The 227,306-nt window shown below is 44.2% G+C and overlaps 4 protein-coding genes and 2 long non-coding RNA genes across 29 annotated transcripts; 3 read left to right on the top strand and 3 right to left on the bottom strand.

Annotated features, from left to right (window-relative positions):
* Positions 1-4,512: 4,512 nt before the first annotated feature.
* NRK (Nik related kinase) lies at positions 4,513-91,921 on the top strand. 11 transcript variants are annotated; one of them, XM_064426705.1, is made up of 31 exons: positions 4,513-4,727; positions 9,137-9,202; positions 33,905-33,961; positions 38,781-38,906; positions 40,100-40,210; positions 42,020-42,110; positions 44,284-44,414; positions 46,807-46,861; positions 48,796-48,874; positions 49,564-49,739; positions 51,434-51,506; positions 51,910-52,105; positions 53,128-53,292; positions 53,994-54,212; positions 57,477-57,626; positions 62,767-62,898; positions 63,360-63,427; positions 64,487-64,602; positions 66,648-66,745; positions 67,126-67,253; positions 70,557-70,650; positions 72,703-72,876; positions 73,359-73,488; positions 73,880-74,038; positions 75,682-75,825; positions 77,031-77,165; positions 78,907-79,007; positions 79,570-79,719; positions 82,632-82,791; positions 87,171-87,310; positions 88,151-91,921. In XM_064426705.1, the coding sequence occupies exons 1-31, from the start codon at positions 4,686-4,688 to the stop codon at positions 88,232-88,234; spliced, it is 3,750 nt and encodes a 1,249-aa protein (XP_064282775.1). In that variant the 5' UTR covers positions 4,513-4,685; the 3' UTR covers positions 88,235-91,921. The 11 variants fall into 11 exon arrangements, with proteins under 11 accessions (XP_064282775.1, XP_064282779.1, XP_064282778.1 ...); XM_064426709.1 differs by having other exon boundaries at positions 4,514-4,727; positions 54,057-54,212; XM_064426708.1 differs by having other exon boundaries at positions 4,515-4,727; positions 54,054-54,212.
* LOC135304386 (uncharacterized) lies at positions 71,755-95,924 on the bottom strand. 7 transcript variants are annotated; one of them, XR_010365802.1, is made up of 5 exons: positions 93,335-95,473; positions 87,176-92,032; positions 85,688-85,864; positions 81,401-81,712; positions 71,755-72,269 (listed from the first exon to the last, which is right to left on the bottom strand). It is a non-coding gene; the product is annotated as an uncharacterized LOC135304386 (long non-coding RNA). The 7 variants fall into 7 exon arrangements; XR_010365801.1 differs by lacking the exons at positions 71,755-72,269; positions 81,401-81,712 and adding exons at positions 83,082-85,602; positions 95,874-95,924 and having other exon boundaries at positions 93,335-94,685; XR_010365798.1 differs by lacking the exons at positions 71,755-72,269; positions 81,401-81,712 and adding an exon at positions 83,082-85,602 and having other exon boundaries at positions 87,176-87,227; positions 88,324-92,032; positions 93,335-95,470.
* RADX (RPA1 related single stranded DNA binding protein, X-linked) lies at positions 95,607-116,684 on the top strand. Of its 5 annotated transcripts, none has more exons than XM_064426718.1 (17): positions 95,607-96,261; positions 97,543-97,685; positions 98,404-98,596; positions 101,726-101,834; positions 101,965-102,056; positions 102,151-102,273; positions 103,401-103,499; positions 104,041-104,208; positions 104,698-104,858; positions 105,273-105,466; positions 106,500-106,568; positions 111,236-111,315; positions 111,767-112,060; positions 113,221-113,403; positions 113,798-113,923; positions 114,998-115,085; positions 115,673-116,684. In XM_064426718.1, exons 1-17 carry the CDS (start codon positions 95,622-95,624, stop codon positions 115,743-115,745), a joined length of 2,835 nt encoding a protein of 944 aa, XP_064282788.1. In that variant the 5' UTR covers positions 95,607-95,621; the 3' UTR covers positions 115,746-116,684. The 5 variants fall into 5 exon arrangements, with proteins under 5 accessions (XP_064282788.1, XP_064282786.1, XP_064282787.1 ...); XM_064426716.1 differs by having other exon boundaries at positions 115,431-116,684; XM_064426717.1 differs by lacking the exon at positions 106,500-106,568 and having other exon boundaries at positions 115,431-116,684.
* A 3,126-nt stretch (positions 116,685-119,810) lies between these two features.
* Positions 119,811-137,615, bottom strand: IL13RA1 (interleukin 13 receptor subunit alpha 1). Its single transcript, XM_064426703.1, has 10 exons — positions 137,353-137,615; positions 134,086-134,243; positions 130,363-130,498; positions 128,351-128,471; positions 126,407-126,591; positions 125,874-126,025; positions 124,569-124,701; positions 124,024-124,120; positions 123,655-123,739; positions 119,811-122,521 (listed from the first exon to the last, which is right to left on the bottom strand). The coding sequence occupies exons 1-10, from the start codon at positions 137,612-137,614 to the stop codon at positions 122,402-122,404; spliced, it is 1,449 nt and encodes a 482-aa protein (XP_064282773.1). The 5' UTR covers position 137,615; the 3' UTR covers positions 119,811-122,401.
* On the top strand, positions 131,752-134,009 carry LOC135304381 (uncharacterized). The gene is made up of 2 exons (XR_010365795.1): positions 131,752-132,069; positions 133,856-134,009. It is a non-coding gene; the product is annotated as an uncharacterized LOC135304381 (long non-coding RNA).
* A 5,819-nt stretch (positions 137,616-143,434) lies between the features above and the next one.
* Positions 143,435-220,432, bottom strand: DOCK11 (dedicator of cytokinesis 11). Of its 4 annotated transcripts, XM_064426699.1 has the most exons (55): positions 220,223-220,432; positions 203,400-203,516; positions 203,087-203,176; positions 202,368-202,450; positions 201,239-201,308; positions 198,928-199,023; positions 195,888-196,022; positions 194,711-194,888; positions 194,190-194,269; positions 193,728-193,811; positions 191,808-191,948; positions 190,006-190,212; positions 189,575-189,697; positions 188,512-188,594; positions 186,904-187,026; positions 186,649-186,725; positions 185,963-186,147; positions 185,739-185,804; positions 185,481-185,573; positions 184,979-185,102; positions 184,240-184,361; positions 183,744-183,830; positions 182,457-182,546; positions 180,825-180,943; positions 179,233-179,302; positions 179,033-179,158; positions 177,992-178,063; positions 177,470-177,616; positions 176,908-176,991; positions 176,349-176,460; positions 173,125-173,303; positions 171,204-171,317; positions 170,624-170,699; positions 170,236-170,339; positions 168,245-168,356; positions 168,058-168,124; positions 167,533-167,580; positions 167,286-167,351; positions 166,927-167,060; positions 166,151-166,266; positions 164,207-164,344; positions 159,757-159,939; positions 158,997-159,110; positions 157,111-157,326; positions 156,970-157,027; positions 155,160-155,266; positions 154,059-154,181; positions 153,057-153,170; positions 151,061-151,207; positions 149,984-150,194; positions 149,509-149,702; positions 148,960-149,060; positions 147,523-147,661; positions 145,118-145,130; positions 143,435-145,024 (listed from the first exon to the last, which is right to left on the bottom strand). In XM_064426699.1, exons 1-54 carry the CDS (start codon positions 220,322-220,324, stop codon positions 145,125-145,127), a joined length of 6,153 nt encoding a protein of 2,050 aa, XP_064282769.1. In that variant the 5' UTR covers positions 220,325-220,432; the 3' UTR covers positions 143,435-145,024; positions 145,118-145,124. The 4 variants fall into 4 exon arrangements, with proteins under 4 accessions (XP_064282769.1, XP_064282767.1, XP_064282766.1 ...); XM_064426697.1 differs by lacking the exon at positions 145,118-145,130 and having other exon boundaries at positions 183,744-183,827; XM_064426696.1 differs by lacking the exon at positions 145,118-145,130 and having other exon boundaries at positions 220,223-220,431.
* Positions 220,433-227,306: the final 6,874 nt, after the last annotated feature.

The raw sequence follows: 227,306 nt of genomic DNA, 5'->3' as shown, positions 1-227,306 counted from the left end.
ACCATCCATCCTTACAGAGGACACGACTCCTGTCCCTGGGAGGGTTGGGGTGGCTGTTCCCAGGGACAGCAGGGCTGTGTGCTGGGCTGAGGGAAAACTGGAAACCTCCAGGGCACCACTGGTTTCCCTGAGAAACTCCAAAGGGCTGGGTTGGAGCAAGGCTGTGAAGTGCTGGGCTCCTCCTGCTCCCCGAGCTGTGTGTGGGGACAGCCAGGCACGGGCTGCCTTCTCTGGCTACCACTGCAAAGAAAATAAACTCCAGCCAAAGTCCCAGTGAGCGGCATTTGGAGCAATGCAAAGGTTTTGTGGGAGACCTATACATTGAGTTTTAGCCTTGGGAAATGAGGCGGACATCCTGGCTGGGATTACAGTAGTCAGAGGCACTTTTTCCAGCTTGCCTGTCCACTCAGGAATCCTTTGGGAAGGAAGCTGCTTGGTCTCATTTTGGATATCCTGTGAAACTGAACTAGCATGTTTGCCAGGAACAGAAAAAAAGTTATTTAATTTTTAAAGAGCTGAAAACTACTGTATGTGCTTCTGAGTACTGTACGGGAAATTACTGTTTTGGTTTGTTTGTCTGGACCTCTGGTATTTCCAGTTTACTCAGGATAGCAACTCTGTCTCTTGATCCTAGTGCAGCAGTCTCTGCAAAGTGGAAATCTGAAGACAGATTCAGGTTTAAGTATGACTTTCTGGCTCAGCCTTAATGTGTTTGGAATGAAGTGGGAATTTTCTTTAGTTCAAATAGGAGAAAGCACAAGAAATATTCAGAGCACAATCCAACAATGCATTGAAAACAACGACACTTTACTGTGATTTCCAGGCACTGTAGGGATGGGTCCCAGGAATGCTGAAGATATGAAGTGGATTATGTTGCTAGTTCATATTTTTTGCATCTTTTAACTAAATTGGAATGTAAGTAGACGTCCATGGCCTGAAACTCAAACCTTCCCTTTGCAGTCCAAATACATTTTGCAGCAGCTGCACTGAGTTATCCTGGTATTCTCCAAGGTGTGACCTGATAAAAGTATTCTCTGCTTTTCTGTGGCCATGAAATAGTGCTCCTGGCATGGTGTGACTGCTTCCAAACCAGCGTCCAGACATATCCAGGCTGTGCACAGGACTTTGAAGATTTTTAATGTGTAACCCTAGCCAGCCAAGGGCTGTCCCCTAAAGAAACACTAAGGAGATGTCTAAAATCTCTAGTTCATATAAAAGCCAAAAGTAATTGAGAATTTGGTGAAGTATTTTTATTCTGGGAGAAAAGTGCTGGCGTTGGGGTGTCAGCATCAATCCGATCAGGTGCCTCAGGCACGGGCACCATGCAGGTTCAGAAAACTTCCAGCCAAAGAAATCTCTCAGGGAGTGTTTCAGGGCCAGGGAAAGCTGGAGTTCATGGAGATGCTGTCTGACACTGGTGCAGGTGCTGGGGAGCTGCTGCAGACAGAAGCCCTGGGAAAGGCTGGCACACTGGGATGGCTCTGCACCACGAGGCTGGGAGCAGGGGAACCCAGAAGCTTGAGGAGGGATTCATCTCCTTCCTCTGTAGCTTTGGGGCTCCTGAGCTCCATGTTGGATTTGTGTCCTGGAAATGCTGGGAGTGCATGCAGAGGGCTGGCTCTGGGGTCACAGATGTGGCAGGAGCTGCCAAGCCTGGCTGTTCCCACAGCAGTGGGGGTGGCAGGGATGTCCATTCCCTGAGCACCATCTGGGTGAGCATTCCAATAAAATGATCGTGTGTATTGAAGATTTTCTGAATGATAATTTTTTCTGAATTTACAGTTCAGAGAACAGAATGCTGAAAAGAATCAGTTTGTCCTTTTCCGGCCAAGCCCACAGTTTAAGAAGCTGTTTATTTCCTGTAGACCAGAAATCTTGTTATCTTATGAGTTATCTTGTTTATTTCTCTGCTAGCTTCACACCTGTAGCTAAGACCCAATGTAAACAAAGCTAGAGGAAACAAGCCAGCATGTCAGTTTGAGCCTCAGCTTTAAACACTCTCTTCCTTTACTGAGTGTCACATCTGGCAGGGGCAATTACTCTTGGTAGGATTATTGTGGACCAAAATCTGTGTTAGAATGATGACAGAAGAGCTCAGAATTAGCCCAGTACTTCTGGGGTACAATGGCATTTCCTTTGCTGAAACAAAGGAAGTTCTTTCCCCTTCATTCTTGCACTTCCCTTTTAATACAAAACATCCTTTGCATGCACATAGACATTTGAAAGGATTTTATGTTTGGGTCTGTGGTTGCTGAATTTGTCTTCAGGGTTTTGAATATGGCTCTTGGAGAGGAAAGCTGTACAGACAGCATTTGATTGTCTCTTGTGTTTGTTATGCTTTGGTTGTTTGGTATTTTTAAAATTGAATTTATTATTAATGGAACCTGTTCATTTTTTTATTATTGGTAATGTGAATGTGGCTTTATTAAAAATTGCACTAATGCATGGAATTTCTGATTCCCAGGAGTTACTCTGCCACACAGCTTCATGCAGGAGAGCAAGGTGGGAGAGGCTGCTCACAGGTCAGCAGCAGCACAAGCACCCTGTTTGGTCAGGGCTTTGGGAAGGATTTGCCAGAGCAGGGCACGAGGCCGTGGGGGACACCTGGAGCACATTTCTGTGTCTGTAGAACCAGTCAGCAAGCTGGTGAAGAAATCAGGCCTTGTAAATCTGGTTCTGCTATGTAAAGTACCCTTGTCCTGGTGGCATTTGTAGCCTCAACAGATCTGCCTGTAAATATTGGTGACAAAAGCAGCTGTGGCTTCTGTTAGACCTGCAAGGCCTTGAAGAAGAAATGATGCTCTGCCTTCCTCAGCAGCAGGGGAAGAATTGCTCAGAGCCCTGCCTGCAGTGGTGTGAGTGGGACTGGAGCACCCACAGAAACTCCCAGCAGGGTGCAGGGCTGAGGCAGTGAAATGTGGTAAAAGCACAAAGCAGGGATAGTGAGACCTGCCTGCAAAAATACTACAAGACGTGTTGTACTTCTAAACACTTTAATACTTCTCATTTTGGGTAGAGATTTCTGTTAAGTGGAAACTAATCCTCAAGTTGGAGAACTCATCAGAGCTGAGCAAGGCAGGCAGGATTAATTTCAGCAAAGGATCTAGGAGATGGAGAGGGAGAGAGGGCGTTGGGTAGACAGCAGTCGGGAGTTTCACACCCGCTCTCACTGGGAGGCAGGAAGGAAGTGGAAAGTGGCAGGAGACAAAGGACAGCCTGAAGGTTAGAGAGAAGAGATAAATAGGGATTGTGAGAAATAACACAAGCAAAAAGGCTAATGATGTATTTATGTAAGGCAGGAAGGCTCAAATGGGGAGCAAAGCCCTGGCTTAGCTTTGACAAAGGTGACAGGAGGGCCAGAATTTTCTAAATGCTGCCCAGGGGAGAGCAGGGGGCTGGGCTGTTGCTGTGTGTGGATTTCTGCTGCATTGCATGTTTAGTTCTTCAACAAATTTACACTTTAATGCAGCGACTGGCCTCAACTCTTTAGCAGTGCCTCCAAATGCTGGCCTGCAGGCAGGCAGAGAGCACAAACTCAGGGTCACATTAGCGATAATGTACCCAGTGTGGGCTGTTGTACAAGAATACTTTGAAGCTGAGTGATACATCAGCACTTCTTTCAAGGAAATTGCCAAACGCCTTTATTACAACACTGCCCCTCGCTGCTGGCATTGCAGTGCTCCTGGTGTGCTGATAGCCCCAAAGACACTTCAACCACTTCGTCTTGATTTTATGTCTGCAACTGTGGAAGAACGGATTGAGAATTTCAGCCCCTTTGCTTGCTCTCTGCGAGGGGACAGCGCCCTGAACATCCCCTGAGAATGTTTAAGTGCTTTGTCTCAGAAATGTGCATTTCCACTGATATTTGTCTTTAAAGGCGAGGCCCAAGAATACCCACAAAGCCTTCCAGCGCCTGATACACACTCCGTGTTCTTCCTGCGGTCCCAGTCACAGGGGAAGGGCGGCTCTGAGGGGCAGGGTGTGCCTGCGGGCCGGGCTGGCCGAGCGGCCGCTGCCCTCGTTCGGCTGGGGCCCGGGCTGAGCCCGGCCTGGGAGCGTCCCTGAGAGCATCCCTGGGATGATGTCTGGGAGTGTCCCTGGGAGCGTCCCTGGGAGCATCCCTGGGAGCCTCTCTGGGAGCATCTCTGGGACCATCTCTGGGAGCATCCCTGGGAGCATCCCTGGAAGTGTCCCTGGGAGCATCCCTGGGAGCATCCCTGGGAGTATCCCCCGGCCTCGTGTTCGCAGCGCCCGTCACCGAGGGGAAGGGGCTGGTAGTGTCTCAGCCGTGTGTGTATCAAATCCTCCTCCTTGGACGCTGCCACTGCAGTTTTGGGGAGTTTTGGGGTTTGGCTAGCGGCGTGCGGGAGCGCAGCGCCGGGAGGCATCCCCGCTCCCGGCCCGGCCCCGCGCGGGGCGGTGCGCGCAGGGGAACTCCCATATCCCGTGCTCCAGAGGCGATCCCCGCTCCCGCCCCGCGGGGAGCGCCTGGGGGCCCGGGCGGCAGGTGGCCCCGACCCCGCCGCACGTCACTTCCTCGCAAACTTTTTCCCCGAGCTGCTCTCTCCGCTGAAGTTGGCGGCGGAGGGCGGCGGGCCGGGCCGGGGCGGGCGCTGGGGCCGGCCGGGCATGCCCGGCTCGCCGGGGCGCGGCGGGGCCGGCGGCGGCACCGTTAGCTCGGAGCCATGGCCCGCAGCCTGGACGGCATCGACCTGGCGGCGCTGCGGGTAAGGACGGCGGCGGGGGGACCCGGGAGTGCCGGACCCGGGAGTGCCGGACCCGGGAATGCCTTACCCGGGAATGCCGGGCTCGGGAATGCCGGCCCCGCTCCTCGCCTCCGCGGCGTGTGCGGGACCGGGGCACGGGGACGGCGGGGCGATGCTGCCCGTGCCCGCAGATGCCCGAGGGGCTCCGGGTGCAGCCTCGGGGCTCTCCCGGTGCCGCAGCCCCCGGCTCCCTTGGCTGGAGCGGGGTCCCGCGGAGCGCTGCGCCGCCCGGCTCGGAGCGCGCACCGCCGAGCCTCCTTCCCCTGCCCGGAGAGCAAATAATTCCTGATCCCTACAGATGTTCTGAGTGCTGCGAAGAGAAAACAAATGGGCAACTAGGAGCTTCTGGAAGAAAATATATATGTGATGGTTTGGCTTGTGTGGCCTTTTTGTTGTTAGTGAAGTTCGGGATCTTTTATGCCCCCCTTCTTTCCCCAAGCTAAAACAGTCAGCATTCACCTAGTTTGAATTTTTTATTGTTATCCTCTTACGTTTTTAATGTAAACCACACTTTGGCCACGTTAAAAGCAGTGCTGTCAGTGTTCCACATCCACAAAGCGGTGGCAGGGCTGCGTGTGATGCCCCGAGTTGCACTTGCCCTTTTTACACAGGAGCTGACCACTGAGCAGCCCGTCCAGCCCAGGCAGGTCTTTTGTGGAGCGCTCTCGACAGAAGAGGAGGGAAGAGTTCAATTGTGGCAAAAAGCAGTCATCCCCAGACAGCAAAACCAAAGCACTTTCTAAAAATATCAGGGAAAAAAAGAAGGAGGGCTGGGAGAAGCCTCTGCGATGCTCACATGGTGAGATGGGTGTTCCAGACTGGAGGTAGAAAGAGGAAAAGCAGCAGGGACAGTGAAGTTAGGAAGGATGGCAAAAGGCTTCTGGCTAAGCAAACAGAAGTTTAATCTGGCTCTGCTATGAGGTGTAAGGCAAAATAATGGAAGTTCTTCTTTAGGGCTTTAGCAGATGAATCTCATCTCCTTAAATAAATAAGGAAATAGTGTGAGTTTGTAAAGGAGTCATTCTGCAAAGCAGACAGCAGGCTTTGTGACAGAACCATCTGATTCACAGCCTCCAAAGGCTGAGAGCACTGTGAATTTCAGTCTCCACAGGGGGAGGGATAAATGTCTTGTTTTGGAAGAAACCCCTTAGAGCACGTCAGCAGCCTTAGTTTGGGGTTTGTGCTAAGTAGGAAATGGGAGGCAGGTGAAGGTGAGCTGTGGGAATTATTTAAAGATGGGTGCCTTGCCTTTGCTGTGTCTGAGGAGTTCCTAGGGCCAGCAGGGGCTGCCTGGTGCTGTGCTCCAGCCTCCCACAATTGTGAGTGGAGTCATTTTCAAACTGAGATTGCCCTGCTCCCCTCCAAATGGGTGTTCAGCAGGGCTCTCCCCTTTCCCTGGAATGAAAGGAGCCTATGGTTTCCTCACACTGCTGGGTTCACCAGGGCAGCCAGAGGCTAAAAAGCCCCTGAACTCTGCATTAGGTGCTGAGCTCCAGAGGCGCTGTGGAAGAACTTGTGCTTCAGACACCTGGATCTTCTTGAGCTGCAGGGATGTGAAAAGTGCATTTTGGTCACGCTCCTGTTGCTTTTCACTCTGCCTTGCAGAGGACATGGACGTGGCCTGGCTGCCTCTGGGCCAGCAGTCTTGCTCTGCTCTCTGAGTGTGCTGCAGGTGTCTGGAGGGAAATCAAGGTGGTCACCATATGGTACCATGGATGGTGGCAATTAACCTTGGAGTGATGAATGCTCAGGCTGGTGTTTTGGCATCTGTCAAAGGGAATCTAGCAGCTGGGCAGGGGCTGGCTGGTGCAGGGTGAGCTGGAGCATGGCCTCAGGTGGTAGCTGGGAGGAAGCACTACAGCAGTGCTGATATGTGACTCCAAGACAATTAGGAAGGTGGCCCATTGTGAACAATGCCAGCAAACAATGCAGTGCTGATATCCAAGCAAACAAAGGCAATCCAAGGAGCAGAGCCCAGATTAATATCCTTTATGACTCTTAACAAGGCTTGGTTCACTGTGGTGTCCTGATTAAAAGAAGAGAGATGGCAAAGTGTTTGGCTGCACTCAGACCTGTGGAGGCTTGAGGTGCTAATGCTCAATTTGCTAGCAAGGGCAGGATGGGATTTGCACTGTATTCACTTTAATGCTAATGTTTATTTAGGTAATTGTTAAGGTCTTTCCTGGACTGTCAGAAGCCTTTACAAGCAAACTATTAGGATGCTGAATCAGAATTACATTTATTGAAAGAGGAAAGATAAGCTAATTTTGAGGCACTTAAATTGCTATATTTGCATAATAAATAAGCTTAGAGAAGAAGAGTGAAGACAGAACACATTTAAGTGAGAGATGCAGTTGGAAAGTCCAAGTTGAAAATGTAGTTTAGGTTCCCCTGGGTTTCTGTGCACTGTGGGCACTTCTTAATTCAGCAATGCTGCTTTCTGCAGCAGAGGTGATGAATTAGGGTGCTGCTCGTGCTTCCCATGGAGTGCAGTGGATATTATGCATGGAAGCCCTTTACTGGAGAGTTCCTTGGAGAGCTGCTGTGAGTTTCACTGCCTGGAGCATGAGCTGCCCACAGCACAGTTCTGTGCAGAGGTTGCACGTGAAGCAGAGGTTTTGTACCACCCACCAGTGGTACAAAATAAACCATTGCTTTAGCAGTAGCAATGGTTTATTTGCTGACTTCAGCCCCACTGAAGTAAAGCGTTTGTTTATATCCAGACTAGTCAAAACATAAAATGAGGAAATGAGAAGAAAGCAAAGAAAACTTCAGTGAGATCCAGTCTTGTAGGCATTCTTATGCCTGTGCTTAAATCCATATGTGAGTGTTCCCATTGATTTCCTTTTTAGTGAGGACTTCTGGAATGGGGGTTTAAGTCTAGAAGGCTTACTGACTTGTTTTAAAATAAGTGACAGAGGAAAAAAGACACAGACTGACTGGGTCAGAAGTCATCTTGATCTGATTTACGCATTGCTTTTTTAAATTAAAAAAAAAAAGTCTTGTAAGATTGACAGTCCAGGAAGTTTAAGATTAAAACTCATTTAACTTAAAATGAAATTAACTCATTAGTACTTTCAGTTATGGAAGTCTGGGCTGTGTTGCTCTGAAGGCTCTTGGCATTTATCATGACAGTTGGGCCAATAAAGGCAGAATCTGCTCAGAAAAAAAAAAAAAAAAAGCCTGTGTGTTTCCACTGGGGTTTTGCCAAGGTAAACATTTCCATATCCAATATGAAGAAAGAATTACTTATATTAAAAGATTAACATATAAGTGGAGTGGAGAGAACTTTGATACCTCTTTAAAAAAGGATGTTTTGCAACCAGGGGCATGGAAATTGTACTTCTGAGATAATGTTTTCTGTATCACATCCCTCAGCAGTACCAATAGGCATTAACTGACATGATAGATTGCTGAAACAGATGTGGTAAAACTGACATATGGAGTTAATAATATTTTATATAAAATATATCACTCTCAGTGATACCATGGCAAGAAATGAGCAGAGTGATGAATGGCTTAGCCAGAAACCAAGAAACTGATCTCCTGAGTTCTTAATGGTTTTAAATAAATCGCTCAAGTGAGTTTTAACTGAAGTATCAGATTTTTTAATGTACTTAGTTGCTCAGGAGTGAGCATTGCCCATGCCTTGCAACAAGAGGGCTGCCTGAGCCCGAGGGGCTGCAGCACGAGGGTGGAAGTTGGTTCATGTGGAATGGTAGGCTGATCACCTGACTCATTAGTCTCTTATGTAAATTAACAGCAATCTAGTTTGGGTTCAAAGCCAAGAGTTCAATCCTCAGTCAAATTCACTCTGTTATGTTTGCAGAACAGGAGTTGAGTGTTCTCGGCCTGTCTGTAAGTTCAGGTTGCCTGATTTGGTACATTTCCCTTCTCTAAGGTAACTGGGCTCAGGTGCTTTATCTTGTAATTTTTCAATTCTGCTCTTTAGGTTTTTTCCTTTGTTGCATTGCTCATACCAAGTGTTTCACAGCAGAGCACAGCAGCTCAGCCTCAAGGCTAGCTCAGTGTGGTAAGGCCTGGAACCTGGAGTTTCTTCTTGTCCTACTGTAAGCTGAGTCTACATTTGAAATCTAGTATTTTTCACACACCTTCATTTATTTGTTGTATTTGCTGTAGTACCATCCTGCCAATCTCCACCGAGTTGTTTTGTATACAGAGTTTTGTGAAACTTGATTGAAAACATAAATATTCATGCATTTCTTACCCTGTGATTTGTCAATTTCCCTTTAGTGTGTAACACATTAGGAGATGTGCCTCAGATATTTCATTTTAGTGTTGTACAGTTAATTTCTGTTATGAAGTGGTTGCTGTAATCCAAGTAATGTTATTTATTCTGTTTCTTGCAGGATCCTGCGGGAATATTTGAACTGGTGCAGGTTGTTGGAAATGGGACATATGGACAAGTCTACAAGGTTTGGATCCCTCTTTCATTTAGGATGCTGATCTTGATAAAGCTGTATTACCTAAAGCAGAAGTGAGCACCATTTAAGAAGGTGGACAATTGTTCCAGTACTAGCCTGGTTTGTCTTGCTCTCTTTTCTGCATAATGCAGAATGTACTACCTGTGAAATTCCATGGCCCTTCCTTCTGTCCTGTTGTCATGTCTCTTTGCTGCCACAGGTCACATAAACGGCTTTTGTACTAACTTCCCTCTGCTCTGTTCTTATTTTCTCTTTTTCAAAATTATTTAAAAGGTGTCTGGCAGAAATTTACATCAGTGCTGGCTAAATTTGGCCTGGCTTGGGCGAAGTTCAGAACTCAGACAGCAGTGCTGTTCCAGACAGAGGTGTCAATTAGCCCTGCTCTGCAGGAGGCAATGAAGTCCTTGATTTCTGTCATTACCTGTCACACTGCTTTGTCACTGTGGTATCAAAGCAGAACCACCAAACACGAAACTGCAGCAATTAACATTGGCACAGCACAGCACTGTGTACCAGGCACACTTTAGTTGTAACAACAAGCCTAGAAAAGTGTTCTCTCACTGTGAAACCTTCCCTAAAAGTGATTTAAGAAGAGGAGATATTTGTGATTAAACAGAGAGCCAGGTTCCCATTTTGAGAATGAAGGCAGAGGAAGGAAAAGCTGTGCTGCTGAGCCCTTGGAGGTGCAGCAGAAGGGGCTGGAATAAATCTGTCTGGTGCTGCTTCTCCCCAGGTCCCGCTGCTGACAAGGCCCTGCTTGGCAAGTCCTTGTGTGTGTGCAGGCTCTTGGTGCAGTGATCCCTCTGTGGAAAAGTGCACAAGGGTCCTGGAGGAGCAGTGCAGCACTGTTCTTCTTTCTCCAGGGCACTTAACACCTGCTGCATTTGGGTGTCCATCCTCTGGTGCAGATCTGCTGTGATCATGTTTTACTTTCCCTTTGAAGCTATAGGTTCTGGAAGAAGCTTTGCAGGAGCAATTCTGGGAAGTCTCTCTTTTCCCATGCTACCATTTTTTTATTCTTATTTTTATGGATCTTTCTCATGTAAGTCTTTGTGGTGGTAAAGTCTGTGTTATTTCTAGATTGTCATTCAGATACTGCTTTTAATACTACTGAATTAAAAATACATACTCAGGGGCTCACATGGACAGATTAGAAGCCAAGAGAGATTTAGAGGTGCTGTTGGTTTTTACCTGTAAAAAGATCCCAAACCTCCTGAATGTTCTGTGAAATAGTTGACTTTCTTTTTGTGTCTGGGTTAATTTTGTATTGGGAAAGAAAAATTTCAATCTAGTCATCTTTTATGATTGTTGAGTATGAAACAGCTGCTTAATCATGGCAGAAGCAGGAAGGAGCAACATAGTTTGCTTCTCTGCTGCAAAAGAAAATGTTTTGAGCCATCATGTAGCTCATTAGAATGTTAGCTGCCAAAATGTGCAAGAAATATTGACAGTGACAATTTAAAATTGCTCCCAAAGGCTGCTCTCCACTGAGCATGCCAGAGACCAGGGTCTGGCAGCTCTGGGAATGGGGTGGGTTCAGTCTCTGCTCGTTCTGCACTGGGACTGGCTGGGACACCTGAGGAAGGCACTGGGAGAGGGGGAGCCTCTGTGCCTGTGCATCCTGCACTGGAGGGCTGAGGGGCTGTGTGTGACCCCAGCTCCCTGCAAGCACACCCCTAATGAGGTGAAACAAATGGTTAAACTTTGGTCAGACAGATCTGTGTGAGCAGTGGGGTGTTCTGCTGGGGATGGAGCTGCTCCTGGTGGAGCATGGTGGTGGAAGCTGCTGTTGAATTTGCTGATGGGGACAGCCAAGCTGGACAGATGCAAAATGCACATTCCACACTCAGCAGTCAGCTCTTCTCTGTTGTGAAGGATTTTCACCCAGCCCAAAGGCTCAGTGTGTTTGGAAATCCTCCTGCAGACGCTGAGCTCCCCCTGAATGCTCTCAGGTGCTGCTGCCTGGTGGCTTCTCCCGAGGGCTGGCCTTGCTCCCAGAGCAAGGAGTTCTCTCAGGAGGAGGGCAGCTGCAGTGGAACACTGCTTCTGCAGTTCTGGCCATGAGAAGAGAGGCTCAGTCACTTTTGTTTTTAACTTTTGTACACTACGTCCTCTGATCTATAAAATGCTAGAACTATTAGAGTGAACAAATGGAATTCTGGAATAATTTTGCAGTTTGTCTGGTATAAGCTTGTGATCATAAATATTTAAGTTTTAAAGTGGTCTCTGTTATCCATATACTTTACTCATATCATTAGAGCGTGTTTTTATTCTCCTGAGGTGTTAGATTCTTCCATACATTCAGAAACTACAGATAGTAATTTGCACATAATCAAAGAAAAACTTATTTCACGCTAAATAAATTATATTCAGGATTACTAAATTGCTTTGTTGGCTGTGAAGATGATTCATATTTTAATATAAGCAACTGTATAAAAATGAAAATAAAATTTTGAGGATTCATCATTAGATTTGGAAAACCATGTTTAACAGATTTATTGAAGGAGAGTATTATTCATGCTGAATTATTCCAGTTCCACTTCAGAGTCTTTTAAAATGAAATGGAAGAGGTATGAATTGTACACATGACAGTGCTAGAGGTGAGTAGAAATGTTATAAAGGTTTGTGTAGAATAGCCGACTAAAAGCCAGCAGATTTTTTTGACAATTTATGGAGTAGTAGGACATAAATATGCCAGTACTGGCAACTTCAACCTTTGGAAAGTGTGAATTAGATGTGAAAAAAATCCAATGGCACCCAGAATTCATGAGACTTAGGCTTCATTATCTCTTGAAATTACAGGTGAGTTTATCAGTTAATTCCTGGTTTCCACGTGCTGGAATCCAAAGAACAATCCTGTGTAAGAGGTGATTCAGAATAATGCCATGGGAGGTGATAACACTGTCTTCCCTGACAGTAAGGGAGAACTGAAAGTAGTTGGAAATGGTGCATTTGCTGGGAATCAGGAGAATTGACTCTTTCATGCCTTTGTCTCCTCAGTGTTGAGGAGCTGAAGGTCAGATTGTGTCCAGTGTCTGCACCATCTCCACCGAATGCATTTGGGAAAGATAAGTTTCTGAACATCCCATGAGCTATTTCTGGCAAGATCTGTCCATTCTCCTGCCTGTTCCTGAGGCCAGGGATGAGAATGACAATGCAGGGCATGAGCAATTGCTCTCCAGATATGAGGGCCAGCATTTCTGAGGGTTTCTAGAGCTGCTGATCATTAAGGACCTTCAGGCAGCAGAGCAATGGTTTGTATCATGGAGCTGCCAGTGTCATCTGGGAGGAAGTGAGAAGGCTGAAGGTGCCACTGGGAAGTCCCTGGGGTCTGCTGAGCCATGGCACTGCTGTGAGTTCTCTGCTGCTCCTGTTACCTGCAGGAGTTTGCCTGGCTGGGCTCTGTGGCTCTGGAGTGCTGGCTGGTGCTGGTCCATCTCCCTTGAGCAGAGCAGTTCTGTGCTGGTCTGTGCCTGGGTGTTCAGTAAGAACTAAACTCTAAGTTTGGGGAAAGTGAATATTTTTTTCAAAGACTTCTGCTGTTAGTTTCATAACCTTTGATGAGAGGTGTTTCTTCCATAGGAGCCTCTTGATGCATTGTCTGTGTTCCAATTTTCAATGCAGGGTCATTTTTCTGTTGAGTAAATGGGGAAAGGGAGATATGGGGGCAGCTGAAGAGGTTGCCATTTTTGAAGTGTTTGTGTTGCACAATTCTTCCTGAGCTCTGAAGGAGGCTGTGGGACTCTGACAGTTGTCAAGATGAAGAGGAATTGTTCCTAATCCTTCTCATTCAGCTGTGCTCTGAGAGTCCTCATCTTTCCAAAGCTTTCATGGGCCAAATGAGGTCAGCAATGGTGTTTTCTGATGCCAAGAGGCACCTGATTGGGACTTTTGTCTTTTGTATTTTTAGTGATGTGGATTAACCTTCTCCTGGGCTTGCCACTTTCCAGTGGCCTAGGGAAAGAGAGGCCAGTGTCTGTGGATGGTTCCAGGGGCTGATGTTTTTTTGGCACGTGATCTTGGAGGTTGGTGATAAACCCTGATAGATTTGCAGCTGCTGTGTGTGCACAATGGTTTTCTCTTTAATGGAGTCTGGGGGCCCAGGGAACTTGAGGGAGGTGCTCTGGTTTGGAGCTCTGAGTCAGGAGGGGAGAGGTGGTTTCCCGGTAATGCAGCTGATGAAGAAGCAGCAGTGCTGTTGCTGTTGTGAGCAGGGGTGGAAGCAGCCCTGCCTTCCTGCGGTGACTCTGCGTAGATAATATTTCTATTTTTCTGTGGTCACATAAGACTCAGGATGCAAAAAGGAAGCAGGTCTGAGCAAGGAAGTGTATGGGGTTTTGGCTGTTTTTTTGGGGTTTTTTTAGCACAGCTGCTTCTTGGCATTGAATCGCACTTCAGTTGCTGACATGAGTTATGGGTCACTTTGCTGCTGATGTAGAGTGGCACGAGTGCAGCAAAACATAAATACAAAGTTTCATTTATCTTAATTTGAAAGTCTGTTAAGTTCTTGGTATTCCATTTCACTGAATAACTGGCTGATGTAATTGAGTTGGGAGTGCTGGGGGGAAGACCATGGGGGTTTTTGAGACTGGGTAGCGTGTGGAAAGAATCACCTGACCGTGCTAAGTTATGGAGTGTTAAAATCTATGGACTGTATTGTAAACCATAATTAATGGTAGCACCTGGAATGTTAAATGTAAGAAACATTACAGTTATGTTCAGTATAATCCAGATAGTGAATGTGTATAAACTGAAAACTTTTAAACCATCCCTTCTGTGGGTAGGTCAGAAGTAGCCGCTTTCCAAAGATTGTGCCTTGGTGCTGAAATGCAATTGCAGAGTCTCCAAAGTGCTGCAGAGATGTTAAAAATAACACATAATCTCAGGTTGTTTTGTTGTCATTTGTGGTGAGTTACAGTTTTCAAGCTAATCTTAGTCTTCAAGGCACTGAGATTTTGACAAGTCAAGGAGGAAGTCAGTTGTACTCTAGAGAAATGACAAAGTGCTACTCTCTGTTTCTCTAGCAGTTGATAAAAGTGCTTGTTTGTCTATCTGTTTGCTTTATTTTGGTTTTTGGTTTCTTGGTCCTAAAATTAAGAGGCAGACACAGTTAAGAGATGAAGGGTTTTTACTTTGGTGCTTAATGAGGATCTGTATGGTGCAACAGTTCATTAAGGTGGAATACACCGAAATGCACACACACAGTGGATCACATTTACAATTTTACAGACCTTGCAAATTAGCATATCTAATGAAGGTGCCGCAAAGAGAAGCTTGAATGAATAGTGTGACATGTCCCTGTCCTAAAGTATTCCCCCAGACAGGTCTAATCCTGCTTTGCAGGATGTGTTCTAGAGGGGGCCTTGGTTTCTCAGGACAGTGTAGGGCTCTCCAGCCTCAGCTGTGGGGCCGTGGGGGTGTTTGGTCTCCTGGCCTAGCAGAATACCAGGACTGTGCTGAGATACCAGGCTGAAAGAGTTAAGAGTATGTATGCTTTGAGTATGACAATACATAAAAGGTATAGAAAAAGAAAAGGCAAAACCCATCATGGCAGCAGTAGAAGAGCTGATTATCTTGTTCACATGAAAAACTCATTAATTACAGCAGTCAGCAGTGTATAAAGTCACTGCCAACAGTGCATGGGATGGAGTCAGCAGCTCATTGCACAGATCCTTGTGCAAACAAGTAATGGAGATTGTCTGCTGCTCCTGGCCATGGGGATGTCCCCCAGGAGTATGTCTGAATTTAATATGTGCTGCTGCCATTGTAATGAGATATGAAATGCTGTTTGCTTATGAATGGGTTGCCTTGAAAACTTAAGCATGTAGGGCTGCAATCCCAGTAACACACTAGAGAGGTGTGGGTTGGGGTTTGGTATTTAACTTCTTCAATTTTTAATGAGACCTTGAAGTCTGCATACTACCAGGTGTGTTTCTTCATCTTCTCTCAGTTGTCTGCAAATCCTAAATACACTCCCATAGATGTTTCCATTTTCTTGTTGCTTCCACACCACAATTGTCCTTTTCCTCTCCCATCAGAACAGGTATGCAGTTGGCACCCTTGATACAAGGAGGGCAAACTGTGTTGTAAGAAAAAAATTGTGTACCATGAGAATAAGTCACCACTGGAAGAGGTTTCTCATGGTGATTGTGGAGTCATCCTTGCTGGAAATATCCAAGGCTGTTTGACACTGTCTTGGTTAATGTAACCTAAGCCCCTGCTTCTGACAGAAGGTGTTCCCAGAGTTTTTCTTTTCCAATCTCAGTTTTGAGTTCAAGACATACATACTATCAACCCAGCCTATTAGAGTGTGAATTCCTAACTTGGAGGATACAAAAACCCCACTTTTATATTAAATATTTATATCTGCATAAAATAGGTCGTTTATGGCGTGTATTCAGTTGTCAGAGTCAGAAGCATTTTTGTGCTGGGGTTTTTTAGGGATTTGGTGTTGTTTGTGGGTTTTTTTTAACCTTGCCTTCCCTGCCTATTTGCATGACAGGGCCAAACTACATTCAGCACTGGATTTTAAAATAATGGATCAAACATGCGAAATTAATTAGCAAATTGTGAAGTCCTGGTTCTAGTTAGTGAATATTTCAGAGGAACTCGATTAAGATTCTTAGGAGCCAAACTAGTTTATCAAAAATAGAAGAGTAAGGATGTGAAAAACCTCTCAGCTGTGGAGTGCCTCTATACAATAAGGGCTCTGACTGAACAGAGCAATGTACGATAATTAGATGTGCCATTAGAGAGTACTAAAATCCTTGCAAATAATTTGTTGTCAGGCCTCCTGCTTTCAGCTCCTCCATGTTTTGGACCTAAAACTCCATGTGGGAGAGTGCAGTGCATTTTCATCCTAAACTGTTGGCATTTTGAGCTCATGTTGCATAACACTTCAGATTTTGTCACTGGGTCATGCTATTTTGAAGGTAAGAGAACGTGCTAAAAATGCACTGGTGGTAATATGAGCATAGTAGGAAGTAGTTCAAGCTCTTAATTCCCTGCTCAAGCACTTTGCTGTGCTTCAAGCACCTCAGCAGTGACATTGATTTCAGTAATCCAGATTCACACCAATGTGCAGACACATCAGCAGGACCAGTGCTCTGGGTCTGAGCTCTGCAGTGTCTGACCCACTCAGAGCCATTCTCACTGGATACAATATATAAACCTGGGGAACTTGGGGAAAAATTGTAATTGCCTGTTTGTAGTCCAGAAAACCATGGCTGTGACAGTTAATGAATGCATGACATGATATTACTTAATTTTAAATAACAAAAAATCTAGTGTGTTGTTTATAGATATTTGAGCTGATTCCCAAGGCAGGTTAGCTTTAGTAACTACTTTTTTCACAGTGAACTGCAGGCTGCAGGATTTTAGAGCCTGGTGAGGATATATCACCTGATCTGTGTGTCTCTGACTCTTTCTTAGGGCTCCTGATGAATTGTACTTTCCAGGTCTGCTTTAATGCCCTGAGGAGTGCATGTGTGTTTTTTGAAAGTCGTTCTTTGGTACCTCTGGGAAATAGCTAATAAAGCATAATAAAAGGAACAACAAATCAGTTGGCTTCCTAAAATGAAGAAGAAACTATTTTTCAGCTGTTTGTAGTATACTTTTTGTTTTTCAAAATCCTTGTGTATTTTAAGTGTGCCCTTGCAACCTTCTGAACCTTGTGGAATTCCTGAAACATTTTCAAGATTTGCTTTAGAAACACCTTCTCAAAGGACATTTATTCCCCATCCCCTACATCCTACCCTTGAAAACACAACATTTTAGTAACTTCTAAGATCTTACAGCTGAATAGTGCAGAAGATACACTCTGTAGCAAACTGTGACCTTTTCAGTGTCCTGCATCAATAATGTTATTAGCTGCTGTGCAATAGCTGGCGTGTGTTCTGGGCAGTGCCTTTAGGAGCCCCCAGTGTGTGAAAAATGAGCTTTTTCATAAAGGTAAGAGAGGGGCTGAAGTGGGCAGCTGTGGCTCAGGAGATCTTGCTTCTCGCCTCTGCTTCCCATTATGGCTAAAAACCATGAATTTGCTGGAAATTGAGCTTTTAGTGTGAGTGTAGCTGTTAAAATGGAGGCAGGCCTTGTTTTTGTGCAGCATTTTGGGATTGTGGTTAGGAGGAATCAGTGTGCTCATGGAGGTGATTTGTGAAAATTGGTTAGCAGCCACTTCCTGAACAATGTGCTGTTTGGAAACTGTTTCACTTGAATCCAAACTTGGGTTCAGGAGAAACCAGAGTGGGAAAATTTCAAGAAACGAGTTGGCTTTTGTTTTCAAACTTTGCATCAGAAATGTCAAAACATTACATTTAATTTCCTTCGTTTGAACATGCATTTAAATTCAGCAGGATGTTTAATAGATTGGGGAAAAAAGGTACAGTCGTACTGAAATAATCTGGCATAATAAAAAGAAATGTGAATATTAATGTGAATTATTCTGATTTTATATTCTGAGAGGAGTGTTCACAACCAAAAGCGAGACCAGTTGGCAAAATATTGACATTTTGGTGGTGTTTACTGAATACTGGAATGTATTAAGTTCTGTTTTCTGACTATGTGGTTGTTACATCTGATATGAGCTTTTTTATGCAATTTTTTCTTGTATCTCTGTTGTTTAAAATGGAAACATTTAGAGGAAAAGGGCAGAAGAGAAATGTGTGATGGCCTTCTGAAAAGAAAATTCCTCAAGTTCAGTAAAATGTAGATATCTTTCTTATTTAGTATGCTGAATTTGGCAAGACATTTCCCCAGTATTTAAAAATAACAAAAGAGTAACCAGTTTAGTAATTATTTCTGTTGCAGTAGATTTGTCTACTTCTGTTTTACTCTTGGCTTTAAACCTGTGAACAATTATACTAAAATATGCAACAAAACCATCATGAAATAAATATGCATATGACTTAGATAATGGATTCTCAAATGTATTATTTACACAGATTGTTCATTATGTTGTCTTGTTATATGGAAAAAGGAAAGAGCTAGAAAAAAATAATATTTGTTTTTTGCAGTCTAACATGAAATATTTATCATAACAGGCTTCTTGCAGACATTCTGCCCCCAGAAGCCAAATTGTGTCAGTAGATATCTGATTGCCTTTTATTATGATCAGAGGGTGAAGTTAGGAGTTGGGGGCCACTGCTATCTCTTGTGCTTTGAAAATCAAATTGCTCTGGTGGGGTTTACAGTTTTCCTGTGTTTCGCCCTGCAGAAGAGGACAGGCAGCAGCAGAGCATGACTGGGGGCACCAGGCCATTCCTGCTCTGGGATGCCTTTGGGATGAAGGGTGGTTTGTTTCCAGAGGCATGGGCTGTGCTTTGTTGTCCCTCCCCTGGAAGGTAGCCAGGTTTTGGAGCAGCACACTGGGGCTGGAGGAGCAGGGGTGCCCCCTGAGCCCAGCACAGCCTGGCGTGGCTCAGGAGGGGGTTTGAGCCAGAGAATGTGGTGCACTGAGGGCACACTGGGCTTTTTGTGCCTGTGCAGATCAGCCTAAGCAGGTCTGAGGTTTCCCAAAGTCCCTTGAGCTCCTGCTGCTGCTGCTGGGTGGGGGCACGAGCAGATTGCTGGGTGCCCAGCTGGGACAGCTGCCCTGGCAGGGAGAGGGCTTGCACGGGGAGAAGTTCCATGTATGGCGGCCTGCTCTCCAAAAATGTGCCTGAAAATGGATGAGGGAATAAAGAGATGCACTAACTTGCTTTTGGACACTTGGGGAAAAATCAGCCAGAGCTCTTTTGAGAAGAGGAAGGTACAAAACAAAGACTGAAAAATCAGGTCTCTGATAGCACATGTTGGAGAATAAAGAACAGAGAGGCTTTTGGACTCAGCCTTTCCTCTGTTCCCCTCTTCCTTTCTTTACATGATGTTAGTTTCTAGGTACCCACCTGTTGGAAGACTTTGCATGGCCTGCATCCCTGGCTTGCATGGTGGAGTTACAGTGTTCTCATGCTGGTGAGGGAATCAGCACTCACCTGTGTGAGTGCTCAGGTTCCTGCCCATGTCTGCAAATTACCTCCTGCATTCATGAGGCTGTTCAGAGAGTCACAGCAAGCTCCTGGTCAGGCCTTATAATGTCATTTGGCTTTCTCCATCTGCCAGAGTCACAGTTCTGTGACCAGGAATGGAAGGAAATGGCCTTATCAGAGCTGGGTGGTGGTTGGAGCCTGCATGGCACCTGCCCTGTCTGTCACACAGATGGGTTTTGAATGTCATAGTGAGTGTGTGAAATATCTGGCTGGCTAAGCTTTTGTGGTTGCTGTATCCTGCACTGTTTACATTGTTCTGGCAGACCTCTCCCTTTGAAAGTTATTAATATTGAAACAGAGCAATTATTTATCACATGGAGATATCCTTCTAGCCCAGCTCTGTCAGGGTGGCTGGGAGGCTCCAGGCAGCTGTGCTGGGATGGAGGCAATGCTGAGCCACACCAGGGCTGGACAGGGATTGTAGGTGCCCCTGGAGTTTGGGCTGGAGATGAGACTGTGGTCTGTGAGCTGTGGTTCTTAGTGGGGAGCCTGTCTGGTTGAATCCTCGGGTGTGTAAATGCTGCCTGATCCTCTGGAGGGGTTGTACCTTCAGACCAGGTGAGCCAGCAGTGGTTTTTTTTCCTTTCTGGCTTCCTTTATTGCCAGGCAAGCAGCACGAATGTCATCATCCAGTGCCCTGTTGTCTGAGCTGTCAGAAGCCATTGTGTGATGTGAAAAGTCCCCAGAGATTGCATGAGGCATTTTGAGTTCTCCTTATAGAACTGGGAGCATGATCAGAAAGAGAAATGGGGAAGCTGCTGCCTCTGCATTTCCCCCAGCCTGGGGCAGGCTGATGACTCTGCATTCTCTAGGTGTATTCCAGGGGCTGGCTGTGGTGTGATGGGCCTCATCTGTCCTGCCTGCCAAGGAGGACATCCATGTATAAAGGACTCTTTATTGGCAAAGAGTGTTTGCTCTACAGGAGGTGACACAGTGGGCTTTGCACTTTAATTTTTTTTGTTATTCCCCCCATGCTGTGCCTGCCTTTGCAGCAGTGCCTTTCTGCAGATGTGCTGCTGAGGTTTTTGGTCCCTCAGGTGGGTCTGTGGGTGCTGGGCTCAGTCTGTAACAGGGCGTGGGCCTGGACCTGCTGGTGAAGCAGAACAACAGCTCTCTTGAGGTTTGCAGAACATAATTTCTTTTTTTTCTTTTTTTTTTTTCCCCTGGTGAAAACAAGAGGAAGCCTCAGCAGGTAGGAGGTTGATGCTTTGCCACAAAATCATGTTCTCACATGAGGGTAAAACCACTAGCTGGACCCACCCCTGGCTGTGGGCAGCATTTACTGTACCAGTTAGTGATAACCATGTTCTCTCTCGTTGGATCATGAGGCATATGAATATTAAATTACTCAAGTTAATTGCTGACTTTTCTAAAACAAATTCTCTTTTAAAAAGAAGAAAGAGCTGGTAACAGAAATAAACAGAAATTTTCAAAGAACTGTTCAGTAATCTCCTTCTATTAAAGCTGCTGTGAAAGTGGACAGAAATGGAGGTATGCAAAAAAATGAGCATTTTGATGACTGGTGTGGCTGGATCAGTGAAAGGAAAATGACAAACAAACCTGATTCAGGCCACTGAGCATGTCCACGCTTAACAAAATTGAGCTGGAAATAACATTTCTAATTAAACTGGGTCAAACCATGTATGCAAACCAGGTCTTTAAAAATAATTATGTGAAACCTTGTTTTTTTCCAGTCCTTTGAGCATGATGTCATTTGTTTGACCTATTCAGAGGGGAAGTTAAGTGCTAACAGTGGCGTGATGGTGCTTTGTGCTCACCTTGCACTCATCTGGTTACAGAGCAAATGGCAAATCAGAATCAGTGCAGGCAGCCAGGCCCTAAAGATGACTCAGTGACTAATTTCAGAACCCATTTCTTGTCAGGTATTTGTTTTTCTGTAACTCTTCCGTTACTGAATGTGTTAGGTTATTTTCTTGTGCAAACGTGTCAAAAATAGGTATTTTCTGTAAGCCTCAGTGATGCAGGGAGGAAAGGAGTTTGTCTCCTCTGATTTGCACAAAGCATGCAGGAATTGAATCATCTTGGAGACCAGATTTAGCTGGAATGGGCTGACTGGTTAAAACATGATTAGATGCAAGAGGACTGCAATCCCATACATTCTGTTTTCTTCTAAAAAACCCAAAAAAACTGGCTGAGCTTCTGTCTTTGGTAGTGCAAGTTCATGTGCTCCCCTGAACCTGAAGGTTTAGAAGGTAGAAGGCAATGCAAAGCAACTGGGAGATGGCTTTTCTGGCATGGGGTTTTCTGTGCACTTTGATATGTGGGTTTTTTTAAATGACTCGTTTGTTGTAAATAGAGACCAAATAATTTAAATTTCTGTTATTTAAATATGTGCATTGGCAGTGCTGTAGAGTTTTAGTTTATCCTGAAAAATTTTCCTCTGGCACATAATCTCATATTTATCCAAAGCAGCAGTGAGCTGTTGGTGGTGTATTTTGGCATCTGGATGTGGATGATGGAATATGCAAAGGAGCTGCAAAAGGCAGATTTTTTGGAAACTTGTGGATGGTTAAACTTTTTAAGCGATTTTTTTAAAGTGAGCACAACTAGATGTTAAAGCAGAAATGCTAGCTTTTAAAATTTATACTCCACATGTAAGCCAGCAAGTTGCTGGCATTGGCAGGATGCCTTGTGGAATGTTGAGGTTGTTTTGCTGTTTTGTTTTAGTCTTTCTTGACAGCTGCTTTGGATGTGGTGCAGCTGCTTGGACAGGCTATTGCTGTTAAAAGGTAAAGGAAGCACACAGGGTTCAGAGCCTGGAAAAGGAGAAGTGGCTTTAAGAGTCTGTCCTGGGAAGGGTTCTGGTGCAGCTTCACTGACACCTGAGGTACCTTAGGCCAGGCCAGGGGATTTCAGTGTTTCAGTTATGAATATTTCTCTGTGTGTTTCTGTGCACGCCCTTTGGTGTGTAGTACCTGTTCCCTGTTGTATTTGGTGTGGAAGAAGTTCATGGAGTTTCCCAGTGCTGCCTGTGAAAGCTTCCTGTGGCACAGCAGCTGGCAAGGCTGAGTGAGGGCAGTGCCATCAGTCCTACACCTGTGAAGGTGAGCATGTCCTGGGTCAGAGCAGTGAGAGCTCTCAGTTTCCATCTGTAGGTTTATGGAGAGCCTCATTTCCCATGGGCTCTCAGCTGTGGGTGGCAGCCCTGCAGAGCTTGTCAGAGGTGCTTTTACACGAGTGGACACTCTGCAGCAGTGGCTGAGGTTTATTTCTTGTGTCACAAGCTCTGGCTCAAACCTGTGAGAGGATCTGTGCAATCACACCTTTTCCACCAGGCAAACCATTGAAAATACACTTTTTTTTCATTGTAAAGTGGGGTTTGTTTTGTTTGAGAAATTTGACTCTTTATGAGACGAATTCAGAGCTAATAAACTCAACAGCAGAAATTCCTTAGGACATAGAATCATTAAGGTTGTCTGGTTGACTGCAGTGGGGCCAGGAGTGCAAGAACCTCAGTGCTGGGACAAGCCATGGTCAGCTGCTGGTGGGAAGTGCTGCAGGGAACCTTTGTTAGGTGTGGCCAGCAGTGCAGGGGAGGAGGGCAGGGGCCCCCAGCCTGTGCTGGGGCTCTGCTGCTGTTTCACCCACACACAGCTCACTGTGCAGTTCACTGCTTCATCTTGCCCTGCACAAAATTAATTTGGCTTGTTTAAACAGGCCGAGACAAAGAGATGAGAGTTTCAAAAATCCAGTTAGGGCTGTTAAGTAGTTAATTTCAGGAAATTATTGGTACCTCTTGTGACCAGTTCTTCCAATGATTCACTGCTGCTTTTGCTTCATGTGTGCTCATAATTATGCTGAGCTGCGTTGCTTAAGGCTCTGTGGTTCTTCAGCTGTAATGTGTTTAGCCATTTTCTTGAAATTATTCTGCAGGGGTATTTATTTCTTTCTTCCTCTCAAGAGCTCACTGTTCATTTCTGCCCTGCTGTGATTGACTTCAATCCCTACAAGTAATACAGAAATTGAGAAGATGAAGCATTGAGCAGTAACTGCTTGTAGCTGTTCAGGAACTATTACTGTGCATCTGACCTGTAGTTTGCTTGAGAGGGGAACCTTTGCCAGCCAGGCTTCTGCTGTACAAAGCTGATTAGATCAGTTTAGAAAAAAAAAAATGACACCACTGCTCCTTATGAATTCAGATTTTTTTTTTGTTTTTGAACTTGGAATCTCCTCACTGTTTTAAATTCATTAGAAAAGCGAGCTATCCTTCACTTGTAAGACTAATTAAAAGGGTAGTCTGGTTTCATTTTGGAGACTAACTTAACACTGAAAGCCTTTCCAAACATTTAAGTAATTTTCCCTTGAGTTTTCTGGACCATCTGGCCAATAGGATTTTGGAAGGAAATGGGAATTGACTGCTGCTGTGAGATCAGTGCCATGTAGCTCATCTCTTACAGAAATAATTCAGAAATCTGGAGGCTTTTGTGTTTTTTCACAGACTAATTGTGTTCATTAACTCCCTTTTAATTTTTGGAGAGGATTCACCGGGTAGAGCCAAATGAAAAGGCATAATTATGTGCTCTTTTTTTTTTTCCTCAGTTAAATGCTCTGTGAAGAGTTTGGTATGTGTGTAAAGAATATGACCTTTCCCTAGGCAAACCTCAGATCTTCTGAACTTGACAGTATTAGTCAGCAGAGTTCTTGAGTTCAGGATTCACCTCAGGTGAACAGAGTCATAGGGAGGGTATTGGCCAAGAAACACTGGAGGCAAGGCTCTGAGGCTGTAAGTGAAACCTTTTAATGCCATTTAGTAACGAATGTTAGTCCTGGGCTGGCCACAGTGTGTGAGCTGTGCACACTGCAGAGGTGCGTACCTGCATGGCACTGCGATCTGGGTGAGAAAAACACCACCAGAACTGCAATGGAAAAGTAAATCACCCTTAGGGTTGTTGTAGCTCTGTCATCATTTAGGCTGGAACTTGCAGCTGTGTACCCTGCTTGCCTCAAAGCCTTTTTTTTAAAAAAAAAACTCCAACAACACAGTTTTAACCTGTGCAGAGCCGTGTCCATGTTCTGTATTATATGGCAGAGAAAATTCAACTACATTACAGTTGCTGTTTACAAGAATGCTGAAGGATCTTTAAAAATTCAGTGAAATAAATGCTAAAAGCTTAATATGCACACAAGGTGGTGTTTATGTGGGAGAGAAGGCCAATAAAGCTGCATTACTTAAAAAGCTAAAAGATGACTCTCCTAACATGAGGTTTGTAATTGCTGTGTGCAGCTTAACCTTTGTAGCTTTATAGCGATGGTGAGCCAAAAAACCTTCCTTTGAGGGATTCTTGCTCCAAAATTCTGGCCACCCATCAGCTGACCTCCTGCAGTCCAGCCCTGACTTCCTTTCAGCAGGATGGGGCTGGCAGGACACCCTTAACTCCTTGTGACCTTGTGCAGCAGAGATGTGCTATGAACAGGTTTTCTCTAGCGTCGTGCATTTCTGCAAAGGGATGTGTATGAGTCAGGCAGCAGCAATTCACTGGGCTGGGGGGATTTGTACCTCACCCCAGACTTAGCTTCTCAGCAACCCCTGTTCTGCAGAGTGAGAGCCTTCCAAAGGCTGAGGCTATTCCAAAATTTGTTTATTTTTCTGGATGAATAGACTTCTGGTGCAGCAGACCTTTGCTGTTGTAAATCACCGCTGGGCTCCCAAGTGCTCTGTGGGACTGGCTCTGTGCCAGGGCTGTTCCAACCCTCCTGTTCACAACCACAGGAGCCTGGGACTTCCAATACCCCATATCCCCCCTGTCCTGTGCCCAGTGTCCCCAAGACAGAACTCCCATGGGAAGAGGAAAGAAACCCATGTCTGCAGAGCCTCTGTGCCCCTGACAGGGGTAGCAAGCCCTGGTGGGGGTCTGAGGTCGGAAATCTGAGAATGTTTCTACAGATGTGAAGGGATGTAACAAATGCCAAAGTCCAGGATGAATAGCAAGGCTGTTACTTGTGCAAACAGTGATATTTAGGCTCAACGAAATGAGTTTTATGTCTCAATAAATGTAGTGTGAGGAAAATGGGATCACTGCACAACCTGCCTCTCAGACCTCTCCTCCTATTCACTGTGCTGCTGTCTGAGTTACTCAACCCACATATGGCCCCAAAATGTTGCTTTCCTTTCCGTGCTGGCAGCAGTTCCCACTCAGGGGCCTTGCAGTTCCCTCTAAACTCAAGCACCTGGATGACTTTGAACAGAGGGGAGCTGGAGCTTCAGTGTTTTGCCATGCCCTCAGATGCTACTGAGGTATCACCAGATGGAAACTGGACCACATCACAGTCAGTGGGAGTCTGGTTCTTCACCAGGAGCAGCTCTGCCTCCAGTAACCCTGTGACCCCCAGCCAGGCTGACCCCAAATGTGCAGGTGAAGGTTGTTCCTCCAAGGTGTGTGCTGCAGCTCTCAAGCTCCCACTGGCACCCAGGACAGGCCACCCTGGTTTTACCTGCCCCAGGAGAAGTGTTCCTGCTCATTCCTGCTCTCTCTCTTGCACATTGCTCACATTGTTCAGACACTTCAAGTAGAATTTTGGGATCTAAAGCATCATGTCTCCATGTTAGCTGAGCAGGGAGAAGCCACAGGAATGGGTGCTTCCCTCCAAATGAGCATGGAGCTGCAGAAGATTACATGGGATGTTCTTCTGCAGACACCACCCACTTCAAATAAGTAGAGGAGAAACCTCTATGGCTAGAATGGTATTTTCAAAAGAGCTTGGTGCTTTTCTTGGTCTTGCTGATCACAGTGAGAATGACCCATTTGGGAGCAGGTTTCAGTATCCCAAAAGATCAGTCCCTAGTCCATTCTCATACAAGTATGAGTTGTTCATGTTTTGGATGAGGATGGTAATCTGATCAAGTGAACATACTGATATTGCAAAAAATGTCAATATTCAAACGTGTTCATGAAAGAGCTTGAATTTGTTCCTTTGTTTCATTTTCTTTTCCCACTGGTCTGCAGTCAGACACAGACAAACATTAGGCAAAGCAAACAATCTGTGTTTCCACTCATACAATGGGAGGAAATAGGAACTGAAAGGATAAAAAAAAACCTGGACAGAAAAACTGCTTCTGGTGCCTCTTGGCTTTTACAGTTCAGGAGGGTTGTGGTACAGACATTTACAGTGGGGATGAAAAACTGTTGTTTTCCTCCAGAGATCAAGGTGGTTTGATCTGGTCCTTTTGAAATGACCTTTATCCATCCCTCCCTTCTAGACAATGTGCATGTGGGTAGAATTTTAAGTGACTGATAGAGGTTATATTTTCTAATCTCTTCTCTGGGCTAATGTGTTGCTATTTTAGTATATAGGAAGTTCTCCTATACCACTGCCAACTTGGTTATCTTCAGTGTATTATGATTTACAGTGATAATTTTGTTTGTTTCTTTAAACATGTGACACAAGTAGAGGCCCTGAGAGAAATTCCTGATTTTGTTTTTTTACATCTTAACCCTGAAACATCTATTCATTTGGAAAAACTCATAAAACTACTATTTTCACTTTGAGTGAGTGCAAATACATTTCCACTCCTGATATGAGGGGGGAGAGAAAAGCAATGGGAGGGATAAAATGACATGTTTTGCACATAAATAGGGTGGTGGTGTTTGCGAGGAAAATAATTTGGTTTTTTGCTGAATATTCAATACACTTTACTACTTAAATGTGATAAACTTTACAAAATTTTATCTTTTAATTTGGAATGCAGTGTAACATTTTAGGGTTTTTAATTCATTTCAAATCCCTTTATAAATCATATATGTCACTAATATTTCTTCATTAATGTAGCGGCCTTTGTCTTACAGAGCACAGAATGTTACTAATTAACTTTCATTCTTTATGTATCTACATGCAGACATTTTAGCGTTTGGCGCTGATATTTTGCAACCCAAGTTCTGGCGTATGTGAAATAACACTTGACTTATTGGTGTGGTCTATACCTAAAGTGATACATTTTAGCTGACTGCTTAGAACACAACTAATCACAGAGTGGGGTTTAGCATATGGGAGACAAAAAGGACCAATACAGCATAAACCTTGAAGAGCATGCCTTGGTTATCTACAGCGTGTTACCATTTCTGTTGTTCACCACTGACCAGCAGAGGACAAGGGTGATATTTTGTAGTGTTTAGGTGATGTGCTTTGCTTTCCCTGGCAGGAAACCTTTGGGGTTGGCTCTGAAGGCAGTGTTAAGTTGGAGTCTGCCAGGCAGTCCTGCTCCAGCGTGAGGGACTGTGCCTGGTGGTGTCCAGTGTTGTATTTTCTGAGAGAACAAAGCACCTTCGTGTTCCTCCTGCTGGTCTCAGGAGCGGGTGCTGAGTCTGCTGTGTGCTCTTCCTCTCTTCAGCACAGTTAACGGCAGCAAGGCTACCCAGAGTGTCTTAAAGCAGCATAGGGAAGAGGAAATGCAATATTTGGCTTTGCTGCCCAAGGGGTGTTGGGTGAGACCCGGGACTGTCTGGAGATTGTGTGGTAGATGTGGGGGTGAACGGGCAAACGTGTGGCATCCACACAGCCAGCACCAAGGCACTGCAGCTGGGCTGTGGTTCTGTGGCAGAGCCTGCCTGCTGCACTGCTGCCATGAAAGCAGGCACAAGGAAAGAAAGAAAGGTGTGCTCCAGCTGGGAGATGGAGCTGAGGGTTCCAGAGATGACTTTCCAAAATCTCAGCATGATAAAGAAGAAAAGAGATGCTCTAGGGGAATACAATTATTTGATTTACAGCCCTGAAATACAACAGACATCCAGAGCTGGTGTGGATGGATCACCAAAACTTTATCATGTCAATCAGAGGAGGCTTTCTGCAGCCTGAGTTTGTGATTAAAAGGATGAAGCTGTAATCAAAATGATAACTGTATTCCTACCTGGCTGGTGTCCCGAGCTCTTTGGGGGGAGTTTAAAAAAAAAAAGAGGACTTTGTGACAAACTGGTGCCCATCTGTCCAAGACGTTTGTGGTTTGAGGGGTTCTGTGCACTTTTTTGTGGTTTTGGGGGTTTTTAAACTATCAGAGTTGACGTGGATTACATGTCATAGCCTATGATGAAATGAATGGTTCCTGAAATCCAGTGCTAGTATTCAGTGCATGACTTAATCTGAACTTCGCCTTGGGCCATTAACTAACAAAATCAAGCTATAAGCCCTTAATCACTTCTTCCTTGGAATATGTTCCTGGAAGATCCTTTCAGGTTTTGCATTACTGCTGTATTTTTAGCTGAAGGGCTCCAGCCATGACTGCCATGCTTTGTCTCACATGGCTGCAGGTGCTGAATTGAGACGTACGGACTACTCTTGCTGATAGAGATCACCTAAAAACTGTCTTAGGTGACACAGCCCCAGGTGTGCAAGCCCTGACCTCTTGTTACCATCATGAAGACTCTGAGGGACAGCAGGATGCTTGTATGAGGAGCCTTTTACTGCAGAACAGTGGCTGTGTCTAGGCTGCTGCGTAGGAGCAGCATATCTGCAGGTTTTATGTTTTGGGGTTCTCCCTGCTGTGCTGACCCACTGGGGAACACTCTGCAGCTGCATGGGAGGCTGCTCCTGCCTGCCTGCCTGCAGTGTCAACAGGCAGAGCTCATGTTCCCCCTGGCTCTGGGGCTGGGGTTAGCAAACATCCCTCATCCCTTCTGAAGAACTGGGTCTGAGTAGAGGAGTCCTGTGCGGGTGGAAAGGAAACAGAAGGATTGTGACTTCATGAAGGTCACGTGGAATAGGACACAGGGTTTCCTGGATCCCTACACAGAGCATTGTTCACTCCATGCATTATCTCTTAAAGGCTTTTCTTGTATTTGCAGGATGGAAAGGGTGGAGAGGAGAGGGGTGAAAGGGTGGGGACCAGTCCCACAGGGCACAGCAGCCTGAGCTGGCAGGCTGCCAGCAGCTGCAGGGCCACACAGATGGGCTCAGACTTCAAAGTTCATCAGTGCATTTTGAACAGGAAATCTGATTGCTCGAGTTCACTTTCGGTGAGAGCTTGCAGCCACGCAGCTGTGCTTTCACCTCGCTCCCAAAGGGCGGGTGGCCACAGGCTGCATCTGTTATCCCATAAGGAATGTCTGGTTGAGAAGGACCTTGACTGCCAAGATCCCACACCTCCAACAGCCGCATCTCACTTTACAATGCAAGTCTTGAACACCCAGAGAAGGTCCTGAGAGTTAAAGTTGTGGTGTTTAGCAGCTTTCAGGACTACACAGGCAGGCAGTGATGGGTCAGCCAGGAGTCCCCTACCCTTGTGCTAACAGTGTGAGCTGCTGGTGTCTGTGCCTGGTAGAGTGTGATTGGTATGACATGGCCCTTCATGTGGACACAAAGCTGCAAAACTTTGTGTCCACATGAAGGGCCCCACAAAAACTTGAAGTGTCCAAGTCTTCTGGTTTTTGGGAGGTATCCCTCCACACAGGCACCTGACCTCCTTTCTGTGCTGCTTCTGCTTGCAGACAAGGAGACAAGGACATGGACAAGAGCAAGGACGTGTTGTGTGGTGAAATGCACCAGCTCTGTGCTGCCTTGGTGTCCTGCAGCAGGCAGTCCCTGCCTTTCTCCTGCACTTTTTCCTGCTGCGGTTACACGGGGACAGCTCCAGCAGACAGGCCAGGACCACGTGAACATTAATGAGTGCCTCTTGCCAAAAAGGAAGCCTGTGGTGGGACTGCCGTGGGCTGCCTTGGCACGGTGTGCAGCACTTGAGTGGACAGCTGGCTTCTGCTGTCTGGGCTTGCAATTGTCCAAATCTGTCGGATCCCAGGTGGGGAGAGAAGCTGATGGGAGCTGCTTCCCACCCCCAGGAAGAGAGCTACGTGCAGGATCTGGGAGGGAAGCTGTCAGACCAACCTCTCTGCGTATGACTTGTAGCCCTGTAATCTCATAGGGACCTTGGGTCTCTTCTTGTAATCATGGCCTGAGCCAGGGACAGTCCAAAATTTTTTTTGGAACCTAAGAGGAAAAGGTGTTGTACGTGACTGAATGCATCATTTTGTAAATATACTTAATTCATGTAAAGCCCCTTTATCAGCTAATAGCTGGCTGCTAATGTTGACACTTTTGTTTGATGTCAATAGAAAAGTACGTGTCTTGACCCTTAGTAAAGGGTATAGATAAGCATTCCTTTATCTCAGGTGAAAAGATAAATACACATCCAACAGAAATAACATGGAGCAATCTATTCCATGTATCTCTCCCTGCAGAGATAATGAAGGGTTGGAGCTCATCAGAACCAGATCTTTGGCATGAAGCATCTCCCACAAGTCTGGCTGCAATGAGCAGTGTGTAGATTTGAAAAATGTGCGTGCTGGCTTCAGGTTTGCTGAATGTTACTGTAGTGACTAACTGGCAACTACAGCAGACTATGCGGAAATATTTTCTGGAGGAGACCAGGAATTTAGTTGGACTCAAAGAGAATTATTTCCAGCTTGGATACCTCATCAAAATGAAGGGTGGAACTTCAATTTTAGAAAGTCATTGAGCCTCAGAATTGTTCGTGTCTAAGGTCTGTGTGAGCTTGATAGAATTTGATGCTGTACTCCTGGGTGGAATATGGGTGTTGCAAGTAGCTGTTGGCTGTTTTCACTACATTCTCCAGGGCTCTTATACTGAGTATTTGGGTGAAAGATTAAACCTTTAGTTAGGGAAACCAGCCCACAGACCATTCCAGCCCTCTGCCCAGTTTCTGGGGAAGTGTGCAGTGAAGGATCTTGGATCACAGCAGGCTGAACTCCAGTGATCTGGAGAGGATGGGCAGTGGCAGAGTGAACAGGGGGCTGGGAGGGCAATGCCTGTTGTTCTTCTCAGATCAAATCAGCCAGGATGAACTTCAGCATGTCTTGTAAGTGAAGTAAGTGAATCAGCTGATCTCATTTGGTTGGGAAAAAGTTAAAACAGCCAGTTTGCTCCTAGAAGCTTTAAACAAAAATGAAAACACTACTTTTCTCAAAACAATTCACACGTGCTCAACTTAGTGGCTTCAGCAGAAGCAGCAATGTGAGAGTTCTCATGAACTCCGGCTAACCTCTGAGATTTATTGATAAATTAAAAAAATAAGGGACCAGCACTGAAATCTTTCCTTGCTAAGGCATTACTCTCTATCAGGGCTGGGTTCAGGATGTTTACTGCTTCTAGAGATGTTAAGGAAAATTGACTCCAAACAGTTTAAAAGACCAGTATTGAGAAATCTGTAATTTTTTTTCTGAACTGCCAGCACAGTCATAGTCTGTGCCTTAATGCAGGAGCAGGATTGAGTTGTGCATCTTAGTTAACAGGGACATATCTTTTGAGCAAAGGTGAATCAGAGCCCTCAAAACAAAAGGACTTGGTGTTTTCTTTCCCATAAATACTGATTTTCCAAACCTTTTGGGGGGTTAGTATTCACATTTATAGAGGTGAGAGCAGCAGATTTTCCATCCAGTGGAAATACCTGTGGCAGCAAAATGACCAATATCTGTTACAAGAGGGACAATTTGACCAGGAGCTATGCTGTGACACCAGGACTGAATGCCAAGCCTTTCCCTCTCCCTTATTCTGATGAATATTCAAGTGCACTGTTAGCCTAGTACTGATTGATTATTTTTCAGTAAAGAAGCAGGTTTCCATGCTTCACCACAGTTGTGAAAAGCAGTGTTAGTTCTTGGTCCTTTGCAGAACCTACAGCAGTCCAGGGGAGACTCCTGTTTTCCATGGGCTGGTGACCTGGTGCGTGGTGTCCAGAGAGCTGGTGCTTGTCTCAGACTGACCCTGGGGTGCAGACAGGGTGGCTGTGCTTTGGGGGAGCCCTCTCCCTGCATTGCCCAGACATTCAGTGGAAATGGGAACATTTGCAGACAGTGGCTCCAAGAGAGGAGCTGTGGCTGGGCTGAGGGAACTTGCTGACCCAACACCAGCATCCCTTGGGCTGGCACTGGTGACACTGGCCTGTGTGGCCTGGGGAGAGGGTGCCCTGTTTGTCTTCCTCCTGAGGTCTGTGCTGATATCACAGCACATCATCCTCTCATTCTGCTTCATGAGAAAATGCTTTGCAATCCCAGGAGTGCTTCCATGGAAAGAAGACACCTTTAAATGTACAAAAAACTCAGCAGGATTTAGTTTTTTGTAAAAGAAAACATGACTGTGACATATTGCCTGAGAATGGGGAATAATTTTTCTTTGATGCAAAATTGCTTAGTCTTAAAAATAACATTTGTGTGCACTTTTGTGCAGATAGAACCTGGGTTTTAAAATTACATCAACCCAGCTTTTAATTTTGTGGGTGTAAATTGCACCTGCAAATCATTTTGTCTGCAAACTGCAGCATTTCATATTTGATTTCCTGATTTCCAGTGGCTTCCTTAACTGCTGTCAGTTAGTTATTTTGATGTACAGCTTTGCAGGCACTACTATTTCGGGAATAAAATTGCGGTCTCAAAGCTTCAAACCTATTTCTGAACATCTGATGGAAGTGAGAAGCTAGGATGCACAGCAAACCCGCTGTATATTCAAATATTTTGATACTATCTGCCAGTGTGAGGTCAGTGCTGGTTATCGTGGTGAAGGGCTTCATCTGTGGTATCTGTTGAGCAGCTTGACCTAACCAAAGCAAGAAAAACTGCAGCTGACAGCAAGATTCGTGGTGGTGGTTCTTGTGAATCACATTTTGTCACTCCCAGGAGCAAGTTTGCTCTTTTAATAGCTTTATTTCCTATTACCTCCCTTTACCTAGCTGTGTTTTCAAAACCAAGCCTTTTCCTAGTCTGAAGTTACCAGCTGTCTGTTGTTTAAAAGTGACTCTGGGGTGTGGGCATTCCACAATGAACTGTGTACGTGTGTAGGCACCCACACAGTCAAAGCCCTGGCTTACTTCTTCCCCACCACCACAGAAAATTACATTTTTCATTTCAAAGCTCTTGCATGATTTTAAGAAAGTAGCTGAGATGCTAGCTGAGTAGTAGCTGAGATGTAGTTAACTCAGCTGAACTGAGAATTATAAAAACTAAGCATTTTGAAGTAAAAAGCATTAATTTTTTTTTATTTTAAGTCAAAAACATGCAAACAACTTTAGTTTCTTGGCAGCCACAAGGAGGTTGCCAGATTGATGTTCTGGAACTCAGAGTTTTGGCTGTACCCTGAGGTGTGCCAGGACATGTCAGGGGTCAGGGTGGGGACAGAGCCAACTGCCCAATGCCTTCCAGCTTCCCCAGCAGCCATGGATGGCAGGACAGGAACGTGCCTCTTGTTCAGACATTCTGAGACTGTGCTGAGATTTCCTGGAAGAGGAGGCTTGAGGGCTGGCATCACCTGCTGAGCAAAGTTAGATGGAGACCCCTGAGCTTGTGCTGTGAGAACAGAGCTCTCCCAGCACTGCTGCTCCCTTTGTGCTAAAAGGAAATTCAGCCCTGTAGAGGTAACTCTGTTAAATTCAGAGCATAGTAAGGGTGTGGCTCTGGTGACACATCACCAAACTTCACCTTGAGTCACTGGAAGGTTGTTTGGTACATAGAATCGTAGAATAGTCTGGGTTGGAAGGGATCTTGTAAAGGTCACCTAGTCCAACCCCCTTGCAAGGAGCAGGAACACCGACTAGAACATTGCCTTGAACATGATTGAAAGCAATTAGTCAAACCTGGTTGTTACAGGCCTAATTTGCTGATGTATTCATAGTTTGCCTACATGTTTTACATAGTGCCTTCTGTTATTTTAACAGGGTCGCCATGTTAAGACTGGGCAGCTGGCAGCAATCAAAGTGATGAATGTTACTGAGGTGAGTGCAAAACCAGAAATAATAAGGTCATTGTCAAGCAGCAAGGAAAAATAAATAATCAGATCATGAGAAGGTGGACAGCTCATGAAAGAAGATCCACTGGTGTAAGTTATGGTTTCTCAGCCCTGGTTTGTGTTTTATAAAGTACTGAGTGGTGTTAACACAACCATATTTTTTAAGTGTGGCTGACTAATGGTGACAAAGCAATAAGGGGGTGCATTGCCATATATTTTGGGGTTCAATAATATCAAAGACAAGAAGTCCCTTCCTACTTATTTCTAGTTGATTGTCTGCTTTCAGAGGCAGCAATTAAAAGATTTCCTGTATCTCTGCGCTTCATCACATCCTATCCCCTCACATGCCAGCTGTTCCTCAGAGTAGTGCCCTGACAGCCAGCAAGCAGGATCATGTTAGAAATGCAAATGCAGTGCTTTTTTATTGTGATTTGACAGATGAGGGAAGGAGACAGTTTAATTGGCACTGTCCCTACTCACATTTATAAATGGTTGTCAGTGCTCAAACAGGGTGTTGAGAAAGTTGCTAAATATTGGGTTTTGTCTCTTCTTTTAAGAGCACAGCCAGTAGTGGAGCAGCTTGCCTCCTTGAGACCACATTAGCCTGAGCCCCAGGAAGGTTGGGGAGACTCCCTGCTTCTTCCTCTTGAGTTTCCTAGAAGTCTGGTTTGGTAGCATCCAGTAATGCATATTTACTTGGAAATAAAATTTAAATGATCCTGCTTTAGGAATCACCTTACTGGACTTGCAGGATTCTGAGAACAAAACAAAGCTGTTTAGGTCTGATTTGCTGCAGGTGACAGAGCCAGCATTGTCCTGTTTGAGGGGCAGTGATGGCAGGTCATGCTGCTCTCACATTGAGACCCTTCATGGGAAGGTGAGGAGCATGTTAGTGCAACTGCCCAAAGGGTTTTCCCTGGTGCTCTTCCCCCACTAAACCCTGAACAATTCCAGCTCAACTGTGCTCAAGTGTTCCTGCTCTCTGGGCTTGGCACAGGGTGAGTGCAGGGCTTTCTGCTCTTATTTTCACTTTCCTAATGCAGAGTTGGCTGTATTCCTGCTGTGAGGGCACAGGCTGGCATGCCTGGATGCAGTCACTTCTGCCACTTCTGTTCACCAAAAGATTCTGATTCTTTCAACATCTACAGGGTTTCTTTTTCCAGTAAGAAGTCATTTAATCAGAAATTGCCTGCCCAGCTCCAGCTGTGATTGTTCAGATCTGGGGCACCCCAAGAGCTCAGCAAATCTGCCCTTGGCTGTGAAGAGCTGCAGCCCCAGGCTGGTTTCTCAAGAGCAGCAGCAGGATGCTGTGGTCATTGTGGGATCCTCTGGACATCTGTCAGGAAGTGCTGCTGTATTGAGTTGCACGGGGGTGGGGGGAGCCCTTTGAAATGGTTAAAGGGGAGCTGATGGCAACGTGTGCTCATGTGCCTCTCCATGCAGGCTCTGCTTCCTGTTTTTTGCCAGAGCCAGACAAGCAGAGTGCTTGCAGAGAGATTCTTGCTGCTTGTCTCTTCAGCTGTCGGTGCAGGTGATCAAAGAGCTCTTCTCCAGCACATCATTCTCCATCTGTCTTTGCTTTCATTCTTTCTAGAGAGCAGAATAACATTTAAATGTGAAACTTGTTGTTAGACCCGCCCCAGCACTAAGGGGTCCCTTGGTGCAGTATTTGTCAGCTGATGATCTCGTTTCCAGTTGTGGTCAGAGGAGCGTGCTTTCCAGTCTAATGCCATTGCAGATAGGCCCTCATCTTCAAAAACAGCCTTTGATCATGAACCTGTCATCTCTGTGCAGCAGCCATCTGTGCCAGGAGCGCGTTGGTTTGTGAAGCAAACAGCTTTCTGCACCTGCACATCTGCGAGCCTGCTTCCTTCCCTTGAGCAGCATTATTTATGAGCAGACCCCTGGGACACGGGGCTGGTGGTGCTGCTGCCAAGAGGGGTGGTGGCGAGTGGAAATTCTGAGTGTGCACTGAGAAGCTAAGGGTGCTTTTGTCCCTTGTCCCTGTGCTTGAAGGATGTACCTGGCACTGAGGCTTAGCAGGTCTGGGTTCAGCTCCTGGGCGAGCTCGTGAATGGCCCATGGGGCACAGTCACTCACCTTTTCCCTTCTGCCTTGGCTTTTCCATGGCATAGAGCATTTTTTTCCCAAACTCCCCGAGGCACTGGGAAGCCAGAGTGCATTTGTCTGTGAAAAGCCCAGCTGCTGTCCTGTGTAGCCCTTTGCCTTACAGCCTGACCAGCACCTGAAGCTCAGCCTGCTGTCTGCTCCAAGCAGTGTCTCCCCAAGGCATTCAGCTGTGCTGGGCAGGGGTACTGGGGCCCTGCAGGCCAGGGAAGGAGAAACAGCTGAAGGGAGGGATCATTCTGGCCTTCAGGATAAATAAAGACACAAGAAAAAGCAGGAATTGCACCTTGCTGGTCCTAGCAAAGGAGCATTACCTTTGTGCAGCTCCTCTTGCTCTTGCCAGTGGGTGTGGAAGAGCCTGTGGGGTATCCAGGTTCAGTTCATGGACAGCCACATGCTTGGTTTTGTTTTAAAAATATGGAGGTCACATTGCAGAGGAATAGAAATTACTTGGATCAGAGCTTGGCCAGCATGGTTCCAACATCCAGGAAATTAATTGGGTAAGGGAAGAAGAGCTGAAAAAGAGGCAGCAGCTATGAGGAAGTGGTTGGGATCTGCCAGCTCCCTGAGGGGAACTTTGTGAAAGCTGCAGGCTGGGAGCTGGGCTCCACCAGGGCAAATGTCATACTGATGGGTAGGGTTAAAAAACCCCCAAACCCTTCACATCTGTAAATATTTTAAATAATTGGAGAAGGCCTTTACCAAAGATGAAAGTTGCCCCTTCACATGTTTGCAGAAGGAATGGGCAGAATGCAGGAGGGACAGCAGAGGATGAAGGGAATCCTCCCTGTTTGTTCCTCTTTCTGCCCTTCTTCCCTAAAGGTCCAGAGGCTTGTGTAGATGACATGACCCTTGTGGTCAGGTCCAGGATGACAGTTCCCATGTCCTGATTCTCTGCCTCCTCCTTACCTGCTTGTGTCCACCCTTTCACATGCACTGTCTGGAGCTCCAAAGGGAGTAGAGCCTGGTATCCCCCAGGCACAAGCTCTCACCTCCCTGTGATTGTGTTCTGTGCAGAGAATCCTGGAGGATTTCCTGCATGCTGTCTGCAGCCAGCTCCCATTTCTCCTGGACACTCCAGGTGCTGCACTGGGCTCCTCTTCAGCCTCACTAATTCAGTCATTCAACATCCAGGGCTCTATCAAGAGTCCCAAGGATTAAGAGTCCTCCTTTCTCCCTAATTGCAAACAAAAGATAAATGAACATTTAGTATAATGTGTGCAGCTTGAGAGCCTGTGTTCAACAAAGGTTATTGGGAAACCTGAAATAGTTCCTTTAGCTTCAACTGGAGTTATTTTACATCTCTGAAGGCTTAGTGCAGTTAGCGTTTGGTCTGGTAATGTGTCTCCTGGGTGTTGATACTACTGGGAAAAACTTACTGGTCCCTTCTGTTGGGAATGATTTTTGTGTGGTCAAGTTTAGTAAGACACATCATATGCATATTCTTGAGGGAATTTGGCGTTAGCCTGTCAGGCTTTAATATGTTGCCTCAGGTAAGAAGGTCAATGTGTCTGGCTTTGTAAGCAGGCCGTCGTGGTGGTTAAAGGAATGCTTCAATGGCAAAACTACTGGAAAATAGAGGAAAAGCACAGAAAAATGTCCTTTGGGGCTGAGTTGTTCTTGCTGCCTTTTTTTTTTCCCTTCAGCTAGTAAGTGCTGACTGGGATATTTTTCAACAAGGTGAATTAATTTTCAAGTTTGTGGTACTCCTTTTAAATGATACAAGGATACCTTGCAGCACCACTCAGGAAATGTTGAAGTGAGTGAGATGGCAAAACCTGGGTGTGTTTCACTGGGTGTTGTGCACCACAGCCAGCCAGCTCTGAGGGGGCCTTTCCAAATCAGGCAGTTCTCCTTGAAAAAGGGCATTTCCTTCTAATATAATTATTAAAACTTGTGCTTCCAGTAGTTGTCTTATTGTGCACAATGTTGTATGGGCAGAAGTGAACGTCTGTCCTGGCGAGACTGAAACAGAGGGAAAACAGGCAGCCAGTGCCTGGAAGATGATGTTTGGGGTGTGCTAGCTCCCAGCATCCCAGGGGCTTCCTGGATGGCTTGGTGTTAGGAGGGGAGAAAGCCCATGGTCCAGACAGGGCAGCCTCAGCTGTAAGGAAGGAGCAGTTCCTAACCCTGCTTAGGCTGGAGTTTGATTTGTGGCAATCACCTCCTTCTTGGCTTTGGTTTCCTCCCAGCAGGACCCTCCACAGGACTGGGAAGACAGATTGTCTGATGTGTGCACTCAGTGCTTTTCCAAGTATTTAAGTAATGAAGTGTTAGGAACAATTTTATTTTTGTTTGAATCTGGTTAGTCTCCGAGACCAAATTACTGCATGCAGAAGCCATAAATGGGGGAGTAATAGGAACTGTTGAAGCTCCCTGAGGAGACAGTGTGCAATTTTTATGCCCGAGTGGGGACATTTTTAATTCTTTAGGTCAAACCCTAGCAATTCATTGGTTTAGACCCATGGATCAGGGTGATTCAGTTGTCACTTTAAGGGCCATCTATCAGCTGCAGTCTCATAATCCCAGGGTAACTCTGGTCCCAGCCTCCTGCTCAAGGCAGGGTCACCCATGGGATCAGACCAGGTTGCTCACAAAAGACAGAGGTTGCTTTGCAGCCCTGGGGCTCCATGGTCTCTGGTCCCCTAAGGAGCCTCCTGCTCTCTTTTTTGTTACAGAATGAAGAGGAGGAAATCAAGCTGGAGATAAACATGCTGAAAAAGTACTCCCATCACCGGAATATTGCTACATATTATGGGGCTTTTGTGAAGAAAAGTCCTGCAGGCCAAGATGATCAGCTCTGGGTAAGTGTTTAGTGTCATTTCTGCTCATCAGATTTACAGCTCCTTCTTTAGTTCCAGCATGCTTGGCTTGGACTCTGTCTCAGTGAAGCTCTGAAGTCATTGTTCTGAAGAATAACATATAAAAGAGAAAAATTACTCCTCCTAGACGTCTTCCATCCCTATGATTTCCTTTGAGGATGGGCATAAAGTATGTTATGATTCTTGTGACTGGTGCTGTCATTCTGATTTGTTGCTTGAACCTTTTTTTTCCAAATTAAATTCTTCTCTAATTTTTTTTCACTGAAGTGAAAGAGCTTGTCCTTTTCGCCTTCTCTCGTTCTTGTTGCTTTCCTCTCCTTTTTTCAGATGGAAAATTTAAAAAAAGGAACCAGAGGAATTTGCAATAAAGAAAAGAAGAATAATGAATCCTCCAATTTTTTGGCTGCAATATTTTTGAAGCTCTGCAGCAAAATGAAAAATTTCAATTTTTTTAAAAGTTCCCATGTTTTTCAGTGCTGTTAACTCTTGCTTTTCCAATTTTGTATATAAAAAAAAAAACCCCAAACTGCCTAAAACCTGCAACAAGAGAGGAGCACTAGTGAGATTTTTTTATTTATTTAGCAGTGTGTGTGATTCAGGAAATGAGATTTTTAAGTCACTTGCCACCTGAGAAGGCCACATGCAGTTTGCCATGGCTGGGCTGTGGTGGGAGTGTGCAGTGTTCATGGTGACCTCCATGGCAGGGAGAAACGATGAGGAGGACTCCATGGATATCAGAAGGCTAATCCATTACTTTATTATACTGTATTATTTTATACTATATTACATTACAACTAGACTGAATCTGCCAAGCACTCAACTGCACAACATCTCATGACTGCCCTCCAACAGTCCCAACACACACACACACACACACACACACACACACACTTGGCCCTGACAGCCAAGGAAACAAAACCCCATCACTCTGCAAACCATCTCCATATTGCATTCTGCTTTGGCACAACACAGGCACAGCAAATGAGACAAAGAATTGTTTTTCCTTTCTGTGAGGTTCAGGGACTGTGAATCTCGGAAATATTCTGGGGAAGTTGTGCCTTGCTTTTTTCTGTGGAGAGAAATGTGGCTGCAGGAGTGGGTGTTTGCAGGTGTTCTCCCTGCTGGCCCTGGCAGAGCTGTGTAAAGGTGCCCTGTGTGTGTTTGTCTCCCTGCAGCTGGTGATGGAGTACTGCGGGGCAGGCTCTGTCACCGACTTGGTAAAGAAGACAAAAGGGAACTGTTTCAAGGAAGACTGGATTGCTTACATCTGCAGAGAGGTTCTCAGGGTGAGTCCTGCCAGCAGAGCTTCGCTGCTCATTTGCAACAAAAAGGCCTTTCCAGGCCTTTGGTTGCTAAAATAGGTCACTAATGAGCATTATTGTTTAAAGGTTGTGATCCATGGGGCTCGTCGTGGGCTATGGTCCTTGAGTTCAGAGGAGCCCTGGGAGCCAGCATGATGGCTGCTTGACATCCCATATTGTTGTAGCTAATCCCATTTTCTGAAGAACAGAAAATTCCTCTTTCCTATGGCAAATAGCCATCTTCTGAAATTTCAGACACTGGGCACCTAGAAAAGGAAATAAATTTTCTGTTTTCAGTATGTCTGCCCTCCACATCAGGAGATCTTTTTGCTCAGTGCTTCAGCTGTTCATGATTGCAAGATCTTTCTGTCCATAATTCCTTTACCTGCACACACTCAGGGGTCTCTTTTCCACACTATTAGGCAATGTTGACTAAACAGCATTCCAAAATCTTAAAGGTGGCCCTGCTGGGACAGTATTGCCCAAGACAAATCTTGGGGCTATATTTCCTTCTATACAGGCTTAGGGCTGCTTTCTTTCTTTCTTTCTTTTTTTTTTTTTTTTTTTTTCCTGGAAAGTACAGAGGATAAAACAATTCCCAAGTGTAATCTAGTGAACTGGCCTGGAAAAAAAATATGATGTTGGAGCCAGTCATTCTAAATTCAAAACCCATTACAGAGTTACTGATCTGTCTTCCCTATAATAGAATTTTACATCTTTTCTAAATAATGGTAAGATAAATGCGTATTCTGGGAGTTGGAATTTAGCTGGCATGCTGAAGTAATGCTTGAATAGGGGTGAAACTTTGTTTCTGGGGCATAGCAGTTGAGAAATGTGCTCAGCAGAGAATATTGGCCTTCTTGCAGGGATTTGGCACTAGCCTGAGGATTATGATCATTGTATCTGGAAAGTGTGGGGACTTCTTCTGCAAAAGAAAAACCCTTAGTGGTGTGGTCAGGTTGTTCCTCATTGGTGTGGCTGTAATTGCTCTGTTAAAGCAATTGATGTTAAAACATTTGATTTGTGCTCATGCGACTGAAAACTGTAACAGCATGTTGGTAAAACAAGGGATTGGATTTGATCATGCTTGTTTCAGACAAAATGGCCCAGTTGCACATGGATTGACAGTGCTTCCTTCTGGAAAATTTACAAGCTGGGTGGGAGCTCTGTTTGAAGCCATTAATATTAGAGAGGCTAAATGCTGTGAGTGAAGCATCCCTGGATTACTGTAATGGATTATTTCAGTGTGTTCCTTTATGTCTGTGATAGTTCAACCATGGGCAATTTTGAAATGCAGGAGGAGACAGCAAATATTAACTGATTGAAAACAATATTTGCTGCATTCAAAAAGAGGTCTGACATGGTATTTTTAACTTTTTCTAGTCCATTTGCCACTGAATTTCTCATTTCATTGAATGCAGAATTGAGGCCACTACAACCAAGCAGCTGCTGTCTCTGGTCCTCATACAGAGCATTCTGCTTTGCTCTTTTTCTCTCTTATTTGCTTTTAGAATAGAGTGTAAGGAACATCCCTTGATTCTGAGACAGAAGTTTAAAATATTGCTATCTCATTCTCTTCACACAACTCAAGATGCTCCACCACTGTCAGGCCTGTGGTGAAGAAGACAATCAAACTTATGGTTGCTGTCCTCTCTCCTCCTTGAAAATGTTGCTAGTAACATTTAAAGGACTTTCCTTATGAATAAAGACTGAAAAGGGCAAAAGTGTAAAAAGGCAACAGTGCCATAGCCAGGGTAATGTTAGGAAGAAAGAATAAATCTGGTTTTCTTTTAGGGATTGGCACATCTTCATGCTCACCATGTCATCCATCGAGATATTAAAGGGCAGAATGTTCTTCTCACAGAAAATGCAGAAGTAAAATTGGGTAAGTTTCCTTAAATGTGTGCTAGAAACCCATTTGTTAAAATTTAAGATTTCCATCTTGACTCAGAAGAAACTCTCAGTAACCTATGTACAGGTTGTGTGCCAAGTGTCATTAATGCTTGTGCTTTCAAGGTGTGTGTAATGCAGAAAGAGTTGAAAATGTAAAGTGTTCTGCAAGGGTGTCCCTGACAGCCTGAGAGCACTACAGGCAGTATTATATATAGAATATATATCACACACAGAGCCAGCCCAGGAAGTCACAGCACCACCAGGCCTTCACGAGGATCCTGGCATGCAAAAGACTTCCAGAGTAAAAAAGTTGGGGGAACAAATTTTGCTAATCCATTTTTCTAAAGGAAGTGGTCTCAGAGATTTGCATAAATCTGACAATAAGTGGAATTACTCATGTGTAAGGGCTACCACTGAATAACAGTCATCTCTCAGAAGAGCTGGAGGGTTGCTCATTTCCTTTTATTGCTGTGACATGTCAGTGTTGACAACTTCTGACTTCCTAAAACTAAACTCAAGTACGTATCTCTCTTGAGATGTCTTTCATGTTTTGGAAAGACATCACAGGCTAGTGTTTAAAGGAGAAATCTCAAGGGGAGCACTTCTTATTTGTGATGATCTTTACAGTCCCTCTCTCTTAACTAAGACAATTCTCTGTAGAGTTTGAAAACAACAAATAATAAACATGGCTGGTGGATGTGGGGTAGCATGCTTGGTTGGAGCAAGTAAAAATAGGTACTTTAAATCTCATTATGGTTTAACCTTGTGGCAAAAACCTGGCTTCACTGAAGTCAAAGAGAGTTTTGCTGTCGAATTAAATGAAGGCAGGATTTTGCTTGTAGTCTCTAAATCATATGTACTAATTGTCAACTCTTCCCTCTTAATACAGCTAAGATGGGGGTGTTGTGTGTTTTTATGGTCTTGTGTAATTACTACTTCCACCATTCTTCACTTGGTTGACAAAACAATTAAACTTTTCTAACTCTGGGTAAAAATGAAACAGATTTCCTGAGTATAATGATTTTAAAAAAGAAGGAAAAAATTTGTTTCCAGAGAGATTTAGCTCATGTGTCTTAAGGAAAAGAAGCTCAAAAGCCAAGAGGTTCTCAGTTCAATTCTGTTCCACCTCAGTGTGAGAGTGTGCACTTCCCATCAGAAGCACAGAGCACAGAATGATCCCAAAGGTCAGCTCCACCTTCTTCTTGGAGAAGGCTTGCTAGGCAGGCACATGAAATTGTAGCATTACGAATAATTTTGGCTTGCAGATAATCTGCAATGAGACAACATCAATGAGAAAATCTGCCCCTTGATGGTGACCACGGGGCTGTCTCCTTTCAGTCCTTCTCCTTCCCCCTCCTTTGTCTCCTCTGTGAATACCACTCCAGTGCTATCCCAGTGGATGCAATTAGTGTATCTTGGGGTTTTGTTCAAAGAGAAATACAATCACATAATTACTGGTTGTGTGGACCCTTTTCATATGTGAACAAAGCCGTTTTGCTGTACAGTCCTTATGAAAGTACCACCCTTTTCAGCACAGAGGGAACCACACGATTCACTCATCATCATGAGCTAAGATGAGAATAAAGGAGTAGATTCTCCAGTTTGTTCTGAGACAGTGTATGAATGTAGAGAAGGATTTATTCCAGACACCTCAGAATGAAGTGATATGGTGGTTCTTTCCAGCTTTCACAAGAGGCTGTATTAGACACATCCAAATTTGCCTTGTGTGTAGATACTATTTTTTCTTTCAGTCTAGTTGAAGACCTTGAGTCCTACTCAGTGTTGCATTTAAGTTAAGCATAAATTATTCCATAATGTCTTGTAGAGCAATTCCTCTAACCCACCAGGCAGATTTAGCATGCTAAATAAATGACATATAATATAATAATATAATAATAAATAATATAATATAAATAATGAATAGTATATATATAAATAATTTAGATAATAATTTAGCATTATTTAATTCTTCTGTCAAAAAGAAGGGGAAAAAAGAGGCAGTTAAATCTCAACTATTGGATAAGACATGCTGGAGGAGCTCAGCTTTCATATGTATTGTAGAGCAAAGGTTTGATGTTCTAAACAGTATGAAAGTGACCAAGTACAAGCTCTGCCATGTGGATACAACTTTTTGCTAATTTCTTTACCTCTTCTTGGCTTTTCAGTGGATTTTGGTGTAAGTGCTCAGCTGGACAGGACAATTGGGAGAAGAAACACATTTATTGGCACCCCATATTGGATGGCACCCGAGGTCATTGCTTGTGAGGAGAACCCAGACTCTACCTATGATTACAGAGTAAGTGTTAAACACTTCCTAAGGTGAGAAAACCTGTGGGTTATTGCTAAAATCTTGCTCATTTGAAAGTTCAAGCTTCCTGCCTTTTAAACCACAATAATACTAGAACTGTACAAACAGAAGTATTTGTAATATGTGGGTAGAGGCTCTTTTTAAGAGTGAAGTTTCACTGTGAGTATTTTTTCTGAATTTTTAGTACATGAAATACACTTTCATGAACTTCTCTGCAATAAGAAAAAAGTGCTAAGAAGTTTGCGGGTCTGGATAGAAAGGAAGAGAGGAGTTCCAAAGGAATACTTGAAGTAGTGTAATATTAATATGACAAATTACTGCACACTGTGGTAGAGCTGTTTTGCTCTGTACTCAGCAGTGAATCCTGAGTTAATTTGCAGTAATTAGCATCCCTTTGCTCATTCATGAGCATGTGACTGCAAGTGGGTTCCATCCTGGAATGATTTCTGGTTGGTGGCAGGGTGGCTGAGGCACAGAATTTCCTGCATTTCAGTTTGTGGGCATTTCCATGCAGCGTGTTTTCCAGGGATGGCTTTCTGAGCAGGAGTCTTCTGTGTGACCCTGCAGAGTCACTCTTTTAGTTCAGGTGCTCTCTCCATTGCCACTTTGCACCTCTCCTTCCAAATATTTATGAGAATAACCTGTTACTGCTTCCATTTCCTGGTGATTCAGAGGCTGTGATTCTCCCTTGCTGAGCCCTTCTGTGCTGCACTGGCCCAGTGAGGTCATGTTGTGTGTGTCAGTCGTGACTAAAGAATATTTATTTTTTTTTCATATCATACCAATCTTCTACTGAAACCTCACGAAATTAATCTCTTGTCTTCATTCCCTGTCCCCAGTTGATTTCCTTCCCTGAATGTGTACTTAACAGAAGATATAATCATAAAGAATGTGCACCCCTATTTCTTGAGCTTTCTTTGCCTTCAGTAATAATTCTAGTTTGTCTGTTCCCAAATAGATACTGCAGATGGTAGTTTAAAACTGATTAGCAGAGGGTTTTGGAAGCATTTCTGCAAACAGTGCTGTGACTCAGAAGGTGGGACAGAGCTGGTCTTTCCCACAGAGACTTATACCTGATAGGAAGCTGCTCTGGAACTTCTTGCTCTTCAAAAAAAAAAAAACCAGAACAAACAAACAAGACAAAACTAGTGCAAATATGTCCAGCTAAAGGTGTTTGTATACACAGTGAGCTTTACAAACACTGCTGTCATCCTCCCTTACTCTTGTGTGCCTCTTGTGCTTTGGAACTCCAGAATTCCTTGTAGCTTGGATGTTTCTCTCACTGTCCTCAAAACCTGCAGTACTACCCCTTGAAGACTCTTAATTTTCAGTCATTTACTCAATTACAAGTCAGGATTGTGGATCTATGAAATCCCCACTAGTTTTGTTGCTGAATCCCTCCATGAACATTGACGGGAACTGGCTTTCAGCTTGTGTGAAGAGTTCAGAGCAGCTGGACTGAGAGAGCTCTGCTGATAAATTTAGAGTGCTGGGCTGGGCATGAGCTGCTATTCATGTAATGGCTTGTTCCTTCTAATCTTTGAAGGTTTTCTGTCACTCTCTTGTTTTTTTTAAAGATAAGTTTTAGAGAAGCTCTGCAAGTTGGTTTGGCCCTGTGCCTCTCATTTGGCTACATTTAGATACAAAGAAGAGTGAAATAATGCATATGATTAATCAAGTGGAAACGTGTGGAGTTTTTGCAGACACTGATGGTGGCTGCAATTTACCTTCCATGATCAAAACCTGGCCCTTGGCATCCAGATCAGCTGATAAAGAGAACTCCACTCTGCTAACTGAGCTGAACATGCATTGTGGCATAAATCTGACTGCACGATGTGCTCCTCTCTCATGTGCCCAAAAATGTGTGACTAGAGACTTTGTACAGAAAAAATGAGACCCCAAGGGCTGACTACAATTCTTGTTCCATCAGTGCAGAAACTCAGCAATGACTGCTCTGAAATAAGCATTAAAACCAAGAATTATTTTTGGCCAGAAGGAGAAGGGTGAGGTGCTGCTGTGTCTTGCTGCCTCATGAAAACAGGTTCAGGACATACATTTAAACAGTGCCTGCTATATTCTGTCTGGCTCTTGTTTTTTGAATGCAGAAGGTCTGCATTTTGGGGATGGCTGCTTACATGATGGATCAGCAGTTCAGAGTTGCATGGGGAAGAGGAAGCTTCTGGCTATCAGCACATTTCCTAAAAGCTCAGTAGGGACTGGGAAGGGAGCAGAATATTTGTCACTCCAAGTAAAACAATGTGATCCAGGAGAGATCTAGGGAAACTGTAAAAAAAACCCAAACCCAAGAAGAAAACAAACAAGCAAAACAACCAAGCTTGGATGCTGCAGGCTGCAATGTGCATTGTTTCTTTTCCTGCAGAGTGACCTGTGGTCCCTGGGAATCACTGCTATTGAAATGGCTGAAGGAGCTCCTCGTAAGTGATGTGGTGTAAAGGTGGGGCTGTTCTGTGTTAAAATAACTCATGCTGGGCTAATGCACTGGTGCACAGAATTCTGGTTCTGTCTGTATCTTTAAAAACACTGACTTTTTCTCATTTGGACTCTTTTGCTTTCTTCTTCCTTTTAAACTCTTTCAGTCTATACTTTGGTTCCTTGCCTTTATCTCCTGGGAAAACAAAACTTCTTTTCTTAAAGCTCTTGTTAGCATCAGTTTGTTGATTGCTGCCTGTGGGTACAACTAAGCAGAAGTGATTGATATGTTAACAGAAAATACTGGCAGGAGTGCCTTTGGGTTTAGGTCACTAAAAAAATTATGACAGTGGAAGAAGGTAGGCCTAAAGGTTATTTTTTTACTCTGAAACTGAGTTGTTTCTCACAGATTTTGGGACTAATATGGCATTTACTCACATGTAATGGCTTTGATCCATGACCACGCTCTCAGCCTGCAGGTCAGGCAGGGATCTGGGGGTGCAAAGTCCTCGTGCATTTTGGTTGGCAAGGGGGGCTGGTGGCTTTGCCCAGCTCCTGCAGGGCTGATGGGATGTGTGGGGTACCCAGTCACTGCTGAGAGCAAGGGAGATGAAATCCATCAGACTCTGGCCTGAGCCTGAGAGCACGTAGGCTGTTTTTAAATAACCCACTTGGCTGTTCTCCCATCAGACTTGGTTTCTAGCAGGAGCCAGCTGGAGTTCAGGAGCACTTTCAGACCCTGTGCTTTAGCCTGACTGAAGCTTATTCCCGAGACATGAGTCCATGGGGAGTTTTCTCTGGGAGAGACTTTGTAATTTTGCATACCAGTTCCTCATGTATTTGATGCTTTCCCTAGTTTTGACAGGGAAATACTATGGATTATATTCTGTTGCCTTGTGTTTTGTTTACTGTAGTACAGCAGTGTCTGGGACCCAGAGCTAGAAACCAGACTTCTGCCCCTCATTGCCACTGTATCATACTATTGAAAATACCAAGGAAAATGTCAAAGCCAGAACCAAATGTGAGAATGGCAGGTGGAGGCAGACAGAGAAATTAATAAAAGGTAGGGAAAGCTTTACCAGAGCTTCTCACTTCTACTGGTTTGTGATGCTTTAAGTCCATTTCTGTTAAGAGCATCACTGCTGAACACTTAAAACATTATAAGAAATCTGCCTCCATGTAGTTCCTATCAGTTGTCATTCAGTAGCTCTGTTTGGTGAAGGAAGACCTTTTACCCTCAACATTTCTACCTGCCAGATAGAGCACACTCAAAATTCCATACAAAGCACCTTGGGATGGTATTTGCTTTCTTCTGAGTTCCTTGTAGCTTCAGCTTTCCACGACAGTAGCCCTGAAGAGAAGTACAGTGGGCTGGAGAGCTTCTGAATGCAGGGGTGGAATCTGTGGCCTGGTGCTCCCATTCCAGAGCACAGCATGGATGAAATGTGTGCTCTGTCATTCTGCTCTGTGCCACAGGGCAGGTTGTGAGCTCTTTGCTTTGTATCAGCTTTTCTTCATCCTGGGTTTTCTCATATGCCATGAAAAATGTGGCAAAGAGTTTGGTCAAAATGGAGCTTGTCATTTATCAGAACCCAGAAGCCAGACATAATAACTAGATAAATATTTCAATCTCAGTTTTAACTTCTGTGCATGTGCAAACATGCTTTTGTATATGGTAAAGATGAGCTTTTTTATGTCCTTCCAAAGCTATATATATAAAAAATATTAAGAAAGTTGTACTTGCTCTTGCTTTGCAGCCTTTCTTTTGAATCTCTTTTAGCTGGAAATCTCTGTGTACTCAGAGACTTGATTTCTTGGCTGTAGTTTGAATTTGGTTGGCTCCTGGTGGGTCCTGGGGTGGATGCTGTGATGTTGGAAGTGGGAAGCAAAGTCACAGGGGGTACATGCATCCTTCCATAATTTTTGGTTTCCTTTGCAGCCTTGTGTGACATGCATCCCATGAGAGCACTCTTCCTCATCCCAAGGAACCCGCCCCCAAAGCTGAAATCCAGAAAATGGTAAAGAGATGTGTAAACAACCTGTATTTTTGCTGCATTGAGCTTAAGAGGGCTTTTAGCTCTCTTGTCCAGAAACAATGATTTTCTTAAATTGTTTAGTTATCTAGGAGGTGATTCTTAAGCTGTTTCTGGGAGCTGGATTGAGCCAGAGGGCAGATATAATTGACCTTTGGGAAGCAACACCTTTCTTTTTGAACTCTGCCTAAACTGCGGCAGTTGTTTCATTTTAGTGTCTGTGGCCAAAATTGCAGGGTAAGCAAGGAAGGCTTAGATGTGCTGCTTGGGGTCAGGGCTTTATCAGAAGATTGCTTGGACATTGTGGGGCTAATGGCAGTCACCTACCCTACAGAGAATTACTTTTTGTTTTAAATTAAGTGTATAAAGAAAATCTTCACCTTATGAAAAGGTCAAGGGCATTTTTGAAAGGCTTGTGTTGGCCACGTTGTGGTTTTGTTGATCAGGATGTATATTTAAAGTAACAATTCCTCTTAGAAGGGAGTGAGGTGGAGTTCACCTTCAGCACTGTGCTGGTCACAGGAGTCTCACTGGTGGCAGAACTCAAATTGTCTCTCTCAGTTCCTATATAGAAGGAAACCTTGCAAAGTTAGTGCTTTCCACCACTCAGGTAGTGCTTGGTCCACGAGTTGAAGAGAATTATTGGTCTTTCTCCACTGTTGTGTCTTTTTTAGGTCAAAGAAGTTCCTAAATTTTGTTGAGAGCTGCCTTGTAAAGCATTATTTGCACCGTCCCTCCACGGAGACCCTGCTGAAGCATTCCTTCATCCGCGACATGCAGAACGAGCGGCAGGTGCGCATCATGCTGAAGGACCACCTGGACAGGACAAGGAAGAAAAAAGGAGAGAAGGGTAACGTGGCAAAACCAAAATAAAGGACACTTCAGAGAGCATGTTCTCTTCAGATTTTGGCAGCAGAGCACAAGGCAGATGCAGCTGAAATGCTGGAAAAATTGAGAAAGCATTGTCCTTGATAGTGGGGTCATTTTGAAGATTTCTTTGTTGAAGCCTGGCTCCTTAATGGTGTTTTAGTGCTAAAGTCCTTGGAACCTTGAGTTACTGAGAACAGCCCTGGTGCTAGCAGGGAGCAAGAACTCCAGGTGAAGTCTGGGTCTCCGCTTTCTTGAGCAGTGTTTCCTGGTCTCTCAGTTCATATTTCTGTCCCAGATCCAATTGATTTCCTGTTGGATCTCCATTTAATTTTTTCTTGTGAGTTCTTTGGGGGCAGCAGGACTCTTTAAGTGTTTTGAAATGTGCACAAAAGATCTCCAAGCTCCAGTAAAATACAGATGTTATAATGAATCACTTCCTTCACAGTGTGTATGAACAAAATTTGTTCTAAATTCCAGCCTTACCCTTCAGAGCAAAAGCTGGAGGAAGCAGTGCAGGAATTGGGGTGATACTTGTGAAAATGCCTGTGCATGGCAGACTAAGGGCTATGCAAAGGAGACAGAGACATGTGGCCTGTTGACCAACAACCCTGCCCTCTCTCCCCTTTTCCCCTTCAGCATGTTGTATACTGCCAGAAATGCTGTGAGGATCAGGGACTGTGAGAGCAAACTGGGAAAGCACTATGGTGTTGGAAGGTGTCTTATAAATGCTCTGATTTGACAACAGGAATATTTGCATCTAAAATGAAATTGCTGCTGCAAAGTAGATTTACTGACTCCAGTAGTAGGTGCAAATTCTGCCACCTCTTTCAGCTATTAATCTCAAAGCACACTGAAATGGAAAGATAGTGAGTTGGAATTTCTCACAAATGCCCTTGAGAGGGGTGGAGGAGTGCAAAGATGTAATTTCTTCATAAATAGTTATATTTTGACCTGAAAATACTATTTTTAATCAAAGCTCCTCTGAAAAGGAGAATAGTGTGGAATTGCCAGACTACACACTTCAAAATAGTAACTTTAAAAAAATGAAGTGACAATTTAGCATGTGATACAGCCAACAATGGAGGGTAGAACCAGTTTGAAATTATCCTGTAAAAACTGCCTTCATGTCAGTCTTGAAGAGGACTTTAAAACTATGGGCCAGCTTCTAAAACATTGTGCTAAAACTAGTATTAGTTTTTGTTTCCTTTTTTGCTTTCTTAATTATTCCCTTTGACACAAAAGGAAACCTGGATTTACTTTTGGCCTCAGCATAGCCATGACAGCAGAGCAGGGCAGTGCAAGCTGTTATGTCCTGTCTAAATGTCTTTTTGAGAGCCCCTCTGCTGGTGGTGTTGTGGGGGTTGGGTTTCTCTGTGGGTTTAGCCTAATTTGTTTCAGATTATGGAAGTAGGTTAGTTTTGCAAAACCAATACAGTCAGTCACAGGAAAAGGTGGGTGTGTGTAAAGGGGCTGCCCTGAATCATTATCTGAGCTAGATTTTGAATTATGTACGTGGATATTTTGCCTTCCCTCAGCCTCCCTCTACAACATGTGACTTTTAAATTCCAATTCCTCCTTAGCCTCTAATTCAGGCTGAATGCTCAGAAATAAAGCTCAAGATCAAATCTTAAATAACAACATCCTCCTCTGGTGTTTGTTTATTCTCTTTTTTAGAAGAAACGGACTATGATTACAGTGGAAGTGAGGAGGAAGATGATGAGCTGAATGAAGATGAAGGAGAACCAAGGTTAATTTTATTACTGAAATAGAAAATTTGTCTGCTCAAGCTGTTCTCATTGAAGACAGCTCTCCTCAGCCAGAACAGCTTTCTCAACTTGCTCTGAATCCCTAATCTCTTGGGTCCCCTTTGGTAGCTTTAACTGTTTTGTAGCTGTCAAACATAACTGCTGAGTATAAAATGTCTGTAATAAGCTGCTGCTTTAGTTTCCTTGCAGCAGGGGGGAAACTCTCAGATGAAGGACCCAATAATCAGCTCCAGGCTGGTTTGTAGCACACCAAGTGTGGCTGTAGAGCCAACTGCTGGAGATATATCGTGATTTGCTAACACAGGGCAACAAACATTCTCAAAGCACATCTCTTCTCTCTTTAGTGCTATGTTTTGTCATGTAGAAACCTGCTCTTTGTTTCAGCTCCATAGTTAACCTCCCGGGGGAGTCAACTCTCCGCCGTGAGTTTCTGAGGCTGCAGCAGGAGAACAAGAACCGTTCGGACCCTCACCGGCAGCAGCAGCAGCTCAAGGACCAGGAGAAGTACAAGAAGCAGCTGCTGGCAGAGCGGCAGAAGCGCATCGAGCAGCAGAAGGAGCAGAGGAGGAGGCTGGAGGATGTAGGGGGCTGGCTTCTGCTGTTGTTTCATGTCTCATCACAAATGAAAGTGTGCCTGTAGGGAGTAGGCTTAGCAGGGCAAGAGGGATGTGTTAAATTGTCAGCTCGACCTGGATCATAGTCTGGCACCTTGGGAGGCCTGTGTTGCTTTTGAACACAGGTTTTAGATAGGCTCTGTCCTTTCCCTGTTGATAACCTGCCCTGAGCTCTGTGAGCAGAAGGGGAAGGGTATTTTGCTTGGATAGTTTTGGTGGTGGTAGCCCTGGCAGATGGGATGAGAGATCCCCATTTCTTCCTCTTATGTATTTCCCAGTTTGCAGTCTGTTGGTCTGGTCCAGAGTCTTGGCCCTGCTTTTGTTTAAGATATTAGAAGACATCTGATTGCCTTTTCAATTACCTTTTCTGTCTTAAAGGCAGACCTAAATCATAAAATCACAGAACCATTAAGGTTGGAAAAGACCTCTAGGATCCAGCCCAACCATTAACCCAGCACTGAATGTCCACCACTATATGTTGGTGCTAAGTGCCACATCCACATACTTTCTTTAACACTTGCACGTGAAGTGGTTCCATCTCTTCCCTGGGTAGTCTGTTCCAGTGCTTGACCAGCCTTTCAGTAAACAAATTTTTGCTAATATCCAATATAAACCTCACATGGCACCACTTGTTTGTTACCTGGGAGAAGAGCCTGACCCCCACCTGGCTACAGCCTCCTGTCAGGTGGGGGACAGGCTCTTCTCCCAGGTGTCATTACATTAGTCTGTTCAGGGAGATCCCACATGCCTCATAAATAACAGATCTGCCCTGGGCTGCCAAAAGGGCAGAGGTTTCACTTCAAGTTTGGCAGTCACGGTGGTAGCAGCTTGTCCCTGCCCACTTTTGCTCTGTGGTGTGTCAGGTGGCCCCCCTTTGGTGACTGCAGAGCAGGAAATTGGCCTTGTGATTTATGAGCCCTGGCATGAGTAATTGGTAGTCACTAAAGTAAAGTAACATCAGCAATGTTATTCCCTGGCTTTCTTCCAGCACCAGAGGCGAGAGCAGGAGCTACGAAGGCAGCAGGAGTGTGAGCAGAGGTGGCCAGAGGTGAAAGTCAGTCAGAGGAAAGAGGAAAGGTGTAAAGAAGACAAAAGGGCTGTGGAAGATGAATACTTCATAGTAGATGGACAGAGGAAGTTAGAAAAGAAGCAGGTATGAAGAGGGTGTTTGCTGGCAGCAGTTTGCAGCTCCCTGTTCTGTATCTGATGTCTCTCTCAGTTCCCATCCTCTGAGTCATGGACCAAGGAGGGACTAATGCATTTACTGCCTCTTGTTCTCAGATTCAGCCTTCCTTTTTATTAACTTCCTTTTGTTAACTTCCAGCCTTCCTTTGAGTTAACTTAGATGTTACTGAGTCACCCTCCATATCTACAGAAGAGACACTGCCTCTCCCACTTTTGTCGCTGCTGTTTCTCTCTGTTGAATTGATCTGATTGAAATTCCTTTACCCTGAAAGCTTCCAGCATCAGCTAAACCTAAGCTTAAATCTCCAGTCCCCATTTTGCATTCATGTAGTAACCAGGACCATTTCTTTTTCACAAAAACAGTGGAGCAGAGGTTAATTTTAATGCTGAACTGTCATTATCAAGTCTGTCACCTTGACCACAATATTTTTCTCAAGTTTCAGCTGCAAATTGATTTGTAATCAGACAGAAGCATGCAGTGTTTGATTAAAGACCTCTGGTTTTAGTAAAAGTAAAAAGAACAAATGGGATTTTCTGACCTGCTGTCTAAAAAGCCAAGCAGTGTTTGGTGCCACTTTACTCTTCCTGTTGCTCAGGGTTCTGACTCTTCTGTCAGCCCTGCTGGAATTGTGGTCACTTTGTTCTTTGAAAAGCCACTATTTCCAGCAGGCAACTTGGTTATTCTCCAAGGCATCATTGTCTCTGAGGTTCATCACTCTCTGCTTTCAGAAGATGGAGGATGTGCAGCACACCAGGAAGATGCACAGAACCCTCCCCAAGGATCAGACACAGCTGCTGTCTCTCCAGCATGACCACAAGCAGAAGAAGGAGCCTTCCAAGAGTTCAAATGCAGGAGTGCACCCTCCATCAAGCAGCACAAGCAAAGAGGTACTGTCTTGGCCAGGGCAGCATTTTGGTGCTTTGTAGTTTATGATGCTGTAGAGAGCAGAGATCTTTAAACCTACATCTGGAGCTTGGCCTTTCTACACACTTATGCTACAGTCTTCAGTTTCCGTTAATATTCAGAGGATAAGGGGAAGGAAGAATTGTTCTGTCACTTCTGCTGAGTTGAGAGAAGGGTTTGATTGGTGAGTGGAGAAACGAAGTTCTTCTGGTCAATAGGTGTCATTCCCTTGTCTTTCACAGAGTTATGAAATAAGGTAATACCACCTGAGGTTTAATAGAGGTCTTTGCTTGATGATAGGGTTCACAGAATTGACCCAGGCGCAGAACAGCATCCTGCTTCCTGAGCACAGATCCCTGTGCCCCAGCAAGCAGGCTGTGATGCCTTTTCTTGGTTTTTATGTCTTGGGAGAAGGTTTGATGGATCAGGGATAGGACATATAGTCAGCCTGTACTGTAATCCATTTTCCTCCTCTGCTAACTCTGACAGCATTTCTACCCACCAGCTCATTCTGGTCACTGTCACCATGTCATGAAAAGCTCTGGCTCCATTTCCATGTTATCTCCTCATTTCTAGCATGCTTTTTTATATAATCCCAATTGGTTAACCCAGTTCTACAGCTGGTGTGTGATTTGTTGTGTCACTATAGTCTGGGTCAAAATCTCAGCAGCTCAATCTTCTACTGAGGTGCCTCCTCAGTAGAAGAGTGGATCTGATGTTCTCTGCAGTGATGGCAAAGTATCTTCCCAAAATGCCCAAACAGAGGCATGAGGAGAGCTCTTGCACATGTAAATAGGAGAAATGCAGTGCAGCTTCTTAACACCTTGCTGCTGTCATCTTTGTCATCTTCTCTGTGTGTGCTGCCACTATTCCCTGAGCTGAAATGTCCTGTATTGATAAATAGTTAAATGTAACTGCTAGCATTGGTGAAATTATTAATTTCAGTAACTGAATAGAGTCTGCAAACAGCCAAGCAGCAGCATGAAGTTAGGAAAACAAAAGATACTAAGCTCCTTGTTAGAGGAGCAGTTTGTGAAAGCGAGAGTAATTCTCTTTGAAGTACAACCTAACTGTCAAAACCACAAATGCCCTGGTTCTAAAGGCTTTATTGTACTGACTGATTAAGCAAATCGTTACTGAAATTTGAATGAACTGCTCTTGAAATCAGTATTTGTTTGATGATGGAGGGCTGGGTCTCATTCTAGTTGAGGAGCAAATTGAGTGTTGCAGAGCAGTAAGCTGCTTTTTCTAAATACACAACATCAAAGTTAACAGAAAATCTTTGCCTCTTCTAGGCCTTTAATGGGTGAAAGTGCAACTCTGATGATTAATTTTACTGTAGTTAGAAGACAAAAAAACCAATAAAATACTGTCTTAGATACTCGTCTCTTGTTTTGGCATGTGTTTTGTAAATGACTCCTTGATAGCAAAATGAAGTGTGTTACAGAATTTAGTGTGCAGTCACTGTTAACTTTTAATTTAGTGTAATTAGTTGTAGATTAGTTGCTTTTTAGGTTCACAGCATGAGGCTTTTGTCATTATGGCTACAATAGTAGGTTTGAGTTTTAAGGATATTGTACAATATTATTTACTTAATCTCAGAACTTCTTGGAAGTCACAGATCCTTCCACTAAATTGATAATTGGTGGTGCTGGGTTGCCTTCTTTGGTTGAGACTTTGTCAGCAGTCATAACTATTTGGAACGATCTAAAAATGCTGTAAAGTTGTAACTGTTTTTAACAGGGCTAAGTAAGTGATTTTGCTCCTGTTGATACTGATCTTTTCCAGTGCATTGCCAGAGAGGTGTTGGTTCCTCTGTTGAGAGGGACCTGCATGGGGACAGTGGCAGCCTACTCAAGAGTGAGCTTGTTTGTACTTCTTAGGGCTCCCATTTCTAGGACCAATCATCAATCATTGAGACATTAAAAACACACAAAAAATCCTAAAGCCCCCCAAAGCCTCAAGTTTAATGTTTGGGGGTGCAGATCCCTCTCTTGGGAGTTCCTTGCCTTTGCCACTGTGCTTATCCTTCCCCGGCAGGTCAGGACAATTTTCCCCTGCACACCTGTGCCCAGATGTGAGCTCACTCTGTGCTGAGTCTGGTCCCAGCAGCACCAGAGTGAAGGAGCTAGGAGGCAGACCCCAAGCCAGCTCAGTGCCTGGATGGGCTTGGCATCAGTTCTGGAAGCCCAAAATGTCACCTGCATGAGTTTGCATCTGGACCATAAAGCCTTTCATGCCAGCTCCCCTTGGGCACAGAGCTGGGGGGTGAATTATCTTCTCTGGCTTTTACATTTTCTTCCTTGCTTATGGTAAAATTTGCCTTTCATTATTATGAGTTGCAGGTAATGAAAATGTGGCCTCAAGAGCCTGTTCACTGGAGCTAGAATTTCACGGTGTTTGGCTGTGGTTACTAGTTTTAGTAAGGGGCGGGGAGGGGGGGTTAGGCTTTGGTCTTCTTTTTTCCACAGTCAAACAAAGTGGAATAATTTTCTGTGTCCTCAGCAGTTTCTAGGCTGTGCTAAGAATGTGCTTACCTTTCTGATACAGGCACAAACATCCAGATATAGTGACAGATACTGTTAAGAATCCTAACACAGATAACAGGGTATCTTTATGGCATTAATCCCTAGTTTACTGTGTAGAGTTGTTTCCAGGCTGTTGAATCAGAGGATATGCTAAAGATTTACATTAGAGAATGGGAATTAGTCATGTTGAACAGAATTGAAAAGCATAGCAGGGTCAAAACCACAGGATAAAGACTTTCGCAATGAGCAATGCCCTCAGGAAATTTATTCCTTCTAAATCATGTTCCTCAGTCTTTCTCACAGTACAAGTAACACACCAAAAGCCAGAGTTTTGAAAGTGTTTTAAGGTGGAAAGCAATGTGCAGTAATGTCAATGTTGTGGAAGGGGGTAATTAATGCACAGCAAAACAGGCTGTATGTTATCAAAGATAAGTATAGATAGATGATTCCTGCCAGCTAAAATCCCAGCCTGCAGCCAAAGGAGTGGCCTGGAATACAGCAGATGGAAACCCAGGCCCTTCTCCTTGCTGCAGTTGGAGACTTGATGGAGAAGGAAGGGTTGCAAATGGAGAGGAATTGGTGGTTTGTGCTGTGCCAGGGCTGTCCTCCTTGGTGGGAAGGTCCATCAGAGGTGGTGTGCTCTGTGCTGCCGTGGGACAGCACCCAGCCCACAGAGCTGGGGCTCCCTGTGCAATGTGCTGCTGCTTTTGTCCTTCCCAGGCCGAGGACCGAGCCAAGAAGAGCGACGGCGCGCAGCCGTGCCCGTGGCCAGCGGCGCTGGGACACGAGGCCACCACGCAGGCCAGGATGGGATCCGGGAGCAGCTCCAGCCCCTGCACCCCTGCCCCACAGCGAGCCCTGCTAGTGCAGGTACTGCACAGCCCGGGGAGAGGGCAGGGCTGCTTCTGGGCAGGGCAGGCTGCAGGGGAGGGTGGGTGACTGGCGGCAGCTCAGCTGCTTTCAGAGCATGGCACCCTGCCTCACCAAGCAGCAGTGTGGGCCTCTGTGCTTCTTTGAGCACACCTGCAATTATGGGTTATTACTATGAGATCAGGTTGTATTATCCTAAATGTTTCTTAAACTACTTGTTGATTTTGCTTGGTGAGCTTCAGGTGAGCGTCCTGCAGGAAAGGTCACAGAGTCATAGGATGGTTTGGGTCAGAAGGGACCTCTAAGAGTCACTTAGCCCAACCTCCCTGCCATGAGCAAGGACATTTTCAACTGCATCAGGTTGCTCAGAGTCCTGTCCAGCCTGGTTTTGAATGTTTCCAGAGATGGGGCATGTGCAGCCTCTCTGAGCAACCTTCTCTGGTGTTGCACCACCCTCGTAATAAGAATTTCTTTCCTTACTTTCCTAAAATTCAGTGTTCTAATTTTACCCTTTGCCTGAGCCATATCCCTCAGGACTATGAACTCCACCAGTGTGTGATCACTGCAGCCCCAGCTGCCTCCAGCCCTGAATTCACTGATTAGCTCCCCTGTGCTGTGACCCTCAGGACCAGTATTGCATCCCCCCTGGCAGGGCTGCCTATCACCTGGCTGGAAAAGTTATCCTCTGTGCATTCCAGGACTCTGCTGGATTGCCTTCAGCTTTCCCAGCAGATACCAGAGTAGCTGAAATTCCCCAGCAGGAGGATTTGGGAAAGCAGCTCTCCCCTATCCTGATTTGGCTCATGCCTTGGAGCAAGTCCCAGAGTCTGAGAGTCTGGGAGGTGGATAATAGCTGGCTCTTTGTGTCCCTGAGTCAAAGCCTCCCTGGGCCTTTCCTCTTCAGGTTGCTTTGCTGTTTGGTGGTGATGGAAAAATCACCAGAAACAGATGTTTTGAGCAGAAGGGCCTCATTTCACCTGATAGCTTTTACCTGGAAAAATATTTATGTTTGTGTTCTCACATCCTTTTTTTCCAGGGCTTTTTTGTTGTTTCAAGTCACGAGTATTGTAAGTGGGCTGAGTTGATGGCCTGGCTTGCAGCACCAAATCACTGGAGAGCTATTGCAAGGTCTACAAGAAGGACATTTGTAGCTTAGCCTTGGGCAGAGGCTGGCAGCTTCCCTGAGGCAAATATTTCAGCCCTGTGATAGCAGTAGGAGGATCCATAGTTTATTGCAGGGCATTTGGGATTCTGCAGGAGTACAGTGGCTGTACAGAGGATCATCTTGCCCTGCTTAGGTGCCACTCCTGGCATGAGATGCTGCTTCACCTGGGACAGGTGATCATTCCTCTGCACCCTGTCAGTGCTTTCCTGTTTTGCAGCACCTCTGTGAGCTGCTGAGGGGAATGGTGAGGAATGAAGCAGTATTTACCAACTTCTTTCACCTTTCTTGATGGAGACTACACTACAAAAAGTATATGCTGTTTAGAGTGATGGTGTTACTTAAGGATAATAGCAGCAAGTGATGCACAGTGTGATTTCAGTCTCTGCTGGGAGGTGCCCTGGTACCCCCTCACAGCTGACAGTGCATGTGGACAGGGAGAAGCCAATCTGTGCTGCTCCCTGCTGTGTTCACATGGAGTCCACATGAACTTCAGTGGGTAATTTATAAATCCCCTGAAGGGTTATTTTTCCCTTTGCTGGTTGGGAGCAGCTGTTGCTGCTAATGGCAGCATGTTTGGACACGCTGCCTGCATTAACTGCATGAGGTGTTCAGGCAGTACAAGTGATGGGTCAGGTAGTCACCTGGAGCTTAAAAGACACAGAAACATACTTGTGAAATTCAGTATGTGGGTGCCTAGTTGATTTAAAATAAAAGTGAACTGTGGAGTTAAAATGCAAGCTGAATTCATCACAGATGCTGCACTGAAGAACTTCTAGCCAGGTTTCTCAGAGGGGAATCATCTGCCAGCACTGCTCTGCTCAGACAAAAAATTACTTCTTATTTTCAACAGTCATATTCTGTGAGATCTTGTGGCACATCCTCAATGCCCAAATCTCTCTCAGAATTGTTTCACTGAAAAACTTAACACAGCTCCTGAGGTGAAAGGAGCATGATTTCTCAATGCCTTACATCCTGTCTGTCTGCTGAGGGAAATGTGAGATCCAGAGTGTACCAATTCCACCTGCTTTGCACCAGGTTTGTGTTTGCTGCAGTACATAGCAGATCTGGCTCTCTGGTTGTGATGGTGCTGGATGAGCTGTTTTGGACTGCTTGCAGAATTTCACAGAGGCTTCTTGAGCAAAGTCACTGAGTCTGATCTTCTGCCCAGCATCTCCTGCTGCCTGACTAGTGGAAAAATTTAGCTCACATCTGAAATCAGCTCCATTTTTAATTAAGTCTTGTGGTTTTCCTATAGGATTTGCTAGGTAGATATTCTCTATTATGTGGGGTGATGTGAGAACAAGAAGTCTAACAATATTACAAGAGCTAGCTGTGTGTAAAGCCATGGAGTGCCCTAGTATCCCAGAGTACCTGCTCAGAAGTTTAAGAAATTCCTTTTCCTTGTGCTGTTTCCTAACAACACTTGCACTTAATCTATCTGTGTAGATTCAGTTCAAATTAGTAACTTGGGCATCCTCCAAAAAGCAGCACAGCCTCTTTTTAAAACTTCTTGCTTCTAAATGGTTTTAAATTAACTCTAGTAATGAGTCTTTTGTGCTGTATCACTTTATGTTATCATTTTGTGAATCAGTGTTCTTTCCTTTGGCTCAGTTACATGTCCCTTTATGGTTTGAGGACACACAGTAGGTAACACTTTCTCTACCAATGCTTTCTGTGCTTGAGGAGAGCTGCTGTTCTTTAGATATTACTTACAAGAAAAGCAATTTAAGGTTCAAATCTCAATAGTTTAGAATCATTGTTAGGTGGAGGGGTTTAAATTATTTTCCCTATACAAACCTAAGGAGAATATCAAACACTGATTTTGGGAGTTATCTGAGATGGTTTTGGCTTGTTTGTGGAAGCAGGTGTCTGCTCCTGGCTTTGCACAGAGCTGGTGTACTGGGCAGAATTTGGATTCACTCAGTCACTTACATCATGACTCAGCAAAGCTTATCCATGCTTTTAAACACAAATAGTTTTCTGGTAATCAGCAGGACTCAAAGGCTGGAATTTAAAAAGAAATATATGTATCTTGTTGAAAAAGTGGCAAGGAAAAGAAAATCCTCCTATATTCTGATAATAATACACCTGCTGCAAAACCTGTTTCTATACCCACAATGGATCTCTTCAGGTGAGCACTTTGCTGCTCAAATAATTCTGGTTAACTAAAAACTGTTATTAGAGACAATCTTGTTGGACAAAAAGGTATTTTGAAAGGACATAGATTATGTTACAACTGCTGAAAAAGCTGTTTTCTGCAAAGAGAATCAACAGAATGTATTGTCCCAAAAAGGCAGGAAAAGCACCTGAATAACTGAGTTTCTCAGGACTGGTTTTGGCAGATGACTTCACCATACAGGTCTGGGAGGTTACAATGAGGCATCTTAGACATCTTTTATCTAGTTCTGGAATTATTGCCTGTCAATATTTAATTGACATTGAACATTGTTCTCATGAAATTCACTCTTGTACAGTTAGAGAGAGTTCATAATCCTATTATCTTCTTGAAAGCTGTGTGAAGTTCTTGTTACTCTGCTTTACTTTTTAGGATGGAGAAACTGGAGAAATTTATGGACTTCCCTGATAAATCAATAGAGTACTCATCTGAGTCAATCTTTGGGAAAGTATATTGCAAGTGCCTCTGCTCTAAGGTGCAGTAACTCAGTTGGGACACAGAGTTTGAACTCTGACTCAGAAAAAAATTTCCAGCTTCATTCTTAGGTCTCCAAGTGTTGGAGGTGCTGATCTTGCAATGTGTTTGAGGAAGAGGCACCTCCCAGAGAGCCCTGGCATGGGAGATCAGAGTGGTAGAGCTTCAGGCATTTCTCTAATACTTCTTCTATTTCTGTAATATCAAACTGATTCCAGCGGAGCAGAATCTGCCCTGCAGACAGGCCCAGCTCAGACAGAGTTTCTGTGTGCTCTGTCTTGGTCTTGTGTCCAAGAGGATTTCTCATTTCAGGGAGGCAGCACTCTCAGCTGGCACATTTAACTCTGAGTTTCTTCCTCTTTGGAGCACCCTGGGGTAGCAGATCATCAGAGTGTAGATTTCTTCTTTTACATACAGAAAGAATCAGAGAACCAAATGTTGAATATTATAGCTTTAGTTTTGCACTGCTTACTTCTTGTTCCCTTAAAGTGAAGACTTTGTAAGGAAGTAACTTGATTCCTTCCCCTTCCCATGCTGTGATTGGGGTTTTTGCTGTCCTAGTGCTCTAACTGGACACCTTTAGAGATGTTTTAAACACAGGTGGCTGCATTGGGATCACCTGGACTTGACCACCCATGAGGGTGTAATCTGAACATAATTTCATTCTTTCTTACTGCATTCTCAAGTTTGATCTTTCTTTCTTTTTTTCAAGTAATTGAAAAATTTGTTTCAGAAGAGGACCAGGGTCGTCCTCATAATCACTGGAGCACTTAGAAGTGTTTGCAGCTGGCAATTTGCCTCCACTGACTGTGGGTTGGTGGTGGCCATGCAAAGAATAGCTTGGAAATCAACATCTAAGTCAGGGGAGGTGGGCTCCCACAGTGATTAGACTATGGAAATTCTGCAGTGGAAGCATTGGCCAGGTTTGAATGAAATGTACTGACTCCACAGCAATTTTTGCATCATCCAGGTAGTTAGTTCTCTGTGCATTGCCAGTGACCTATTTGCTTCTCCACAGATTTAAGAAAAGGGTGTGTGTGTATATATAAATGTATATATACACAGACAGAATAGATTTTTTTTTTACTATTTCTTTTTGTTGTAACCTTGACCTTGGGATATTTCTGCCTAACATGCTAACATGCTGGAAATGAGTAGCTCACTGCACAGTGAACAAGGTGAGTAAGACTCTATCCAGACACAATATTATTGCTAAACTTAGTAAATATTTAATCTCCGAGGCAGAACCATTGATCTCTGTTGAAACAGCAACCTGTTAAATAGGCAGGGAAATGCAATTCACTGTGTGTTCTGTTTGATTAAAGTGTGAGAATTTCCGGGCTAGTAAGGACGTGTACCACAGCAGCTCCCTGTCAGACATGGTGACAGCTCCACTCAGCCCTGGGCAGGACGATGTGTTCTGGAGCACGAGCCACAGCAAAGAGCAGCCCCCAAAGGTGGGTAAAACTGGGGGTGTTTGGGTCTCTTGGGGGTTGATTGCACTGCACTGAGGGTATCCACCCTCTGCACTTCATGAAACTGAAAATCTCGTTGCTTGTGTATGAACTGGGTCACACTAATCTAGAAAGAGAGATGCAAATTTACAGGGAGGTTGGTGGTGTGGGTTTATGTGTATGTGTATGTCGTGGTTTGACACTGGCCAAAAGCCAGGCACCCACGAAAGCTGCTCACTCACCTTCTTTTGCTCCAAGCTGAGCAGAGAGGGAAAAGTTAACAAAGGGCTCATGAGTTGAGATGAGGACTGGGAGAAAACGCCTCCCCACAGGTCCTGCTGAACTGTTGTTCATTTCTGTTGGTTAGTCTTATTTTTTTTCACTGATACAGGATAAGCATTAGGTTTATTGACTGCATCTAAAATATCAATAGCAACCTTGAAGTGTTTGATTAAATCTTTAAGGTTCCAGAAAGGACAACCTCAAAATTTTACAGCAGGGATCAGCCTGGCCATCAGAGATGCCTTTCAAGGTAATCTTTAAAGTATTTTATGCTTATACTAAAACGAAACTTACACTGTATACTTTATACAAATACACTGTGCTTATACTGTGTTTTATGCTTAAAGTAATTTTTTAATGCTGCTTTATTGTCAATAGGAAAACTGAAGTATCTGGCAGATGCTCCACCTCAGTGCCAGTGGCACTGGTTTCAAAGGACAGTCAGGTGTCTGCTTGCCTTGGTGAGGGGGGTCTGACCTCAACTCCCTGTACAACCACTTTCAATTACAGCTTCTGCTGCTTGTTTTGCCTGATAGTAGCTTGAACAGGCAGCTTGTAGATGAATTGTGACAATTTTGGCAGTCTGCCCTTAAGGCTGGTGTACTTTTTTCATATCCCAGGAGAAAAGACCAAGGATGTCTAGAGCTCAGCAGTAAAGGGCAGCCCCCACTGGATGTCTAATCAGGGAACAGAATGGGTTGGAGAGACGGGAAAGTGAAGTAGATTTAGCTGAAATAACCAAGTGATGTGCAGCATTTCTGATGAGTCAGAGTCAGAAACATCGTCTGAAATAACTTTCAAGTGAAATCAAGCCCTAAATGCTCCCCACTTGGGAATTACAGGAGGCAAAGCAGAAAAGAAATGTATAAGTAATTGTCAGTGTTACAAATGAGTGACTTCTGGGACTGGGTTTCTGGTTGAGCCACTGGCTTGACAGTTTATTTTACTGTCCAGTGCATTTCTTTCTCCATTGATACGTGACTGCTGATGTATCTTCTAGGAAGGTAGTGGAGTTGTAAAGCCATGAGATTTTGGACTGACACTTGACTGTGAAGAGTCCAAGGCAGATGTAATATAGAAGGATATTTTGTAATGACTTGGGAATCTCTGTCGTGTCCCAGAATGACTGCCCAGAGGAAACTGTCCCCTCCATCACCTCCTCTCACTCCTGGGTGGCCCTGCTTGGAGCAGCAATGAGGATAAACTTTTCTTTATCCAGAGTATGACCTCGTACTGTAGCAGCAGGAGCTCTGTTCCAGTCTCTGCTCAGCACACGAGAGTCTCATCTGCTTTTTGTCTTTCTGTTCAGTAACGCTCATCAGTCATCCCCCGGGGGACATGCTCTGAAGCTGAACAGTAGCAGCAGCACTCCTGGCACCAAGCAGTGGGAGATGGGATCTCATCAGAGCAGCTGGTCAGCCTCAGGTGATTCCTAAGTCAAAGATTCATCAGAATGTACTAAACTCCTGTCACATGAAATGGTCTTCTGCAGGGTGTCAAATTCTGTACTGCAAATGGGACAGGTCCTTTTAATGACATCCTCTGGGGAGAGGCTTTTGAAAGCCCTCTGGATTTTATGGTCCCATGTTCCTAAAATATAAGTACTTCCTCTTTTGAGTTAGAAAAGTGACTGTGAATATATTTTTGAATGGAAAATTTGAATTGCCTCAATTAAGAATTGGAAAAACTAATTTCTGTTGCAGTTAGTGACATAATTGAAACTCAGCAGAGCCAACATTCCAGAAATACAGATGTAATTCAATACTGATATTCAGTCATTGCCAAATTCTGCTCTTTGCACTGCCCACTGATAAGATGATACAGTTGAGCAGTTTATGTACACTAATATTTCTGCACTCTAATAACTTACTGGCAAAAGGAAGCATAAATCTCTCTCTACAGCACATTTTGAAATATTTCTCCAGTATTCTTTTATGTGCAGAAAGATAGTGGAATTGAAAAAAGGGCAAAAGAAGTTAAAAGGAAGATAAAACCATCTGATGTAGGCAAAGTACAACTTAGTAATCTCCTTTGCTGTGCTGGTGGTGGTGTAGGAATGCAGCAGCCTGCTCCTGGTTGTGGAGTGTTTTGCAGTACAGATTCTGGTTCCTGAGGTTCTGGCAGATGGGGACATGGAGAAGTGGACAGCTTTTTTCCTCTTTTGCTACTCCTGTGGGTTTTTCCTGTGGGTCAGCTGCAGGGCAGTTCTTTTGTAGCCCCTCACGGAGCTCTGGTGTGTCACAAGGCCTTGCATCCAGGTTTTGGCCACCAAAGATTGGGAACGTGGGGAATCCAAGTTGAAGCAGGGTGGATGCAAAAAATGTTCTGAAACCACCCCAGTGATCTTATGAGGTCATTTATTTTTATATTGAGGTTTACATTGTTAATTTAAAAGCCCTTGATAAACGAGAACAAATTGCTTATTTATTACACTTACACAATCAAGCCAGTTTTGCTTTTACTAGCTACACAAAATAGGAAGCTTTTCTTCAAGAGAAATCCAAAGCACACTTTAAATTGCTTGGGTTTTGTTTCTTTTTGCTCTTATGTCATTTTGTGTTTGAATAACAGAGTTGAACAACATGCAACACCCCAGCTCAGCTTTGCAGAGTCCATGTGATGTGCAACTCCTGTGCTATTTTGGCATGGGGAAACAAAAATCTCACCAGAAATGGAAAGAATAGAAAACCTCCCTTGTGGTTTAAACTGTCTCCTTGAGTTCTTAAGTGTCATTAAATTACAGCTAGTTCTGGCATATGGCATTTCAGATGGAGTTTGTTGCTTTCCCAAACCCACAGGGATAATGAATTGGAGGAAAGGGCTATAAATACTTTAAAGCTAATAGTTCTGCTGAGTTGCTTACTTGCTTATTGACCAGTAAGGAATTGTGAGTTTTGAAAGCTTTGCAAAATGGATGAAGACATGAAACTATTGTGACAAAACTAAATTACTGAATGTGAATCCTAATTTGTGCGAGCTTGAATTCTCCCCCTTAACTCACAAGGAGTCCTGTTGGTAACAGTAGGGCAGTCATGGGAGAAACTGCTGAAAAAGTGTTGAGTGTTGAAAAAGTGAGGCAAGTGTTGAGCTGGCCAGTGTGTCCCAGGGTAGGATGAGGAGACTTTCCCTCCTTTCCCTTGTGTCAGGGGTTGTGTGCAGAGCATCCCTTCAAGGCTTCTGTTGCTTTTCCCAGTGTTTGCAGGGAGTGGGTGCCCACATTTCACAGGTAGATTTGCTGTTTAGTGCAGCTGTTTGCCCTCACCCAGTTGGGTTTAGATAATCACTTTGGACTGTTTCTGTATAACAGTTTTATGAAGGCCAAATCTTGGCAGCACCTCTCTCCCAGAGGTGTGTAGTTTGTTTGCAGAGACCTCTCTTTGCTTTGGGTCCTAGTTATGTGTGCTTGACTTGCTCTCTCACCTCCTGTATGTACACTTAAAAAAATAATACTTTGGGTTTATTACCCCCAGGGAATCCAGGACTGGCCAAGGCAGAGAATGTTTTGTCCCAGAACCACGTGCAGTTGCATCAGAAGCCTGAAAAAGTTTCTCATCCAGGCCGGATTGCAGTAGGTTCTTTTAAATCCACTGATATGTTTGATTTGTCCATGTTTTCACTGAGGGGTCTGTCTGTGCAGACAGCTCTGTTTTGGTGTGTGAGTTTGCTGTCACTCATGAGTCAGCCTGAGGGGTGTGAGAGGCTGGCTCAAGCTCACTGCTCTCAGTCCAGGTCTGACTTGTGTCCAGCTCAGGTCCTCAGCAGAGTGTCCAGTTTTGGCTCAGGTCATTTTCCTGTGTGAGATACCCTGTGATGGACCAACAGAACCAGATCAGCTTCCTTGTAAAGCTTTTTTGGGGTGGAAGTGACCATAACTGCATATGCTGGGACAGTAAAATACAGCAGGTGCTGTTTAACAATGGGTTCTTCAGCTGAGTTTTCTTTGCTCAGAGTCCAGGCTCCTTTGCCAAGGTGAAGGACAGTGCCAACTCCTTGTTAAAGGCAGCAGACTATTCCTCCTCAAGTGATGAAGTCAGCAGCAGCAGCAGCAGTGATGAAGATGACACAAACCACACAAGGTTGGCTTGATTATTATTGTTATTAATAATAATAATATTCTTGTTACACACTTCTAAATATCTAGAAAAGGCTGGCATGCCTAAATACTCCCCCTCCTTTGAAGTTACTATCACTCATTTCTGTCAGTTGTAATTAAGCAATTTAATTGCATTTTAATGAACTCCTGGGGGTAAATGTTTGCTCCATCAGATGTGCACAGGGTAATAATACACTTTGATGACTTGCTGCCCTGTGACAATGAGGAAATGTCTTGTTTTAACTGGATATACTGGGTAGTGCTTTTATAGGGAATACTTCACACTGATCTACATTTACATGGAATTTTTGAAAGAAAAAAGGAGAGGGAAACAAAACTGTAAAAACTGTATATCTTCATGACAAATACAGGTTACAGCAGAGAAAACAAGGCAAACATGACCCTTGATTTCACAGAGTCTGTTCACTCTGGGAGAAATAATTGCCACTGAAAATTTGGGTTCCTCACCAGGGCTGTTTATAAAAAGCAGAAATGCTTTTGTAAAATGTGTTGTATTTTTAATAATGACATTTTGCATCTGCTGTGGTTTCCAGCTGATACTGTGGCTTGTCCCACTGCTGATCCCACCTGAGCTGTCTCTGTAGCTTTCCAGTTTGTCTTGCTGGTTTGGTGACTGACATCTTGTGGTGTTTTATCTGTCATGTAAAATGTGTATTCTGCTGAGAAATAGTGGAGCAAGAGTAGCTTGCTACTCCGAGAGAAGGGAGTCAGGGGGTGACTTGGCCACCCCTGCTGTTAGGAACAGCAAACAGAAACATTTTTTTTAGTATTGGTGAATGAAACTTATGATTTTCTTGCAAAGAGACTTCAGTTTATTCAAATTCTAGGATTTATTTTGAAGCACATCCCAGGGCCACAGAGCTCTCTGGGATGGGGCTCTTGCTCTTCTGACAGAATTACACATGCAGTTTTGTCAGGTGTCAGGCAGACATGCCCAGATTTGGAGCATTGTTGGCAGGTTATTGTGTTGGGCTGCTACCAGTCCTTTCCCCTGTGCTGCTCTGAAGAGGTAGAATTTTTGTGCCTGCATATGCTGCTCATTTGCATTTCTGAAGTTCATTTTCAAGGCTGAGATGAGGAGAAAGAATGTTAACAGTCTTGTAGCTTATTCAGTGCACCTGAAAGAGCTGACTTTTACTGTAATGCCTTTGTTTTCCTACTGATCTTCTTCCAAACCACTTTATTCTGATCTGTAAAAAGTTTTATTCACTCTAGGTCATAGAATTCATCCTAGACCTCAGAAAGACTCTACATAAAAATATGGATTTGCCCTGTAGCAATGACTTTGCTGTGTAAGTGTCAGATTGCTGTGATCCCTGCATGCTGTATGATTTGAAGGAGTGGCATCACTGCCTTTGGAACTCTGCATTTGTTATTTGCATCTCCTCTGTGTCTGAGATCCACCCATCCTCTGGAGAGGTGCAATCAGGATGCTCCTTGTCACATTTACCTTCCTGTGCACACAGCCACTGCAAGAGCCCCTGTAAAATCATAGGTGCAATCTTGATATTAAAAGATGCTTCAGGAAGTATATCCCTGATTTCTGCCTAGTAAATAGCAAATAGGATATTTGGGCAAGAGAAGGAGTTTCCTATGTTCTTGGATGAATCCTGGTAACCACCCTGAGAAGGCTCCTTTCTGAGGATGCTGGACTAAGGGCTGCTGTGTTTCACCAGTAAAGAAACTTCTGTTCTTGTTTTTCTTTACAGTGAGATGAGCCAGAATTCTTCCTCACACACTCCAGTTTTCTGTTTTTAAGGAAAGAGTATCATTATATAGGATCCAGTGTCTTACCTCCTTGTTTAGCACATCTATTCCATTGATGTTAATTTCTCCTACTTTATGGAGAGTGCTTCCTCCTCCAGTGCCTGCAGTATGCTCCTAAAACACTGAGTATCCTGGGACTCATTTGTATAGTTCAGTTTCCCCTCTCTGCTCTTTGATAGCTGTTTCCTACCAGCATTTGGACAAGGTGGATGCAGGTGTGTGCTTGGCTAGGAATTACTTGCTCCCTCTCCTAAGTTGGAGGTTGACATTATTTAAGATCAGCTGCTGTTTGCTTCCCTAATAAGACCAGGTCCTGGCATTCACCATTGATTCTAATCCACATCTTGTCATTCCTTCTAAGTTTAGTATGCAAATATTTACCCACTCACATAGAACGGGGAGACAATCCAAAACCAAAAAATAAACAGAAAATGCCACCAAAACTTCTACTCCTGCACACCCATCTTAAATCAGTAGGTCTCTCACCGAACCTTCTTTGTTATCAAGGGACATCATTTAAAAGAAAAAAATACATTTCAGTCTGCTGCCAGTTGGCACATAGTACTGTAGAACCCTTCGCACTGGCTGAATCCAGTCAGTTTTATAATTACTGGAAAGGAGGCAAAAATGTAATAGGCTTAAATGGATTGCAGTTAAAAAGATATGAGTATAAATAAATAAATGGGATAAATAAATCATTTGAGGTGGAAGTGTGCAGAAATGGGGCCATGACATGTTTGAAGCAGTTCCACTTGGGTGAAAAAGTTTAAAATTCAAAGATACCTCAGGCAGTGCAGGAGGCAGTGATGTACTGGGAATTCACAACAGGCACTTGTCTTGTTCTCACTCTTGATTTGCTATCAGCTTTTGATCACTGTTGAGGGTGGGATGCTGGGCTAGGGGGACTCTTGGCCCCAGCCAGTCTAGCAGCTCTTGCTTTCTTCTGTCTCTCTGTGCACTGGGCAACGTGTTCTGTGTTTCCTTTTAACGTGAGGAGGACTGTGTTTCAGGGACTGATTCACAGGGTGAAATTCCAGTGTAGCCTGTCCCAGTAGGCACTGGCAGAGAGGTCCCTGACAGCAGCACATGGCAGAGCAGCTGCTGCTCTCTCTGGAGAGCAGGGTGGCTCATAATTACACCCCACAGGGGAACGTGTGACAGGAGACAGAAGTTTTGAAGTAGGCACTTCCCAAATGACAGCTTGAGGGACTTGCCTGAGCTATGCAGTGTCTGAAAGATGATGGATGAAGTGCAGGGAGATGAAGGGATGCTTTCTGTCAAGGTGGGGAGAGCTTCCTGCTGTGTGTGAGTGGTCCTCAGGCACAAGCCCATTCAGGCAGATCCACAGACTAATCAGCTTGCTTTTGTACAAGAACCTTTGAGTGTAACTATTGAATGTTAATTATGTTCACTTTTGAACGTGGTTATGTGTAGTTTTTTCCTTTTTTTCTTTTCCCCCCTGAAGTAGTTCTGTTCATTAATTGGAGTTTGTTACCAGGCAACTGCCAAGCGGCAGAATTGCAGATTTCTCAAGGACGAGGGTACCAGATGGAATTGAACTGAAACCCCAAAGCACCGTGGCAGAACAGAAGGTAATTTGGCCATTTGTAAGGGGGGTGGGTACAGTGAGGGGGAAGTCAGGTCATTAATGTGCATGATAAACTCCATATCCATTACTTCTTGGGAGCATTCTCACTCTGAAGTCCTGCTCAGTCATTGCAAATTATAGCTATAAGCCTTGGAAAAAAATGTGTAATTTCAGGTTTTGTGCTTCCTGTAGGAATGCTTACATTTAGGGACAGAATTGCAGTTCTTTATTTGTCCTTCTTATTGACCTGTAGTAGTTTCTGATGTCAAGATATTTTGTGAAGGCACTGGACAAAAAGCACTGTTATTATTGTTGGTGTGCATTGTTGCTACTTTTAAAAAATCTTGACTTCTTTTTATTTTAGTTTAAAGTGAACTACCTCCTACTGCTTAAAATATTACCAGAACAGGGGAAAACCACTTTATCTCTCCCTACTGGCTTAGCAAAAATTCTTGTCTTCTCATATGTCATGTTGTGGTTCCTTCCAGCTGTAGTTTCTAGTACAGGCTTTCAGTCATGTGGATTTTCCCCTGTGATAAATATCAGTGCAGAAAAGATGAAGAGAGGCAAAGCAGAACAATGTTCTTTGTGGTTGAAAACAAGAAAAAAATTACAGTAATAAGACTTGTACTTGGTGTCAGGGCCCTTTTCAGATTTTACAGAGTGTATTCTTGCTTCACAGATAGGAAAAATAAATCACTGTGAAACTGGTGTTTTCTCCAGAGCTGTGGCAGAGTAGAAAGAAAAAAGAGTTTTCTTTACCTCTGGTGTCTCTAAACTTCAGACCAGAGTGGTGCCCTTCCTGCCTGGGGAGGGAGTTCCACTTGCCTTTGTCCCACCATCCTCGAGGAGAAAAGACTGCTGTGGAGAAAGAACTATAAATGGGGCATAAACCAGTATTTCTCTTGTGGCAAAACCAGCCCAGTGTTTCCCCTTTCCCCTGATATCCAGGCTGCCTGAGGGAAGGGAGAATGTTGGGGTCCTTGAGGCCCACCCTGAGGATGAGGGAGGATGATAAAGAATTGAGATTTTGTGTTTTGGTGGGTTTGGAGGAAAGAGTATGGCGGGGAGAACAGGCAGATAGATGGCTGACACCTCATAAATTTCTCTGCTGCCTTCTAGTCTTTTCCCCCCTTCTCATGGAGCCTCCCATCCCTTCCTCTGAACCCTTTTTCACCCACCAGCTACAGCCACCATGAGTCTCCACATCATCTCCAGCATTGCTTTGCTTGTCCCATCAGCCAGAGCAGCTTTGAAGTGGTTAGGGTATACCAAAGTGCCTGAGTGATTCAAATGGGGATTTGGTTTGGTTTCGTTCTGCTGAATGTGGCTGAAAACTGAACTAAAAAGCCCCATGCTGGCTTGGTTCCCCAGTCTCAAATACTGACTTGCATATTTTGGTTTCAGTTTTTACATCTAAATTAAAACATAAAATGTATTCCCAGAAACCCACCTCTGACTCCATGGATAGTTCTGTCAGGGAAGGAGTTTGTGTGGTACCTCACAAAGTTCACGAGAATTTCCATGGGATGCTCTAAGGAGGTCTGCAGAACGAAGTGTCTCTGTATGCAGAAATGCAGATGCTGGGTCCTATTAAATGTCCTCTTTCTGGAGTAAGGTTTCCTAATTCAGTAGATGGAAAGTAGCAATGAAATTAATGATGAAGGCCTGCAAACTAAATGCAGGTCCAGAACCAGGAAGTGCCTTCTTCTGTCTGCAGTATGCCAAGGTCAGGTCTGAAATTCATTAGCAAATCATTTGACTTGGTATCTCTGAGGCTGAAGTTCCTTCTTTTTCTGTGCTTGAGGTAGTGTAGATGAAGAATATTTGTGGAGTACTTCAGGAGTAAATCCCAGATTTGTCATCTCTGATGTTTGCCATGCACTTTGGTATTTAATTTTTGGTTTTAATCTTGCTATAGGGTTTGTCTTTAAATGATACCTCAGGGAGAGCACTCCTCTCCGTGTGCTCATTATTTATCATCCTAATTAACTGGAGTTGCAGAGTGCATTGGAAATAAACTAAATGTGGTGTTTATCTGTATGTTCTCATGCAGGATCAAATTTTAGGGAAACAAATTCCAAACACTCAAGAAGGCCTTTGGAGCATAAACAACCAGAACTATCTCCTGCCAGATCTCCTCCAGCAAAGCCAAATTACAGACTCCTCTGTGAACCCGCCACAAGTGCCACTGACTTGCCAGGAACCTCAGAACAAACCTCTGACTAAGGTAAGAGAGAAGTTACAGATTGCCTGGATTGAGCTCCAGCCTTTTTAAATTCCTCTGTCCTGTCTCTTTTTACAATGAGTTTTTTCACTACATCCCTTCTTTCTTTTAAAAGTTTTATCTGGGAGGAAGATAAGAAATCTTGAGCTGCCTAACAGATTTCTTTGTTCCATTTATTTTCCCCCATCTCCTTCTCTGCTCTCTTTCTTTCCTTGCTTTGTTTTTTCTCCCTTTTTGCACAAACTACAGGACTCGCACCTTCTGCTCCTTGCCATAGCAGCATTCTGGTGTGCCTGTGCTTATTGTCCCTGGCTTTCTCCCACCCAGGCATCATATGAGGGAGCACAGGGCAGCCCCAGGGGGCTCTGACACTGCTCTGACCATGGGCCTGTGGGAAGAGGGGTCACTTGAGGCAGGTAGCAGCTCTGTCAGAGCACCCCAGGGTGTGTGCCCCAAGCTGAAGCATCTCTTGTTTCTCATTGCAGAGCCCATGTGCTGAAAGCCCACCTGCCAAGAGCAGCACATCCTCTACAACATCCTTCACATCATTCATAGATCCGAGACTTCTGCCCATCACCCCTCCCACCAGTCCAGTAGGACCTTCCTGTAGTTCTCGTGAGTATGCTTTGCCTTTGCATTAAAATGTTCCTGGGTTTTTCTTTCTCTCTTTTTTTTTTTTTTGGCAGGTGTGGAGCAGGCTTATTGTTTGGAAATGAAAACCGAGTAGTCTTCTGAAACTGGAACTTCACATTACTGTGAATTCTCATTGTACTGCTTCAGCCCTTCTTTCAGATGTGGTTTGCTGTGCTCTGCTGCTGTGTTACCACCATGCTTTCTCAGCAATGCCTGAGGAATTTTCCAGATTTTTTTTTTTTGCTATATAAAGCTCTCTGGGTGTTTTCTCACCCCTCGGGTTTATTTCATTCTGCCACGAACAAGGTGTTTCAGATATGAGGTGTAACCAAACACTCACATTTCCCACAATTATGTGTGTCCTTCATTCCAGCATCTAGTGCCAAAACTGAGTCTGTCAGGAGGGAAAATGCAAGGAAGGGCTCTGTTGTCAATGTCAATCCAACCAATATCCGCCCACAAAGTGACAGCCCAGAAATCCGTAAATACAAGAAGAAATTCAACTCCGAGGTCCTGTGTGCTGCTCTGTGGGGTAAGCTGGGAGTCCTTGGGCAGGTGTGGAGGGAAGGCACAGCAGGAGTGGCTGGCAGTGTCTGCTAGGCAGATTTCACAGTTGTATTGCCATTCTCCTGGCAGAGAGTGCTGGAGTGGATCCCTGAGCTGATACCTGTGTCACTTACATGGCCCTGCCTTGCAGGGACAAGATGACAAACACATGAAATACAGCTGCAAAGGACTTTGTGCAGCAGAATGAGAAAATGTTTTGATCAAGCACCAAGTTGAAACCATGCTGTTGGGAGAGCCAAAAGTTGCAAATGTTTTAGCAGCTTTTGTGGCTCATGAGACTCATCTGAGTTGCACATGGGTACAGCTGATCACTGAGCCCTGACACAGGGGAAATAATCCAAACACCAAGCCTTTTGCTGTCATGTGTTAGGTATTCCAAAGATCCAGAGCAGGTCAGGTCTTTCCAAAAGCTTGTCTCGCTTAGTTCCTGCTGTCACTGCTTATTCTGAATATCACTGAACCCATTGTTTAAGCTTACATGGTTTTTACAGGGTCAGCTTCACATGGTGTGAAACCAAGATACAGCAGTCAGATCGCTCTCAACAGCTGTGGACCTTGTCCCAGTTGTACATTACCAAACTCTTGAGTGGTTTTAACTGTCTTTCTGCTTCAGAAGAACAGATGTATTCTAGGGGACTCACCCAGCCTTTTACTCCTCACTTCTTGAGCATGGAATGGCAAGTGAATGAAGTAGATGGAATCTTATCCAAAGCAAATGTAGATTTCCAGTTTACAGCTTCACAGATTTTGTGTAATGTGGGTTTGTAGGAATCCAAAATTTTAAATTAAGAACAGGGCTCTGTGATAAGGTGTGTAATTAAATGTGCATTGAGGCTGAAGAGCACCAGGTTCTTGTGAGAGCACTGCCAGTGGAGGAGAGTGCTTGTTACAGCAGGATACCTTATGTTGTGTCTTTAGAATCTGCTGATTAGAAACACAGATGTCATTCCAGCCAAACACAATTTCTGACATTCTCTGATGTCAGCAACCCAGTGGTTCTCTTCCTTAGCAGCAGTTGGATTTCAGATGGATTCACTCCTTAATTGGGCATTTGAAGGCATTTTCCAAACCAGAGACTGTTTTCAAACAAACCCTGCACCTCCTTGTAACACAGTGCTTCTTCCCACAAGTTTGGTGCCCCCATTATTTGAATGTTGTATTTGGAAAAAAAATACTTTGGGGGGGATTTTTTTGTTGTTGTTTGGGGGGTTTTTTGTAGTTGATAGGGACCCTTGTAACACTTAGTTGGGCCTCCTGTATCTCTACTGTAAAGGTGCTGGACTGGGACTTTTGCGCTGGTCACAGTTACTTTCCGAGGTCACCTGAGAAATTGAGGTTCACATAATGTTTTCCTTTTTGTTTAAATCAACAATGACTTCAGCACAACTACTCATCCTTCATGTTCCATAAGGTATACAGGTGTTCTGCTGAGTAAAAATTCTAATGGTGAGATCTTTTTTCTTCTGGGAGGTCATCCACAGAGCAACAGAGAAATTATCAGGTTCCATTAAGTGAGATTAAATAAAAATTGGTTCTCAAAACAGTGAGCACTCAGTGACCTCTGAATCATTAGGAGACTTATGCAGTATTTTTTTCATGTATTGACAGGGGTAAATTTATTGGTGGGAACAGAGAATGGATTGTGGCTGCTGGACAGAAGTGGGCAAGGAAGAGTTTATACGCTGATTACGAGGAGACGGTTCCAGCAAATGGATGTTCTGGAAGGACTCAATGTGCTAATTACTATATCAGGTTGGTTCAGTGGCTAAAAGTATCTGACCCACGTTGGGTTTGGAGGCAATTAAAAAGGAGAATTAGGTTATAAACTAGGTTGAGGAATTTCCTCTTTCAGAAAATCACAGGACAGTTATTCTTGTTAATAGAAAAACTCTGCTGAATTTTTAACATTTACACTCCCATTCCAGAGTGGCTTTGGAACAATTCATTGCCTGGTTAATGTGTAAAATGGTTTGTGGGAAGTAAGAGCATTTCATATTCCTAAAATGGGCTGATTCTCTGCAAGCTATAGTTTGTCACTTCTCTGGTTTCCATGATGGGTGAACATCTATCTAAGTGCACTTCTATTAACATGTCATGATATAACCTCCTCCTGTGTTCAGCAAGAGGTATGAGCCATAACATGAGAGTGATCTGTATTGTGAAAGCATCAATAGCATCAAGTGGAGGTTTTCACCCTCTGCCAGGAAACAGTTTTGACTCTGGCCTTATTCCCCATGGCTGAGAGTGGCCTCAAAGGATGCACAATATGTACCAAGGTCAGAGTTGGGGGTGCAACAAGGAGTAGCAGCTCATCTCCAATCCAGACTCATCATGGTGGGCAGTGCCAGCAGCTGTTTGTCCATACTGCCAGGGCCAGTTGTTCCTGGGACATGACACAATCCTTCTCTCCAGAGTAATCTGTGGACCCAGAGTGCTGTTGACCATAGGCTGCTTATGAAGTAATACAACAAAAAGAGTGATTGAGATGAGGGATGACAAAATAATTCTCATGTGTAAAGGCATCCAGAAAAAAAATAGCTACTTGGAATGAAGATTGACAGTTAATTAGAACTGCATCAATAGCTTATTCAAAGTGGCCATTGCAGGACATGCCTGTGCTCCAGAATAAACAGTTAGTGTGATGGTTTCTGATAACACCTGTGTCTGTAGAAACCTGTTCTTTGGCCCGAGGGAGGAATTTTACTCAGGTGTGAAAATCTTGCATGAAGTTTGAGTCACAAGGGAAGTGCACATGTGCCCAGTGCCATAGAATTGCTCCTGTGCCAGTTCCCCCTGTGTGTCCCCATTACTCCTTCGTGCCCTTGCTATGTTTTCTCACCCTGGCTAGGCACAAGGACCCACTGTACTCAAGGTCACAAAACTCTAGCTTTTTGTAAGTGAGGGAGAGTTTGTACTTCAGGAAGTTAAAGTGTTCTGTCTCTTCTTGCAAATCCCAGGGAAGAAGAATAAGTTGAGGGTGTATTACTTGTCGTGGTTGAGAAATAAAATTTTGCGCAACGATCCAGAGGTGGAGAAGCGGCAAGGCTGGGTGTCCGTGGGGGACCTGGAGGGCTGTGTGCACTACAAAGTTGGTAAGGATTTCCTGGTTTTTCCTTAGAGAGATGCTTTTTCATCCTCCTTTTTCATCTTCTGACAGCAGCATTTTTCAGCTTTGTTTCAGGAGATTGTATTGGGTGAATTTCTCATAGTCCTTTCAAGACTCCCTGTTGTACATGGCCTTGCTCCCTGTCGTTTCAGGCAGCATCTCTTCTTGCAGCAGTTACCAGATGATGTTATGGCTGTTTGCTGTAATGGCTGGAAGGAGGGAGTGCCAGCCATGGTCTGTGCTCAGTCAGTGGTTCCGTTTTTTTTGTAGTTACTTAAGGGTTTAATTGAACTGTTGTTTTCCACCTCCTCAGCTTCCCTCTTGGCCCTAGGTAACTGCTAAAAGATTGAACCTAGTTCAAGTCCTGGTGAATCATGTTTGTAGGATGTCCTTAGGTAGATCAGCTCATCCCTTTCTCTCTCATGAATGGCCCAAATATACCTTTGTTTAAACACCCAGGAAATGGTAACGTCTCACTTTTCTTGGGCTCTCAGGCAGCTCATTCTTCAAGGTTAATGTGAGGATTGTGATAATTTCTGTCATTTAACTATGGGGGTGGATATATGGCACAAGTTTTGCTTTGGTGAAGGATGGTGTGAAAGTGGCACTTTCTTGGAAGTCAAATAAAGCCATGATACAGAGGAGTGCAGGAAATGTGAGGTGGCTGCTCCTCATTAATACCTTGTTTGGTGGTTTTGCTTTTTGGCTTTAGAAGTGGCAGGGGTTAAACTCAAGGAAGAATATGAAACAGATGTGTGTTGTTACTTTAACTGTGATTACAGCTAAGCACCCACATATTCCGCTTCAGTTGCTCATGCTTGGGTTTGGTGCTTTTTTGAAAAACAAAATGACAAAATACTTATCCTAAAATTAGGCAAACATTTGGTAGGAGCTTCTGTGTTTACATATTACAAGCCCCTCCTGCGTTTTTGACAGCACAGCTGCTGCTGTTTTTCTCTTGGTGAATCTTCTTGTATCTTGACCTTTGGTTGTACAGCTATTTTTCCAGGTAGAAAAGGAAAAAAAAAATTACTCTTCTGCATTTTGGTGGAGTTTGCTGAGTTTTCTTGTTCTCTGCCTGTGTGAGATAGCATCCTGTTTTCCATTGTGAAAACACAATGCACAAAGAAATCTTAATTTTCAGTGCATGATTCTTCATTTATTCTCAATGGGCCCAGCATGACCTTAATTGTCTTGGAGAAATTGCTCATCTCTTAAATGCTTACTCATCTCAGAAAGATGGGAGTCCTTCACCCACACAGCACCTGGGGATTTAACCCACAGATGAGCAGTGAAATGAAAATTCATCCTGCCAAGTTTGACAGAATTGTTCATCCAACAACCACTAGTCCTCCAACAGTAGCTTATTCATAACCAGTAGTGTTGGAGTGTGTTCATACTTAAAAAATCAAGCAGGTTGGTTTAGCTGTAGGGTCAAGACCTTTTTCTCTAAATAGTGATATTTTTTTTTTTATCACTATTTGAAAAGGATTATATAAATGTTGGTAACAGTCATTTGGCTTTACTGAAAATAAATGAATTCTAGGTTTCCAGTCAAGGTATTGTCACTGGTGATATTAAACATTGATGTCCAGAATGCATTTGTCTCCCATGCTGGATAATGTCTGCCTCTACAATTAATCCATTGAAATTATTTCATGTGATGAGATGGTCTTTGATTTCAGCATCTGTCTGGTACCTAAGGAATCGTTCTGCTTGTATTACAGTAAAATATGAGAGAATCAAATTCCTTGTAATCGCTTTGAAAAACTCAGTGGAGGTTTATGCTTGGGCTCCAAAGCCTTATCACAAATTCATGGCTTTTAAGGTAAGTGAAACATCACTTTGGTTCAGATGTGTCACTGTCTCTCACTGTCTCTCTTCTACACTCTGCTTTTGTTTTTGTTGTTTTGTATAACATTTATTCTAGCTAAAGATAAACTGAGTATTCTTTAAAAGAAAATGTAGTGCATTTGATGTACTTTGGAGATGGCAAACATGAAACTGTCACAGTTGTGAGTGTTAGATGTGAATAACTTGTTTCTTTCTACCCCAGCCAAACTCAGCAGGTGCTGTGCCAAAATGTGCATCTGAATTGACAAAGTTGATGCTGATTTCCCTCAAAAGGGGAGGAAATTAAACACAGTGGTAGTCAGCCTACTTTTTGCCTAGTCCATTTCTAGAATCTTGATTTCTTTTTCATACCACAAATGAATTATCAAACTGTTCTTGAACTCAGTGGATGATGGATACTTAACTCCTTAAATGTAACCTACCATTTTACCAAAATAGCTGTCTAACTTTTGAGTTTTGAGAATTCTTAGGATCCTAAATGTAGTTCTGCAAACCCACAGTTTTATTATGCTACAAACTGCATTTTTCTTTTCCAGTCCTTTGCCTCACTTCATCACAAACCACTATCAGTTGACCTGACTGTTGAAAATGGGCAAAGACTAAAGATCATATATGGCTCAGTAGTGGGATTTCATGCCATTGATGTGGACTCTGGATCTGTGTATGACTTGTACCTTCCAACACACGTAAGAGAATCCAAAAAACTACATTAATGCCTTTGTTCTTTGGGCTATGTATTGATGATGATCAGGTTAAGAGTTGTGCTGTTTTTCAATAGAATGATTAGTGGCAGCTAATACAAACCACTTTTCACATAGTTTTATAACACTGAAGTCCTGTTCAAATGCTTTTATCACATTTATAATATCAGTTTTAGTGGATTAATGTCAGAAAGCCTATTGTATGGACAGTACTATTTTTAATTGATTTATCCTGGAAATTTAGGACTAAAACAGTCAAAGACACAATAATATCTACATGAATTTAGGTGACTTTTACAATCTGCCACTGTGCAGACAGCAGTAACCAACTTCAGACTAAATAAATTTGCTGATCTTCTTGCCATTTAGCTGCCCATGAATCCACTCAGTAAATTCTGAAGAAGTTTTACATCTTCCTTGGGACTTTCTCATTAGATTGTCAGTAAGTTAGCATGAAGGTGTTGATTGTAGGGGTATGTGTACATCCTGCATTGTGTCTGTTTGAGGTGATGGTGATCACTAAATTCCTGCTTCAGCTCAGATAACAGCAAATTGCCCTGCAGAAGTGAATGGCTGGCCTGGGGCTGTCCAATATGAAGTCTATGCTATGGTGTTAATATTTTTGGATTTTTGTTTGTTTGCTTATTTTTTAGCTATCTTTTCAAAGCTGTGAGTCCCAAAAGCCAGAGAATCTTGGGGGTTAGGTTCAGCAAACTGGCAGGTTCCAGACTGGCTCCAGTCTGATGGGAGGCCCCTGGCAGAGAAACTTCTGTGCACACTTGAACCCTCCCTGAAGTCAACAGTGCTCCACAGGGGCTGGGGGTGCCACGGCCTCCTTGCATCCCCAGACCATGGGTCCCAAAGTTATGCATGGGAGGTCTGAAGAAATCTCATCCTAGATCTGCATGTGGCAGGCCTGTGCTGTGAATCCATCTATTTTTAACTTTTCTCCACTCTCAGCCTCTTGTTTTCAACCGAAATGAAAACCCCATTCCCCCTGTGCAAGCCACTTGATCACTCTGCTGCCCCTGCAAGCCACAGCCTCCACGTTCTGTCAGACCTGTGTTCCTCAAGGGCACGGTGTGCAAGTTTGGCTGTTAGATTTATAGACTGCTCTGAACTGAAAAATGACTTCTAGCAGTTCTAACTGTTGAATCACCTGCTAAAGGCTTGTACTGTTTATTTCTGTGTTGGTTTTTTAAGGTACTTAGTATTTGTCTTGTTAGAGGGTTTATTTAATCCGACAGTACCTTTGTTAACTGTGCAGCTATGATGAATGCCCATCAGTTTGTAAATTGAAGTGTGGTACCCACATGCCTTTCTGGAAGTGGGTTGCTGAGCAAGGTGAGCAGTGACTTGTCAAAAGGATCATTAGCATAATTGCCCAAGAGAAGAAAGGCAAAGAAAAAAAGTGAACTTTCTTAGAGGCTTTACTTTTTCAACTGGCTGCAAATACAATTAGGTACCTGATGAGAGAGATTTCCCAGGTGACTGCCCTGAATATGTGGGACACCTGAGACTGACTGAGCTCTTCAGCCACAAGTTAGCACGGACTAAAAATATATTTTCCTTCCAGAGTCTTAGACCTGAAATAAATCCACTCCTACAGCAGCTCTATCTTTTTTGATACTCTATTATTTTAAAAGAGCTAGAACTGGATACTTACCTCAAGGAGCTTTGTGGTGGCAATACCCAGACTGTAACAGGCTGACTTGAGATACTCTTGCTTTCTGGTAGCCTCTTTTCCTGGTTCCCCACCTCTTTCTTCATCTCTTGCCTGCGGCGGTCGCTCATGCGGGTCCCGAGGCGGCGCATTAAAATTGCTCTGCGGCTCTGGATCCCCGTTCTAGTGTTACGGATAGTTGTTGCCGAGGCACGGAGTCAAGTGGGTGGCCTGAGTGTATTCAGTTTGGCAAGTACAGCTTCAGTGCTTCTTTTACTGTTCGTTGTGCCCTTACAGTGTGCATAAATGTCTGTGCTTGAGGGGAAAAAAAAAAAAAAAGACCTGTGTGTGGCTGGCTTGTGAGAATGATGTAAAGCTCCAGTCATATGCTTCCTATAAAAATATTAATTGTGGTGGTTTAATTTACTGTGTAACATCCTGGTTTGAGTAGCGCTTTAAACAAGGAAGTGCTTTGTTACTGTTTTTTTTAAGGCTGTCCTCTTTTTCTTTCAAAAATGCTTTCACAAAACCCCACCTTCATGGTTGTATACTTCACTTTTGGTTTTGTTTTTTTTTTGCTTGGGATATGTTGGCTTCTGGGAGAGATTCGTGTGAGTGAAATGCACTGTTCCTGTGGCATGCAGAGGTGTGCCCAACAGCAGTCAAATGGGCAGCTTTTTGTAGTGAAGGATCTGGGAAGGGAAAGACAGTGAAAAGGTCCAGGGAACTTTTTACAGCAAGATAAATATTATTAAATTTGCAGGTTTTTAACATGTGAGTGGGGAAAGGGAAATATCATGGAAAGTGAAAGCACTGATCTCCTGGAATGTGGAAGTTTGTCCTTTACCTTCTGAAAAAGTTGTGAATTCAAATTTATTTCACCTTTCTCCTATTTATATAATGCAAATATTTTGTGAGGGACTAAGTAAATATTATTGTGTCTCAATGGCTCCATGGCTTCTTGAAACCATTAACACTGGTAAATTTAATGTGAACTATTGAACATTGATTTATTTGCAAACCTGCTGTCATATTCAAAGGGGGGAGAAGGGGAGAAAGTCTGTTTCAGAAGCTTACTAGCAAACTATACAGCCTCTGAGAACAGGCATTTCTTTCACTTTCCATGAGCCATGAGCTAGTTCTTTTTATTGCTCTGCCAAGCTAGTTAGATCGATGTCATCAGTGAAATCGCAGTCTGTGTTCTGATCTAAATGTTAGTAAAATACGATTCTAGATCCAGGGGACGATTCGCCCCCATGCCATCATCATCCTCCCGAACACCAGTGGCATGGAGCTCCTGCTCACCTACGAGGATGAAGGCATCTACATTGATATATATGGGCACTTCACAAAGGAGACTGTTCTGCAGTGGGGAGAAATGCCAGCATCTGTAGGTAGGTATGAAAAATAGCTCTCTATTGAATATAAGGTGCTGCTGCATGAAGCCTGACTTCTTTATGAGGTTTGTATCTATGTGAAAATGGTTGTATGGCACATAAAGCAGCTTCTGAGCAAACCAGATGTGTAAAAGAGTAAACAGATTTATGGGTGTTTGTGTTAACACGGCCAATGATTGCAATAGGGGCTTCTCATTTGGACACAGTCTGTATTCTTGTCACACTGTTTATTGCATCACACACTGACTATACAGACAGACTTCACTGAGAATGCAGCTTACCACCAGTTTCCACAGGGAGAATTATGTGTATTACAGAGGGGAAGAAGTGTTTTGGTTGTTCATAGCTGACAGGGTTTTATGTAGAAATTCACAGCTACTGAGGGGTCAGTTACTGAAGAGATCTGTAACTGCTGTCAAATGGCCCCTTCATTTTAGCACTTTAAATTCACAGGGCTGCCAGCCCAGGGTATTTGTGATAGATTCTTAATCTCCCATGCTTGTAGTTGTCTGTGTAGGAGGAGATTCTGGTTGTACTGCAGCCAGGACAGCTGTTTGTTTCACCTTTCCCATAGGGCTTCAGGCTAACAGTATGGGGAAATGAAGAACAACACAGGCAGATTTTTGGGTTTATTACTTGTTAATTTCTGTCTCACTCCTGTTCTTTATTTTAAAACAAACATACCAACAAAACAAGCCCAAGACAATTAGACTGCACAGAAGCCTGTTATTAACTTGGAGGAAACTGCATACCACTGTGAAAAATCAAGGATGTTCACCTTTTTCCTTTCACTTCTACCTGAGTCGTTTTAGGGAAAGCCCATCTTTGGGATGTGGTACAAACCAAGTCTAACTTCTGATTGAAATGACACTTCCACTAAAATTAACCTGACCTATAAACACACAACTCAAACTTCAGATAAGGCCTCTGTTAACTGTTATTTTAATAATTTTACCCCTAATTCCTATTAATTTTCTTAATCCTTTGATATCCTTGGCTTCAGAAAAAAACATTATAAGTGTGAATAACTGTTATTTGAATGGCCCCGCTTAGGGGCAGCTTGATAGTTTCTTAAAAGATCCAGTTTTCCTGGGATTTCTGTACCCATTTCAAACCTCATGAAGTCTGTATGAGCATATCTCAGTTTTCACTCTCTGTTGCAGAGACAGAAGGGTCTTGTGTTACCCTGTTGCTCTCTAGTAATCCTTTGCTGATTTCTTGATTTCTTTGAACAAGTATTTTGAAATAAAAGTTTGTAGTTGGTGAGAGTATTTTGATACAAAAAATTAAAAAGTTTGTATGATAATCGATGGATTTAGGGCAGAGAATCTAAATATATCTTACTCATAGTCTTAAATTGGGACCTCTGTGACCAATCTGTTAATAAGAAATCGGGGAGAGGAAGCTCAAATCCCATGGGAAATTAAAAAACTGTGGAAGTATTCTATGTTTAATCTGAAAGATGTACACATATGTAGGGCTAAATATAAATATAGCTGTAATATTTTCTATAAAACAGGTTTCAAAAAGGCATTAAGAAACATCAGGTTAATAAAATGGGGGAGCACTCGTGCCCTTTTGTGTGAGTAATGAATTATTTACAGTATGTAGCCATAAAGGGTTGACACAAATCTGGGTATTCCCAGAGGAACTAGTAAAAGTCTTTATTTCCTTTTCCCTGTACATTTTAGAAGCAAGAAGACCATTCTGTAGGGAAACAGTGTTACCAAAAGGTGCTTAAATTACTGCCTCAATGCTCTACAACATACCAGCTGGAAGCAAAGGATATTTTTATCTAAAGCTGCAGTGGAAAGTGGACTCAAAGTAACTATTCCCGAGGTGCTCGTGGTATAGGAGTTATTGTTCCAAAATAAGGCAACTTTGAGTATCTGCTCTCAGTTCATCTCACACGAAACACCTCTAAGAGCTCCCACATTGGAGGGTTATCATGACTCAGTACTGACCTTTGCATTGATAGCCTGCTATCCTTCAAACTAATCTCCATGTATAGATAAATCCTTATTACTGGACAACTGTGCAAATGGTGTAATGAGGCCATTTTGTTTGCATGCTGTTTCACAGAAGAAATATGGAAAAGAATTGTTTGATTCTGCTGCAAAGCTGAGATTTTATGCTACTTGTACTTAAAGCTGCCATTGTCAGTTGCCAGGTTCTGGGTATATTGGCCAGACAGCAGAGCATCAGGGCTGATCTTGGTGTATCTGGTTTATTTTGTTCCCGTTTTGAATACTGCCTGGAGGTCAGATCTCTTCAGAACACAGCAGAAGTGGCCCAGTAGATGACCTAGGGGTAGCAGCAGAGACTAATGAAGTGGTTACTGGGAGCTGCAAGGAAGCTATCAAATTGAAATCTGCCAAAGGCACAGATACTGACACAGCAGAGTGGCAGCTGGAGTGTAAATTTCATGTAGTGGAAAAGATCAGGAGACTTATTAGTTCTTTGTTGCTAGACCTACATGACCTATACTGAACAGTGCAGCCACAGAACAGTTTCGTGCTGTTTATATACTGCACCTGCTTTGCTTCCCACCCCCAGAACCACAGGCTGCCTCTGTCTCTATTGTGTTCAAAAGTGAATTTTGAAAAGGTTAATGCGATGTCAGTTGCTACAAAAAATAGCAGAAGTTTGAGTCTTGTATCATTTTGATGTTCTTCACTTTATGTGTGGTCTGGGATTACTTTTCAGATACTGTGGATTGCATGGGTGCTGCCCTGGGCTCATCCTGCTACTGCTGCACTGTTCACAAATGTTAATGACACTTTCTCCACAGACTACAGCAATGGTGCCCTGTTGTACAACAAGAAAACATTGTAAAATGTATTCATTTCATGGGTTTGAGTTTTAGAAACAATAGTCCTCTTTTGCCACTCACCCATGGTTACTCACTGCTGCTTTGCTTTTGAAACAGTTTGATTTCTTCCTCTTTCCTCATGACTGGAATACTGGGAGAGGATTATCTTGCTCTCAGCACTAGTAGCAGGGAAGCTTTCAGTGTGCACAAAGAAAAACTGAAAGTCTTCTGAACAGATTTAGGGGAAATTTACAGACTCTGTGGAAACCAAAATCACAACACTGTAACCAAACCATATGTGTTTCCAAGGAGGTAGGATTTTCATGCATTTGTTCTAACAACAATCATAAAGCAAGGATTCCAAGTTAATACTAAATCAGCCCTGCTAGAAGTATATTCAGTCACGTGAGCATATTGCCTTTATTTTCTGCTGTCCTTCTCAAGCAGGATTGCAGGCTGACGTTTCCAGTATCAGTCTGTACTGAAAGTTCAATTTTTAGACAAAAACCTGAATCAAAACAGAAGGTTTTAAGACCTTGCTCACACTAGTAATGTAGGGCAGTTATACACTGTACAATGAGGCTAAAACCCAGTCCAGTGCACACATTCCCTCTACATCATTTTAGAGCAACAGAATTCTCAGACTAGGGAAATAACAGTTGATAGTTGAGCAAGAAGAACAACTCCTGAGCATTGACTACCAATAGGGCATAACTAATGTGATTTTACCTTGGAAGCCCATACAAGTACCAGTCAGAGGGTTTTCACTGAAACTGTGCCTAATTTGAAATCTGTGGTCTTAACTCCTTCATCACTATTCCAGTTTCTTATTACCAAATTTAAGGGGAGCATTGTAGTAAGCTTCCACAGTGCTAGAATATCTTCTTTTGGTTTTGGAAATATTACATATAATCAGGGGTTATATATTATATTACATATAATCAGGAAGACACCAAATTAATCATGCCATGGTCTCAGATTCTGAAGTATTTAGGTTTCAGACTAATCTGAAGTCCATAGTAAATATAAACCCAGCTTAATAGGAACAGAGCACAGTGGGTACAGAGAAGACAGTCAAGATTTTTCTAGAATATGAACAGTTAAAGGATGAGAGGCAAAGATGGGCACAAGTTGAACCAAGATATTAGGAAGAAATGTTCAGCCTTGAAAGTAGTGATGCATTGCAGCAGGGTCTTGGAAAGGTTGTGAAATATCCATCAAACCATATCTGTACAAGGTCCTGAATAACCTTCTCTATTTTGGCCCCACTTTGGGGCCAGTGGTTAAACAAGATGCCCTTCAGAGTTTTCCTCCAAGCTTTTGTGAGTCTAAGATACACAGTAGTAGTTAAGATTTATGTGTAGAGTTCAAAATAAGTCTGAGAGAACAAACTGAAATTTAGTTACTATTCCTCAGGCTTTTTGTGTAAACTTAAAATACTAATTCAGAATATATTGTTATCAAAGAAAAATGCTTCATATCCATAATTAACATGAATGAGGCAAGAATCAGTTTTTCAGCTGTTAAATAGTAACTTTTTTTCTTCTTTTTCTTTTTTTTCTAGCTTACCTTCAGTCCAATCAGGTCATGGGCTGGGGAGAAAAAGCAATTGAACTACGCTCTGTGGAAACAGGAAATCTGGAAGGAGTATTTATGCACAAGAAAGCACAGAAGCTAAAATTTCTATGTGAAAGAAATGACAAGGTACAGAGATGACTACAGAGTCAGAGTGTGGTGACTTAGCAGAAATGAGTAATACTATAACAGACCAGTTGATTTTGGTAACTTTGTCACTGGTTATTTCCTACCCTGGTAGAACTTCCCTCTTCAAAGTCAGTGTAGTCACTGGTCCCACAAAGCACCCATTATGGGTATTCCTTAGGGATGCTGCACACATTCCCAGCAGCAGCTGGTAGACCTCTCTATTCCCCCCAGCCCTCACTGCTATCAGAGATAACAAATACAGGCATTGTGAACTGCACAGCACCACAGCAGAGCTCATTCCAGACAGGATACAGTAGGGACAATGCTGTGGGCCAAAGTGAAATCACTAGTGGGAAGGGTTAGTGAGTGAGCCCCAAAAATTCCCAGCTACAGGATTGCCTGTCCTGGGCTACTGAAATTACAGGCAGTTCAGAGCAGTCATCATGGGGGGAAAAAAACCCCAACACTCTTAATTGTAGACACTGGGGTATGGATAATCAGGTGTGATTTCTTGCATATAGAAATTTTGGTAAATGTCCTTTGAAATCTGTTTAGTCCCACTGTCAAGTTTAGAAAATTGAAACCCTAAAACCTTAGATTAATTATTTTTAAATGTTCTCCTATGTCTTTTCAAATAGGGAAAGAAATACATAAAAAATGCAGTTGTACCACATGTACAGTTTCACTTTAAAAAGTTTCTCATGGGATTAAAATTCAATTGTGATATATGTATATCCTTGTATTTGGGACTGTGGCATTCTATCACCTTTCTTATATGAGTAAAAATATTTTCATAAATATAAACTGACAGTAGCATCTTTTTTTTTTTCCCCTTTCAAGGTGTTCTTTGCATCTGTACAGTCAGGAGGCAGCAGTCAAATATACTTTATGACTCTTGGTCAAAATGTACTATTCAACTGGTAAAGCACATCAAAATGAAGAAAATGAAAAATTCCCTGTAGGTAGCAGTGTAAAATTCTCAGAGGTAATACAAACAAATTTGCACTTCTTACCTACAAAAATGTTGTCATTATTGACTTATTAAAATTCATATTCTTTCAGTCTGGAAAGAATTCCATTTTCCTGTTGAAGTATTGCAAACATGTTTAGTTTGTCTTTCAAAGTATGTTGCAAACAAAGATTGTATTAGGAGACTTTAGTGAAGAATGTAGCCAATATAAGAAGCTCCTTTACTCTGAAAAATGGACAGTTTCACTTTCACAGGTGATGTAATGTTGGTATCTTGAACTGAAGTTACTTTTTATGGACAGTGACAGCTGTAGGTAGATACAAAATCACAGTTGGAATCTATTTTGAATTGGGGTTGGGCTCCTTTTGGAGTTTAAGGAAGCTGTTACTGTGTCACCAAGGTGAACTTGAATGACTTGTCCAAGCCTTACAACAGGGAAGGAGTAAGAGTTTGTGGTGGGTCCCAGCAGACCAGAAGGTTTGAGGGATCCTCCTTGGACCTTGAGGGGTCATCCCCTGTGCTGGGTGGATAGGTGTGTTTCAGTACAGAGTTGTAAAAATAATTAATTCTGAACATGTGCCCCAGCTGGGAGATTTTTACAAATGCAGAGGGGGACAGACTTCTGTTTCTCTCAGGGCTGGATGCCTGAGCCCATAGACACAGTTACTGTAGGAGGTATGTGTAAAACAGTTTAAATAGTCTGTCAAAATCATAGATGCATAAAGCATTATGAAACAGAACCTGTAACTTTCATTCACAGCTGGGACCCACTCTCATATGAATTGATTTAAAGGCACTACCCATGTATATAAAGAAGGGCACAAGAGCAGGCACTTTCTTCCTTCTTGCTCTTTCACATCAAGTCTTTGTGTATTTTTATGTAAATATAACCTTTCCACAATCGATATTAAAATTAACAAATGTATTCTTAATGTAGTTATGAAAATACCCAAAGAGTTAATCTATTATAAATAGAAAAGATAAATAATTCCAGGTGCTTTCTATGCTAATTACATCTAAATAAAGCTGCATCTTCTAGTGTTATTGGTGCCAGTGTTTCTGCATAAACTCTGTTCTCAGGGGCTTATAAGTTGGCCATAAAAATATAGAGATATAATATATACATACATATATATATATATACTATATATATCATATACTATGATTCAGTTGTAGGGTTTAATGTAATCCTCATGTAGCTGATTTTTGGATGTGCTTTGAAAATGTAGAGCTTCAAATATAATACAACAGAGCTCATTCCAGACATGATACAGTAGGGATAATGCTGTGGGCAAAAGTGAAATCACTAGTTCCAGTGCTTGAAGATAGGGTTTTTTACTTGAAATATTTGATACTGAAAGGTGCAGGAAAAGTGTGTTGGAATATGTGTTCATCTACCTCAAGGATGATGATTCTGTGTTGGCTGAGGCAGAGTAGAGCTGTTGGAAGTGGCAGCTGTGCTGTCCAGTACGTCAGCCTGGTGCTGGCAGTGATGCTGTGACTGACAGGTGCTCAGAACTGCTGTCCCTGTGTGTGTCACCAGGGAATCAATCTGGGGGCTAACCACCCTTCCCCTTGCTCCCTGTGCTGGCACCTCACTGCTGCAGGCGGGTCAGAGGTGCCTGCACTGTTGCTGTTATGTTTTTGGCTCTGTGGAGGACTGCACTTTCCAAAGTTACTAACCTAGCACTTTTCACAGGCAATAGCTTATCTCAAAATGTATAGTGCTTTTTAATGAAGAATTTTCCTTTTAAATGTTTAACTAACAGAAAAACAAGCCTAAAGCCATACTAAAAAAATACAGTAAACTACTCAAAGTGGTTCTAAATGTATGTGAGTGATTAGCTTGTGTGCACAATTGAAACCTGAATGGAAACTGCTTGAGCAGAGCTGTGTGACAACAGGACCTCTGTCTGGTTGTAGTAATGTTCCTCCTGTTGCCAGGGCTGGGGCAAATGAGTAAAGCCTGGCTTGGCTCCCTGTGCTGCTGAACACTTGGGCTCATTGAATTGGACTCACAGAACAAACAGAAAAAAAAAAAGCCACAACAAAACCAAACAAGTCCAAATCTATAACAGAACCAGAGATCAAAGTTACAATTACTGGCAAAAAGTAAGTTGCAGACAATCAATTTTTAAGCAACTTACTTGCTTTTGATTTAAAAGTCTAAGAGACTGTGAAGGAAGAGCAGCTTTCATTTTGCACACAGTAGCTGTGCAAAACTGACAAAGCTGCTCATGCTGTAAGTAATCAGAGATCCAGAGATCCATTACTGCCCTGCAATATTTTGAAAGTGTGCTTATCTCAGCAGCATCTGTATTACAGAGGATCCATGGGATTTTTCCCTGCTCTGGTGCCAACAGGTAGGAGGCTGATATTTTCCTGATGCTAGGGACTTTTTAAAAAGAATTTAGTGGGACTTTATAAAAACTCATATGAACAGATTAAAGAAGCAAATGTGATCAAACTTAAGTTTACTGTAGCAGAAAATTACAACAATGACAATACATTGACACACTGTGAAGAAGTTTAACTCCATGCTAAAAGGGAAAATACCCAAATAACCCCAAGTTCAAGAGAGGGAATATGCACTATTACATTGGGATTGTAATTCATTCTGTTTCCCTCTATTAGCTTTCTTCTTTCTAGCTGCAATTCAAGGCAGTGAGTTGGATTTTCATCTTCTATTCACTATAAAAAAAACATTAAAAACTTTCCATGTGTAATTATGGAAAGCATGAGGCACTTAGAGGTGAATGCTTTTGAAGGATTTAGAAGTGAGATTGCAAATAGCAACAGCAGCTGGATGCAACAAGGAGAAACCTGTGGCATTGTCCCTCTATCAAGAGATAGTCAGAATGGTTGGAGATGAGAAAGAGCCCAGAGATGTTGAGAAGAGTAACAAGAAAGGGGAAGTGACTGAAGAGGAGGGAAAAGCTGAAGAAAAGAAACATGAGTAGCCAAAGGTAAGGGAGTGGATGTCTGGCACAGCATATTGCTGTAGGAGGAATACAAAAGGTTAAAAAATGTTAAGGAAAAGAAAGCAGCCAAAGAAATGGAAAGGTATCTGAAGTGACTGGGGGGCACTGAATGAGGGAGTATTTTGAATAACTGTTCAGCTCAAAGCAAAAGTACAAAGGCCAGAAGACAAAAATCCAATAACCAAGGTTATCCAGACATAATTTTAACTATGCAAAATGTAGATCAAATTTGTAATTTCATTTTGTGAGGTGTTTCACTAGCTGTACTGTTTCACTAACTTTTAAAACCAAGGACTAAATTGCTTAATGTGTTTTTCTAGTGATGTCACTTTGACATGAAAGAATGCTACAGGGGCAGAATGTCAAGGATCCATGTCATTAACCCTTTGGTACATGCAGTCTCCAAGTGACAGGTGGTGCTCATAATGTTATATTTGCCACACGAGATTGTGCTAATGCTGCAGCAATGTAGAGCTGTGTGTATGTGCCTGCTTTCATTTTAGGCATGGTGAACTCTCTTTTTCAGCCTGAAGCTTGGCACATGACTTCAAAACCTGGGAACCATGCAAGTTATGTACTGTACACTGTATATTGTTCTCTAATGTGGAAATTGTACAATTGAAACAGTAATAAAAATACTCTGAAAAATCAAAACTAGTATCACGCTTGTAATGATTCTGTTATTGACATTGGCTGTTGTAAAAATTGTAGAAACCTTTGTTATTGTTTTCCAAATCCAGTCACTGTCCTTAGGGAAACCTCCATATCTGCCTGTAGGGACAAAATAAATATATATCCTTGTATGGATGAAGATGTCCAAGTGACAGTGTGAGAGTTCAGACTGGACAGTGTTCCTGAGGGTGACAGCCAGTGCTGTGCTGCTAATGAGCTTCACTGGATTTCTGTGTGTCTGCCTTTCTCTTTACACAAACACCCCGTGGGATGAGGGCAGTGGCACTACAGCAAAGGGACAGCTTGCAGTCACTGATGCTACTAGAACTGGCCTTTGTGCACATTAGCTCAAGTGCCAGGTTAGCCCAAGTCACTTTTTCTCAGGTAAGCTCACACAGTCTTTATTGCCACTGGCATTGTTTCTCCAAAGACCATCATAAAAGCTGGGTTACAAGTTCAGTTCCATGGTTAAACAGCTGTATTTAAGTTAAATGAAGCATAAGCAAGCCTGCAGTTTATGGAAAAGACTTCTATAGATTTTAAAACCTGTGCAAGTCAAAGTTCCACACACCAAAAGTGTAAGAAATTTTTCTGCAGATAACCCACCACTTTCTTAAACTGCCTTTCAAAGTGCAGAGAGCTGATTAAAGAGCAAGGCTGTGTCAGCTGGGTAATCACCCAAAATGTTATTTTAGCATTACTTAACCACTTCTGTTATTTTCTAAGAAGATTTAACAAAAGCACCTAGGAAATAATGGTGAAATGCATCAGAAAAATTTTTCTATTTTTGTCTTCAAAACACTTTGTGGTGAACACTTTTGCAGTAAGCTTTATGATCTTGCACACCAGCTGTTTTTTTTTTAATCTAGAGCATTACCTTTTGTTTTGTGCCTTTCATTACTCCAATGTATTTTAAATGTAATATTTAACAGAATGTAATAACATCCTCCTATTCAGCATAGCTCATTCCTCACTGTCACTGCTGTAAAGGCTAACTACTGTTTTCTTAAGTTGTATGTAAAACCCAAGATATTTGACTGCTGATTGTCTCTGAGAATTTGAGACTGTTGATTGACCAGGGGTGAACACAAGTATTGTTTAGCACACTTGGTTGTAGGCATATAAAAATCATAGTCTTCAATGAGCTGCTTACCCACCCTGATGAAGCAGGCTCAGGATAACACCCAGCCCTCAGCTCTTGTGATGTGGTACAGCCATCTGCTGATGGCTCCTCTGCAGTCATTACTGACTCATTCTCTGAGTATTTCTCAACTTCCAGTTTCTAATACAGTCATACAGTCCCACTGTTCAAGTATGGTAGGGAAATCACACCTAGCTGAACTCACAGACATAACGAGTCTTTAAAACTTGTTGTTCACACACTGACAGCAAGAGATTTACCCTTGTTCCAGTTTGAAATTGGTATGTTAGCTGGACCTCTGCTGGTGAGAAAGAAGGCAGCAGGAGCAAGTTCCAAAGAGAAGGAGCAATCTTGTATCTGAACCTGCAATATAGATTTATCCAGTATAAAGTATTAACTCTGCTATCAGTCCACATCAGTCCATTACCACTCCACAAAAGCTTCAGCTTCAATGAGTGAAACCCCAGTGACCCACAATAAAAATGGCAACAAATGCACATGTAACAATAACCTGTGTATGAATAAGTTTCTTCTGCAAATCACATCATGAGCACAGACAAAAGTGGAGATAAGCTGGGAGTGGTCCACAGATTTCCTCATTATACCCACAGGTTATGTAATAACTAAAAAAAATGTACACTGTAGTTATCTGTTGTATGTGATGTGAAGTCACATCCTGTGCAAGATAATTTTGGGTCATGTTCATGTTTTTAAACTGTAAATGCCATTTTATCAGTTCACACAAGAAGTCATGTGTTTACTGGGGAAGAAAAGTTCTGTGGAAGTTTTACCTAATACTTAGCTTCAACATAACACAAATGACTGATTTGTTTTAAATTTTCTCACTAAGGAATGCACTGTGATTATCATAAAATCCATAATGTCATATCATTCCTAGAGAATTCTAAAGGCCAGCAAAAGCTTGTGATTTATACCCTTTTTGTCTTTCTTTTTTTTTTTTGTCTATTTTAAATGGTTCAGGCAACAGGTTTTCCAATTTCCCCATGGCAAATGCTCCACAGTAACAAAGGCAGTAGACCAAGGATACAGCTGTGCTCAAGCTGGAAGAACTGCTCTGGCCCAGCACGTGAGCCAGCTCTGCCTAAGCTGCTGCCACATTCTGGGTTTCCAAAGACTATCTGGACCAGTGACACTAAAAAGACTGGAAGTTACTGCTCTTCCTAGCCTTTTTTTTTTTACCCCTCTCTCCTCACTGTGTCCTGCTGGAAGGGCTGGGGTGGGCAGGGATCTCTGGAGAACATCAAGTCCTAAAGCAGGGTCACACAGAGCAGGTTGCACAGGATCTCATCCAGACAGCTTTTGAGCATCTCCAGAGAAGGAGACTCCACAACCTCTCTGGGCAGCCTGTTCCAGTTCTCTTCTGCCCTCTAAGAAAATTTTCCTTCTATTCAGATGGAACTCCTTGTGTATTAGTTTGTGCCTGTTGCCCCTTGTCCTGTCACTGGGCACCACTTGTTCCCATTCTCTTGATACCTGTTTTTCAGATATTTGTGGGCATTGATAAAATCCCCTCTCAGTCTTGTAATTCTCTGGTTTCAACATGCTGAACTCCCTCCACCTTTCCTCATAAGAGGTGTTTTGTTTCCTCCACTAGAAAAAAAATACAGCCACTGATAAAATATCAAAGTTTTTGATCTCCATAAGCTTTTACAGGACTACTCATGAGATCAGTGAAAGTGTCCCAAAGGCAGGGGATTTGGAACCAGATGGTCTTTAAGGTCCCTTCCAACCCAAACCATTCTTTGCTTCTATGGTGTGATAAAGAAGTTGATAGTTGCAGTGGGACAAGAATCAATAATAATATAAATCTCACACACTTAGGGACCACTAGTAAGAATTCTTCTGAAAATGGGAGCAAGAAACAAGACTCATTAGGCTGTTTCAAGGGCAAAATGATTACAATTACCCCCACACTGCAACTACGTAAAGGACAAATACAATATCAAAAGCAGGCACGAGCCTCTCCCAGCTGGGAGCGCATTGAGGGTAAGGAAGAAGCAATGACGAGTGCTGTGGAAGCAGGAACAGGTGCGGCAGAGCTCTCTGAGGGAGGCAGGGACCCGCTCGGCGATCAGGGCTCTGTCCCACCCACGGGGCGCTGGGGGTCACCTGCGCCCCGAGCTGCCGGGCACGGCCACAGAGCACGGCCACAGGGCACGGCCACAGGGCACGGCCGCAGGGCACGGCCGCAGGGCAGCGCTGAGGGCGGCCCGCGAGCCAGCACGGGAGCGGCCGCGGCCCCCGGCCTAGCGCAGGAACACCTGGGGCCACCTGGGGCCGCCCGCCGCCGCTCCCCGGCCGCCTCTCCCACCGCTTCCCCGGGCCTTATCCCTGCTCCCTCAGCTGCCACCCGGCCGCCTCTCGACCGCTTCCCCGGGCCTTATCCCTGCTCCCTCAGCCGCTCCCCGCTCCCGGTCGCTGTCGCCATGTGCCCACCCCCGCCCGGGCCGTTGGCGGTTTGAACGGCGCGCGCACGCCCGCCCCGCCCCGCGCGCGCGCCGCGGGGGCGGCGCCCTCTGCTCAGCCATGACAGCGGGAAGCCGCGGCCGGCCCCGGCAGCGCCCCGCGCCGCGGCTCTCGCCCGGGAGGGGCGGCCAGGGCGCTGTCATGCAGGACCCTGCCCCGGAACGCGCCGAGGAGAGCCGGGCGGCGGCCTCGGCGGAGGGCGGCGCGCCCCTCTGCCTGCAGAGGGTGTTTGAGGAGGTGCAGGGCTCCTCGCAGCTGAGCGCGGCGCCCGCGGAGCCGCCGGCCGTGACGGTGGTGGCGGTGGAGCGGTACCTGGCGCAGGCGCCGCCCGCCGCGCCCCGCCAGTACTGGTACGACGTGACGCTGGCGGACGGCGCGCGCTGGCACCGCTGCCACCTCGCGCCGCGCCTCAACGGGCTGGTGCAGCGCGCGCGCCTGCGGGCGGGCACGCGCCTCCGCCTCACGCGCTGCTCGTTCCGCTACGACGAGAGGCGCCTGAACCGCGGCTTCTTCTGCCTGGAGGGGCTGGAGCGGGCGGCGGGCGCCGGCACCGCCACCGCCGGCACCCCGCCCGACCGGCACCGCCCGCTCCAGCCCCTCCGCGGGGACAATAGGCACTACCTGCCGCTCTGGAACAACGAGGATCCCTATGGAGACGTGTGGGTACCGGACAGGCCGCCGGTGCAGGTGGATGTGGACGGTAAGCCCGGAGGAGGCGGCTGTAGGGTGCGGCAGGGACGCCCTGAGGGAGGAGGCGGTGCCGTCTTTGTTGGGCGGCGGAGCTGGGGAAGGGTCGGGAGCACAAGTCCCGTGAGGGGTGGCTGAGGGAGCTCAGGGAGCCTTTCCGCTCTCTGCAGTCCCCTGACAGCAGGGTGTAGCCAGCTGGGGCTCGGGCTCTTTTCCCTGCAATGCAAGGGTACATAGTCTTTTTTTGCTTGCACATTGGGAAGAGTTCCTCGACAGAACGGGTGGTTAGACATTTGAATGGGCTGCCCGGGGAGGTGATGGAGTTACCGTCCCTGGAGATGTTGAAGGCGAGACTGAAGGCAACACTTGTTGCCATGGCCTGGCTGGCAGGGTGGTGTTTGGTCATAGGTTGAACTCGATGATTTTAGAGGTGTTTTCCAACCTGATGGATTCTGTGATTGCTTGTGCAGCCGGGCTGAGCTTCCTGGTATCCTCCAGTTGTGTTTGGCCCCACTGGGAATGTGCCACCTGTGCCACACACAGTTCACCCGCTGCTGTGGGAAAAACCTCTTCCCTGGGAGATGGTGAGGCCCTGGCACAGGTATCCCAGAGTTGTCAACTTGTGGATACTTCACCCCTGGAAGAGTTTAAGACCAGCTTGGATGGGGCTCTGAGCAGCCTGGTCTGGTGCAGCGTGTCCCTCCCATGGCAGAGCACTGGAAGGAGATGACCCCTTTGAACCCAGCCCCTTCTTTGATTCTCTGTTGCTTTGAGAGAGTTTTTTAAACTGAATTTTTGACTGAAAATGTGTAGCTGTGGTGCTTGTGCCCAGTCTTGGGAGCTGTCAAAAACACCGGGTGCAGTAATAGTCTTGTGTCTGGTCTGTGGGGCAGGATGCTCACACTTAGGAACTGCCAGCCAAAACGTGGTCAGTGTTGGGGGGCTCAGGCTTGGTGAGGAGAGAGGTGTAACAGGACTTCTGTATGAGTGTGATACCCTTGTAGGCTGACACCTCTGGTTTTTGTAATAGCTCTTCTGCTCATCTAACAACACTTCTGTGTAATTTAAAATGTGTCATCACTCTCAATTAAAAAAAAAAAAAGCAAAACTATGCTGTGTGCATAGTTCTTAACAGAATTTTACTGGTGACTGATATCAGCAGATGAGCCTTTTTAAATGTTAGAAACATTAATAAAATACATGTAACATCCTGCCACTTTACTCCTGAAAACTTAGACGTTCAATCATGAATGCTCTTTGTTGGTCTTTTCTTTTCCCCTCCCCTTAACCTTAGTCTCCAAACTGACTAATCTTGGTCACCTGGAAATGACATGGAGAAGCAGAGTGCATTTCCATCCACTTCTTGTGAGAATCCTGCACAAATCTAGACTAAGGTACTATGGAAAACCAGAGAAAAAAATGGATATGCCTTATCAGGTAAAGAGGGATAAATGCATAGGTTAACACTGAAATTGCTGTAAGATATTTGGAAATAATTTTTCCCATATAGTAAGCACATAAAGTTATTTTATAGCTTTTTATATAGAAACTGCTGTCTTTACAAAAATGCTGAGATCTATAAAGCAGGACATGCTGAATTTTGTGATCATACATTTACAAACTTTAGTGGATGAATTTAAGTTATAGTTCATTTGAGTTTTGTGAAGGAAAGGATACTTCGAGGTGTTAGTAGTTTAACAGCATAAACATTTCTGGTCTCTATGCTTTGAAAGTTGGACTTAGTGTGTCCTGTCAAAAAAAAAAAGGCAATATATTTAAATTATTTCTAGGCCCTGATTCTCCCATCTGTTGACTTTCAGACATATTATTTTACTGTAAAATTCTTAATGCTTTTTCTGATATATGTAGCTTGTGATATTTTTGTGTTGAACTTCTTGGAGGTGTGGTGGGTTAGTTTAAAATATTTTTTTTACTGCTCAGTGATCTGCTCAGTTTCAGATTCAGCATTTGTCCAGGTTAAAAATTGGGGATATTTTCTACTCTAGCATTCAGTACAAGTTCTGGAACATCCTCTATGTCCATTTGTATCAGAGAAATAATTTATGAGTCAAGTACTGGTGCATTATCCAAAATAAAAACCTAGCAGAATGATAATAAATAAGATGACTGTATATTGTCTCTTTTTTTTCTTCAGGCTTACTTTGAAGTTGCTGATGGCTCAGGCATGATGTCGATGGTTTTGTGGAATTCTCTGTGTCCTGAGTGGTATCACAGCATGAAGGTTGGCACAGTGCTCCTCCTTGCCAAGTATGCCATCAAGTCCAGTTACCCGTTCAAAACACACCCCACCCCGGGGGATTCACAGATGAAGAGATTTGCCACAATTGGTTAAGTATTGCAGAAACCTATTTTGAATCTATGAAATACAGCTGTGCAAAGTAGTTCTCCATAGAAACAAAATAGAAAGTGATCCATTGCTGAGACTAATTGGTAAGATATCAATCAAAGTATAATTAGTACTTCTGAAAGGTGTCTGAGCATCCAGGGTCTTGCTCTTCCCTGTTTATATTGAATCATGTCTACAAAGTTTACTGCCACAATTAGTTAAAACCTTTATTTAAAAAAAAAGAAATAAAAAAAGAATCCCTGATATCAGGAACAGAGATTATAAAGATAGGCCTCTAGTAGTGAATTTAGACCTGATTCTTCTTCCTGCTTAATAACACACATATCACTTGTACACTGCTCACACTTTTTCCTGGTCATTGAAGGACATTATCACCTCATCTGACTTTAGATTTTAGTGTAAACTGTCAAGGCCCAGAGTATCTGCACGGCTCCACAGAATAAAAAGTTGAACTGATGACTTCTGTGTGCTGAAAGAGCATCACTGTGGGAGTGTGTGTATGAAGAATATTCCTTGGCAAAATGCTATAAAAAAGCATTTTCTTACTTGCCATTTGTTTAGTGTGGCAGATACTTGAAGGAGCTATACTACAAAAATACAAGTCCTGCAATATAACAATAATGGCCTTTTCAAGCTGGATTTTATCAACTTTGGGGTTGTTTTCTTTGTTCCCTCACTCCATATGAGCTTTTTCCAATTTTGTGCATTTAATGAACAGAACAAAATGACAGCCAACATTCAGAAAATTCAAATAACTTCTTGAAACAATATGCATGTTGGTGAAGGGTGATGTATGTATAACTCATTGACAATGACAGTTTCCTAATGGAGTTAGGAAACAGTGCACAAAAAGTTAACTGCAGTGCACAGAAAGAAGCAATGTTTTCACTGCCAGAAGCAATATCTTCTCTGACTGATAAATATTTGCGTTAAAACCAGATCTCAAGTGTCTGAAGTACTTGTGATGACTTGTCAGGAGATAGAAATGTTTAGCCAGGAATGGAAGTTTCTGAGGGAAGGTGATGACAATTACAAGCCAGCCCTGACAACAATTAAAATTGCCACAAAACCTTTCTATACAAAGAAGACAGAGTAAAATATGCCATCTGAAGTGACTTTCTCTATGGGCAAATATCTCTGCATTTTCATGGCCCTATTTGCTCTGCACTTCTGGTTTCTTACAAGCATTATTGGGGTAGGAGTGGTAACAAACAGATCAAAATGGCCAACTCAGCCACTGGGCTGTGAAGGGTAACAGCTGTGTAATGGAAGAACTAGAAGTCATTCCACTGGAAAGCAGCATGGTGCACAGATAAACTCAGAAACTGTAAATCTTTGGTTCATAGAAAAGTATGTATGGAATCTCAGTTCTTTGCACAAAGCTGAGAATTTTGTCTTAATATGAATTCACATAATCCCATCATGCATGGGTGCATGGTATGACCATATGTCCTATAAGAACAGTCACAAGAAAACAGAATATCCAGAAAAAAATTCTAGAGCATTTGTTAGATGGATTTTGTGCATCTTCCGTTGCATGAGGGTTTTGGTTTTTTTCAGATGAAGTGAAATTATTACCTCACTAAATATCTCTGTATATGCCCAATGTGTCACAATATTTCATGTTTCAATTACACTAAATCACAAAAGTAACAATCACTTTTTCCTTCATTTATTTTAAATTTGTAATACCATCAAATCCCAACTTTCCAGTGTGTCCTTAGAACCATTCACCTGCAAATATTGTACAGAACATCTGGAGAGTTACCAATTCCCCAGTATTAAAGGGTTTCCAGATGGAGAGTCCTGCAAGGCACCGTGCTTCAGGCACATCCCTGGAGTTCTGTGGAGTGAGCTCTGCATTGCTGGCCCCTGCTTGCAGCTGCAGCATTGTGGGACTTGCTGAGAGGTGCCATTTCACAGCCTAAAACCTTTGGAACTTAGTACCAATGTCTTGAATTCCCCTGCCAGGCAGTGTGCATATTTCAGTCTCACACATCAGTGAATTTGTGTGGCACTGGTGACAGCCTTTGTGTGGAATGACCTTAGCCAGGGTATAATCCTGACCTGAGTGTATGACTTTCCTTTAATCTCAAAATCATCACTCATTTAATTTCAAAATAATGAAACAATTGAGAGATAGTTTTGATGCATGGGAAAGTTTTGTTTCGGGAATTTTCTTGGCAATACTGTGCTAAACGACCATATGCAAAACCACAACTGTTCTCTGAATACATTTCCAGAAAGCAGAAGCCTAGAGAGTATTCCTGAGTAGAGGGTCTGACTTGAAGTAGAACACCTTCTAATGTTGCACTGCCAGGGTGAGGCACCAGATATTTACATAAACAGTTGTATGCATTATTTATATCTACTTAATTACTTTTTGGGTGCATTTTTTGAATAATCCTGTACTCAAACCCAAGAAACTTCATGAGAATCTTTTAGATACCAGCAAGAATTGTCCTGTTATGAGACCACAGAGTACTGCCTTGTGTATTCTAGAAGCTGAAGCCACTCTTCCTGGTTGAAGAACACCTTGCTTGCCCCAGTGCTCCACCATGTTTGTGATTTAGCATCTAAACAGTCTGAGAAATAAATTAAAATTTTCAGGTGCTATAGAATAGGCATGGAAAGACCTTTTGTTTTCCTCCATGGCCATGGTGTATTTCTATCCTATTGAACTAGCATCAAATATGGAAATTCTCATGCACCATTTCTGTTTTACTTCATTGTCTGCACACCAGTTTCAGACCTTACTGACATTTGAGAACAAAGCTAGTGTAAAAAGTACTTTGTGTCTAATCAGTATGGTTGGATAGTTGCTGTTAAAATACTGCCTGGATTGGACTAGTTGGTCAAGTAGGCAGTTGGAAAGTTTAACATTACTCAGATGATAAAATTGCTTTGTTGTATCTCAATTCCTCACTTTATTTTGATGAAAACTCAAACTCAGAGAAATTGATGAATAATTTCACAAAGTCGGAGTATTTAAGAAACTTTACTGATTTCTTTATGGGTTGTTGTTACTTTTGTTATTATTGTAACAATGATGATGATGATACTTTGTATTCATGCTGTAAATGTTACTGACTTTTTTTTTCTTTGTCAGAAATTTCCCTTAATGTTCGAGATCCTCCTACTGAAATAAGTATTATTCCAGAAGAAATGGTTAAGCCAGAATGGGGATTACCTGAAGTTAAATATAGGTTTATCACAAGGTAAAATAGAATTTTGTTGGTTATCAAGCTGGAATTTAAATTACAGTGCCTTAGAGTGAATGTTAATTGGAAGTGCTTTTTGCAGAGTTTCTGAGAAAGCTTACCCAGCTTTCTTCTATTTTGCTTTTAGGTCAGAGCTGGATGACTTACCGCACAATCATTCCTGTGATGTTATTGGTCTTGTGACATTTGTAGGAAGGGCTGAGCGAGCCAGAAAAAGAGGTTTTTCTACAAATATGACTTTCAGAACTTATCAAATAGTTTCTAAATTTCTAATTAAATGCTTATACATTTTTCTTAATATTTGTTTATCTAGAACACAGTGAAGACTTCTGGCTGTATCGTTGGGCACATGCCATTGATGGGACCTCAGACCAACCGTTCATACTGGAATTGTTTGCGACTTCTCAGCCAGATGTGTTTGAGCGTATTCATCCAAGTATTCATCTCTCTATAAAACTAATAATTGTTTTTAATGTTTTTCTAGTTCATTGTGAATTTCTAATTCTGAGATTAGTTGCCACTGAATAAACAAATGCCACGATTTATCTCCTCAAGCAGAAGATAGTGGATCAGAAATTAAAATTTAATAATAACAAATAGTTTAAATATTTGAAACCCTTACAAATTGTATTCTGTCAGTGTAAACAATTAGATGGACAGATGGGCCTGGGGCTCCTCTGATCACCTTCATTTCAGATGTTTCTGTGAAGAAGAACCTGGGCAACATCTCTTGCATCAGAGGGAATTAAAGGCAGCAGGTGGTCAAATCTCTTGCTCCTCTTGACCTGTAAATACCTGCTTTTTTATAGACAGGAATAATTTAAGAGGATTGAATGAAGAGAAAGGTGAAAGTGGAAAAGCTTCATTTCTTTGAAACAGTGTTTTTTGCCCAAACAGCAGTCATCATCATCACCCAGCTGTGTTAGTTATCACACATAAGCTAAGACTAATAAATTTTAAACTAGGGAATCCTTAATGATTTTAAAAGAGGTTTAAATATTTCTTCTTGCCTTCTTTCTCTTCTCCAAACACTCATCCATTTTTAACACTGGTTGGTGTTGATGTGCATTTTTTATATCATTTGATGCAGCTCCAGCTGCACAATCCTGCTTAGATTATGGCTGCATTCATCTTGAGTGTTCTGGGGAAGTGGGAAGGAATCACATTCCAGTGTTTGAGATACTAACAAAAGAGTAAGTTTGAGCTCTATTTAGAAATTTTGCAGTGGCATGCCATAGTTTCTCATTATTTTATACTTTTTGTCCTTAAGAAACACAGCTATCTAATACCAATATTTGTACTATTTGTTTCAGTGATATCCAACCTGATGAAGTATCTCATGTTTTAGTTGTAATATCTATGCTGAAATTAAATTAATATTTAATTGCATGTCCATATGGTAATTTATAATCGAGACTCAAAACCAGTGTGAAAATTTGTAGGATCAAGAACTAAATTGCCTTGTTTAGAGGACTTAATGAAATTAATCCAGTGTGTGTCAGTCTTGCTATTCTAAAATCAATGAGCTGTCAGGAAAAAAAAAAGAATTTTTTTTTTCTCCAGTGACATACTTGGTGTGCACACAGATGAGAGTGATGACTGAGAATCCTTCCAGGACAGTTTACCTTACGACTTCAAATGAAAGTCAAATATTCATTACAGGTAATTTAAACTAGTTCTAGTTTTATGTAAGTCTCATGTTGTTTCTTTGGAAAGGGTATTTTCATTTTACAGCACAATAAATCAGTACAGCCTATGAGGTAATAAGGAAACATCATTGCAGAGGACAAGAAGGCAAATGGCATTCTTGTGAGGCATTACAATGGGTTTATCCTATAAAAAGTATTTCTAGGTTAAGACTTATGTTTACTAAGTTCATATTTTGATAGGGTAGCAATGGTGGTTACCACTTAAAACTTTAAAAAACACTTGCAGCTTTCGTATTCTAGGAGCTTTTTTGCTAGTTGTGTTGGTTTTTTCTGTTATTTAATGTTTGTCTGACGTTTGGTGTCATGCAAGTGTAGTCAAGGAATTCAGGGTACCCATTTTGTAAAACACTCTTGACAAAAGACATTTTTTGTACTCACTAGTCAAGATTTTCTTAATTTGTTTTTAATAGGTAGTGTTCAGGGGAGTTTCAAAATGAGAACAGGTGTCAATTACCTGCTTTGGTTTTGATACCTGATTATTTTTGTCTTCAAAGGGTGGCACAAGGGCCAGCCATACACCAAGGATGCCAAAGTGAAAAACTTCATTCAGTGGACGAAATCGCAAAGTGAAGCTGATCAAATGAAGAAAACTGTCATTGGTGGCTATTACCCTTTTCCACGACCTCCTGACAGCTTTTTGAAATATTGTAAAAACAATGAAGGTATCATATATTAAATACCTTTAAGATTTGTGGCCTTTTCCAGTCAGTCTTACTCCAAGAAAAGCTCCCTTTTGTGACTAAATGTTTCATAGGCTAAATCCTCACCTCACAGAAAATATTGCACTCCTAGCTGGGAGAATTGTAGAAGCTGATGTGAGCTACACATATACCCAGAAGTTTTACTCTGAATATTCTGCTACATCAAAATTAAAAATAGTTATTCTGAAGGTTACATTGAACTGGATATTTCACCTGAAATAGAAATTGTGGTGTCCGACAATGCATACTAACAGATGCTAAAAAGGTTTATTGTTTTATTTTTTTTCCATGTGATGTGGATAACAGAATGTTTAGAATTCTTTAAAATTAAGAGTTTAAGTAAGTTTAAATCAATTTAATATTTAGTAAAATCTTCTCTTTAGTCTTGCGTTTAGAGATTTTGGTATTACATTTCTCTAAAACTTGATTATGGAAATTTCTTTTTTGCAGTTGAATCAGTTTTGAAACCCATAAGCGAAATAGGGAAGGAGATTGAAGAGCTGCACTACAGAGAACACAAGCGAATTGCTGTTCAGGGAATCATTAGTGCCATAAGGTACAGCAGCTGTAGCAATGCAGCTGAAGAAGCCCCAGGAGGGGAACTGGTCCAGGTATGGTGTATGACAGTTAATACCAAAGCAGCATTAATTGTCATTAGAATGGAGAATTTTGCATATGAGTTCAGAATCTAATTACATTGTCTCTTAATCTGATTTTTGAGAGCAAAATTTTAAAAAGTGGTGATTCAGTGGTTCTCTGAAAGTATTTTGGCAGTCCTCTGTAAAACTTGTAACTGTTTCAAAGTTACTAGTTTGACTGATCACCTCCTGTAAATTGGAGTGTGGAAGAGGCCACTGCTGCAACATGCTCACTTGTCACTTTCTAGGCAGAATTTACCTTATTAATATGATTAGAATATAATGTTTGCTAAATGTGAGGTGACTGTCAGAAATTTGCAGGTTTTTGAGTTGGAAGAAATAGCTTTAAGTGCATTGAAAATCTTAAACAATTAACTGTTGTTGCAGAAAGATACCTCTCAGTCTCTTGGAAGCTCTTCTGCGTCCAAAGAAGACTCTGTTGACAAGGGAAAAAATGAAGAAGTTAAATCTTTTGTGGGGCCACCCTGCACTCCTGGGGAACATCAGCGCCAAGCTCGGCCGTCAAAGGGGAGTTCAGTCAAGAGAAAGGCAACACGCAGATCCAGAAGAGATGCAGAACAGTAAGCTCTCTTCATTAATATGTGGTGGATCTTCTAAAGAGTGTTTTCAGAAATCAGACCAGAGCCCAGGCTGTAGAAAGTCATAAGAAAGCTTTAAAAGCATACACAGTTTAATATTTGAAAAGTAATTATGTGCTTTTCCTAGCATCAGGTGATGACTATTACACTGTTCATGCTAATGAAGGATTAATTGAAGTAGGTTGCAGTGCTCTCTTCTGATTCATATTTATACTACTTTCTTATTAAGCTCACAGATTTGAAAGAAAAGTAGTTAATAATACTTAAACCAAATGTAGTTTAGTGACATAGCTGTGGAACAAACAACAGCTACAGTGATGTGAGGAAATCATATATCTTGGCTGAAAATGCAGAATCAGGTATACCTGTTCCTTAATTTCAAACACACCTTACTTTTGATTTCTGGGCAATGGGGTGTACTGCATGTAGCTGTAACTTGCTGTCAGTAAGTAGATGGTGATCATGTGCTCACCTAAGGGCTCAAAATAACTTTCCATTTGTCTGATACAACTGTGTTAAATTCAGCAGTAAAGTAACTGCTTGTATAAGATTGCTCTTTGTTGCAACAGTTGTGTAAAATCTAGTGCAGCCATACTCACTATTGAGAGCCTGGTGTACACATTGACAGATGGAAAGTTTCAAAAGTCAGGCCAGTCACATCTGGTTTTTTTGCAGAGGATTTCTCATACTATAAAGGGTATATTTTTCTTCTTTACTTTTCACATTCATAAGTGATAATGTGTGAAGAGACTGGATATTTAGTATATTTTGAGGGGAAAGGAAATTAAATATAATTATAATTTAATGAAGATTTAGTATTACGAAAACCTTGGTAAATGAAAGTTCTGTCTTGGCAGTGTATAGAAAATTTAGTGGATTCTTTTGCATATGAAAACTTCCAGTATTTGTGTGTCTTAGTTTAGTTCTGTCTGAAAGAAAAATGTCAAAGTCCCTTGCTTTGTGAATTTCCATTTAAATAGATACTGAAAAGTAATGGTGAATTTCCTACTTTAAGGGGAGGTACATCTGTTAGTCCTGTGTCATCTTACCCCTATTTTACGCGGACTGTAAGAAGGAAACTTGGGTAAGTCACGTGAAATTAATTGTGTTGAATAATTGAAGTAATCAAACAAAAATACTCCAAGTAAAAATTTTCCAGATCAGGAATCTCTAAGGAAGCAAAATGAAAGAACAGATTAGGGTAAAGTTTCATGTTTTCTGTTCACTTGTCTGCACTAACTCTAAATACATCTGAAACATAATTTTGAGCATGTTATTAAACATCTTATATTGCTACTACTACTACTAAGGGAATGTATAATAACAGGGGTTCATCATGGTAATTAATGGATTTTCTGGTGCTGGCTGAGCTGTACATTTTTCTTGATGCTACAGAAGTGTAAGTATAGTTGTCCCTGGGAAGCCACTTCCCTGGCTCCTTTCACTCCCCAACACACTCAGCTGCATAACTCAGTTACATAACTCAGCTTGGCTCCAGAGAAGGTGGAGTTTTTTTGAGGTCCACCTAGGAATTTCAAATCCAGAGCCCTGTCAAGTCTGGAACCTGCTGGAATAACTACAAAAGGGAAATTATTAAGAAAACTGAATGAGTGCTTTTATTTGTTAACCAGGGGCTACAAACTACTTTCCTTTGTACATTTTCTTTAAGGGCCATAAATTCTTAAATTCTTGTCACTCATTCCAGACAGAACAAGAATAACTTGAATGTTTGAACTCTTTGGTGTCAGTAATTTAGGATGTTTGTGTATTTTGGCATTGATCTGGATTTATGTCATGACTACGCATATGGCACAGTTGCCTTTTTGATTTACTTTTAGCATCTCTTCCTTTTCCCCCCTAAACCCAAGAATCACATTGCTAGCAATAGGGCAACAGTGGTACTGGGGGAGCTGACCAAAGTTGTTGACCATTCTGCCAGTACTGCTTCCCTACAAGCATGGCTGTTTTCTTGAAACACATTTATTGGAAGTTAATTTGCAACAGCTTTTTCTGTGGGATAAATGAGGCTCTTTTGAACCCATGTGTCTGTTGTTTCCTAGTCCTTTTGGTAGAAACTGCATTTTCTAGGAGAAATGATTACCTGATTTTGCAGCTGGTTCATTAAAAGCTCACCTGGCTTTAAGGTCACAGTTCTGCAGGTGGTGCAGGACTTTGCAGGGACTTGGGGTACAAATCCATAGGAAAATCAGGAGATTTTCCTTGACTGTAAGGAATCTTGTTTTCTTGCTTGATGAGAAATGTTCCGCTTTTTCCAGGGTGGGGGGAGGATGGGAAGAATGTCTTCTCCCCATTTCTTGTAGGTGAAGCCAGAAGTTAAGGCATGTTTACTTTGTTCTCTGCTTTTCTCAATCTGCTACTCTCCTCGCTACCTGTGTGTCCACTCTATGCCATTAGTGCTAGAACCCCAGCTAAAGGAGGAGAAAGTCTGTGTTGGATTATGGAAAGCTGTTTCACTCTATATAATTAAAAGGTAACTCGTGTATTTCTGTAAGTAACTGTAGAATTGTGCTGAATTCTCCAAATTGCCAAAGAAAAATAGAAAGTTAGCTGACATACTTTAAAATTGCATTGTTTTCTGTTCCTTAGGTGTAGCAGAATGTCAGCTCTCACTGAAATACTTTAATGTGTTGATGAAATAACAATAGTAGTTTTAACAAACTTCACATACTTTAGAAAATATTCTGAGTTGGAAGGGGCCCACAAGGATCATTGACTCGAATAGTAGAGATATGTTTTAAAGTACATATTCTAACTTAAACTATTCTGCATCAAGTTCTTTGTATGTTATTTTCAGCATGTGGTTTCATTTGAGTATTTTAAGCAGTAAGAGCTTATTTTGAGGTTTTTTATTGACAGCTACAGTTCCTGCATTTCTGAGGTAACTTACCTGATTTTTAAGGGTTTCAGAAAGAACAAAGAAATGGGGTAATTTAGTATTATTGTTGATACTTTATATCATTGATAGTAAAGATCTTCCACATAATGGTACTTCTAAGCATTTAATGTACTCCAAAGTAATTTAATTTATGGAGAATGAGGTGATGGTGAATGAGAAAAGATCAGGAATTTCAGACAAGATTATTTTTATGTGGAAGTGAACAAAGCACAGTAGTTTTCTTGGAGTTTTAATCTTTGTAAATTTAGCATGTTACCATGGAACTTCTGCACTACGTGCTCCTACTCTGTGCATGAAATGAACTTGTTTGCATGCTTCTGTCCTTGTAATTTTCACTTCTGTATTTTTTTGTCACGTAGACCCTTTTATATTTTTTCCTTCCTGTGGATGTGACAGCTAGGAAATGGGGACTCTGTAATATAGGGAAATTCATCTTGAGGTTTATGTGACCGAAAGTTTCACAGCATGTGATGTTTCCTTCACAACCCTTTTTTCACATAAATCAGAACTTGTCAGGGAGAAATTAGTAGATACTAAAAACCAATTTGTGTAGACTTGTCAAGTTATCATAGAAGGCATTTTGGTCTCTCTGTTACTTGCTGTGGTAGATGTGTTTATCACAGTGTTGTCAGAACAGTTCATTTCAAGCCAGTCTATAAAGCAAGGTTTACCAGTTTTATCAGTGAGTGGGATGTTTTCTTGTGTTGTTCTGAGGCACTTTACTTCTGTGCATTGTTTGGGCATAGCTGCAAGTCATAACTATTTTTTTTTCTTAATTTCATTTATCACATTTACTCCCAGTGCTTAGGAAATATGTGTGAAGCATGGGACGTGCTTATTTTCCCAATAGTTTCTGAAAATACTGATCTGCCATATATTTTGATTGATGTTATTTTTGGTGACAATACTTGAAAATAAAATGATGACAAGCTGAATATCGATGTATCTGAAAATAATGAAGAAAGGATTTTTTTCAAGTGGACATCTGTGAAAAGGGGTGTCTGCAGAGTGCAGGCTGGAAACAGCAAATCTGGCAGGGCACAAGTTCTCCTAAGGCTGGCATGGGTAAAATACGCTGTGGCTGTTTTGGTGTACAACAGCAGGAACACAATGCAGTAAGTGGAAGGATTTGGGTGGCCTCAGGTGCATTGCAGACATAGTGGTTCATTCACAAAGAAGCACCTGGACTGTATTGGAGACAAGTAGTTTCCCTTACAAGCCTAGCTCAGGTCAGGCTGTCCACACATCCAGCACTAAGCAGGCCTGGAGGAATAATGTGTTGGGCAGGTAGAAATTATGCCAGCTGCAGATCTGTGAAAGAAGTAGGGAAAAATTGTGACAAGTTTTTTTCATATTTTCCTGAGCCTTTACTTGCTTTAAATCAGAGCCTATTCAGTGCCAAATCTAGACAATTTTAAAGGAAAAGAACCCATGATATGCACTGTCCACAATATCCACTTGTCAGCAGTATGACTTGGTTTAACCCTCTGCTTTAATCAGGAGGGAAGTTGGTGTGTACCTGACTTGACACGTTGGTTTCTGAGCAAGCCTTTCTTAACACTGTGCTGGGGTTTCATTTTATGTTTGACAGGTCCAGATCTCAAAAGTGAAAATTAATTTTGTGGGCAGTAATTGCACAGGTTGTACTGCTTAAGTGAGGATTCTTTTGTGTTTAGGTTTGGACATCACACGGAGGTCACTTCAGTGATGATCCATCCATTATGGGAGTGCATTTCTTAAAATATACTTTCATACTCAAAACCCATAGTGCATTTCCTTTCATCTTTTCACTAGATACTATTTTAGATATTTTCCACTTGTTAGGAAATGTTGACATGAAATTTTCAAGATACACTCTAGTATGAATAGAAGAAATATTTATAAAACCTATGAATCCTTATAAAATTGAATATTAGTACAATATGCTGTCCAGCAAACAGCACGTTCATCTTTGATTCCTTTTTTACTGTCTGTATCTTGTCATTATTATTAACTACTTTGATGGTCTGGAATTTTAATGGTACCTTAACAAAGTCTTACCTGTTGCAGTTACTTGTGATGCAAGATAATCAGGACAGTCCTTTCCCTAAGGTTTTTCAGACATCACAGTGGGTTTTATTCTATTAATAAGAGGAATGGATCAAAGAAGAAAGGAATATATGGGCTTAAGAGCTTATTTTACCATGTTTGCTTGCAGAGTGCCTCTTATGTTTTTGTCCTGCATAATGCCTAGGTAATTTATTAGATTGATAAAGAATAGTTTCTTACCATTAATTCAAAACTTTATGATTAAAAAAAGAAAGTCTAACAAATACCTAGTTTACTTCATTGAACTGATCATTACAACGGGACAGTATGTCCACAGGAAAGTAGAGATTTGGCATTTCTGTCGTTTTGGATTCCGGAGTGGTGGCATGGCTCCATTCGTGTTTCTGTGTGTCTGGGTGCTGAAGGCGATGGCCGCATGCTGAGCACAGGTTTTTGCCTGTTGGTCCCCTGAGTTCGGCCGTGTCACGCGTGGTATTTCGGCCGGGTGCCGGGAGAGGGCAGCAGACACCGGCTGCCGGTGTACAACCCTTCCTTCCCCGCGTGTTTCCCGAGGCCAGGAATCGGGCAGGGCTCGTCCTGAGCTCTGCCAAGCTGATTTACTGAGCACGGGGGGCTCGCTGTGTCCAGCTGCTGCATACAACCCTCACAATAAGGAATCAGCTCATTCACTCGAGCTCGTGTCATTTATCACTAGAAGTCTGTCTTTTGCTGCATAGAGTTTGAGGTTAATTAGGTTTAAGGTAAATAAATATGTATATATACACACTATCATTTTCTTTTTATAGCTTAGATGAATATCAGCATGGACATTCTGTGCAAGATAAAAATGAACAGGCTGTGTCAGACAGTTTGCAGTATTGCACAGGTACGTTGCAAATAGTTGTTATATCATTAGGGGGCTTAAGACTACTTCTTTTCTTCAGGTCCAAACCAGGCAACAAAGATATCCCTACAACCTTTGTTAAGACAGTTCCTCAGTACTTGTGGTTGCATCAGCCTCTGGGGAACCACTGCAGCAATGTATCATGACTGTCATTCTGCTCAATGCTCCCTGCTGGGTTCTAAGGGATGGCTGAAAGGACAGCATTGCATTGTTTCCCATTATGGGCAATAAATTCTCAGTATATCTTTACAGAAATTTTAATTTAGGTTAGTATCTCAAAAGCACTTTATAGCATAAGACCTCACATTTTCTCATAGCTCTTTTAATTTCTGCCATGTGTTCGTAATTGAAATGTTCTAATGAAAATCATTTCTTATTTACCATGAGTGATACAATTATATAAGCAACTAAATGTTTTCTGTGCTTATAATAGATCAAGAAATAATGAATAATATAGCTGAAACTGAAGAGCCTGGAAGAACTTGTGATTCCTGGCAGAGTGACCTGTGGGCACAAGTGAAAGACAAGTTAATGAATTATTTTCATCACAGCAAAATTTTCCCAGAAAGTATCCCATGTAAATTTGATTATGTGCACAAAGACTTACTTATGCAACAGTACAACCTTCATGCAGCAGTGCACCAGCCAACAGAAGCCAGAACAGATAAAAACATCAATGAGTTTAAAAGTGCTAATGGCCTTGGATATTATGAAGTGACAATTCTGGGTAAGTAGCTTGCCTTTATAAAAAAGGTTAAGCAAGAGCAGTGTAAGTTCATCAGAAACTGAATGGATTTCTCTAAAGGAATCAGTTGATTCTGAGTATTTCCTGAGGTTTGAAAAATTATTGACAGAGTCCCCATTTAGGGTAAATTTTATTTTCATTAAACATACCTTTTAAATGAAATGCCTGAGTATCTTGTTTGTAGTACCACTTTTTGTATAATTTCAGTTTTGGGTATAGTCTTACGAGTGTTATTTGAAGAATGTGTGTAGTCCTTAAACTATGGATTATTTCAGTTAGAAGTAGGTCCTAAGGTACTCAGGCAGATTATTCAATTGCACTTGGCAGCTGACTTTCCACTGGAGAGGTGTTTATCAGAAACAAGTTAGTGTTCTTAAAGAGGCAACTATAAATGCTTCTTTTCAGCATTATTCTCATTGAGTTGGTTTTTTCATACTGTTGCTCCTAAAGTGCCTTCTTTCCATGGCAGAAAATGAAAGAATGTATTTTAGCCATATTCATTTACTGCTCCATGCTGCTTCTGGTTAACATTAAGTGTCAGTTGATTGATTTTTATTTATTGAAATATAAATATGCAAGTTGATTTGAATCTGCTAGATTCATTGATGGTTATTAAGTTTTATTTTGTTTTCCCTTTAAAAGGGGACAGAAATTGCCTTGCTTAACAATGCTCATGTTAAGTTGCCATAATTTAAAAGTTTTCATTATTTGCTAAGGGACATTTGCAGAGAAGGTGTTTGAATATTTGAAGTCATTAGAATCCTGAGACTGACAATACAATATTGAAGATGAAAGTAGCACTGTATTGCACACTTTACTGGTTGTAAAGTTAATGTCTCTGCATTTGCAGATAAAGTTAAAAGGAAGATGAAATGGCTTCCAAGGTTTAATGTTTTTCTGAACTATCAGCATTGTTAGCTTTAAATCATAGTATTTCATAAAATCATATCAATTTGAATGTGCTTGTGTATAATCCTATGTAGAAACATATATTTTTTTAGACATTAATTATTAACTAATGGACAAAAACATGTAAATAAAAATCAGTGCAGTGGTATGTTAAAAAAAAAAAGTGGTGCACAAAGTTGCTGATGGGCTGAATATGAAGTTTTCTGCTAACATAAAATATTTTTCTTCAACAGGCATAAACCATGACGTAGCAATAGATGTTGCTTTTCTTCCACTGTTTTGCCCTGACAATCCCCACTTATTTCAACTGGAAGACATTGAGAATGATAAATTATTGTCTTGTATGAGTTGTATCTCTGCATGCCAGCAGAAGGCCACCAGCAGTGGGAGGCTTCATGACACATTTCCTCTTTCAGGTGAGACTGATGTTACTTTCACTGATGTTACTCATTTATCATTTCTTGGTTTATCTATCAGTGCAAGTTAATCCTTTTCAGTTCACTACTTCATTGAAAGGGATGTGAATTCCATTTCACCACCATTAGTAAATTGCTGTAATACTGAACTTTGAAGGCAGTTTTTGCTGGAGCTGTTCTCAACCTCTGAAGACAGTATTTTAATATCCAAACTACAAACTCATATCTAATTCTGATTCTGTCATTTCTAGTGATGGAATTTATGAATAAAATTTTTCACTGAAAGAAGGTTGAACATTACTGTATGGAGAACATTATCAATTCTGTACACCTTTTTATTCTGTACAGAGTATACAGTAAACACTTTTTAAAACCACCTTTCCTTTACTTCTAGATGAAATTGTAAAAGCAGCAGAGGAGCTCGATGGCAAACATGTTATCTGCATCTTGGACATGTGTCACTTGGGTGATGACAAGGTGGAAGTCTTTCTGAGCAAAATCTACAAGACAGTGGAACCAGGTGTGCTGGACCCAGTGTAATTTAATAACTTAATTTTCAAATGTATGTTGTTCAAAAGGAGGGAAATAAAATTGCTGTAACTTGAACACACCCTCTACACATTGCACTTTTCTAGAACTAGCAGACACAAATATAAAATGACAATTCTTAGGGCATTTTTAATGGTCATCCATGTAACTGGGAAGGACAATTTTTGCCTTTATTTTTCAGACTTGAAACAGATTAGACAATGTCTTGGTCGCTGATGTTCAAGAAGGATGAATAGGCAGTACAGTGAGCTGATCATTTGGCAGGATACCAAGGAGTCAAAGTGATTGTCAGCTGTCTTTCTTTGATTGTGCACAAACATACACAGGAAATGTATATATCTGAGTGAGAACTGAGAAGAGAGGCAAGCTTTCCTAATATTTAAGGCAGTGTTTGCAAAAGAATTAATGGGCTATGTTAAAAATTTAGGCCAGAATTTAGAGTAATTTTGAGGATTAGAATTTTGATGTTCTGTAGTGATCTTTTTTAGTGAAAGCTACCAGAGGCAGCCTAACTGCTCTTTAGGCTTGAAGGTTACTGTGAAAGGAATTAAATGCCATAGTGCCTTCAGTACCATGATCCAGGAAACCACTTTCAGTTCTTTTCACCTGAGCAAGGTCAGGTGCCATGCTTTTATGTGTCTGCTTTTGTACACGTGTGTTAGGTAGTGAGTATAGCATCCAAATGTTTTTAACATATTTTATTCATTAGTATGAGTAATGAAATATTTTTTAAAAGAAATTTTTATTGGAACTTGCTTTGAGCTTTGCAAGATAAAACTGTCTTTAAGATATGCTAATTATGGCAGGATATACAGTTTGTCACATCAGTTCTAGGTGTGTTCTGAGAACATGAAGGAGTTCAGCAACCATGAGAAGCTGCTACTTCCATAAAAGCAAAGGACTGGAAAATTTTGGCAACTTTTTGCCTGTACTGAGGAGCAACTGGCTCCTGCTGGTCCAGAATCAAGTAGCACATTTTTCTTCCATGTTAAACAGTCTCAAATCACTTAAGGAACTGGTTTCTTACAAAATTATTTTCAAGCAGGAGCTCTTTGCAATTTGACTACTTGTCCATTTGAAATGCTGCTCTCAATTCAATTCTTTGAGAAGAAAGAACTACGGAGACTTGCCAGGTAAATTGTACCATTATTGACCAAAGCCCACAGAGTTAATTTATAGGAACAGATATATTCTTACGCACATTTTAGCAGCCTAATTAATGGTAATTTGACAGTGGAATGTAATTGATTTTGTTACATACAAGTTCACAGACAACTTCAGATAAAAAAAGTCATGAAATTAATAAAATTATTGTGTCTTTCTAGTGTAGTTTACAGTTGAAAATATTTTAAGGGGAATAGTTTAAGTTAAATTGCACTGTGACTAAAAGTCAATCAAATGTGACTATTTATCTGTCTATTTAATATGAATCAGAAGTATTAGTTCTGGAGCAATGTTTGTCAACTCGTGCCTTTCAGAGTACCCAAAGAAGGCAAAATGAAAATGTACCAACCCAAGCAGAGCAGGATGTTGCTTGCAGTGTTATTTGTGTCATTGTGCTGCTCATGGGTATGTGAAGGTGGGAGGCCATTGCTCTGGAGTGAGTGTTACACAGCACTTCATGTTCCAAACTGAGCCACGCTGACTGTGTCAGCCAATGTTTTTATTTACATATACTTCAGATGGAAGTCTAATTTTAATGAAACTCTTCTTCCTTTAGGCAATTTTTAAAGGCATTGTCTTTGTACAAAAGGACTGATGTGGCTGACCTTGTCACAGAGCCACATTGGTGAGATGGTCCAGCCACCTTCCTTCACCCCACACCATAGAAATGGAGCCTGAGGCTGTTTGTGGCATTGCACTGCTTAGTACTTTAAACATAAAGCATTAATAATTTCATCCTATATGTCAGGACTTCCTAACTAAATGAAATATCAGAATTATGTGGAATATAGATAATGTTTTAAAACATTAAAGGATATAATTTTATTTTACTCAAGTGTTTGAAATTTTTCCCACAAAGCTGGGAAGGAGAGATATTTACTCTTGCAGATTGGGGTGCCATTGTTGGAAGTACAGGTTGTCTGTGTGCAGCTGGTGCATATCCAATGCCTGTAGTAGACTTGGAATTTTACTGCTTTGGATCATTCTGTAGTCACCATCCTGATAAATAACACTGGACTTAAGATGTTGAGTTCAGTGGCTGAAGTGCTGCAGTGTTATTATGATTCTACCACTCTGCCTGTCTCCCTGCTCCCTGCCAATCTAGCACTGGAGCAAAGGTCCTCTGCAAAGAAACCACTTGCTGTTTTACCTTCAGTGTTTATTAACACAAGCGTAAAATAAATTGATTTTTCAACTTGAGTCTATCAAAATGATAGTTTTGTCGTGTTAAGCTAAGATACATTCATTATTCCTACAAAACATTGAAGAGAATCACCTGTATTGCTGCTGTGTATTGCTACTGCTGAGTGTAAAATAATGTAAGAGCAAATTTCTTTACTGTGGAAGGTGTACCTGACCAAAGAACTATACTCTAAACCCTTACATGTACGTTTCTTGTGTTTTCAGCATTAATTTTAAAGAATGGAAGAAGGTAGAGTGTATGTAGTTAGTGGTACTTTTGAGTGTATAAAAGTCCTACGTCATAGAATACAAGGATAATACTAATTTTGAGTTAATGTGATGTAGAAAAAGAAGAGAATATAAATAAACAAATTAATATATGTAAACATCTTGGATTGTTTCTTTCCATTTCTTTCCTTTTTACTTTCTCAAAGCAGAAAATATCAGGGACAGAACTTGGTAGCATGATCAGAGTGCAAACAAGACTGGTGAGGGGAGGACAGAGAAAAAGGCAACTTTATTTGCAGTAAAAATCAGCAGGTCAGCTGGAGGAGTTTTGAATTAAGGAGAAAACAGCAGTGAGACAAAATAATTGGGAGACTGTCTAGTAGTTTTTTACAAGTTTGACAGATCACCAAGAGCACTGTTGCCACCATTCAGAAGAAGAAAATATGGCAGGGATGCCCTGACAACTCTTCCAGGGTTGGAAGAGCCCTACCCAAGCTTTAATAAATGGATGATTAATTTTTCATATAGCCTATAAACAAAATAATTAGTGTTACACACCTAATAAAATGGCCTGGTGTTCCCAAGGATTTAGAAACAAGATTTTTACTCCAAACCAAGCTCAGTCCTTGTTTTGAAATGTAGGCAAGGCTGTCTACAGCTGACTATTCTCCTAGAACATGACAGGGTGTGATCTTTAGCTAAATAGCCATACCCTGAATAGCTTTCCCTGTAACTGATTTTGACATTTGGAGGACCACGCAGTTTCACACCTTTTAGGAGCCTTGCTGGCATTTTAGAAGTTTCCACACTGACATTTTGCATGAAGAAAGGAAACTAGAGAGGGGCTAAAAGGCTTTGAAGTACAGGAGGGAGAAAGGCTCCAACAGGCAAAACAGGCTAATTTTGGTGCTCTCTGCCATTTAAATAAAAAAAAAAATCAGTTCTATTGCTACAACTAAGCAGGCAAAGAAGTGGCAATGACATAGCTAAGTGTGTTAATTACAACTCAGTTGTGGTGTTTCAGAATAGAGAACTTCGAGGCAAAAATTGCTGATACCAGTTTCAGTAGATCACTAGGACAGCGTGTCCATTGCACAACTTAATTTTTCCCAACACAGAGCACATATTTAGTTGGCTTTGGTTTTGTTTTTTTTTCTTTCAGCACAGAAGATGTAGGGGCAGCTCTACTTTTAAAGCATTAGCTTTGCTCCTGGTTCAAGCTGCCTGCCCCTAACATTCGATCTAGCTTCGCAAATTTTGCCTGAGATTCCAAAAAGTGACAGTGCCTGAGCATAACAAAACATTGTTCTCACTAAAGCTTTTAATCTCATCATGCAGTTAGCCAAAATAAGCTGCTATTTTGTTTAGCTGTTTGAGCCAAAGTGAATAGAGGGAAACTGATATAACAACTGAGAACATGATTACTGGAAGTCCTGGTTAACTGGAAAGTTATCTTTTTGTAGCTGCTTTGTGCAAGAGTCAGCAAAATAATTGCAGAATTTTAGCAAAAGCCAAACAAGAAGCAGAGACTATTTCTAGAGTACACTGGCTGGTTTTCAGCTCTGTGGTGACAGAAGCAATTCTTTTCCCACTGAATTACTATCTTCAGAAAACTAAGCAATAACCAGAGAATGGCCATAGAAGGGGTCCTTCAGTGATAAACACCACTAGGTTTACAAACAAAGAGAAAGGATCTCATTAACCTAACCAGCATATTGGATAAACACATTGAAAAAAACAGCCCCAAAAAACCCCCATAAGTCATCAACAAGCTTTCAGGCTCTTACAAGTCAGAAACCTGAGACAGAGTTTCCGGAGCCGAAAGAAAGTTTCTCTTCCCCGTGCCACCCACCCAAACCCACATTGCTTTGCTGTGGTAACAGTGTGGATTTTGTTACATCATGTGATCTGAGCCTCCTGCTACCACCTTGATTCGACAGCTTGCAGGAAGTTCATCCAAATACAGAGATTTTAATCTGGTTTTGCATTTGGATTTTCAGTATTATCTAGAAGCTACATTTCTGCAGCTGGCAATGCTCCCCTAAAACATATTTTGGAAATACTGTTTAAAACTGAAGTATTTGGGGATTATCTTGATGAACCTTCAGTAACCCAGCAGAACTGCTCCTCCCAGTCCCACCTTGCCTGATCCTGGGCCTGCAGATCTCAGCTGCTCCCTGACCACAGCATTGGGTGAGGAGGGAGGGAGGTTTCTGCAACATCCTGACCATATGTGGACTTCCACCCCCTACTCACCTACATCCTGTTCTTGCTTGAGTGAGTGGAAAACCCTTCAAAACAAAAAATTCAGATTATTTTAATGAAAAAAAATAATCAAAGGAAATTCTGAGTATTTGAAGTTCCAGCTCAGAAATAAGTTTATTGAATACTTTCCAGTGAATGGAAATACCCAACCTGTGAACAGTTCTACCCAGTAAGCACTGAAACACTATGACCTACACTTCTGTGTGTTCCCCTAAAACTTCTTTCAACTGTGTCATGTAATTCCTTAACCGAAAAAAAATGAACAAAAAAAATTGAAATTAATTGTTCATTTTTCAATGATGCCAAATACAGAAAGCTTAGATTATTTAACAGAATGTATTAAAATAGGAAAAGGTCACTTACAAGGAGTGACTAAAATCATTGTTAGTCATTATTACCATCAAAACTGTAGAATTGTGAAAGAGAAACATGAAACATTTTGATATCATGGTTTATATCTTAATTTTGAATGATCTGCTCATTGAAGGGAACTAAGAATTCTCTCTGAATCTTTCCAAGAAGCCATTACTAATGTGTTTATTTGGCACTTCAATATACTTGGGTCTAAGCAACAAGTTGATGGCTTTCAGCAGTTCAGCAACCTGGCATTTTCAATAACCCCAGCAGCTAACAAAGATGAAAAGCACTGAAGATACACTGGGGAAGGCTGCAGCAATTTCAGTCAAATTCCAGTTTGATGGCTTATTAACTCTGTGGTGTTAAAATAACATGCCAATGTCAGAAAGTAGAATGGCCTTGAGTACAGAGGGTGACAGCCCAAACTTTTTGCTCAGCTCCATCTCTGTTCCACTATCCCAGCCAAAAGCACAGACACTGCAGTGCATCCACAACGCTGTGTGGGCCAAGCTCACTCTTAAAAGGGAAGAGGGCAAAGCAACTCAGCTTTTCTTCTCTGGGTTCTGCATGCTTCAAACATGGTTCCTCATTGAAAATCCATCTCTTTGGCCTCAGTTCAATCTCCTCAACCCAAGAACAAAATGCCATGCCATTACACTGAAAAGCATTCAATCACATTTATTCACTCTTTGAACAAATTTACAGGTCAAGTAACTGCAATGAAGAAAAAAAAATCATAGCAAGATGTGGATAATTTCAAGCTAAAAAAACCTCTTACCTTAAAAAGAAAACCATGTTAAAGGTGAAAGTATATTCAGACACTTGCTTTACATGCTGAAACACAGACTCAACAAATGAATCCATCAGGAAGCATCAACTAGTGTTATTCAAAACCTTTCTACATAGTGACTTAAACCATCCTTACCATTTAAATCTTCCTTTCGGCCTAACACCTTCCATCCTTTTTCTTTTTTTTTCCATTCTATGGCTTTACGGATTTGTTTGGGATTTTTTGTTGGTTTGTTTTTTTTTTAAAGCAAATAAATTTTGGTTTTGTCATAGACACCAGCATAAAAGTCAAAAGAATTTAGGGGTAGGTACTGATTGTCCTAGATTGCTATGCTAAAAGCTACAAAACTTTATAATATACTGTTATGCTTACTTATCTTGAAACTATACATTTCTGTCTAGTGGTCTATGTTGAGCAACATTCCAGATGAGGTAGATTGAAGGAATATTTATCATTATAATGACATCAATGTTGCAGAGGGAATGAATTCAGCAAGGAATATAATTACTGTTTTCCTCATGCTATTCCTTAATCTCTGGAATTTCAGAGAGTGCTACTAGCTGACTGTATAACCTGAGTTTTTTTCCCACTGAAATCCCTGAGGCTTTATTTTTATTTTGTCTCATTCACTAATTTTTATAATGTTGGGGTTTTTTTAGCCTGACTGGAGGTAAAAGGCATATGCTAATAGGGGGTCTGCTAGTTCTGCTACATTTCTCCTCCCCTTTCTACCACTAACAAAAGGAGGATAAGAGACATGGAAAAAACTGTATTTGAGAGGCTCAGTGGAACAATGGGGAAATAACTGGATTTATTGATCAGGAGGGAATGCATAAGTGCATAAAAAATGCACATCTGTAGCTAACAAGCATGTAGCACTCGTTCTACTTCTGGCAGAACAATATGTTCCAAAAATAATAGCATTTAGTTTCACTTTTTTGACTGAATGGAGTTTGAAGACAGGGATGAACTTTAAAAGGTTAGTAGCTATAAAGTCTGCTCCTAGAAAGCCTATCAGGAGATCTCTTCCCATGCTGACTGCCCATGTCCATGACTCACATGTCTACACTTATCTGGAAGGAGCAAGAAATCCCTGAGCACTAACCATAAAGGGCTTCCATGGATCCTTTTCTCTCCATTCCATTATCTTCTTCCTCCAGCACAATCAAGGTACCACTGTAACCACCCTTGCAGCACAGGGCAGAAACTAATGCTGAGAATTCAGAGCAGAAAAATGTCACAGTTGTCCAGAAAACACCTGCTGAGCTTTGCTGGGCAAAGAACCCTCAAAACAAAACCATCACAGAATGAACAAAACAACAACAAAAACACCTGTCAAACTGTTACAGTAAAATATAGAAGAAATCTTTTTTAAAAAGTCAAATCAGCACCTTGTTTTACATTGCTAAGTCCTAGAGGGGAAGCTCAAATCAGAGTCTCATCACTATAGAAAGAATAAAACTTATCTCTTAGAAAACAGGTCAAGGTTGTCACCCCCTCTTCCACAAATCCATCAGTTTAGCAGTAAGGATGGATCTTGAAACCTTTGAATTAGTTGGTTTAATATTTGCTAATGAGTTTGACCACAACTCTTTAGACTCATGCATCCATCCTGATATTTCTGCTGGACAGGCTCAGGACAACTTAGCTGCTAAAAATCAGGTGTCTTCAGGCCAATATGGCCAAAGTAGAATCACAGTCTGGAGAGACTCAATACAGTTATCTGCTACTGCACAGAACAAGTTAAAAAAAAAACCAACTATTTCTCATTTTAAACAAAGTACAATTAACCCAAGAAGTCCGTGAAGGCAAGGCATCTGAGGACAGGCAATTGACAGGATAACAAACTAAGCCTGTTTCATGAATATTCTGAACACCAGCTGGAAAGCAGAGGCTTGTCATACATATTTTCAAATTTAAAAAATGCCCTCTTTGGTGGGATTTGACCGAGCCCCAGCTGATGGGCAGAAGCACAAGAAGCTCAGTCCATAAATGCCCTCCAGAGAGTGCCCAGCCCAGGCACACAAAGGGTTATCCACAAGCAGTCCATGCTCTGGCAGCATCTCCACGTGGTAGCACTAATGACCCATCCCACCTACTGCAAACAGAGCCAAATACTTCAGAGAAGTCACAGTGCTTGCTCAAAACAAACAAAAAAACCCTGGCAGTCTGGTGTGAGGCACAAACACAAGTGCAAGTGGCAAGTAACAGGGCAGAGCTGGCTGAAGCCAGAGCAGGGAACCCACAATGCAGTCCCATGGAATTACACACATGCTCATCTTGACTGAGCTCAGATGAGGATTTCTGGCAGAGACAGAAGAACAGCCACTGTTTGTGATGCATCTTGAGAGGAGGAGCCAGTGAGGTCAGAGCTGGCCAGTGCCTCACAGCTCTTCACATCTACAGTCACCTGAGGTACAGGAGCAGGATCAGCCTCCTCCTCTTTCACTGACAAAGCAGAGTCTACCTGTTTTCTTTTTCAGGATTACTGCTCTCTGAAGTTTCTGTTAAAATTAAAGAATGAATTTCTTCTTCTATAATTAACCTGTCAAAAGCATTCATGGGATCATCCTTTGCAGAGCTCTGAAAGAGAGGAACAACATTTTTAACAGTGTCTCCTCGTGGCAAGGGTTGCTTTTTCACCCCAGTAAGACAGACCCCTGTTCCACATCATATACCCTGTATTATGGTGGAAAGGCAAAGTAGCTGGGTAACAAACTGTGCTTTTCAGAGCCATGGCTTAGGCCTGGCTGACAGGAGAGATGTCCTCTGGAGATGAGGTTGGTCCCCACCTTAAGGGTGCTTCCAGCTACAACCAAAGGGTGAAGCTCAGGCAGGAGGATGGAGAGCTGAGCATGGGCACACTTTGTAGAGTTTTCATTGAGCACACAGAGAAAATTACTTGTGGCAGTAGCAAAACACTTGTGAAAGCACAACAAAGTATAACAGCTACCACAGTTATGGCCCTCGTGGCCAAGAGTCCCATCTGGGAGAACAAATTCATGTCAAGGTTTGAATTATGGCTTGTCAGTGTACTTATCTTTGGATTTTTACAAAGGGCTACCGAGAGATTTATTTAGAAAAGTTTCCTTAATGGGTATTTTGTTTATTTTCCCCAAAATAAGGCACCACTGCAAGTCTTTAATGAACCAATGCCTGAAACAACTAGCTGGTTTTGTTCTTTTGCAAACAAGAAGCTATATGTCTGATTTACTTCCTAGCTAACAGACTATGATAAATGTGAGAGTGCTAAAAATGCTCGTTCCTGGAAGTCAAGCACAAATAGCTTAATTCAGCATCATAAATATGATTAAGTAGCAGAAAGACATGAATGTTCAGTAGTGGTCACTTAATGGAGTTGCAAAAACAAAACCAAAAATCCTCGAACCAAAACCTACACAGCAAAAGAAGCCTGACAATCAGAAAACTGCCACCCAAAAAACCCCAACCTGAAACAAATTTAAGGGACTGGAGTAACAGAATAATGCAATTCTATTAATCTAACTAGAAAAGTACATACAGTTGGGGCGGTGGGGGAGGAAATCTAAGTTTTGTGTAATTGTTTCTGAACAATTCCTAGTATTATAAAATACTTAATCTTCATATTATATATTACTTATACACAGTTAGTTATAAGACAGACATAGGAAAAACAAAACTGCAAGCCTAGAGATCCCAGTTCAATAGATTTGTTGACTCAACAGCTTCTTACTAACCTGGGAATCCTCATTCTGCTCTCCAAACATGCGCTTAAGAATTTCTCTAGGGTCTGGAATTGGTGGAAGAATTAATATCTTCAACCTTCATGAAGTTAAAAAGAAAATATTTAGATGAAAGATACATTAATTCAAAAATCATTTAAAAAAAACACAAAATAATTTTAAAATGTCAAAATCATATTTGGGTACAGTCAAGAAAATTTGTGGAGTCAACTTTGTCATCACTGGCCAGCCTTCATTCTCTGTGAACTCTACCCATTTCTTATTTTACTCCCCAAAACAGAAGGGGAACATTGACACAAACAGATTCTAAATAACTTTCATCTTGACAAAGACAGCAGCAAATGTAGGGAGATCAATATTTACCTTTTTAGATAAACCAGTAGAATTATTGTAGATACTGCTACTATTAATGGAATGGTAATTATTAGAACAAAATAGATTGTAGAGTCCCTCTTCTCACCTGGAAAACAGAAATTGTCTAATCTTAGGGATATTTTGAGAGGCTTTTTAGGAATAATGACAACAAAATAGTTAATTTTCCAATTTTTTCAGTGCTTTTTCAAGTACACTACCACTTTTATGGGCAAGGACAGTCTTGTTTTCCAAAGATGGGATTACAATGTAGATGTGTTTGGCAAGGAAATGCAAATGAGCAAGACTCAGGGCTGAAAAACTGGCTACACTGGACTTTGCATAGCTCCACAACTGGCAGCACTATCAACAGCAGCCCAGGCTGGGACTGGTGCTGCTGCTGAAGGACTAGAGCCCTTCTGCCCTCTTTTCACTCAAAATTAAACAGCACATAAGGAGATGATCTTTGACTCCCATTTATTTAGCAGACAGAAAGGTATTAAATGCCTTAACAGATGAAGAGTAAAGTGCAGCACAGTGCAGGGAAAGTGTCTCACCAATGCTCTTTTCCTCACTCCAGTCACTGTGGAGGTGGCTGTTGTAACAATCCCGCTTTGGCTTTGCTCTCACTTTGAAGGTGTACTTGCTGTTAGGATCAATGCCAGCAATTGACACAGAATTCACTTCAGACTAAGGCAAAAAAGAAAAGGCAATTTGCTTTGTTCAATTACCAACATATTCTCAGTCACTTCCAAGACTATTTACATTGTGCAGCTAATGTATTCTGAATGTTTTGATGGAAGACCTTTTTATGACTATGAAACCTCATTAAAAATAGGGCATAGTGGAATTTAACAAGCACAGAAAGCTTAAATGCACATTCCAAAGCTAAGATTTAATCTTATTCACTGCTACACCTATCATGCAGCATTTGGCATCAATGATTAAACTAAGACTTTGCATTTGGAATGGTGCCTTTCTAATTTTTTTTTTCTTTTTCTCAGAAACATCTGTGATTTACCTTCCCTTCTTGTCAGAGCAGCATAACCAGCCATACCAAAGTGTTCTGTGATGCCTCTACAAAGAAGAGCACACACTAGATAGGATCTAACTGCACTTATTTTTTATCCAAAATACCACTTTCCTGGGGAATGCTGCTAGCATTCGAGTTTGGCGTAGAATAAACAACTAAACATGCTCCACAGGAGAAGACTGCCACTCACTTTGAAATTTATCGTGTTGTTTTTATCATTCTGACCAAACAGTACATTCAGTTTGGCTATGGACATATAGCACGAGTCCATCCAGACACTGAACTCAATGCTTTTCATGTGCACACTAAAATCAGTGAACCTGAGGGTGCACCCTCTTTCTTCCCCTCCATCATCATTCTTTATCCCCTTGCTTTTCTCTCTGAGATTCTCTGTTATTGTGTGCACCAGCAGCTGATTTTTCTTTAGGGCAATCAGCTCACAGCATTCAAGTCCAAAGCTGCCCCATGGCCAGAGACCAAGAGCAGGAAAACCCAACACAAAACACCAAGCCCACAAGCCTGAGAAGCAGACAGGCACCATTTCCTGATAGTTTAGTAAATCCCTCTTTATCAGACTGTTCTCACACACTTACAAATTGCCCTAACAAATGATGGGAAAGATTTGTAAGACTTGCAGGAATTTTGATGTACAGCTTTTACTAACATAAACGTACAGTATGAGAGAAAAATTCTACATTCACACAGCACTCCCAGCTCTGGCACTCAACCCAGTCACATGCAACACATGCAAGTGCTCACTTTCAACCACAAATATTACAAAAGATTTACAGGGAAAAAAAAAGAAAAAAAAAAAACAATGAAAACTTACTGCAATGATCTGACCATTGTCCGAATCACCATTGCAATATTTAACTTCATAGTTTAAACAACTTTTTGGAAATGTTTCTGATTCACTCCATTTTACATCAATTCTATCATTAGTCTTTGACAATGTCAACTGTCTTGGTGTGGTAGGTTTTACTGAAACACAAAATGGAATAATTAGTTCAAAAGTCTGTTTCACTGCTTACAAAAATTGTTCAGTCCTGTACTGCAGAATACTACACTTACCCCAGATTAAAGAAAGAGGAAGAAGTTAGCACCAGTAAGTCAAAAAAAGAGTAAATCCAACTAAAGGATAAGAGTAGAAGTTAATGGAAAATTACCCCTCCCCCTTCCTCCCAGATACCCATCCCACAGAAAACAAACTCTTGTCTATATAATTTCAAATCAAAGGTCACTAGAAGGGAGCATCTCATCTCATTGTCTCATCCATACTTTATGAGGTAAAGTTTCTCAAACACAATGTACTACCAAATTTCTTATTTTAATTATATTTTTATGATGTGATGTTAAACTTACCAAGGGTGGTAGGATTTTTACTTGCACACACAGGCCTAACTTCTTCAGAATCACCTCTAATCAAAATAATTATAGCAGGATAAGTTCTTCTGTCTTTTGGGAAGGTAAGATTGAAAATGCATTCAAAGATTCCTTGGTCTACAGAGGAGTGGCTACAGTTCTTAGCATTTTCCAAGCCATCAAACCTAGAGGAATAAATTATTCTTGTAAACTTCAGAAGAAAAGGACAGCAAGGGGAAGGCTTGTTTATAAATGTGTTACAAATTCTAAAGACTGATACTGCATTAAAGCTATGCTATAGCATATAAAAAAGTAAAGCTAAGCAAAGTAAGCAGCCTCTAATTTATCTCAGGCTTTAGAAAGAGTATTGTTTTTGTGAAGAGTGCCAAGGAACAGAAAGAGAAGCAGGCTTGCTTTATATCAAAAAGAACTGCTGCTGTCAGCTTTGGTTCACATTTTCCACATGGGAGAACAATTCCAAGGAGTAAAGAATATTTAGAAAATATACTAATTTGGACCACTTCTTGTCAGCAGAATTTCACCTCTGTGATAGAACGAGCTTATCAATCTTCTTTAGCTCTGCCTCAAGTATCACAGCTTTGAGACAGTTGAGTTTTACCTATTTACCTGATTTGATTTTCTAAATGTCAGTATTCCCTTCTCCCAAGAGAAGTTAGGAAGACAAACTTCCTTGCTTCTCTTTGTTGCCCAAGTCTCAATGCAAATACACCAGTAGCCTTTCCTCCCAGGAAAACAAAACAAAATACCCCACCTCACTTGCATTGTGGAAAATGTATCTTTCATTCTAAAATGGAAGTGTTTTCTTAGTTTTTGGCTTTAAAATCTAAAAATTATTTTTCTTTCAAAGCAGCATGAATGAAAAGACTTTGAAGTCACCGCAGCTACATCTTCCATTAAAAGTAAGGGCAAGTTGGAAATATATAGCTCAAATCTAAAGCATTATTCCAGTAAGTATCCCTACACCCAGAAATTCAGATCATCAACCCTGCATTGGTCCTGTTCTTGTACCAAAGAAAAAGTTTGAGCAGCAGTCTAGACAGGGAACAAATACTGCCCTCACATTGAATGAAAGCAGCAAGTTTTGTGCTGTTTGCTGCCCAAATGCCCTGAACTGAACAGCTGGCCTGCTAGACTGCCACTGGAGAAGAAGAGCATAAAGTTTATGCTATTAGCTTAAATAAGACAGAAAGATTATTTAAAACTATGACATGGGGCTTTCACAAAGAAAACTCCACTATTTCTACAGAAGCTAATGCAATCTGGCATTTCACAAGCCCCATCAAGGTGCAGAAGTATGCATAGATCAGCATGTACAGCTCCCAATGCCAAGACCTGGCTCACACAAGTCTCTTCCTTTGGAACAAGACACCATTTATGGCTGTCCACTGGCCAGAGGGGATGATGATGATAAAAATATGTTCTTCATAGCTTTAAAGGTGAATCAGTTATTTACATCGTTGAAGATGCAAACAGATGTACTGCTAAGAGTTATTAATGCTTTCATACCATTTCCCAATGGTTTATGAGCTGACATACATTGTGAGTAATCCTAACTTAAACATCCTGTTTTGTTGGGCTGCAAAGAAAGCAAGTAATACATTGGTCAAGCTTAGTTCTTAATTATTCCCTCTTTGAGTCAAGTGCCCAAACAGAAAAATATAGAAAGCAATAGCAGCTGTGTTAATCTGGGCCACAAAAGCAGACACAAAACAGTTTTATCAGCTTCCCAAAACGTCTTGGCCATAGCAGCTTCTGACTCCTTCAGTGGTGAAGTTTTCTGTTGGAAGGGGCTGAGCAGTAACTTGGACACAATGCCCTGGGAGTTTTATAAGCAACAGGAAGCAGACGAGTGGAATGTGTCATGTAAAACTAAAGATTAGTCCTGGAGCACTTTAGAGCTGAGAACACAAATCTCCCACGAACCAGTAGAACAAAGTGTAGTTGGTGTCGCTGCTTGCGTTCTCCCCACGCCGCCAGGTACAAGCCAGGAACTCCAAATTGTGCCAAACACAGCCCAAGTCAACAGCAGCAGTGCCTGGAATACCTGCAAGGCAAGTTGGAAATGGTATCTAAGGTTTATTTTGTCCAAGTTTTCTCTGCTGTTTCCGGAAGTAAAACATTTCATTTTACATAACTGAAACTGGAAGGCAGAAATGGGTTGGTTACCTCCCAGACTACACCAGCCTGTTCAGCACAACAAATGATGAATTCCAGCTCTTTAGAGCTTGCAATGGCTGAAATCTCAGCAGAGTAACTTCTAGAGGCAAGCCAATTAGAGCACATCCCAGAGTTCACCATGGTTTAGTTGCTACTTAGAGTTACCAGATGCTAAGGACAAGGTATGGAGTCAGGAAAATATTTATTTCTATTAATCTACAGGTACTTTAAAAATAAGTCAAAGTAGCTGGTAATTGCAGGGAAAACTATAACAAAGCTAAATGCTTTTACAGCCATCAGTATCAACCATAATTAAAGGCTGACTATTTTTAGCTTCTCCAGATACTGGAGCTGCTTTGTATTTATAATATGAGAAAATACCTCTGAGTCTTAAATATTGACAAAAGCAACACTAGGTAAGTTGACTATTTAATGGAGACCCGTATACCTTTAGACATTAAAATTTAACATTTGGAAACTTAAGTCACATCAATACAAATGAGTACCTAGCAATTGTGCATAGGTCAATGGATCACACAGGCAGAGCAATTATGGAATAAAGACTTTCATATTCAATCTTGCATTTCTGTATGAGTTCTTTACACCGCATTACCATATTACATTGTATTGGATACTTTTTCCTTCCAACAAGTAGCAACATCTCCATGAACTAAAAACTAAACCCATATTAAATGTGGATCTACTTTGAAAGTCCGAGCTTGCATTCTCCCTGAAGCAGCAACTAAGAGTATAGGGAAATGAAACATGTTTTATGTTTTCCTATTCCAAGAAGTATATAAAAATATTTCATCTGCACACATACTTTTAAAAGCCCCAGCCTGTTCAGTACGTGCTGTCCTAATGATCTACCTCCCTGATTTTCCAGAACCCTTCTGGCAGATGCACACACAGGCTTGATAAGGTCTCTTATGCTCCCAACCACATGTGGTTTCCATCCACATCAAGTCGTGCTCCTGGGTCAAGACAGACTTTTAGGTGAGAGGCTCATTTTCTTGCTGTACATCCTAACTTAAAGTATGCAGCAAAATACCTTACTCCTCAAAGTCTGCTTCCTAACAGTTTTGCTGTGGACCCCATACTTCTGCATGTCAAGAAACAAAAAATACTTTTTCTCTATTCATTTTGCTATGTTTTGTAGACTTCACTCATCTTCTGAAGAAGACAGAACCCTATTGCAATTATTTAAGCAATTTATTCAAGAAGTTATTAAATTTACCACATTCCTCCCTCCTACATAGACAATTGCAGAGTTATTTTATGGGCTTCTGTTTATACAGAAAAATCATAAAAAAATAAACTGACTTCGATGTTAGTCATGAAGGCAGCAGGCTTAATGGAGTCAGAGCTATCTCTTATGCCACAACCACCAAAACCAAAGCAGCTCATACTCCATTCCTGGGTTTAGGTGGGGGGGAAGAAAACCAAAACATCTGTCATACCATCTCAGACACACAGGAATTCCTGCCAGAGTAAGGATATATTACAGCCCTTCAGAAAGAAGGGCTCAAAGGAGCCAGAAGACAAGTAACAGGAACTACACGGCTGTTTTGGAAGAGGACTTCAATTTTACAAGACTTTAAGCATCAGAAGACCCCAGTTATGTTCAAAGGTGGTATGACCATTCTGTTTAAGCTCTATCAATAAAACCAGCCCTTGTATCTGGTGTTCCTCTATGATGCATTATTTTCTTGTTGAAAGAGAAGAGAAAAAGGCATGTCTCCTCAGGCCAAGAGGGATCTGGCCACTGCTGGCATTACCTTTTGGCAGAAGGGAGGTCTCCACCCAGGGGCTGGGCTCGCTGGTGTTGTCATTCTTGCACTCACTCCTCACTCTGAGGCGCATTTCCTCATTCAAGTGCGCATCCGTCACACGGAAGCGGCTCTTGCTCCATTCCTGGGTTTAGACGGGGGAAGAAAACCAGAACATTTGTCATACCATCTCAGATACATGGGAATTCCTGCCAGTGTAAGGATATATTACAGCCCTTCAGAAAGATTACAGCTCAAAGCCAAAGGAAACCAGTGTCTGACTATGTGGGAAGCCTCAGCATCGCTTGGCTTTGCTTTTTTCTTTCTCAGGCACAATCGGAACTCACACAGAAAAACTACTCCTACCCCTGTGACTTACAGACACAAGCAAAGGCTACACAGAGATCAAGAAGTAAGTATAACAAGGGGGAAAACAATCCTCGAAAAAGTCTTCATGGATAATACAAAATAAGCATGTTTATACTACAGTGGTATTAACAGGCACTTACAGATCTGACCTTCACCTTTCTGTGTGTGTGCACATGAGGGCATGACCAACAGAATGAAGAACATTTGAAGACGCAACCAAAAAGCAGTTAGATGAGTTTGGATGATTTAAGGAGCAAAAGAAAAACCTACCAAAACAAACCCATAAATGGCTATTAAAAGCAGTGACACCACATCAAGCCCAAGTATCTCATGATCTTCCATTTCAAGTATGTTTGTATGAGAAAAAGGCTCAACCTTTTATCACACACTTTCTTGAGCATCTTTTGTTGGCCTAGGAGGATGCTTTTTATTTAACTGGAAACTGGGTACAAAACAAATATCTTTATGGTTGTTATATCTGTTATGGCCAAAGAATGCTGTAACCACTCATATATAGAAATAATAAATACTGGCACTAATGAGAGGGTAAAGAAATCAAACAAATGCACACATTAGGAATGTCTGGGTTTAAAAAACAGGTGTCTGGCAAGGAAGGTGGGAACCTCCCTCGGGATAGAATAATTTGGTGGGAAGGGGGCCCACATTTTCTAACTCAAAAATAATGGGGCTTTCAGGCAAAGACATGAGGAGAGAACAGCAGTTCTTTGCCAGCATGTATGTGTGTGTGTGTCAGTGTGTTCCTGTGTGTCAGTGTCAGTGCGTCCCTGTGTGTCCCTGTGTCCCTGTGTGTCCCTGTGTGTCAGTGCGTCCCTGTGTGTCCCTGTGTGTGTCCCTGTGTGTGTCAGTGTCAGTGTGTTCCTGTGTGTCCCTGTGTGTGTCCCTGTGTGTGTCCCTGTGTGTGTCCCTGTGTGTGTCCCTGTGTGTGTCCCTGTGTGTGTCCCTGTGTGTCAGTGTCAGTGTGTCCCTGTGTGCGTCCCTGTGTCCCTGTGTGTCCCTGTGTCCCCCTGTGTCCCCTCACGCAGCCCCGGCGCGCAGAGCACAGGCCCAGCCCAGCCTCCCCTGGCTGCAGTTCCGGGCACGGCCAGCGGGGGCGCTGCTGGCTCCCGGCCGGCAGGGGGCGCGGCTTCCCCGCGCCTGCAGGGGGCGCTGTGGCGCAGCCCGGCCGCGTCTCCCTCACGCGCTAATGGCGGGCGGGCCGGCGGATGAGATGGGAAAGCGGCTTCCTCTGCAAACTCACAGCATGCATGCAGTTGGTCTTTGCGCCCCTCTGGATGGCGAAAGGAGCTGCAGCAGGAACCTCAGAAGAAGCAAGATGGAATGGCAGAGGCGAGCAAAATGCCGCAGTAATAAACGAAATGTAGCAGAACTCCACAGCCGTAGCAGGAGCCACGGGGTGTCCTGTCGGCAGGGTGTGGGGTTACAGCGCACTGAAACACCCGGAGCAGTGGCAGAGGAATGGCAGGGCTGGGCAGCGGCAGCCCGGCTCCTGAACACGGCTGGGAGAGGCTCCCTCAGAGGTGAAAGGGGCTCGGGGTCCTGGGTTTTTCCCGAGGCACCCGAGTGGATGGTGAGGGTCCCTTCCTGAGAGATGGCAGTTCAATGGCTGCTCCCACGAGCAGAGCCGCACTCATGGTAGGAGAAAACAGTGGGAGATGGGACTCCCCAGTGGTGGGGAATTCTTCCCACAGCAACCACAGCCTGTGACCCCAGGGGTGAGAGACCTCTGAGCCGAGCCCAGCCCCTCACCCCCAGCCAAAAGTATCGAAGTATCTCTGCTCTTCCCAAAAGAAAACTCCCCAGCTAAGAGTCTGCAGCCAGCTGCACCCCTTCACCCCGCCTTGGCCACTTCTTTTGTCTCTCTTAAGCACCAGTTGTTATCATCTCTAGAAACAAGTGCAAGAAAATTTCCTTAAAAAAAAAAAAAGAAAGAAAAAATCCTAACCTCCAACAGATTCTGTGAGCAAAAAGATGCAGCAAGATGTACAGTCTGTCTCATCCTGTCCTGTGAAACTGCTGACCCTCAGTTCTTTCATTGCTGATGACTTTACTATCTATCAGACCCTTCCACAAACTTAGTCAGCTCTTCAACCAAGGAGACTTTTTACTTGTTGATTTGTTAATGAATCAATCAAAATAGGTAAATAGGTTTCTGCTGTGTTAGCAGGTTCAACTGGCTCATCTAAAGGTCCAACGAAGATTATTAGAGACCATTAGTGTCAAAATGAAACATCACCCTTTTAGTAGTGACATCAAATCAGCTCAGCTGTTTGCAAAACCAGTCACAGAATTACAAAACGCTTTGGGCTGGGAGGGACCATAAAGTTCATCCAGTTCCAACCCCCTTGCTGTGGGTTGCTGCGTTCCGCTAGAACAGGTTGCTCAATGCTCCATCCGAACTGGCCAAACCGCATCCCTACTCATGTCCAGGATTTCCTGGAGCTGTGAGAAAAAATGCAGTGGTTAGCATGAAGAGGCCAATGTAAGCATCAGGCTGTAAGACTGTAACAGGCCTCAACAACAGACTCCTTCAAGAGGCATCATATCAATTGTAACCATATCTGAAATAGCAGCACTGCCTCCCCCACAGCTGGCATCTACCAAAGGCTTCAAATTCCCAGAGTTTGGAATAACGAACTTATGTTTTTACTGGCAATAAATTGTAAAAAAACTTGTCCTACAGCCCATAGCAATGGGCACCACGGCAATACCCTGTCCAAACAGCAGCTAATCCACAGCAAGGAGCACATCTGGGCTGCAAACCATCTAACATAGAAAATGAAAGCCCAAAACAAATGAATGACATCCTTCTGTTCCAGGCAACAAACACGCACCATATTGTCTTCAAAACACAACCCTCCTACAAATAATTGTAATTGCAGGGAGAGGGTAAATGGGGGAATGTTAATTCTTGGCATTACCTCCAAAAGACGCAATACTGTCAAACTGCAACTAAATCTGCATGTCTATTCAAAGTGAGTCCAAAGTAAAGGAGAAAAATTCAAATTGCAAATTCCCATTAAACTCTTGAGTATGTAGACTGCCCTGTATCTAATTTTTCTAGAAAGCTGCACAAGCAAAGACTGAAACGAGACTTTTCCCATTATTATTACAGTACTTCTGTGTTACCATCAGCACTCAGTTATCAGAGAGCAACAGACAGATTCTTCTGATCTGAAGATCCCATATGCTGGTATGATTCATTTTCGAGGTTTTGATCCCATGATAAGAATGAAATGCTACATTAAAATTGTATTTATATATGTGTATATGCTCTCCCACACAGAGTTTTACAACAGTTAGATGTTTACTGGAACACAGAGCTCAAAGAGGTGATGTACTTACTCTTCTGTCCTCAGGAACACCATTAATGACGATGTCACTGGAATACCACAGGTTGCAGCTACTGCTGACATTCTCTGGGGGGTTCCATGTCCAGTTCAGAGTACAGATATGGGTAAATGAATAGTTCAAGTTGGATGGAGATGGAAGAACTTTTGCTCCTGGAAGAAAGGAGTTACTAGTGTAACAATCCTGTTGGCTCACACTTTACCATTAGTAATACTGGCAGATTTTTAACTGACAGAAAAGAACACAAATAACTTCTCAGCTTCATCAGCTCATGTTTCCTATCAGATAAAGTAGCGCCCACTAAAGTGTTTCTCAACACAAAGTGTTACGTCAACACATAAATAATTCAAATATGCACAAATTAACTGAAAAGTTATTTTTAAGAAACTGTAGCCTGCAACAATGCAGTGGTTGTGGTACTCGAGCTTTTGCACGTTGCGGGAAGATGAATCACATGCTGAAACTTTAGTAAAAACAGTATATACATTTTGTGGAGCAATTAATACCGTGTTCTCCCCAGAAGTTATCCATCAGCAGTTTTAAAGAGAAATCCTTAAAAAGACAAGTGATTACATCTTGCAAGCAACAGCTGTATGTTAGAAGCACACTTTAAGCAAAGATTGCAAGCAAAGCAAAGATTGCAAATGCAAGAATGTTAAAAAACAACAAGGAAACCACATCACTTTCTCAACTACCTATTAAAAATATAATGCTGTGTTCTAGCACAGTGAGCAAAACCAGAGTGGGACAAGCAGTAATTTACTGCTGCCACACTTCAGTGGTCCATTTTTTACCCCCCCCAAAGGCCAATGAGAAGCAGAGCAGGGCCATGACTCAAACGGTCACAGTGATAAATCCATTTGTGCGTTGACCCTTCCTTATCTTGTGCACTGAGTCAATGCCTACTCAAGATCCATCACAAAGCTTGAAGATCATATTAGAAAACAAAGAAGGGAAATATGACAGGAAATGGCAAACTTCCAGGAAAAAGTAAAGTACATGTCAGGCATCAATTCTGAAAAACATCACGAATTGGGAATTCCCTAAGAAAGGAAAAGTGAATTTTAAAGGGCTACTCTAATATGTACTCTGAGAAGATGTTGAACCAGAAGCCCAATGAGACTGTTTCTCAGGGTATCTCCAGGTATCATCACTGAGCCACTGCCACTTGTTAGTCTGTGGACAGAGTGTACCCTGGTTTCTCAATCGTTTCACAAACACTTCAAACAGATATCAGCTCGTGCTGCAGGTTCTGCTGTCCAAGAGAACCAAGCTCAACCCATCCCAGCATTCAAGAGAGCTCGTAGGAAAAGGGCAGAATAATTCCATCAAGATCAGTTTTCCCATCCAGGCCACAGTGCAGCCCCGTTTCCTTCTACTAGCACAAGGGAGAGGGAAGACAGAGAAGCAAAAGAGCTTCCTTGAGCAAGAGTTCTGCTCAAAGTGTCCATGACACCACTATTTTATATTTCCTAAAAGCCAGAGTAGCTAAATCTTGAAGGGAATTCACCAGACTTCTGGAGGTCTCTCAGACCTTTGCATAGTTCAAGAACAGGCAATGGTAGAGATCAGGCATAATTATAATCCATGTGTTTGCACAGATAAAGAGAAAAATTACACAGATTCACTGATTTAGTTTGAATACGCTTAGTTTGTTTGAATACATCAAGTTGTTGGGATTTTTGAATTTTTGGGATTTTCTCAGAAAGAGGAAATTTTTATTCTTGCAAAAATACAGTCTCCAGTGAGAAAACTGAATGTAGCAAGAACAACTTTGCCTATTACCTCTTCCACAAACAAAAACAGAGGACGGGCTTTAGGAACAGCCTTGGGACATAAAGTTTGCAAACACTGAGCCCTTTTGATCATATTAAAAAAAAAAAAAATCAACAAGAGTACACAGTTCCAAACATTCCATCTTGTCATGATTGAACTATTACCTATAACAGCCACAAACCATTAAAAAATGTCGTCCCTAATTTCTACTCTGAAGTTCTAAACATTTTCTTCTAAAAGGTTTGATTAGAAGCTATTGCACTTAAGTTTGTGGATTACTAGCCACACAAAGAAGTGCTAATATTTACAGCTTATAAATTAATCAGTATTAGCATAAAAAGTTTAAATCTAGTAGGTTTTTTAATAATGTACAGAATTCTGAAGCTCACGTTTTAATGTTTTTAATTCAGCTTTTATTCATAGATTAAGCTAATCTCATACTTTTGTCTGTGTAAAATACAGTCTCATGTTCTCACTAGTAAAATTTCTGTAGCAACTTTGCAGAACAACTCAATGACCGACTACAAAATGTAGGCAAGCCGTTATTTCACCACTACAATGCAAAACCACGGTGGTGCTTCTAAGAAGAATAGCAGTAGCCAGCAGAGATTAAGTGAGGCATAGAAATATAATTTACAAAACCCCTAACGAGGAAACATCAACAAATCCTTTGCTTCAAGTACCACGTGAGAGCGTTGTAAAGTAGTAAAAAACTCATATTTTTATTCTGTCCTCCTGTATTTTCTGAAAGTTGATTTCACAGTGATAAACTGAATTGCAGACAAAAGAAAAATAACATTTCGTTAATGTCTACAGCTGAGTTTTTGGATAACATGAGCAGAGAATAAACCTTCAAGCCCGAGTCCTTATGAAGTCCTCACAGACGCGCACGCATGTTTCCTAAAACTAAACATTCGTACTTCCAAAATCGGGAATACCAAAGGAAGAGCGAAGGCACAGGGCGAGGGAGGCTCTGCGTGCCCGCACCCGGCGGAGCCGCTCCGCACCGCCGCAAGACGCGGGCACCGGCAGGAGGGCGGGGGATTCTGCTTGGGATTTAAGGCAGAAACTGTCCCGGGAAACGAAGATGGAGCTTAAAACATTTCTGCCAACCCTGCCAAGAGCTGCCTCACTGAAAGGGGAGAGCAGATTTTCAGCATCCCCGCTCCCGGTAATGTGGCAGCGCGGAGCGCGCAGCCGGCGCTCCCTCGCACACGACTGACGAGCTTCGGGCGATTCCTGCTACAAAATGAAAGCAATTCCCTCACATCCATGCCCGCATTTCCCTCACATCCATGCCCGCATTCCCCTCACATCCATGCCCGCGTGTGCGCGGGGCCACGGCCGAGCCGCCCGACCCGACCCACGCACGAGGGGAGCCCGGAGCGGCCGCGGCAGCGCCGGCACCGCGCCTGCGGGCACGGAGCGCAGCCCGCAGCCGCTCCCGAGCCCCGCCGCCCGCCCCGCCGCCCTGCCCGCTCCTACCTGCCGCCGTCCCCGCGGCCACCACCCAGCAGACGGCGAGGAGGAGCGGGCAGGGCAGCGGAGCTGCTCCGGGCACAGCCATGGCTCGGCCGCCCCGGCGCGGCCCCTCGCTCCCACTTCCCGTCAAGGGGCCGGACCAGCCGGGAAGGGCGGCGTGACGGGACGGGACGGGCCGGCCCGCCCAGGTAATCCGAGCCAGGCGGGAGGGGCGGCCCGGCCCCGCCACCTGGGCAGCACCGCCCCTGCCCGCAGAGCTGTGCATCGACGGGAGCATCCCATGGCCCCGCGCTGCCGCACTGCCCTCCCTCTCTTGTCACCCCTCTGTCGCCCCATAAGCTGCCCCTTCACTGCCCTCCGCTCCCCGCCGCTGCCTCCAGCATGTTCAGCACAGAGACACTTCACCCAATCAATTCGATTGGAAAAGATTCAGATCATTGAGTTCCCTTCCGCTGCAGCCGTCGGTGCCTCCCCGAGCCCGGGCTTGGCCGCGATCGCGGGACCGCAGGGACGCCGCGGGAGGTGCCCGCACAGCCCCTGCGGGGACCGCAGCCGCTGCAGCCCCGCCGCCAGCCCCGTGCCCCCCGCGTTTCCTCACAGACTGACGAAGATTTCGTTCTGTCAGTCAAAGTCGTTTTCCTTTTACAACTGGTTTCACACTTGTCTGCTACAGCTATTGAAGCGTACCCCACACAGGGTATGGTTCATATCCTCTCCCAGGAAAGCAGCTACGTTAGCACATCCCCGAGCAGTTCCCTTGATGTCAGAGCAGTTATTCAGCCCCTGGCAGAATGCCGCTTTTCAAAATCCCTCCTGAAAATTCAGATAATTTCTACAGTTCTCATCTATGCTAAAAATGCATATTGTTCTTTTTTTTCTTTTTTCTTTTTTTTTTTTTTCAGATCTGCCTTCAACAAACTTCCCCAAACTCCCTCTGCTTCAGCCCTTCCCAAATGTAATATGGTCACTTGGAATTTTGCTCTCACATTTTTTATGGGTGTGATGCAGCAAGTTTTCCAAAATTTTCTCAGAGCTGGGAATAGAATATAAGTGCTATTTTGATGAGCTTCAGAAGAATAAAATATTTGGGATAAAACTTTTCCTTCTGAACCAGAATTTTGTGGTAGCTAGCAAGCTTGGTCCTAGTTACCACCCAAATACAGGTAATTCTAAAAATAGTACAGATCCAGCAGGGAGGAAACTTGGCTGAGTTTCAGGGCAAACCAAAATTTGTTAGTAAAACTGACTTATTCCTAACCAAACAGAATGTTTCAGTATTTACTCAGCTCCTCAAAGAGTTTTGCAAGAGTTCATCTGCTTTTTAGCATTCTAGAAAAAGGGAAGTGGATCTTTTTATGACAGGGTGGGGAATATCCTGTGTTAATGTTGGGCTTTTTTTGCTTTTCTGCCTTTTTGTTAAATAAGAGGACTTCTAGTTGCTCTTAAAAAGTGCCCAAGGACCTGCAATTATAATCATATAAACATGTGGTTTGAAGTTCCAGGATTTGGAACATTTAAACTGTGTGATGGAGATCAGATTGTGCAATCAGAGCAAGCATGGACTATGTCTGCTAGTGAGAACATTTGTAGAGTAGAGCTGATCCAAGCAACCCCTTTCTTGCTTTCAGTTTCCTTGCTATTTCCTTTCCTTCCTTCTTTCTGTTTTGTCCACTCCTTCTCTTAGGAGAGCCAACGTCAAGCACACATGAAATTGTTCACTGCTTTTGGCTGCCTGCCTATCAACGTTGTCAGCAGCTGAAACGCTCTTCCCCCTCTCTCTTCCTTCTCCCTAAAAGCTCAACTTGTTGTCATGTTCCCATCCCTATTCCCGGCAATCACAACTCCTGCCAGAGCCTTTGATCTCTGCCACCTACCAGAGATTTCCCATTTCTCAATCCCATTGAGTCCTGTCCTGCAGCTTTCTGTTGCAAATCTCACGGCTCGTTGACATTCTTGTGAGCCAATGCACCTGTGCTGTGGTGACTGCAGCTCACAGACACACCTGAGGAACCTTTCCAATGATCTGTTGAACAAGTACTTGGAGTGTGGCTTCAAGCTTGGCATAAACTGATGTACAATCATCTTACTGACCTGCCCTTGGCTGTGTGCTCCTGTCTTTTCCACCCACACAAACAAAGCCAGTGATTGTGGGGCCATGCAGTGAGTTTGCAGATGCAAGAAAACAAAAATCCAATCATTTTCCTGTGCATGTTTCCTAAATCAGATTAAGAAATTGTGCCAATGCCTGGTGTGCCTGCACAATTACTAAGTCCAGCAAGAGGCAGTGATTATTAGCAGCACAGGGCCATGGGGAAATATCCCTTTTGGGACCAGAAGTTATTCCACATCAATGTAGAGATTCTTAATTTCTGATTTTGCAGCAGCTTCTGTCAATACTTTAGGTCTCAGCCAAAATAATTACAGGCTCTTCAGAAGACGGCTGGAGTCAGTTCAAAAAAGGACTCAAATAGAATACAGCTGGATCTGAGGCACAAAAATCCAAAACTGTGTTGAAAAAACCCAGTGTGACTCACATGGCTCCTCACGTCTTGACCTTTGTTGTGTTCTTTGTTCTGTGTTCTCTGGGGACATCTACAATTTTGTGACACACGTTCACAACAAACACTAACTCTGCAAACTCTGAACTGCTGCCCTAGCCCTGCCGAAAATGAGAAATTTTGTGGAATAAAACCCACCTCCTTTGAAGATCACTTTTGGGTGGACATGGAGCCAAGCATGTTTGTGCAAATGTTCTATCTCCCCCTCTGATAAATTCTATTACAAGCCCATGCATCAACTTTTCTGCTCACTATTCCCTAAGTATGAAGATTTGCTTGATTTACCTACTTATTTGGCAAGGGAGTAACTCCTTTACTCACCAAGGGAGGCAAGGCATAAGCCTGGTTTTACAGCTGTTTGGCCAAGGCTTGCAAGAGCTCCATACAGAAGCCTCAGAAGACAGAAGTAGAAAAAACAGTTTTTCCTTTATCCTCTGGTAAAGTAAGTAACAATTATACCTGACTTACATTACATCATGTAAGAGCTGGTTCAACTGCCTGGGCATGTACATCAGTCTAACCACCTTGTAGGCTGAGCTAGTTGAAGGAGAGCAACAACAAATACATCCCTAAAGAGCAAAAGTCTGCGTTTGAAAATTGTCACTTCAGAACAGAGCAAAAACACAACGACAAATTTACCGGATATTTTTTAGGAAAGTAGGGTTATCTGCTGGGACATTTCCTTCTTGTGATTCAGATCTTGTTTCTATTGATAAATTTGTGTCTATGACTGTCTCTGTTTTCCCAATGAATCATGTTTGTGGGATTTCCCTGAGCTGGATGTTGTGGTGCTTATGCTCCTTTAGGATTTTTCAGTCAGCATCTTCTATTTGTTGCTGAATAATTTAGTATTCACCATTTCATTTGGTGTACTTCTCTGTTTGAAGATTTATTTTGGTAACCTTCTTTAGGGGGTGCATATGTGATAGCTCAGTGCACTAGGCTTTAGTCCCATGAATCTTACACTGGTATTAGCTTCTGATCACCCACCCTGTTCTGTGAAATGAAGAAAGAAATAAAAAAAAACCAAAAAACCCTAGGCAAAACATTGTTATTGAAATACTTATTTTTCCTGGTTTTCTAGTCTTATTTTGACATGGAATAAACTCTGAACTTGACTGCATGTGACTTTTTTCCCCTGGATTCTTGTCTAATTACTCATTATTCAAGAAAAAGGAAGTGAAAAGAGCAGCCATCCAGTAGGATGGCTGGTCTCAGGAAGCTCTGTCCATCCTCTGAGTCCAGTGCAGCAAGTTAAGAACCAAGGCAAATGGGAGGTGCTGTTCTTTCACACACAGAAGGTTAAACAGGGCTAGTACAACACTCCAAGGTACAACACGAAGGACAAAAGCACTCCTGTTATGATTATGGAGCAGCAGGTGTTAGATTTACATAAGGAGAGAGTAAATTACATCCAGCTGAAATATTATATGTGTATCACAGTTGGTTTGCCACTGCTTGGCATAAGCAGATTATTTGAAGTACTACAGTCTGGTTGCATAAGAATTAGCTGTACACAGTGCTCTTTGAACTCATCTCAGTGAACATCAGATCCACATGTTCTACTCTCCTCAAGTGGGTAAATTGGGTAAGATGTAATTTAATTTCTATTAAATTTTTGAGCCCATAATTTCCACTTTCATTCTTCTCCAATTCTTTTGGGCCAAATTACTCAAAACATAATGTGGAATCCCTGGGATTGGTACCTTTAGAAAGGGAAAGCAAACATATTTTACCACTTTAAGACAAAGGTATTATGTTTATGCAAAGTCTTATTCGATATCAAAATACCATGTTGTGTATGTTCAAAGGTCTTCTGGAACAAAACCAAACGTCACACGCTACAGGTGTTCTCTCATCCATGATTTGTCATTTGCTGGCCTATCTCATGAAAAGTCCTGATATCAGAAGAAGTTTAGAGCATCAAATGATATGAAAAAATGCATCATTTTCTGCAGTAAGTTCTTCATTCCAGAAATTTTGGGGCAGAGGAAATGGAGCTCTGAGGTTATTTTTCTTAAACTGATACTTTCTAATCCCTCTGCAGAGAAAAAAGAAGTAGGTCCAAGAGAGAAAATATTTACACTTTGCTTACTTGGTAAATCTCTAAAAGCAAGTTCTTGTACATAAAATTCTGGCAGACCCTTTGTTGCTTTGTATGTCCTATTTGTAAACCATCTGGCTCTGACACATCCCATTATCCAAACCAATCCTGATACTTTGTTATAGCCAACTCCTCTTAATCCTCACAGATACTTCATCTCTTTTCCTTTTACGTAAAATTACCAAGGCATCCATTCTGAAGACTTGATGTATTACACAGCAGTTTTACAGCAAAAATGATAAGAGGCACACAAATGTAGTATGTTCCACTAATTTTTCAAGACTAAAGAACCCTGCCATTCCTCAGGCAACATAAGAAAATTAAAAATGTTAATGAAAACTAGACATTTCTATTCTTCTCAAACAGGTAGAAAATATGATGCACCCAATGTGAGTATCAGCTACTTAAAACAGGCACATATACAGCACAATCTCCAGATAGGTCTGTGAGTTAAGCTCTTTGAGCCATAAATAAGAAAAAATCTGGAGACAATTAAGTAAGAAAAGGATAGACAGAAAAATGTGATCATCTTCTTGGCACCATTGTCCAAAAACAGCTGTAAAATAATGGCCACTCCTCACCCTTTCTAGATGGGTGAATGCATAAAGGAAAAACAAGTTGGTTTGTTACCAGTCTTTTTATAACCTACCTTTTTATGTAGAAAATCCAGGAAAATTATTTAGCAGGACAGAAGGCTAATCCTTAGGGCATATAATTTACGTAATTCATTAAAACTGCAAATAAGTGTATCTTCTGAAATGCAGTGACTGTATATATTCTAACTGGACTGATATTAAGCACTTCTTTTTTGGCCAAATTACCGTGACAGCTTTCCAGTATATGACAGTGAAATGACAGAACAACTCCAATATCAACAGCTTCAGAAGTTCAGACAAAAATTTCATCTTGGACCACTAAAGACATCTGAAGTAAGAACTCCACTGGAATTCCAGTAAAAATAAGGAATAGAAATTGAAAATCCAGCCAAGGATATTATCTCAGAACATTAAAGACACCAAAAAACATGCATAAGGATCTCCCTGCAAATCCAGGAAAAGTCTTAGGTTATCTGTAGTATTTGAAAGGGCGACAGTGCAAGAGCTTCTGGATGTCTGTATCTCATACATCTGCTGACTGCAGTCAAGATATATCTTTACTACTGATATTTAGAGGTCAATTAGCTCCAGAAGTGTCTTGCTCCAGAAGTATCTTGTGTTGGATTGACTAATAATGAGCTTCACATGTCTTAGTAAAGTAACTTGGAAAACTCTCCCTGTATGCTTTTAAATATTATTTGTTGAAAGATAACAATGAGGAAGGTGCTAACCATATTTCCACACACTAATCTCTCTTCCTCTTACTGAAGTTTGTGATAAATTTAGAGCCTGTCTGGCACAAAAGCACATAGAAGCAGAAATGTGGCTGGTTTGTTATAGGCACATCTGTATTTTGCTTGAAACAGCTAATGGGTGAGTTTATGGATCACAACATTATTTTCTCAGAATACAAATAATTGTAGGTATTTAGAATCATGCATAATAAACATTTTGAAATGTGGTCCAGTTACTATTTGAAGATAATTTTTGTCACAAAGACTTAGAAGCTAAACATTTTATAGACACTACAGCCAAGCTAATACCCAGCTGGAGTAATTTTATTATGGCATTTTGTTACATATCTTTAAAACTCCCACCCTTCCCATATGAACTACTGGAACCATATATACAATTGACAGGATTTTGAAAAACATGGATATTAAAAATGTCGCTGGATAAAAGAATTACTGAACTGTGTTCTTCTTCCTGAATCTGAAGCGTACTATTAAAAAAGAGGCAGAGAATGTATGAAAGCTTTGGGAAGGGGAAGAAGGAATAGAAGAATTGTGGAAAATACATTTTCTCCAACCACCTATCAGACAAAAACAATGAACTTTCAGAGAACAAATCTGCTTAACAGGAGGGAACATGCATGACCTGTGGTGCTAACAAATCCCTCAATTCTGTGTAAGTTATTTTGATGTGCTGCAAGTTTTTAAATCGCATCTCTCCGATTATTAGATTTTTTTCCAAAAGTTATTAAAGCATCTTATAACTTCCAACTCAATTTAAGCTGTTCTCAGAGTTTATATCTGTGAGACCATGAGTGGCAAGTAGGAGAAAACTTGCATCAAATGACACATCTCTCAGGTTTGCTCTCACAATCCATCCTCTCCTGCAGCTGTGAAAAATTGGAATCAGCTACAGTGAGCTCAACTTTCATGGAGATCATTTTAGAAATATCTGCTCTGAGGATGTATGAAAATAATAATTTCTGACTTAGGTTTTATTATTCCAGACTAGGGCAAGTTTACTCTCATGAAGTGCAATAGGGGTATGTGGACCCCAAAGCACTTTTTAAAAGAGAAAGCTCTCTTACCAGTAAATACAATTTTTCCTTCATGTCCCCTATCCAACAAAGCTTTTAGCAGCAAATATGATAAAATGCTAATTTCTATACACTCTATAGTACTTCTATTTACAAAGTAGTTTTACATTTTATTATATTCCATTGTACAACTTTACACAGTACGTCATTGTTTCAATTCATAGTTCAGCAATTCAACATGTATTTAGGTAATTGCCTTTCCATGTCCTGCTATTCATTTAGCTTAAAAAAATAGTAGAAAACAAGCACAGTGGTGCAATGTCCAGGCACTTTCAATGTTGCTCAGCAAAATAAGCAAGCACCCTGTTTGAAAGCATGGCAACTTTTTTTGTGGGAAATAAAAACTGAAGCAAAACAAACCAAACCACCCTGCAATTCAATCTTTGCTCATCATGGATGGTTTTACACATCCTTTGTACAGTTCCAAGAATTCCTGAGGAGGCTCTGTAAAATATGACCGATATGTTTATATGTCAGCAGTGGGTCTGAGTGAGCAGTAACTTCCATCACCAGAGGTTCCACTGATGGCACAGAAGACATGAAGGGAGTCCTGCATCCACGGTGAATGCATTGTGTCTTCATGATAGATCTAAAAAAGCAAAACAATCATAAATTCAGTACAGGTTTCACTTCATTATGATAATCAAGCTGTTTAAAAAGGTATGCAAAAGAGATATCCAACCTTGTCTTCAAAGCTGTTTCACAAAGGCAGCGTAACAAAGAAATGAGAAAGAAGAGTAGTTTAGTGATTTCTGCAGCATTAACACATACACTATTCTGTGTACTACTGGATCACTTTTAGTTACAACTATGCACTGCGGGAAAGAAACGGTTCTCTGTACAACAATTTTTTATTATGTCTCAGCAGTAACAGAATTCTAATAGGATTTTTGTGAGCATGGGGAGTACATGCAGCTAAATCCCAAAGACACTCACTACCTCTGGGTCCAGATTTTGTACTTTGCAGCCTGAAGGACATCCTGACAGCACAGGATCCAGCTGGAATGGCAGAGCTGACTGTGCATTTATTTTCACCATGTGGCTCACCAGTCAAGTCAGTAACCTTGAAATTGCAGTAGTGAAACTGAGATCACTGGCCATCATAAACAGCCTCTGGACACCCAGCTTTCTGCCAGTCTCTGGAATTTCCTGGACCTGTTCAGCTGCAGTTTATAAATTTTTTGTGTTTACATTGTAGCTTAAAAGATCTGTAAATAGGTCAGAGGCTGACCCAGTGACTACTCATCTGCTCTTGCATCTCAAACAAAGGGCACTGCCTGTGCTGCTTTAGGACACTGACAATATTTAGAAAAGCATATGCTATCTGCAGTGAGAACCCTAAGTTAATGCACTATATTTTTACATTTAACTGACTAATGTTGAAAATAAGAAACTTATTCCATTAGGATGAATTTGTTAGATATTAGGTCATTTGATGGCAATGAAAAGTTCAAGTCAGCTGTTGTACATCACGTTATGCAACTATGAAGAACAGTGTTCATAAATTTGGTATTTTAAGCTGCATTTTGAGCTATTACAAGAAAAAAGTGAAAAGTATATCCTTCCCAGGGAGCCCTTCACTTGGACATTTCAGTCACACTTTGCCCATTAAGCAAAGACAACACAGCAATGGATAAATCTATTGAGGTAGCAGGGGGTGTGTTTTAACAATGCTTCTTTGTGCTAAAATAATCTTCGCTATTGTACTTTGACAGTGCAGGACTGAGTGATTTGTTTTTGATTTGACTATTGCAAAATTCAAAAGCCACAAAAGTTTCAGCAGCTGCATGCAAATTAGAAGTCTTGGCACTGGCAAACAGCTTAGAGTAAGCAGGTGGCAGCTCTTATGAACAAGCCTCTCTGCAGTTAGTGGCAATGAAAAAAACTGTGGCAAATGTGCAAAATCAAGAGTTTGCATATTAAAACAACGGTGGCCACGAGCAGAATAGAAGGGGGAACCTAACAAAAGCAATAGAAATGCAGCAGTCATTCTCAGACGGATCCACCCTTACACTCCTATAACAAAAATCATCCCCATCATGAGACTGTTCCCTGAAATGATATTGTACTGTTCCATAACAAGACTCTTATTCCCATAAGCATTATTTTATTCTAAATCAACCTCATCTACACACAGCAGCCTGGTGCAGTTGTATTATTTTGCCATTCATAGATTTTCCATTTAGTGTGAACAACTACTCAACTAGCTGTGGAATTTGCCTATTCATTTTTAGTGACTTAACATGTTGCATCTTTCATTCATAGTCACACATAGACTGCATATTGACTAACTGGGAGATTCCAGTTAGCCAATGCTAACTGAAAGCATTCCTCTAAATTTCAAGTTCTACGGACCACAATGCAGTCTGTACTGTTAATTTTATACCCTTGATGCTATAAATGTACAAGCTTTCTTTTGTCATAATGAAGGCAACATTAAAGAGCAGAAGCATGGAAATTACTTCAGAAAGACAGTTCTCATCTAATTTCACAGCATGATACTAGATAGAAGTACAATTGCTCTTTGAATCTATCAACTCTCTGATGCTATTAGTAAAAAGTAATTTCCTAGAAAGATCCAAGAAAACATTAGATGATAGATCAGATAAACTAGCATGAATTTTACCAGTGCATACAAATTTTCATGTTGGCACTAAGCAAAAATTATAAGAAAACATATATAAGGAAAAATAACACAAAAAAAAATACCATAAGCTGGCTAGAACTGAGGAAATGAAAATTCTGCCAGAGAACTTTGACCAGTGACCTCTTTATAATTTCCAAATATGACGCAGAACATGGCACAGGATTTCTGATGACCAGGGCAGGCAGGGGTGTGCCACTGAAGACTCCACCCTGCAGCACTCTGAATACCAACAATCAGGCTGAGACTTTCAGTCAACAGAAAGCTGTTTTAGGAATCCACCAACTCTACTGCTTAATTTTCACGTTTGCTTACTCGCCCTTTTATATTTAGCTACAGAACACGAGGAGTGATCACATTTTCAGTTCCCAGCCAGTTCTGAGCTCAGTCACTTTTCAAGCACAGAGAGCCACCTCTGTGGGCTCCTGATGTGCAGTACATGCCTGCTCATGGATGATATCAGAAAGCTCTTTCACCATATCCTGAAAGTTTGATTTTAACCCCTCGTGGTACTCCACTTGATCCTCCTTAATGAGACGCTCGTTGAGCTCCAGAGCAATTCCACAGGCTTGGATAAACTTCCTAGGGAGGAAAGGAATGAACTTGGAGCATTACAATAGTCCAGTTTTCTCTCAAAGCAAGCAGTCGAACAGACAGGCAAATCTCAGTACCTCCCACCCCCTCTTCTCTTGTGTTTGGGGCAAGACATATTCCAGGGGTATTCCTGGCCCAGGGAACCAGGGAATGAAGAGGGACTGCAACCCAGGTACTGCGCTTTCCGCTGGAGCTCCTGTGAGCCTGGATCCTCACAGGTGGAACAGCCAGTCATGCAGGGCTGCCCAGAGCTGGCTGCATGTGACACAGCAGGGCTGGCAAAGGTCAGGCTCCTGACAGCACAGACACCCTCCAGAAGGAAATTCACACCATGGGAAGCTCTTTCTGAGGTCTGTTATTGATTCTTCGCTTCATTTAACACATATATTTTCCTTTTTTTATAAAACTCAATTTAACACATTCACAACTGAAATGAAGACTGTGTTTGCACTGCAAGGCTGGAAAGTAAAACCATGCATGGCATGTTCTCAGGGATTGCTCCCTGACTGCCAGGTTACTTGGTACACAGAAGAATGGGACTGGTCCAAATGCTGCTTTCTTCATACAAAAAGAATGGAGAAATGGGTGAAATGGGAGCCACCAGCACAGAGTAAAAAATGCAGGGGCTGGTGGACAGCTGGTTGCACCTGAGAGACCCAGAAAAAGAGTGTGGCAAAAACTCATCATACTGAGGTGAAACAAGAGTTGCCTAATCATATCTTGGGGGACACTTTCAAGTGGGAGGCAAAACTTACCCTAAAGGACAGAAATTGGAAAAACACCTGTGCAAGTCACACAGTTTCAAAAATTAGCAACAGAAACAAGAACACTGCTCCTCCACCATAAACTGGGAAAGTATTTGCTTTAAAATATTTCAAGTACATCATTAGCTAGCAAAAAAATCTCCTTGGAAAAACTGGCAAACAATGCACAATATCAAAGACCCTTGAGCCCCTGGACTGTCATATCTCTGGTTTTCCAACATACTTCATGTGATAATCTCAAAAACGTACACAAACTGTTGAAGCAAGTGTTCAAGCGAATCTCCCAATGGAGAGCACAGCCCTGGACTTGGGAATATATATCTTGAAATATATGATCTTGACATATATAATTTCATTGGCTTTTTTCATATGTGTGAGCACCCACAACCCCATGAGACTTTGATCTTTATAAGACATATCTAAGTATCCAGCATCTGCTGAGTTTGGAGACAGACAAAAATATAACCAGAGCAGGTACCATCTTCCACCCAGCTGCTAGTTTTTATTACTTAGAAATCCTACCTGAACATTTCTTTTAACTCATTCACCTTCTTAGCAGGATATTTGCTGGACTGGCTGTCACTTAGGAAAGCTCTGGCATAGGCCAAAGGACCAGCATTAACCTAGAATGAAAGAAGAAATCATTTATGCTAGAACTCCTGCAGGGATAAAAAGAAATATTAAGATTGTTTCCTCATATTTTCCTCCTATTTCTGTGTGGAAAAGCAGCACAGTCTGAGTCCTAAGGTCACTCATCCAGCTCGAGAAGCCAGACTCACAAACAGCTCTTTGTTCCTGATCCTCACAGTACAATCTTCAAGACTTAAGTATGTTTCAGCAGTTACTTATGGTTAATTAATGTGCAATTACACTTGACTCTGTCAACACCACTGGAGGAAATGTTTATTCCCAGCGTGCGCAGCACTGAACGTGGCAGGGAGGCTGTGCTGGAGGCTGCAGCCCTGAAGCCTGGGGAGTTAATGATTTCTGGAAAGTAAATGTGTTGTGACCATGCCTCACCCCGAGCTGTGCATGCAAATGAGATTCTGAACAGACATCAAACAGACTGACCTGCACAGAGACACAGCCCTGCAGTTTGAGCTGCAGCTGGATCATGTCAACATCACCAGCAGAGCTGCAGAGTTTCTGCAGCTCTGCTGTCTTGTCCTTTATTTCATCAGTAGCGACATCAATTGGCTTTAAATTGACTTGATGTTCATAATTGACTGGAATTCTCTTCTTAACATATGGAAAGGAGTTCAAAGCTAGCAGAAACAGCAAAAGAAATTTATAGATTGAGAAGTCATGCAGCACATAGGGGTACTCTTCACAGAACATATACATCCTTGGGGATGTGAAATTCCAAACAAGGCTATAATTTAACAGGAAGATTTTTTTAATCTGTAAAAATGTGCACATAAAAACACAAGGTAAATCCCCCCTCCCAAGCAGAATATTGTCTCACACTTCTGGAATATTTTCATGAGCTGGAACAAGTCTCCTAATAGTTACTGATACTGTCTCATGTTCAGATATTTGTACTTACTAGTTAGAATGGTCCTTTTTTTGCATTGTTCTTCCACACTGCCATGCTTTTTTCCAGATAAAGTGTAAGGAGTTTCAAATACAAATCTATTGATATTATGATTTCTTTCAAATTCAGTTTTTCTTTCAGACATTTCTTTGTCTTCAAAGTAGGGCTTCACATAAGTCACTTGAATATGGGCATACTTGGGATCAAGGTCTTTAATATTGACCTATGAAATAAAGAGGGTTACACACAGGAGGAGAAAAGGTTACTAAGTTATAATTATTCACTGGGATCTGATTAAGAATAATTCCCTCTGATCTGGCCTCACTGCAGGAAGGCCAGTGACTTGCCAAATGCCCATTTTGCCTTCTGCAGATATGTCTAGACCATCCACCAGCAGACAAGACAAGGAGGTGTGGCACAAGAAATACAGCACGTGGTGCCAAACAAGCTGTTCCTGCAGCAGGCAGTCACGTCTCCTGACCCATCAGGGCAGCACAGGACTGAGCTACTCAGTCCTTTTAATACAACCACAAAGTTTCCAGACTCAGTGATCAAAGATCCAGTGCTCGTGCAGTGCTGGGCCAGCCAAACCTGTAGGCTTGCACTAAACCAGCTTTGGGATCACCAGCACTGCCTTTGGTAACCCAGATAAATCCCACTGCAGCCTGAGGGTGTGCACAGCTCTTGCAGGGAGCATAAATAAGTATTCCAGAAGAAAATAAAGGAGCTAAGGCTGCAAGGCCCCAAGAGGTTTTCTTTTAGACCATCTTTTAGCAACATCAAAGCAACAAGAAGCAACTCTGCTTCCAGTCACCTGATGCTCTGTGCTGGCTTCTAATGCCTTCAACAAGGCTCAGAGCAATGGGGATTGCAATTTCCATTCATAATTCACACCTGGGAGCCACAGCAGCACCTTGTCAAGCTCTGCAACATGTCCACACACAGGAGCATGAGGATGCCAGGACAATGGGAAGCAAGGTGTTTGTAAGAGGGTGGAGGAGAGGGCTCATTTTCCCCCTCCCCCTGGCAGAAGGAAGGGATGCTCTGTCATCTTCCTTCAGCTCCACAGAGCATGCAGTTTAACTCTACCTTATTAGAATCCTGGATAATCTTTACAGTCTCTGACCCAAATTTTTCTCCATATAGTTTAAGAAGTCTGAAGGAGATTTCTGAGAGGCCTGTCAGTTTGGGTTCCTTATAGACGTATTCCTTCCCATCTTCTTCCTCAAAGAATGTCTGGCATGAACCACAAAACAAAACAAACAAACAAACAAACAAACAAACAAACAAAAAACCCAGTGAGGAATAGCTGTGTTCCTTCATTTGGAAAACTTGTATCTTAGGTTTGCTGCTTGTAAAACAAGCTTCTACTAACATTTCAGAAAGCCAAAAAGTTTGCGAAGGCTATGGCTCACAAAGTCTCACTGAACTTTGCCTGTTTAATTGGTTCCTTCAAAAATGGTCTAAAAAAAATAAAATTCTTCAACCAACACAAACACAACACATCATTACTTGAGTACAAACAATGAGAAATCTAAACTATGTGGAAGATGGTTTGGCCAGCATTTGACCTTTTGGAAGCTTGGAAAGAGATAGGCAGGAGAAAAAAAACCACAAAAACAAGGTACAGAGAAGGAGCAGAAAGATATGTGAGTTGAGGAAGCCCTAACAGCAGAGCCACAGGAAGAGTCTGAAATTCAAGAATTTGTGTAAGCTGCAAGAGACTTCAAGCAATAAAAAAAGAAACGAGTTTCCTGTGCTTTAATTCCTCTTGTATGCAGGGAAGTGGGATTTGGTGCATTTACTGTAAATGGAGACCAAAACACATCAAAGGCTGTGCTTGCATCACCAGCCTTACCCATAATGGAAACAGCATGGGAACTTCATAATTTGTTGAGCTGTTCCAGTTAGAACTTGTGACACAGCGTTAAGCTCTCTGTGTGTTGCTGGAATACAAAGCCAGAAAAGCTTCAAAATGCAAAACTGGATCAAGTATTGGTTGTTGGGATGCTACACAACTCAATTTTAAGGGCTGATCCAGTTATTTCCAACTTCCAGAAAACTAAGCCAGCAGTTGTTTCCTTTCATCTGTTGCTAACCTTATTTACTTTTTACATATCCAAAATTACAGAGAAGATGAGGGTAAATATAAAATGCATGTCTGCATTTTATATGAGGGTAAATATAAAATGCATGTCTGCAGCGAAAGTCACTGCTCTGATAAACTGTGACAGTGACATTCAAAGGTACAAACCCATGATGGTTGCAGGGGTATTCATGATTTCCTCTAAAAGAAGGAGTAAAGAAAGGCAAGGCTAATATAATTTACATGTTTTTTTTATAAAGAGGGGTCCTGCACCTCCCCTTGCCTGAGTCCACAAGCAGAAGCAGCTTGTTCAGAGACAGAAAGGACATGAGAGTATCACACTTTATTAATTGCTATAGGTGGAGAAAAAAAATAAAACCACAAGTGCTTTTAAGCTCAGAAGACTTCAATGAGATATGGTAAGAGCACGCCACTTCCTGGGACTCTGAACCCCAGATCTATTCAGTTTTCCAGCTACCTCAGCTAACACAAGCACTACCTATCTCTACATGTGTGTAATCAACACTGATACATATTTTGCCTCCAGCCTCTCTCATAACCTTTTACTCTGCTAATACCCAGAAGGCAGCAGCATTTTTCTGTAGAGAAAAAATAAGTCTGTTACTGCTACTGTTTATATACTATGGCTATAGTTATATACTGTTAGTACTTATATACTATACACACTAAATTATGTCTGTGTAACCTACAATAACTATAACTACAGAAGAAACCTCAGTGTTTTCTGAACCCACTAAGGCATTTCCTAGCTGCTGAGTTGTTTTAAGCCTACCAGCAGAATCATAAACTTTATAATAAATCACGTGCTCCTGGAAACAGACACAAACCCTCATCCCCAGAGTGCAATACTAAAACACTCAAGTGGACACACTGGTGGCTGCACCAGAGGAGCTTTTCAACTCCAGGTCTGACAGAGCAGCAGCTTTTGGGGCCAGGATGCCTGGTGAGGGCAGCTGGCAATCCAGTGTGTATACTTACTTGTCCATAAAAGGCCACTCTGAAAAAGGTTCCAAGAAGCCGCTTCCTTGTGTGCATGACTTCCAATATCTTAGCATATGCTCCATGGAGTGTTCTGTACAGCTGGGTGAGTTTCTGGAAATCACATTTTAACATTGTGAGGAAAGCAGGATTTTCCAAGCAGTGCATTTTAGCTAACACCAGAAGCTTCTGAGATACCTGAACACAATCCTCTGGAGAATTGAAACCTTAATTTCTAAAGAGGTTGAACTCATGCAATCTTGTTTGAAAACCTGGTTCTAAGTAGATGCTTAGTTTCGGGTCTGCAGGGTACCCCAGACTGCAGGAACATCCCTGCCCCTGCAGAGAAGGCTGAGTACACTGTCTCAGGGTGTTTCCCGATTGAGCCTTCACACACAGAGCAGCTGGCAATGTTTTACCCAGAAAGTCTTTAAGCTGTTCTAAAAACAGCTTTACAATTAAAAAATAGGTTGAGGTAAGGCTTCCCCCCCTCCCTCCAGGTTCAGTTATATGGCTGGATGTTCTGTGATGGCAGAGGGAGGGAAAGAGGACCAGTACTAAGCTGAAGCACAGCTGACAGCACGTGGTGGAAGGAGCAAGGCTGGGAACAGCCTCCTTCCTTCCTCTCCACTTGCCACTGAAGTACCCACAGATCTAGTCCTTTCTTTGAACTGTTCTCAGTCTGGTTTTAACCCTTTAAAAACTCAGGTCTCAGAAAGACTCTAGCTTTGATAAGCATATGGAATGACAACAGGTTTTTTTATCAGGAAGGTGGTAATTATTCACTAAACATGAGTCATCCATGTCGTTAGCTTTGATAAACACCTTTCAGATCATTGCTTTCACTAATTTCTTTAATAACCAGAAATGAGGCACAGTGTGTGCTTTACTGACGCCAATTCAGTAACTAATAACTTCAAAAATAGAAAAGTCTCCTTTTTTTTTATTTCTTAGCAGCCTAGAAAATTACCTGCTCCATGCAAATTAGTTGGAAATACCCACCTCAAATTCACGCCGCTTTTCATAAATGGGAATGATCAGTTTGGAAACCTCAGAAATTGTTTCATAACGCTCTGCCTTCCACAGGCCATCTATACACTGCTCCAGCAGCTCCACCAGGACCTCCTGTGACAGCAACCAAATGGGTGGTGTTACTAACACTCCAGCTTAGTGTAAAACCATTCTAACTTCAGATACTTCTATCAGATCCCAGAATAAGTAATTGCAGTTACCTAAGTTTAAACACTGTGTTTTCCTGCCCTTTCTAAAGGCATTCTAAATTTTGGGGAGGAGGAAGGGGAAGAAGAAGAAAAAGGACAAGTTATTTTTTAAAAATTCATTCGTTCTTCATAAACCATTAGCCAGCAAGTCTGTCCTGGTTATTTAGTTACTTCCCCAGGAAAATGCAAAAACTCTGGGAGAGTATGGACAGGACAGCACTGGAGATCAGAGGTGTGTGACTAAGAAACTCACCCAAGAAACAAATATTGGCTGTGATGCCAAGATCCTCAAGCCTTGATGAAGGGGCAGCTGGGCTGCAGGGCCACCTTGCTCAGCCACGTGGCCAAACCAAGGCAGCTGCACAGGGATGGTGCAGAAGTACTTGTGAGACTTCATGACTCATGGGTGGATCTACCCACTTCCCCAAGGCCTTGCTAGGGTTTCTGGATTGTTCTGCTACAATGGTGTCCTGCAGAACAGCCCCAACTCCATGGGGACCCTAAGATGACCTCTCCCTTGCAGAGCTTCACTTCATATTGTCCCTTCTTGGAAATGCCACACCCGGCTGTGCTGCCCCATGCTGGCAACATTAGCATTTGCATAACACAGCAGGCAAAGGTTGTGGTGCTGCTTTTTCAGCCTCAGTGCTAGAAAAGCTATTCATAGGAACCAAGAACTTACATAATTTTTACCTGTCTGAATCATACACAGAAAATTCTCCAGAGCAGATTTCCCTTGGGAAATTGGAGTGGAACAGTCTTGTTCACAGATATCAGTGCACAACTGCAATTTGTTAGAGCTCATATGAATGATGTCTAAAACTAAATCCTAATCAGGTATCAAATATCCTACCATCCTCCTACCTACAGTACAGGACCTCACCTCACTGTAATGTACATCCATCATCCCACCATCTTCTTTCATTGCACCTTCTTCATCAATGTTGGGAGTGATCTTCCTGAAGGCAGCACATCCACTGGGAAACAGTTCTGCAGCAGACAAAAGCAAATGGATTAGTGGAATTATCTCAAATGTGTCATGCTGCTGTATTTTGATCTGAGCTGGCAAATCAATATCACTCAACTCTCTCACTGCCCCACTCAGCCCTGGTGGGATGCAGAGGAAAATCAGGGAAAAGAAGAAAAACCCATGGGCTGAGATAAGAACAGTTTAATAACTGGAACAAATAAACTAAGGTAATAATAATAATAATAATAATAATAATAACAGAAAGAGAGAGAGATATAAACCTCAAGAAAATCAAGGGATTCACAATACAGCTGCTCATCACCTACTGACCAATGCCAAAACCATTCCCAGACTGGCCCCTTTCCAGGTAACTCCCCCAGCTAATACACTGGACATGACATTCTGAGATGTGAAATATCCCTTTGGCCAGTTCAGGTCAGCTGCCCCAGCTATTCTCCTTCCCAGGTTTGTGTGCAGCTCCTCACTGGCATAGCTTGAGACACTGAAGAAGTCCTTGGCTTAGAGTAAGTGCTACTGAGAAACAACCAAAGCAGCCTTGTGTTGTCAACGTCACTCTCACACTGAACCCAAAACAGAGCACCTGCTACCAAGGAAGGAAAGAACTCTATCCCTATCCAGCTATTGCTGGAGAGCTGGGTGGTAAGCACACTGAAGTGTACACTCCTAGCAAGTAAGCAGAGTTAGGTACCCCAAAACTTTGGGTAGTTCAGCCTTTACTAAATCATTCCAGCCTCTGTATATGTAAAGAGTGCCAGTGACAGAAATAACTCAATGTTCAAACTTCATTTAATATTCATTTGGACTTGTTCCTCTTCCCTTTTAGAAGTTCCCCTTTACCACTACTTGTGGTAAGCAGCCTTTGTGTACAAATAAAACATTGCGAACTTTCAGTACCCCCCTCTCTGCAGCCCTGTGAAATGTGCATATATATCACAAGAACACATCCTGGTTTTTCCCCACTTTGCCATGACAAAGTACAGAATTTGGAAGGACTCCAATCCCCCTGAGCAGAGCACTGAAGAACTTTCCAGCCAAGGCAGTGTATGTAATCAGCATTCATGCAGCCTTAACTTTCTGAAATGTTAAGGGTCCACTTCAACAATTACTCCCTTAAATGGAAATGAGAAATGGGGTCAATATATCAGCTGTAGAACAGGTATTAAAAGAAAACCTGCAATGTGGTGTAACTTGAGAACACACGGCTCTGTCCTTCCTTCCTGTTTTGCACTAAGCCACAAAACTCTCCTTTTTTTCTGATTGTTCTTTACATATGTGTATGGTTAGGCTACAGTCTCATTTCTTGACTGAATTTTGACTGCTTTATTCTACAGTTTTCTGTACTGCCTATAGTAATAATTCTGAAATCATATTGAGTCAAGTTTTTAACATGGCCTTCCCCAGTGAGCACATTTCCTAATATAAAATACAAGTGAACATTTAAAGCAAGACATGATGTGTCAGTTCTTATTTCACTCAGCACCATGCTAGCATGGCTGTCTAAGTGAACAGGTATGAACAACATTCATTTCTTAAAAATTATTTATCTTCTAGCTTTATACACTACAATAACTTCTTTTTCCTTTTCAGCTTATTTATAAAATTACAATTTACCAAACTGAGGAAGCCTTGTCTTTAAAAAGATTCTGACACCCCCAAACCCCACCATCATCTTCCTCGTGTCTCCCAAACAGCAGACACTTACTCTTCCTGTGCAGGAACTCTGCAACGAGGGCTGCAACGTGAACATAGCACATGGCTGCCTGCAAAGCACAAAGGGAAATTATCAAAATGTCATCGGTACATCTGTCCTGCTGTGCAGTACGTTTTCAATTGCACCAATCACCTCTGAGAAGTCTCCGTTCTTCACGTGGATCTTGGCCATGCTGTCCAGCCACGTCTTCCGGAGCTCGGGGGTACTTGCGTAAGACTTGGCCAAACTGTACTGGAGATCCACCAGCATTTCTGGGTCCTTCTCATGTTCTTTCATTTGAGCAGTAGCCATGAGCACTGTGCGGATTCTCTTTGTCAAATCCTTGACTTCGGAAGGAAAAGCTGTTGCCTGACACAAAACAAATTGAATTAGAAGCTAATACAGAAAATACAGGCTTTGCCAAGGAATGACCCTTTCAGCCAACTTCACTTATCTGAGAACACTGAGAACAGTAGATAAGGCTAATTAACTCTTCCTTACTGAACTCCCACTGCACACAGTGTTTCAGCTGCCTTCAGAGGCATTTCAGTCATGACATGCACAGGGCCAATCTCTCCAGGTGGTGCCCAGGATGCCAGGCTGGCTGTTCCTGTGCTACAGTGAGGCTGCCACTTTGGCATCCTGAGGAGCTGCTCTGAGAGCAACACAGAAGTGCTCCATGCATGCAAATATCTCTGGATGAGACCACAAACCATGCCTCCAGTATTTTTTCATGTCATTCAACATCTGGCTCGTTAGGCTCTGATGTGGTCTGTCTTCAATTCCTAAAGCACTGAAGGCATTTGTAGAGCTTCCCACCACAGGAATGTAGTAGAGAAGCACGTGCCCTGATCTGATCCCCTGCTCAGAACCAGGCCAACATTGAGTTAGACCCAAGCTTGCCTAGCCAAGTTTTATAATCTCCTAGAACAGAAAATCCACCTCCTTTCTAGGCCTTGCCCCAGGGCTGCACAGTGCTCTTGGGAAATAATTTTTTCTTAAGCAAAACTGGAATTGCCCTTGCTGCAACTTGCATACACTGTCTCTTGTTCTGCACTCCACACTCTGAAAAGAGTCCAACTATGTCTCTATAAACTGTCTGCTGTGGAAAGAAGAAGGTAGCTCCCCCTCAGCTCTCTCTCTTCCATGATGAGCCTGGTTTATGCTCCCTCTCCTCAGAGTCCTGCAGCCCAGCTGCTGCTGTGGCTGTGCATGGCATTCTCTCCAGTGTGTTGAAACCTCTCCTGTACTCTTGCACTTACACAAATACAAAAACTTGATATAATGATCATCTTGTGATGTAAATTACAAGTAAAGTATGGCTCAGTAAAACCCTTACCAACATCTGTGTGCAGAAAAGAACTGAGGTTTTGCCAGGTATATTCTACCTATAAATTTGTTAGATCACAATTAAACCCCTAGTGGAAGTTCCCATGAAGCCTTTAGGTCATAGGATAACCATGAAACTGTAAAAACACTTCCCATTTCCCCTATCCTGCCTTGGCAGCTACTCTGTGTGAAATGGAGCACATTGCAGTTGCTCAATGGATTGGGTACAAACCACTAATTCTAGCACAAAGACAGGCAATTATTTTCCAAAGAAATACAACCATTAATCTCCACATAAGAGCTCTTTCTTAACATTACTGACACTTAGTTGAATAAAACTAAATCCTGCTAATTATTACCTTCAGGCAACAGAAATACCAGACCCTCCCTTGCCATTTCCCTCAAAGCTGGGAGTTCCTGGAAAGCTCTTTGGACAATCTTCCAAGCAGAACATGGCAAAGCACAGCCTGAGCTGCTGGGCTCCCTCCCCTTGGTGTGAGGCCTCACCTTTGGAGCATGACCTGCCTGAGCAGCTGGTCCTATTGCTGCTGGCACGACGCTTGTTTACTGAGCAAATGCAGCCTACTACAAGCCCATAAATCACAGTTCCAGTCATTAGCCCAACCCTTAAACACAGTTTCCTGGAGTGTGTCCCCAGGCTTGCATCAATGGCTGATAGCACCTGATGGGATGTGACATCTCCAACTCACCTTCATCGGCCTGTCGCTGTTTGCAAAGTTGTTAATGATGAGCAAGGAGTCCTGAAATCTGGTCCCACCACTGAGGGCCACATCTGCAATTAACTGGCTCACTGCAATTATTATCTGTGGGACAAGGTAGAGGCTTTATTTAAACAAGCCAGAATAAAAGGCTTTTACTAAGGTCACAGTTAATAAAATGCTCACAGGAAAACTTCACATCTTTTCCACCACGTAAGCAGCGGTTGGCACCGTGGCTCAGCTCTCACATCTGCCAAGGACAAACACTCCCCAGAGGACCAAACTGCCTTGCAGAACTAACAATCCAACTATTCCAGCATGAATCCCTGTTTGGACATTAGCTACCTTCTTCTGTGATTCTTTACAACCCAGAGGGTATTCATCTGTTCCCCTAGGTATCTACATTGCTTCAAAAACTACCAATGCCAAAAAGCAGCTCCTAGGAAATCTCTTCTTCTCCCTTAAGGGCAGCCTTCCACACGATCCCAGCCAGTCTCTGGCACAGAGATGTGTCTGGTGTCTGATACACTAAAATTCAACAGCTTGAAGTACTTGATGGCAATTATTTTACCTAAGGGTGCCTGGACCAGTCACTGGAAATGGGAATTAGGCAAAGCCTGGAAAGCAGGAGGGTTTTTGTCCATATGGCAGTGGCAGGATCCTCTGCAGGTAGGAGGTCACAGAGCTCTGTTGCTGTAACTGTTCACTAAATCTGAGGTGTCCTGTCTCTAGCTTTTCTCCAGCCACTGACCTGAAGATGTGTTCTCAGAAACGTTCTCCTCTTGGTGAACTCAAAATTGTTTCTCATCAGGAGGTACAGAAGAGCAGAGGCTTCGTTCCTTGTGGAGGACACCTTGGAAGTGCAACACTTCAGGATCTCATAGCAGAGGGCAGCACACATGTTCACCCTTCCTTTGAAAAATGCTGAGGGAAACTTCACAAGAGACATGCAAATATCAGAAAATACACCACTAAATGGCATAGGGTTCAGATGGGCAGGGGTACAAGGCAAAAAACTAAGCTCCAGCCTGGACAGCCTCAGCAAAACTTCTGCCAGAATTCTGAGTCTGAAAGTATTTGTGGGAATGAATTTGGGGTCTATTTTTAACCACATTTCCTAGACTGATGGGAACATTGCTGTCATGTTTCTTGGGGATGTGATTGCTTGTGTCCATCTAACCCTTTCCCTGACAACATCTGGCTTTATTGGCAAATTCTCACCAAACTGGACTGATAGAATTACGTTATTCCAAAAGCCACAATCACAAGCAGTGGGGCAGAGAGGAGAGGTCCCACAGGCATTCCCACCACAAGGTGCTATCTGGAAGATCAGAAAATCCGTCAGAGCCCAACCAGGAATCCAACCTCACTGGGAAATGTGACCTGCAATGCTCACACATTTACTTCTACATGATCCCCCCCAAAAAAATCTAAAATCATGCCTGCATGTCCTCAGGAATACAAACAAGAGAGTGGCTTGTCCCTTAGAACCTAAAATTCAGTGACCTGCTCAGCCACCCAGGGAGCAGCAGGACCAAGCCAAGCAGGGCAAGCTCCCTCAGCCACAGCAGGGCTCAGGGACCTGCAGCAGGGAGAAGGGAACACCAGCACCCTGGTGGCCTGTCTGTCCCCTCAGCAAACCCCTGAGCACAGCTGCCAGGGCAAGCTCAGCCCTGCCTGGAAAGGGACACCTGCAGCAGACAGGTGGGACACCTGTGCCAGTGGGCAGCAGCCTCCTGGGGATGCCAGGGTGTGTCCCTCTGGCTGTGGTCACAGGAGCTGGCTGGCAGGGAGGTGACACCACACTTGGCTTCCTTCCACCTCGGCACAGGCTGAGCACAGGGAAGCAGAACAAGGAAGGGCTTTGTGCTGGCACGCAGGGACCTGCTGGGGAGGGGAGATGCCAACAACTCCCGAGGGGGTGGAGGCTGCTGGGGCATTGCACAGCAGCACTCTGCTCCTTCTGCTGCAGCTGGCAACCAGGCCCAAAGAATTCCCTGGCAAAAACAGAGGCAGCCATGGTTTTACCAATTCAGAGGAAAGATTGTTCAGTTTATTCGAGACCCCATGGTCCCCATGGGCCATGGTGCATTAGCCACTTTTATCTGCCCCACTACCTTCTGCCCATGGGGGGTGACAGTAAATAGTGTCAGCCAGAGGCTGAAGCTGTTATTGTGGCCCTCCACTCCTTGCACTAAGTATGTATATTCCAGGAAAAGTGGTAGGTGCTGCCGTGGCTACCACCAAGGCGTGCTGGTGACAGGGTCTTAAAACAGGGATCTAGGACCTGTGGCTAGCAAGATGCTGGGATTGCACCAAGAAACCAGAATTAGGACACAAAACACTTTTTGTTCACTGCCTCTGGCCAAAACTTGTCTTCAAAAAACAAAATGGGAGAAAGAAGGAAGACAAAGGCAAATAAACATCATAGTAACATAGGGTCACACAGATTGTGTGTGCACCTGGGAAAGGAGCTCCAAGGATCTGCTGCCCCTGCAGTGCTGTCCTTCCCCAAGCCAGCCAGGATCAGCACTGGGCTTAGCTGAATGCCAGGGCACAGCAGTGGCAGGGACACTGCCTGCCAGCAGAGGCTTTCCTGACACTTCCAGGGCACTGCTAGGGACAAAGCCCTTGCCTGGGAATCTGCTGCAGGAGGAGCCCTGTGCACACCCCTCCCACCAGCTCTGGAGGAAAAACTGTGCCCTTTCCACAGGGAACCCGTGTCCCTTCTGGAGAAGAAGCCCAAGGAGATGCAATGGCTCCTGGTGCCAGGTCCAGGGAAGCAGATCCAGGGTGTTTGGCTGCTGGAGGCCCAGGCAGGTGCTGCCTGTGGCTCCCCAGCTGGCCCAGAACACTGGGGAGAGCACGAAACAGCCCCTGTGGTGATGATGTGCACAGGAGCCCATTTCTGATCCAGCCCCACACAATGGACCAGAGCAGGGCTCAACCCAGCTCCCAGAGAGGCTCAAAGGGATATGAGGGCAGGACAGCCATGGGGACAGGCAGGAGGATGTCTGAGCTCATCTTTAATGCACACCCATCCTCTATGCATGTTTTCCTTTATAACCTTTAATTTAAAGACCATTCCTAAGCATGCATGTAGGTATTTATATATGTATTTATCTGTAAGTGATGCCCTGAAAAGACAGATCCAGTTCTTAAGAAAACCTAGAGTGTGAAACAAGAACAATCTAGCTTTTTTTGGTTCTTACCAGCCAGTAAAACAGAGACAGCTTTCTTGCCAAATTCCCAGAACACACACATGCAACCAAAACCAAAGATGCAAAAAATTACAGAATATTTTTTGTTCTTTGCTTTCTTGTAACATTTTTTTAAGTCTTTTGCCTATCAAATAACTAGATGTAATGTAGAAGACAAATTATGGGATGCAGAATACATCTCAGGATTTTTTTTCCATCCAGCAACCATCTGCTGTGACCACAAATAAGAGGGGTGCTCTTTTCATTGTAATTACAGCTACAGAAGGCCCTAAAAATGAAAAAAATTCCATTCTAACTGTGACAAAGGTATAACCTTCTTGAAATTAAAACATAGAGCAGAGCTAGTATTTGAAAACAAACTTGCAGGAAAACATTTCGGCCTTGACTTGTCATGCAATGCAGTGACCACCTGCCCTGGCCACCATAGCCACTTCAGGCCTCAGAAGAACCCTTGAGAGGACTTAAAAGGAAGTTTGGGACTTGTGTGGTTATGGAGCTGGCAAAGGAAACACTTCCTCCTTCTAGATACCATCTGCTGGGCTCATATCTTGCTTTTACAGAAGCCATATATGTCCTGCCACAGGGGAAATGTGAGAAAGCCGAAACCAATAACTTGTATCTTTAAAGACTCATGATGTGAAATTCAGCATGGATTTAGACTGAGATAAATCTAAAAAACCAATCCCACTGCCCATCCTTGCAGCAGCCAAGCATGCAGCCTCCCTGCTGCCACTGATGTTTTGGAAAGCAAGTGTGGAACCCCTGAAGGGCTCCAGGCTTTGAAGGCTGACAGTGAGATCAAATTGAGCAGGTGTGCATGTCTGGCTTCACATTCAAAAAATCCCCACAGAAAATATGCCAGGAAGGCAAGGAATGTCTTTTATTTGCTATAGGCACAAAACAAATATTTCTGGCTAAACAAACTTTTGGCTAGCAAGGGGGAGAGCAGGGTGTGTGCAGATCTGCAGCAGGATGGATCTCGAGGCTAAGCAGACCACAGGCAAGCAGAAAAGTCAAAAGGAAGGCAGAGCAATAAACATGCACTGAACCCTGCAGAAAAACAGTGATTCCTGCCCCTGCCAGCTGCCAATCTGCAGTCCTTAAGAAGCCCCAGGGAAAAACACCTTGTAGGAGACCACTGACTGGAGCAGACAGGAGCCAGCAAGATCTCTGCATTTCTGCTTAGCACAAGCCAAAATCCAGCCCTAGACTTACACTAACTCTTAGATTTGCTGTGGGGTTACAAAGCACAGACTTTTTCCACCTTTGAACAGCAGTTTAGCATCTCTTCTTTTCATCAGACTTTGCTCAGCAGCTAGTGCAAAAGCTTTGGAAGTTACCCTTTGCTGCTTGCCACTCAGACACCGTGCCCTGCCTGGCTGCAACCATGGATTTTCCTCGTTAAGGAAGTGTTGTGCTCAAGGGATTTGAGGTGTTTTAATTGATTTTGTATTTATGATAACTGCAAAGCTTGGGAGGAATGGTGTTCTCATGTACACCAGGTCTGGAAAATGTCCTTACGAGCAGTGGCAGGTTTTGACAAGCACAAAGGGCAACGTCAGCATCACTCACTGCTCCTTTGTGGTCAGCTGTGGCTTTGTCACTGCCTCACTACCTGCCAGGGCTCAGAGAGCACAAAACAAGGCTCAGCAAGGACCATCATCTCTCCCAGCAGTGGGTGAGGAGCTGCCTGTCAGTGCATGCACTGTTCAAGCAGCAGCACTGGCAGCTTGGGGCAAAGAGTGAAGCACCAGCTGTTGGTTGAACAGACACTAATCCTGGTGACCAAGGCCAGTGTGGGAATCCCTCATGATTTCTCCTTTTGCTTCCTGATACCCAACAAATAATGAATCACTAGAGAATTTAACCTGAGCTGTTCTTTAAATCACATTTCCAAAATATCACTTTAACAGGAGTTTAACCATACTGGCCTCTCTGCCATGTTTACAAGTTCTCCCACACCCTTGCCATTGTACCTACCTTGCTAATGAAAGCTCTCAGAGAGGCAAACACATGCTTAAGGGCTGCTTCTGACTGCCCATTTTTGAGAAAAGCCAGATGAATATCAAAAACCTTCTTCATAAGTGGATTGTGGCCATCGTTGCTTAAAAGCTGGGTCTGGAAAGCAACAGGAGAATTTACTTAGCAGAAATGTTGTGCCTGAAGCTGGAAATGACAGAGATAATCTTGCATAACTAATCACATTAATTCTTAAGACAGATAAGCAACAGGGCCTTCAGTAAAAATATAACCAATAAAATGTGACAATCAATAAAAACTTACAGTAGTTAGCAGAGGCTATTTTTGTAGCAGAGAAAAAAACTAAAATATTTTATCACTTTCAAATCACTAATTCCAAAACCTAAGTCAATATTCTGTACAACTGTCACTGGTTGCTTAGTTATTTTAAATAAAACTTGTTGTTACCAATGTAACTATCACCCTGGGGTTGTTTGGTTTTTTTTTTTTTTTCCATTTCTTTTTATTTTTCTTGAAAATTGTTTTCTTTGCAGCCCAAAAGAGAGAGGGGGAAGAAAAATAAAATAAGACCCATTTTCTCATTGGATAGATTTGTAGCTGCAGTTGGTAATCTCACTTCCCTTGTTTCCTGCAGAGTTTTGCCAGTTTGCCCCTCGTGCAGATATGGTAAAATGGAATTATTTGAGGGTTATTGATACGCTTTGGTGTCAGACCAGGTGGGCTGTGCCCACTGCCATCCCCACAGGGCTGTGCAGGAGGTTTGGGCATGACACAAGCATGTGGATATCCTGTACTGACAGGAAGTCAACAGCCCCCATCCCACTGCCAGTCCTCACAGCCCTTGGGCTGCCTCAGATTTTGACACCTTGCACAGACCTTGTGGTAAGTTCAAGATCCAGGGTTTTACACTGAGCTCATTTCCTGTGGCAGTGGAACAGCACCAGTCCAGCTGCTGCAGCACAGGACCCACTCGTGTCTGGTGTGGCCCTACAAGTGAAGCCAAAGCCCACTAAAGGGAAAGGGAATCCAGTCTGTCCTGTGGCTTGAAAATCACACTGTTTTGTGGTTCAGCAATATTCCAAAAGAGGCAGCTGAGAAAGCCAAGCAAGATTTAAGTGGTGCATCTAAATCCTTTTGCTGTTACTAAACTTCTCAGGAGTAATTTAACATCTGCACCAGGATGGCTTTTTGGCTCTGCAAAGGAAGCAGAGGCTATGAATACCTTTCTGTTCATCTCCACGTGGAAAGGAAATCTTCACCGTGCTTGCTCTGAAATCCAGAGCTGCTCTTGTGACACCACACAAGACACGTTGCTACATGCAGGATTCCTCTGACTACACTTCAGGAAGAGCATTTCTGGAGCAGTATTTTGCTGCCATCCTGGGGCTCTCTTCACCACAGAGGCCTTGGTTTTTGAAGATGGCAATGGCTGCTAAAAGCACAAATCCCAACATGGAGGAGAAGATTTCTACCCATAGTTCTGGTCCTGTCTGTTCTGGTAACCACAGCTGGAGTGCCTCAGCCCCAGAGATATTCATGTACAGTGATTCAAAGAAATCCGGGCCTTGCTTCTAGGTAACTTAGGGTACAAAAGAGTGGCTGTTCTAAAAATGTTGGACATTCATTTCCCTTTTCTCTTGTCCCTCCTTTCTACACGATATACATTTCCTCTTATTCTATTTTTGTAACACCTACAGTCATGCTACAACATACATGAGATTTTCTCTGGCCTTGCAGTTTTGAAGAAATGGCAAGATTGTGTATGGGTATAATTACTCTGAGACCCTGTGAAACACTCAGTTTTGGAAAATAAACAAGCTTCAAATTATTTGCTTTTGGAAAGCCTTCTATATTCTTTCACTCTAGGAGAACAGATCACCAAAATCCACACACATATAAAACCACAGCACACTTCTCTACAACATTTTTGATTTCAGTGCTGACCTTGAAACTCTGAGTGAAAAAAGAGATGGTGTCCAGGACTGTCAGGCACACTTCGGTGGCAATATTGCCCTCCAGTAATGCCTGGTGCACAATATCTGCTTCTGAGGTGCCTGCATCTGTGGACAGAGAGAAAATTAGGAGGAAATAGTGTTCAACACTCCAGCTCCCAAAAAATCTAAGTGCTATACAGATAAATTTCTCCCTTGCACTTTCACTGCATTTGGGAAATGATGCAAGAATAGCAAGATGCTGAATTTGCCAACTCCATACAGGTAAGTTGCCTCAGCCTGATGCCACACCAGAAAAACAGTACCTGTATTGGCCCTTAATATCACTGTCTTTAAAGGCAGGGAGAGCATGAGGTGCCCAAGCTGTCTCCAGAGAGGGGAGATGGCAAAGTGCTCCAGTGGGACAAAATGCACCCACGTGGAGAGGCTTAGAGCAGATCCCAGCACAGGTCTGTGTGCAGTGCAGCTCTCCTGCTTGCCCTGTTCTCTACCCAAAACAAAGCACCACCTGCCCACACACTCAGCCAAGGAAATGAGCCAAGACAGGCAAGAGCAGAAAGCCACACAAGTCCTAAATCCCAGGGGTGGTTTTTAAGGGGCTGGCTTGAATGCCACCCTCACCCATCCAGGAATGCGGCAGGGAGGCCTGTGACATTCTGCAGAATCTGAGCAACCTGAAGCAACCAGCAGCAAGTGGAAAAGGCCACATGCAGTTTTGCTCAGGCTGGCACGTGCCCTGGGCCCTGCTGGCCCTGCTGCCACACGTACTGTGGTTGAGGGTGAAGGAGCTCTCCAAGCTGCCCAGGTGCTGGAGCCGCACCCCGGCCCTGCTGCGGAGCGCCGGCATGGTCTGGGATTTCCTCTCGGCTGCCGTGTGCTTGGACAACCAGGCATCCTGCACCCTGCAAGGGGAGCAAAGACAGGCCTTGGGCAGCAGCAGCAGCAGCCACAGCGCTACAGGATCACACCAGGATGGAGACCTCTTCCTCCAACACACCAGTGTGGGACACAGTCCCAGCAGGACTGCCCACGCTGTGCCCATCTTGCTGCTCCAAAGGTCCTAGGGCTAACACAAGAGCAGGGATGCTGCTCAGGAAGCAGGGAAGCAGCTGGGGCTCTTGTCTCACCTGCAGCTGGCTGGGGGGGACACTGCCAACCTGCGCTCGCCTGAGCCTGGGGGTCTCATGCAGGAGCTGGAGGGGAGGGAAGGGGCAGGGTGCTGAGATGAGGGGCCCCTGCTCAGGGCACGGTGCTGAGCAGAGCCCCAGACCCACTGGGGCTTGCCCAGTGTGGGTGTGCACCAGCCCTTCCCACCTCTGCTGGGGCAGGGAGCACGGGCATGATCCCCACACCCCAGATAAAAGGAGGCAGTACCTGGCAATATTTCTCTTCCCCACGTATCTGAAGTGAAATAAACACACCCTAGGAAGAAAATGAAATATGTATCTGTTACAGATCCTGCAGATCAGGAACAATCCAGAACATTTAAAAGCTACCCTGTTCTTGCCTGCAGCCACACTTCTCTGTGCACAAGGGCTTGGGTCTGTATTTACAAGTCACTTCACCTCACATTCTTGGTTTCAAAATTCTATGGCACATCCCTGTCTTCTCACCCATCTGTTCTCCCAGATTTGCTGCAAAGTGGAGGCTGTGACAGTGAAGGGGAAGCTGAGCCCACAGGTGGTGGGACACACCCCAGACAGAGCACAGGGCACTGCCACCAAACCATGCTTCCTCAATATATGCCTGCTTCTCCTCAGAGGGAGGAAGAGCGTGTCATTCCAACCTGGCCAGACACCCCTAGTGCTGCACAGGACAGTGTGTGCACTGTGGTCTCCTCCTTAGCCATTCTGACAACACAAAGGTGCAGTGTTTGAACAGCAGCCTCATGATACTCACTCCAGAAGCACGAGGACATTGATCAGCTCCTGGGGGGAGAATTTGTTCCAGTAAGCTAAAAGAGTATCTGAAAGAAAGTGAAGAACAGTGCACTGAGATTTTTAAAAACCCAAAGTGGGGACTCTACAGACCAAAACTGATGGTCCCTTGTCCTTCTGGCTGCCCCCAGTGAGCAGGAGGCACCAACCTTCAGAGATCATCTTCACAATGTACAGGTAGCACATCAGAAGGGTCCGGATCTCAAACTGGTCCAGCCGGCTGCAGTGGGACACGCTGCTCCTCATGGAGCTCCTGCGGATCTGCAGGGACACAGCTGTGACACACAGGGCTCCTGGGCTGTGCACAGAGGCTGTGCAGCGTGGGCACAGCAAACCTGGCACGCACCAGCAGCGCTGGCATCCCTCCTGCCCCACACACGTGCACCCCACAGCACCACGCCTTGGAAACTGCTCATCCAGTGATGAGCACCTGAAAATCCTGAGAACATCACCAGAGAAAAAATGTCTGGGCAGTGAATGACAGGTTATCCAGCAAAATAGGAAAAAAGAAAGCCTGCTTTCATTTCCCCTGCTCTCTGCATCAGCTAAGCTCCTGGACATTTTTAAAGCCAGTTCCCCTAAAAAAAAATTCACTGGCTGTCACCATTTAAAGCAAACATGTGATTTTCTGTTAAAGACATACACTTGCAAACAAAATATCAGTTATTAAAAAAGGAGGGCATTTCATCTTAAGAACTTTCTCCTCCCCTTGATTTTTGGAAGTGTTCTGATTTTCCTCCTACGTAGTGACTCAGGGAAAGTACATGAAATCCTGATGATGAGTCAATTTATGTGGGAAAGGCTTGGGCATTGTGTGATGGGAAGCATGACTTCTACATTATACTAGTTTTATTTTGCTTTCTCCATGCTTGCCTGAGCTGTACCCTTTGATAAATGGACACAATGAAGCCCTAGGCTTCTCCTAAAGCTTTGCCTCACACGTTTGGAGAGGGATCCACAGACCTCATTTGCTGTTTATTCTGGGATAAGCTGTGGATGTGAGTCATAATAAAGCAGAAATAAACAATCATGTTAGAGTTGGAGACATGGTGCTATGGCCAGAGATTTGCTATGGACCATGCCAAACTACAAGTCAGCACACAATTCACTCCAGGGGAATGGGGCAATGAGCAGAGTCTGCCTCAGAGGACTGCTGAAGCTCTGCTCCTCCATGGGACATTGCTTTTACACAGCTCTGGGCATATTGCATTCCCTAACAGACAGATTGCTTTCAACAACTCTGAAAAATTTAAGAGGAGGATGTCTGGCCATGGGGGAAGAGCTGAGCTGGAAGCCACACCCCTGCAAACCCCATCAGCAGCACTGGAGCACTGCTCAGGGCTTTGCTGGACAGTCAAGTGCTTGGCTGTACCCAGTCCTGGAGCTCAGTGATTTATGGAGGAGAGCTTGCAAGGCCTCACCTCTTCTAAGCATGCCAGGACACAGCCATGAGCTCATGTAATCTTTGCCTTGCTTCTTACAAGGGCCAAAATTTTTGAAGATGCATCAATGACTCACGCCAACCCAAGATATCTGCAAAGTGCCTTGAGGAAAACCAGGGATTGGTTTGCACAAATACCTGATTTCCATGTGTGCAATCTGCCAAGATTACTGAATATCCCCCTGTCTGAACAGTGGGGTCAGAGGTCTTTGTGGCATGACAGTCACTTTCTGCAAGGGGCCTGTGGTTCCTCACCTGGGCTGGTTTTCCTGCAAACATTTTATCTTTAGTCAGTGGTCACTGGCAATCTCACACCACGGTGCTTTGCTTCTCAGACATCTGGAAACCAATTCCCAGCACCAGGCACTGGGGTGCAGCCAGGCTCAGAGCCACCCACACACAGGGAGCACGTCTGAGTATGGGCAAATGCACCGTAGGAGCAGAGATTTTCCACACAGATTTTGCCTTTCATCTTCAACAAGTAATTTGTCAGCCATTCTATTTTTGGCTCAGCGATGTTTGAAGAGGGAAAGCATACCAGGCTCGTGACTCTGACCTTTGTTAAACATCAATCTGGTTGTTTCCAGAGATATCTAGAAGCAGCTTTTGAGAGTGTTACCACAGGGAATTCCTTTTCCCTCCCCCTTATTTCACACAGCCTGCAGGCTGTGCTGCTCTGCCCAGCCCCTGGTACATTACATTTTCACTCTGATCCGGAGAACTGGTTGCTCCCTCTGAGTTCAGGGATCCTTTTGAGTCCTCTCGCTTCATTGCATGGCCATTTGGAAGGGCTGCTCCACAGGCTGAAAAAAATCCCAGACCCCACAATTAAACCCTTTGCCCTTATCAGCACAGCACAGGCAGCACAGATGGGGCTTGCCAAAGCCCCATGTCTAAAGCTGCAAAAGGCAAAATCTGGAAAGGACGGGTAGGGTGACACCACATCTGGGGAAAACCACGCAGAATCTGTGAGGCCTTTTAGGAGATGATTGTTTCAGGTTTTGGGTAATGGGTTTTGGGTGCTTCAGGCTGGTAACAGCTGTTTTAAAATAAATGGGAAACTTAGAATTTAGAAAAATTAATTTACCTGTATCTTTGTCTGCAATCAGGCTGGATCTGCTTGAGGGGGATGGAAAACTGCATATGAATTCATCCCTGGATGCCTGTAAAGCAATGTAAGGTTTTGTGAGCAATCAAAGATAACACCTATTCTCTTACAGAAGGGAACAATGCAATACAAAATGGCAGATTGGAGCAGGTTTTAAAAACAACACAGCTGAAAACAAGAATTTCCTTACTTCTACAACTAGGAGACAAAGGACTTGGGAAGGAGAACAAAGAATAGCAGAACATATTAAATAAGTCATAGTAGTGTTTTCCTTTTTGTTTTTCATTATTTGAGTTGAAATTCTGAATTGTTTTTCTCAGATGTCCTATTTGTTATTCTTTTGGCCCAGCAAGGAGGAAAGCCTGGTCTGCAGGGCTCAGGCCACTTGGGAGCCACACACACAACTCTCAGGAAGGCAGGCAACTCCCCAGAACAGCTGCTGGGGTCCCTGGCCAAGTCCTGCTCAAGCTCGCTGCTCTTGGAGGGACTCAGCTCCTCTCCAGCACTGCACAGCCTGTCCAAAACCACGTCAGACGTGGAGGCACCCAGCTGTACTCACAGGGCTGGAGGCAGGGCAGGAGGTCAGCGCCTCGTGGCTGGCCACACGCTGCAGGTTCTCCAGCAGCACCCCGAACAGCGGCAGGTACAGCTGGGCAATTTTAGCCTGCTGGTTCTGAAAGCACAGAGAAAAATATCAGTAAGAGCCCAAGCTCCCAATGGAGTGAAAAAAGGGGAACTCTTGAGCCAAAACACGTATACATACATATCTGTATTTACACACAGTATGTGCTGTTCAAGAATGTGAGCTGGTTTGGCTTCTCACCTCCACTTCTAGAGCTGCCAGAGAGGTATTACCCTTCTAGCAACAAGCTTGGGGCACTCGGGGGTTTTGGAGGCTAAATAACATTCCCAGTCACAGAGGATGTGTGAAAAACTAAGTCCTGGATTTCCTAACTCTTTAACTGGCACTTGACTTGCATAGTTTGATTTTTAAGTGCAACACTCAGGAGTAACATAACAGAAACATTTGCTCCATGCTTGGTGCTGGCTACTGCTTCCAGTCAGAAATTCTCCATAGCAAATTCTTCTAGTGAAAACAGTTTGAAGAAACAGAATAATTTGGATTAACTGGTACAGATAAAAATGATTGGGTTGACATTTTCCAAATGGAGGACTCTTTTATGTCCAATTCTTTTTTGTTAAACATATATTATCCTGGATTTGGCTGAAAGGTTTAAAAAAAATTTAAGGCTTTCAAATTAAGTAGAACCTTTTAAATAATAAAGAAATCCAATTTTTTCTTCTGATTTCATATGACAAGAGATAAAAGAAATCTTGAAAACCCCCATGGGCTGACAAAACCTCTCAGCTGTTGATGGAGCCAGGGTCTCCTTGGCTGGAGCAAGGGTCTGCCAGCACAGGCTCAGCCTGTCCTGCCCACAGTGTGATTTTTTTTTCTTTTACTTTGGAGTCTCTGACACCAGCTGAGCATCCTGCCCTGGCTCCAGGCAGTTTCTGGTCACACTGCCCTGAGCACAGCATGTACACAATATAAGTATTCACATTTACAACACATGCACCAATATCCTGTGGGACAGCAGAAAGGCAGGGAGAGTCTGAGGAGTCAGGGGATGCTGCACCCTGAGGGAGCAAACAGCTCCTGAGTCAGCCACGGATCCTCAGTGCACAGAAAAGCAAGCCTCCAGCTCAGGCATTCCAACAGGCAGAGCAGGGAGGGAAGAGGAGCTGGCTCTGGGCCCCTGAGAGCCCCTGGCACACTTGGGGCACTCTCCCCCCTTGATGCCAGGAAGCCATCCATGCTCCCAGAAAACACTCAGGAATGCAGCACACCAGGAGCAATGTGAGGACCAAAACTCTAAACAGAGGCATGTTATCAAGGACAGGCAGTGTCTGCACAGATAGCTGGGCACTGTGGAGGGCACACAGGTCAGCAGGCAGCAGTACCAAGATAAAACAAACCCAATTCCAGCCTCTTTCAGCATCATCATGTGCTGAGCCTCTGACCAAAGAAAACTGAGATCCACCCAGAGGAAATCCAGCACCTCATGAGAATCAAGATCCTCTGAGTCACTAATCAGTGAAACATGCAGCATGTAACAGAGATCAGTTCTGTTTCCTGATTATAGCATATTAATACAGGACAGGAATTAGGCCCAAGACCAGAACATCATTGATGTCCTAATTTTGTTAAACAACTCTTGGCTAATGACTGTCTCAAGATTCTCAATGGTTTGGGGGTAATTACCTAAATACTCAGCATGAGCAAGAGGGCTCAGTTATTTCCTAGATGGTTTCTGAGCTATTACTGTTATTCTGTAACTGTCAGTTATTTACAACAGTTCCCTAAAAAGAAATTAGAATGCCTTTGGTGCACCCTGCAATAGCTAAAACTCTGGTATGTCATTGTTTTCATAAAATGCAACAACATGAAGTTAAAAAGCCAACAAAACAGGCCTGACCTTGTGCTGGTATCTGTTGTCAAAGGCATGCTTGATCAGGAGGTTTTTTAAGACTGAGATGGCCGTGTATCTGATATCATAATTGTCCTGCAAGGCAACAGAGGCTTCTCTAAGAAGCATCCCCACGAGGAAGTGATGCCTGCAATACTCATCAGTTAAACTGTACTCAAGATTTGTATCTGAAAGAAACAACAAGGCAATGGTTAAGGGAAATGTTCCAAGAGTCTGTTAAAGGCAAGACATAACAGTCATGTAAGCCACAGAGTCCTCAAACAGTGTTCACCACTCCCCTACAGTGCACTGATCTTTGAATAAAACTGAACTGACCATACAGAGTTCTCCAGCAGTGAACTAAGTCATATCAAAGCACTTGGTGCCTTCCAGTTCAGGCTGTTCATTAATTTCAGCCCTCACTGTTTCAGCAGCACCTCAAGGCAGGGTTTCTGCAATGTGATGTTCTGCAAGGCTTCTCTCTCTATGAGCAATTTGTAAGTCAGAGATGGCTGAAATGGGGCAAGACAGCACAACTTGCTGCCTGGGCATGCTCTGCTGCTGGCTGGGGCTGTCCTGTGAATCCCCACCCAGGCAGCAGGGCTACCACCCTGCAGTGTGAGGGTGGGAATGGGCAGTGCAAGTGGTGGGTGTACCTGGCCACCCAGCCCCAGCAGAGCTGCTCTGCAGCTCATTCCACACCCCCAGCAATCTGTGCTCCTTCTCTCGAGGTCAGAGAGCAGAGCAGAAGCATGTAGTGCTGCTGGGATGAGGGATGCCAATGAGGAGAGGGTGCCAAGGGAGCAGTCTGCACCCCAGTGAGCACAGCTGGCAGCCAGGGAGCCAGGCTGGGGCTCCAGGCTGCTGCTTGCCAGAAGCAGACACTGAGCTCAGCCCCTCAGAAGCTGCCCTGACTGCCAAGAGAAATCCAGCTCAGCACCCCATCACCTTGCTGTACTTAACCTGTACCCTGCACCTCACACAGACTCAGGCACATTCTGAGATCAAAGCAGAGGCTGCCACCAGGATAAGGCATCACTTCTGCTGAGGAGCCTGGACAGAGCAGCAGGGACTGACAGACACACTGAAGTGGTGCAGGGTGTGTGTGCACTGGGGCTGCTGTGAACAGCCTTGTCCTGACACCACTACCTCTGCCAGGCCAATTACCAAATTAGAGCCACAGGGATAACCCCAAAGCTCTCTGTTCTTCCCCCTAAAGTACAAATGCAATATGCTCAGCTCAAACTTTTTTTTTTTCCAAAACCCCACAGGTATGAAAGTTCTTCTGTGGTAAGGCAGGGTGCATTCAGCTTTGAAAATCCCAGCCGAAGGGTTCCAACAGTTCTGTGGCTGCAAAAGATATTTTTAAACTCATTGATTCAAAAGTAGCATTTACTGGATTGTGAAACTCTGATTCAGAGGAAAGAAAAAGCCACCTGGAACATTACCTGGCTCTCACTGTTAGTCATGTTAGCAAATGCCTAATTGTCAAACATCATGGTTATTACATTAGTAATAATGTAATATTATTTCCAATTGATTGGAAAGTGCATACTTAATTCAACATTAGAGGAGTTGACCATCCCAGATGGACCTACCTACTGAAGTGAACTGCTCCACAGCAAATGAAAAAAAATCTAATTATGTGTAAAAAGAAAAGGGACAAATAAAAAGACAGCAAAAATAAACAGGAACAAATAATGCTCTTGGATAATCAAGTAATAATCTTGGAGAAACAGGACAGTATGTCATGTTTTAATATTATTTTTGAGGCCTTTGCTTAACTCCCAGCTTCTGTGAATCCCTTGGATTCTTTCCCATCACAACATTGCAAAACTAATGGTGTGCTGCTGGCCATGAGGCCAAGCTTGGGGCTGGCTCTGGCTGATGTCCAGGTGTGAGGCAGCAGGGACAGACCAACAACCAGCCCTGCAGTAGCTGGGAGGTTTCAGAGTTGCTGCTCCAAGATGTAACACTCCAACTGCCAGGAGCTGTGTGTGAACCTCAGCTGCTAGGTCCAGTCACAACAAAACACAGCAGAAAAGATGAGCTGTCCTTACAGCTCTTCAATTTAACCATCACAAAGGCAAAGGTGAATGTTAACAAAGAAAGAGCATCCTTATGTTACCATGCCACTAACAAGCATCCGTGGATGTGTTTTTCTTGGCTGTTTCCAGCAATACTCTTTTTCTAGCAATACTCTTTGTTAAGCAAGGCCAAGCAAGTAGCCAGACTGAAGTAAGAGATTAGCAGCTGGTCCAGAAAGCTCTGAGGGGTCAGATATTTACCAAAATAAGAGATATTTCATTTACTTCTGCTTCTGCCACCTGTATGTGTGTGGAACCACTTTGGGACTTGTATGGCTTCACCATGAGGCACAGCCAAACAACCCCTTTGCCCACCAGAATACATCATAAATCCACAGGGCTTCCACATGGGGAATCCCAATCCTCACTCTTCCCTCCAGTACCTACACTGGCCAGGCTGCTGGCACCCAAACCTGGCACACAGATGAGCCATGAGGAGCCAGAGGGAATGAGGCTCTGTCTGCAGCACTCCTGGGGCTGCCAGGGGCTGCTCCAGCCACAGCACCTGCACACAGCCTCAGCTCAGCCCCTTGTCAGCGCCTTCCAGCCCGTGCTGGGCAGCTTCAGCCCCAGAGAGAACAAGGTGTGGCAGGGCAAGCAGGGTGGGTGTGTGGGGGTGCCAGGCACCAACACCCTGGGCATGCAGCAAGGACTGGCACGGGCTCCAGCTCTGCCCCACGTCTGAGGGCAAGCTGAGCACACTGCCACTGCTGTGCCTTGCTCAGTGTGAGAGCAGAAGGAAACCTGGATCCCCTTCTGGGGGAGCTGGCAGCAGGGCAGGGAGTTCCATCTGCTCTCCTGCATCCCCATTCCCCACAGGACACCCATGAGACACCCACGTCTCAGGGGAGGCTGACACTCCTGAGAACAAAGGATTGCATTGCACAATTTGCCTGTTTACTGAAACACAGGCAGTGTCTTGCAGATACTGCTAGTCCCAAGTAAACTTAAATATAGGAAATGCCAAAAACACTGACTGCATACCATTCTAGAACAAAATTTATATAAATCTGACAGAAAAACATCTTGAGGTTAATGTCCTAACCAGGACATACATTTCCTTGACACCAAACCAAAGTTCATCCAGTCAAAAGCCATGAGGACTAATAAATTATAGCTCTTTAGCCAATCTCTTGAAGAACATACCTTGAGCTCTTTGCAGCTTGGGTTTGGAAAACGTCATTGGTAAGTTCAGAGGGATGTAGTGCTCATGATTGCAAATAGTTTGAAGAAATTCAAACTTGTATTCAACCAGCAGCTGAGATAAAAAAAAAGACAAACACAAACTATGTTTTTAGTTTGGCCCATTTTCTTCCAGTTCAATGTACTTGTTGCACAAGGATTGAAGAATGCAATAAATCTATCTATGCTATCTAATAAATAGCATCTGGTGAAAATCACTAATAATTGGCAAATTCTTGTGTTGTTCTGCCTAAGTGTCAATGCATACAGATGTCACTTGGGACTTTGTATTTTTCATCCAGAATATTAACCACTCTTTCCTGCCATTCTGACTCTTTACATTACTTTAAAGAACATCTGGCTACAGGCTCTTAGCCCAGACAAAGAGTCTCTGCTTCTAAAAGACTCTGCAGGAACAGAGTCTAAAAGGCCTCCAAGACTTGTATAAAATAATCACTACAAAGCTTTGGCTGATGTAGATGTGTACAGCTGCAAACCACTTTTCAAGAACCCTACTGCTTACCTTAGGGTCCTTTGGGCTGAATCCAGAAATGTAATCATTTATCAAGTTAAAAACAAATCCTCTGTCCATAAAGGTCAAGCAACGCTGGAGAAAAAATAGCAACATGTGAGCAACTATTAAAAATAAAAGCAATCATCTTACATCCCCTGCATACTACTGTCCTTCCAGCAGCCAGATTTCATCCTCTGGGTTGCTGCTGATTTCCCAAAACATACATGATCCTGTTTCTCTGAAATCATTTGGATGACTTTACTTAAGTAGTAAAGTCATCCAGTGGACAACAAAAATATTTAAAATGAGAGTATATATCTATTTCAGGTTCCAAACAGTTGCTAGGAATGGCTAAAAAGCCTCAGTAACATGCAAAGTCACTGTCTCTTTGGAAAGAGAAGGTTTCTTTCCTAGAACAGCTTATCCCCTTGAGAATTTTTACAACTGAAAAAACGAAAGACAACAAAAATTAAAACCACATTTGTTTGCTTGCTCCTTATCTCTCATTGTCAATCTCTTTTTTTCTTTTTATTTTCCCCGATCAAATCCTGGGAGAAGGAAAGAAGCTGACCTTCAGGAAGTTAGCCAAGCTAAAGTTGACATTCCGGGACTCCTCGGGGATCTCGTTGTAGCGGATGGTGACGTGAGGAATGATGGCCAGCAGCAGCGAGTGCAGGGCGTGCTGGTAGGACTCAGGGAACCTCTGGCCTCTGGGCAGCTGAAACCAAGAGCACATCCCAGCTCAGGGCTGCAAGCCACAGCTGGGGACAGCTGAGCACAGGCACGAGCTCTTTAGCGTTTGTTTTTGCTGCTTCCTAGTAAAACACTGATCAAAGAAAGTATTGGCTGCAACTGCAGTAGGTAGTAACAGCAAAGGAGGCTGCACAAGCCATAAGGACTTCTGGAATTTTTAAATTACAGCTGAGAGTGAAAGGGCAGAAAAGGGAAAAGTAAAGTGAAAAAGAAAGTGAAGCTGTTTGGCTTGGCAGGCTTTTTTTTTTTTTTTAATAGAGAGTCACAGAGCTTTTCAGAAAAGCTTTTGGAGGAGTTTGTGACAGTTTTGTAATCCAACATTGACCAAATTTAAATTTACCTTGATTTTGTTTTCTTCCAGTAAGTACATTGCCATGGACTTTGCCAGTGCTTCAAAGAAAAACCACGAGTACTAGAATGAACAAAGAATACTATTACTTTTCTCAGCAGGACTGAACATGACTGATATTCCCTGACTATGTGGGGAAGCACCTGTGTGGGAGGGAAAGCTCACATCCAAGTGGGTTTCTGTAAGCACAGCTGTGCTTGCACAGCTGGCTGGGAATAGATGCCTTTGCTACCCAGAGATGTCCTGCCAGTCTTAGGTGGGAACAGATTTAGCCCCTCTGCACCCCAATGCACCCTGCCAAGAACAGCAGAGTTTGGGGTGCAAGCCCAGAGAGGCAGAAACTCAGTTTGCCTCCCATGAGTCACCCTTCAGGTGTGGCTTGAGGAAAATAGGTACAACTGGCAAAATGAACAGCCTTTTGCTGCCTCCTGCCATGGGCCTAAACAGAGGCTCCCTGCAAGAATTCATCTCTGTTTGAAGGGAAGTGTGGTGGATACTCCATGTGTGGAGACATGAATCTTGACTCTATGTTTTAGAACGTTGGTTTATTATATTATGATATATATTATATTAAAATACTATATTAAAACTATACTAAAAGAAGAGAGAGAAAAGGATTCATGAGAAGGTTAGAAAGAACAGGAATGGACTGAATAACAAAATTTTGTGACTGCTCACAGCCTGGGCACAGGTGGCTGTGATTGGTCATCAAGTGAAAACAATCCACATGGACCAATCTAAGATGCACCTGTTGGTAAACAACGTCCAGACCACATTCTACAGCCATCAGATAGTTAATTGTTTACATTTCTTTTCTGGGGCTTCTCAGCTAAGAGAAAAATCCTAGCAAAGGATTTTTAATAAAATATCATAATAACAGGGGAGAACCTCAAGGATGTGGATGCAAGGAGTTGGTTTGCATGCAAGGCTTGCCCCTGCAGTGGGTTTAGATGGGGATAAGTGTTGGGTTTTACACCAGACCCCCTTTTTTTCCCCTCTACCCTTGGCAGCCAAGTACTGCCAATACCTCACCTTGAGGAGCTTATTGATGGCCAGAAAATCTGCTGACTGCTTCAAGATGGTGGCCATGGAAAGCACCAGGATTTCGTGGGTCATCTTTGCCTGCTTGGCACTGGGTTTCTCGGCTCGGAAGACGTACTGAGGCAAGAAGAGCAGGGTCAGGGGGAGCTGCCCCCAGCAGGGACTCTCGAGGGCAGAGTGTCACCACTGACCTTTAGGAAGGAGCGCAGGTAGTGGTCCAGACCCTCCTCGTGGCACTTGGACACGATGTGCAGAAGAACCCTGGGGAGAAACGTGGTTTGTGTTCAGCACGCCACACAAGGGCAAGTTCCTCTGCCTCACGGAGCAGACACACACATCCCACCTGCCCAACCCCAAAACCTCACCACTGAATGGCCTCATCTGCAGAGCAGCAGCTCTTGCAGGCCAGCACCCCCACACACAGCTCCTGCACCACCCTGGCACAGAGCACTCAGTGCCCAAAGCCTCTTCTCCACTTCTGTGCTGGCTCAGGAATGGCCCAGACAAGCTGACTTTTAGCACTCAGGACTCCTTGCACAAAGAGGCAAGACAGAACATTTTCCACCATTGTTATAATCTGATACCTCCTTGCATCCCTGGGATTTATTAATTCTGGAAGTCTCCTTTTTTAAAAAAATTATTTATATCATATGCTCGTTGTTACATGCACTGGATTATTTTGGGCTGTTGCCTTGCAGTGTGGGAAGGTCAAGCAGAGGCTGGAGAACATGCCAGCCCTCTGGACTCACTCCCAGGCGGCTGATCAAGGCAGCAAGAGCCTGGTTTCCCCAGCCACTACTGGGGATTTACATTCCACTCCCAGCCAGAGGGAACAACAAGCCATTGCATGTTGTCACAGACCCCACAGGCCAAACCACAAGGAGGAGTTTACAAGCCATTTATCAGATAAAGTGGGTTTTAAATTCCACTATGAAAATCTGATGAGAAAAGAGATATTAAACAGAAAGATACTGACAAACTGGAAAGTATCAGGCCAAGCTTTGATAAAAATCTCTGGAAATGAAGGTGGGAGCTGGTCACCCAACAGGTACCTGGGGTCACCTGTTGCCCTCTCCAAACAGAGTGGAATTACAGTGCTCCACAAAGGAAAAGTTCTCATGACCCACACCATATGGTGCAGGGCTGTGACTGCAACAGGCACCACATCCCTGGGGACCAGGGCTCAGCCTCCAGCCCCAGTTCCATGGGAGCAGGATGCTCCTGGTACACGGAGGCACACGCTGTATGGGACCAGAGCAGGGTGACATCAAGCACCACGGCAGGGAGGTGCATGTTTTGTGTGTTTTAGCACATCTCTGGGTTCCAGGGGTTGCTGCTGGTGCCAGGCAGGGAAGGTGCTCTGGCTGCAGCTCCCTGCAGTGCTGCCTGGGCCGCTGCTGCCCTCTCGGGGCTGCACAGCTGGAGCTGCAGCACTGCCACAGCAGCCCCAGGAGCAATCCTGACACCAGGGACTGGCGTGCTGGGATGAGACCAGGACACACCTGGGCACTCTGCAGCCTTTTTGTAGGACAACTTGGCTCTCAGAGCCACCAAACCCTTCCTCTTTGGAGAAACAAACCAGCAGTATCTTTACAGTACCATGTTTTTCCTCACACCATTCCCAGGAGAAGAGCCCCACAATGCCCCCATGCCACCCACATGATCCAGGGGGAGACAGCAGCAGGGGACAGCCAGTGCTGTCCCTCAGCACCCTGCACTGGAAACCAGAGCACTGCCACTGCTGGCCTTGCATTTGTCACTGGATGGCTCACCCAGCACTCACATGGTGCAGTTGACAGCTACTTCATCCTCCTGCGTCACGTTTGTGAGGACTCTAAATAGTTGCATAAGAATTACAGGTAGAAACTGAATCATTACTTGGATCTCCATGGCGTGCAAACACTAAAACAAATGTTCAGAACACAGACACTTTTAGTTCAACATGTTGCAGATGTTAAACATTTACAGCCCGCAGGCATTTCTGTGGCAATGGGACAGGCAAAGGCTGCAGGGTGTGGAAATGCTTCAGCCCACTGGAGGACAGGGCAACTGGGACCCACAGCAGGACCTGCTGCCTCCTTCTGACAGATCCCAGCTGCAAACCTTCAGGGATCACTCATGGCAGGTATTAATCCTCCTCTCAGATGTGTCCAGGCAGCTATGACTTCATTAGAGGTCACACGCTACTAATCTGATTTGAAAAGTCCAGAATTTAAGGCTGAAGTTTTGCTCTCAAGTCTTCTCATCACTTGTGCCAGTTTTTTGAAGTCCCATTTCCACAAATGCCTTTGGAGCATGAAAAACTGCTGCCCAATGACTTTCAGAGAGACTTTTCTTTTCAAAGAGCACAGCTTGCTATTGAAAATGGAGTTCAAGGCACTTGGTGAAGGTCAGGATGGCCTCGTGCACACACCCTCCACCAGACTCACAGCTCTTGTGCCTGAAGCTCATGATATGAGTCTAGGAAACAGCAGGTTTCATTTTCACTTTTCAAACCTGCAAATCTAACAAAAGGTTTTTCGATCTGTATCTAGCTATTTAAATTACTGCAATTATTGAGGTGGTGGTGGTTAAGGATCCTCACTTGTGGTTTGCACATACCCATCTCCCTGTCTAGGCTGCAGTGAGGGTGCTGGGGCTTGGCAGGACTGGGACTTGGCAAAATGCTCACAACAAAGCTACTGTGACTTTAGTTCTTGGCTTCAAAACCTGCTATTATTTCTATTTCTTAAAATATTTATCCCCTATCTGACACATATTAAGTAACCCTGTGGTGATACATCCCCACCACTGGAAGTGGAGCTGTTGCTACAGCACCACTGAAAAACAGGCAGTTATGGAAGGAAACAAGGACAGCAAATAGCCAAGAATAATATTTCCTGCAGAAGCCCTTGCTGGACCTGCTTCAAAGCCCTTACTCATGCTGCAGTGATTACCAAAAAGATGGGTCTAGGTCATAAGTCACCTCTGCTCAAATTCAACTGGCTGAAAATCTCACATATCTTTTTCAGCCTGGAAAAAACCTCCCATTTTGAAAGGGCTTCCAGGAAACAAGGAATTGTGCTACAGTTTAAAGGGCTGAATCAAGCCCAGAGCAGCAAGGGAGGAGTGTGTGAGTCCACCAGGAGAGAGCTTTGCCATGAGCATGGCAGGGCAATGCTGACTGCTTGTTTTATCCCTTGTGGAAGGCAGAGGGAAGCAGCACACAGAAAATCGTCTGACAAGATAAATGAATGTAGGGACATGAAAAAACATTTCATTTAAATACCAGCCCATCTGACAGGATAAAGCAAAAGTGAGGGTACTGCGCAATGCACTGGCCCCAGCAAGGGTGTGTTCCCACAGGGCAGGGTTCTGGGTATTTGCTGACAGTTTCTAAGAGCACAAATGAAGCCCAGTGACAGGCACTGTTCACCTTCAGGTATTTAACAAGCTCTCCTGGCACTTCCTTAGCTCCCGCCTGAACCAGCTGGCAGTAGTGGAAGAATTTATGCAAGTGCATGTCCTGGAAAAGATAAAAAAAATCAGTTCAGCAGCCTCAACATCTGTCAGCCCCTACATTGTCACTTGCACTTGGAAATTTGGTGCCTTACCTGCAGCAGTGGGCCACATCCCCAGCAAACCCCACGTCCCTGCCAGTGGCACTTCTGACCCCCAGCTGCCACCTCCCAGGACTGCTCTCTGTCTTTTCCAACATACCCATCCCCTGCTCAGCCCCTGGCTCCCAGCTAACCTCAATATTAAGCACAAAACTTCCAGCAGTGTTAAAATTCTCCTGGGGTTGTACTACCCTGAGCCCCAGTCCCCAGCCAGCACTGGCCTGGAGAAACAGAACCCCCCCAAGAGCTGCAACTCACAGAAACTGCCTCACCCCCTGCATCACCACCCTCCTACTGTCCACCTGGGACTCTCCTTCCCAGTACTCTCCCTCCTCCTCCAAGGTTAGATTTAATTACTGGGTTATTTAACTCTGAAAAGCATCTGGAAATGTAATTTTGGGGGGAAGCACAACTACTATGCTGCTCTCAGTGGTATAGAGTCAGTAAATCTCCAAAAACAGAATTAGATGCTGAAAGCCATTTGCTCTGAATGTAAATGTAGCTGACAGCATCCAGCCAAGGGCATTGCCCCAGGAGCAGTGCTGACAGGACAGCCCTAGAGAATGTGCTGGGGATCTTTGCTGCACATCAAGTGAAACTTTGGGAAGTCCACCACTACCATAATACAGCAGAACACACCACAACTTGGTAAAACAGCCTGAACTGCTTTCCAGGGCAAACCAGGACTGTTTTCTTGTGTCTGCTCTTGACAGAGAACTTTTTTTTTTTAAAAATTGGACTCGACAATCTTAGAGGTCTTTTCGACACTAATGATTCTAGAATTTGGGGAAACCTCTCACATCCACCCGTTTTTTTGCATCATTGAAGCAGATCATTGGCTCAAATGTTTCCTTGGTCCTGCCAGTTACAGTGCAACTGGCCAAGGAAGCATCAGCCCCTCCCTAGGCTCATTCAGTCACAGATTATCTCACCCCATCCAGCCAAGGAGCAGATCCCAGCCATGCTGCTTCAGAAGGATCTCAGTGCTGCTTTGCAAAGGTACCAGGGCCCTCCTTCCCACACCACCTATGGCTTAGCTGTAGTAGAGACACAGCAGTCTCTGCCTTTACATTTGTGCTACAAGTTTGTAAAGTTTGACTTACCTGGGTGTAAATGGTAGAGTCCAAATGGATTCTGATTTTAAACAACGGCTTTGCTCCATCCACCCACTTTGCATCCATGCTGGGCTGCTGTGAACAGACAACATCCAAGTACTTTGGTTTCACACTGTGGTGAGAAGGTGGCTCACCTGCTCAGAAGGTACTGGCTGGGGTGCAAGAAGGGGTCCACCCCCAGCACAAACAGCACCTTCCCCATGAAAACAGGCAAACAGAGCACGGGCTCATTCTCCTGCTCTGTGCCATCTGCAACAGCCCAGCCCACCACAGAAATACCCTCTGCAACTGGCATACCCAGAGAAAGAGGAATTAAAGGGGTCCTGCCTCCCAGCCCTAAGAACTTTAAGCTCTGGGTGTCCCCTGCAGCAGAGATCTTTTCACCCGAGCAAAGCACCAACAGAAACCCAGAATTTACAGTGGAAACAAAAAGCTCAGCTTCCCTCCTCCTTTTCCACCCAAGGCCACCTCAGAGGGCTCCTACCTTGCGCGAGTCGCTGTCTGCAAGGCCCAGGTAGCCGGGGGGGAGGGTGGAAGCCACGGGCAGCTGCCGCTCCAGCGGGACGACGCGCCCGTCCTTCAGCAGCGGCACCCAGCAGAACCCCACTGCGGAGGCAACCAGGGAGCAGGCTCAGAGACACACACCGCGACACGCTCAGCTCAGAAAGAGCTCTGGCTCACCCCAGGAAGTCCAAACCTGCAGCTGAGCAAGTGGCTTCAGCAAGGGGTCGACCACTAAAGCAGCTTTTACCCGGTGAACAAAATTCGGACACAGCACAGACCAGGCGTGGGTGTGAGGGGCAGGAACAGTGCATGAGCCATGGCTGGGCACCACGATAAAGGTCCTTCTCCTTTGGATGAAGGGAGAGGCTTCCCAGCCAGTGGGTCCCAGGTGTGCACATGCCCAGTGTTGCCAGGATCAGGCCCTGAGACCCTGATCTCACAGCAAGTTTTTATTGGTGACCTGACAACAGCACATTTGTGCAAGTCAAGTCAGGAACATACAGAAAGCACTGTCAGACTGCAGCAAAAATTTGAGATTTAATATAGACTAAACCCATGGATTTTATTCCATTTTTGATCTACAATTTCATATTAGGTTGATTTTAGAAAAGAAAATTCATATAGACTGGTATGCTAATCACTTTTTGTTTCATGTCCCAACATTTGTTTTATCTTGGCCTTTTACACTCCAACAGAAGTAATTTAAGCATTGAACATACCTTGAGTTTCAACGGTGTCTTGTTTTTTCGATGTTGCCTTTGTATTAATTTCACAGCTGACATGATAGAAGGTGAAAAGCAAATGATGCTTTTGATGGAGGTGAATTGGAAGCTCAATTTTAATCTAAAATGATATCATGATAGATCAGACTGTATTTTTAGTTGTGGAGTAATATTTTAGTTCTATTTCATTTCACAAATGTTATGTTGTACGCAGTTACACAAGACACATTCTTACCCATCTTAAATAACTCCTAACATTTCCATCACATTTGCAACATTACTTATTAATGGGGGTGTGTGATTGGAGTGCACAAAGCGTGACAGTAAAGACAGCAGAAAACAAACTGACATCAAAAACTGACAAAGGCTCTGGCTTTGCTGAGCCCTTCTGCTGAGGCAAAGAGCTGGTGATTATCTTTTTTATTGCACCCAGCCCTGGAAAAAGAGGTATCCTGAAAAGCCCCTTGGCACTGTAGCATCCAGGAAAATGTGCTTTTACCTCATCATAGAACTCGGGGCTCTGGTTGTGATGCAGCACGGCAGCGAACGCGTTCGTGGTCAGCAGAGGGCCCCCGGGCTTGCCATATATGCACTGCAAACACAAATGAACAGCTGCATTCAGGCTCCTGCCACCCTAAATCAGCTGGGCAAATTAAACCAGCGACCATGGAAACACAGTGCCCTGCTCAGCCTGGCTGGTAGAGAGCGCCCAGCAGTGGCCAAATGGCAACCCTGTTAAAAGGCAGCATTAACCCACCTTTAATGGCCTGGCATCAGCTTCATCTGAATCCCTGAACTCAACACAGACAGCAATATTCCTTGCCTGAAATGGGGGAGAACAGGAGCATGAGCAGCAGCATCACCCTGGCCCACACCAAGGCTGGCTGCAGGTCACTCCCCAGGTCACTCCCCAGGTGATCCCCAGGACACTCCCCAGGTCACTCCCCAGGTGATCCCCAGGACACTCCCCAGGTCACTCACCTTTGCAAACACCTTCTGGTTCTCGTACTTCAAGTGCAAGGGGTACACGTAGAGGTGGTTTTTGTAGACAGTGAAGGGGTAACAGTATTTTGCAACTTCTGGGACAAGCTCCTCCACTTCAACTGCAATGTCCTCACAGCCCTTCTCAAAAGGTTTTATAGGAATGTAAGAAGCTGTGAAACAATCTGTAAGAGAATAAGAGCTGAAAAAATTAGGTCCACTAGAAAAGCCTTTTGGACAGGAGATTAGCCTACATAACCGGTGACAGGAGTTGCCAAAAGCCCATGGAATTACACTGAACACATCACAGTCCTTTCTTTGCTTCAGTTTCTTTAAATGCAAGATAAAGAAACACACTGACCATGTTTGTAAAGCCCTACAAAGTTATGGATCAAAAATGTGATATGAGATTGGCACAAAAGCGGGATGCTGGCTTCCTTCAGATTTAGGATGTGATGGCCAAAATGTAAAGAGGATCAAACCCTCAGTTAAATCTCTGCACTTGGACCACATCTCCTCCACAGAATGTATCAGAAAGACTTACAAGTCAGTGGTTGTGCTGAATTACTCATTTCTGTTGGCAGCCCTGAGATACCCTTGTTAATGCAACAGCACAATCCCCCCTAGAAGCATTAACTCCTGAGGCTCAAGCCATCAGCACTTCTGTTAAGATCCAAGATCCTTACTTGTGAAGTCCAGTGGGATGTCTTTGATGATGATATTTAACTGGGCTGGAATGACCTGCAGTTTTGTCTTCTCTGGTCTGTTTTAGGGAGAGAGGAACAAGAGTGTGAACCTTGAAGGCTCAGGTGCTGAGCACATCACCAGCACTTTTTGCTGCCCTCCAAGTATTTCAGAAATTGCCATCTCATGCTTACTACACTTAACAGTTTAAAAATGTATGTTAAGATGCCTGCCCAGCCCCTGCACCAGTCTCTTACTTCTTATACTCAGCTAAAAGCTTCAGCATATCTTCATTTGAGAGTTTGCCACTGTCTTGCTTGTACAGGGGTGAGAATTTTCCATCAGCATCAAGAGTGCCCTGGGAGTCTTTGAAAACTGGCCTGCAGAAACAAAGAGGTGTATTTTCTAAATGTTGGCAAATATACAGACACTGAGGTGTTTGACACATCTGAAATGCAGTTCATCAGGCAAGGGGTGCACCAGCCTGTGACTGCTCCCAGTACCACAGTCCTGCCTGTTCTCCCACCCTGACCTGGTGCTTAGACCCACCCAGGCTGCAGCTCTCACATGAAATCACACGGGACATCATTTCCCATCCCCTCTCTCCAGCCAGGTCAGGACACATTCAGCCCATTTCCAAGCCTGGTCCACAATCACAAACACCCTTCCATCCCCTCCCACCAACACCAAGTGGTAAAGCACCTTCCCACTGGCACATGGGGTCAGAGCACAGAAATCCCCCTAGGAAAGGAGCACACGATAAAAACCAGTTTGGGGACATGCAGCAGTTTCCTCCTGAGTCAGAGCAGGAGACTGGAATCTGCCCTGGATGAATACCAGCATCTCTGCCCTTGAAAATAATGGGTATCTGTGTATAACAGCATTAAAGCATCTGCACTCTGCTCCTGTGCAAGCACTTTCCTCTGAGACCCACAGAGGAAATATTCCAGGGATGCAGCAAAACACAGCTCCCTGCAACACCACTCAGCTCCCTGGCATCCCAAGGCAGCTCTTTACCCAGCAGGAAAAAACCTGAAGCCAGGCTAAGTCAATGCCCACCCAGAGCCCACCTTTAGGGGGAGGGTTCACTTGGAAGAGGGCTGAGTGCTGGCTGCCAGGATCCAGCTGCATCCCAAAACCACCATCCCAAAGGTGAGCAGCCAGCACCACAGGAACACCCAGCTCAAGAATACACATTGCAAGTGGTATACCCCCAAACTCCAGCCCACTGTGACAGCTTTCTGTGCTCCCATGCCGTTCCCAGCACCAAAATGCAATTTAGCACTAGGAGGCAGCAGATGAGCTTGCCTTCCTCTGACTGAGCTTTAAGAGTTAGCACTGACATACTTATCAGTTCCAGTAAAAGAACAGCAAGGGAATGGGATCACTACCTCCAGCCATTCCCAAGAACATTAATTAAAGCAAAGTTTAAGATAGAAGACAAACCCATCTGATTGCCACTGCCAGGCTGGGAAGTCCTCTGCTCTCATCCTGTCCCTGGCAATGGCTGGTGCCAGGAGGGATTTCTGCAGTGATTCCCTTGGTAGCACGGGACAGTGTATTTTGTCCCCAGGAATGTTCTGCCCTGACAGCAGTAATTGCAGCTCACTAGGAAGGTTACTGCCTTCCCAGCCCTAGAGCTGTTTACTTTTTAATATTTTGTTTCTAATTCCAGATCGAGCACTTCAGGCCAATCCCAATTCCTTCTTGGGAGTTGGAGCCAAACTCTGCCCTCAGCTGCAACCTCAGTGACTTCAGTCACTTGGTCCCTTGCCCAGCCATGTCCCAGGTCACTCTCAGCAGCAGCAGCAGCTCCCACTGTGGGCAGAGCCCAGCCCAAGGCTCAGCCCAGCCCGAGCACTGACCTGGCAGCCCAGCCGAAGGGCATCCGGTACTGGCCCAGACGGCTGCACACCTGCTTGGCCACCTTGTGGACCTTCTGGGCAGTCTGCAAAACACGAGAGAGGCAGGTCAGCATGGGCCAGGGCTCTGATGCTGCCCCAGAACAGCAGTGCAGGGCGCTGCAGTCTCCAGGGAGGAGCATCCCTCTCTGCTCCAGGCACCAGCGCAGCTCACAGACATCCCTGTCTGCCACCTCACACCACCCACAGCTGCTGGTCTGCAGCAAACATTGTGGGCAGCCATGCTAAACCTTCTTGGGATTGAACTGTCAGGGTATTTATTAGTGCTCTATCTGCCAAGAGGTATTAGGGTACTTTCCAAAACTGACTGCACTTGGCTCATCCTATACAGACTCACAAAGTGTGCCAAGGGAATGCCATCATTACCAGGTATTCCATAATAGACTTTTCAGGAACTACTCTTGACTGGCTGCAACAAGGCAGCATCAACTCCACATGGATGCAGAGACTGAAGATGGGGGCTAATTGCAGGGCCTCACCTTTGGATGTCAGGAAAAGTTTCTTCACTCAAAGGGTTGTTGAGCACTGGAACAGGCTGCCCAGAGAAGTGGTGGAGGTGTTTAAAACACAGGTGGATGTGGTGCTTAGGGACACAGTTTAGTGGTGGAGTTGACAGTGCTGGGTTAATGGTTGGACTCAATGATCTTACAGGGTTTTTCCAAGATAAAGGAGTCCATGACTCTATGCAGACACTTCATTCTGGAGATGGAGTGTCCCACTTTTTCCTGCCAGCCCAGCCCAGGCTTTGGCTTGCTGAAGTGCAATGGGGAAAGGTCTGGCCCCAAATGCTTGGCTCTTTCTAAAAATCCTCTGCCTCTTTCCAGGGGAAGGAATCAAGTCCCCCAGGACAGCCCAACTGAAGCCAGCTTGGGAACAGTGCAAGCAGAATGGACAAAGACTTTGCCAGCAAGAAACTGAAGAGCTGCAGAACAGCCCATGCTTCAGCCTCCTCTACTCCCTGCAGCAGACAGCACCACTCAGCTGATGCACCCACTGAAGCCAGTACCTTCCCAGGGTCTGAGTTCTTCATGTAGGGCTCTGCACAGTGGGCAATGCTGCCCTGCAGCACCTTCTCCACTCGGGCCACCAGGAAGATCTCTGTGTGCGGGTTGGTCACGGAGAACACGCCCTGCAACAGAGAGGCAGCAGCTGTCACACAGCAGGACCCCAGCGTGCACCAGGGTCTGGCCTGGCCATCCCACTGCCCTTCCACACCCCACACACCCTGCCCTGGGCATGGCCACAGGGGCTCTCCATGGCCAGGTCTTGGAGAGCTCTCCCTGTCACTGCCAGCGTGCCCTGCACAGCGACTTCGACACCGACCACAGCTCAAGAGAAAAGCTGGCTTCTGGTTACCACACAGAGGACAACAACACACTCCAAAGTCACTGCAAAGCCCCAGCAGTGGCACAGGAGGAGGAGGAAGGAGGCACTGACCCGTTTTATGTAGTGCAGGCAGGACTCGGGGACGCCGTGCACCAGGCTCTGGCCAGCAGCACCAGGGGCACCCTCGGCCCTGGGCTCTGAGCTCTCCTGCAGCATGTCCCGCACAGAGGGAGGGTTCAGGTCCACGTGGAAGTCAGCTGAGAGCTTGCAATTACTTTTGAGGTCGAATAATGCCAGGCTTAGGAAAAAGGGCTCAACCTGGAAATTTGTATTGAATATGTGTGTCATAAAAATGCACGGCACAGACTCAAGAATATCAACATACACTGCTTTCCCTGGCAAGGAAACTGGGAACCCTCTCCTCCTGTTTGTTCCTTTAGTTTGGTACACCAGAATTTTACACAACTGTGACACACAATCCATGTTTATTTGCTTTATAAATATAAGATCCATTTTTTCCTGCACCTTCTTGCATTTTGATCTAGTCCATTTGAACAAAGCTATATGAAATATAAAGATTGAAATCCACATGTTTTTTATATATAACTGGTAAACTATGAAGTCAGGAAGAAAAGATGAACTCAATTTATTGGACCTGTTTATTATTTTGCAGTAAGAAATCAGCTTAAAAGTGTTTATGATCACCTACTAAAGATCACTATATTTATTTTCCAAAGCCCAGCAGCTCTGGATGGCTCAACTGCGACACTCAAAATGTTCCTCAGATGATATCCCAGGAGGAAAGTTAGCTCTCCCAGCCAGGAGAGCTCAAATACAAAGCTGACACTGCTGAGGAAATTCATGTGCAAAATCTGCCAACTGCTTTGTAGCTACTGACCTTGACAGCACCAGGCAAGTGGCAATAATTCATGTATTTCTAATTCAAACATCCTAGTAGGCATGCATCCATGGAAAGATAAAAATGCAGGCCTGAAGATAAAACTGTAGCATGCCCAAGACATTCCAGCATGACTTGGAGGCATTACACCAATGCTGAAAATGTGCTGATGAGGTCTCACTCCGGACCTGATCAAGGATGGATAACAAGAATCTTTGCTATTAGCAATGCATCCATCTGCTGGGAGTTACTGAGCCTGGTGTCCCACAGCTGTGAGCTGCCAATATGAAACCACCACAAAAAAGCCTTTGTGATCCTACCAGGCATCAGACAGGGCAGCATCAGCAGAGATGGGGCAGTGCTGGTGCCTCTGCCTGCCCTGCTGCTCTGCACCCTGCAGAAAGGGCTGCCTCCAGCCACAGCAAGCACAGGACGTGACAGCAGGGATCTGTTTTGGGAGGAAAGACTGGAGGAGACTGGTTTGTTCAGCCCAGCAGAACAAAGGTGAGGTGAGATGTGATAGCTGCCTACAGACATCAGAGGCTCAGAAAATACAAGAGTTTTTAGGCTAAGGCACAACTTTGGCACAATAACAAATGCATATAATAAAGTAACTGTGAACAGAGTTAGGCTGGCAGTCAGAGGAAGGTTCCAGAACAGGGAAATCCCTTGCCATTCGGGGAAAAAAAATAAAACATAGCCGTGAGTGGTTTGAGGATGGAGCCTAATCATTTACCAACAGGATTTGCACAGGGGTGCAGGATCTGGCAGACACACAGCCCCCATTCCCTGTGCCCCTGAACCACAGGTTTCCCAGCAGGCTGAGGCACATCAGCACAGACCCTCTCCCCAAACACGTTTTTGGACTCTGGGCCAGCAGTCACTGCCTGTCCAGGTCCCACTGGTGCTCCTGGCAAAATGGGATAGTTTTAACCCCACAGATTAATTTGCCAAGGGATTTTCTTGCTGGTGAGAGGAAAAAAGACAAAGCAGGACATGGTGGAGCTCCCCTTACGTTGGTGGGTCCTTCTTCTGCCCTGTCGCTCAGCTGAGCAAGGAGGTTGAGGGAGAAGTCCTGGCAGCAAACCACGAAGCGCCTGCTGCACTTTTCCTCAAAAGGCTTCACATCTGGCTCAATCCCTGAGAAATCGAGTCTCTAGACAGCAAACAAACACATCTGGTCTCATTAAAAAAGAAAACAACCCCCTGAAAAATGTTAAGGGATCACATTACTGCCAATATTATCTTTATCAAAAATTTTTAAGTGGTCAGAAAGGTATAACACATTTACAAATGAGTGTGATTTGATGATGTTACACAAAGGTATTCAGGACATGAATTCATGGGTATGTATAAATTTTTAGCAACCAATTTTGTAGAGCACAGCAAACTAAACCTCAGAATGATTTCAGTTCCTTCCTGCTTTGCTGTAACCCAGGGGATCTTCCCAAACACCACTCAGAGCTTGGGCAAGAAAGCGGAACATAAGACAACAACCAGAAAAGTGCCCTGCACCATGAAGGCATGGCTGGCTTAGAGATGGCCCCTGTGCCAGAAATACAGAGAGGGCACACGTGGGATTGTAAACAACATTTCAAAGTAGAAGGCACATCCAGCTGAACAGCAGTAACTGGTATGGCTAGAACCAGCAGAGAGTGGCTGGGAAATCCAGACAGGCTCCATCATCATCACCTCCTCCCTAGCCCAGCATGCCCTGCCTGGCCTGTGCCTCCACACCCACCCTCCTGAATGAGCAGGCACACTTGCAACCAAAGACCCTCAGCCTTCCACACACCCACTGTGCTGGGCACTGGGGACAGAGCCACCAAGCACCCCTAATAACAGCAGGTATTTTTGCTTCCCTTATTTTCTTTTCATGAGCAAAGTACATTGCAGGTATACATTCCTGCTTCCAGTTTCCTTAGCACCAGGCATACAAGTGTGCATGTACCAGCACTGACGGGACTGCTCCACACTGAATAAAATTTCCATTTTTATTATCTGACTAGAACATAGGAAGCTGCTCAGAGCTTTTCCGAAAAAAAGAAAAAAAAGAAAAAAAAAGAAACCAAAAAGCCTCCTGGATGCTTATCTTCCTTCTGTTAAAGACTAAAGAATTGCCAACAGGAAAGCTCATTTGGTACAACTAAACCTTTTAAAGACTAATTGCATTTCCTTGTTAAACCAGAATGTTCTATTTCACAGGTGTGAACACGCCAAACCAGAAGGAGAACCAGAAACCATGACATGCCCTGGAACAGTTCTCTAAAACTCTGTTAGCAATTGCAGCTCATTCCACTGAAATCCCACGCCTGGACCCTGGCAGAGAATCCAAGTTCAAAGCCAAGAAGAAAACAGGCCAACAGACAATGACCCCTGCTCCAGGGCACCAGACCAGCACAGGGTGTTTCTTTCAGTTTCTCTGTCCCTACATCTGAAAAGTCCCTGAAGACTGAGGCTCTCCCTGAAAACCCCTGCCACGGCCTTTGCCACCACTGCTCCCTGCACCAGATGTGCTGAGCCCATGCAGCATTGCAGCTATCCATGCAACACCTCTTCTACTGCTTCTTCTTGCAAGCATGAGAACCTCTCAGAGCCCCAGAGAAAATCTGGTTTGAAATCCAGCAACATCAAATGCATCACACAAATGCCAGCAAAGCTGGAGGGAGGCCAGTGTGGGGCTGCTGCAACTCTTCCCTGTGTTAGAGCTGCCTCCTGAGCACTGACATCTCATTCTGCTCTCACTGATGCAGAATTTTTTATTTTATTATTTAATATTTACCCAGAGAAGCCAGGAACTGGCTCTCACTGCCAGGAATATGGGCTGCACTTCTGTTCTGCACTGGAAAACATGCTGCTTCTGCAGGCAAACCCTGTGCCATGCAAGGGGACACAGTGAACAAAACCTCACACTGGAAAATGTGGGAGTGTTTACCTGGACTTCTGGGTCAAAAGAAAAGATGTTTTGTCTTCCATCATTCCTGCTCAGTTTGTTTAGTTGATCTGTTTCTCTTCCATACTAGGACAAAGGAAGGCATTGATATTAGTGCCTGGCCACACAGAGGCAAACACTCGCTATTGGGGAAGAACTGAGTCTAAACAAAATAATTATTTTTCAGGTCACCTTTGTGATACATGAGCTGATGCAAAGCACTGCCATGGTGCAAGGACAATGCAGAGATGTGGCTGAGCTGAAGGAAAAAGCAGGCAACCACACTTGGAGGTGAGGAAGATGCAGCCTCAAACCATGGTGAGACAGACGGGTGGGATAACAGAGACCCCACCAGGACCTGGTGCCTGCCCAGAGCTGGAGACACAGAAAGCAGAAAATCCCTCTCCCAGAAAAGCTGGACAGAAGTAGCTGTGGGTGGGGAGAGTGATCCTGCAAACACAGTACCTTCATCAGCTCTGGATGCATGCTTCTCTCCAGGCTCTCCAGGATGTTCTCTGACTTTCCCTGCGTGCTTGATTCATCATCTGCAAGGACACAAGAAACAGATGTTCAAAACAACTGCAGGAGCAGCACTCTGCCAGAAAGCACCCTGCAGTATTTGCTAACAATAGCACAGAAAGTTTACAGAGACTTTTCCATTCCTTGGGAGTAAGATTTTTCCATGCATTACCAGTATCAAAGTGTACTATTACAGTCTGCTAGGTCTGTCCAAAGCAGAACTTCACAGAGCCAATTTTCCAGGAGCCTTGAAACTTTGCCATGGATTTCCCTTCCAGAAGAAGGGTCACATTTCCCTCCACTTTTATTCCTCAGACCATCATCTGTGCTATACTAAGCCCCTCTGCATGATACTGTGTGTCAGCCACAATTCTTGCATTAAACACAGTGCAGTGTGTGTTTAAACACTTCTGCAGGCACACTGCTTGCATCCTGTGGAGAAGGGAGGTGTTTGTTTACAAACTGACCTTGCACAGATTCCACAGCATCTTTCTTCTCCTGCACCAAACTCTCAGTATTGCTCTGAATGATCTTCCTCAGAGTTACCAGCCATTCCTCCATCTCCTGCTCAGTTTCAGCTGCAAGGTAGTGGCTGTACTTGTCTATTGTCTTCAGCTCAAATGCATAGCGGCGCATCTTGGGACACTGAGCAACAAAAAGAGATTTGTATTACATTTTCCTCAACAACCCAGCACAGTACCTGCCACACAGCTCCTCTCTGGGAAAGCATCCTGAGCTGAAACACCACAAAACACCAGGCAGGCACCCTCCCTGACACAGCAATCTGGCTGCAGTCACAGAGGGCTTCGTGGCTTGAGCAGTGCACAGGTCCATGGCCAGCTACTCTGAGTGAAGGAAAGCTAGACTGGAACACAGACATTGCACCAAGGAGCAGAACAAGCTCCTTCTGATGTCACCAGACCTTTAATATTTACCCAGAGAAGCCAGGAACTGGATTTGTCTGACATGGTAAGTAACACTGCACTCCAGGACACTTAGAGGCATCTATCTTTAAAAAGCAAGTGGTACAATGCAGCTTCTTGAAGCTGTGCTGGCCTTTAAACACCATTTTCCAACCAGAAGGCAAGGCAAATCTGATGCAATTTGGGAAGTACATCCCATAGATCACTGAGGTGTGTGCATTATTGCTTTTACTGTGTTCAGGAAGATAAATGGAAACTCACAGCTCTGACTCATCCATGCTGAAGCAAACCACTGGGGTAATTTAAGCCACCCTGCACCACACTCAGCGCTGCAGAGACAGCAAGGGCAGGAGGCAGAGCAGCAATCCACTGCTGCACCTCACTCTAGCACAACTGAGCAAACCCAGGATCTGGACCTGTACAAATACCTGCTCCTAAAACCTTATGACCCCTGAGTAGGTCCTGAATGCCAAAGGACTACCTGCTTGCATGGACTTATCAAGATACAGCTTAAGAAACAGGAAGCTGGAGCAAGCAGCAATTAGAGGAAGAAGGTGCCCCAGATAAAGTAATATCATTTACCTACTGGCCTATTGATCAGTTCAGCTGACCAGCTTTGGGCTAGTTTGCAATTCCATGCCTTCAGACCTGGAGAGAGCAGGCCTGTCTCAGAGCCAGCAATCCATAACTCCATGCAGAGCCACACAGCAAAGACACCTACCTGAACCACATCATTGCAAGCATCCAAGAAAATGCAGCCTTTGGATTCTTTTGAAATTTTCTCATCTTTGTAGGAATTCAGAATATAGGAGCCATCTGTGAGCTGTGACAAGTAAAAATACCTCCTCTTGAATACCTGTAAAAACACAAATTCTTGCTCAGGCAAGTATTCACTCTGCTGTACATCACAAACCATGGCCATGGTTTCCACACCTGCCCTCCCTGCTAATGAGAAAAGACTGTAACACAAAACACTGCTGACCCTGGAGTGCTGCAGACTCCCCATTTGAATATGGTTTGCTTTTACAAAGAGAGGTTTCCATCATCTTCTTTAATTTTAATGCCCTTGTTGTTATTGTAAGTTTGCCCATCTAGAGCAATGCCCCAGGGCTTCCAGCTCATCTCTCAGCTGGCTCCAGCCTCATTTATCTTACAAAGCAGTGCTGCACAGTAAATTCAGATCAGCACATACTTGAAGATCCATCCCACCCTAAAGCAGGTATTTCCAGAGCCTTTTTCATACCGACCTCAGACTTACAAAGCAATTGTCTGGAAGACTTAGGAACAGACATGTGGAAATTCCTAGCACTCAAATGTAAGCCAAGGGACAATGCAATCCATTAAACTGCTTGGATTTTTTTGTGCTTTGGGTTTGAGTTTTTTTTTATTCAAACTTATTTTCATGAACTGGCTTTGGCTTAGTGTCCAATTCTTACATCAAACACCAGAAATTTCAGGAGAAGTGTTCCTGTGTTTGTACTACTGATTTTCATGAAGGAAAAAAAAAGCTCGCCAGTATCTCTGAACACCTTTATTCATGCTTGTCAGCCAAAAGCTACTGGACTATAACTCAGAAGAGCATTTTGGCAGCAATTGTGATAGCACCATATGCTGTAAGGAGCAGGGTACATTTGTTGCTGGGTATCTGTGTGAGGAGAATCATGAAGGAAGCAAGGCCAAGCAGCACTGCAAGGATTTCTACTGTTCTGTCTACCTGGAAGATCTATGAATAAATCCAGCATTTTTCATCCCACATGGGAGATTACAAGTAATTTCCTGTTTGTATCATTACTGACACTAGCACATGTTCAGTAAACCCACTGGCTTGCAGAGAACTGGGAGGGAGCCTCGTGCCCTGAAGCATAACCCATCCCTCTGAGAGGTAACCTCTGGCCTCATTTGGATGACTAATTAGCTGTAGAGATGCTCCACGGGTTGTTGAGCTTTAAGCTTTATAAGATTTAACTAAACCTTTAGTTCAACAGAGCATAAAGATACATGGAAAGCTAAGGATGTGAAGCATTAATCCACCCTAAACACTGATTTAGCACTCCACTGAAGCAATCTCAGGAATTTTGGCAGTGGATGCTACAGAAACCCATGACAGATCTCTCTCTAGATGTTACAGGGTTGATATCCCTTGTGATTATGGCACTTCATGCTAAACATTTTGCATTTACTGAACTCTGTTCAAAAGCAAATGCAGAATCAAAGAGCAAACACTGTTCCTGTGATCTTCCCCCTGTGCAAGCACTGCTGTCAGAAATCACTGTCAGATGATGATGATCATTTGAAATTGATGCTATAAATCTGTGAGCAGTTTATATAAACCCTCTGCTCAGGCTACAGGTGCTGCTGGAGAGCACTGAGATTGCAGAGGGAGGGCAGAGAGCTGGGCAAGTGCCCTGGGGCAGAGAAGGACAGAAGGACAATCCTGGTGCTGTGGCTGTAGCCCAGGCCACCACCACACTGCAAACCAGAGAGGGAGAGCTGAGCCCAACCAGGGCAGCTCTCTGGAGAGCAGAGGAAAGGGTGCTCTGAAATCAAGGGTGGCAGCTGCAGCCTAAGGAGAGTTTGCTGCTGGTTCAGCTCTCCACAGAGCACACTCTGCACACACTTAGAGCAGTGTGAGACACCAGCAGCCCAGCAGAGAACCAGCACTGACAACAAGGACACACCACGGCAGCCTCTCCAGTGATGTGGCTAAAGTCCTCACTTTCTCACATGTGTGGTGTAAAACACAGCCCAGAGAACAGCTCCTGATTCTCAGTACTGGATATCAGAGTTTCAGTGGGGATTCTGGATCTTATGAATCCAACAGTGCAGTTCAGGTAAATTCTCTGACAGGCAGGTCTGAGGTACAGGGCACTATGCCAACACCACCAGAGGCTCAGACTAGAACAGACCCAACTGACTACTCTGAGCACAAATGACACCACCTTCAGAAGTTTCAGGGAAAAAAGTTGCTTTAAGCTTGCTTGGAAAAGCAGAGGATCAGAAAATCCTTTTCTGTCTACCACCTTCAAGCCCATTTTAAAACTCAAATTAAAATTAGCCCTGTGAACAGTCCTGTTCCACTTCCCCTGGAAGCATAACTCATTGAATCAAACCTTGGAACAGTTAGGCTTTTTGAGATTATTTTAATATATCCTTACAAACTCCCTAACAATCTCTCTGTGCTGTAACAAGGCAGCTGCATGGTGGGACTGCAGACAGGCTCATTGCCATAGCAAAAACCTGTGGTGGAACTACTAAAAATCTCTGCACAATCTAAGCAATGTCACACTGGATTATGAAGAGCAGAGAACAGGAGACAAGGCAGCTGCTGCTTTTGGGTTAGTAATGCTACATCTCTGCAGTAATATCACCCCTGCTTTCAAAGCAAAGATTTATCATTTTATTTTAAAGCTGGCCTCCCTACATGTTCCCAACCAGCAAGGAAACTATCAATTCAGAAAGCTGTCTTTGCAGGGCAGCTGTTTCCTCTCCTGGGCCTCAGCTGCTCATCCAGAAAACAATCTTGCTGTACTAGAACATGCTTCACCTTCTTGGTTAGCATGGTCCAGCGTGCATCAGACTCACATGCTGGGGAGGGGAGGGTCAGAAGGTGTTGCCAGACTGGATTTTCCAGCCCACCATGGGACACAAGAGGGGCAGATGCCCATCCTGACCCAAACCCAGCCATTGTGCTCCTGGCAGCTTTGGAGATGTGGCTGAACTTCACCTCGTGCCTCGTTCATGAGCAACTGCACCAAACTCACCTTCATGGTAACAGTGATGGTGCTGTTGACGTTTGCTTTGTGCAGCCAGCCCTGCTTGATCACACCACCCTTCTGGGAGCACAGGGAAGAGGAGTCCTGAGAGACAGCAAACAATCATAAAGAGGAGGTCAGGTAAACTGTTTCCTACAGGAAATTCCCCTTGGACAAAGGGATTTGTTCACCCTGGAAAGCAATACCATTTTATGTACAGCATGTAGAATGTATGTGCAACAGGTACAGTTATGCATACAGTGTTATCACAAAAAAAAAAATCAGGGATATTCCTTTCCAATAAAGAGGTAAAACGGGCTAGATTGTGTCACCTTTAAAAAAAGAAAGATTACATCTGTTCTGATAGAGCTGCACAGTGATTTTGCAATGAGGCCTGTTGGTTCTTATGCTGTATTTCAAAACTTGTGGAAGATGGAAATTTTCAAGATGGTCTGTTTAGGAAGTTGCAAAATGCAGAACTCTGAACTTTTCCTGTCATTTCCTTTTGTCATTCTCACATTTTAAATTTCAGCAAAAACCACCAAACCCCAGTAAAATAACTGAAATGTAACTGGCTGGTTTCACATTAACCAAACCACAAAGCTGCAAGTGTCCCAACCAGGCTGCTCCTGGCACACCAGATGGGTCCCACCTGCTGCTGTCCCAGGGCCCCAGAAAGAGAGAATGGCTCTCCATTCATACCCAACCATGACCTCCACTGGGGAGGGAAATGAGAGCCCAAAGGGGTGAAAAAATCTCACCCTGGGGCTTCCAGTGACTCAGCAGCAGAGGCAGCCCAGCCTGCCCTGAAGGAGCTGGTTTGGAGCCTGCTGCATCCCAAGGGGCAGGGCTTCACTCTTTTCCTGTCAAACTTCCAAAGAAAATTTTCTGATACTTTATTTCCCTGAGTAAAACAACCCATGATCTCTCCTTTATAATGGTTCACCTTTTTTTATCAAGAGATTTCTTTTACTTGGATTTCCATTACACAATTCTAATGCAAATGCTCTGTCGGGAAACTGTAACAGAATCCTTTAGATATAGCCATGCCAAAAGATATAAACGTCAAAACATCTGTGAAAGCACTTGGAATACTCTTCCACAACAAATCTCAGTAACTTCTCTTGTTTGAGGATTTGGGACACTGGCCAGAAGAAGAAAGTCTCCAAACTTTGATAGTGTATTTTTGTCCTTTTGCTTTTTTGGAAGCATGCTGATAACAGTATACAGCAATGTCTCCAGCCCAGAGCAGATGTTTTTTAAGAGGCAGCACCTCAGGTTACTGATGTAATGCAAATCAACAACATAGCTAAAAAAAGATTAAGGCCAAACTTGACAAAACATTTCCATTTATAAAGAAGCCAACGCAGTCCAGACCTGAGGTGTGCTGGGACATACCCCAGTAATTTGAGAAATGTGCATGAAACAGCCTCTCCCAAATCTTCATCTCTGCAACAAAGTTCTCTTTTCCTCTCTAAGTTCCTCAGCAGCAACATATTGGTGCCATGGGAATTTTAAAAAGCTGGGCTAAACCCTTCCCTCTGTAAACAAAAACTTCCTCATATCACGTGCATGGACTAGTCTCCACGTGGTATTTGAAACAGAAAAACACTGCCCATCCCTTCTGCAGCAAATGTGATATTCATGGGCAGGAAACATGGCACCTGCAGCATCCAAAACAACCAGCAGGTCTGAGATGTCCCCATTGGCAGAGCCCCCAGCTCACCCCCAGAGGAGCCCCAGGGCTGCCCATCCTCCCTAATGCCAGCTGAGCACAAAGATGGCATTTCCAGGAGGAGCAAACGCCTCCCAGCACTGGCACGGGATGTACAGAGCAGGCCTGACACACTGCCAGCAGGTGGGTCGAAGGGACTGATGAAAAATTGCTGATTATGTGGTAAAGCACAAAACTTTCTAAGAGGTGAACCCCAGAATCACAGTGGAATTGAAAAAGAGACTGCCCAGTTTTGGTTCTGGACATGAAGAGATTTCCTGAGTAACTACTTGGCTTCTTTTTTTTCCTCTTCCTATGATGTTCTGTTTCAAGGGAAAAAAACATGAGAAATATTACTAATCTTCCAGATAACTTAGGAGACCCTTGGCTCCAAGAGATTATCATGTCATACTTTGAAATAAATCACTGCCTCACTTTTGATCCCATTTTCACAGCAGAAAGCAACTCACCAGAAAACTGCTCCTAGGAACTGAATTCTGCCTTTGCTTTGTGAAGTTAACTTCTTAATGTATTCCTGCTTTTTTTAACAGGGATACATTAAAAAAAAAAAAAAACCCAACAACAAAAAACCAACCTTCTCCTTACCTCATCCTTTTCAAAGTCTTCATCGATTTCAAACACATGGCTTGGAATCTTGTCTGGCCTAAAGGATTTGCTGAAATCACAACACATTTTCATGTTTAATGAGTGGAACATGAGGGCTGTATGAGCCAGTAGCTGATGCTGGGTCCAGAAGCAGCAGCCAAAGTGCAGGCTACAGAAGACAGAGTACAAGAGACTTACAGCTCCTTACAGCTGGGGAAAGCTAAGTTCTGAGTGCATTTCATGGAAATTAGGCACAAGCAGCCTGTAATTAGCTTTCTCTTGTTAGCTCTTGGATTCTGCAGAGTTTTTGCTGACTTGCATTTATGGAACAAAGAGAGAGCACTGTGGTTTATCTTCCATCTTTACCAAAGAAGAAGCAAGATCAGACTACGAGATTATTCAAAAATTTTAACATTATTTAATCAACAGTATGACTCCACTGCTACTTCACATCCCCTCGAGACCCTCAGAACACACCCACTACATCCAATTAAGAAGAAAAAGCATTTAACAAGCTTCCAGCACACGAGCAGCCTGGACAGGGGTCCAGACATGCCCAGAGTGTGGGCAGTGAGCAGAGCAGGCGCCATCACACAGAAAATAACAATCCAGCAGAAACCTGAGATGGATGTGCCTGTCTGAAAAACCCAATTAGCTCCGGAGCTGGAAGCACTGGCACAGCACTGGCACAGCCCAGCGTTTCCAAGCACAGAACTCCTCAGCACTGGCAGCACCAACAGCAATGTCACATCACCCTCTATGTACTGGGGCACAGGGGGGATCTGCTTGGCCTGTGTGAGGCACACAGGGAACATCAGCCCAGTGGGACAATGGGGCTCCTGGGCTAGGATGTGCAGGCTGCCAGTTATTTATCCTGCCACGGGTCCGGGCTGCAGTCTGTCCTCATCCCAAATGGAGCAGGTGTGCACACACTGGAGGGTGGGGTGTGAAGCACTGACCCACACAACATTGTGGGCATCCCCCTGCCAGAGCTGAGGGACAATGGCAGGACCACACAAACCTCTGGCTCTAACCTGCAGGGTCAGAGAAAGGCATCAGGGAAAGGGCAGGCTGCTCCTGCTAAGGCCTCTGATCACACATCAGCATTCCTAGGGAGCACGGCACTTACCATGGCAACATCCGAAAGTCTCCTGAGTATTCCTCATATTTGTAGTTTACCACGACCCAGTCAGAGCTGTAGGTTTTAATGCACTGAAAGGAAAACAATACAGCTCTCAGAAAGCTACAGCAAGCAAAACAAAGCCCAGCACCAGTCTGAGAGGTTACACACTGCAGGGTGAGGTAAGCACAAGCGGGAAGGGCGTGGGCAAGGCTCCTTCACTTGTTTCATGTAGCAATGCAGAATTTCATAAGGAACCTTTTCAGCACAGAGACAAAAATCACACAGCATCTGGCCTGCCACACAGCTACAGATTTTGGATTTACATCACTCCAAGGCTCTAAAAAAGGAGTAGTGATTTGGAAGAAGACTGTTTTCCAGAAGGCAAAAGTTTTCTGTCCTCAGAAACACAGCGCGTCGGACTCGACACGACCATCGCTTCTTGTTCTGCTGCACTTCACAACAAACCCACAGCACTCCAGATGCTCCAGGGAGGGTGTGGATCCCCTTGTCAGGCAGGTGGTGCAAAGCCAAACACCTTGGCTGTGTCCAAAACCCACTGCAAGGACACTGCACGTGAGATACCTGTGAGAGCTCTCCTGTGCAGGGCCGCCCACAAAGGAGAAGCCAAGGGACCTGCAATGCTGCAGATCAGGAGCTACAGCTGAGCATGCTGTCCAAGGGCTATCAAGGGCTGAAGGCAGGTGTCACATGGGCTTTGTCCCTACCTCTTTGACAAAGAGACTCTGAGCTTTCTTTAGAGCATCTTCTGGCACTGTGGACTGGACAGTTCTTCTCTGTCGGCCGATGACCGAGATCTGCAGGAAAAAGGAGAACTTTTTCAGCACAAACTCCATCTTCAGGGCTTGACATTCACTTTAAATAAATGTGGTGGGCCTAAGCCACCAGTGGGTCATTTTGGTTTTATGTGTCAGTCATGCAGCCAAAATTAACATGTGGCTAATGGTGGAAATTTGCCAAGGTAAGCAGGACGGGAGACGAGTGAGCCTCAAAGATGGGAAGCAGCCAGAGCAAACTCACAGACACATCTTCAATTGGAAATATCAGGAGGTCCCGGAGGGGATCGCTGTAGATCTGAACTCTGCGCTGAAGGATCACGTTCTCATAGTCCAAGGGTTCCACCACTTTCGTTTTTTCCTGCAGGAAAAACAGATTATGAAAAATAATACATATGTGTAACCTCTAAAATAACCAATAACTAACACCTTGTGCTTCATTTCAAACTGTGTGACCACTGGACTGCCCCTTACTCAGCACTCTGATGCTCCTGTGCTGCAGGTCCCCACTGATGAGCAGAGAGGGAAATGAAGGGTTAAGTTTGAAGCAATAAGCCAAGGGAAGAAAGGAAGCACTGTGCTGCTCTGTCTCAGCACAGTCTCTAATTTCCTAATGGAGCAAGAAAGCCTCCTGGACAGGCCATAGCTCTAACAGCTGCAAGATCCAGCATCTTTATGTTTGAGCAGCTCATCTGTACAGCTTGGAAGAAACACAGGAAGGCTCCTGCACTGGCTCTGCTCAGCTCGGGGCTGGCTCTGCTTGAGGAGCAGATGAGAGCTGTGCTCTCCTAGGGATGGTGAGAGCAAGGCTGCAGCTACCACTGCCAAAGCAGGAATCTCAGCCTGTGGAAGGAAGAACAGCATCCCTCTGGAAAGACAGGAAAGCCCTCTCCATAAATCACAGCCCAAACACAGCCAAGGGCTAGAGCCCAGTTTTATTTTCACTCACATTTCAGGGAAATAAGAGGAACTTCTCCAAAAATCCCTGGAGTCATGAGCAAAAACTATTAGGAGAGTTTCATTACATTCTTTACTGTACCTATTTTGTCTGTAACAAGTCCAGAAAACAGAACTTAGTAAAATGAGAAAAACAACTTCTGAAACAGGCAAATGCCATCTCAGCTGCCCAGCCTGACCTCAGCCTTCACGAGCAAGAGTCAGGCTCTCAGCATGCATCGTGAAAATCAAACTTCACACCAAAAGCCAACCAGTGACTCTGTATAGGAGTGGTCACAATAAAACAGGAACCAAATTCTGACCCATCACCTTTGCCTTGTTTTGAACCTTGACCAAAATCCTGATGCTTGGCCCAGCCACAGACAGTGTTTGTGGAAGCCCTGCAGCAGCACGTGATGCCATCTGCCTCTGGACAGGACACCCCTGCAGGACAGGAGCCCGGGCTCTCCACTCTCAGAAGAGGAACTTCAGATGCTTCCCCATGGGCAGCACATGTTACTCTCCAGTCAAATGGCTTTTCTGGGATGAACTGCTCACCATGACTGGAGTTAAAGACCAGACCAGTACAAGGTCTCTTGCTGAACACAACACAACCTGCAGCTTAAAAACATGAGTCCCAAATGAGGACTGAAAGCTCAGCGTTGTATAACACCACTGGATAAACAGCCACACCACCTAGAGTCCAAACAACTCAGTATTTTCTGTGACATGTGAGATAAGCAAGGAAGTCAACATTGCTCTTCCATAACCAATCCTAGCCAAAGGTCCTGTGCCTTTGCCTCCTGACCATCCTTTGGCTCCTGGGATGCATTAATGAAACACCTCCTGCCTCAGACAGTTTTGCATTTAAAATGTCTCCTTTCCATGCTGCAGAAACCCAGCATGAATTAGCTCAGTTATCTGAAAAAGTTCCCTTCTTAATCACTCTCTGAAAACTTTGCTTTACTGCTTGCACAGTCCTGAAAGGAACCTCACACTCCTCAGATTACCAGTGAGAAAGACAAAGGTCAGGCAGCAGAGAGCCCAGGCTGGATGCCAGAGCATCCAGGGAGCTCCCTCAGCCATGAGGGATTTGGGAATGGGGTGACAAATGCTGCCAGTCCCACTGCACACACAGAACTTCTTGCTTCTACATCCAGGACCTGAGCTGTACAGGGATTTAATAAGAAAAGAAAGAGTCCATGTGAAAAACAGGAATCTGAAAAACCCAACAGGCAAACAGAGAAAGAGCTCATTTACTCTCTGTCAGTCTCATGCACATTAAATGCTTAATTGAATTTGGTTAATCACCTGAAACACTGGTCTTATTTCAGGATAGCACTGTGCACTTCTCAAAGTCTGCCGAGCTTTGCAAATTAATGTGAATTAACAGGACATCCATTTGCAGGTGTGGGGCCCCAGAGCTTGTCGTGCCCAGGCCCGCAGGCAGGGCCCCTCAGAGCAGGCACACAGCTCTGCCAGCCCCTCTGACCCACTGCAGCAATCCTGCCAAACTCAGCAGCCCTGGAGGTTAAAGCAGGGCCATGACCCAAGAACTCACACCAGGCCCCCTCTCACCTCACCCTGCAGCAGCTGTAACTAAATCAGAGTCCCTCTAGGAGCCCTCCACATCTCTTTGGGAATGCAGACCTCCCAGTCACACAGCATTTTTAGTCCTTTTTTGTTTTGCAACATGGTCCTGAAACTAGGACTGTGTTTCTAAAGCCACCCTTTTAAAAAGTTGGGGCTTTGATGAGATTCCTTTTCTAGATCTGATACCTCTGATGACCAGCAGGACAAAGTCCTGGCAGTCATCCTCGTGGGATCCAATGACAGCTGAAGGGTAAGAGCTGCAAAGCATCCCAGATCCTCACATGAGATGTTTGCAAACTCATGGAGCACTGCCTGCAACAAATACGAAAAAAATCCATAAAACTTGCTGCAGCCCTTCTAGTCTGGTGGATGCAATGATATTGGAAAAAACGTGTGCTGCAGGCTGTGATCTACATCTGACAAACCAGTGCCAGGCCCTGTGACATGCACCTGATGCCCGAGGGATGGAGGGATGTGCACTGGCACGCAGAAGGGTTCTGCAGCACCCAGACAGGCATTTCTGCTGTCAGAAATGCAGTCCCTAGGGCTGCCCTGCCCCGGGTGTGCCAATCCCCTGTCTCAGCACACAGCAGCAGCTGACCATGCTCACACCCAGCTCATCACCCCGAGTCTGCCGTGCCTCTGAAGCACAGCCAGCAGATGTAGGTCAAGCTGTTTGTCAGCAAAGCAGCTGCCGAAGGAAGGATGTGGCCTGGCTCCTGCTGCCATCGAGGAAACAAACCCCTCCCTCCACCCCAAACTGTGCAGGCTGCCAGCAGGGCCAGGCAAGACGGGGTCCCTGCAAACAGACCCGTGAGTGAGGAGGGAGCCACCCCAAATATCTGTTGTCCTTTTGACCCTTTGAGTCCATGCACTCCCATCAGTCCAGAAAGGGTGGAGATAAAGCTTTAAATGCTGAAAATGGGATTTCAGAGTCTTAGTTTCCCTGAAGGTTGAAGTGTACGCCCCGGGCTCAGATCGCACTGCCCAGCACTGTCACAACAGCAGATGGCACCCACCAAAGTCATTACAAAAGCAGAGGAAAAACTATTACACTAAAGTAATTAGAGTCTTAGAAACCACAAATTCCTCCACAGGGGAAGCCAATACCCAAGCACAAAGAAATGCTGCCAGTCCAGCAACAAAATCAATCCATTTCTGCAGGAAAAAAACGTGCAGTGCTGCCAAAGGCTCCTGCTCTGTGGCACACGCAGCAGCTCTTCATCCAGGGCAGGCAGGCACTGCACTGTGATGCTCCTGAGAACACAGCAGGGACAGCTGGGCTGGGCTTTCCTCTCCTGTGGATGCACCAGAGCACTCCCAGCAGCAGCACCCAGCCCAAAGCACTGTGGCTCACTGTGCCGGGATAAAAAACAAGTGAAACACCTCAGGGAAAAACAAGCCTGATTTTAAACAAAGATAACATGAGAGCAGTGCACCCTCCCAGACAAGCCCACTCATCCCTCTTTAGAAAGCCTCAGGTTGAAGCCCCCACAGCAGCCTGCTCCCAAAAGCACACACGGCTCTTTCTGTCCTGTGCTGTGCCCAGCACGGGGCTGTGCCCAGGGCTCTCTGCTGTGCTGGAGCCCTGTCCACGCTGGGTCACGAGGCTCCACTTGGACAGCAGCACAGCACAACAACAGCCTGTCTATGGCAGTATTGACTCCCCACCACAAGCGAGCTGGCTGGCATTTTAACAGGAAATTCAGAGGAATTACTTCAACAGAAACATGCCCACAAACACCAACACAAGGCTCTGCCTTTGGCCAAGCACGAGCACAAAGAGCCCAGAACGAGGGAAAACCCAAGAAAAGTCCTTGTCCTCAGTGCCCTGCTTGTCCCACTGCCCTCTGCCAGCCTGAGCCCAAACCCTCCCCAAGACAGAAACCAGCAGAGAGAGAGCAAAGGAAAGGTTTAGCAAGGGAATTATCCATTAACAAAGAGGAGGATACTTAAGTCAGATAAAATTGTCACCTTTCTGCATCATTTTGCAAAGCGCATAAAATTCTGTTTATTTGCTTTATAAACAAAGGCTCACAATGACAGCTTGCTCAAGAGAAGTATAGGAAAGAACATTTCTATTTTAAACTTTCAGTGCCTGAAAACCAGCAGCCACCTGTCTTCCAGTGTTCTGCATTTGAATTCCATAAAAACACACCACCTTTTTGTTATATATGATTAATGTTCTTCTGAGATCAGTTTCTCCCAGAATTACAACAGATAAAACCCAAGTGATGTGAACATACAGAAAATGGAAAATGTTTATTTTGGGGATTTTTTAAAGCAGAGGCCAAAGGAAAACTATGAGAAAGCTTTTGTATTTTCAGTCCTATCAGTTCAGCCCTCATTTAAAACAATATCCAGAGAAGAAAGTGGCACACCAGGCTGGCTTGGCTCCTGTGTAACCAATTTTCTGGCCCCTCTGCAGTGACACAAGTCCTCAGCAGCGGAAGCCAAGCCCAGCACTGGAGCTGCACCACACTGGACTTTCACTTCTCTGGTCCCAACGGCCACCAAACACACACAGAAACACACACCAACCAACCAAACACACACAGAAACACACACACACACACAAAACACACAGACAAACACACACCAAACACAGAAACACACACACACCAAACACACACAGAAACACACAAAACACACACATATACACCAAACACAGACACAAACACACACACAAAATACACACACACAAATACACACAAAACACACACCAAACACAAACACACACACAAAACACACACACAAAACACACACACAAAACACACACACAAAACACACACACAAAACACACACACAAATACACAAACACACACAAATACACACACGCAAATACACACCAAACACACACACCCCAAACACACACACACAAAAATACACAAACACACACAAATACACACACGCAAATACACACACACAAACAAACATACACACCCTGCTCTGCATCACTTCCTCTGGGCCTTCCACTGAAAAACCTGCAGGTTCAGCAGCCCCAGCAGGGGACTTTTCCCACATCCTCAGAAAGGAAGCCCTACCCAGTGTGTGCAGCACATCCCAAAGCAGCAAGAGAGACACAAATGAGATGAGTTTTTAAGGTGCTGGTTGTTTGGAGCAGCTGAAGAGAGGAGGAGGAAGAGGACAGATCACGTGTATGTATGTAACTGTATTATTTCAGACTGTACAACTGCTCCCTAAAATTCAGTGACCATTTTACAGCCTATTTGCTGCCTCATCTGTTGCAACTCTGCAATGCACTTAGGTGGAAAGCCAAGCAAAAGCCCAAATTTGAAACTAAATACCAAAGGGCCAAGTAGGTGAATACACAGAAAATAAGAGGAAACGTCAATTTGGAGAATTAAAAGCTAAAAGAGGGGGAAACGGACGTGGTACAACTACCCTAGGGACACACCTGTCACAGCTAAAATCACATCAGTTCTGAGACTGGCAACACTCCAGGGCAGAGAGACCACTCCCCACTGCAATGCACCACCTGGAAATGTGAGGATACCTCAACAACAGCAGAGAGAAGTCCCCACTTTTTTATTTTGCTCAAGAAACCTGACTGTACATGAGAGAATTCAAATGATGCCTGGGAACTGAGCAAACTCACTTGGCAAACCATATGGGCATATGGAAATGAGCAATTTCTATCCACAGAAAAGCTTTTCCACAGCCAGGGATTCAAAGATCAGGTCAGGGAAAACTCAAATTGTGTGGCCTTTAAGAGCTCTTTCAGTATCACATTTGTGACTCCTCACTTTTCCCACCCCCAGCTCCTGCACTGCCATCTGATCCCATTTACCCACTCTCACTGGAGCTTGCAGAAAGGCTACAGAGCTCAGTTTACAAAAGCTCAGATTCACAGAGAAGTCATCACTGCAGGCTGCTGGGCATTAGAAAGAATAATGAAAACCCATAAAATCTGGGCTTGGCCATCGAATCTTTATGTAAGTGCCACAAACCTCTGCAAAGGCAGAATAAAGCCTGTGCCCCAATGACTTTGGATTCAGAACTCCAGGAGAAGGGAAGAGGTGGGAGCAGAGAGCAGGGGAGGAAGGGCAAGCAGGGAGACACTGTGAGTCAGCACATATGGCAGCAGCCACAACACTGAACACAGTGCAGCCCTGCTGATGCCAAGAGGTTTGGGCTTCTCAGCAAAGCCACACTTTGGGAAGAAATCAGCAGGGAGGCAATGAGACAGCTCTCAGCAGGTGATGGGGAGCTGGTGTCCATGAGCCTGCTGCAAGCCCAGCACTCAGCTGGATGCAGCAGATGTACAATGATAAAACTTCAAGGGCGAAAAACAGTCCATAAGGCTGGGTATGAGCAGGACAAAACTATTTTTACACTGGCCAGAAAGAAAGAAGTTTAAAAACACAAGAAAAATGTCCAGACAGGAATCCTGGCTCTGCTGAAGACACCAAAACACTGAGACACCACGGGTGCAGCTGGACAGGTGAGAGGGATGGACTGTGAGGTGGGCATGCAAACACACAGAGCATCTTGTGAGAAGGCAAGGGAGGAAAACCTCACCAGAAGGAGGAGAAGCAGGGGAAGAATGGAGAGAGAAGGGTCTCAGGATCTGCCCAAGGTGGTGCAGGGGAGGGTAGAATGGGGGATGTGGGTTTTACCCATCTGGGCATGGATCTGTGCAGGGGCACATCATGGGAAGGATGAAGTGTGCAAAGGCTGGGCTGTGTAGCTGTGAGAGGCAGGAGATGGGCTCAGGGAGGCCAAGAGGGGCTGGCAGAGAAGGTGTGCACTGCAGGCAGGAGAGGAGCCCCAGGGGCAATCAGGAAGGGAAGAAGGAACTGGTGAGGAGATGGAGCCTGCCAGGGAGGTGCTAACACAGCTCAGAGCAAGGATCTGCACAGCTCTCCACGGGCAGCAGGACAGCAACACACCATTGCCAAGGCTCTCCTTGGACAGGGCTGTGGCTCAGAGTCCACACAGTCCCACCTCCACCCAATGTGTGCCAGCTCTGGATGCAGAGCCAGCGGCACCAGGCTGCTGTGCCCCACTGCTGCCCTGCACCTCCAGGAGCTCAGAGAGATGAAAAGCCATGTGCTGGGGAAGGGGAGGATGAGTGCACAGTGCTGGCACCCTGCAAGAAAACATCAGCGGTGGAAATGACTCACTCTTTCCATCCCAAAGCTCGAATCAAAAGGCAGCCCCCTCTCCTGTGCTTCCCTCCACCCCGCCCAAGCTCTGTGCAAAAGCATTTCACCGACCCACAGCCCTCCCCTCCTGCATCAACAGCCCTGGGTGGCACCAGAACCCGGGCTCTGGGTATTTTGCAAGGTGGAAGTCTCTTTTTTCAATGTAATGCTCATTTCCCTGTGAAAAAGCAAGTGCCTACAGTCACACTGCTGTCCCTGAGAGTGACACGGTATTGGTGTGAGACACCAGCTTGGAGAAGGCTTGAAGAGATAAAAAGTGGATGTCACTGTAGACATGCAAACATTTATCTGTCATCATTAGGCCTGTCAAATAAAATGAACTCAGGCCTTGAAGTGTCTACAAGTTGCTTCAGAAATACAGGAAGCCAGAATAATCAGCATATGACTCTTCATTTTCCTTCCACTTACTCAGAAGTGGACTCCACAGTCCGCAGCCTTTAGCAGATCCTATTCTGAAGCAGAGTTCTACAGCCACGAGGGGCATGAACACTGTTTTGTTGGTCTTTTTTTTTCTGAAAGCTTGAGATTCTTGCATAATCACTTAAGCAAGCAGGCCCCAGAGCACAGCTGCATTGCAATGAAGCAGTGAGAGTTCACAGTCCAAGTGAGAGTGGCCCATGCTGCCACTCCAGCCCCCTGCACTTTACCTCCACACATCACCCCGAAAACCATGCCTTGAACAAGTGCAGGGCCAGCAGGGAGAGCCCTGGCAAGTGGCAGCTGGGGACATGACCCTTGTCTGGCATGAGCTCACACCTGAGGTGATCCAGCACTGTTCCTGCACAGGGCACTGCATCAGGACAAGCACTTTGCCTTCAGCATCCTTGTCCCTGTGCCTGACCTTCTCAGGATCACCAAGTGCTGCTGTGTGACAGTGACTGCTCAGTACCCCCTGCCATGGAGTCTCCAGTCCCCAGCTCCTGAACCCCTGCCTGCACAGGTAATCCTGCTCAAATCCAGCCCCTGAATCCCTGCCTGCACAGGTAATCCAGCCCCTGAATCCCTGCCTGCACAGGTAATCCTGCTCAAATCCAGCCCCTGAATCCCTGCCTGCACTGGGACATCCCAGCTCAAATCCAGCCCCTGAATCCCTGCCTGCACTGGGACATCCCAGCTCAAATCCAGCCCTTCTCCTGAGGAGCAGAGGGAGGGACCAGGGTAGCTCTTTGTCAGCCAAGCTGCACCTGCACCCAGCTGAGCATCTGCTGCAGAGCATGGGAGAGGTGCAAACACGTCACAGCTTTGATTTTCTACTTCAAAAACAACAGAGTTAATAGAAATTGGCAAAAGGGTACTGGTTTCTATGGGATAACTGAATTTCTGCCAGATATGACTTCTCAAAGCATTCTGTAACACAGGCATGCTAAAAAAGGAAAATAGTAATTACAACGACAATAATACATGTTATTTATTTAGGTCCTTAGCTGGAACATCCCAAATTGCTTTTTAGATGTCACTCGTATTCCATCATTTATTTATGTAGTATCAGTTTTATATTTAGCATCCAAATCCAGAATAGCCAGCTCCAGAACATCTTAAAGCAATTAATGGCACACAAGCAGAACCCCTCCCTTTCCTGTCTGTCTCAAACTCTTGTTTTTCTCCCGGGCAGCTGCTCGCATGCAGGGCTGAGCCAACAGCACAGCCCCTGCCCAGGCAGAGGGGAACACTGCCACCCCTCTGGGGCAGGGACAAACCAGCACCAGCAAGACACTTGTCCAGGCCCAGGGAGCAGCACAGGGGAAGAGCAGGGCAGGAAGCCACAGGCCAGCTTTGGGCTGCCTCAGCAGCAGAGTGAGCACCCCAGCAGTGCAGCCAAGCCCCAGCCTGTCAGTGGTGGTTTCAGCAGCTCAGGAAGTTGTCTCAGCCTCATCTGTGCTCCATTTTCAGGCTGCAGGCATTGATACAGGGGCTGTAAAGTTTAACTCTGTCCCCCCCAGCAAACACAGGGGAGGCTGTGGATGGGCTCTGCAAGGGATGGGCTCTTGGAGGCTTCAGTCACCCACAGACAAAATGCTGCTGTCAACAGAAGCAACTCAAAGCTTCCCCAAATAAAAACATCCCTACCATTGCAGCATCATGCAACAGGACAAGGGAGAGTTTAGGGCTCCCCAGGCAGAGAGGGAAAGAAAAACCTGTCTGAGTCCAGTGCAACTCTCCTGGAACCCGAAAGTGCCATGGAAAGCAGTTCTCTGCTGGAAGCTGGGTTTGTGTCCCTCAACACCAGCTCTGTGGGCATTCAGCCCACCCTGGCCAGCACCATCATCTCCCTCCAAGAGATGGAGACTCCCTTTCCCTGACCACGACCTTTCTACCTGCCCCTGTCACAAACACAGCTCCTGCCAAGCCTCTCATGGCCCTGTGTGCCCCCATCCCTTTCTGGCTGGCACAAGAGCTCCCTGGAGTCCCTGCTCCAGCTCCCCCATGTCCCCAAGGGCCACATACAGAGCCTGTGCTGGGCAGGGTGGCAGAGCCCTGGCACACATGGAGCCAGCCCGGTCACACAGACCCTTGCAGTGTCCTTGCTGAGGGGACAGAGGGGCCAGGCTGCAGTGGGGATGTCACCCAGCATGGAGCCAGGGGCAGGATGAGGCAGTGGGGAAGCTGGGACCAGCACAGAGTATCCTTCCAGATGCAGCCACTCCCCAGGAGCAGTCCTGTGACAGGAGATATTAATAGGGGAGAGAAGAAACTGCTTTTCAGCGAGAGAGAGGGGTGAGAAAGGGGTCAGGAACAAGCAGCCCTGACCCCATTAGAGAAGCAGCAGGAGGCAGGGAAAAGCTGTAAAGATAAGTCAGGGCTGTGCTGAAGGAAAGAGGAGCCAGCAAGGGAGAGCTTTGATTTGCACTTTTAAGGGAATGAAAGAGATGGAAGAGTTGGTGACAGAGAAACATAATCCAGCATTTTTAAGATGACAGCAATGGCCACAAAGGTATAAGAAATTACTTTTTTCTTCCTTGCACAAAGCAGGAGTGAGGAGGCCCATTAACCAGGGATGCTGAAGCACACGTGTACCCCGTGTCTGGCTGCTGCTCAGCTGCTGTGTGTGACTGTGACTTGCATTCTCAGGCCACAGAAATGTCAAAAGCTTTGTGTAGTTTTGCACCATTAGAGATAATAAATCAGCATGCAGAGGGCTAAGTGAAATGATGAAAGAGCCACCCAGCTGCATACAGAAAACAATGCTACACTACACACTGCAGCAGGTTGTCCTGGTTCAGATGCTCCTGGTGCTGGGGGAGATACCTGCAAATATCTCCAGATACCAGAACAGGCTGAAACAAAGCCCAGGAGCCATCCCCTCAATGGATTGTGAGAGCACAAATCCCAGCTGCAGTGCTGGCAGTGGCTGCAGGCAGCACCACCAACCATCTGTTCCAGGCATTGACTGCACTCATGCTGCTGGGCTGGGGCAGATGCTGTCAGTGCAGGGACACCTGCATTTGCATGACATTGTCCTCAGCACAGAATAAACCACTCTGAGCCTTAGCCCAGCTAGCAAAAAGTGGTAAGAGATAAACTCAAGTAAGGGCTGGGTGCTTCGTTCTCTTCCCAGAGCTTTCCTATGGCAGGCAGAAGGATGTAAACATTCAAATGATGCCTTGGAAAGGATAAGATTTTACACCTATCTAAAGCTTGTCATTGCCTCCAAAAACCTCCAGAAGTGGACACACTGACTGCAGCTTATCCTGTAACAGTCATACCTCAGCACACAGGCACTCAGAAGAGCAAGGAGCTGCTCCATCCCTTAAGGACTGGCTATCAGTAAGAGGTATGCCAGAGATTTGTCCCCACGTAGCTCCAGAGTGCACTTGGAGCCTTGCTCCTCTCCATCAAGCCGTGCCCTGCATCCACCCCACAACTGGTGTGTGCTCAGGCAGGGCAAACCCAGCCACTTCCCTGGACACTTGGCCAGCCCTGGGCTAAATCCAGCCCCTCACGGCACAGGAGCCCTGATCCAGGAAAGCACGTGATTAATTTTAAGAATGCTTGTAAGTGTTTTCTTGAATAAGCCCCTGTGAACAGCATTCCCTCCAGAGACTCTTCCACAGGAGTCACCAGGGCCAGCTCTGGAGGCAGCCGGGCACAGCAGGCAAACCCTGCCCTGCTTAAACCAACAGCAAAACCCCCGCCCACTCAGGCAGGGGCAGAATTTCCTCCCGTGCCTCATATATGTCTGTTTTTCTATGTAAATTGTGCAAACACAGCATGCTGACTGCCCCCGGGGGAACACGCATATATTCTGTCTCTCTTGAGTGCCAAGATCACTACAAACGCTGCATATAAACAGGATTCAAATTGATCAAAGTGAATTTAGCTTATTAAAAGAGGATTCTATGCAGAAAGCTGATTTCCTCTGCATGAGCATAATTCAAGACACTAATAATGTAGTTTAAGCTGAAAAAAAAAACCACAGAAAGAACAAAATGCCTTTTTGCCTCCAGTCAAAACCTCCTTAGTATCACCATCAAGGAGCTTGATATCTCCTTTTTGCTTCTGACTGAAACACAGCCACCCATAGGAGCCCAGCCCAGGAGGATCAAACAAAACCCATCTCCTCCTGGCACGCTGCCCACCCTCTCAGAGGAGCTTCCAGGGAGCACATCCCCCAGCACCACATAGCACAGAGAGCAGACACTTGCTCTGAATACCTCTGGATGGCAAGGACCCACGCAGCTGTTTGTGAGCAGGGGTTCTCCACACTGACACTGCTGGCAGATGCGTGGCCCAGACCCAGGAGTGCCACCAAGCTGTGCCCTGGGGACACCCAGAGACGCTCCCCTGGCCTGGCTGACCCAGCGTGGGCTAATCTTTTGCAGCTGCTCCTTCTCAGATAAGACAGTTTGGCTCTGCACCCTTTCTAAAATCTTCATGGCAAAGCAGCAAATGCATCTTCAGTTAAACTGTATAGAAATGATCTAAAGAAAATCAGAGCAATTGTGCGAGACTTAAAATTGCCACCAGATGACTGGGTTTGGCAGCACTGTGGGAAAATGCATCATCTGTGTTTTGTCAAGTGCTTGCTGCTCTGATCTGGTGCCTCCCACACTTTTAATTTCCCTGTCACGACAGAGAGAACGGCACTTCTGGAGAACTTGCACGTGGGCTGAGACACAGCCCCTCTCCTTGCAGGGCCCCAGGGCTGCTGACACATCCCAGAGGGACAGGGCAGGCACAGGGTGTCTCAGCTTTGGCCTCGCAGCCAACAAACAAGTGCAGCTGATTTGGATCCTCAGGCAGAAGGAAGAGCCCTTGCTGTTGTCCTGGCAGTGTCACAAGAGCCAGGATCTCACTCACAGCTCTTGAACTGCTCCACTGCACTCCCTGGGCTGCAGGCAGGGTGAAGGAGAGGTGCACAGGCACTTCCATCAGAACGAGGACTGCCCACCTGAGCACTCAGGTGCATCCTGCTGGCAGTGTCTGACCCTGCAGCTGCCCCACAGCCAGTGCCCCCGGGCAGGGCTCTCCTGCCTTGCTGCTCAACTTTCCCACTATTACTCAGCAACATCAGAGGATGGGAGGAGGGAGATTGCACTGAAGGTCTGAGCCAAAATCACCCATCTCCTTCCACTGCCAGAGGTCCCTGGCTGCTCTCTTTGAGCTCCAGCCAGATGCCTCTCCCAGGTATCATCAGCACTTTGGCTCTGAAGCTGCACTTCTAACACAGACTTTTACTGTTGGTGCCCCAAGGTTTAAGCTGCAGGTCATCTTTCAGTCAAGAATGGTTTGAGTTATCACACTTGGGCTTTGACTGCTCCTTTCTTTAACCTAATCTTAAAATTTCCCTTCATCTTTCAAGTGTGTCATTTATCCCACCTGCCAACAAAACACTTCCACTAAAATTGTCTGTTTATTTAAACAGTGACATTATTTGTCAATTAGCCTGCCAAAACTTCATCCCTAGTTGTAATCAGTAGCACACATCAGGGACCATTCAGAGCTGAAATTGATACAATCTGCCCCGCAGGCTCTTGCAGAAAAGAGCACGGAGAGGAGCAGGGTTCCTCAGAGCCCGCGGCACCCGGCGTGGCTCTGCAGGGCTGTGCCTGCTTTCCAGGGATTCCTGCTGAACTTCTCCTCCCCACCACGACCTCCCCTGCACAGCCTGTCTGAGAACGAGGTGCAAGGCCAGAATGATGGCCGGGATGCTGGGAACAGCAGCGGAGTGAGAGGGAAAGGAGCCCCAGGTGAAGGCACTTCATCCTTCCCCGTGCTTCACACAGGGCACAAAGTGCCCCGAGCTCCACAGCCTGTGCTGGCTCCACTGCTGCAGCTTCCAGCTCTGCTCACCCCGACAGGAGCAGCTCTGGCTGCATCCTAGCAGCTGGTCCAAAGGGCAGTGTGTGGACACAGGCACTCCAGGACACCTTGGAAAGGGACAAGCTCCCCTCGCTGCCAACCGCCACCATATCCAATGCTTCCCTTTCAAGGCACAAAGCAGCAAAGCCCTGCCAAAGTCAACAACGTAAATACTCTCCTTGCACTAGACAGGCATAAATCAAAAACCAGGAACAGAAATAAGATGGCATGGGCTTCACTGCTCCTGCAAGACAGCAGCTTTGTAACCACACTGAGCCAGACATCACACTCCTCGGGCTGGACACGGCGCTTCTGGCCAGAGAGACACCTCCTCAAATGCACAAATTGTGGCTCTGGACAAGCTGACCACTTCCATGACATTAAAAGCTTTCCTCCTGAGATGTTTTCATTTATGAGCATTTCATTCACTGACTACAAACTGCTTCTTACTCCAGACAGTTCCTTGTCTCGAGGCGTGCCCTGAATGCCCAAAGTGCTGAGCTCAGCCAACACACTGAAAGAGCCCCACGGTGCCCACTCCTCCTGGGGATGAAGCTGTGTGCTCTGGTGTCTGCAGCATCAGCTCTGCTTACCACCAGAGATACCTGTGCTTTCAGCTGCAATTGCCCCAAGGCAAGCAGACAGCCAAGGCACTTGACAAGATGACTGAGGCAGTACTAAACTATTCACATACTTTTTATTGACTCAATAATTGCTCTGTCCAGGATGCAGGAAGAGGATGGGATCCTGCCAGGCAAAGGCTCCAGTGCAGGTCCAGTCTGCTTCAGAAAGTCACAGTTCCTGACATGCTGGGACACAGTGCATCACTTGCTGCCAGCCTGCTCCATCCAGTTATCAAACACCAACTCCTACTCCCTGTGAGTAGGCAGAGGCACCTCTGAGCTCAGCACTGCCCCAGGGTGAAGGATCACAATCCTGACTGCTGGGCCCTTCCATCTGTCCCACCCTCTGTGGCAAGCAGAGGGCAGAAGGGATGGGGAGGTGCTGACACTGCTCTGCAGCTGCCCAGCACCATCAGCACCAAAACTGAGACTCGCCTTGAGAACAGGATCAGAAACTGAGACTTCTCAGTCTCACCCTCACTCCACCACTCCCCACCATTTCTCAGGATCCTCTCTGTACCCTCCCAACAGCCAGCACACCAGCCACAGACATCCCTTCCTCACAAAGATGACAAACTAGAAGATAGAGGGGAGCCAGCTTTTTGCTGGAGCAAGCCTCATCCTTAATCACCGAGGAAGGTCAAAATGCCATCTGAGACAGTCCTAGAAGCTCGTGCCACCTCCTTGCCCACTCCTTGCTCACTGCAGTGCCTTATGGCCTTTCCCAGTGATGCAGAAGTGCTGGGATTTATCCTTTGCTGCTGAACTGTCGAAAGCAGGAAGCTCTGCCAGGCCCTGGGGATCAGGAACACCTGCCTGCCCTCACCCTCCTCTGCTGCTTGGCTGCAAACACACGAGGCAGCACAGCAGCTCTGGGCATTTGCCTGCCAGAAAGAGAGAGAAGCTGGCAGGGACAGCGTGGGCAATGAAACCCTAGAGAGGATCAGAAAAAGAGTGGCTGCCTGACAGACTCTGACGCTCCTTTGGGTTCCTGTCAAGGTTTTATTTATCTTCATCTGCAGTCCCACCCATCCCTTCCCCTTCTGAGAGAAAGAACCTGACACAGGCGCCACATTACCATTTGCATGTAGGATACCAAAGCTCTTCGGGTCCTGTATATGCAATTTTATTTTTAATGAGAAGTTCCATCAGCTTGTAGAAAGCCTTTGTCCCTGTGTATTGTTGATGAAAGAGGGAAAGCAAATCACATGGAAGCCCATAAGAATCCCCAAACAACTGCACATAGGAAGCAAAAACTAGCACAAGGAAATCAGGCTTTTTTTTTCAGGCTTAGAAATCTGTAAATTTACAAGAAAACTCGTGTTTTAAAAGAAATGTTCAAACCTCTCAATTTATTTAACAGCACATGCCATTCAATCTAATAGTAGAGAACTAATAGGGATTATTTGCTGAACTTGTACTGCACTTTCTGCATATCCCATTGCCTAACCTTTCTTCCATCAAAGTCAAGGTCAAAGTTGATTACACGCTAGAGTAATTCAATGAGCACCAGTGAAACACATCCAACAAAGCCCGGGAAGCTGTGAGCTGACCCCGGCATCCTCCCAAGGCACAGCACTGCCGTTTGCACAGCTGCGAGCACAACAAAGACAACCTGCTGCAGCATCCCCCATGCCGGCATGAAACGCATCTGACCGCCGATGTGACTGTCACCGAGACCCCGGAGCGCGATTCCCGGGATCTGTCGGGCTCCCGGCTCAGCGCCTGTGCCTCCCGCCCTGCCAGGTCGTGCCCTGCAGCCCTGCCCTATCCATGTGCCGGTTTCACACTGCCTGCACCCCGTTACTCCGCTACCAGTCCGCCGGGTGCCCCCACTCCTGTTCCCGTTAATAATTCCTGCTGCCACCGCCCCACGCCAGGACAAGCGCCGCTTCCCGGCGATGCTCCGGGCTCGGAGCGCTCAGAGGGGCGCGGTGGCGGCAGGTGGGCACCACACACCCGGAGGGGACCCCAAAGACAGATCCACACCCCCTGCCTTGCCCAGCCGCGCCCTCCTCACCCCTTGCCCAGCGCTTCCCAAATCCTGCCCCGCCGCTCCCTGCGCATCCCCCGCTCTGCCAAGCCCCGACCCAGCTCTGCCCTTTCTCCAGGCCGCCTCTTCCTCTTCCTCTCCCCGCTCTCGGCGCACCCCCTGCCCAGCTCTGCCCCTGCCCGGCTCTGTCCCTGCCCGGCTCTGTCCCTGCCCCTGCCCAGCTCTGTCCCTGCCCGGCTCTGCCCCTGTCCCTGCCCGGCTCTGCCCCTGCCCAGCTCTGCCCCTGCCCCTGCCCAGCTCTGCCCCTGTCCCTGCCCGGCTCTGTCCCTGCCCGGCTCTGTCCCTGCCCGGCTCTGCCCCTGCCCGGCTCTGTCCCTGTCCCTGCCCGGCTCCTCCCGCCGAGCGGAGCGGGCGCGGCGCTGCCGGCGCTCACCAGCACGAAGGAGCTCCGCACCGCCTCCGACACGCTCTGCCGCAGCTCGGCCGCCGTGCCCGGCTTGCTGAGCCGCTTCGTGAACTTCCTCACTTCCGACATGGCGACATGATCCGAGCCGAGCCGAGCCGAGCCAAATCCCGGGCTCCCCGCGCGCTCCCTCGCTGCCGCCGGGCGGGCGCGGCCGGGCCGGGCGGGCGGAGCCGCGGGGCGGGCCCGCTCGGCTCCCTCCTCGCCCCGCCCCGCCCGGGCCCGCTTTGTCCCCGCCGCAGGTGGCCCGGACCCCGCCCCGGCAGGGGGACAGCCCCGGTGGCTCGCCCGGAGCGGGCCCCGCCGGCCCCGCGGCGATGCTGCGGCTCCGGGGATGCAGCGGAGGCTCGGGCAGCGGGCTCCGGCTGGGCGGGCTGGACCTTCAGAACAGCATCACCCGGGGAATGGGGCACCGGGCCGCTTGGGCTGCTGATCTCCCGGCTCTCCCAGGTGTTCCTGCACGGCTAAGCTGGATTCAGGACGAGAGCTTTCTACGGAGCATCTCTGTGCTGGTTGGGGTTGCGTGAAATGTACCAGGGCAGCGGGCTGTGTTTTGGGTTTGTGCTGGAAACTGTGTTGATAATTAGGGATGTTTTCCTTACCGCTGAGCAGCGTTGACGCAGAGGAAAGGCAAGAACTTTTCTGCTCCTCACCCCACCCCAAAATTGCAGCAATGAGCTGGGAGGGGACACAGCCAGGACAGCTCACCCCGAGTGACCCGAGGGACATCCCACACCCCATGGCATCAGCTGGTATAAATCGGGGCCAGAGGAAGGGAGTGGGGACATTCAGAGTGTCTTCCCAAGTCACCATCACTCCTGAGGGAGCTCTGCTGTCCTGGGGGTGCCTGAACACCCGGCTGCCCTGGGAGGTTGTGAATGAATTCCTTGTTTTGCTTTGCCTGTGCGAGTGACTTTTACTTTACTTATTGAAATGTACTTAGTTTCCTCATTTATACCTTTCTGATTCTTCCCCCACATCCCACTGGGAGGAAGGGATGGAACAGCTGTGTGCAGCTGAGCTGTGAGCCGGGGTTAAATGAGAAAATACCCAACCTATAGAGTTTGCTGTAGGAAAGTGCTTTGGTTACAGAGAGCACAGTCACATTTGCTTGCCCAGCTGCAAAACCAGGAAGGACAGGAGAAGAAGATTCCTTAGGACTCAATTCCTACTCCTCATTACTTTGTCACTGTGCACTTCTTTGAAGGATGGTGATTTTGAAATTACAATAGAGAGCCTTTGTTTTGTTTATTAAAGCCTTTTAATTTTTTTTTTTTACTTATTTTGTGTCTTCACAGCAAGATACTGAATTGAATAGAGTTGCCATGTAGTCACAGGAATTTACAGACATTGTGCCATATGACTGATTAAATACTATCTACAAGGATCTCACTGGAATTATAGGCATGCCATAAATCACACAACATATAGAGGAGTAGTTTTGATTATGAGAGCCAATCTGTAGGGGGTAATGAATACAGCCATTATGATCCAAACCATTCAAAATGTTATTTGTGACTCCTAAAGCATGCAAGCCAGTTATTGTTCTGCTTTTTAGGAGTTCACTGAAGGGTCAGCAGTCATCATTTCATATGAGACATTGCTCTGGGTTTTTACATCAGAGGCAAAACAAATCTGAAATTTTGTTGTTAATTATCAAGTATCTATTAGACGTGGGATAGAAAAAGTTGACAAGTTCAAGAACTTGCACTTTCACAAACATGAAGCTTTTCCAAACCCAAGTTAAATGAAAAGCATTGTGATACCCAATTCCAGTAGCAGCACTGTGAGGTTCACTTCCTTATTCCCACACCCATGAATGCTCTTGGAGAGATTTAATCAGCCACTTCAAATCCTCACAGCGACTCCCCTGCAGTGAACTGGCAAATAAAGTTATTAGGTCTCCTTCACCTGGCCACAAAAGGACAACAATGCTGGTCACAGAGTGAGGGTAGTCCTGCTCAGGGTAATCCCTGTGGCTCCTCAGAGGAGTTTGGGCACTCAGGAGAGCCCACACCAGTGACTGTGGCCAACACCTGTGGCAGAGCCGTTTCTGCCTTCCATTTGCTGCATTAGGAACACTCTGAGAACCAGAGTGTTTGTCTGGGGAGGAGAGAGCTGTGATGGTCACTTGAAGAGAAATAAAACCCTCCCTAAAGCACACATTCCATTTCTTATCTAGACAGAAGCAAAAGGTTCCTACAAAGATTATGAGCCTGGCTGGGTGCCAGCATCCAAAGAGCTGCCCATCAGCATCCCACTGACCTGAGCTCAGCAGCCAGGGAAGTCAGGGAAAAGTGAGGCTGCTTTTTGAAGCAAAGCATGAAAAGGAAAATAAAAGCAAAGGGAAGGACACATCACATGAAAACAACCTGCAGAAAGCTGTGATTCCATCTTGGGCAGACTAAACATCAGAGGAAGAGTGTCAAGCACAAAAAGTGTTAAGGCAAGAACAACAGCAGCCACAGCAGTGCTGTTACAGACAAACCCAGGCCTGCAAGGACTGTAGTTTTCATCTCCTTTTTCACAGGGAAAAAAGCCAGTAATGGTTTATCAGCACAAGAAAGGCACCCAAGGACACACAGGAGCATTTGGAAGTGCTGAGGAGTGGCACTGCCTCAGATAACCAAACTTTCTCCAACTCAGTTTGCCATGGGGAAATCACAGATTCAAATGTGCTAATATTTTCATCCGTTTATCCTTTTGTTGAGACTACAGCCTTGAAGTCCCCAATGTCATTTTGATCCCACATCTGCCTGAGTGATCAGAGGGTGAGCAGCAGCAGCAGCTTGTAGTTCCCAGTGAGGATACACGTTGGAAGGTGCAGCCAACCTGGGCAAAACAGCTCTGCTGCACAGCACAGACTACAGCAAGAGAAAATTGCCAGAGGACATCATATTAAACTGATAGTGGCAACCTTCCCACTTAGCAGTAGCACTATAGCACAGAAGATGCACTAAGGAAGAATCACTTCCTTTTTTTTTTTTTTGACAAATATCTGTCAGTGCAGGTGATGCTGACATAAGGTCTGGAACCATATCTAGGGGACCCTGAACCAGCTCCACAACCCTCCCAAACGTACTGAAGGGTTACTGGCAGGCTTGGGGTTTAATTTCTCAAGCCATCCAAGATAAAAGGCATTTAATATTATCAGCCAATAATCCCATTTTTCACTGTTTTCACTGGTTATCTCTGGACCTTTCTAGCACCTGCACATGAGCCTGTGCCACAAAAACACTTACCTATGTGGTTAATTGAAGCAGGTGATTAACCAAGAGTTTCACTGCACTGGGGAGGGTCTTGCATTCCTGCAGGGAACCTCCCAGACTCAGTTACCCAGATCCAGCTGTGCTTTTGTTGCCAGGCAGGAGGAGGATTATGAATTTCATTACATCTTCCATTTCCCAGCTTCAAAATTCCTGTGAGATACAGCTCTGATGTTTGAATGTATTTCAACAAATCTAAACAAACAAACAAACCAGAAAGTGTCCTTAGAATGATATCTGCACACTGACCCCTCTTGATAGCAAAGCCCAGGCACAGATTGCCCCAGGTCCACATGTGAAGAACTCCTTAAGCAACAAATTTTGTGCATCTCATGCCTTCTGCTTAAAGCAAATGAAGTGCTTGGGTATCTTGATCAGCCCTCACTCCTGAGCTGCACATCAGCCAGCCAGCACTGCTGGTGAATTCCAGGGGGAATGTGAAGTCCCAGGAGATACAGACACTGCAAGGCCGGGTGTGGCAGGAGCAGCTGGTCAGACACCTCAGCTGGGGCTGTTCCTCCCGGGAGCCACATGCCCTGTCACCCATGCCTAGAGGGGTCAGTGCCACTGTCATTTAGCAGCCACTTGTTGGCTTCTCCAGGCCGGTGAAGGGAGGCTGCTGCAGCTGGGCAGGCAGGAGCTGCTCCCGAGGCTGCAGAGCCCTGCTGTTCAAGGGCTGCCCTCTGCTGACGGATCCTGCACGGACGGGCACAGCCCCTGGGGACGGGGGAGTGCCGAGGCAAGCACTGCCTCGCCCCTCCGGGCGAGCATTCAGCTCTGCAGGAGCACACACTGCGCTCCTTGCTCACCTCCTCCAGCTCCTGGCAGGGAAGTCAAGCTGCAGGTGCATCCTGGCTGTTCCCACCTGCATCCACCTTCATGGAAGAGCATACAAGGGTTTCAGGGACCTTGGGTAAACTCCTCCTTGCACAAAGGGCCAGTGAAGTGGCACTAAGAGGCACCACCTGTAATGGTGAATCCATGTGATGTCCCAGGCTGCCCTTAGCACATCCTTGAAGGGACAATATTGACCCACAGTCTCCAGATTTTTGTATTTTGTATTTAAAAGCTCTCCCAAAGTTTACCTCCTGAAAAATAAGGTAACTTCATCATATTTGATTTTAAAAAATGTGACCAAGATGCAGCTTCTGAGACACCTAGCATTAATTATTTTCAGATGCAGAACTACAAATAAGATTAATAGCAATTCCAGCTGTTGGAATCACTTCTTCATTTTTCATATGTCGCTTTTTTTTCTTCTGCCACAGAGAACTGAGCAGACATAAAACCTCCTCAGTCCATGTATTCTGCACACCCAGACACTGGTAGAGGTCAAGACGTGGTTGTTGGTGAGGGCCAGCACTGGTGTCACTGTACAGGTGGAGAGTCCTGCACCAGCACATCACAGGCATGGCCACACACAACAGTGACAGCCCTGCTGTGCCTGCCTCACTGCCCTGCAGGCTCCACCCCTAACCCCAGGGAGAAAGGGCAAGAACAATTTCTGGTAGATTGGGAACACCTCAAAAGGCAGATGTTTGAATCTGTTCTAGTGTTTTACTACTCTGACAGAGAAAAAAAACTCCAACCCAACACTTTTTAAATGTTTATTTCAACATAGGAATTTCCTCTATCTCATTTGTGCCCATGGCCACTTGTCCTTCCACTGGATACCACCAGGAGTCTCCAACATTTACCTGGTCAGGAATTTTCACACGTGGGCAAATCCCCCTGAGATGGCTCTGCCCCAGGGTGAACAGACCCAGTTCTCTCAAGCTCTCCATACCCTCACTACCCCTTTGTTGGACTCTCTCCAGCAAATCCCTGTCTCTCTGTGTGCACTGGGGAGCCCAGCACTGCAGGGATGATGCCCCTGAGCTGCTGCCCCTCTCTTCTGCATCCTGGAGCACAACTGATCAGATGGGAGTGATGGAAAGAAAGCACAGGGTTAGGGCTAAGCTGTAGAGCTCTACTCTAACAGAGCAACATCCAGCTTATCAGCACTCCCCATTTATCTTCCTCTGCTTGAAAGCTTTAAAGATAATTTACAATAACTGCCACACACAGGAGGATTATTATTATCTCACACAACTCCCATGAGCAGCTCTCTAGCTTGGACAAAGAATACAGCAATTAAGAGGTGGATACACACAGTTGCTGGACATCCCCTCTTAGGTCAAAATGCCACTGCTGCCTGGTCTCAGCCCAGTATTTTTCATGACAACTCTGTGAAAAGGCAGAAGAAAAAACCCCCTGATGTTTGTTTCCTTGTATAGATATGTGAGGCCAACTGGAAAACTGTATGGGGGGGGGAGGAGGGTCATCATTGCTCAAATAAATCTCTTTCACAATATGCTCTGCAGAGTCAAGTACTGCACAAGCCAATAAATTAATGTCTCGCCCTTTCATAGTTTCTTACTCTGTTACTGCTCTTCATTATTTGTTTTCAGACAGCAAAAGGAAGGAGCTGTTACTTCCATAAAAACAGTGTCTGTTGAAAACCTTAGGCACAAATTGAACTAATCAAAGTCCAGCAGGTCTAAAAAGAAAAAAATGGCATTGGGATATTTAGATATGCAAAAAGCAAGTAAGTGGAAGCAGAACAGAAGATAACAAAGAAGCACTTTCTGTGAGGCTGGTCACATAATGGGACAGGTTATCTACCAAAAATATAGTGTCCATCCCTGGAGATACTCAAAGGCCTGTGCAGCTTGCTCTGACCTGGGTGAGCAGAGGGGACTGGACTAGGGCTCCACAGGACTCCCTGGATCTTGAGTAACGTGTGATTCTGTAGCATGCTGTTCTGTTAATCACCATAATATAATACCAGCCTTTATTCAGGAGGGTACTAAAGGATAGCTTCAAATTTATGCATGAACCTACAAAAATCAAAGGAGTTACGGTTAGTGGAAAAGCAAACTTTCTGGCACAGCTCATCACTTACTGCAGTTAAAGACAAATTTACCCATAGGCTTATACAAGTAGTCGTGCTCCTTTCTGAAAGGCCTTTTGTGTGCTGTTCTGTACATAGCACTTGGCTTCACTCATTTTTCGTGCTCCATTTACTGAGCATTATAGTCTGAGCAGAATTCCACACCAAAGCCTGAAGCACCGTCACTAAAGCACATATCAGTTTCTAACCATGTGAACTGAAAAGCCTCCAGTGCATCTTAGCAGGAGACCAATAGTATTAGCAAAATACTAGGAAAGCAAAAGTAGCAGCTGTAGACAGCATAAAGAACATGGATTCATGACTCCAGCAGCACGTCCTCAAAACCAGCCAGCAGTTTCCTACAGCCTTCCAGTTTGTTCACAAAATGAAGCAATGTGCTTATAAGCAGTTCTCAAACAAACAAGGTCCCATATATGAAACTAGAGAAAACACCTAGAAAACAGACACAGATAAAACACAATTTTTGCATTGCTGATATTCCAGCCAGAAGCAGCAGGTAAGTTTGCCTCACAAGGTTAACAGCGTAGCGTTCCTTACACTTACAGGTTCACTTTGGCTCATTTAAGAGTGGTCATTTTCCAACATGTGTTCAGCAAATTGGGAATGACAGGCAAAAAAAGCACAATGGCCTTCCATGACTGAAGAATTGATTCTGCCATGCCTATGGCTAATGCTCATATATTTAACAGTGTTAGAATCATGCCAATAGCAGAGTTCAGCATGGCTTTCAGTTAAAAAACAAAACCCAAAAGAATCTCACCAACCAAAAGAAACAAAGATACCTCCCCCTTTTTAACTTCAGAAAAAAGGCCTTTTGCAGCATCTAGAAATCAAA

Source organism: Passer domesticus, chromosome 7 (assembly GCF_036417665.1).
Source record: "Passer domesticus isolate bPasDom1 chromosome 7, bPasDom1.hap1, whole genome shotgun sequence".
NCBI classification, from domain to species: domain Eukaryota; kingdom Metazoa; phylum Chordata; class Aves; order Passeriformes; family Passeridae; genus Passer; species Passer domesticus.
Note: the sequence above shows the minus strand (reverse complement) of the source record. Positions and strands in the feature narration are given on the sequence as shown.

What these genes read in the sequence shown, in the direction of transcription:
- NRK (XM_064426704.1), top strand. Translation starts at nt 7,895, where the DNA reads ATGACAGTTGGGCCAATAAAGGCAGAATCTGCTCAGAAAAAAAAAAAA. An exon ending in TCTGCAGAGAGGTTCTCAGG is followed by an intron (nt 40,211 to 42,019) that starts GTGAGTCCTGCC and finishes GTTTTCTTTTAG; the next exon opens with GGATTGGCACATCTTCATGC. An exon ending in ACAAATTCATGGCTTTTAAG is followed by an intron (nt 79,008 to 79,569) that starts GTAAGTGAAACA and finishes TTTCTTTTCCAG; the next exon opens with TCCTTTGCCTCACTTCATCA.
- RADX (XM_064426716.1), top strand. Translation starts at nt 95,622, where the DNA reads ATGACAGCGGGAAGCCGCGGCCGGCCCCGGCAGCGCCCCGCGCCGCGG. An exon ending in TCCAGAAGAGATGCAGAACA is followed by an intron (nt 105,467 to 106,499) that starts GTAAGCTCTCTT and finishes TCCTACTTTAAG; the next exon opens with GGGAGGTACATCTGTTAGTC. An exon ending in ACTGTAAGAAGGAAACTTGG is followed by an intron (nt 106,569 to 111,235) that starts GTAAGTCACGTG and finishes TTCTTTTTATAG; the next exon opens with CTTAGATGAATATCAGCATG.
- IL13RA1 (XM_064426703.1), bottom strand. Translation starts at nt 137,614, where the DNA reads ATGCACAGCTCTGCGGGCAGGGGCGGTGCTGCCCAGGTGGCGGGGCCG. An exon ending in GTGTTCCTGAGGACAGAAGA is followed by an intron (nt 130,499 to 134,085) that starts GTAAGTACATCA and finishes GTCTAAACCCAG; the next exon opens with GAATGGAGCAAGAGCCGCTT. An exon ending in CTACTGGTTTATCTAAAAAG is followed by an intron (nt 123,740 to 124,023) that starts GTAAATATTGAT and finishes AACTTCATGAAG; the next exon opens with GTTGAAGATATTAATTCTTC.
- DOCK11 (XM_064426696.1), bottom strand. Translation starts at nt 220,324, where the DNA reads ATGTCGGAAGTGAGGAAGTTCACGAAGCGGCTCAGCAAGCCGGGCACG. An exon ending in AAGACTTTGAAAAGGATGAG is followed by an intron (nt 199,024 to 201,238) that starts GTAAGGAGAAGG and finishes GCTGTCTCTCAG; the next exon opens with GACTCCTCTTCCCTGTGCTC. An exon ending in ACCTGCGCTCCTTCCTAAAG is followed by an intron (nt 179,159 to 179,232) that starts GTCAGTGGTGAC and finishes TTCTTGCCTCAG; the next exon opens with TACGTCTTCCGAGCCGAGAA.